General features: G+C 40.4%; 1 long non-coding RNA gene and 1 pseudogene across 1 annotated transcript; both read right to left on the bottom strand.

The window, feature by feature from the left end:
• Positions 1-24690: 24690 nt before the first annotated feature.
• Positions 24691-48545, bottom strand: LOC110197723 (uncharacterized). The gene is made up of 10 exons (XR_002321553.2): positions 48263-48545; positions 45581-45606; positions 41275-41340; positions 40866-40959; positions 40647-40757; positions 38142-38216; positions 35403-35506; positions 33620-33692; positions 29355-29512; positions 24691-25070 (listed from the first exon to the last, which is right to left on the bottom strand). It is a non-coding gene; the product is annotated as an uncharacterized LOC110197723 (long non-coding RNA).
• Positions 48546-131741: 83196 nt separating this feature from the next.
• Positions 131742-233730, bottom strand: LOC110197708 (large ribosomal subunit protein uL3-like; annotated as a pseudogene).
• Between the last annotated feature and the right edge of the window lie 54628 nt (positions 233731-288358).

Below are 288358 nucleotides of genomic sequence, written 5' to 3'. Positions count from 1 at the left end.
TTATAGGTAGAACAAGCTTCTTGAAAGTATTAATTGTTTTTTCCTGGTTCCTTATACATATTAGACATGAAATAGATGCTTGTTGAACAAAACTGAATTGAATTGACTCTCAGAGCTAGAAGAGTCTTTAGAGGTCATCTAGTCATTTCCCCCTCTCCCATTTTACAAATGGGAAGACTGAGGCACAGAGAAGGGAAAGGATATCATCAGGGTCAATCAGCTAGTTAGTACAGCCAGGCCTCCTGACTCCAAGTGTGCTATTCTTTCTACTACATCTTACTGCCATCCTCCTAACCATCCACTTGTAGTTGGCTTGGCACCCAAATCAAGTATTTCAATAAACAGGAAATAGTACAGTTGGAGTCCAGACCCTTGACGCTTCTCACTCACTGAAAGCCAACAATAATGAAGCCATTAGAGGAAGTGAAAGTGACCCACATTGGCAGGCAGTGAGTGGCCTGTCGGGGCTCTTCAAAATGTGTGGAAAAGCGGCTAGCCCTCAGACCTAGGCTAACCCTCCCCTTCCTCAGCACCTATTACAATGCCTTGCATTTATTATTGACCTTCAAAAAATATTTCAAATCAACAAACTAGCTGTGTGACTCTAGGAAGCTAGGGAGCTAGGTGCCACAGCGGATGTATTTCAGTCTTGGAGTCATGAAGCCCTAAGTTCAAATCTTCCCTCAGTCACTTACTAAATATATGACCCTGGGAAAGTCACTTAACTTTTCCTAGCCTCAGTTTCTTCATCTGTAAAATGGGGATAATGGCACCTCCAGCCTAAGGTTTTTTGTGAAGATCAAATGTGTATGTGTAAAGTGCTTTGTAAATCTAAATGTTAAGTATTACTTGCTATAAATCACTTAATCTCTCCTGGCCTCAGTTTCCTGAACTGTAAATATGTCTAAGATTGTTATGGAGGATCAGTATTGTAAGCCTTAAAGCACTCTAGGAACATGAATTGCTGCTGCCTTCATTGTTCAGTGCCTTCCTGATAGTAGGGAGACAAAGGTATGAATGACCGTCCCTGACTTCTGTTCTACTGGGCGTGGGGGATAGAAATGGGACACCAGAAAGATAGACGAGCATAATCCAAGGTAAGGTAAAATGTGAGGAGGGAGAGAACAGTTTCAGCTGGGGAAATCAAGGCAGGCTTCTCTAAGGGGTGCCACCTGAGCTGCAGTTTGAAGCTTATTCAAAAGAAAGGGGAGATGAAGAAGGGGAGTCCAAGGGGACTTGCCTGAATGCCCAGAGCCTGGGGAGTAAGCAGCTGCTAGTGCAGTTTGGCTTGGAATCACCTGAGAAAGGAAAGGGATGAGCAATAAAGTGGGAAAGATAGATTGGCCCTGACTTGTGCAGGACCTTGATGCTGGACCTAGTTTGTTAGTTTGTCCTTAAGGAAATAGGGAGCCACTGAAGGCTTCTGAGCTGTGGAGTGACCCAGGCAGAGCAGTGTTTTTGTTGAATGCTAAAATTAATGCTTCCCTGGGGGACAAAAGCTTTACAAAATAAGCACAAAGCTTATAAAGTTACTTTGTCTTTGCCAAAGGGGCCAAGTATGAAAGGCAAAGAATGTGCTGGGGTCTCTAGTAAAGTCTTGGCTTTTTGGGGTTAGAAAAGGACAGTCAGTTCTTTATTTGATCTTAAGTAGAAATGGCAAGAAAAAATGCAAAGAGGAGGAAGGAAGGAACGAAGGCCTGTGGGAAAGATGCTTTCTTCCTCTTAAACCTTGCCTGGTTAAAAAAAAAAAGCCAACAAAAAAAGAAATCCAACAACTAGGTCTCATCAGGCAGACTTTTCAACTCATTCATTCATGAATTCATTCATTCAACACCCATGGTGTAATGAGAGGAGCTCGGGATGGGGAGGCAGGAGAGGATCTGGGTCTTCTGAGAAAAGTCAAAGGTTCAGAATCCCCCATCCTCTGGTAACAGCCCTGCCTTTGCAACCCAATTAAGACCAGGGGACAATAGTGGGAGAAGTGGAATTGTCCCAGCCTGAAGGACATTTCTGCTATTGTGATTTGAGTTGAGGGCAGCGGCCTGAAGGAAGGTGCCTTGAAAAGCTTTGCATGGCGGCCAGAATTGAAACCTGTGCTCCTGGGTGGTCTGCTTCCAAGCATCAGGCCCCTGAAAATGGGGATGTACATTTGGGGGTCATTAGCAAAATGTGATAATCAAAGCCAGGAGATTTTGTGGACCCTATCTATGGCACATTCTTCTGGAATTAAGAGATTTACGCTGTAATTTATTTATTTTACAAATTCAGATTTCTTTTTTCTCCTTAGCTTGTTTTGTACCTTTCTAGCTACTCTTTTTTCAATCTGGCAAGCATTTTGCAGATTCCTTCTGTGTATGTAGCCTGGAGCTTGGTGTTTGCTGTGCCTACAAAGACACAAATTTTCAATCATCCCTTGCCCTTGAGGAACTCACTTTCTCCTGGGGAATACAGCACATAAACAAACAGGATTGTTTCGGGAGGGAGACAGCACTATTAACCAGGGGAATTAAAAAGAATCCTTGGACAAGGTGCCACCTGAGCTGAGCTTTGAAGGAAGCAAGGGATTGGAAGAGGCAGGTGGGGGGGGGAGCACACTGGCAGGCAGTGAGCATGGCCTGGACAAAGGCTGGGTGCACAGAGTTCGGTAAAGAGCCAGCAGGCCGCTTTGCCTTGAATGCAGGGTGCATAAAGGGGAGTAAAATGAAATCAGCCAGGACAGATGAGCTTGGGAGCCAGGTGGTGAAGAGTTTGGAGTGCCGAGCTGAGGAGTTCGTAATTTATCCTTAGAGGAAAGAGGAGACCACAGAAAGGTATTGAGTAGGCAAGTTTTCTCTGTGTGTGAGACCTTGGCTGTTCTCACTGCCCTGCCAGCATCCTGGGAGAGCCAAACTTAGGTCACAGCTGTGTCTGCTAATGTACTGGTTTTAGCATCAGGAGACTTGGGTTTGAATCATCCCGCCTCTTCCCCCTTGCACAACCTTAGACGTTTATTAGCTGCTTATCATGGGCAGATCACTGACATTCCTTAAATGCCAGGTAAAATGGGGATAAGAGTTGAACTATGAGGCAGTACTTGTGATATGTATGGGAGTCTGTAATGCATAGAGCTCTGAATGCTACTAGGCAAGGCAAGGGCTTAGCTTTGCAGCTACCTCTCCTTCTGTGGGACATCTCCAGTTGGGTTCTCTAAAGGGCAGGAGGGGACCCCAACCCCCACAGACCTTGTGAAGGCAGGAGGGGACCCCACCGAAGAATGAGGGGTAGGGCTTCTTTCTCCTAGGTTTGGAGTTGGAGCTGCCCAGGCAGTGTGCCATTTGAGAGCCGGGGAAAAGTTGTTACTTGGGCTCCCTGGAGACGGATCCAGGAGAGAGGAGTTCTGGTAGTTAGTTGGGAGGGATGCTGCCCTGCCAACTCCAGTGGGGAGCTGTGGGAAGATGCCAGATCAGGTGGGACCAGCAAAATCAATATTCATTTTTAATTCTTTTTTTTTTCTCCCCAGAGGCTCTTATGATGGAAAGAAATCCTAAAATTGAAGGGATTTTTTTTCTTTCTCTTGAACCAAATGAACAAGTGGTTTATTTGATGAAAGTACTAACGTATGAACTAGAATGGGATCATAATAGGCCAGGTAGACAAGCTGCACTGACTCATTGCTTTCCCTATTAATAATAATAACATAAATCCACATAGCTAGGAAGATAATCAAGTAGCCAGAATCCATCTTATGTAATAAGCAGTAACAAATAATATAAACCCCTAGGAAGACAATCAAGCAGCCAGATTTTATATTTATTACAAGTAAAATGAATAATCCAAGTACCAAGAAAAATACAATCAGGTAGCCAGAATGTATATTTATTATTATTATTATCATAAATAATTAACTAATCCAAATAACTAGAAAGATATGTGCAAGTATCCAGAAGCTTCATGAGCTATCAGACGCATAAACATATCCTTCATAAGCTGACAGGTGACAAATTCTGATATTACAAATGAAAACTTCAAAATATCCTTGAGAATTCAAGAAATAAACTATATAGGAACCAGAGAATTATTTTGAATAAAATTGCTACCTACAATTGCCCACGAATGATATAGACCCACAAAGGATTAAGAACAATGTTTTTTTTTTTTAATAATTTTTGCCTTGCTGAACACTCACAACCTCCAAAGTAGGTAGAAAGAAAACCTTTCAAAATTCAGAAACCTAGAAGAAGAAATAAAAACCATGTAGGATCTATCCCTTTCATCTCATCAGCTACTGGAGTTGTTCTGAAGATGTTTTCAGCGACTGTACAGAAGATGAGTTTACTTTCAATTGCAAAAATCAATCATTTCTTCTACCTACCTGTGCAATAGTCCACTGAACATCAAAAAATAATAGAGAAGTTACTTATCCCAGGACTATTTCTATCTGCCGTCATGCATGAAGAAGAAATTGTTATTATTATTGTTATTATAATTGTTACTTAGTAATAGTTTGCATTTATATAATACTTTGGGGGTCTTGGGGATCTGTGTGTGTGTGTGTATGTGTGTGTGTGTGTGTGTGTGTATCTCTCTCTATATATATATGTATATGTTCTCATTTGATTCAGAGGTTGACTTGAAGTCAGAAAAACCCTTGCTCAAATGCCTGCCTCAGATACTCACTAGCTGTGTGCCCGTTGGTATATCACCTGACCTTTTTGGGTGTCATTGTCCCCAGCTATAAAAAAAGAGGGGCTACATACGCTAAGATGATCTTGTTGGCTAGTGACTTGGAGTCAGGAGGACCTGGGTTCAAATTCTGCCTCAGGCATTTAGTATCTGCAGACCCTGGACAGCTCTACTTAATGGAAAGACAACTGAATTTGGAATTCGAAGCCCTGGCTCTAACTGGCCCAAATTGAGGCCCAACCACCGAATACCTGTGTGACCTATCAGCTTTCTGGGCCTCAGTTTCCTTATCTGTAAAATGAAGAGACTGGACTAGATGACTCCATAGAGGTCTCTTTCAGCTTGAAAACTGTTACCCTTGTGATCCCTGTCTCTTCATTGAGCCCCACTTTCCCCTTTGTAAAACGGGTTTAATAAAAGCACCTACCTCCCCAGGTTGTTGTGAGGGTCGAATGAGTTATATAAATATCATCATCACTCATCATCATTAAGAAGATGTCCAAAGATCCCTTTCCACCCTCAATCCCAGGAACAGAGGCAACAGAAACAGATCATCTGTGACCACAAGCCAGGGAATAGAGTATTTCAAGTGACTAAGTAGGGAAAATTTCTTGCTAAGCCAGGCCCCCCGGGTCCAGAGCTAGCGCTCTGGGAGCTTGTTACACATGTGGAGGGGTATCCACTTCTACCCCCGACCAGCGCCCCCCCAACCTTTATCTCCACCCACTCCAAAGCTGCCCCACTGAGCTTTGGCTGGGGGCCGGAGGCAGGTGTTCACCATGCAGCTCTCTTGAAGAAGATGCAAAGCTAAGAAGCACATGCTCCAGCTCAATCTTTATTCTCCTACGGTTTGTCGTGGGGGGGGTCCGTCTTTCCCCCTGACCAATTACACCCCCCCTTTATGGAAATGTAACATTTTGTGTGAATGGGAAGTAGGAGCCCCTCTGCATGCTAATGAGGGAGACAAAGTACCTCGCTCTTATTTGCAACTGGGCCAGACCTTCCCATTAGCAAATTAAATCTGTTCAAATTTATTTACTAATATCTTCCAAGACCCTTCAGGCTCACCCCCTGAACTGTATTATATAGCCTCAAAAATAATTAGTAGCATGTAATGCACCTCCTGTTTATTTCTCCCTGGCGCCCTGGGGTCAGCTGGATGGTGGGGTGGCCATCTGCATTCGCCTGGGAGAGGCTTGATTCCTTTTTTTTAAAAAAAAAATGCCTTAGTCACTTGGGAAAATGGCTTTTCTCCATTGCAATCTTTTAATTCAGGTGTGAGACATGCATATGCCTCTCATCTTTAGCCTGGACATGTATGTATATATAATAATAGAGATGATATTTTAAATCTCTCTCTCATATTTTCTCTCTGTCTCCCTATTTGTCTCTCTGTTTCTTTCTTCTTTTTGTTTTTCTGTCCATCTTCTCTTCTTTCTTTCCTTTCTCTTTCCTTCTACTCCTTTTTTCCCCCTTTCCTCTTTTGCTTTCCCTTTCTCTTCCCTCTCTGCCCTTCCCTTTCTTTCTGTCTCTCCTCTTTCCATCTCTGCCCTTCCTATATCTCTCCCCACCTCTTTCACTCTTCCGCTTTCCCTTTCCGCCTTACTCTTTCCTTTTCTCCCCTTCGTTGTTCTCTTTCCCTCTTCTTCTGTTTCCTTTTCCCTTCCCTCTTTCCTTCCTCTTCTTTCTTTCACTCTCCCTTTCCTGCTTTCTCTTTCTCTCTTCCTTTGTTACTTTTCTTTCTCTCTCCCTCTTTCTCTGCCTCTCCCCTTTTTTCTGTCTCCTCTCTGTTCTTCTCTTTTCCCCTCTCTTTTTCTATTTCCCTCTTTGTCCTCCATTAATCTTCCCTTCCATTTCCTTTTTTTCTCTCTCCCCTGTTTTTCTCTCTTTCCCTCCCTCCTCTCTTTCCCTCTCCCTCCATCTCCCCTGTCTTTCTCTTCCCTCTCCCTCTTTTTCCCTCTCCCTCTCTTTCCCCCACTTTCTCTTTTCCTTTTCCTTTCTTTCTCTCTCCCTCACTCCCCTTTTTCTCTTCTTCTCTCCCAGCCCCAACAGCTCCTGATGAGGCTGAGGGCTGGGTTTTATCCATATTAGATTTGCAAACACCTTTTCCCCCTTCTCTGCAGCCTGCCTGATGTTTATATTTACTGCCTGATCCCAAGGGCCAGCCTTTATTCCTCCTCATTATACTAATGCTAAAATGATTAGCGCTCGCTCTGTCTTCTCTTACGAAACCTTCTCATAATTACCTTGTAGTGGGACTCCTTCTTTAGTTGCTAATGAGCATGCAATTTGCAAGATGCCAGGCATGGTTTGGAGATGAGGGAAGACTGTGCTTTGCTGACCCCTACCTTTGGCTTGAAAGAACAAGCCTTGGATTTTTTCCCCTCCAGAAATCTGTTTGGAGGCCTAGGGTGAGCTAGAGAGAGCCCAGAGGAGGGTAGCCAAGATGGTGGAGGAACTGAAGATGTTCAGCTTGAGGAAAAGACGACTGAGGGGGGCCATGGGCACTGACTGCCAGTATGTGCAGGTCTGTTCTGCAGGAAGGAAGGAGTTAGACTTGTTCCACTTGGCTCCAGATGGCACTGTCGGAAGCAATGAGCGGGAGCTGCAGAGACAGGTGGAAGTTCAAGGCAGGAAAAAAAAATCACTTCCTAACAACGAGAGCTATCCCAAAGTAGAATGGATTGTCAAAGGAGACGGTGAGTTCCCCAATACTGGAGGGCAGCTAAGTGGCACTGCAGTGGATAGAGTGCCCACCCTAGAGTCAGGAGGACCTGATTTCAAATCCCGCTTCAGACATGTACTAGCTGCGTGACCCTGGGTGAGTCATTTATTTACCTCCGCTCTTCATCTGTAAAATGAGCTGGAAAAGGAAATGGCCAACCACTCCAGTATCTGCCAAGAAAACCCCAAATGGGGTCACCAAGAGTTGCACCCAACTGAATCAACTGAACAACACCAATACTGGAGGTCTTTGAGCAAAAACTAGGACAGCCATTGTGGAGGGTGTTATGGGTTCCCATTCAGTTATGGGTTATACCATCTGGTATAACCTAAGACCAGCATTGTTTAATTCAGCGAATGCCAGCCTGGTTTTGAATGTGAAAATGCCTACAAGGCCAAATCACAGATTAGGAGTCCAGTTGGGAAGTGGATGACCACTGAGGGCTTGAGAATGATAGCCAAGGAACTTTCTCTTTACAGAAATCTGAGAGTAACACTCACATTCTTCCTTCACAAATGTGACCTGACAGTAGAGAGGAGCCTTTATTTGGCAGGTAACTCAAGTCCAAACTCCTGAGCCTGGCATTCTGGGCTATCCCCAATCTGGCTCCAGCCTAATTTTCTTCTTCACCAAATCTATGGACTTTTCCTATGAACTCATGCCATCCCTATGCCTTTGCTCACAGTAGGAGAGAAAGGAAGAGGGAGGGGAGGGAATAAGCATTTATATAGCACCTACTATATGCCAGGCACTATGCTAAGAACTTTTTACAAATATCTCATTTGGGGCGAAGGTTTCCATTTTACAGTTGAGGAAACTGAGGCAAACATGTAGGTTAAGTGACTTGTCCAGAATCACACAGCTTTTTCCTATATGCTATCCCTCTCCACTCTGACCCCCAACTCTGCATATTGAAATCCTTCTCATCCTCCTAAGGAAGCTAGGGGGTTTTCAATAGTAAGCTGTACTTGCTCAGAAGATCTGGGTTCAAATCCTAGCTGTGACATTTACTAAGTCACTTCAGTGAGTGTCTCTACTTCTCTTACTCCTTTCTAAAACCACATTCCACGGTCTGGATTCCTACCCCAACATTCAGCTGAAACTGTTCTCTCCAGTGTCACCAGTGATATATAAATGAACAAAAAAGCGTTTAGTGAGCACTAACCATGTGTAAAGCATGGTGTTAAGTACTGCGGGTACAAACACAGGAGTCAGACAGCCCCTGTCCTCACAGAGCTCCCATTCTAACGGGGGAGACGGCACCTAGGGAAGGTTTCAGCTGCACGTCAGATGGAAGGCTCCTTAGGGCACAGAAGCAAAGCAGATGGTAAGGCCTCTTCTTTAATGTCTTTGACAGCCGTACCTTGAGAAGCAGTTTCTAGGCCAGATTTCCACAGGGCCTGCTTCCTAGGATAATGGCTGTGGAGGCTAGCCTGAAAGAACTAGTGGTCTGGGAGGGTTCTTGGGCTTACCTGCTTGTAGGGGGCAATTGTTAGTAATTGGTGCCAGTGGTGGCAAGGAAAGTGGGCCCCTCCTCCTTAGTAATTGCTCCCCTCAGCAATGCCTCTGGATCTCAGGGCCAGTGATGTTTTTTTGGGGGAGGAACCCAAAGTTCTTGGGTTCGGGGTTCTGGACTATCTCCACTGGGATCTGAGGGGCAGTGGTGGTCGAGATGGTAGGAGCCAGGTTTGATATCCTAATTGCTAAATCTGATGACCATCTCTCATTCCTCATCCTTTTGAACTTCTCTACAACCTTTGATATTATTGCTCACCCTCTTCTGGTGGATACTCTTTTCTCTAGGTTTTTGTGACACTGATCTCTCCTAGTTCTCTTCCTTCCTGTGAGTCTCCTTTACTGGATCTTCCTCTAGGTCACATCTACCAATTGTGGGTGTCCCTCAAAGTTCTGTCCTGGGCTCCCTTCCCTTCTCCCTACTCTCTTGCCTGGTGATCTCAACAGCTTTCATGGGTTCAATGATCATATCTATACTGATGACTCACTCCCAGATCTTCCAGCCTTAACCTCTCTCCCTAATTCCAACTTTTCTCCACCAGACACCTTTGGAGCATCTCAAACTAAATGTCTGCTAGGCATCTTAAACTCAACATGTCCAAAGCAGAACCTGTTATTCTTTCTCCCCAAACCCACTCCTCTTCCAGACTTCCCTGTTACTATGAAGGGCACTACCATTCTCCCACTCACTCAGGTTCACAGCCTCAATGTATATGATTCCTTTCTTGCACTCAGTTCCCTGATCCCATCTGTTGCTAACCCCTTGCTTTTTTCACCTTCACAATATCTCTCAATTCATACAATCGTCCCCCTCGTAGAGAGAGGCCTTCATCACCTCGCGCCTACTTTACTGCAATAGCTTTCTGGTTGGTTGTCCTGCCTCCAATCTCTCCCCGCTCAGAAGTCAATCCTTCACGCAGCTGCCAAAGTGATCTTTCTAAAGGGTGGGCCTGGGTCCACTTTCCCCGCCCTCCACTCCCGCATACACTCCATGAACTCCATTTGTTTCCCATTACCTCCAGTATCAAATATAAAATGCTCTATTTGGTGTTTAAAACCTTTCCCAACCTGACCCCTTTTTACTTTCCCAGGTTTCCTTTGCTTTATTCCTTTATGTGTATTCTAGGATTCAGCTGTTCCTCTATTACCCTACTACCCTCCATCTTCTGTCTCAATGTTCTCCTTCCTCATCTCTGTCTCCTGGTGTCCTGACTTCCTTCAAGAGTCAGCTCAAATTCTACCTTTGACAAGAAAGTTTTCCCAATCCTGCTCACTGCTAGTACTTTCCATCTGAGATTACCTTTTGACTACTATGTATTTATCTTAATGTATTATTATTAATTAGTTATTAACATGTTTCTCTCATTAGAATGTAAGCTCCTTGAGGGACAGAATTGTTTTCTTGTCCCCTTTTTTGTATCTTTAGTTCTTGGCACAGTGCCTAGCATGTAATAAGGCCTTAATAAATGTTTGTTGACTGACTGACTGACCTTTCTAGACTTCAGTTTTTTCATTAGCACTCAAATGATTTATAGTTTTGTCAGTTTGGAAAACTCCTTCTGCCATCACAGATCATAGATAACTCCTGAAAAGTTACCTGAGGCACACAGGAGGGGAAACGATTTACCCAGGGTCACATAGCCAATATATGGCAGAACTGGGATTTGAACCCATGGCACCTTGACTCTATTTACTAGTTTCATTATCTCACCTATAAAATGGGCATAATAAAATTTTTACTACCTGCCACACAGGGATATCATGGCAAAAATGATTTATAAACCTTCAAGTGCTCTAGAAATGTGAGTTATTATTCCCCAAGGTTTAGCTCAGTTGCTTCTTCCTCCATGAAGTCTTCCCTCATTCCAACCACAATTAGTTCTCTTTTCCTCCTCTGATCTCCCAGTGTCCTCTGTTTCTCCTGACCCCCTTACATTTTAATTTGTCTTCTTTTCATTTGTGTCCATGTCTCCCCTGCTAAATTGATTAGGACTCTGAGGGCAGAGTGCCTTAATCATCTTCATGTCCCCATAGCTGAAAGTACGGAATCTGGGAAAGAGGATTAGACTCAGAGCCATAGAAGACACCTAGGTTCAAATTCTGTTTCTGTCATTTACTAGCTGTGTGACCAATGGCAAATCACTCAGTCTCTTTGAGCCTCAGTTTCCTCATTTGAAAATTGGGAATATTAATAGGTGCCTCACAGAGTTGTTATGACTCATCTGAGACTTATAACAATGGGTATAATTGGCTGCAAACCGCTCTATGGATGTGAGCTATTATTATTTGTTTGAATAGGCAATCCCATTAGTGAAAGGTCATCAGATGTTATTACAACAGGGGACTGGCCAATGAGGATCTAGTTGAGCATCGGTGCATGTGCAAGAGTCTCCAGCAGACTTTTTGAGGAACCTGCTTCTAGAGGTGTATGAGGAAGTGTTGGGACAAGCTCTGCCCTCAATTCAGACAACTCAGCTGTTTCCTGTCCTCTTATTGGAAGAAGTGAATTGAGTGATGAAGAAAAGCCTTTTAAATGGAGCAGCTGAGTCCTGGACCTGGAGTCAGGAAGACCTGAGTTCAAATCCAGCCCCAGATACTTGCTAGCTTTGTGACCCTGGGCAAGTCACTTAACTTCTGTCTGCCTCAGTTTCCTCAACTATAAAATGGGGATAATAATAGCACCTGTCTCACAGGGTTGTTGTGAGGGTCAAATGAGGTAATAATTATAAAGCACTTTCTTGGAATACCATATACATTCTGGGGAGGGGAAAAAGCTTCTGGGCCAAAATAGAGATCTCCAGAAGACCAGTAGTGGGGGGGGGGGCTTTTTCCCACTGAGTTAGCCTGTGAGCTCATTGGCTTTCTAGGCAAGCCTGTGTCTGAGATAGGGCCTGCCCCCTGTTTGTGTCTTCTTTCCTTTAGTACAAGGCCTTGTGACATCTTGAAAGTTGGCAAAAGTCATCAGAGATCCAGCAGCTGAGCCTGGGAAGGAGCTAGCCCTGAGGAGCTACCTGCTTGTCTGAGCCTAAAAAATGGATCAACCCAGCCGTGGAGATGCCATGTCCTGAAAGCTACAAAGTAGTGCATCCATCTGGCAGCTAGGTGGCACTGAAGTGGATAGAATGCCAGGCCTAGAGTCAGGAAGACCTGAGTTCAAATGTGACCTTAGATACTTCCTAGCTATGTGACTGGTCAAGTCACGTCACCCTGTTTGCCTCAGTTTCTTTATCTGTAAAATGAACTGGAGAAGGAAATGGCAAATCACTCCAGTATCTCTGCCAAGAAAACCCCAAGTGGGGTCACAAAGAGACATGACTGAACAACAACAATGCATCCATCAGCAGTGCCATGCTTGTAAAAAGGTTAACTCATTTGTGAGAAGAGTGTTTTTAGCTACCATTTTAAGTTTGAGGCCAGTCTTCCCAGGGACTGAGAGGTAGAAGGGAGAGAATGTTCCATTTTTTGAGATATTGCAGTACTTTCAGTCTTGCTATATATTCTCAGTCAATACCCCTTTGTAAAAGGTAATGGATGATAATTGCTTATCCATGCTATCGAGGAGATATCAACTGGGTAAATTGATGTATGGCTACTAATTACTGATAGTGATGCTATTGAGCAGATGTTAACTGTCACTTACAAATGGTAAATGGCAATAATAATTGGTTCTTGATATTGGGGAGACTAAGATGATAGCATTAGAACTCTCCTGCCCCCGAGGGGTACACCTTGAATCCCGAGGGAGTGATGTGGCCAAACATTCTCTGGGGCCCCTGCTTACTGGTATACATGCAGTTTGGGGGAGTAAGTCCAGACTCTTGCTACATTAGGATCACAGATATAGATCTGGAAGGGAAGTCAGAGTCCATCATTTGACAAATGAAGAAACAGGCCCAGGAAAAGGTGGTGACTTGTCCAAGATAGAGCAGATAGTTGACATCTGAGGTGAGATTTGAACCCAAATCGTCCAGTATTACAGCCAATATTTTTTTCTGGCTGAACTGTATCACCTCCTCCATTTTATAGTTCCAGTGTTGTTTTTAAGGTTCTTGTCACATAAAATTCCTCAGTCTCCCTAAATTTTTTTAAGAAGAAATTTTATTAATGACTTTTGTTTTTATATTAGTTGTTTCTGGAGATACCCTCCTTTGATGTATCCCCTTGAAGGGAACCCTCCATTGTGACAAGGGAAAAACAGATTGGGTGACAACCTATGCTAGTGACCTGATCTCACAATGGTGCACCATTCTTCCCCCATAGTACCTCACCTTTCTGTGTAGAGGAGGGAGGTATGGTCTTTTATCCACCCTTCTTGACTATCCTATTTTTAATAGTGATGGCTTCATGTGTGACACCTTAGTTGGAGATTAGTATAAAGCAGAGAGCTGGCCCTCATCCCACTTTCTGGGTGGGAACAGGTGAATTCAGGTTTCATTCTAAGAGAAGGAATTTCTTTTCATTTATGATTCCAGGGGAAATTATCTTCCCAGGGCTCCCTCCAGTGTCCAGACAAAGTAGCTGGCCTGCTTAGGAGTTTCTTGAAACTATGTCATATGAAAAATGGCTGGCGATGTTTAACTGGGAGAAGAGAAGACTTGGGGTGACGAAGATAAGAGCTATCTTCATGTATTTTGCTTGGCTCCAGAGAACAGAACTAGCAGTAATGGTGGAAGTGGCAGACAAGAAGATAGGCCCAATGAAAGAAAGAAAGAATTTGCCAACAATGAGAACTGTCCCAAAGCAGGACAGCTTTGTTAGAGACTGGCTAGGTTTGGCCAAATCAGTTTCCCTCTCTGGGTGTTAGTGCCCTCACATGTGAAATAGAAGACTGAACTAGAAAATTTCCAAAGCCTCTTCCATTTTTTTTGGAGGGGGGGGCTATGCAATGGGGTTAAGTGACTTGCCCAGGGTCACACAGCTATTAAGTGTTATGTGTCTGAGGCCGAATTTGGACTCAGGTCCTCCTGAATCCAGGGCCGGTGCTCTATCCACTGCGCCACCTAGCTGCCCCTGCCTCTTCCATTTTTTTTTTGTCCCTCCTCAGAAGTATTTCCTTCTGATTACCCCCTTTCCAAATCTGCCCTCCTCTCTATTATCCCCCTGCTCTCTTGTCCCCTTCTCCCCCTATTTTCCTGTAGGGTAAGACAGATTTCCATACCCAGTTGAATGTGTATATTATTCCCTCCTTAAACCAAATACTATGAGAATAAGATTCATTCATTCCTTCTCACCTTCTCCTGCTTCCCCTCCACTGTAAGACACTTTTCTTTTCTGGTTTTTTTTTGTGAGATAATTTACCCCATTCTACCTCTCTCTTTCTTCTCCTCCGAGTATCATCCTCTGTCATCCCTTAATTTTATTCTCCAGATATGACCCCTTCATCTTCAACTCACCCTGTGCCCTCTATCTATCTATCTATATATACATACATATAATTTTTTTCCTCAACTACCCTAATACTGACAAAGGTCTCATGAGTTATAAATATCATCTTTCCATGCAGGAATGTAAACAGTTCAATCTTAATAAGTCTCTTATGATTTCTCTTTCCTGTTTACCTCTTCATGTTCCACTTGAGTCCTGTATTTGAAAATCAAATTTTCTATTCAGCTCTGGTCTTTTCATCAGGAATGCTTGAAAGTCCTCTATTTCACTGAATGACCATTTTTTCCCCTGAAGGATTATACTCAGTTTTGCTGGGTAGGTGATTCTTGGTTGTAATCCTATCTCCTTTGCCCTCTGGAATATTATATTCCATGCCCTGCGGTCCTTTAATGTAGAAGCTGCTAAATCTTGTGTTATCCTGATTGTGTTTCCACAGTACTTGAATTGTTTCCTTCTGGCAGCTTGTAATATTTTCTCCTTGACCTGGGAACTCTGGAATTTGGCTATAATATTCCTAGGAGTTTTCCTTTGGGGATCTCTTTCAGGAGGAGATCTGTGGATTCTTTCAATTTCTATTTTGCCCTCTGGTTCTACTATATCAGGGCAGTTTTCCTTGATAATTTCTTGAAAGATGATGTCTAGGCTCTTTTTTTGATCATGGCTTTCAGATAGTCCAATAATTTTTAAATTCTCTCTCCTGGATCTATTTTCCAGGTCAGTTGTTTTTCCAATGAGATATTTCACATTGTTTTCTAATTTTTCATTCTTTTGGATTTGTTTTACAGTGTCTTGATTTCTCATAAAGTCACTCGCTTCCAATTGCTCTATTCTAATTTTTAAGGAAGTATTTTCTTCAGTAATCTTTTGGATTTCCTTTTCCATTTGGCCAATTTTGCTTTTTAGGGCATTTTTCTCCTCATTGGCTTTTTTGGAGCTCAAGGTGTTATTTTCTTCAGTATTTTTTTGGGTCTCCTTTAGCAAGCTGTTGACTTGTTTTTCGTGATTTTCTTGCATCACTCTCAGTTTTTCCTCTACTTCCCTTACTTGCTTCTCAAGATCCCTTTTGAGCTCTTTTAAGGCCTGAGACTGATTCATATTTTTCTTGGAGGCTTTGGATGTAGGAGCTTTGACTTTGTTGTCTTCTTTTGGTTGTATATTTTGATCTCCTTTGTCACCAAAGTAAGATAATATAGTCTAACTCTTTTTGTGCTGCTTGCTCATGATCCCGGCCAATTACTCGAGTTTTAAACTCTTTGTTAAGGTAAGAGTCTGCTTCCAATGTGGAGAATGTACTGTCCCAAGCTTCAGGGGTTTGTATAGCTGTTTTCAGAGATACTTGTAGGGACCTGTAAATTTTCAGTTCTTCCAAGGTGGTATGATAAGGGGGAAGGCGTTTACTCCTTTCCTGGCCTGTGACCACAAGTACTCCTTTCTGTCCTGTAACTGTGAGGAGGGGTTCCTGTCCACAGCCACTACAAGCTCTTCCACACCAGTGCTCCTCCTCACCCCAGCACCGCCGCCCAGAACTGTGACCCAGATCCAAACGTGGGCAAAGCAAGAGATTTCTGCCTCAGCATTGGCAAAGAGATCCCTGCAATCCCTCTCTGATCAGTCAGTCACTAGATTCCCCCTCAGTCTGTGGGCAGGAAGCTCGGGAAGCAGCTGCCCCACCCCCCCAGGGCCACGCTCTTGGGGAATGGAGCTGAAACCCCGCCTTCCTTTTCTTAGGCACCGACAGAAACAGACTTTTCCCACTGACCTTCTAAGTTGTCTGTGGTATTCCTGGATTGAGGATTCTGGAAACCGCCACAGCTGCCCACGATTCAGTCCTCTGAGGCCTGCTCCAGGTTTGCTGTGGCTTGCGCGCCCACACTGAGTTGTGCTGCGCTCCCAGCCTGGCATGATACACCTTTCTGATCAATCATCCAGGTTGTCTTGGGCTGGAAATTTGTTTCACTCTGTCTTTTTGTGGGTTCTGCTGCTTCAGAATTTGTTTAGAGCCATTTTTTATGAGTATTTGGAGGTGTTTCGGGGAGAGCTCAAGCAAGTCACTGCTTTCACTCTGCCATCTTGGCTTGCCTCCTGCCTCTTCCATTTTTACCACACATTTTTACCACACTATAATCTTTGTCATGGTTAATTAGAAAGGATGGGTACAGTTGGGGGTTGTACAATGTTTGGGTCTCAGGGATGGAAAGTTCCTCAAAGATCATGGATTCCAACCCTTACTCAATGTCTGTATCCCTTCTATAGCATCCCTGGTAAGTAGTCAGGTGGCTAGGTGGCATTGCAATGGATAGAGCACCAGACCTGGAGTCAGGAAGACTTTTCTTCTTGAGTTCAAATCTGGCCTCAGACACTTTACTATCTGTGTGATCCTGGGCAAGTCACTTAACCCTGCTTGCCTCAGTTTCCTCACTTGTAAAATGAGCTGGAGAAGGAAATGGCAAACCACTCCAGTATCTTTGCCGAGAAAACCCCACATGGGATCATGAAGAGTCAGATAGGACTGAAAAAACAACCACAAAATAAGTAGTCTCTGTTTGAAGACCTCCAGTAATTGGGAACTCATTGCCTCACAAGACAGCCCATTCCATTGTTTTGATTGTGAGGGAGTTTTTCCTTTTATTAAGCCTATATAAGTCTCCCTGTGGCTTCCACCTCTTGATCCTCTTATTGCCGCCAAGAATCAAGTAAAAGAAATCTAATACTTTTGCACAGGACAACCCTTCAGGTACTTGAAGACAGCTGTCAACTCCCTTCTAAGTTTTCTCTTCTCCAGGTTTAACATCCCCCATTCTTTCTACTGCTCTGCATGAAACATGACATCAAGGCCCCTCACTATCCTGGTCACCTTCCTCTGAACTGTCTCCCATTTAGCAAGATCCTTCCTAAATTATGTTACTTGGAAATGACCACAGTACTTGATATGTGGTCTGCCCAGGGCAAAAGACAGCAAGACTTCTGCCTCCTCAGTCCTACAGACTGCCGGCAAGGGCATTAGCTTTTTCACCTGTCCCAAAACTCTTTCTACAAAGAAAGTCCAAGGAATGAATGCCCTTCAGACTTTCGGTGAGTGACTGCTGGCCCCTTGTGGCCAAATCCGGGCATTGCATAGATGGATAATTCCTTTGGACAAAGGGAATGAAAAAATATTCTTGCTGATTCCTGGTATGTTTGATACAAGTACAATAACTGTATCTAAGGTGTGGATCTTACATGAACAGCTGAATTCAGTACATGTAGAATCAATGTCCTACTATTGGCCATGAGAGTGGAAGAGCAAGTTCATGTCTATTGAGGGAAACTGGGCATTTGATTAATTGCTTCGTGGTTAAACAGAGGCTAAGTACTGTACTTGCTCCCTCCACCCCATCTTCTCCCATCACCTCCAGAACCTGGCATTCCCTCTCTTTTGTGCATCTGTAATCTTCACTTTACCATTGGCTCCTTTCTGTCTGCCTAAGGCTACTCTCAGTTTTCAACTGACCTGAAACAAGCCTGCCTTTGGCCCACCCATCCTGAGAGCTTGTGATTTTTCAGAAAGAGTTGTTTACTACCCTGCTCCCCAATCACGGTAGGGGCTGGCAGTGGGGATAGAGGAGGAATTGAGCCCCTCCAGGGCTAAGCTGACTTGACTGGTGAGTTAGTGACTATAAACTCAACTACCCAATTATATCTAGCTGGTCCCAGACCACCCTCTATCTATATCACCTCTATCTAGCCATTCACCCTAGCCATCCTTCTGTCTGTCCTGCCACCTACTTCCTGTCCTACCCCTACCCCTCAGCTTTCCCATTCTTACTCTGGGCCCAGTAATCAAATCAACACTGCCATACCACCGTTGTTCCTGTAAAGAACATGCCTGCTGATTGCCTTATATCAGCTTACCATCCTTATGACACCCCAGACATTCCCTTCCCTGGCCAACTGTCACATAGAGAATTACTTTTGTTCAGTTGTTTCAATTGTCTGACTCTTCATGACCCCATTTGGAGTTTTCTTGGCAGAGATATTAGAGTGGTTTGCCATTTCCTCCTCCAGCTCATTTGACAGATGAGGGAACTGAGGCACACAGGGTGAAGTGACTTGCCCAGGGTCACATAGCTAGTAAATATCTGAGGTCATATTTGAACTCAGATCTTCTTGACTCCATGCCAAATGCTTTATCCACTGCGCCACCTAGCTGCAGATTTATTGAGAGTTACTGAGATTTAGCGGATAATTATACTTATATAATTATAGCTGATAAATATACTATAGTTTATAACTATATTTTAAAGTTACCCCCTCCATGAAGTTTTTTCTGTTCCCCTGAATGCTAAATTTAATTCCACAAACACCAATTGAATACCTATGTTGAGAGCACACAGTTGCTGCCTTCATGAAGCTTCTAAATCTAGTAGAGGTGGGGGAGGTATGACATCTGTGCAAAGAGATATAATATAAAACACACAACAAGTGCATTTGAGAAGGGTGAGTTAAATGCTATATGAAGGGAAGGGAAGGGAAGGGAAGGGGGCTGGGAAAGAAGAGAAGGCCATTACCAACCAGGGGGTAACTTGATCATCTGAAGCTGTTACTGTAGGAGGGGAAACTGAAGGAAAAACTAGTGGGGTGCCTTGCCCAGCATCAAACAGCTAGTTTGTTAGCTAGTGGAATTAGGGTTCGAAGCCAAGCCCTCTTATTCCTGGCCAATTCTTCTGTCTGTGTGTAACATTTCCTCATATGCATAGTGAAACTGGTAGTAAAAACAGCATACAGATCAATAATAATTCTTGTCATGTCCATTCATTATTATGAATTAGACCTATTACTATAACTGAAACAAGTGTGTTTATGGTGAGAGAGGGTCCCCTTTCTCTAAAGACCTTCTCTGTTAATTGACTGCTTTCTAGAAATGTTTGCTTGGGAGACAAAAACTTGACCACTATTCTAGAGTCACAGAATGTTAGAGCTAGAAAGGACCTTAGAGATCATCTAGTCCAACTTTCTTATTTTGCAGAGGGGGAAACTGAGGCTTAGAGATGTGGAGCAAGGCCAAAGTCACACAGGTAACAAGTAGCAAAAATAAGATCCAAACCCAATCCAGATGTTCAGATTTAAAATTGACCATTCTTTCTACTCGACTCAGAGAAGATTCCTTAGATATTATTTGTTCCCACATATGCACTAAAGAGAATCCTTTTTTCAAGTATCTCAGGGGTAGCTCAATCCAGGGACCTTCAAATCTTCAGTGCACTCAAAGTGGGCTGATTTGGGAAAAGTCTCATTACTACCTTCCTGGTCTGAGCGTTGCAAAGATCTGACCCTGGATTAGGTCTGGGTGACACAACTGTAGGCTTGCCCCTGTTTGAAGCTCTAGTAGCTTACTGCTGATCCCAGAGCTCCATAACTTAGCTGGAAGGCTCTGCAGGTGGAGAGCAACATAGATGCAGGCTCCCCCTTGACCAGAGCTCCCTGCCCTGGTCGCTCAGCTGCAACCCTCAGATCTGGCTGGGGACTGAATCTGAGACCCTGATGTAGAGTCAGAGCCATACAGCTACGTTCTGTTCTTGCTCTTTGCTAAGCACACACCGAGGTTCAAGTCTCCTCCTCTGTGACCTAGCTCTGAGGCAGGAGCTACAGAGTTGCCAGTTGGATTTTCTTTCTGTTCCCTGCACAGTGTCAGACCTGGCCCTGCTGGATTTAGGATCTCTTCTTGCTTCAGTGTATAGCCACAGACCCAGTTCAGTTCCTGTAATAGAAGGCTCCAGGTAGTGCCCTTCCAGCTACACTCTGTCTTCAGTACCCCAGACCTCTCTCTATCCCTATGCTGACTTAGGCTGGAAGACTCACTATTATTTTTTCCTTGTATTTCTTGATCACAGCTTGGTCTGATGCTCTTTCTAGGTCTTTGATGGAATAGTTGTAGGAAAGAGCTCACCTCTCTGGATGTTGGTTTATCTAACTGTAGAAATGGAGTCAGATTACTTGATTTCAAAGGTCCTTTCCAGCTCTAAATCTTTGATTTTATAATACTGCTTTTATATACTGCTTCCTTGTACTCTCCATTTCCATTGGTCTCCTATGGTGTCCCTTCTGATAACATCCCTGACAAGTGGTAATTCAGCTCCTGCTCCAATACCTCCAGTGATAAGATGCTCAGTACCTCATAAGACAGCCAATTCCATTTGTGTATAGCAAGAATAGTTAGAAGGTCTTCTTACTGAAACAATAAGGTACTGAAAGAACTGGTGAATGTGTTTACTACGCTGTTGTCAGTGATCATTTGAAAGATTATAGAGACAACTATCTTATTTACTCCATGCCTCTCTTCTCCAAGCCAAACATTCTTACTACCTCCAACTGATCCTCCTAAGATTGGTTTTCTTGACTTTTTACTGTCTTGATCATGCCCTGGACATGCCCATGTTGTATAGTAGAAAGAGTACTGGATTTGAATTGGAAGCCTTGAGGTCAAATCTGAGCTCTGCCATTGCATCTTTTTTTTTTTTTGGTAAGGCAATTGGGATTAAGTGACTTGCCCAGGGTCACACAGCTACTAAGTATCAAGTGTCTGAGGCTGGATTTGAACTCAGGTCCTCCTGACTCCAGGGCCGGTGCTCTATCCACTGCAGCGCCCCCTAGCTGCCTCCACTACATCTTTTCTAAAATGTACTCAAAATGGAACCAAAAATTCCATGTGTGACCTGACAAGGGCAGAGCATAACAGACCAATCACCTCCCTACAGCTCTCTCTACAGCCTAGGATAGTATTAGATGTTTTGACTTCCACATCACATTGTTGGTCCATTCATACCCCCAGATCTTTTTTCCCCTCAGTTTTATAGCATTTTTTTGGTAATGACACAGTAAACTGTCCTATTGTAATATCAGCAGATCTATTTCACAGGACTTGTCTATTCATGCCTCCCTTGAAGCTCAAGTAGAGAATTTTTCATTTATCTCTATTACATTTTGCCTTAGGTGATGTGGCTCAATGTTCTAACCAGGTGATGTCTTTTTGTATTCAGACTCATTCATCCATATTGTTAACTTTCCCTCTAAGGCAGCTATGGTATAAAGGAAAGAACGTTTGCTTTGGAGTCAGAGGACCAGAGTGCACCTCCCAGCTCTCTGCTTCTCACTGCCTGTAGGACCTTGGGACAGGTATTTCACCTCTCTGGATTTTGGTTTATCCAAGTGTAAAAAAGGAGTTGGAGTACTTGACTTCAAAGGTCCTTTCCAGCTCTAAATCTTTGATTTTATAAACTTTGTGGTCTTCTGCAGATTTTACTGTGCCTTCATAAAAGTCATGGATAAAAATGTTCTGCAATACAGGACCACGGTCTCATCCCTGAGGCATTCCAATAGAGACATTGGCATTGACCCATTAATGATTACTCTTTGGGTCTAGTCATTCAACTAATTCAAAACCATCTCTGTCTGTACTAATATCTCTCTCATATCTTCCATTTTATCCATAAGCATAGCACAAGAAACTCTCATATACTCTAAAATCTAAGTAGACTTCATCTGTAATAGCTACTGCTCAACCAGTCAAAAAAAGGAAGTGAGGTTAGTGTGGAATAATCTGTTCCTGACTAAGCCATACTGGCTTTTAGTGATCATGGCTTCCCTTTCTCATGTGAATATATGAACCTCATGAACCATCCCTTTAATAATGTATTTTAGAATTTAGTGAGCAATAGAAGTCAGCTCACTGCCCTACAATTTCAGAGTCTATCTCCTTTCCTTTTTTCCCTTTCTTTACAATTGGTGTACCATCTTCCCAGCTCCAGACCCGTGGCTCCACTCTTGTTCTCCAGGATTACGACTGTAAGTCCTTTTAGTCATTGTAGTTCATCTTGAATTCATCGAGGACAGTTAGGTACTGTCTCCTCATTTATTTGGGGTTTCCACTTCTTGCTAACCATTTACCCCCTCTCCTTCTCAGTTCTATTGACACAATTGAGTTACTCTCTTATCAGATTTTTTTCCTGAACAGTTGTCAAGGGAATCTCACTACCAAGAACACAGTAATGTCATTTTAGAGGTACTTAATCAGTTAGAAACTGATGAGAGCTCTCAGATTCCCCACTTGGGCTCTCTATCCAATGTTGGACAACTCATAAAAGAATTAAGAAAGACACCAAATACCTCATTTCCTTCCTCTGGGTCTGCCAGTCAAGAATACTGTGTCCTCTTAGCAAGGGCTTTTCCTGTCTGGAGCGATCATATAAATTATGAGCTAGTTAGTGCTACCTTGAGAGCATAGCCTAAAACTCTTATTATATGCCAAGTAGGCTTGCAATGCTTCTTCCTACCTCCCAAATCCAAGTAATTTAAATGTTCAGGCAAGGGTAGCTAGGCCCCAGGCAAAAGTGTTTATAATGTCTTATGTAGTGAGTATGTGGGGTTAGGGGATTTGTTTCCCTCCCCACCTCCACCTCCTCCCCAGGTGATCTAATCATAGAAATCAGGGAGCAGATAAAAGTAGTAAGAAGGTATTAAACACGCTAATGAAATACAAAGATGTGTCTTTTACCTATCAGCCCTTTAGGAAGAATGAAAAGGCTCAGAATGAATTGGAAGTGCCCTAGTAACTGGCTGGGAAAAAACTGGCCACACCCTAGGTGGACCTTAAAATATAAGCCAGTCAGCTCTGAGTGGAAATTTTTCAGAGGCAATATTTAAGGAAGGAAGCAACTTCAAGGACTGAGAACTCTGGCAACAGAGAAGAAAGCTGACTATGAAGTCAAGAGAAAACTAGCCCAGGCAGCTTAGAGTTGAGCAGACCCAGGAAGCCCAGATGAGTAGAGATGCTGTACCCAAGAGGAGTAGTATGAGGACAACACAGGAAGAAAAAGGACATTGGGACTCTATAGTACCACCCCCACAAAAAGTCAGGTATTGTGTCAGTTGGCTTAGGAAGCAGGTTTTGCCTTCTTTACAGAGAGGCATGTGTATTTGGGAAGGGTATTGCTACAGCTAAATGATTTTACCTTGAAACTCTCCTGTTTACCTAATATTTCTTGATAGCCAGGATTTCAATGGCAAATTTCAAAGACACTACTTCCCCTGCCCCATGTGAGTGTCAGACCATTTTTTTCTCCCCCTCGGTTACATTAGGAAACCCCATTGGGAGGCCTGGGCCCATGGCCTGCTCCATGCTACTTGCACTAAGGTCCATTTTGGAAAGCAGCAAAATCAAAGTAGGTGGCAGAAGTAAGAGCCAGGTGGAACTATGAATGCCCTTACTCAGGCAGGTAGTACAATGGCGTATGTAAAGTGCTTTCTTTACAAATCTTAAAGGGTGACATGTCTCTCACTGAACAGTTCCCATAGAAAGTATATTCTAGACAGGGTCTTAGAGACGGCTTTCAGGGCTGACTTGTGATTACAATAGTATATATATTCACTGGTCAATGGCGAAGGAAGTCAAATAGGGTCCATACAGTTAAGTTCATATTCGTTGATACTGCTGTTCAGTTGATTCAGTTGTGTCTAAATCTTTGTGACTCCATTTGGGGTTTTCGTGGCAGAGACACTGGAGTGGTTTGCCATTTCCTTCTCCAGCTCATTTTATAGATGAGGAAACTGAGGCAAACAGGGTAAAGTGACTTACCCAGAGTCACACAGCTAGTGAGTATTATATGTCTGAGGCCAGATTTGAACTCAGGTTGTTCTGACTCCAGGGCCAGTGCTCTATCCACTGTGCCACCTAGCTGCGCCCCCATTTGAGGTTTTCTTGGCAAAGATATTGGAGTGGTTTGCCATTTCCTTGTCCAGCTCATATTACAAATGAGGAAACTGAGGCAAACAGGGTAAAGTGACTTACCCAGAGTCACACAGCTAGTCAGTGTCTGAGGCCAGATTTAAGCTCAGGCAGATGAGTCTTCCTGACTCCAGGCCTGGCACTCTATCCACTGCAGCACCCCCTAGCTGCTGTTCATTGAGTTCATAGGTAATTTAAAAACTGATTCTTAGAGCCCTCTCTCTGTTCTTGTCTCTACTGTCACTATGGAGGTGAAAGGGGGCTACACAAGACTAAGGATCGTTTAAAAAAATTGTCTTTGATTCACAGGTTGCCATGGCCAAGGAATTAATCTTCCACCGGCCAATATATTAGTGATGTGTCTCTTAGCTATGTTGCTCCTTGGATAGCATACTTAAACCTGTTACCAGGACAACATGTGAAGCCTTTCCAGCCAGAGCCTGCATATCACTGGCAGAGCCTTCAAGAACCCAGGGTCACCTCCACAAAAACATACTCTGAGGCCTCATCATGCTGGGCAGGCAGCCTGGGAATTTTCCCACCACCTTATTCTGATTGACTCTCCATGGGAACAGCCCCCTCTCCTCTACTTAGGTTCTTGTTATTCCAGAAATGGAGAAATTAAAAACAAAACCAAGAGAACTATTACTTCACAACATTTTTATTCTCCCCTCTCTGCTTCTATTTTTACTTGGCTTTTCTTTCACCACAAATTGAACATTTTAAAGCTGGGTATGTTGAAAGCTGGAATCTGATAAGGAAGGCCTGCTGACAGCAGGACCTGATACTCCCATTTAGCATCTTTCATTTTCCCTCTGTCATAGTTTCCCTTCTCAGGCATTTTCTGAAGTTCTCCATTTTGCTTACTCAGATCGAGAATTTTTATGTCTTCGGCGTTAACTCCTAAATGCTTATTTCCCTTTTTCCGAGCTAATTCTTTTCTTCTTCTTCTTCTTAAGTTCATCCTGGACTCTGATCTCCTTTTTTTCTTATGTCTCTTTTTCTTCCTCTCAGTTTTCAAAACTAAAATAAAACATATTTGTGAGTCATTGATATATGAGTACAAAATCACCTCTCATCAATCCTGTGTATATATTAGAAATCCTACCCAAGCACCAATACATTGATTAGCATTATAGAATCCTTTGGAAGTAACTTTCCCCACTAATGTCCTTTAACTTAATATTATTTTTTGACTTCCACTTCCAAGAGTAAGAAGTAAGTCACTCTTACCCTCCCTAAGTAACCTCTGAAAGCCCAGAAAATATCACCCCAGGAAAAACCCTGAAACAGCTGAACCAGAAGAAAGACAGGTACAGCAGTTCACTGGCTCAGGTAGTTTGAGGGATTAAGGCCCCTCTTGCCCTAGGGGAAGGGGAGCAGCTTAGAATGGGAGGCACCCCAGCAAGCTAGTGGAAAGCCCCACTACAGCATACCAGGAGGAGATCCTGAAGCCCAGGTGGTAGAGCAGGTGAACACCAACACCTGGACCTCCGAGTGCCTCAGTGAGGTGCCCTGGGGGACCGGTGGAAACCAGCTTGGAAGACCACCAGGTGCCCCAGCATTCTATAGAACCCAGTCTCTCAGTGCCTCAGCAAAACTAAGGGAAGCAGCGCTCCAAGGGGTCCCAGGTGGATAAATACCCTGCAACATCCATCTGAAAGGAGCTGAAGAAAGCAAAAGGAAGGAAAGGCCCGGGTGAGCAGGAAATCTCCAGGGGCCACACTACCCAATCCTACCCCTAGAGTTCCAGTGTTGCTGATTCCAGCTCAACACCAGCTAAGCTTCCAGAACGCTACAGCCTCCAACTGCCAACACTGAAGACCCCAGCACACAAAGCCAGTGACCAGGCCCTAGGCTCGCAACACAAGGAGCTTGGGTCAGGGCCCTCTGCTCCCCAGCAGCAGAGCTTAATGTTATGTTTTCATGGAACCAGTTAATAACACATAGACACAGCTCATCAAAAACCAGTGAATCCAGTGATTCGTGAGACCATCACTCAAGCCACATGCATGTTCAAGATTTCTGTCTTCTTACAAAAATGGAAGGACATAGAGAGGGAATGGCCCTGTGGATTTCACTGGTATGAGGTACTCCCAGGTGAGGAAACTACCTCTACCAATGAAGGCTGGCACTTTCTCTGCAAATTATAGTCTTGCAACACTGAAAGGCTGAGTACTTTGCTCATGGTCACAGAACTAGTATGCATTGGTGGCAAGATCTGTATACCCACCACATTGTTTCAATGAGTTGAGAATATAATTTTTTTACTAGCCATCAAGAACACATACACTAATACACTAACAACAGAGGATTACGTAGCGCTGGAAAAAGCCTGAGATACATAGCCAGCAAGAACAAGAATAAGGTCCATGTCCCTTAAAGCCAGTGGACATCAGCAGGCAAACAAAGAGCCAGAAAGCATGTGTTTCCAGGAGCAGAAGAGAGACCAGGACTCAGCAATTGCCTACCTTCCCATCGGCCTGTTTCACCCCTACCCTCCCCAACTCCCAACTCTGTCTTCAGAGAAAGACAGTATTCTGCACATTAAATCCCTCTTCCGTATGACAGCCCCTCAAATACCTGAAGACAATTCTCCTGTTTCCTCTAAGTCTTCTCTTCTCCATCTCTAAACAACTCTGGCTGCTTCAATTAATGCTCAAACAGCAATATGTCAAGGCTGTGGTCAACCTCCTCTGGTTGTCTATCAGCTTATCAATGTCTTTCATAACTGTAATAACAGTTTCATTTGGAAATGCTGCTTTTTTTAAGGGATAGGCCAGTTTTGGATCTAGTTCTTGTCCTGGTAGCAACAGAAAACTGTCCCCCCTCCCACATCTAGCCAGTCACAGGGTCCATCCCCTTTTTAGTGGGAGCCATGGGGGGGGGTAGGGATAAATGTTAAGATCTCACTTCAACAAATCCAATAAACATTTACCAAAGGCCCGACATGCAGGGGAATTACATTAGCAGCTTCTTGACAATATGACGTTAGATCACTTTAACCTTTTTTTGGTGGTATGGACTCCTTTGGCCATCTAGTAAAGCCTACAGACCCCTTCTCAGAATCATGTTTTTAAATCAATGAAGGAATCAGATCTCACAGGTTTTGATATGAAAATACTGATGGATTTCTTCCCCCATTTTTGTACTTCCTATTCTATCCATGTACCCCAAGTTAAGAAACCCTGGTTTAGATGAAGAATCAAACATTAAGGTGGTAAACAAGAGGAAATCTGAGGTAATGATGAAGAAAATTGTTCGATGATGAAAATGACATTAAAAAGGTTAATTTCTTATCACATGAACTCTAAAAGCACACCAGGAATAAAGCATTTACCTAGGTTATTAATTCAGTGTTAATAAAAACTGGATTCCAATATAGCGTTTTAAGATTTGCAAAGCACTTTTTTAAAACGATACTTTGTTTTCTCCAATTACACATAAAAACAATTTTTAACATTTGCTTTTTAAAATTTTGAGTTCCAAATTCTCTCTCTCCCCCTCTTCCCTACCTTCTCCCTGAGATGGTAAGCAATTTGATATTGCAAAGTACTTTAAAGACTTTGAACCTTACAACATCTCCATTAGGTGGGCACTGTAGGTTATTATTATTATGATATGTGATTATTATAATATAATGATTATTATTCCTATTTTGCAGATAAGGAAAATGAGGCTCACAGAGATTAACTGATTTGCCTGTGGTAACACAGCTGGTACATGTAAGAGGCAGAACTCAAATCCAGGTCTTCCTGGCTCCAGGTCAGGTACCCTCTCCACTAAGCCACACTGTCTCTCATCAAAAGGAAAGGCTTTCTCTATACAATAAGGGTAGTCTACCACACTAACATGCACCACAGAACTAGTTTCTGTCCCCCATTCTACTTGTCCCTTTCTTTCTATGTGTATTTGTGTGTGTGTGTGGTGTGTGTGTGTGTGTGTGTGTGTGTTATTGTTCGGTCATGTCCAACTCTTCATGAGCCAATTTGGGGTTTTTGTGGCAGAGATACTGAAGTGGTTTGCCATCTCCTTCTCCAGCTCATTTTACAGATGAGGAAACAGAGGCAAACAGGGTAGAGTGACTTGCCCAGGGTCACACAGCTAGTGAGTGTCTGAGGCCAGATTTGAACTCAGGGAGATGAGTCTTCCTGACTCCAGGCCTGGCACTCTATCCACTACACGACCTAGCTGCCCCTGTTTCCTCTACCTTTTCTAGATGTTTCAGGAAGTAGCCCTGGGTAGTATGAAAGGCCTTGGTTGCCTCAGGAGAAGGTGGGACAATTTTGGGAGAGTTGGCTCTTCCCTTTCATCCTCTAGAACCAGGACGAAGAGCCAGCCCAAGAGGACCTTTCCAACTCTGAAATTCTGAGCTTTTGTGATCTCGAGCCTACGTGGGGTGAGAGAGCAAGAGAATACAAAAGAAACCTTATGTCGAGGTGAGAGCCCGATAATCTAATGATGGAGTAAAAGCCAGGTTTCCCCTCCCTTGGCAGATTTGAGCAGGCCATGTAGAAAGCAGAAAAAGAGTGTAGGCCTGGGGCAGCTAGATGGTGCAGCAGATAGAGCACCAGCCCTGAAGTCAGGAGGACCCGAGTTCAAATCCAGCCTCAGACCAAACACTTGACACTTACTAGCTGTGTGACCCTGGACAAGTCACTTAACCCCAATTGCCTTAAAAAAAAAAGTTCCTCTCATTATGGAAAATGCTATCCATATCCAAAGAAAGAACTATGGAGTCTGAATGCAGATCGAAGCATACTATTTGCTACTTTTTTTCTTCTGTGTGTTTTGTTTCCTCTTTCTGGTGGTTCCTCCTATTGGTTCTAATTCTTACCTACAGTAAAAATATGTTTAAGAGGAATATATATGGATAGCCTATATCAGATTGTGCGCTGTCTTGGGGAGGTGGAGAAAAATTTAAAACTCAAAAGCTTATGGAAATGATTGTTGATAATTCAAAATAAATTAATTAAAATTTTTTTTTAAATTAAAAAAGAGTGCAGGCCTTAAAGTTAAAGGTCCTGGGTTCTAGTTCATCTTTGCCACTAACTCACTGTGAGTCACTAGGCAGGGCTCACTGGCAATACATTGAACTAGTCAAGCATTCCAACACCAGCAAGGACCTGCAGGGCACTGAGAAGGGGCCACCCTTGAGAAGGACCCCAGAGACTCCATTTAGAAATTTGAATCGAGGTGTGACCTTAGAGGTGAAGTTTTCCTGTCCTTTGATTCCACTTTTTTCTAGGCTCTGATTTTCCTTAGTTTTGCTTTGTAAAGCAAATTGATCTTTTACATAAATTTTACCTAAATAGAGTAATATCTCCAATTCTTTTTTGTTGTCTGTAGTCTCAGAAAATTTTTCCTTTGGCTTCCACTTATCAAGTTCCTGTACTGGTTTTAATGGTATAAGCGTCTCAGCAACACTGTCAGGTTCTGTGGTTTCCTCACGCTTTGAGTGGTCACTAGAGGAAAAGCACACAGAAAAGCATTTCAACAACAAAGCTTTGTCATTTGACTACCAACTGATGTCCTTTAATTATATGTGTGTGTGTGTCTATACATACATATCTATCTATCTATCTATCTATCTATCTATCTATCTATCTATCTATCTGCTGTTGACTTAGAAACGTGGGAGAACATCTTATAAACAAGGAATCCACATTAGAAAAACCAACTCTTAATCAACTCTCAGGGATCTGAGATAAGAGAGACAAAGAGTGGCACAGATAATACCAAAAGAGCAGATAAGATAACAGTTTTGGCTTTGTAGTACAATATGGTATGTTTCAGGTTTTTTTCCCCCTATCAAGAGATTTCCCTTCCTGCTTAAGGGAAGATTTAAGTTAAAACTCAAGATAGTATTTGGTCTATAATATGCTGCAAATGGAGAATTGGGGAGGAAAATCCTTTGAAGAATACTGATTGGCAAGAGGTGGTTAGCTTTGTATTAACAGTTGAGTAGAGATCCACACGATGATCAATTATGATTATAGATGATAACGACAAAGAATGCTACCAACCTTGTGGCGGAGAGGTGATGGAATAATATGTTGAATCAGACACATGTTTTGGGACGTGGCCAACCTGGGATTTTGTTTTGTTTAACTGTACTTATTTGCTACAAGGGTTTTCCTTCCCTTCCCTTTCTTTTGAAATGGGGAGATAGGAGGAAGAAAAATGTTTGATAACCAAAAAAAATTAAAATTAATCAATCAGGGAGAATATATTATAAATATGGATAATTTATTTGTAGATAATAGAGTTAATGTTTAGTTGCTCTTAATGGCTCACATTTCTATATCCCTTTCATCATAACAACTCTGTTAATCAGGGAGTACTAGCATCTCCATTTCATACATGTAGCAAATGAGGCCCAAAGAGGTAATAAGCGTTGGAGCAGGAGTTTGAACCCAGGACTCTTTCGACTATTTCATGCTGCCTGCTCAGAGTTCCGATCTTTTATTTCAATGTGCCACTGCTATGGCAAGAGTAAGGAAGGGCCTTAGAAGATTGGGTAGACCCCCTGTGTCAAAATTATGAATGAACGTGGACAAGAGTTCCACAGGATGATCAGGGATGAACCAGTTGCAGTGGGCATTACTGGAGGCAGTACACTGAACATCTCATCTTCAAAGAGATCACAGATGTGCTGGAGTACTTTAGAAAATTTTCTGCTAGCATTCACTTGTGTCAATGCAGATAGTCAAAGAGAAAATTGTCTACTTGTGTAGTGAAATGTATCACTCCAAGACTGTGGACGTTATTCTTCATTTGCCACTCATTAATGTCTCTATGGTTAACAGTCTCCACTTACCTTGGCCCTACCTCACCCATTTTCCACTGCAAGCTGCCTAGCCTTTCCACTCTGGAATTCCCATTCCACAGTGAACAAACTGTTCTTTGGCCTCTTTTTTCCTCTCCAGGGCATCGTCCTCCTTCAGAGTATTTTTTTTAAGTTTTATTTGTGGGTTTTTTTTACAGTATATACTTTTACAGATGACATCAACTTCATGGAAGTTCTCGTATTAAAGTAAGACAGTTAAGTAAAACCAATGATACAGTGACTTCATCTGAAAGTGAATGCACATTCCACATCTGTAGTAATCCAACCTATTTTTAAAAAATTAACAGAAATCTATAAGTTTTTCCATAGGACCCTATCACATTCATATATTGCAACTTATTCAGCTATTCCTCAATCAATAGGCATCCCCTTAGTTTCCACGTATTTTTGCTTCCACAGAAGAGGTATTATAAACAATTTTGAACATACAGGACCTTTTCCTGTTTCTTTTGGGCATAAGCCTAGCAGTAGTATAATTGGGTCGAAGGATATGCATCATTTAGTAACTAATCCTAAATTGCTTTCCAGAATGGTTGTATGCATTCACACTGGACTTCTTTCTCTCATACTCCTTTCATCTTTTTGCTCTTCTTGAGACCTGGCTCCCCTCAGATGATACAATATCCATGGCCATCCTCTCTAGCACTGGCTGCAAACTTCATTTTTATCCCTAAACACACTGGTTTGGGAGGGGGAGTCAGAATACTCCTTGCCCTCCACTGCCTCTTCCAGACCCTCATGGCCATCACTCAGCAACCTTTCCTCCTTTGAAGTTCACTGGTTTAAAATGTTCTACTTTATTCAAATTACGGTGGCCACTGTCAACCAACCTCCAGATTGTCCTCCCTCTTTCTTAAAAGGTTAGTACCTGTATTGTTGTCTTCCTCTCCTTCTCAACTCTTGCCCTAGTATCTGGGGACATTACTATCCATGTTGCCACTCCTTCAAACTCTTTAACCTCCCAACTCCTCAATCTTGTGAAATCTTACAACCTACTCCTTCATTCCATCTCAGCCACACACAGGGATGGTCACACCCTGAGCCTCATGATTACCTCCAAGTGTTCTAATTCCTTGGTCAAAAACTCTGACATTATATATCAGGGGTTCTTAACCCGGGGCCTGTGACCTTGCTTTTTTCATATTTCAATAACTGTATTTTTTTTGTGATCCTATGTATTTTATTTTAGCACTTAAAAAATTCTGAGAAGGGGCCCACAGGTTTTACCAGTCTGCTAGTTGGGTGCAAGGCACAAAACCGGTTAAGAACCCTTGCTCTATATGATTATAACCTTCTATAATTTCATCTCTCCCCATGCCTCATTTCTTCTAAACCTATTCCTCTACAAATTTCCAATCCTGTGTCCTTCAGTGGTCTCTTAGGCCATTTTATTCCTTCCCTGACTTTACTTTTTTATCTTCTCAATCTTGACTGTAGTTAACCAGTTCAACTCCACATTACTTGCTCTCAAATCTCTCACCCCACCCCACCTTGTTCTGTCATCAATCATGCCTTGCCAAGCCCCAGGCTTGGATTGTTCCCACCATCTACTTCCTCTTCTCTTACTCACATACTACTGATTAGAACTAAAGGAAGTCACACATTCATGCTAAAAATTCATGTTGCCTGACTTCAACAGGGCCTTTGCTACAGAAAGGCAACCCTTTTATTTCTCCCCAATTGATTCCCTATTTCACTGCCACAGAATCTCACCCAAACTTTCCTTTCCTCAAGCTTCCCATATCTCCTTCTCCTTCATCCCTTTCAGCTAAGGACCTTGCCTCTTATTTTACTGAGAAAACTGAGGCCATTTGAAGTGAGCTCTCTCTTCTCCCATTCTATTTCAAAACTCCCTAACATCATCTACTCTCTCTTCCTTTTCCCAAGTCTCTGACAAAGAAATGGCCTTTCTCCTTGCCAAGGTCAACTCCTCTACACGTATGCTTCATCCCATTACCTCCTGTTTTCTCCAGCAGACTGCATCTTCAGCCATCCCTTGTCCCTCTACAATCTTTAATTTTTCCCTTTCAACTGGCTGCTTTTCCCCCTGCCTTCAAATAGATCTAAGTCACTCCCATCCACCCTGCCTCCAAAAAAAAAAAACCAAAAAACAAACTTCACCAGACCCTGTTGTTGAGTCATTTCTGATTCTTCATAACCTGATTTGGGGTTTTCTTGGCACAGATACTGGAGTGGTTTGCTATTTCCTTCTCCAGCTCATTTTACAGATCAGGAAATTGAGTCACACAGTGTGAAGTGACTTGCCCAGGGTTACACAGCTAGTAAGGCTATAGTACAAGACTGTCCACCACTGGCTTGAGCAAAGAGTGATTCGCTCATTCATTTCCATTTGTACTTTCTCATAATTTGTAACATCTCCCTTTAGTTCCTGCAAAGCCATGAAAGAGTTATTTTCCTGTATAATTCATGTACTGATCTAGTGATGAAGATACAGGTCATGGATAAGATCAGAGATTGAGAGGTGGAAGGGACCTCAAAGGTCATCTAGTCTAACTTCATCATTTTACAGTTGAAGAAAACTGAGGCTCAGAGAGGGGCAGTGATTTTCCCAAGGTCACACAGCTAAAAAATAGCAGAGCTGGGATTTGAATTTAGTTCCTCTGACCACAAATCCAGTACTCTTTCCACTGCACCATGTCAACTCTAGGTCCATCACTGAATGAAAAAAATATTCTATGTATTGGCTTATAAATATACTTACTATATGGTTGAATACACAGCTGCTCCACCCATCAAAGCAAATAGGAATAATACACAGGCAAGCAATATGACTTCTGCAAGAAAAGGCCAGTTATGTATCACTAATTAAAGTAGGGAGAGGGAAAACACACACACACACACACACACACACACACACACACACAAACACACAGATTCAACCCATCTGCCATGATTCTGTTTTTGATCTGTCAGCTGATTCCTATATTACTATGTTGGCTACCCAAATGACAAAGTACTTACTGTGTGGATGTGGCTGTGAACATACAAAGGTACCTACTGACAATTTAAATAGCTTTTGATTTCTGGAGTGCTTCATATTTTATGTAGCCACTTCCATGTATATATTATCATCTCATCTGAGCCTCAGAACAACTCTGTGAGATAGGTAATGCAAAACTTATTAGTGTCATTTTACAGAGAGAGGAAACTGAGTCTAGGAGACGTTGGGGTTAGGTCACACAGCTAGTAAATGCCTGAGGCTGAATTCACACTCAGGTCTTCTGATCCTAAATGCAGTACTCTTACTAAAATACTAGAACAATATATGCATTTTTTAAAAAAAATTCATAAAATTCTATCAATGTATATATTGTAAATCTGGGGGTGATTATTGCCTCAGTTTCCTAATTTGTAATGTAAGTCCAGCCAACAAACATTTACTAATCACTTTCTATGTGCCAGGCACTGTGTTAAATGCTGGGGATACAAAGAAAGGCAAAAGACAATTGTGTTCTCAAGGAGCTTCCAGTCTAATATAGGGAGGTTGACTAGATGGTATATACAGATCACAACCCATCCCTACCTTTTTATCTTGTGCCACTCTTCTCCATGCCCTCCCATAAATACTCCATGGGGGTCCACTCAACTCGTTGGGAGACTTATGCCTCAGTATCCACACAGGAAAAACCAAGTAGATAAAGAATCCCATGAACTTCAATGGACAGTCCATTGAGTTGGTCCATCAGTAAAGAGAGGACAAACACTTTGGATGGAAAATTAAATGTGTCTAGAATTGAACAGTAGAAGGAAAGGGGGCATAGTGCTTCAAATGACCTCAGATTTCTCTTTGAAGCAAAGGAAAAATTGATGGTTTTCCAGTGATATCATAAAGCTGGGAATCTTATAACATCATAATTTGAGGGTTCTCCAAAGAGCAAAGGAGAGGATGTGACTAGGTTGCACCGTACAGCCAATGGAGAATGGAATGAGAAAACTGGTATAAAGGATATTATTAGAAAGATGCATGACTAGAAAAGGAGGTAGGCCAGCCATTTGGAATGAGTAAAAGGTAACTGATGGACAACCTACCTGCTGCACTATTAGAGATACAAGATCAGGAGAGCTAGAGGAAGGCCCCCAATACATTGGATCGCCCCCCCCCCACCTTCCTTCACCATGGGAGACTCTATGGGAAGATATATGTGAGAATGATGCAGTCTAAGGTATGGTAGACAGGTTGTGATCCGTATCCCTTCCCCTCCTGACCACACACTACACAAAGCTTATGCCATTTATGTCCTGCCCTCCGCAGAATCTTCCCTGCTTCTACCCGAGTCAATCACCCCTCCCTGGCTACCACTCCCCCATGTGTTGTCTTTCCCGTTAGAAAGTAACCTCACTGAAAGCGGAGACTGTCTTTTCTATTTGTATCCCAAGAGCTTAGCATAGTGTTTATCACACAGTAAGTGCTTACTAAATACTCTTCCTTCCTTCCGTTTTTTTTCTTTCATTCAAGCAATTTATTATAATTAGACTTTATCAACCTTGACTCCAGTTGCTTTTTTTCTTGTCTTCAGAGAACAATCTTTCACATATTCATCTGAGTTAGTGTATGATTCTTGCATGTCCATGTCAGTATTTGCAGTATCTGGAATAAAAAATGAGCATTAGTTAGGAAGTCACTATTAGGATTGAACTATGTAGCAGCAAGATATGTATAACTATATCACTCAGGGATGTTCTTCGAGTGTGGTCATTAAGATATTGGTCCCAACCCTTCCAATTATGGGGGAAAAGAATTGATGGGTGCGAATTCAGGGAAGGATGAATTGGGGAGAAGAATATCAAGCTATTGTCAACAACAATCTCGAGTGCATACACACACGTGTGGATCTCTATGTGTATGTGTGTACATATATATTTATTTTTATGTACACATTATCATATACACATACTCACAGACATGTAGATACAACTAGTCCACAATTTCTCATCACGGAGATAACTCTCTAATTGTTAGCTCTTTATTCCCTTTATTTCTCCCTTTTATTCTCTTTATATGTGTCTTTGTGTGAGAGTCATTCTGGGCAATGTGTCTAGTGACATGGATATATGTGTCACTCAGGCCAGTGTGCCTACTGAGAGATGTGTGTTAGTGTAGGGTCACACAACCCAGGGTATACAGTGATGTGTGATTATATGTGTGGGAGTCATTCATCCCATTGTTTTCAATGAGAGGCGTAGGGTGTGTGTGTGTGTGTGTGTGTGTGTGTGTGTGTGTGTGTGTGTGTGTGTGTGTGTGTGTGTGTGTGTGTGTGTCTGAGTATCAATTGGGCCACTGTGTTCAAGAGCTGTGTGTTTGTATCTGTATGTGGGAATCACTCAGGCCAATGTGTTCAGTGAGCAGTGTGTATGTGTATATCTGTAGGAGTCACAAGGTTCAGTGTGTCAGCTGAGGGGTGTGTATCTGTTAGTGTGTTAGCACAGGAGTCACTCAGGCCATTGTGGTTAATGAAGGGGTGTGTGTCTACGTGGAGGAGTCATCCAGCCCTGTGTCAAATAAGGGGTGCGTGTTTGTATGTGTATGTTTATATGTCTATGTAGGAAGCCAGTGTGTCTAATGAGAATGTGTGTGTGTTTGTACAGGAATCACTCTTATCTGTATGTCTACTGAGGGGCTCTAACACCTCTGTGTCGGAATCTTTCAGGTCAATGTGTCCAGTCAGGGTAGTGTGTGTGTTTCTGTTTGCATGTTACTCTTGGCAGTGTGTTCAGTTTTGAGAGTTATGTATTTGTGTATGTGTGTATGATTCCCTCAAGTCAATGTGTCCTATGAGGGTAGCATGTGTATGTCTATCTGCAGGAGTCATCCTGCCTATTGGGTCCAGTGAGGGCTGTGTGTGTGTGTGTGTGTGTGTGTGTGTAGGAGTAACACATTTTAGGGTATCCAGTGATGTTTGTCTATGAAGCAGCTAGCCAGGCCAGAGTCTCCAATGAGTTATGTGTGTGTGTTTGTTGGTGTGTGGGAGTTACTCAGCCTACTGTGTCTGTGTGTACTTAGGAATCATTCAGGACAACATTTTCAAGGGGAGGTATACGATCTATGTAGGATTTCCTCTGTCCATTGTGTCCATCAAAGGGGTATTCAAACATATGTATTTCTGTGTAGGAGTCACAATGCATTCATGTCAAGTGAGGTTATGTGTCTGTGTGTACATATGCTTATGTAGGAGTCACTCAGGTCTCTGTGGTCAATAAGAGGGAAGTGTTTGTGTGTCTATATAGAGAGTTATTCAGGCCAATATGTCCAGTGAGAGGAGTGTGATTGTGTAGGACTTACACAATCCAGGGTGTCCAGTGAGGTGTGTTTATTTATGTAAAAATTACCCAGAATAGGGTGTCCAGTGAGATGTGTGTCTGTGTGTAGAAGTCATTCAGTTCAGTGTATACATCAGGGTGTGTATGTATGTGTGTGTGTGTGTGTGTTTATGGAGGAGTCACTGACTTGTCAGTGTGTTCAATGAGGCATGTTTGTGTGTGTCTGTGTGTGGGAATCACACAACTCAGTATGTCCAGTGAGGGATGTGTGTTTGTCTATAGGAATTACCCAGACCAATATGTCAAATGAGGGCTGTGTCTTTGTGTAGGAGCTATTCAGCTCATTGTGTTCAATAAGTAGTTTGTGCGTATCTTTTGTAGGAGTCACTCAGGCCAGTGTGTCCAGTGACAAGCTTGTGTGTGTGCATGCACATGTGAGATTCACTCAGGCTAGCATATATAGTGTACAGTGTCTATGTAGGAGTCACAAGGCCAGCGTGTCAATTGCGGTGTGGTGTGTCTTTGTGTAGGAGTTATTCAGGCCAGCGCGGTCAATGATGGGGGGGGAGTATATGTATGTGTGTGTGTACACGTGTGCATGTGTGTGCATGTATGTGTGTGAACATACTGCCTAGCGGTCTGTATGTGCAGTGAGCTCCATGATATCAGCCAGGGGTAATAGGGAGGGGTGGGGGTGTTTATGAAGGCTGAGAACAGTAAAATCACCCAGAAGGTGAAATAGCCAAGATGTGAAGGCACAAACAGCTTGCTTGCTTCTGGGTCTGAGCTGCCCAAGTACAGGTCTGGGCCCTACTCAGTGTGTGCAGTGCTGAAGTGAAGTAGGATGGAATGAGTAGGGCCTCACAAGTTCTCCAAGAAGTATTTAGCTACTGCCCTAGACATTATGCATCTGAAATAAAAAGGTAAAACGAAAGGACAATTTATGATAATTAAACTTTACCAACCTTTCTTGAGCCAAGTGTGGCCTTGAGAATTGTTCTGGTACTCCTCTACCAAGAATTTCTTTTTGAAAATAGGAACTGAAACAAAAAATGAGATCTAACATGGAGATTATTGCTGCAACTGAATAATATCACCACCAGCTCCCATGTGTAGAGTCCTTGGAGATGCCCTCCAAGCATGGCCTTCTCCTCAGGGGGCCTTCCTAGAGTGTATACCAGTGACTGGGAATGGGCATGGAAGCCTTGAAAATAAAGCACCAAGGCCACTCCTGGGCCCAGATGGCACCATGTCTTTCTTAGGAACTACATCCCCCACAAACCTCTGGGTTAGCTCTATAGCACGGCAATGTGCCACACAGCTTTGCAAGTCTTCAGAACAAAGACATGGGGAGTTGTGGATAAAGCTGCAGGGCAGAAAGGAAACAGCTAGGCAGCAGCAGAAGTGCAGGTGACCAGAGGCCAGGGGCTAAGCCGTTTTGGGCATGGCCTCAGGTGACCAGGAGTAGGCACTTGACTGGAAAAACATGCCCTGCAGTCTCTCTGCTCCGTATCTTTGCTCAGACGGTTCTCAGTGCCCGCCAAACTTTTTACCAGTGGAATTCAAAGGTTAACTATTCCAAGAAGCCCTTCTTGACCCCCTCCTTCCCCATCATAACCTTGCCCCTTAGACCTTACCTTTCATATGTGTGAACTGTGTCTGTTATGCATGTGTGTGTGAGAGACAGACATACACAGAGATAGCAAGAGGAAGGGAAGGAGACAGAGAAAGACAGGGAGAGAGACAGAGAGTGGGGGTGGTGGTGGCAAGAGAGAAAAGAGACAGAGAGGGAGGGAGAGACAGAGAGATGGAGAGACAGACACAAAGGCACAGTGAGATAAAAGATAGAGACACAGAAGCAGAGAGACACATAGAGACAGAGAGACACAGAGTGAGAGAGGCAGGGAGAGAGAAAAATAGAAACATACACATAAGGCACAGACACAAAAAGGGATGACAAGACAAAGACAGAGACAGAGCAGAGACCCAGAGAGACAGAGAGAGAGAGAGAGAGAGACAGACAGACAGACAGAGATAGACAGACACATAGAATATACATATAGTGACAGCCTGTTCAGTTGAGAGTGGGTATTCAGGGCATGAATACACACTGAAATAACCAGATGGATAATGGGAATATAAGAGTTTACATGAAGAAAGAAACTAGAAAATAACATTTGAAGTTACAAATGGCCTGACAGCATGCCACCCCCTCTGGGCCTGAGCTGTACAGATGTACTAAATATTCAACATTTGGCTCCCTTATTTCATCTGCCTATTTCTGGACCCCAGAAAAGGCTGGAAGTTTCCAGTAATCCTCTCGGCTTGGTCTGAGCATAGGGCCCAGCAAGTTTCCCAATAAGTTGCTCATCTTTTTAACCATGATTTGTATGGTTCTGAAGTGACAGTGTAAAATGACATGATAATTTAGGATAAAAATATTTCATCAACCTCCATGCCAACTGAATCCTTTCCCGAGTGTCGTATGCCTGTGTTCTTTTTCCATGTCAGTCTTCCCATGTATGTGGTTTGGAAAAGAGAGAGAGGATTAGCCAGGAGGTGACTGTTGGCATTGAACAAGATAGTGACTAGATATCACAAGCCCTTATAGCATCAGGCCATTCCTAGGCAGGGAAACCAAGGCTCAGGAGCGCAGAATAGACGCTGCCTCAACAGCTGCTGCCTAAAAGGGCCTGAGGCTTTATTTTTTATTTTTTCTGTGTGGGATGAATTCCCACTCTACTACTTCTACGTCTTCTACTAATTCAGATCAGCACCTCCTCTTAACTTTTAGTCTCAGAGGATTGTCTGGGGGCATTGGAAGGGTCAGTGATGTGCCCAGAGTCACAGAGACAATATGAGTCAAAGACTGGACTTGAACCCAGCTCTCTCTGATGCTGAAGCTGACCCTGTGTCCATTACATTCTGCTGTTCCCCCCTCCCCACCTGCCCCCGCCTCTATGTTCTAGCCAGAGGAGATGACAGGGGCCCCAACCACTCGACCTGCTTGGTACCATTGCTCATGTTCTTCTGGGGCCTACAATGTCCAGTGACATATTATAGATGAAGAAAACTGAGGTGCAGACAAGTCCAATGACTCACCTCTGACCACACATCTAGTTAAGTGTCAGAGGCAGTATTTGATCTTGATTTTAATACATGTACTCAGTGGAAAGCTATATGGCTCAGACGACAAATAAAACTGCCTTTCTCCTCTTTTCTTCCTCTTCCCTCATTTCTTCCTTTCTCTCTTTTGGGTAGCTTAACTGTATATAGTCTTTACTCATGACCAATAAAGTGAAATGAACACATATCTAAACAAGGGCCACATCCATGTATTACGCTCCCTGAGCTCTCTCTTCCCAGACCTAGCTGTCCCCTCAGCTACTCTTTTTGGTAGAAGTTATTCTTCTCTTTTCCCCTTGGGGGCTGCAGCAGCTTTGCCAAATATAAACAAAATGATGATTTACCTGGGGTGATGTCGTTAGGAACAAACTGGTATTGCGGTTTGAACAGTTTTTCATCTGTGTCTAGGATTCTTGTAATCCCCTTCTTAGGCGAGTCATAGTATTTTACAGGAGCTACAAAGTAGTTTTTTGGTTATTTGTCTTGAAAAGAAAGCAAATTGCCAAACACACCAGCATCATCCCATTTCAGCCTGGTCAAAAGTCTGGTCAGTTTCAACTCACCTGAATAAACCAAGGAGATGGGAAGCAGAGATTCCGTGGAAAAAAACAAAAAAACCACCCAAAGAGGCATTGGAAACAGATTCATTGTTTTAACCTGTAGGAGAAAATAGATTTTAAAAATAAACATCCTCTGTGGTCCGTCCCCTTTCTAGCAAGGGTTCAAACCAGTCTTGAGATGTTCTCAGATCCTAGGAAAAAAACAAACTGCCTTTTCCCTGAGCATCTGGATTGTTAACTGCTCCTCCATTATCATGTCACACCCACCTGGCCACTCCTGTCAGGCAGGCTCCTGGTTGTCACGGTGAGTAGAAACAAACCAAAGGGGGAGGGGGGGAGATGGTTCACCTTCCAGAAAGAAGGCCTTTAAGCAAGCTGGGTGACTCTAAGCTCTGAGCTTTGGAGCACTTACCTCTTGGCACCAAGTTCAGTGGTGAGCCTGTGTCCTCAGTGTTCTACTCAGAGTCAGTGGGTACCCCTGAGAAGTAGAAGCACTGAATAAAACTAGTGCCAAGTGAAGCATCATTTGAATAATAAAAAAATGCACAAAGATAGCTCCCCTTGGGTAGCCAACACCTCGAGGGTGACAAAACTAAGAAAATGAAAGTAGATAAGCAGGAGGAGGTGGTTATAAGGGATCTAGAGGGCTGTTTCAACTTCATCCCATGGTTTTATGATGGTGACTAATTCAACTGAACACCCAATCCTTACTATGCCTATTAAGACTAAGGAAGGGGCAGCTAGGTGGTATAGTGGGTAGAGCACCCGCCCTGGATTCAGGAAGACATGAGTTCAAATCCAGCCTCAGACACATAACACTTACTAGCTGTGTGACCTTGGGCAAATCACTTAACCTCATTGCCTAGACAAAAAAAAAAAAAGAAACAAAAAAGAAAAAGACTAAGGAAGTACCCCTAGACAAGGAAGAGAAGCAGGGCCTCTAAAGCCCTCGGGCAGATGTCACAGCCAGCACAGACTAAGACCTGGATATGAAGAAACAGATGTTGTTTTGTAATGTGAGGCCCCCAGGGTCCGTTGTCCCCTGGCCCTGACATTGCCTTCGAGCCACTCAGTGCCAAGGCCCAGCGTCTTCACATACATGGAAGCACTCCAGACACGCAGTCAGCCAAGTGCATCCATATGGACACACGGACATTCAGACAGACAGAGCCAGCTAGAACCATCGATTCAAGCGACACATGCTCAACCTAGCCACAGTCCCCTAAACTCATTTACAAACACACAGATGTACTCTTCCCTCCCTCCCCTGCCTCTTAAACAAGAACAAGGATTGTGCAGTTTGTGAAGAGTTCGCAACCCTGCCTTGCTGATGGAGCAGAAACACGGGGCCCTCCCTCCGAGTCCCTGCCTCCAGCCTGTTGCGTCTTTCGGAGGTGAGGGATGTCGCTGAAGCATTGAGCTGGATCCGAGTATTGGCCCTCTATCCTCTTGGGGATGAGTAAAGCCCCGTTGGGATTCTGTACCTCCCTGGCTCTGTGCCTGTCAATGGATTAAGAACTTCCCGGTGTGGGTGTTTCCTTCCAGGGTCCCCCAGCTCTCCCTAGGAGCTAACTGTATTTGGTCCTGCTTGCTTGTAGTGACTCAGGGAGGGCTGTGGGAAAGCAGAACTTTCCTCCTTTCGGGCGCTTGTAAATCTGGAACCAGCTGAGCAAAGGGAGGTTGGGATACAGAACCAGAATTGCACTTATGAGACTGCAGATGAGGCCTCAGCTCTGGGGCGGGGGGTGGAGGGGAAGATGGTTCTTCCCCAGACACACTCCTGGCATGGATGATGGGGTTTGGTTCAGTGAAAACTGGGCCTCCTTTCCTCAACCTCAGTGGAAGGACTCCCAGAGTCCTTGCTGTATTGAGTTTTGCTTGGTAAACTTCTGCTCTAGAATGTAGGGACATTGTTGGAGGTGCTGCTCTGAACTCTCAGGCTCTCTTCAGATACAGAGGCCAGGTCTAGAACCTGTTGGTGAGTCTAGACCTCCATGTTCCACTTCCCAAAGTGGGGACAAGACCTAGGCCTCCCAGGGCTAGGCTACTGAGATAGTCAGTCTGGACCAAACTTGTCCTCAAATGCTAGCCTCCCCCCCCCCCCGGGGACCTGATTAGGGTGAACCAGATGCAGTTGGGACATGGGGTGGCCAGGAGCAAGGCCCTCTTCCCACCTGTGGGCAGCAGGTGCCCCTACAGAATCACAGCAGTGGCCCTTGGAGACCTTGGAGAGGGGGAATGCAGTTGCACAAAGGTCGAGTGACTTCCCCCGCAGAGGCACTCAACCTCGCCCAAGGTATACCCAAGGCCGTCTGTCGCTGGGGGTATCCCTGGCATGCTTCTTCCTAGCTGATCGTGTTCTCTCCCCACCTTGATCCCCTGGGCCTTCTCCCATCTGGTGCTTCTCTCTTTGGTAGGAGGGGTAGGAGGGGACTTGATTTGCAGCTGCCAAGAGACTCTACTTTCCCTCTCTTATGCCACATTCTCCTATCTGCTTTGCTGGCCAGTTTGGGTTTGGTGGAGAACAAAAGGATGTGCCCTTGCCTCTAGCCCAGCATGGTCTAGAAAGACCCAAAGTCTTGGAGCTGGGCCCTTACTTTGAGGGAAAGGGCAATGCACACCCTAGATGTCCTGGGCCCCAGGCCCAGGCCCAGCTGTGGGAGCTGGGCTGTCCGTGAGCCCCTCCCCCTGGAGTAGCCTGGCCCACACTCATCTCCTTGCTGAACTGAGGCCAGCTCTCCCTGGGCTTGCTTCTGGATCAGGGTTTCATTTATGAAGGCCAATCTTGGCTGGCCTGTGGTCATTCCTTTAGTGGACCAAGGAGTTTGGGGATAAGAACTCCCTCCCCACCCCTGTGATTGCTCAAGTCAACCACTACCAGGAAGAGCACTTCTTTCACACCCATGACCCCATGGTCCAGTAGTTCCCAATTCTGTGAATTCTAAAAGCTACAGCCTAATGAGCTAGATGGCAGTGCCCAGGAAAATTGTATTCTAGGGAGTCTGGAAGTATTAAGAAAGGGAAGTAAATGGTGACCACCAGGAGCCAGCATGAGTCTCCTAAGATGAAGTCCTGCCAGCCTCTCCTTTTTTTTTTTTTGACAGTTATTGGACTGGTAGGTCATGGAAGGTTAGAGGCCATCCTTAACCACATGGGTTTTGGCACTCCTGACTGGTGTCCCATGTGGTATGAATAGGGGTAACATAAGGATTTCAATGCTAGTGATATTTTCCCCTCTGAAACATTAGATATGAAATTAGGTATGTACCCAGGATACTTATGTGGGCAGTTTTTCACTATGAAAATAGATATGATTTCCTCTTATTTTGATCTAACATTTCCCTGACTGCTGCTACCCCTCCCCCTAATTCTGGATATATGTGCTAGAAATATCCCCACCCCCAACTGCTTGGAGCCATCTCTCTCTCTTTTTTTTTGGTCTAGGCAATGGGGTTAAGTGACTTGCCCAGGGTCACACAGCTAGTAAGTGTTATATGTCTGAGGCCATACTTGAACTCTGGACCTCCTGAATCCAGGGCCAATGCTCTATCCAATACACCACCTACCTGCCCCAGGATCCATCTCTTTAACCCAAAGTTATCTGTGGTAATGATTTGGGGTGCCCTCTTCACATGCACGCAATGTATACACATACATGCACACTCTCTTGTCCCAGAATCTGTTGGCTCTGAATTCCCAAGACCTCTCCCCATCCCCAGCTCAGTGCCATGAGCCACAGACCCCATGGGCCATGTCTTGAAACAGACCCCTGAGACCCAGTGGGGGTGGGCTCCCTCCAGGCCAGCCTGGCCACTGAAAGTCCCTGCCCTCGTCCCTGGTATGGGAGGGATACAGCACCCCCACAATGCCTTTCGACTACCCCACCTTCACACCTCCCTCCTTTGCCTATTCTGTCATTCCAGCCGATTCTCCCCCTACCCAAGGTCTGCCCCAACTCTTTGTGCCTTCCCTAAATGTCCTTCCTTTTCTCTGCCCTCTTTCAGTGAAAAGGCCCTTTATGAGTTCCACTCACTGTCTGTGAAGACAAAACCACCCCACAAAACTCTCCTCCCTCCCCCCCTTGGAGATGCAAATAAACAGTGTGAACAGCTTGTCCCCCCCCAAAAAAAAAGACTAAGGAAGTACTTTGAACCGGGGTGAATTTAGTGTTGGTGATTTAGTAGACATCACCTTAGTCCACTGATTTTGGGAACTGGATCTTAGAGATCCTGTATTCCAGGGGTTAACCTTTGGTCCATGGTTTGACACTAGATTTTAGGTTGCATGTGAATTTGGATGGGAAAAATGACGTGTTTCTTTTGGTAACCTCTAAATGGAATTAAGCGTTTCCTTCAATTTTTAAAAAATATTAATTATTTTGACAAGGGGTTCAAAGATTTCACCGGTCTGCCAAAAGGGTCCTGGACTGCTCCAGTTCAACCTCTCCTTTTGCAGAGGGGGGAAACCAAGGCCCAGAGAGGGGAAATAATTTGCCCAAAGTCACTCAGGTAGGTAATTACAAAGCTAGGACTTGAACTAGGATAACTGAATTTCTGCAGTTCTATTGTTAATTAAGGTGCAGTTTTGTTTCTCGTGTAAATATGTGTAAGCTGGTAGAGGCTTTCTATAAAGGGAGTTCCAGCATGGGGCCCAAGGTGGACTAGGAGGGGCAGCAGCATGGTGCTGTAGAAAGAAGGCTCAACCTGAAGTCATCTTACCTCTAGGGCCTTCAAGGTTTCGTCACCTGTAAAACAAGGGAGGTGGATTAAATGACCTTTCTAGACCTCTGATCCCATGACCTCTGCGATCCCTAACAGTGAGAGATTTTAAGCCCAATTTTTCCTACCCCCTCCCAAGAATCTGTAGAATGGCACAGGGAAGGGGAATTTTTTATATGTTCTAAATTCCAAAATTATGGTTTCTAGAAGAGTATTTCATCCCAAGTCAGGAAGTGGTAAATTCTTTTGGATTTTAATCTGAAAGAGGGTTAGTCCGCACTTTAGTTAGTACGTGACTCTTCCTTCTCTCCTTTCCTCTTTTCTCTTTCTCCTCTTCCTAGAAATGTCCCCTTTGTCCATTGTCTTTTTTTTTGGGGGGGGTTGGGCAATGGGGGTTAAGTGACTTGCCCAGGGTCACACAGCTAGTAAGTGTTGTGTGTCTGAAGCTTGATTTGAACTCAGGTCCTCCTGACTCCAGGGCTGGTGCTCTATCCACTGCGCCACCTAGCTGCCCCTGTCCATTGTCTTTTAAAAGTTTCAGGGGCAGCTAGGTGATTAAGTGGATAGAGCTCTGGCCTTGGAGTCAGGAGGACCTGAGTTCAAATCTGACCTCAGACACTTGAAACTTACTAACTGTGTGACCCTGGGCAACTCATTTAACCCCATTGCCTACCCCCCCCCAAAAAAAGTTTCAGAGTCTGCAGGGCTTCTAACTGGGTTAAGGAGAGATAAGCCCAGATCGAGCTAAGTTGAGACAGTCTTGCTACAGAAGTCCTATGGATACTAATTATATTAATATGAATGTTCATTATATGAATATTAAATATGAATGTCCATATTGGTATTTTAATATTAGTATTAAATATTCCTTATTAACTAATTCCTGGTATTAATACTAAGTACTCCTTATTAATACTAATAGAAATGAAATGCTTGCCTGGGGAGTGGGCAGGGTGCAGTGGTAACCGTTTCTAATCCCAAAGCCTGAGCTCTTTTAATGACCTTTCTCTCAATAGCTGTTTTTTATATAGTGCTTACATGTGAGAGATACAGTTTGAGGTCATAGGTCCCATTTCCCCCCAAATGAACCATGCATTAGGCTGGACAATCTAATTTAGAATATCATTGTGATACCACAAGTTATGTTCTTCTGAGCTCTCCTAGGCCTTGGAGTCTCACCTTTTCTCACTTAAGTTAAAGGAAAACATGATTATATTCCAAGTTACAGTTTTCAAAGTGGGCCTCAGTTTATCCCAGGGGCAGCTTTGCCCATTCTACAGGATGGCATCGATTAAGTGGGATCAAGAGACCTAGGTTCTAGTTCTGGAGAGCTAGACAGAAAGAGCATTTCTTAAGCGCCCATTTTGTGCTACACATTATGCTAAATGCTGGGGGTGCACATGCAAGAAAGTAAGATAGTCCTTGCTCTGAAAAAATATACATTGTAACGGGAGAAGGAACACCTAAACGTGTGGGGGGTGGTAGCTTTACTTCGAAGCCTGGATCAAAACTTAAATAAGGGGTAGAGTCCAATTTTGGGAGGGAGGGAGGTAGAAAAAAGGAAGGGAGCAAGCCTTTTAAAGCCCCTACTATGTACCAGGCAATGTGCTACGCCTAAGTACTTTACAAATATTATCTCATCTGATCATGCCTAGGGAGTAGGGGGTAGATGCTGTTATTAACCCTATTTTACAGATAAGGAAACTGAGGCAAACAGCATTGGTAAGCAACTTGCCCAAAGTTACCCAGGCTTTCTGACTCCAGGCCCAGCACTCCGTGCACCATGGCGCCACCTCGTGGGTGGAGAGTAAAGCCTGAGTAGAGAGCACATGGCCCTAAAACCTCATGGGATTTTTTTTTGGACATGCGTGGGAGCACCACTATTGAAACCCATAATTCTGAACATAGAAAAAATGCCCTGAGATCCTGCACTTTCTGGACAACTCATTAAGCATCTTAACCAATGCTGCTCTAAAGCACTAGGGATCTTATCTTTCAAAAAGAACTGACTAGCTGTGTGACCTTGGGCAAGTTACTTCCTCTCATGAAGCCTTGGTTTCCTCCTCTGGAAAATGAGAAGGGGTTAGATTAGATTCTAGGTCCCTGGAATCAGGGACCTTAAACAATATCTGGTTTAAGCCCTTCATTTTGTACTAGAGGAAACTGAGACCACTTGCAGCTTGAAATCTTTTTTTTTCCCTTTTTTTACATAAATTTATTCATTTTTAGTTTTCAACATTTACTTCCACAAGATTTTGAATTCCATATTTTCACCCCATCTTGCCCCTCCCCCCAACCCAAGATGGCATGCATTCTGAATACCCCTTCCCCTAGTCTGCCCTCCCTTCTATCTCTCCCCCACCTTCTCTTATCCCCTTCCCCTTCTATTTTCCTGTAGGGCAGGATAGATTTCTGTACCTCATTTCCTGTATTTCTTATTTCCCAGTTGCATGCAGAAATATTTTTTTTAAATGTGTTTTTAAAACTTTGGGTTCCAAATTTTCTCCCTTCCTCCCACCCCACCCACCCTCATTGAAAAGGCATCAGCTTGAAATTTAAGAAATGAAAGTTCTAAGTAGAACTTGCCAGGGATGGAAGTTACTCCAAAAGAAGGACTCCCCCCTTCTACCCCCCTCCCCAAATATCTCAAGACCCAAATGAAGAAAGTGATAATGACTTTACCTTGGGAGATTTTGCTATCAGAGCTCTGGCGGGCCTGTAAGTGCAGATGGGCCACAAGTGTGCATGCCTTGCTCCCTCCTGCTTCTTCACTCTGCAGTGAATTCTAGCCAAGAGTTTTTTTACAACCTCAGAAGCCCAAGATACGTCTGTTCCTATTGGGTGGTGGGTTGCCTTGACAATTTTCCCCAACACCTTTAGGCCTGACAAGTGGCTCTCTACTGTTTTAGGAGCACTCAGTGGTATTCTAATAAGAGATTATTGATTGATTATGTCTGGCTTCTTTCTCTGTCTACAGCTATGATCACTGCCTGTAAAAATCTATTTTGCAACAAGGTTTAATTTTGTATCTTTTTGACAATTGAAATTTTTTTTTCTTCTTCAGTTGGGCCTTCTCCTGTTACTGCTGTGCTGTGCTGTGCTCTGTTTCCCACCCCACCCCCTCCTCATCCCCACCCTTCTCTGGGAAGCCAGCCTAGTCTGGTTTTATTTCGGTCTGTTTTATACAGTGGCCCAGATTTTGTTTGGGAGATGCTCACTTTATAAATTATTATTTATAAACCGGAACAAAATTTTCTCCCCAAATAAATACGATGTCTTGAAACAGAAGGTTGGCACAGAAATCTCTGGGGCAGGGTGGGAGGAGTGGAGCTGTGTTCTGCCCTTGAGATAACACTAAACAGAGTTCATGTGTATTTTAACAAGCATAGGACCCAAGGATCCTAAAACTAGACTTGGAAGAGATATTAAAGGGAATCTAGTTCACTTCCCTCATTTTATAGATAAGGAAACTGAGGCCCACATAGGTAGAGTGACTTGTCCAACGTCACACCAGTAATAAGTGGCATAGCCACTTGTGCCCTTTAAAATAGGGCAAATGGTATAATAAAAAGTCCATCACTTTTAAATATATATGTATATGTGTAGATGTATATTTATGCATACATATATGTGCATTCATGTGTATATGTATATGTATTATGTTTGGGTGTATACATATACACACACATAAACATGCACATATAAATAAGTGTGATGCAGTGGCAAGAATGCTAGATTTTAAGTCAGATGGGGTTGACTTGGGTCTTTGTCCCTTGCCCATGAGATTTTGGACATGTCACTTCATCTTTCTTGGTCTCAGTTTCCCCACCTATAGGATGAGAGGGTTGACTAGATTAAGGTCTCCTTCAGTTCTAAATCTATGACCCTATGAAAAAGCAGGCCAGATGAATTCACCACATTTGCCCACCTGTGTAGCAGCCTGCTGTTTCTGTCTCCCAGGAAAAGTCTTTCCATCATGTAATGACTGTGACATTTCCTGTGGCTGATGAGCTTAATGCATTCCCAGGAGAGACCCTGAAACATACCTGCACTTGAAACTTGAGAAGGCTGTACCACCAGCACCCAAGGGATCAGACTATTTAAAGTGAGCTCCATTTTAAACACCTGGGAGACAGCACTGTGATTACATTTCACTAATACAAATAGGGTTTTCCATACTCCATTTAGCCTGTAGGCTACAGAGAGAATGTCAACTCTGTACCTGATTTTTGGCCTTAATTTATTTTTGTTTTTAAAAAAATATTATTGATGCCTTTTTGTTTTAGGTCACAGGCATTTTCTGATATACTCCTTCCTCCTTACCCCATTCTCTTCTCTAAAAGACTAGTTGGGAACCCAATGTTAATTAGTTTTATTAAGTAAGTTTTATTAGTAAGCTTTGGTCCTAAAAGTGAAAGGACACTCTTGAACTGTAATGCTTCTAAGGGGAGCTGACATAATTTTTGAATAAGTCTATTACAAAAATTCAAAGGAAGCAGCATTTGCTAGTGACAACTGGGGAGCACATGGCTGTACAGGATGTAGCTTCCATCACTAGATGGCAGATGAAGATCAGATTTCAAAATCTCAGCCCTGGTCCCCTTTGGAAAACCTTCCTTCCCTCAATTCCTGACAATACTTGAACCTTTTTTTTTTTTAAACAATCCCTCTGTCTCATTGCTCCCCCCACCCAAACTGAGCAATTAACTAAAACAAAACCCTCATAACAAACTTGGGTAGCCCAGTAAAGCATATTGCTACATTGGCCACATCCAAAAATGCGTGTCTCACTCTGGATTTTAAGGCCATCACCTTTGTGGCAGCAGAGAACTGCCATTCTTCATCTTTAGTCCTCTAGACTCAGTCTGTCATTGCATTGGGCTGAGTTCTAAAGGCTTTCAAAGTTGTTTTTCTTTATAATATTGCTGTCGTATAAACTGTTCATCTTCTCTTTACTTCACTCCATATCAGGGCTTAGAGGGCTTCCCAGTTTCTTCTAGAACTATCCTTTTCATCATTTCTTTTGGCACTATAATGCTCCATTACATTCATATACCACAATTTGTTCAGCTGTTCCCAAATCAGTTAGTACCACCTTAGTTTCTGGTTTTTGGCTACTACGAAACCAACTGATATGTGTGTGTGTGTGTGTGTGTGTGTGTATACATACACACACACACTCATCCACTTTGACACACACACAGACACACACACAGACACACACACACACATATATATATATATAATATATATATATATATATATATATATATATACATAACCTGTGGGTCATCTTCTTCCTCTTTTGATCTCTTTGGTATATTTTATATATATATATATATATATATATATACACACACACACACACATACACACACACATGTGTATATATGTATATGTATGTGTATATATATATATATATACACGCATAATATTATATCTCTTTGGCCTAGTAATAATACAGTTGGGTCAAAGGGTATGTACAGTTTGGGGGCATACTTCCAAATTGCTTTTCCAGAATGGCTGGACCAATTCACAGCTCCATCAACAATACATTTGTATGTTTGTTTTCCTTCAGCTCCTTCACCATTTGTCATTTTCCTCTTTTGTCATCTTTGCCAGTCTGCTGGGTATGAGGTAGAACCTGAGAGTTGCTTTAACTCATCATTGATTTCAAAATTCATTTGAATTTTTCCACTTTGATTATCCTTTGTCGTCTTGCTGGAACAGTCTCTTGCTGGAGATAGAATTATCCCTTTCCTTTCTTCCTTCTGTATTTTGGCTGTTGTGTGCCAAAGCCCTCTCCAGCATCTTCTCCAAAGTCTAGATATTAGAAACAGATTCAGAAGCAAAGCCAAAATGAAGTCAAGAACTTGCTTTAGAAGAAGAGGAAGGAAGGAAGGAAGGAAGGGGGGGAGGGAGGGAAGGAAGGAAGGAAGGAAGGAGAGAGGAAGAAGGAAGGAAGGAAGGAAGGAAAGAAGGAAGAAGGAAGGAAGGAAGGAAGGAGGAGGAAGGAAGGAAGGAAGGAAGAAGGAAGGGGAGGAGGAGGAAGGAAGGAAGAAGGAAGGAAGGAAAGAAGGAAGGAAGGAAGGAAGGAAGGAAGGAAGGAAGGAAGGAAGAAGGAAGGGAGGGAGGGAGGGAGGAAGGAGGAAGGAAGGAAGAAGGAAGGAAGGAAGGAAGGAAGAAGGAAGGAAGGGAGGGAGGGAGGAGAGGGAAGGGAGGAAGGAAGGAAGGAAGGAAGGAAAGAAGGAAGGAAGGAAGGAAGGAAGGAAGGAGGGAGGGAGGAAGGAAGGAAGGAAGGGGGAGGGAGAGGAAGGAAGGAAGGAAGGAAAAGAAGGAAGGAAGGAAGGGGGAGGGGAGGAAGGAAGGAAGAAGGAAGGAAGGAAGGAAGGAAGGAGGGAGGAGGGAGGAGGGAAGGAAGGAAGGAAGGAAGGAAGGAAGGAAGGAAGGAGGAGGAGGAAGGAGGAGGAAGGAAGGAAGGAAGGAAGGAAGGAAGGAAGGAAGGAAGGAAGGAAGGAAGGAGGGAAGGAGGGAGGAAAGGAAGAAGGAAGGAAGGAAGGAAGGAAGGAGGGAGGGAGGGAGGGAGGGAAGGAAGGAAGGAAGGAAGGAAGGAAAGAAGTAGAAGGAAGGAAGGAAGAAGGAAAGAAGGAAGGAGGAAGGAAGGAGGGAGGGAGGAGGAAGGAAGGAAGGAAGGGAAGGAAAGAAGGAAGGAAGGAAGGAAGGAAGGAAGGAAGGAAGGAAGGAAGGAAGGAAGGAAGGAAGGAAGGGAGGAGGGAGGAGAAAGGAAGAAGGAAGGAAGGAAGGAAGAGGAAGGAAGGAAGGAAGGAAGGAAGGAAGGAAGGGAGGAGGAGGGAGGGAGGGGGAGGAGAGGGAGGGAGGGAGGGAGGAGGCAAGGTCCCAGTGTAATTTGATCTGTTGATTGTAGTGATACCTGAGTGTATGCTTCCCTGATAGAAAACAGCCCAGACCTGTTGTTGTCTTGTTGATAGATCCATTCTTGACTTGATTATGCTATGCACCTGCTGTATTTCACATATATGCTCAGCTTGAGGATGGAGGGAAGAGGGGTCAGACTGAAGTGGAATAAAACAGAGACTAGAGAGACTGAAAAATATTGAAAAGAAAATACACTGGTCTTTGGGCCCATGGCATAGTGACTGGAATGCTGCACTTGCAGTCAGGAAGGCATGGTTTCAAATCCTACATCTTATTAGCTATACAACCCAGTTCAATTCTCTGAGCCTCAGTTTCTTCATCTGTTAATTGAGGACAATAGCAGCACCTCCTGCTGTGAGCCCTAAGTGATCTGATGCGTACAACCTGCTTACAAACTCAGAGGCAGCTATATTGATGTCATATATCATCAGTTAGCTGGAAGAACTGAGTGTAGGAGGAAACTGTGGGTAGGCAGGGTTCTCTGGGTTGGGGCATTGGCACTGCTGAGGTGGCAGAGTTGGAGGCATCATGGTACAGTGGGAAAATTGTGCGACCTTGGGCAAGGCACCTCCCCTCTCTTGGCCTAAGTTTCCTTCTTTGTAAAATGAAGAACATTGGACTAGCTGGCTTCTGTGGTCCTTTCTAGTTCTAGATCTGTGATTCTTTCAGTGACCTTGGGCAAATCTAGTCCCCTCACTTGGACTCAGTTTCCTCATCTTTAAAATGAAAGGGATTGGACTAGATGGGCTCTGAAGTACCTTCTCACTCTAGATCTACGATCCTATGAGTGACCTTGGGCAAGTCTCTTCTCCCCAAGCCTCAGTTTCCTCATCTGTCAAATTAAGGGAGTCGGACTAGATGAACCCTGAGGTCTCAGCTCTGAATATATGATGTGATAAGGGCAATATGAGTGTGATTTGTATCAGCACCCTTGAAGTGGAAGGAAATCTTGTTCCTGAATCTCTGATTTCTCTTAGGCAGGAAGTGCCTTGAAATTATTGCTTCCCCGAGAAAAATGTGTACCAATGGCTAACATGGTAATGCCCAGGCTCTCTGGTTAGGCCTGGCCAGGGCTCTGTGTGCCTAGTAGGGCCACTTCAGCAAAAGAGTCTTAGTGAGGATCTGTTGCTAGGAGACGAGCCATCCAAAGACCTGTGTCTGCAGTTGCAGGAACTGTACTGTAAATCAGTCAGCTTCTGGGAGCTCCAGTTCAGCTGATTCCTTGGGTTGAATAATATTCCTTTATGAATATGCACTGTTGGCCTATGGAACATCATGTACTCTGCAGCAGTGGAGGGCTGCTTGTAGGATCATGACCCAGCTATTCCGTTTCCTCCAAGGTAGACAGACCCAGGGAGGCAGCTTACATTTTCACGTGGCTCCTGCAGGTCCTGAATGTTTCTCCTCCCCCAAACAAAACAAAAACCAAACAGCTTTGGTTTTTTCTAAGTCAAAGTCACTGAGGGATCTTTTCTGCAGAGAAAGCCACACGTGGCATTGTTCTTATGTTGTAAGACCCTGCCTAGACAGTTAAAGGAGAGTTGGTTCCATCAGCAGCACTGGGAAAATAAATTCCATGGAGTATAAAGATGCAGGATAAACAGCCAGGGCAGTCCTGCGCACTCTCAGTTTGCCTGACAAAGGTCAACTGGTTGCTTGGTAGAAGGGAATGTGGGAAGTGCATCTTTGGGTCCTGGGTGGGAAACTTTCTAGCAAAAAGAGTTAGTGACCTAGGTCTTCTGCATCCTGATGTGTTACTTTGGTTAGGCCTTAGACTTAGCTGGAATACCAAAGGCTTCTGCAACTCCCTCCTGGAATTGGGGGGGGGGGATGCACTTTGGCAGGAGGGAGAAGGAAGATGTAGCCTTTATCTTAGCCATCGGTACTGGATGACAGCATGGGTGTTGGAAAGGGGGAGGGAGGAAGAAGGAGAGAGAGAGGGAGGAGGAGGGAGAGAGGAGGGAAAGAGAGAAGGGGGGAGTTGGGAGACAGAGACAGACAGACAGACAGAGACAGAGAGACAGAGAGAACCTTTGTGTCCAGATTGCTGGCTAGATCAGGGTAAATGAGCAGGTAGAGTCATAGATTAAATATTAAAACACCCAAACTATGCCTCGGAGTAAAACCTTAAAATAAAGGTTGTGCATCTGAGGGCCTTGTCTTTATTTTAAACAGTTAAGAGCCAGTTTGGAGTGGATAGCTAACTGAGAGGAGGAAAGAACAGCCCTTGAACATGTTTCTGTTTCTCTGTGACAAAGCTTATGCTTCATCTTTATCAGAGCTAAAAAGACTCCTTTGTTTTATTGAGTTCCCCCTCCCCCCCATATGACTTGCCGAAGGTCACATAGATAATAATAATAGTGATAATAGCTAGCATTTCTATAATGCTTTGAGGTTTGCAAAGCATTTTATACATATGATCTCACTGGATCCTCACAACAACCTTAGGTGTTAGGGGTTATTCTTAGCTTTATTTTACAGATGGGGTATTTAGAGGTTATGTGACTCCCCCAGGATTTGAACCTGAATCTTTCTGGTTTTCAATCTAGCCCTCTCTCCTCTGCATTCCCTAGCTGCCTCAGATATTAAGGAGCAAAGACAGGATCAGAACTCAAGACCTTGCTGATTTACATACTAGTGCAAGGAATGACAGGCAAACTAAGGTTCAGGAAGGGCCCTGAGTCTCCCAGGCTCTCATGCCTAGTAAGTGGGTATTCAGTCATTTCAGTTGTGTCTGACTCTCTGTGACCCCATTTGGGCTTTTCTTGGCAAAGATACTAGAGTGGTTTGTCTTTTCCTTCTCCAGTTCATTTTTATAGGTGAGGAAACTGAGGCAAACAGGGTAAAGTGACTTGCTCAGGGTCACACAGCTAGTAAGTGACTGAGGCCAGATTTGAACTTAGGAATATGAGTCTTCCTGATTCCTGGCCTGGCACTGTACCCACTATGGTGCCACCTAGCTGCCCCAGTAAGTGGGTGAGCAGGACCTAAACCCAGGTCCTCAGCCTTGAAGGCTAGCTCTTTTCCCACTCTACTAGACTGCCTCACAGGGAGTTCCATAAACTAAAACTTTTAAGTTTCTTTGAGAGGATGCCTGGAAAAGCAGAAGCCTTTTAGTCTATTTACCTGGAGATTTCTTTTGTAGATCAGTTACTGAGGAAAACCAGAGTAAAACAGCATTCAAAGTGGGTTTTATTTCTTAGAAATTCACATCATTTTGACATCTCACCTGGCAGGAAAAGAAAAAAAAACAAAGGAAGATGGCTTTTTTAGATTTTTGAATTCGATGAAAGAGCAGCAACCTGGGAAGAAACATAAGAAGGTAAAATCTTGAAAGAAAAGTCAGCTCTGGTTATTACTGTGCCGTCGCTCAAGATGTGGTATTTATCCAAGATACTCTTCTTTCTGCCACCTCTGTTGCTAGCAGAGTTCCTGGAGAATGGTGGAACAAAAGACCATGTGCCCCATGGCATTCTTTTTTTTTTTTTTTTTGGCTAGGCAATGGGGTTAAGTGACTTGCCCAGTGTCACACAGCTAGTAAGTGTTATGTGTCTGAGGCCGGATTTGAACTTGAGTCCTCCTGATTCCAGGGCCAATGCCCTATCCACTGCGCCACCTAGCTGCCCTGACCCATGGCATTCTTGAGGCCCATAGGGTCCACTTCTGAAGGCTGAGGACTAGGAACCATGGGGATAGGCCACTACTAGTGGCCTTTTCCTACCCTGAGGGTCAAATCTCCCCAACATGCATGTACATGGTTGGTGAATTGAATTAAGCACAGTGGTTCTGTTGGTGCTTCTGATCTGCACATGATGGCTGAAGGTTGCTTACACCTTGGAGCACTTGATGCAAACTTTCCTCAAAAGTTCCCTAAAATGAAGTCATTGTGGGGACATAAGATTAGTATGGCTCCTCCCTAATGGTGGGGAGGAGAGGAGAAAAGGGATTCATTCCAGGGCAAGAGACCAGCAACCAGTAGAATAATACGCTTCCAGAATCCCACTTAGTCTGAAATATCCCACTCTACCCTCTACTCATCCCCAGTGCTAATATACTTCTCCTTGGCTTGCAAATAATCTATACATTTCATCTTATTTATTATTGGAGTCATTCCTGTGCCCATTCATTGTTCTCATACTTTTTATGCATCTGCTGTGTCTCTGTTGTCTCTTGGTGACTTCAGTGCTAGTTCAGTGGGATTACTCCAATGGAACAGGAATAAAACCACAGGACATCAGAACTAGAAAGGACCTTAGAGGTTGCCTAGCCCAACAATACTGGCATTTGATGAATGGGAAAACTGAGGCTGAGAAATGTAAAGCGACCTGCCCAAGGTTACATGTGATGTCATTCCCAGAGCAGGCTAATAGAAATAACATTAGGTTTAGAAACTGAGCTCCTAGATTCAAATCTTGGCTCTTCCACTAACTAGCAGATATTGAGCAAATTACTTCATTTCACTGGGTCTCCATTTCCTGATGTGTATGGTGCCCCTCTGGGACAGCTCTCAGTATTAGAAAGTTGTTGTTTTTCTTGACATTAAACCTCAATTTGCATCTTTGTAATTTCTGCCTATTGCCTTCTGGGGCCAAACAAAACAAGTCTAATAATCCCTTTTTGGCATGATAGCCCTTAAAATATTTGACAATTATCATGCATCCTTCCCTCTCACCCCTCACCCCACATCTGCTGAGAGACACTGTGACAGAATCTAGTCCTTCCAAGGTCTTTTCCCAGCTCTTCCACTTACTCTATGAGGACGGCTTTGAGAAGTTGCTCCTCTTATGCCTCAGTTTCTTTATCTATAGAATGGAGAGACTATTATATTCCAAGTTGTTTCTCTCACTGTACTGGGTGGCACTTTTGCATCCTCCTTTTCTCACCCAACAGGTATATTCTTAAAAGGCAAGGATGACGCAAAAATGTGTCTAAGTCCAAATAGAAATATTTTTGGATTATGTTCCAGTTCATAGGATCATAGATTTCAAGCTGGAAAGGGCCTTAGAGGTCACATAGTTCAACCTCCTCATTTTATAGATGGGGAAACTGAGGTTCAGAGAGGTTAAGTGATCTACCAGGGCTTACACAGGTATTGAGTGACAGAAGTTGGATTTTCTCTGATGTCCACCCAGCCCAAGTGCTCTTTATACTCTTGTATTATGCACATCTCCACTCCTTCCCTTTAGTGTACATTAGCATTATCATCGTCATCACATTCATCCACATGACACTTTAATGCTTACAAAGCACTTTCTTTCCAACAGCCCTCTCGCATAGTAAGTGCAGAAGCTGAGACTTGAATTCAGGCCTGTTCACTGCAAGTCCACAATTCCATTCTGCTCTGGTGGCCATTTTCCAGCCTGATACATTAGTGATGTGAAAAAGGCAGAGTTAAAAGGATTTAAATTTCAAATGATGATTTTTTTTTCTTTTTGACTAGGCAATAGAGTTAAGTGACTTGCCCAGGGTCACACAGCTAGTAAGTGTTATGTGTCTGAGACCGGATTTGAATTCAGGTCCTCCTGACTCCAGGGCTGGTGCTCTATCCACTGTACCACCTAGCTGCCCCTCAAATGATGATTTTTACAAGTGAAGGAAGTGACTAGGCTAGATTTGTGTCAGAGCAGGGGCTGGAACCCAAGTCTCAGTGGACCCCCCTAAACCATGCTGCCTGCATTCTTGACACAGTTTCTGTGGGAGCCACTGAGCCTGTTGTCTAAACCCTCTTCAGCAGAAACTGTTCTGGGAAAGTTCTGGTCATCAGCTTTAGGCAAAATGATTGATACCTTCGGTGGTAATGTGGCCATAGTAGCACATCCCTTTTTATCTTTGCTAACCACCCCATAGTGGATGTTTGGTCCAAATTCAGGGTGGAAACTCTACTGTAATTGGTTTATTGCCAAGTTCATAGAGCCAGACATAAGCTAATGCAAGAGAAAAAGAAACCATAACTTCCTCCAAAAATCATGCCATGTGGTATGTTTGTGTGTGTTTAGGCTCCTACTTTAGCCAGAGGACCAAACCCCTGAAATATCAGCCCAGTGTGGGGATGGGGAGCTACCATAAAAGGATGAACCTTTGGGGAGATAGATTGGGTCAGTCATCTACTGTGACGTAGTCTTTACTGACCTCTGAGTTGGAATCACTGCTGCTGTAAATGCTCTCCTGCTTCTACCTCAATCCCTCTAAATTGGATGCTTTAAGAGACCCTGTTACTGACCAGAGCCAGCCTGGCCTTTTGATTTTGGAACCATTATTTGAATCCAAGGCATCTGACTCCAAATATGTTGTTCTTTCTATTGAGGGAATGTTCATGCAAAGAGCAATGGCCTAGGAGTCCAAAAACTGGGTTCTTGTTCTGGATTTGCCAATTATTCATTGTATGTATATCCTTGGATATCTTCCTTACTCTTTGGGGCCTCAGTTTCTCCATTTGCAAAATGAAGGGTCCTTCAAGTTCTAACATTCTATGGTTCTGTGATCATTCCTTTGGAAAGAAATCCTTTGCTGGTGCCATCAATTGCTCCCAGTGGCTCAGGAAGGATTGCTCAGTGGTCACATGATATGGCTTTTGAACACTTGAGATATATCAGGTAGATCCATTGCATTTAGAAGTGCATGGAATTGCAGACACTGGTCATTTGTCAATCAGAATTAAGTGGCACTGTGGGCAAGAAGCCAGGCCCCAGGGCATCAGCTCAAGTAAGTGAAAATGAAAACTCCTTTAGTATGTATTACATTCATTCTGCCATAGGACAAAGGTGTCTAACAGGGTCCGGTCTGTTGCTTGGTATTTACCATCCTGGTATTAAGCAGGAAACCACAATTGCCTTCTGGTATTGCTTTCTGGAAACCTCATTTCCCCCTTGTTTTCTGTATCACTGGAATGGAAGTGGCTGGGCCAGGAGAGAATTGTGGGGAATGAGTGGGGAGAGTACTGAAGCAGTGCAGTGTCCAGGTAGAAGTGGGATTGCCTCAAGTCTCTCCATGCCCACTCACCTGCCAAAGTGATTTTCTTAAGTTGTTGTTCTGACCATCTTGTACTCAGAACACCAGGGGCTCCATATTACTTCCAGAAGCAAATATAAAATCCTCTGTATGGCATTTAAAGCTTTTCAAAATCTGGATCATGCCTACCTTTCTAGTCTTATTATACTTTGCCCCCCTGCAAGAACTGCATGATCCATCTATACCAGCCTACTAGTTTTTTTTTCTCAATCAGAACAGCCTATTGCTCATTTCCCTGACTTTGTACTGGCTGTAACCCAAACTGAAATGTTGTCCTTCCTCACCTCTACTTTTTAGTGTCTCTGGCTTCATTTAAGACAGCTCAAATCCTGCCTCCTGGAAGGAGGCCTTTACCGGTCTTCCTGTCCCATATTGCCTTCCGTCTTGTTCAGTCGTTTTCAGTTGTGTCCAACTCCTTGTGACCCTCTTTGGGGTTTTCTTGGCAAAGATACCAAAGGTTTGCCATTTCCTTCTCTAATTCATTTTACAGATGAGGAAACTGAGGCAAAAAGGGTGAAGTGACTTGCCCAGGGTCACACAACTAGGAAGTGTCTGAGGCCAGATTTGAACTCAGGAAGATGAGTCTTCCTGACTTCAGACCTGGTGCTCTATCTATCCACCTAGCTTTCTTCCCTCTACTCTATACATTTTCTTAGTAACAGATTATTTACATGTTGTCTCTCTTATTTGAATGTGAGTTCCAGGAGAACAAGCACTGATTTTGTCTTTCTTTGTATCCCTGGGGCTTAGCACAGGCCTGGCCAGTGGCCTCTTAGAAGTCCTATTTGGGTTCCATTGATTGTCTTTGTTGTTGGAGTGTGGTCTGGACCTGTAATTTCATCAGTTTACTAGCTTAGAATGTGGAAACTCTTCCCACCAATCCCAATCAGCTACTCGGCTTGTAACTTTTAGAAATCCTAGTTGCCTGAAGCACTAAGAGGTTAAGTGACTTGCCCAGGATCATAAAGCTTTTTAATGTGGCAGAGGCAAGACTTGCTGACTCCAAGGCTGTCTTTCCATGCACTCACTACACATCACTGCTCCCTTTATCGCTCCTTATCAGGGCTAATATGATCATAGGTTTAGAGCTGGCAGGGACTGTAGCAACCATCTAATCTCAGCCCTTTCATTCTACAGAAGAGGAAACTGAGGCCCGGGGAGGCAGAGTGAGTTGCCCCAGGTCACACGTAGCATCCTAGATCTTGAGCAGGAAGGGAGCTCAGAGGCTACCTAGTCCATTGTACAAAGAAAGAAACCGAGGCCTAAGGAAGGGGAGTGACTTGCCCAAGGTGACACAGGTAAGTCACAGACAGCCCGCTTTGAAACCCAGGACCCTGGATTCCACATCTAATGATCTTTGATAATAATATCCCTTCTCCATGTCCCTGATCAGAGGAGTCTTATCTTAATAAATGCAGTCAGGAGAGAAGGGAGGGGATGTTTTCTTAGTCATCATTGTTTGTGGTCGTTGACAGAGGCAGTCAGAGGAGTAAGAACTCCACAAGAAACATAGTTGCCTTTTTTATCTCAGGAATCAGAGCAATAAACCCCAGATTCATCATTCAGGAAATGTTGCTCAGCTCTGATTCCAGCTTTATTGGTTTAAGGATTTAGGAGAAGCACAGAGACGATCCAGAAAGAGAACCTTCGTGAGATGAGAATGATGAATCAGTAGGCCTTTTTTTTTTTTGATGTGTCGCTGCTATTAAGCATTTCACTACAGCATAGGTAGGTGTTGTTCCATATGGAAATACTAGCCATTTAATACTACCACAAAGTTTTATAAAAGAAATCACAGACCTTAATTTACTAACAAATGACATGCTAAATGCCTTTGGGGCCTCCCTGAGCCCTCAATCTGGAAATTCTGGTTTCAAGGTCAAACCACAGTTTTGAGGGATTCTAAATGTTTTCTTGCTGCAAACTCTTGAAATACCAGTGGGAGGAGAGAGCCGGCGGCTTTTCTTTTGCCTTTCCTTGACCCTGGAATAATAACTCCTTGTCCATCTGCTTTCCTGTTCTCCTCTGAATTCAGAGTGCTTTCAGTATCCTAAGAAGCCTTTGAGGCAAAGTCTGGAACTTGCAATGGACATTTGGGGCTTGTCATTTTAAAGACCAGTCTGGACCTAGTTAGAGGGAGGATGGACCCTCTACTGGGAGTGGAAGCCCTCTACTGCGATGCCTGTTGTCTCCTAGGCAGCAGAGAATAAACAGGAAAGGGCTATTTTCATTCATCCATCCATTCATTGATTGATTGATTCATTCATTCATTCAGTAAACATTTAGTAAGCGCATACTAGGTGACTGGCACTGTGTTGAGTGCTGAGGATACAAGAAGAGGCAAAAGACAGTCCCTGCCTTCAAAGAATTTAGAATCTAATAGAGGACATGGCATGCAAAGAAATATATAGAGGGCAAGCTATATACAGAATAAATAGGAAATAATTAACAGGAAAGGCACTGGAATTAAGAAGGGTTGGGGAAGGCTTCCTGTAGAAAGTGGGATTTTAGTTGGGACTTAAAGCAAGCCAGAGAGGACAGTATTTTGTAGCTAGAAAGGTACTGGAGCTCCATTAGGTCGTAGTTTCATAGAGCTAGAGCTAGAGGCTGTCTAATCCAATCTTCTCATTTTACAAAACTGGAAAATGAGGCCCAGGGAAATAAAGTGCTTTGGCCAAGGTCACATGGGCAGCAAGTTAGAGAGCCAGAATTCGAACTCAGCTCCTCTGACTGAATCTAGTACTCTTTCCTCTATGTATCTGAGATCAACAGAACTTCTAAGAGAAGTCAGGCTCAGGCCAGGATGGCTCACCTCAATAAATAGTTCACCATTAGTTGCCTACTATGTGCAGAATAACCCAAGTTCAAGTCTCACTCCTGACAAATAATAGCTACCATTCACATAACATTTGAAAGTGTTTCACGTAAGTGATCACATCTGGTTACTGAGGCTTGAAGACATGAAGTGAATTACCCAGGGTCACACAGCTAAGAAGTACCTGAGAGAGGATTTGATTGTAGGTACTGACCTTTCTGACCCAAAGTCCCACCAGTCCCCCACTTTATCCATTGCATCGGGCTGCTTCATGCGCATGACCCTGGGCAAGTAACCTTACCTCTACCTGCCTCAGTTTCTTCACTTGTAAAATGGGGATAATGATAGCACCTGTTTCACAGGGTTGTTGTAGAAATCAAATGAGATAATATGTAAAATACTTTGCAAACCCAAAAGTGTGATAGAAATGTGCGCAATTATTTTTATTATCATTATTCACCTCTCAATGAGTCAGGCTACTCTCTAAGATTATCGACAAGTTGCTACTACTCTACACAGATGGAGGTAGTTTCCACACCGGAAGTCCATCACAATGATGCAGTCACAGGTCTTGTTTCTTCCTCACTTCCAAAAAACATTTTGAGAGGTACTATGAAGGATCATGAGGAGGCAGAACAGTGAGGAAACTGGCAGAACTATCTACAGGAACCATACATCATTAGAGCTTCAGAAATAGTCAGAGATGGGGAAAACCCTGCTCTCCTGCTCTGCCTCTGTCTGTCCCTGTCTGTCTCTGTCTGTCTGTCTCTCTCTTACACACACACACACACACACACACACACACACACACACACACACACACACACACATACACACACGATCATGTACATGCACAATATCAATAATTGTCATCATTTGTGCTATTGCGCTATTTTAATTGCTTGTTATGCTGTTGATTGGTGTGATGCTGACAGTTCAATCAGCCGGTAACAGGAATGCAAAAACATTGATGGACACTAGATATGTCCCTTCTTCCTTCTCTCTCCCCATCCCCTGATCAGCAGGAAAAGAAGACAAGAAGAAGCTGGGAGCTGGCAGTGGTCTCAAGCTGCAGAGGGTCCCCCAGGGCTCCCCGAAATCCCCAGCCTGCTACTCACATAGTGTCTCCCTCATCATTTCTCTGAGTAGCTGTGGGTACAACAGAACCCAGAGATGGCCAGTACAGCTGAGCCCACAGTGACGAGCAGAGGCTTCTCAAGGGCTCTCTGAGGGGCTTGCTTAAATTGTTACATGATTTTATGAATTCCTCGCTGGCAGAGTATTCTCAGCATAGTTCCCACATAATCACTGAAGCTGGAAGGTTGTGCAATCTTTTCCCCAAATAACAATCCTGTCTATAACCTCCTGAGCCTCTGCTTGTGCAGTACAGTGGAAAGCACCCTGGCTCTGGAGACAGAGGACTTGGTTCAGATCTTGCTTCTGATGCTCACTGCCCTGTCTGTAGCATGAGAGGGTTAGACTAGAATTCAGGTCTCCTTAAATCTTTTCCACCCACAGTTTAAGAAGCCCTGGACTGGATGGCCTCTGAGGTCCCTGCCAATTCTAAATCTCTGGTCCTATGTATGACCTTGGGTAAGTCACTTCCCCTTTTTGAGTCTCAGTTTCCTTCTCTGCAAAATGAAGAGGTTGGCCCAGATGGCCTTTGAAGTTTCTTGTATTTCTAGATCTAGAATCTAGTATCTTCTGTTTCTAGATCTAGTATCCTATCCCATTACCTCCTGAGGTAATCCGTGTCGCTATCAGTCAGCTCTGAAGAATGGAATCCAGTACAATCTCCAAGTGGGCATATTTAAAAGCCACTCCACTCTCCCCCGACCCCCTTAGTTGTGGCTAACACTTCTCGCTACATCCCTGCCTTAGGCCTCTCGCACTCCAATCCATCCCCTGTTCCGTAGCCAAAGATTTTTGAAAACCATAGGTCTGATCATGTCACTCCCTGCCATCCCCATAAACCCCAGTGGCTTCCTATTACTTCCAAGATCCAACATACCATCCTCTGTCTGGTATTTAAAGCTCTTCATAACCTAGCCTCTTGGTTCTCCTCCTACCTGTCTGACTGCTCCTTCTCAGACTCCTCTACTAGTTCTTCGCCCATTTCATGTCCATTGATCATGGATATCCCCAATGGTCTGTCCTGGGACTTCTTCTCTTTCCTTCTTTACTTCGTCATTTGATGATCCCATCACTGCTAAACTTCACTTATCTCTATGTAAATCATCTCCAGATTTCTATATCTAGCTTTAGTCTCTCCTAACGTACACGCCTCAACTGGATGTTCTGTAGACGTCTCAGACTCAACATGTTCAAGATTGAAGTCATTCATTATCTTTCCTCCCAAACCCTCCCCTCTTCCAAACTTCGCCATGGTTACAGAGGGCACCATCATCCTTCCAGTCAGCCGACTCCAAGCCTCAGTTTCATTCTTGATTCCTTCTCAGTCACCCCACAGATCTAATCTGTTACCAAATGTTGAGGGTTCTACCTTCACAGCATCTCTCATGTATGTCCTCTTCTCTCCATTCACATAGACTCAACCCTAGTTCAGATTCTTACCATCTCACACCTGGACTGTTGCCATGGCCTCCTGATTGGTTTCCCAGCCTCCTCTCTCCCCACTCTAAACCATCTTCCACCCATTGGCCAAAGTGTTTTTCCTGAAGCGCAGATCTGTCCATGTCATCACCCTACTCAATAATATCCAGTGGTTCCATGTTACTTGAAGGATCAAATGTAAAGTCATTTGTTTTTCGTTTAAAGCTCTGCATAATATAGCCCCTTCACACTTTTCTAGTCTTCTTACTCTTTATTCACCTCTTTGCCCTTCATGATCCAACTTTGCTGGCTTACTTTCTCTTCTTTGCGTAGGACACTCAACTTCCTGTCTCTAACTGGATTACTGTTTGTCTGATATGTTCCTGGGAGTGGGGGGAGGAGGGATTCTCCTATATCACTTTTAGGTTCTACCACATGGGTACCATATTCTAGCCAACATGAGGTGATCTGGATGGCTGCTAAGGTCCCTTCCAATTCTGAAATTCTGTGATTCTAGAGAGGATCTTAGAGGTCCTATGGTTCATTTGGCACATGAAGAAACTGAGGTTCAGAAATAGGAAGTGACTTGCCCAAGGTCACACAGCTAATAATTAATGGCTGAGCCAGAGCTAGAACATAAGGTCAGATTCCCAGGCTACTCCACTTTTCATGGCACTATAAATGCCCTTGAACCTTTCTCCAATTCACTCCCCTCCACGGTGATCTTTCCCATTTCTTTTTATTTGTTTATTTATTTTTGCCTTTTTTTGGTGTGTTAGGCGATTGAGGTTAAGTGACTTGCCCAGGGTCACACAGCTAGTAAGTGTTAAGGGTCTGAGGCTGGATTTGAACTCAGGTCGTTCTGACTCCAAGGCCAGAGCTCTATTCACTGTGCCACCTAGCTGCCCCTGATCTTTCCCATTTCTTATAGTGATCCTCCCCCTGACTCTTTCTGCCTTGTCCAGCTTCTATCTCATCTCTGCTCCCCTTTATTGCTAACATTTTAAAAAACTTGGTCTGTGTCCAGTGCCTCCATTTTCTGAGCACCCCTTTTCTTCTGAACCTTTGCATCCCCACTTCTATTCCCTCCACTCTACTACAGCTGCTCTCTCAAAGGTGACCAGTGGTTACATCCAGTTGCCTCTTCTCAGTTCTCATGTCTTTGACCTCTCTGCAGCTATTTGAAACTGTTGGCCACCCTTCCTTTATGATCATTCTTGGCCTCTCTCCCTTGGCTTTTGAGTCACCACAACCCCCCCCCCCCCATTCCTCCCTTCTCTTTTTATTCTTTTCTCTCCTTTGCTGGTTCTTTCTTTTTTACTTGTCTACTTGAGGTTGATATTTTCCAGGATTCAAGGGAGATAATTTGTAAAGCTCTTTGCAAACCTAAAAGTGCCATATGCATGTGAACTGTGATGACCCTTGCAACTTCAGCCTCCCTTCTGTTTGCCTTCCTCCCTCATTGCAATTAAATAAATCCTTTTTTAAAATTCAATAGCACTTATAGGTTCTACCATGCAATTTATTCCTTCAATTCTATCCAATCCAGCGTGCATTTATTAAGTATTGGCTATGTGCCAAATACTGTGCTCCACAAAGGGTATATGAAGATGAAAACAAAAACCAATTATCCAGTGATTTCTGATATAGTGCTTAGCAGTTGTTTCATTAGGTAATGGTGGCCCCCAAGCCAGAGCCCAGGACTCCTGGGTTCTAATCAGCAACAGCTTGAGGTTCAAGCACCAGCTCTGTCAGTCACTACCTGCCTGACCTTGGGCAAGGAATTTCATCTCTCTGGGCCTCAGTGTCCTAATCTGTAAAGTCAAAATATCAGAGTAGATTCACTGTGAGGTCCCTTCCAACTCTAAATCCATGACCTTATGCAAAAAAGGTCATTTCCTCTTGTGAAATGGCCAAGGAATAATACATATAATAAGATCATAGACAGAATGCTACAGAAACCATCTCTCCCAACATCATCCCCATGACCTACCCATTCTACAGATAGAAATTGAGGCCCAGAGAAATGAAGTGATTTCCCAAAGGTCCAACAGGTAGTAAATGTAAGAATCAGAATTGGAATCCAAATCTTCTGACCCCCAAGCTAATGTTATTTCTACTGTACTACCCTGCTTTCTTTTATAATATAAGATCTGAAAGGCAATGTGGTAAATAGAGGACCTGTTTTGGAGCTGGGAAGATTTGGTTCAGTTCCTTCTTCTAACATAAAAGTTGTATCATCCTGGGCACACATTTAACCTCTTAGTGCCCTCAGGCAATTAACTCTCTAAGCCCTGTAGATCTAATTTGCAGATGCGTTGCCTGTCTGCATCTGTGCAGGACGTTTTCATACTAGGAGTTTTTTATACCAGTGACATTCTAGGTCCAAAGAAAACTGAAAGAAAAATGTCAATGCTAATAAATGCTTGTTGAATGAATAGGAGGAAGAAGGAAAGCATTAGTTTGGCAGTTTTATCGTGGAAAATGAACTGGAATGTGCTCAGGCCAAGGGAATTTATGGAAAATGTTAAGAGAATATTTCATCTGGAAAGGATTCCAGAGGAAATGCTTTTGCATAAAGGAGGCTCCCACCGAGGCATTGTCACCTCTAGCTCTGCCTAAAAAGGAGCACCTCATTACCTAAAAGAGAGCCTCCATCCATCATCCTGCCGACAGCCAGAAAGAAAGGCATGAGGGCAAATGTTAAGTAAGAGTTAAGCCATTTTTTTGGAATGGGCCCATGTAGGAGGACTGGGGGATTAAGGGTTGGGGGGAGGAGCAGGCTGGACAGCCAAGCTGCTCCAGGAGCAGGTGGGAATGAGCTTCGAAGAAGAGAAGAAAGGAGTTTGTTACTCCTTCCAGTAATGAAGTCATTGCAACCAACCCCCTCCCCCCCTCCCCCCACTAATTTAGCCAGATTAGGAGTTCCATTCAGTCTCTAATTGCCACTTTATCTTCTGAGATCATTGAGAGTCACTTCCTATGCCCTCTCCCAATGAATTCAAGATCGACTCCGTCAACATTCACCTACTGGGGGATTCCAGTAAGATAGAATAGGGCTTTGGGGAGCGACATCCTGTGGGTGCTACTGCCAACATGTGGTTTGGAACTAGGTCCAGTTAGGTGAGTTGAGAGAATATGGAAGGAATTTTACAGATCATTGGAGCACAGAACGCCAGAACCGGAAGCAAGGGAGAGGTCACCTATTGCAAGCCCCGAGTTTTACAAAGGAGAGAAGAGGCTAGAGAGGTGAAGGGATGGAGCCAAGTTTACGCAGGTAGGTCCTTCACCTCCACACCTGCTGCTACTCAATTCCTTGCTCCATAATCCAGAGCAACTAGATTTGCTTGTATTTTTGAAGTTTTGTAAATACCTTGTGTTTTTGCATTGTAGTCATTTGGGGATATACCCCTCTTTCTCCCCACTTTCCCTCAGGGATCTCTGTAGATCTTCATCTCTCCAGGGAAAGCAGGCGGGGGTAAGGGGGGGTGGGGTGCATCTTCTGCCATTCTCCCACCTCTCCCACAAAGGGAGGTCCTGGGGCCAACATTCAACCTGTTCATTTTTTTTTCAGAGACTGTAACTGAGGCCTAGGGAGGGAAATGACTTGCCCAAGTAGCAAAGCAGGGATTTGAATCTACATCTGCCAACTCCAAATTGGATGTGCTTTCTAGTATACTATGCTGCCTTTCCAACCCAATTTTGCTTTTCGCCTGGGAGATAGCCAGTGTTCTGATTTGCTTCATAGGCCAATCCACATTGCCCTGATCATTGTTCTGGGGCTGTCATTCTAAGGAGGATATTTAAATCAAAATAGAACCAGACCATGGTAGGTGGAATGTTGAAGTCAATAGACTGGGCAGTGCTGTGGAGAGGGAATGGAGAGGAACACATTAGACCTGCTTAGGGGCAGCAGAGTGGTTATGACAGATTAATTCATTATCAAGCATAGAAAACATGGGTATGGGCATGGATGGACCCTTGCCTGTTGGCTCTTTATGTATGTTTTAACCCTCACCGCCATAATGTAGCCATTCATTCACTCACCCTTCTGCCAACAAGAAGGGTTAGGTCAGGGGTCCACATCAGGTAGATCTCCACTAAGTAATGGATTGTGGGACATGGCCACTAGGTTGGGAGGAAGGGGGAGGCTAGCATTTCACATAGCCGTGAGCTTTCTTCTATGTAATTCTGCCCATTAAATATGGGCAGAGGCTCCTGGCATGAGAGGCAGAATTGTATAGTAGAAAGGGTATTGGATTAGACATTAGAGGAGCAGGGTTCAAATCTTGGATCAGCAACTTCTTCCTATTTGATCTAAACAAGTCATTTGACTTCCCTGGGATTCAGTTTCCTCAATTGTAAAATGAGGGGTGAGGTTAAGACTTCATGACCCTTTAGGTCCCTTCCAGTTCTGAATCTCTGATGCCTATGTCTCCTCCCTGGATCCACATTCAACAGGGAATTGGAGTGTGGCCAGGAGCCTCAGAGGTTGAAATGCTGTATCCCTGATGATGCCATGGCTTCCCTGACCTCCTACTTGGTAAGACTTCAGGTGAGGAGCAAAGCTAGGGGCCTCCACAGAAAAGCTGGGGGACCAGGGCTGAGATTATCACTACCAAGCCTCCCCTCTTCCAACCTTGACCTTGGGCAGGGGCAGAATTTGATTTGACACCACTTAGAGTATGCTGAGTTTATCAGTCCTAGACCATCTCTATTTTTAGCATATGAAATCAAATAGAGGGAGAAGGCTTGATAGAGGCAGCTGAAAATGTAGGCTGACATGCCACATTTATTTCAGCCAGGGAACCCTTTTTGTGTGACTTTGCTGACTCCTGGTCTTTGTGGAATGGAATGGGCACAATGTTTCATGGGCAAACTCAGAACACCTCTCAGCTGCTTTGTATCTCCCAGTAATTACTGTCGGGGAGAGGGCGTCTGTTTCTCAGGTATCCATTCAGCCAACCAGAACCAGATTGACTCCTTGAAGAAATCGTGGTAGGTGTAGAGTTGATTAAAAACTCTTGGCTTGACACTGTTTTTTGGTCCAAACCTGTGATTTCATCAGTGTCAAGAACTCCTGGAGTTAAAATTTTCTTTATTAATAAAGACTTATAACTACTGTGCAAATTAATAGTCTTTCAGTGTTGCCTTGGGGCACCAAGGGGTTAAGTGACTTACTTGGATTACATAACCTGGATGTGTCAGAGGTAGAATTTGAACCCAAGTCTTCCTGATTCCAAGGCAGGCCCTTGAGCCCTATACCATGCTGCCTTTTAATCCATCTCCCTCTTAATGGGTCATCAAAAGTACTCCATTATCTCTCCTTTTTGTATGTCAGGCACTTTTTGAAAACTATCCCTTTTGTGTAAGGTCTACAGTTGTTGATTAATTATTCATAGGAAAACTGACTTCAGATCCCAGCTAATTATCCCATTCTGATATACTAGCCAATCTGTATTATGTAATACTTTATATGTTTGTAGGGAATTCATGCATGCAATAAACATTTGTTGAATGACTGCTATGAGAAAGGCAGAGTGAGAGGGGTTATGGGGGATGCAAAGATGAATAAGTCCCAATATTTTTCCTCATCTTTTCTTCTTTCTTAGAAGGGACCTCAAGGCCTTCTAGTTGTTGTTTAGTGGTTTTTCAGTCATGTCTGCCTCTTTGTGACCCAGTGTGGAGTTTTCTTGGCAAAGATATTAGAGCGGTTTGCCATTTCCTTCTCCAGATCATTTTACAGATGAGGAAAACTTGAGGCAAATGGTGTTCAGTGACTTGCCCAGAGTCACACAGCTAGTAAGTGTCTGAGGCCAGATTTGAACTCAGGGAGATGAGTCTTCCTGACTGCAGGCCCTGCATGCAACCCACTGTACCACCTAGCAGCCCTCTGACACAAGAATCCCCTTTAAAACATTCCCAGCACTCCCAACCAGTGATCATCCAGCATCTGTTAGAAGACCTCCAGGGAGGGGGAACCCGTTGTCTCCTGAGGCAACCCACTCCACTCTGGGCTATCTTTAATTGGGTTAGGGCATTTTTCCTGACAAGGAACCTAATTATACTATTCACTCACATGGAACTTGCTGTCCAATGAAATCCCCAAGATCCTTCTTCAGACAAACTTCTTCCTATCTCATATCCTTGTTCAGTTTCATCTTTTAGATTCAGTCCAACATTCTAGCACGTTGAGATCTTTTGAGATCTAGACCCAGGCATCACCTCTGTAGAGGAGTTCAAATTTATGCAAAATCAATATAATGCGGATTAGAATGTGAAAGTGTCCTGGTAGAGATATGAAGTACTGTGGAAGTTTAGGGGAGGGAGTGCTTTCTGGGATACCAGGGAAGGTCTCCTGGAGGGGGCAGCATTTGAGCTGAGTCTTGAAGGAGGATTTGGACAGGTAAAGATGGTGGTGGGCGAAGGAGGAAAGGGGAGCAAATGGGTAGAGGATTCTAGGCAGGGGGAACAGCATGGTGTTTGGAGAATGGTAAGTAGTCCTGAATAGGTTGGGACCCAACAGTGGTACGACAGGCTAAAAAGCAGGCAATGGAGAGCCATTGAAGGTTTTTAATCAAAGGGTGACGCTGGTGCTGTACTTTTTAGCAGACCAGCTTCTTCTCTGTTATGGCAACTACGAAATGATATAGTCCAATTGTGTATGTCGCTATGGGGATAAGAATTCTCTGTGGAGTTATGAATAAGCTATGTGGTGAAATACTGAGAGGTGGGGGATTAGTGCTGCCAGTCCTTGAAGAATAGGATCCAATATGAAAGTGGAGTGGTGGGGGTGAGAAGGAGCAAAAAAAAGTGAGTCTCAGAATAAAATAAATGCTGACTTATTGATGCTGGCTTTCCTGCAATATCTGCCTAGTATTCCTGGAGCCACTAAGGACTCATTTTTTTTTTTCTGGAAGCAGCATTTCTAAGATTATAAATGATAGACCTCTTGTTTCTCAATGTGACGCAAAGGCCAAAGCAAGAAGCTTCTGTGTCCTGACTGTATGTATAAAAAATTTGCTCTCTCTGTCTTTGGCTCTGTTTGTCTCTGTCTCTCTGCTCTAGCGCCCCTCCCCCCGGCCCTATCTCTTTTTCTCTCTCTCTTTCTATGTCTCTCTGTGTCTTTCTTCTCTCTTTCTCTCTCTCTTTTTCTCACTCCCTCACTTTCACTGAATCCATGTAGGGTCAGATTGCTTTAGGCTTTAGTTAATTGGGAATCTCAGCTCAGATGGGACAGAAAAGGCACTGGTTATGGAGTCAGAAGGCCTAGATTGGTGGCTCTGTTGACTTACTATCTGTGTGATTTGGGGCTGGTCCCTTCACCTCTCTGGGCTTCAATTTCCTCTCCTGCAAAATGAAGGGTTTAGATCACACAATTTCTAATGGACCTAAATCTTCTGATCCTAACTACTTAGAGTGTCCGAGTAGAGGTGGTATGGGAAGTTGACATATGTGGTTGCTGCAAGCAGTAGGAGAAGGCTAGCTGTACAGGGCTGCCTGCCTCTACCCACTACCAGTATAATGGAACCTATACTGGAAATGCAACCAAGGAGTGCTAGGTATTCACTCCTTTCCTCTCTTTTGAAGCATCAGCAGCAAAGCTTTTGGCGAATGTTCATTAATATATTTGAAAAAGCATTTAAAAGGAATGAAAATTAAGCCTTTGTCATTAAGAAGTCTAAGACTCCCTTGATTAAAATTGGATTTTGAATATTGAAGCAAATTCATTTTGATTGGTTCAGTTTTGAATAGTTAAACATTAATCTTATTTCATTTTAATTCTGTTTTGGAAAGCAGTTTAGCAGAGGTGGCCCCTGGTAAGTGTTTGTTCATCACAACAATAACTATGCTGGAGACCCATAAATTAAAATTTACATGGCAGTCATGAGACCAGGGATCATGATGGTTTACACTTTATTTTTTTATTATGAACTTTACAAACACCAACAGATTTCAACTTACACAGCAGACTAGAAAAAAAGACTGTATATAAAGCTGTGAATTTCTGTTATGCAGTTTGTTTTTTAAAAAAATATATAAAATTCAGTATTGTGTTAACAAACCTACCCTGCTTCTATGTGTTCCCATCTGAACTTTTTATTATTATATTATATTATTATTATTATTATTATTAAATATTATACTTCTGTATATTTAAAATGTTTTATTTTTGCTTTTTGCTTTTTTTCCTTTTTAAAATCGCTATTACTACCCACTCCCACCCCTCAATAAAAAACCTGTCTTTGTAACAATAGAGTTAAGCAAAAGAAATCCATACATTGAGCACCAAGGGCCCACATTTTTCTTTTGGAAGCAGCATTTCTAAGATTGCAAATGGTAGGCCTCATGTTCTCCCTCATGTCCAATGGCCAGAGCAAGAATCTGATGTGTTCTCTACTTGCACTTAGGAGAATCTGCATTCTGAAAATGTATGTCTCTTTCTTTAGCACGAGCCCTCTGTCTCTCCCAAGAGATGCTAAGCGTCATCAGTCTTCTAGAGTCATAGTTACTGCATTGATCAGAGTTTTCAAGTGTTTCCATGATGTTTTCCTTTCTGTTATTGTGGTCATTGTATGACATGGTCTCCAGGTACTGCTCACTTGATTCTGCAATCAGTCTTCATGATTGCTTTGTAATCAGTCTCTATTCTCCTTAACAGGATGGAAAATTAAAGGTCTCTGGCTAAATTTCTCAAAAGCTCAGCCTTACTGGGACAGGTAGCCAAATGTTCACAGGTTCCTGGATAGGTAGACTGATTGATTAATGGAAGCTTAAGCTTTCTTGATGTGGGCTGACTCCGTCCATGATTGTAATGGTAGTGAACAGGCTCTGGCTTTAGTTACCTTAACCAAGTTTCTTGGGGAGATAGTGGCATAAAAATGGATCAGTTTAGTAATCATCCTGCTGTTCACAATAGTTCCAGACAGGCTAGTCCAGTCCTATCTATTCCATTCTGGCAAATATTTATTAAGCACCTACTATGTGCAAGGCACTGATCTGTGTGCTGGGGATACAAGGTAAAAATGAAATAGGCCTTGTTATCAAGGACCTTCCGTTCCTCTAGGCAGAGATGAGCTGAATAGGCACCCATCCAAAGTGGGGGTGTTATGAGTGTTTGGGAGTGAGGGACAATCTCCTTTAATGCCTGAGGACACTTTGAAACATCTGGGTACATTGAGTATGGGTAGATGAGAGGACTGAAAATGCTATGGCTTAGATTCATAGCCTTGTTTTTCTTTTCAAGTAAAAGTGTTACATTTATTATCTGTCTTCTGGTCCAGTAGGAGCTGTGAGCAGAGAAGGCCTGGTCCTCACCATCCCTCCCTCTTTTTCCCAGGGACTTCTGCTTGAGGCCTGGAGGTGAGATAAGGAGAGCTCCCCACCTTGCTTGTGCAGCCTTGGGGTCCAGGAAGCAGCAGCCCAAGGCCATTGACTTGGCCACTACTTATTTTTGTGTTTATATATTTCTTAACCATTTAATATGTGTAAAACTGTGCCAGTTTTTAAAAAATTAGGTTTATGTATTTTTAATGCATCATTGATGAAATTTTTGAGTATTATGTCCCTGACCCCATTTTCCCCATTAAGCTCTGTTTTTTGTTGCACAATTTTGAATTATGCAGTGCTTTTTGGGGACACATATGGCAAATAATAGAACTGTGTGTACTTGCTGAAATTACTGGAATGGATGGGATGGGATGGGGATAAGATGGAGTACCACTAATCAGTGCATAAGGATCCCTGCAGGCCTCATATTGACTTAGTTTTAAAATGTAGTGTTATCTATGTTTTATTGCATTTTTATTTATTTTGCTAAATATTTCTCAATTATACTTTAATGTGGTTTTGGCCATGCCCCAAAGTGTAGCTAGTTGCAGCAGGCTGCTCGTTTGACTTCTCTGGCATAGGGCACTGAAATAAAGTTAAATAACTTACCTAGAGTCACACAGCCATTATATATCAGAGGCAGGATTTGAACCCAGGGCTTCATGACTCAGAGAGCAGCTCTCTATCCACTAGTCATGCTGACTGCCCATTAAAAAAAAAAAACCTAACTGAAATTCTACCCACAGCATGAAGGCTTCTCTGCTATCATGAGGAGATGTTGGCCTTTCCCCCCTCAGACCTCTAAGAGCAATTTGCTTGCCCCTCTCTTAGGAATTATTCCTGTGTTACTTAATAGCTGTGTGCCTATGGGCAAGACATCTCACTTTTCTGAGCCTCAGTTTCATTGCCTGTAAGATGGGGATAATAATGCTCAACTAGAGACCTCACAGGGCTGTTATGTTGAAAGCTTCTGGCCAACCTTAAAGTCCTGTATAAATGGCTTTTATCATAGTGGTATGATAGTGGTGGTAGCTATCATTTTCAAAGTGCTTTTGCATGTATTATCTTATATGATTCTCATTTCAACTATGTGATGCAGATGCTATTATTATCTTGGTTTTATAGATGGGGAAACTGAGACTCAGTGATGGAAATTATCTTGCTCACAGTCACATAGACAGTGGGTATCAGAAGTTTTCCTGACTCCAAGTCCAGGATTCTATCCATTATTCCATGCTTCCTCTCACATCATTACCATGCAATTTTTATTATTTTATATTTTTAACATATTTTTATATTGGAATAATTTGTATATATGTCAAATACCCCTATTAGACTATCAGTTCTCTGAGGGCAAGGACTAGAAATGTTATACCTCCTCTAGAACCCTACTTTGCAGCTAGTGCTTAATCAGTATTTCCCAAATTGAACTGATTAGAAGGAACCTTAAGAATATTTTAAAATACTTTTTTTTCATCAAATCAGTGGGAAAGAATATTGTTTGTGAACTTCTGAGAATTTTCTTTTTCTTCTTTTCTTGTTCTTCTCCTGTGTAGGTGACCAATGTCCTCTTGCCAGAATTTCCTAGATGTGAGTCACCCAGATGTCCTCTGGTGAGTTGGCCTTCTGCCATATTGGACACTTGTCCGCTCCATCTTGGCCAGATTGTTGAAGAGAAATGCAGAGGAATTGGGTACATTCTGGGGCACACATGAAGGTGGACACATATAGCCTGAGTAACTCATACCTCTGATGCTGCAGAACTGCTGATGTCCTATGGTGGTGTGAATGAGGCTCCTGTTTTATTAGTTGAGTTGGGGTCCTCTGCTGCTCTGTCCTCTTCCATAATGTTCTGTTGGGCATTTCCACTGACCCGCTCTCTATAGCTCTCTGCTGCCATCTGCTGGTGTTTAGCTGCACTCTGCTGCCATCTGCTGGACTGCAACTGTTCTCCTTATGGGGAGGGTTCCAACGCCTCTTTAGTTTATAGCCTAAGACTATCTGTAACTCTTTGATCCTGAAGTGGCATAGCTCATTTTGGTAGGTCCTGAACTCTATAGACTTGTCTCTCCTAACTCCCAGGCAGTAGCTCTTCCCATCATCCCATTCTCATCATTCTTTAGACTGAACCCGTTTTCCTCATATAGGTAGATATCCCCTCCAATGATGCAGAACATGGCTCATCCAAGCCTGTTCATCTTGGGTTCATCTTGTCTATGATGTGGCCCAATCAATGTGCTGGGGCTTTCCTCACTTTCTCTTGATACCCAGGATACCAGGGTCATTCAGGCTGGGAATCATGGAGCAAATACATTTTATTAATCATTTGGATTTCACCACTAAACCTTGATTGACTTTACACCGTCAGATATAAACATGTATTTGAGTGAATTGCTTTGATGATTCTATAAAACAAACAGTATTTTATAGACATGGTTTTTAATTAGAAATTATAGGAAAGGGGGTAGCTAGGTGGCGCAGTGGATAGAGTACCGGCCCTGGATTCAGGAGGACCTGAGTTCAAATCCGGCCTCAGACACATAACACTCACTAGCTGTGTGACCCTAGGCAAGTCACTTAACTCCATTGCCTAAACCAAAAAAAAAAAAAAGAAAAAGAAAAAAAAAGAAAGAAAAAAAAGAAATTATAGGAAAGGAAAAACTGAGCCATTCATTTCAAGAACATGAAACAGTGAATTCATTTCTGTAGCTCTTGCCAAATAAGTTTATGCTAGAATAGAGTAGTATGTGGCAGACTGTGGTTAGGTTTGGGCTGAAGCTGATAGGGACATAGGAATCTAAAGTCAAGTATAGATGCTAATTTTTAAACTTTTCAGGGTAAATGGAAGAGATTTTGTCTTTCATAGGAGGGGTGGAAGATGTTTAGCCTGGAGAAGATGAGACTTATTGGGGTGGGGGAGATGAATGAAATGGAGAAGTATGATCACAGCCTTCAAATATTTGAGCGGATGTTATGGAGAAGAGGGATCAAACTTGTTCTACTTGACTCTAGAGAACCCCACTGGACTAATGGATCAAAGTTAAAGGGGGAGAGATTTCAGCTAAGTATAAGGAAAATCTTCCTAGCAGTTAGAGATGTCCATTAAGAGAATGGGTTGGCTTGTCTTCTGATTAAGTCATTTCTTATCCCTGGAGGGGCTCAAGCCAAGGCTGGATGATGGATGACTTGTTGGGAATTAATTCAACAAACATGAGGCAGAGATTTGGACCAGACCTTCTCTTTCCTCAAGTCTCTCCAACCTGTACCTCCCTCTTCTTTCTTAGCTGATGACTTCTCTTCTTGCTTTACTGAGAAAATTAAGATTTCCTCTTCTCCCAATTTGAAACCATTTGACATTATCTCCCACGCCTTGGGGATAAAATATAAACTCCCCCATTTATCTTTTTAAATTGTACACAGCATGGCCCCAATCTGTTTTTCTAGCCTCAGTAGACATTATTCCTCTTCCCCACTCTGTGATTTTCTCTCTGTTTTTCACACGTGACCCTCTATCTCTTATCTCCATGCCTTTGTACTGGCTTCCCCCATGCCTGGAATGCACTCCCTCCTTCCTTCTGCTTCATAGTGTCAGTCCCTCTCTTCCTTGAAGATGCAGGTCAGGCACCATCTTCTACATCAGAGGTTCCCAAACTTATTTGGCCTACTGCCCCCTTTAAAAAATTACTCAGCAACCCCCTGGAAATCTACTTTCTTTTTAACCCTTTGATGGTTTTTTTTTTTTGAAATTAGTATCCTTTCAAAAATATGTATTTTTTAAAATGATGCATCTTAAATTTAATAATTTATTGTCAATTTGTAGGGTTTTTACTGCATTGAAATTTTGAGGTTGCAATATTGCATCATGTAACTGTATAGTATCGTGTTGTAAACAAGTTGTTACATGCACATGTTCCTGCCAATGCATGCTAGATTTCCTGACAATGTGCCACATGCTTGAGCTTGTCTGCTTGTTAAGACCCGTCAGCAGACTTGACCACTGATTGGTTATAACTTGCATTTTGTGTGTTTATTTTGCAAATAATGTAAAGACTATGGCTTTAACTCTGTTACAAACTAGATGAAACATGTATGAACAGTTTTTCAAAATTTTCTTCTCTTCTCTTATTTCCTTATGCTTCCCCACCCCCTTATTTTTATTCAATGCTCCCCTTCAATTGCACCAGAGGCTCCTACCCCCCCCATCACCCACTTTGCAAACTTCTGTATGCAGCCTTTCTATATCCCACCAACTGCTAGTGCCGTCTCTTCCATAATACCTTGTCTTTAACCACTTGGTATATATTTTTGAATTGATTAACTTTATATTTATGCTGTATATATTTTTACATGTACCTTTTGTCTACTTCATTAGCATGTAAGCTCTTTAAGAGTAGGGGTTACTTCATTATTTGTTCTTTTATCCTCAGTGCCCAGCACAGTGGGGCCTGACACACAGTAGGTGCTTAACAAATACTTTTGATTGATTGCTTTGTAAATTTTAACCCATTGGTTACAAATCGACAAGTATTTGTTAAGCACCTACTACTGTGGGGTGTGTGTGTGTGTGTGTGTGTGTGTGTGTGTGTGTGTGTGTGTGTGTAAGTAAGCTGTTCTAAAAAGCAGTTTTTAAAGACTTATACCTTCTGTTTGGTCCTCTCAACCCATTTTGAGAGGCCTTCTTAGATGTAGTCTCAAGTATCCCTTTTAATCTGTCATTTTATGCTTATGTTCAATATGCTTTTTTTTGTTTGTTTTTTGTTTTTAGGCAGTTGGGGTTAAGTGACTTGCCCAGGGTCACACAGCTACTAAGTGTCAAGTGTTTGGTCTGAGGCCAGCTTTGAACTCAGGTCCTCCTGACTTCAGGGCCGGTGCTCTATCCACTGTGCCACCTAGCTGCCCCTCAATATGCTTTTAATGCTAGACGTAGTGTGATCCAGCTACATAAAAATGTTTTCAGAATCTTTCTGTAGAAAAATCTCCTTTCATTCAGTCTTGGAAGAACAGTTAAGAGCATAAACTAAAGAAGTTAATTTTTATAGTAATGAGCAAATTTTTAAAAATAAGATAAAAAAATTAGAAAGATCCTGAGATATCATTCACTGCCTTCCTTTTACAGAGGAGAAAACTGAAGCTCAGGAAGGGTAAATGATTTGCCTAAGAAAGAAAACAAGCATTTAAGTACCCTTTATGTGCCAGGTGCTTTTACAAAGATCTTCTCATTTGATTAGCCTCAAATGATAGGTTCTGTTATCATGCCCATTTTTTAGATGAGGAAACTAAGACAGTGGTAAAGTAATGTGCCCAGGGTTACATAGCTAGTAAGTGTGTCTGAGTCTGGATTTGAATTCAGGTCTTCCTTCCTCCCAGTGCTCTATCCACTGAGCAACCTAGCTGCATCTTATCCAAGGTGAAATAACTAGTAAGTGGCGAGGTTGGGTTTCAAATTCAAGTCTTCTGATGCCAGATCCAGGCCTCTTTCTATTACAGATAAAATGACAGCATCTCAGAGGTGGAAGGGACCACTGAGAGAGAGAGAGAGAGAGAGAGAGAGAGAGAGAGAGAGAGAGAGAGAGAGAGAGAGAGACAGAGAGAGAGAGAGACAGAGAGAGAGAGAGAGACAGAGAGAGAGAGAGAGAGACAGAGACAGAGAGAGAGAGAGAGAGAGACAGAGAAAGAGAGAGAGAGAGAGAGAGAGAGAGAGAGAGAGAGAGAGAGAGAGAGAGAGAGAGAGAGAACAAAAGGAAACAAGGCATGGACTTTGAATGGCAAATATGAAACTCCCTCTTCTCCTCACCCGCCCCACCCCCACAGCTGCATACATATAGGGAAAATCCAGCACCCCAACATATCCCGATTCCGAGTGCCTGTATTAACCAGATACTACTAAGAGCAGACTCATTGGTTAAAATGGTTTTCTATTCCATTTTGCTCCTATGTCACAGAGATCCTAACTGTTGTATAGTCTGTCGCCTAAGCTAATCTGTATGGCTTTTCTGATCATTCTTTTACTTGCTTGCATTGAAAAATATATTTTCTCTTGTGTAATTTATTGTGACAAGATATTGTCTTTTGTGTAATAAGCCTATGATAAGAGAAGCTAAATTGGCCAAATTCAATATAGGAGTCACCTGCAGAGAGACGATGATGAGAAACCCATGAGAGCTGATAAGGTTACTGAAGAGAGTTGTAGAGAGTATAGAGGGTGAAGAGAAGATGGCCAAGGGGAGCTCGGGGAAACTTGGGAAAACCAGCAGCTAAGGGGCATGCTATGGATGCTAATCCAGCAAAGGAGAATGAGAAGGAGTGGTCAAACAAATAGGAGGAGAAGCAGAGGAGAGTAAGGCCATCAAAATCCAGAGAAGAGAGCATATCCAGGAGGAGAGGGTGGCCAGCAATTTCAAATGCAGAATAGTTGATAAGATTGAGGACTGAGAAAAGATGTGGCACTTAAGAAGTCATTGGTTTAAAAAAAAAGCATCAGTAGAGCACTGGCCCTAGGGTCAGGAGGACCTGAGTTCAAATCCAGCCTCAGACAATTACTAGTTGTATAACCCTGGGCAAGTTACTTAACCCCAATTGCCTCCAAAAAAAGTGTTGGTAACTTTGAAGAGAAGCAAAGTTGAGTGATGAGGTCAGAAGCCAAAGTGCAGTAACATAAGAAGTGAGCAATAGGAGAGGTAGTGGAGGCTTTTTCATCGCTAGGAATTTTTCCCTACATGAATTCAGCTGGGAAAGGAGAGATATAGTATAATAGCTTGAGAGGATTGTGGATTCCAGTGTAGGATTTTAAAAGATGATTGAGCAAACAGTTCTGAAGGTAGTAGGGAAGGAACTGGTTGATGGGGAGAGATTGAGGACTGGACAACAAGGGAAAGGGGAATGATTGAGGATGCAAGCTGCTGGAAAAGGTGGGAAGGGCTGGGATCAAACGTATGCAAAAAGGCATTGGCCTTGTCAAGAAGAGCCACCAAGAGGTGTCAGAGAACTGAGGAAAGGATGAGGGTGGGGGATGATATCACAGGATTTTGGATAAGGAGAATGGGAAGAAATGGAGCTCATCAAATGGCCTCAATCTTCTCGGTAAAGTAAGAGTTGAGATCTCTCAGCTGAGAGAGGGGAGGTAGAAAGAGAGGAGTATGGGAGACTTTGGGAGAGAAGAGAAGGTTTTGGGGAAGGAATAGCTTTTCAGGGGATTGAGATAGGTCATCTCCTTGGGAGCATCGAAAGATTTGCTTTTTGGGAGTGAAGGCCATATTTAGGTTGGACAGTGTGAATTTTTCTTGGAGGACATGGAAAGCTTAGGGAGGAAAAGTGAGAAAGGCAACCTAAGTAATAAGTGTCAGAGCTGGGGCTTGAACCTACATTCACTAGCAGTAGCTTCATACTGCACCCAGCACCCTACTCTCTCTTAGCCCCTGTAGAATGACTCTTGGTATTGCAGTGAATATTTTCAATGTGCCTTTTGGGTTTCACTGAGGATCACTTGCTCTTCACAGCTGTCTTTGAAGCAGGTTACTAACAAGGGCTCTCTTTTGTTGAGAAGAAATTGGAAGGGCAGAAGAGTTTTCTTAGGGGCATAGGGGAAGGACTGGAGGGAGGGGAGGAGAATCAGGTTTTAAAATGCCTCTTTCTATGCTGCAGAATCAGGATCTCAACTGTTTACTGAGTCTCCTAGTCATTATGCTCAAGTTTTTCTCCAAGCATAGACTTTTTGTTAAGAAAATGTATTTCTGAACATGTTTCTGTATTACTCTTGAGAGGCAGTCCAGGATTGTGGATATAAAGGCCTGGCTCTGGGTTCAGGAAGACCTGAGCTTTGTTTCTGCCTCTCTCACTTACAAACTATATGGAAATGGACAAAATATTTCGTCTCTCTGGGCCTCTGTTTCTTTTCCATAAAATGGGGATAATAATAGTCATAGCACCTCTCTCATAGGGTTTTTGTAAGGTTCAAATGAGATAATGTATATCAAGTGTTTGGTAAACTCTGAAGTACTGTAGGAAAACAGTTGCAGGGGTTGCCATGAAGCTGTCGTCAGAGAAATAAAGCACTTAGTAAACCTTAAAGGACTATAGCTATGTGACTGATATAATATTGTTGATGGGCATTGTTGGGATTTGGACCCAGGTTTTATGACTCTAGTCTTTTTACTGCACCACACTACCCCCTCAATGTAAAGAACAATTTGAGGACTTAGTTTAAATGTAGGTGGATTTCAAGAATATGTATTTGCAAGCAGTTTTATCGAATTCTAATTTAAATGCAATTTAAAGAATTCTTCCAAAGCTGCTTTACACCAATAAAGTTGTTTTATTTAGAGTTAGTAATATTTTATTCCTTAGTGAATCAGGGTTTGCAGCTTTGGCTAGGGGTCCCTTATTCCTGCATAGTTGAAAGTTATCTACCATAGTACAATTTTCAGTATGGCCTTGACTTTAAGCCTGATAGACATCTTAATCTCCTTTTCAACTCCAGGAAACTTAGTTCAGAGACCAACACTTATGATGAATCCCATGTATTTATAGTGTGATTAAGTGCTAAACATTTTGTAATAGCAGATGCCTAATCCCAAACAGGAAGTATTCCTTCCCCTTGAGACCACCAACTTTAAAGTACATTTACATCGGTTAAGTAGAAATGAAACTACTAACTCTGGGCCCAGGGGGAAAAAAAAAAACCCACCTCACTCCTTGTTTTAATGAAGCTTGCATAGCCTGAAAATCCAATTTAAATATTCATGAAAGAAAGGATGCTTCTTGTTTCGGGAGAAGTGCCTAGTAAGGGAGCAAAGTCATTTAATTCATTGTTTTGATGTAAGCAGGTAAACAATTGGTCACTGACCAGTACAAAGCAAACTTTTTTCTTTATTCCTCTCTGTTCTCTTAGCCTGCTTGGTTCTTTGACATAAGCAATTTCTTTTAAACTTTCCTTTCTCTTTTAAAAATATGTTTTATGGACGCTTTTTATTTTTACATCACAGTCATTTCCACACCTGTCCCCCAACCCTCCCTCCACCTCCCTTGTAATAAAGAAAAACAGTTCAACACAACCACATGAAAAGTACAAATCTAATTAAGTGATTTCCTTACTTCCTTGTACCTTGTCTGTTACATTCTTTCCTGCGTCCTGTCCTGTACCCCATCCGTTTCCTCCCTTCCTGCATCCTGTTCTCAAGAGACAGAACAGGGGGGGTGGTGAGCCACATCCTGAGTTGCACAGCTGTTGGGCTTAGTACAAACTACAGGTAAGACCCGGGCTGGCCTAAGCCCTCCAACTCCCCAAAGCCAGCCCTCTACAATGAACTAAGTGGGAACAAGGTTTAGACATCTCTATTGAATCAATCAGTTAATCACAGGCATTAAGCTAAGTATGACCAGCCTAATTAATCAAGTAGGAAAGTAGCTTCAAGTCACTGGATGAAATTAAATGACACAGTACAGGACGTGTACTGGGATTGTTCAAGAAGACTCAGTCATAGCCTGTGGGTTTTGGAGAAAATAGCAGGCTAGTTGGGAACCTGGGCATTTGAAAGTCAGGCAGTAGTTCTAGCCAGTCCCTTGATAGGAAAGAACTTGGGAGTTGAAGGGAGGGAGGAAGAGAAGAGCCTTTGTCTACACCCCTTCCCCCTTGCTCAGATCACCCCCTTTTGAACTTTGAAAGGTTATAAGGTTTTATATTTCCCATGGGCATCCTAGCAGTGACCTTGAAAGCATCTGCACTGGGAGACAAAGGCAAACCAGGCACCATAAGAAAAAGGCAGCTTCATGACTCAAGAAGGAACACAGCAAAAAGCTCCCTCCTGCCTAAGAGCGATATCACGAAGGCCCCACAATGGGAAGAAAGGGCTTCCAGCCACCAGAAGGTGTGAGCTACCCCTTTGCCATATCACAGCCTTTCCGCTTGAGTTCGCTTTTCCCCGACTCTGTATGTACGTACTGGTGGGAAATGTAGCCCTAGTTTGGGAGCATGCCTTGTGTCTGTTGTTCTTATTACCTTAGTGAATTCTTACCACCTTAGTAAGTACCTGTTTCTAATGGCTACATAAATCAGATTGGCTAATTGTTACCAACTAATAATCAGTGGGGAAGCCCATCCCATCCCCTACCTGGCAATGTTACCCCCAGGTCACGCTGAGGGGGAGGAGTGGCCAGCAGCATTCTTGTGACCCAACCTGTGCTATGATTTTGGGTTGGGATAGTAGCCCCAGGTCCTGTGCCACATTAATTTGAGTGATTATTATTAAGCGACTTGCTCAAGGTCATAAAACTAGCATGTGTCAGAGTCTAGAGTCCAACCAGAATGTTCTGGATTGAATTCAAAAGTTATTTCCACTATAGGATTATGTTACTGCTAGATAGCAATGTTAGGGTTAAGGAATTTAGTATCTCAGAAAGAGTTAACAGCCACTCCATTCTCTATTCAGAAAACTCCTAAACACCTGAAATCTTAATGGCACCTGCTTTTTTCTTTATCAGAATTTGCTACTATCTCTTGATACTATTTGTAGAGCTATTCATGGGTGCAATGAATTTAAAATGACTTATCTGAAATTGTGTTTGTGGCATGAGGAAACCAGCTGTATCATGAACCCAAAGGTAGCTTTTCAGGGAGAACAATATAACATTGCCAAAGTGAGATAGTACACTGGGTGATGCTTTCCCAAATAGGTGTAATTAAAGGAGAATCAAACATTTTGACATTCTGATTTTTCTCCCATCATTTCTTGGTTCTCTTGGGTAGAAGGGGTACAACCTTGAGGGAGTTTTTGAGAGACATTTAATTTTCCTCCCCCACTTTAAGATAATCAGATTGTCATAGTTTGTCAAGCAGTGAATAATGGGAGAAGAGGGATTAGAGCCTTCAGAGCCAAATAGGGTGACTTCTAAAGCATTGTACTGAAGACACAGAAGCAATGAGACTGAACTCTTTACCCCTCCAAATCCTTACACCCCCACAACCTGCACATGTACAAGCACATAAGTGTAGAAGCCAAGAGAGAGCAGAGATTCTGGAGACCAGAGAAACTTCTCTGTATCAGAGGACAAAGTTCTGAGTCAGAACTGGAGAAGAAATAGAAGGCCTTGGGAAACTTCCTGAGAATAAGACATCTGATCAGGAAAGTAGAGTACTGGCCAGCTAAGATGAAGAGACACATACTGGTTGTGTGCGTCTGCGTGTATGTGTGTGTGTGTGTGTGTGTGTGTGTGTGTGTGTGTGTGTGTGTGTGTGTGAAAGAGAGAGAAAGACAGAGAGACAGAGACAGAGACAGAGAGAGAGACAGAGAGAGAGAGAGAAGGAGAACAAAGTGGATGGCTAATGGAGAAAAGTAAGGGGATGTCTAAAGATGTCTACTTTGAAAGTATTTGGTTATTTAAATGCGGCAAAGCTGGTTCTTTTAGTGGAGAAATATTTCATCTGCCCAACAGCCAGTAGTCATACAAAGCAGTGATGTAAGATCTGAGAAACTCTGCTAGATGGTTCTTCCATATTGTTGTCTGCTGGGTGAAATGAATTTTGAAGAACCTGAACTGTCTCTCCCTGGCCAGATGGCCCATTTGCTGAGGTGGAGTTCCAGAGGCAAGGAGAGGATTAGTTTTTTATTTTCTGCAGGGCTTTTGCCAGTGATCAAATCAAAACCTTATTACCCTCCACTAATGCTTTATTAATGGGCAGAACTATATTTTGGCTTTTACAAGTTTAAATGGAAACTCAGATTTGTTATTTTCTTAAATCTCTGTGATCACAATTCATTTCAAATGACATGTGTACATGTGAATTGTTCAGGTCCCTGCAGGATTTAAGGGCACCAGGGCAGCAGCTGCTCCAAAGAACAACTTGGCATTTGGGTACAGGGAAGATGAAGTCAGGTTAAGATAGCTGAAATCAAAAAACTTCAATGAAGATCATAACCATTCCTGCATGTCACTCTAGACTTAGGTATTTCTCTTTGGCCAAGATTAGGTGCTGGTGGCTCTTTGGAAGATAGGACTCTATCATTTTTGAGAAAGAAATATTTTCAGAAACAAATATTAATAACATAGTGGTTACTCCATTCCTATAGAGGCCAAAAGGTTGCCACAGAGGAAAAATTGAGAGTCCAAGAGATGTATACCAGAAAAGATATAAATATCTCCGTCCTGATTTTAAACGTAAACTATAACACAGGCACACCTTGCCTAACATCACTAATTGGCCTGTGAAAACAGGATGTTAAGTCCTTAGCATTATGGGAGGACAGTTAATTTCGTAAGAACAGTATTTCTGTGTGCACAGTATGCAAGATGGCGAGGGAAAGCAGTCTCAAGCTCAAGGAAGTTAATGCTCCTGGGATTCAAGTGATACTTGACATTGTTGCTGACCATCTGCTGTGTGACCCTAAGTGATTGGCTAATGACATCCCAGTGGGGTTTCATAACATTACAGTGGGGTTTGCTTATAATGAGAAGCAATAAGTTAGGGCAGTATAATGTGATGACTGCTTATATAGGATGAGGCCAAGACACTGTTTATTCTCATCACTTATTCAGAGAAATTGTTTATGTTTGTTCTCTCTGTGTTAATAGTACTAATAACAAAATAATTGTTAGAGAGGCAGTGTGGTATGATGGCTGGAAGGCCAGCCTTGGAATCAGGAGGACTGAGGTTCAAGTCTTAAGCCTGACATCTCCTGCTCAGGTTTCGCATGGTCCAAAGTCCCTGGGTGGCCCTCTTAGAGAGGGAGTGCTGACCACTACCAGTGGAGGGAGTTTTGTTTTTTTTTTTCACCAACAGTTCCCAACAGACATGAAATCAGAAGTCTAGACTAAAAGAAAATAATTATTTATATCAATAAAAGTATGTTACTAGATAATGACTTTTGCTTCCTCCTGTATGATGCTTTGTTAAAGACTATCTGTACATATCTTTGAGTTTGTATGATAATAATAATAATAATAGCTAGCATTTATATAATGCTTTAACACTTGCAAAAAGTTTTACAAATATTAACTCATTTTATCCTTACTACAACCCTGGGAGATAAGTGCTGTTATCATCCCCATTTCACAGAGGAGGAAATGGAGGCACTTGCCCGGAGTCACACAGCTACTAAGTGTCTGAGGTTGAATTTGAACTCGCCTCTTTCTGACTCCAAGTCCTACACTCTACTATACCACCTAGGTATAGAGCTACATATTTGAGAAGTGGCTATTCTGTCGTATTATGGTCGTATTATGTTGCTGGGGATCCAGTTTAGATTTAGTGGAAGGGTTTTTCAGTTTCATAAAATCATAGGAAGTTAGAGCTGGAAGGTCATTTAGAGCGGTGGTATCAAGCTCAAACAGAAATGGGAGCCACTAAACCATAAGGATCCCTATAGGCTACATACTGACTGAAAAAACTACATGTTTGTATATTTCTTTTTTTAAAAATAATACATCAATACATTAAAATCAAACAGTAATTATGTAAATTTTATGTAAAATATTTTAATCTGGTTCAGGTCACCCTCAGGGGTATTGTGGGCTGTATAAGGCCTTGTAGGTCACATGTTTGATATTTTGAGAGGAAGCCCTTAATTTAATTTAATTTTATTATATTGTATTTCGTTGTATCATAACATATTATATTGTAATGTATTGTATTTTCTTTATTGTAACTTTTTTTAAAATTCAATTTTATCTTATTTTCAGTTCCAAATTCTCTCCTTTTCCCCCTTTTATCTACCCATTAAGAAAAGCAAGAAAAATGAAACCCATTACAAATGTGTAGTCATGCCAAACAAATTTCCACACATTAGCCATGTCCATAAAAAAATGGAAAGAAAAAGAAAAGAAAGAAAAGGAAATATGTTCCAATTTGCACTTCGAGTCAATCAGCTCTCTATCTGGAGTTGGATAGCATGTTTCATTATGAGTCCTTTGGAACTGTAGTGAGTCATTGTGTTGATCAGAGTTAGGAGGCCCTCTTCCTTCGCATTTTTTTTTTTATTGATTCCCTAGATATTCTTGACCTTTTGTTTCTCCGAATGAATATTGTTATTATTTTTCTAGGTCTATAAAATAATTCTTTGGTAATTTGATTGGTACGGTATGGCACTGAATGAGTAAATTTAGTTAGGTATAATTGCCGTTTTTATTATATTGGCTCAGCCTACCCTTGAGCAATGACTATTTCTCCAGTTATTTGTGTGAAGAGTGTTTTGTGTGTGTCTTGGCAGACTCCTTAATTTTAGAGATGAAGAAACGGAGGCCCAGCTAGAGGAGGGGCAAGGTCCCACATATACTGAGGAGCAGGGCAGGGACTGAAAATCCAAGTCCTTTGACTCTAACTCCTGTGCTCTTTCCACTGTTCTATGTTTCCTATTTTCCAAAGGAGCTAGATGGTGAAATAGAGTACTTAATTTAGAGTCAGAAACACATGAGTTCAAATTGGACCTCAGTTGCTTACTAGCTGTGTGTCCTGGGCAAGTCACTTAATCTTTTTTTGCCTTAGTTTTCTCATTTATGAAATAGAGATAATAATAGCACTTACCTCCTCATGGTTCTTTTGAGTATTAAATGAAATAATGCTTATAAAGCACTTAGTATAGTGACTGACATATGGTATGTGTTTAATAAATCTTTTCCTTCCTTCCTTCCTTCCTTCCTTCCTTCCTTCCTTCCTTCCTTCCTTCCTTCCTTCCTTCCTTCCTTCCTTCCTTCCTTCCTTCCTTCCTTCCTTCCTTCTTTCCTTCCTTCCTTCCTTCCTTCCTTCCTTCCTTCCTTCCTTCCTTCCTTCCTTCCTTCCTTCCTTCCTTCCTTCCTTCCTTCCTTCCTTCCTTCCTTCCTTCCTTCCTTCCTTCCTTCCTTCCTTCCCTCCATAGAATGTTGACAGTTATTATGTGACTTTTCATGTATTCTGGTCTTTCACAGTGTTTATATTGTGCCTCAGAAGATATTAATTCTTAGTTCCTGAAGAAACATTTGTGTCATCAAAGTATAAGCTAGCAAACTATTTCCAAAACCCCAGTCTTTTTCTTTTTAGCTTTATCTACCCAGTGGAAATACATGAGAGGATGAAAGGAGACTTGTCTGACAAAGCTGGAACTCCCAGGCTCCTCTCTGCTTAACACAATCCTGTTAATGAGGCATCTGATTGTTCCTGCCAGATGTGGGTGGTTTGTTCCAGAAAGCGGCCATTTCTCTCAACTGGGGCCTCAGGAATTAATCTGTCTTTCTTGTTGGAAAAATCCCTGGTCTCTGTCTTATTTAGGACTTTGGGATCTGCTCAAACCTGGGATGTCATGGATAGCTTACAGGAGTATTATTGGTATCAGAAACAGAGTCTGGCTATGAAATCAAAAGAGTGAAGTTAGAAGCTAGAAAGGATGTCAGACATCATCTAAGGCAGCCCAGTCATTTTAGAGATGAGGATGGGGTCAGGGATATAGTAGAAGGGGGCCACTTTAATTGGATGATCATCAAGGGATTTCAACTGCTCATTGATAATCATGCGAGTAATCGTAGCATGTGCTTCCCTTGAAATTTAGACCTCAATTCTCAATTACCTTTGTGGTGCCTACTAATACTTTTTGCTTGGGAAGTAAGTGGCCCATTCTTTTACAGCTTTACAATTTATCTTAAAAGCTAGTACTAGAAGAAGCAGACCTATTTTTTTAAAGCATATATTGCCAGATTACAAACATCTTTCCTTTCCTAGTTTCCTTTTTGGCCTAAACATGGAAGTATCTATTTGATCAGGACTTGCCAGTACCTTTGACTTCCTGTTTCCTTTTGATACTGTTCTTAAACCACCTGAGCCATATGCTTACTTAAGTGGACAAAGAGCCCTCATATCCAGCTATTATGCTAGGACTATCAAAATTGGAAGAGACTTTCTTTCTGGTCAACAAAGCAAAATTTAGTTGCTCCAAGTTTTGGTCACAAAATGGAAAGTATCTGAGAAAGTCTGATGAGAAAAGGTAGTATGGTATGTTAGAGGAAGTTCTAGACCTGGAATCAGAAGGCAGTCAAGTCTTGCCATATCACTTACTGGCTGTGTGACCCTGGAGAAGTTACTTAACCTCTTCCAGACTCTAACTTCTGCATACATAAAGTGGGGATAACTTATCTAGCTATTTCATTGAGTTGTTATAGGGATAAGTTAGAATGCATTTTTTTTTTTTACTTAGGCAATCAGGGTTAAGTGACTTGCCCAGAGTCAACACAGCTGGTAAGTGTTATGTGTCTGAGGTCTGATTTGAACTTAGGTCTTCCTGACTCCAAGGCTGGAGCTCTATCCACTGCACCACCTAGCTGCCCCTAGAATGCATTCTTCAAAAGCGCTTTGGAAATAGCAAAGTACAATGACTTCAGTGCCTAACATAAGGTCTGGCTCATGGTAGGCACTTAATGTTTGTTGAATTGACCTGAATATTAGATGCATTTGGAATTAAAGCAAGTATGAGAGAATCTCTGTCATGAGGAGTTTTCAATCTAAAGGGAGAAACAGAACAGCGAGAGTGCATCCTCAAATGCAAGTGACAGACCATGTACATAACGAACTACATTTGTACAAAGCCCCTTGGTCCAGGACTCTTTCCTCATTGGTGGGGATGAGAGAGAAGCACAAGAGAGCTTCAGTTTTCAGCCAGTTCTCCTTGGGACTCTCAGAAGGCCAAACCCTTTAAGGACTCTCAAAGTGTTAAGTCTTTGGAACTCTTCAAACTTTGATTTGCTTTGGGCACTTTTAGATTACTCCAGCTTCCAGAAAGAAGATGGAAGAGGCCAATCTCACTTCAGGTTGCTGAAGGAAAAGACTGGTAAGACATGAAAGGAGCTGACAGTCTCTATCAATCCAGTGTGGCAGAGAATGGAAGGCCTTTTGACCTCTTGTGAACTTTACCCTACCCTTCACACGGGACAGGGCATTCATCTCCACCACTGAGGAGTCCCATATCAATGGGCTTTGGGACAAGGGTTACAACACTATGATACAGATACACACACACACACACACACACACACACACACAAACACTATCGAATAATCTTGGGGGGAAGTAGGAAACACAAAAGTGTCGTGGGCTCTTTGCTTTCTCTCTTCTAGTCTGTGGAGAGAAGTTCACTTTTTGCTCTTTGGAATGGCACATCAAAGACATGTTATCAGAATAATGCTGTGTAGGGTCATAGAAAGAGTGTTAGATTTGGAATCCTTATTATCCAAATCATTTAACCTCTCTGTTGGTGTTGAAAGAAAAAGTGCCAGAGATGGCATTTTTCTTATACAAAAGGAGAAAGCTAGAAAACCACTTTGGAGCCACCACCTTAATGTCTATCTAGACAAAGATTTAGCAGACTGCTGCAAAACCCTCCCTTCTCTACCTCTCTTGTCTCCAGATGGCTATAAAGAAATCTTTCATAAAATCTAATTTGGGCATGTAAGTATGTTGGGTTTTCTTCTTTTTCTTTCTCTGTTACCAATTCTGGCTTGCCATATAATCGTCGATTTGGAGAGGCCTTTGCTACCAAATATAGGGGATGAAATGGGTCAAAACAGAACTGATTCTTCCTGAATTTAAAATTCTTAGAACTCATAGAAATAGCCTTCATTAAAATTACTATGGTTAGTGGCCCCAGTTCTAGGGAGAGAGGAGTAGGGTCACCAGTGTCCAAGGTTTGGCCCTCAGCTTTGTAGCTTTGATTTGATTAGTTGACCTAAGGGTAGTAAGTCCCTAAGCTGAGCAGACTTCCTAGAGACTGACTGGTAAATCAGAGCACTAGTTTCTGTTTATTGACTATGGGGGATTACCTGGCAGAGGCATTACTAAGCATTTTCAGAGGGCAATTCCTCCTAACGTGAAGGCCTTCTCAGGAAAGTAGGTCCTGGCTTGCGTACAGTTTTAGAGCAAAGAGGCTGCATATGTTCTTTGGGGCTATTTCTAATAAGATATAGTAGCTGTATGAATTTTCCTTTTCTGTGGGAGCTTCATCACCAGGTTAGCCACAGGAGATGAATGTTTTGGCCACAGGCCCTCTTGAGACCACCTACTAGATTATAAAGGGGTTGCAATGTCTATCTGGGGGGAGCATCCACACAAATGAAAACACTTGTGCTAAAGTACTCTGGGAATATTTTTGTCCATCTGAGACTGATCATCGTAGAATCAGAGCGTCATCCGGACTGAACTGGCCTCTAAACTGTGGATGGCTGGAGCCAAGCAGAGCAGGCTAGAGACAGGAGAGTCAGGAATCAAACAGAAGTTTAATTTCAAAGTGAGGGAAATGGCTTGTAAGCAAGGACGCATGTGCCAGAGACCTGTCCCTAGTTGGAGAACTGCTTTAGTGTGGCCAAATCTCAATACTTATACCAGTGGCTGCGCAGTGAGCTGTAGCCCTGACAGCAACAATGAGACAAGTTTGATTCATGTCAGGGAACATGGGTACTTGTCCGAGCTCAGTTTAAGCAATGTAATAATTATGTGGGATTTTGCCAGAGGGTGAGATCATCCAGAAGGCGAGCACAGAGGATTGTTGTTATGTCAAGCTCAGAGCATAGCTTGCTTGCTGGTTCTTAGCTCTGGAAAACGGGGTGCTTCCTAATATCTTGACAAGAACATTCTCTCCCCAGGACAGGATTGTATAAACACTGATAAACTTATTCTTTTGGATTTCTTTTTTCTAGACCCGACGTAGACATCACAACTGCCCCTCCTCCCTCTTTACCCTTTAGTTATGACATCTCGTTGTGCTGGAAATATGCCGTGTAAAGCACATTTCACTTTCTATTTTAGGTTAATGTCCTCCTGGTTGGATTTTCCAGGATGCTTCAGCTCCTTGGTGATTTAGGGGTTAACAAAATCTCAGCAACAGCACATTTATAAATTACAGGGGAGAGGAGGCATGAGTTGAGAAATGACTGCTCTGTGAATGGCTAATCTCACTCATCCAATGTGGATCCTGATTGGCCCCATTTTTCAGAAAGTGACATTTTAAATTCTTGTTCCCACATTCTGAGGGGTCCTCCAATGCAAAGGCATCAAACACGTGGCTCAACACTCCTGAGTACTGCCTAAACCAGATTAAAATGTAATTGGGAAATATTTAATAACATTTGAAAAAATACAATAGATATAGATAATATTACATTTCAAAACTAAGTCAATCTGTTGCCCACAGGGATCCTTATGTATGGATCAGTGGCCCTCATTCCTATTTGAGTTAGACGCCACTGCTCTAATGCACTGATGAAATAGGATTGTGACCACAAAGACCACAGGCCCATAACCAGGGGTTCTTTGCATAGCTTTTGTTATGGCATGGAGCCCTTGGGCAGTCAGTCTGGTGAAACCTACAGACCCCTTTTTAGAATCATGTTTGTAAATGCATAAAATAAAATATATAGGATTACAAAAGAAACCAATTATATTGAAATACAGTTATCAAACCATTAAAAAAATCAGACCTAAACCTTAACCTAAAAAATTAGGTTAAGAACTTATGCACGAAGCAGTAAAGTTCAGAGTATTGACTCTTTTAAGTTATATAGAAGTTTAGAGAGAGCCCAAGAGCTGGAAGGAATTTTGAGAAATCATCTAATTTAACCTTTTTTACAGATGGGGAGACTGAGGCTTAGAGAATTACTCACTTGCTCAAGGTCACACAGTGAGCAATATAAAACTATGTAAACACACATGAAGTGATCTGCTTTAGATTGGTAAAGAGAAGGGACAGATCAGCATAGAGCTGGGGAATCAGACAAGGATGTGAGTCTGACATAATCTGTACTCACAGGCTTCATTCCATTGCCCAGAAAGCAACTGTAGCCCTGGTCTCTTCTGGCCACTCCCCCTTCCTTACTATCCCCGCAAATTCCTTTAGGGTAAGGTGCCTTACATCCTCTTCCAGATGCTATGAGGAGAGATGAAGAGACATATCTTCATATAAATATTCAGAGAATATTTATAGCAAATGTTTCTTTAGTGGTTCAAGGTTTATAGAATGGTTTTCTTCTGTGAGATGAATGTTTCAAGTTTCATTATCTCTGTTTTTCAGATGAAGAAGCAAGTTCAGAGGTAAAGTGATTTGCCCATAGTCATAGAGCTGGCAGGTTTTGGAGCTAGGGAACTCTTCTCAGAGGGTGGCCTGGAGAAAAGCCCAACACTCATCTCTTCCATAAAGCCTTCTAGCAATGGCTTCACCCAAACCCATTCCAACCCATACAGAGCTGGCAGCAGGACGTAATGGAAAGAACCACAGAATAGAGTTTTGAACCATGGTGCTATGCTATCTAGGTAGCCTTAGGAGAGTCTCTTCCCTCTCTAGAGCTCAGTTTCCTCAACTGTAAAAGGAGGTGATTGGACTAGTTCATTTCTATGGTCCCTTCTAGAAAATTTCATTATTCACAATGATTTTCCTGTGCTCTCCCTCCCTAGGTCGTTGTAAGTAATGTTTTGTGAACCTTAAAATACTATAGAAATGCAAGTAGTTATTACTCAGAAAATAATCGTCATGATTGTTGCTCTGAAGGGTTGTCATGTGGAAGAGGGATTAGATAAATTCAAATCAACTCGGTCAAATGAGAAAATGTATGTAAAGTGCTTTGTGAAACTTAAAGCACTATAGAAACATGGTCTCTAATCATTATTATTATAGTTATGCCTGGCACCAAGGGGGCAGAACTACATGCAATGAAGGGGGGCAGGGAATTGCAAAGAGGCAGGTTTTGGTTGCTTGTTAAAACAAAACATAACCAAACCAAACCCTGCTTATTCAGTTCCTGTTAAGTTAACAGGGCTGTGCAAAAGTGGAATGGGCCATTTTGGAAGGTGGCTCCAAGATTTTTAAGCAAAGGTTGTATGACCACTTGTCAGGGGCAGCATAAAGGGGATTCCCGAGTCTTCCAACTCTGACATTCTGTGAATCTTCCAGCACTGATTTTTGTATGTAGTTTGGGGAGTCAGTTTCCTTACTTTTTATTGCTTTAGCATTGTGTTGTTTCACATATAATGTCTTATTTCATAACCTTGTTGTTGTGCAGTTGTTTCAGTCCCCCGTCCTACTCTTTGTGACCCTTTTTGGGGTTTTCTTGGCAAACATACTGGAGTGATTTGCCATTTCCTTCCCCAGCTCATTTTACAGATGAAAAACTGAGGCAAACCAGGTGAAGTGACTTGCCCAGGGTCACACAGCTGGTAGATGTCTGAGGCCAGATTTGAACTCAGGAAGATGTCTTCCTGACTCCGGGCCTGGAGCTCTATCCACTGCAGCACCACTAGCTGCTCTAATTTTATAACCTACTCGCCTCCTACCTTTCCCATCTTCTTACACTTTGCTCACTAACAGGTACTTTTCCTTCAATCCAGTGACATTGGCCTCCTTTCTGTTCCATGAGCAAGACACTTCATCTCTCAGCTCCAGACGTTTTCTCTGGCTGTCCCCTATGCCTGGAATGTTCTCCCTTCTCCACTCTGAGTACTGACCTCCCTGAGTTCTGGATACCTTCCCCAACCTCTCTCAATTCCAGTGCTTTCCCTCTGTTAATTATTTCCTATTTATCCTGTAAATAGCTTGATTTGTAAATATTTTTTGCATGTTGTCTCTCCCATCAGCCTGTGAGCTCCTTGAGGTCAAGGACTGGCTTTTGTCTCTTTTTGCATCCCCAGTGCTTAACATAGTGCCAGGCACATAGTAGGCACTTAAAAAATGTTTACTGATAATTCATTAACATGATTATAAGACTCTCAAAGGCAGGGATTGTCTTTTACTTTATATACTTCCATAGTATATGGTTCAATATGAATTAATAGTGTGATATAGCAACCAGGAAATCTAATTTCATCTTGGGTTACACTGAGAGGCCTAGATTCCTGGAATAAGGAGGTGATGGCAATTCCATTGTATTTTGTCCTAGACAACATCAGGAGTACTGTGCCCAGTTCTAGGTGGTCATTTTCCCCCTTTAAAACACTTTCTTTACATTTGTTTTTGTTTTTGTTTTTACTTTTAGTGTGCTCAAGGAAATAAGAATCCCTTAAGGAGTTTACTAGCATTTTTTTTTTGTAATCCAAATTACATTCCGTTAGTTAAATTGGCCACTGATTCTCTGCATTTTAAGATTTTTCTTTTTTTCTCAAAGACAAGTGGAAAAGAAAGCATTGTCTGATGTCATCGGAAACATACCACAGTATAATCAGAAACCACTGTGGTCTTAGGAAAAAGGAAAGAATTGCAAACTTCAAGTGCTTTTGGATATGAAGATCTGTTTTTATACAATAGTCACAATTAAAGTAAGAAAGAAATAAACAATTAAAGGCTTGTTTCTATGGCTACCATGAGATATAATTTTTTTTTGTTTAAATGTACTCCTAAGACTGCAGTATTAAAAAAAAATCTGAGTATCTTTTCTTCTTTTTCAAGACTCGTAGCATTGCTAACCTCATGGAACACAGAATATATTCTAACTAACTTTTCAAAAAGAATAATTCCTTAATAGCAGCTTTTTGTGGCATATTATCTAGGCAATTTTATGCACCATTGGAAGTCCCTTAACTGTGGCCCCATCAGTTCATCTGGCCTGTCAACAAACTTGACAAAAAAAGTTTCCATTTTAAACTAAGATACAAAGTATGTTTTAAAAAAAGAATAATAATGATGCAAAAAAGAGGAAAGAGGCAAAGGGAGGTGTTTTCTTCTCTCTTTAGGCTGCTGAACTAGTGGTAACAAACTTATTTGAATGAGATTGGGGGAATGAGTTTTTTTTTTTAAGTAAAATAGAAATTCATCTCTGGTTGCAGATGGGGCATCACTACTAAATAGGAATGGGGAGGGTAAGGAAGACAGAAGCAAACCAGGATGGAGAGGGCAGGATGGGCTCTGGAGGGGTGAAAGGTGAAGGGAGTGGGTGGGGGGAGGCAACGAAAAGTTTTGGCACTATCTCAGCCGAGTGGCCACTTCTTTAGGCCAGGGCTGGGTAGGTGATTGAGCTGTGGCCTGGGCTGCAGCTGTGCCTGCCACCCTGGGGCTGCAGGAGTTGGCAGGGAGCCTGCGGGAGGCTGTGGGGACTGCTGGGCCTGGTCTTGGAGGAGAGGGCGAGGCAGCTGGGAAGGTGGTGGTGAAGGAGTTGGAGTCAACAGGAGCTTGGGACACCGCAGGCTCTGTGGCAGGCAGTTGCTCTGGGTCAGAGCCTCAGGGCCTTAGGAGGTGGCTGGGGCCTGGTCCACGGCTTTCTCCTCTGCATACTGCACTTTGGCCTTTACTGCTCCAGCTAAACTTTGGGCCTACCAGCTCTGGTTCGGAAAGCTGTCCTCGCTGGTCCAGTCTACCTCCCCTTATCTCCTTGATCTGCCATTCCTTCGCTGAGCAGAAGCGCTAGCTTCTCAGGACTCCAAGAACCCAAAGCCCTTCTTCTTCTGGTGTCTTGTAGCCCAGAAACATGATGACACAGCAGCACAGCTTTGTTTTGACACTGGGTGAAATCTGAGGCTGTGGCCTAGACATTCCAAGGCTGCCTTAATGGCTTGGGGCCTCCAAGGCCAGCCAGCCTCCATTGGGCCTTCACTGCCCACTGGTGTCTCTTCCCCACCACCAGGTCTACCCTTCTCAGGCTCTGGCCCCCAAAGCTTAAGCTGTGGCTTCTCCAGGTTTCCCTGTGGCACCTTGACCTATTGCAGGGGGCTGAGAGGTCCAGCACCCTGCCTCCCAACTTGACAGATCCCAAAGGCCAGGCTCCACAGTTTAGTTTAAGGAAGGACAGGGAGAAAGGCCAGAGAAAGCAGCTATGATGGTGAAGGGACCTGGTGGGGGTGGGGGCCATTTAGCTTGGAAAGCATTTACTAAGCACCCACTGTGTATTAGATGCTTTGCAATATTATCTCATTTGATCTTCACAATAACCCTGGGAGGTAGGTGCTATTATTTTCTCCATTTTAGTTGAAATTGAGGTAGACAGAGGTGATTGCCCAGGGTTACATGGCTAGAAAGTATCTAAGGTAGGATTTGAACTCTGCTCTTCCTGACTCCACACCCAGGGCTCTACTGCACCACCTCCCAACCTCGCTAGTAGTGTTGAAATGAAGACTCAGGGAAGCAGACACAACAGCGTCTTCAAGCATTTGAAGGGCTGTCATGTGGAAGAGGAAGGAGATTTACTCTGTTTGCCCCCAGAAAACAGAATGGTTGGTAGTTCTACAGAAGAATGGGTCAGCATGAGGTGATGAAGTCCCTCTCATTGGAGGCCTTCAAGCAGAGGCTGAAAGACCATTTGGTGGATATGTTATAGAGGGGATTTTTGTTCAAATACGGGTTGGACCAAAGGGCATATGGAGTCCTGCCTCAGTGCTGGGTACAAGATTGGTACTTCATAAATCCCTGTTGCTTAAGTAATAAATCTAAATTCCCCTGAGAATGGGCTCATATCCCTTCTGTGTCTCTCACAATATTTTACTACTCTATGTAGTAGGTGCTAAAGAAATGTTTTTTGAATGAGTGACCAGATGGACAAATGAAGGAATACAAGAAAAGAGATACTTATCTGGGGCAGAAAGATGTATATTCATGAAGTACCAAGTATTTCCCTTACTGCAGTTTATAGGTTTCAGGTGTCCCATGAGTGGCTGCTATGGAATCACAGGTATGCTCCACTGTCAAGATTTTAAAGACTTGGCACCTTCAGTTCAGTGGTTTAAGAAGCATAGGCAGCTAGGTGGGTGGGGTAGTAGATAGAGTACTGGACTTGGAGTCAGGAAGAGCTGAGTTCAAGTCATTTAACTTCCTTGAGCCTCAGTTTCCTCATCTATAAAAAGGGGATAATAATACCTACCTCATAGGATTTTTGTGAAGATCAAATCAGATAACATGTAAAGTACCTTGCAAACCTTAAAGGGCTGTAGAAATGCTAGTTACTATTATGATAGAGCTGAACGTGTCCTGACACACCCTCCAATTCAGCCCCCTCCTTTTATACATGGAATAAACTAAAATGACTTGTTCAGTATTCCACAGTGTTTAGTTGTAGAACCAGGAGAAGAAGAACCCAGGCCTTACGATACCTAGCCCAGCACTCTTCCGTGTACCATTTGTGCTTGGAAACATCTTGCTTGTTGTAAGGTTCTTTCAGACGTGACATTCCCCATAGTAAATGGTGACGGCATGTTTTGTAGAAGTGACAATACCTCAGTGTTCAGTTTACCAGCTTCCGCTTCTGTTTAATTAAGAACCTTTCAGTAGTTGATGTTGATGGAGCTGGTGCTCCAAACCAGAAAGGAAATAAAAAAAGTCTCATTAATCTCAAAAGCAAGATGAATTATAAATGCAGGGAAAATAATAAATGGAAACTAATTTGTTCCATTTGTACCGCTCTTATGACTGCTTTTGGAAATGTGACAATAGCCACTTCCATCCAGAGAGGAGAGGGGTATTTTTAAGGAGTCCTGCATTGCTTGCTATTTGCTTTTTCGGGGGTTCTGGATACAGTTAGGACCAACCGCTACATCTCTCTCTTCTGTCTCCTCTCTATTCCTGCCTCTACCACCCTGTTGTAGTCCCTTATTACCATGTTGGCTGTTGTAATTTCCTCTAAACAGGTCTTTCTACCACCATTCCAATCCATCTTTTATTTATATCTTTGCCAGCATAATCTTGCTTTTCCACAAATTTGATTACCTCACTCTGCATCAAATATCTCCCTATTGTTTATGAGGGAAAGTTAAAACTCCTCTTCCTGGTATTCAAGGTCCTTTAGGATATGATACTCTTACTTTTTCTCTAAATGTTTTGTTGATACTTAAAAAAAAAACCAAACAAAAAAATCCTCAATCATTTTTCAATGATTCCCATCTGTGCTCTCAGGCATTGCCTGGTTTACACAGCCTCACATGACCTAACATGTTGTTGGTTGTGGCTACTAATGCATTTTAGTTGGTATATACCACCAGGAAGCAGCAAGGGCAAATTGAAGCTGCCTCTCTCTTCTCCCATACAGGTCACGCCCGCTAACCACAGGTTTTTCCCAAGGCTTTGTCCTGGGACCTCTTCATCTTCCTCACTATCTCATATGGTGATCATATCAGCTTCTGTGGCTTCCATAGTCATCTCTATGCAGATAATTCTGAGATCTAATTTAATCTTTGCTGAGCTCCATTCTTGCATCACCAGCTGTCTTTTGAACATTTTTCAACTGGATGTCCTACTGGAATCTCAAATTCAGCATGTCCAAAACAGAACTCCTTATATTTTCTCCCAAACCCTACCTTCTTCTAAGCTTCTCTATTACTGTTGAAGGCACCCTCATCTCTGCAGTCACTCAGTTTTACAATCTCAGTGTTATCTTCAACTCTTTACTCTCATTCACCTCACATATGCAAACTGTTGTCAAAGGAGACCAAGATGGAGCAGTCGGACAGGTAGGAAGAAAACCAAGAGAGAGAGCAGAGTCAGCAAAACCTAAAGGGGAGGGAGTATTCAGCAGAAGAGGTGATCCGTGGTTTCAAAGGCTTCAGAGGAGTCAAGAAGATTGAGGACTGAGAAAAGACCATCCGATTTGGCAATTAAAAAAACCATTGGTAATTTTGGAGAGAGCTGTTTGAATTGAAGAATAAGGTCAGAAGCCAGATTGTAGAAGTTTTTAGAAGAGAGTAAGGGGAGAGGAAGTGCAGGCCCCTATTGTAGATGGGCTTCTCAAGGCTTTTAGCCAAGAAAGGGAGGAGAGATGTAAGATGATAACTTGAAAGGATGGCAGGATGAATTGAAGGTTTTTTAAGGAGGGAAGAATCCGAAGCATGTTTGTAGGCAACAGAGAAGGAGCCAGTAGCTAGGGAGAGACTGAACATGAGAGAGAAATTGGGGATAACAATGGGATCATCTGTTGGAAAAGACAAGAAGGTACAGGCTCAAGTGTGCATGTACAGGGGTTGGCCTTTGCAAGGAGAAGAGAGATGTCTTCATGTGAGACAGAAGTAAAGGAGGAAATAATGGTGAAATGTCTGAGTAATGTGAGATGAGGAGCAGGGGAGAAGAGAAAGTTCTCAGCAAATGGCCTCCAATTTTTTGATGAAGTATGAGACAAGGTCTTTAGTTGCAAGGACGGGAGGATAGGATGCTATGAGAGGCATGAGGACAGATGAACAAGTTTACAATAGCAGCTGTGGTGACTGGGATAGGAATCTATTAGAGATTACCTTGCCATAGTGAGGGTCCAGTTGAAATTATGTAGCATAATTATACTCTATTCGGGGCTGGCATTCCTGGGCAGAACCCCACATTCTAAAGTTATGCTTCCTCCTTCCCCCAGTACCCCTTGTCAAAAATAGATATCATTGAACTAGTGACATGTAGTCAGTAACTCATTGGGGTTCTCTCTTCACGTGACCTTCAGTATCTTACATTAAGGCACCCAGCACTTTCTTTGGGATTTATGTGATAGAGGGAAACACAAAGATATATATAGAGAGAGCCAAATAATGCAGGGAAAAGTTACAATGACAGAATTCAACTACGAAGAAGCCTAAATCATTCTAGGTCTCTTTTTATCTGTCTCTCTCTGTGCTTATCCCTCTGTGTTCTCTCTTCTCTCTTCTGCCTGCACGTGGCCTCAGAATAGCAGAGACTAGATGGAGTCTCATTTTTCAGCCACCCTGGCTTGGTAACAACCAAACTGTGCCATTGCCCTCTTGGCTCTGTCTCTAAAGTGTTTGAAGGTACAAATCAAGAATCATAGAGATAGAAGAGACATTAGAGATCATCTGGTCTGATCCCCTTATTGTCTAGAGCAAGAATCCAAAGCTCAGAGAGTCTCCTTTATTCTAGGTTACAGAGCAGATAGTTTTGAGTTCACCAAGCATAATAGGAGACTAATTAAATATGTTACTGGGCGCTGCAGTAGATAGAGCACCTGGAGTCAGGAAGACTCATCTTCCTGAGTTCAAATCTGGCCTCAGACACTTACTAGCTGTGTGACCCTGGGCAAGTCACTTCACCCTGTTTGCCTCAGTTTCCTCATCTGTAAGATGAACTAGAGAAGGAAATGGCAAACCACTCCAGTATCTTTGCCAAGAAAACCCCAAATGGGGTCACAAAAAGTCAGACATGACGGAACAATAACAACAAAATATGTTAACATTGGAATGAGTGACTTAGTAATTACTTTTCCATATCGATGTGGTATTGAAGCAACATTGTCCACCTTCACTTGGAAAATGTGGAATTAGAAGAAACATTGTCTATTTACATTTCTGCTGAGTGATTTAATGAATGCTATGGTTTCAGATCCATATGGATACGGTGGCTGGGTTGCATAGGAGTGATAACTAGAAAGCTAGGGTTAGCTTCCTAGTTAAATATCTATGTTCAACTTGTTCTCATTCCCCCTCTTTCCTGTCTCCTAAGGGGTCCCTTTGGTCCAAGTTGAGTGCTGGAGAAAGCATTTTCTATTTCTACTTCTACTGACCCTAGTACACATTTCCTAAGGAGCGAAGATTTTAAGGTAACCAGTTGTTTCTGAATATTCAAACCTTTGACAGAATGAAAAGTGATAAGTAAAGGTAATTTATAGCGCAAAGTATACGTGCTCAGCTAAATAGAGAGCTGTGGAAACAGACAATCGTGTATTAGATTAGATTATATGCTTCTTAATTATATATTATTGAGAGATGTACCAGATGCACATTTGAGTGCTAGTCTGAAAACAGTAGCATTTTTTTTCAAGTGCTTACATAATCTCAGGAAAATAGAGGGAGAATGTAAAAGTCTGGCTCAACTTTTTTTTTTTTAAAGTACAGTCTCAAGGACATAGTAATACTAGCCCAACAAAAGAACATCTCTATGTGGACTGGCACATTTTAATTTTGGCTGTTAGGTGAGGCAGCTCTTGAAAAGAGAACTATGTTCATTTTTCCACGGCCCAGATTTCTGAATATCTACCTGATGAGATGACTATGAACCCTACAGTTCAAAATGAAATCATGTTTGAAAAGACAGCATTGAGGTACGAGGGCCAGAGCTCTCACTGGACTGAGAATTGAGGGACAAATTGATGAACCTCTCTGGGCCTTGGGTCCTCTTCTCTTAGATGGCAATACATGGTGGTTGTGAGAAAAATGCCATGGAAATGTGAACTGGAATTATTAGTGGAAAGCTCATTAAGTTGTTAGTCTGAAGATCTGGGATAAAATCTTAACTCTCTTCTTTCTACCTGTGTGACTTTAGGCAAGCCCATTCCTCTCTCTGGGCCTCAGTTTCCTTTTCTGTAATGAGCGGGTACCTTCCAGCTCCAAAGTCTGTTATTTCTGGCTTTGCCACTTAGTGACTGGGAGAACTTTGACTAATCTCAGGCCTTTCAAGGCTTTTATCTCTCAGGGCTTCAGTTTCTTGATCTGTAAAATAAGGCATTGGGAGTTGATCCCTGAAGCTCCTTCCAGTTTGAAAGCCTCTTGTTAAACTTCTGGCTCTGCCACTGGGAGACTTCTGACAAGCCTTTTGATCTTTTGGGGCCTCAGTTTCCTCATCCGTAAAATGATTTGAATTTGAGCTCTCATGTACCCTAGGTGCCTCTGTTCCATTATGCAAGTGCTGGGGTGCCTTAAAATTGGCAGCTTGTTCTGGCTGCAGCTATTTGTGGCTCCATTGATGAAAAGTGACTTATTTTGAAACACAGGTGGTATTTGAGTGGACAGTTAGAGAGAGGTGTCACTTTTTATTTTGTTTTATCCTTGGATTTTCAATCAACAAAGCTGCTATGGAGAATTTTAGCAAAACATTGGTGGCTTGTGTCAATGTGTGTAGACAACTATAGTAGGCAAGACAGCAAAACTTTAGTGTATTTATTTGCTCTTCCAGAGGCTTGCAGAGACCTCTCTCCCCCAGTCCCTTAACTCTAACTGACATCTTCTTGGACCCCAAGTGAGTGTGGTCAAGGGAATATCAGGTAAGGAAATGCAGATTTGAAGATCCTAGCATTCTTTCTCTAGTGACTGCAAGGAGACATTGTCGAACTGTGGCAGGTTCTGGGGAGTGTCCTGGGTGAAGGGTTCCAAGGCCTTCTTTGTAGCAGTGGGCATTACTGGAGTCAGAGGGCCACCTTGTTTGTTTCAGGAAGTTCAGATGGCAAGCATTGTCTTTGAAGTATCTGGAAATGATTCCGGGGATGGACTAACTACTTGAGTAAGCAGCTGCTGCTCCTTCTCCGCTGTAGTCCTCTGCATAGGCAATATGTCTGCATCAGCACACGCTTGGAGTTAAGACTCACAGTAAAAGAATGAGAAAGATGTTCTTGGTCCTGGAGGCAGCTGGCATAATTCTCCAATGTTTATGAGTGATGCCAACATCCCCGGAGTCAGTGGTTTGGTTCCCTTAAATGTCAACTGGTAAATTCAAAGCTAGGTTTTGGCCTGATGCTAAGGACACAGTGTGTTGCTGATTGATTTTAATGAAAGGGACAAAGTCTTTGCCTTAGACTTTTTCAGCTTTGTGATTAACTAACCCCTCTTGCAGAGGTTCTTAGCCTAGGGTCCTTGGATGGACTTCCAGGGCTCTGCGAATTTGGGTGGGAGTAAAACATTACGTCTTTATTCTCACTAACTTTTTATTTCCTTTGTAATTCTATGTATTTTCCACATTGAAAAACATGATTCTGAGTAGGGATCCATAGGCTTTCCCAGGTTGCCAGGGAGTTCAAGGCCACACCAAAAAGGTTAAGAAGCCTTGAAGGCTGATTTAATTCTCTCTCTATTTCTCCCTGCCACTCTAAGGGCAGGCCAGCTAAGGGGCAGAGATTTGGCTATTCCCCTGTCCTTGTAGCTTCACTTGATTCTGCCCAGGGATGCTTCTAGCCCCCGAGGAAAAAGGGTTGACGAAACAAATTCTCCCTTCCTCTACCTCTCACCCCTCCCCCAACTTGGGAGGATAAAATATAAGGGAGCAAGTAGCAAACTGCATATTTTCCAAACTGTGTTTTTAGAAACTAAATTAAACAGAAGTGAATGTGGTTAACAGGTTTTAAAGCAACATAGCATTTTATTGCAATTAGATATAATTACAAATCTTTAAAAAAAATTATGGATAATTACGTGACTTATTGTTCCTGCATGTTAATTTCATATTGAAAGGAATTTAATTGTGCAATTTTGACAAGTGCTTAGGGTTTTTTAACTGATTGTGAGCACTGAAGTTGATTTGGTTTGTTATGAGTTTGCACCAATTATTTTCAAACTACAAATTTGAATCTGGGGGCTGATGGAAATGTACCTGTTCACTGGTGCCCATGCTCAGACCCCACCCATGTGGTAACTGCTCAGGGTTGTTGGTAAGTGACTATTGCCACTGCAAAGGAAACTGATTTTGACAATGGAATGAGCAGTGCCAATGATTAAGTACCCAGCAAGAGGGAAATTGGTCTCCATCTTTTCTGAAGGGGACTGATTGTTTGGCTGCCTGACGGCAGGCTGCCAAGTGGTTTATTGACCCGTGAGAAGAGCATTGGAACTCAGCAAGTTTCGATTGCCAGGTCTAACTTCCTGTCATCAGGATATAAAAGCCTGGTGTTCAGGTAGATGCAAAACACAACAGAACTTTTTACAGAAGTCCAGAAACTTACACTTTAGTAAAATGAATTAGGAGGTATCAGTAGTGATCAAACGGATTAGCAGCTATGCTTTCAAAGAAAGAATATTTATTGATTGGGTCTAAAAATCATTTACCTAACCATCTCCCTGCCCCCCCCCCCCCATGCCTCTTCTTCTTGGCTAAACTCAGCTAACCCAGAGACTGCAATTTTTCAGTACATTTCAGCAAAGTATTTCATAATTCGTAATAAACCTGTACACATGTGTGGGTTTCCTATTACTTTTTATCCTAATAGGGGATAAGAGGATTCAGTTTTGAAGGTCATCTGATCCTGAGAAAAGCCACTTTTTGACTTTTTAGTTTATCCATTGGCCTATTGTTAGAGTCCATCCTTTTGGGCAAATTCTGTTACACTTTTGACCTGTATATCTTGCCCTTAATTTTAAAACAAATTATTTTGAACTGTTATCTTGAGCTCTCTTGTTTGATTCTTTACCATAGCTGCTAAGCTACATTTCTTTGTGATGTAAACAATAAGCCTGGGGCTAGGATACAGTCGGTTTGGCAAACAAAATGCAGTTTTCATTTAGTTCATTTGTTGAAAATCTCTCCTTGTGCAGCTGTCATAAGAATGTGAAAAAAATCAATATTTTCTTTATAGGTTTTTATTGTTTTGTCCTTTCTCCTTAGAGGATGTTGATTTCTGTTCCCTTCATTTCTGCACTAGCAGAACAGCAAACCCCAAGTTGCCACAAGGTGATGCTAGCAAACGGAACAGCTGACAGGGATAGACAGAGGTATGGCTGAAAGAGCTAGGGCCTGTCTGGCAGACAACCCTTTCCACACGCTGCACACAGCAGGATGTTCTCTGCTCTGGGCTTTCTTAGCTATTGCATGTGATCTAAACACAGTTTTTAAATTTAAAAAATTAATGGGTAATTTTTTTTTTTTTTTGGTGAGGTGATTGGGGTTAAGTGACTTGCCCAGGGTCATACAGCTAGTGTCAAGTGTCTGAAGCCGGATTTGAACTCAGGTCCTCCTTATTCCAGGGCTGATGCTCTATCTACTGTGCCACCTAGCTGCCCCTATAAGTTTTGTTTTGACACATCAAACAGAAACATACGGTGCTCCCAGGTGAAACCTTGGTCCAGATAGGTTGGACTAGGCTCTTTCCTCTTTGGCACAGAGGTGGGAGGAGAGAGCTAGAATGACTGATAAGTATGCTATGCCCTGATCCCCAAAGAATTCTGCCAGCTCCTGTGCTTAACCTTATGTGCTGACCTTACCATGGATTCATTGCTCCAAGGTTCCAGATTCCTTTGTCTACTGTGGTATAGAATTCCAGAGCCCCCTAATATCCATGGAGTTTGTAGCCCAGATACCTGCTTTCTTGGGATTCAGTTATTTATCAATGGGCTTCCACTTCCCTGCAGCAGCCCAAAGTGAGGCGCTAGGAATGGCAGTGAGGGGGAGGCAAGCACAAACATTTTGTGTGCAAAAGCGTGAGTGTACACTAGAAACCCTGGTGTTAGATCAACTGAGTGTGAGCATTAGCTGAATGTGGGCCTTCATCTTTGCCCCTTCAACTCCCTGAACTTGATTAACATGCTCACTCATAATGTCCAGTCTTTAAAAAGAGTTAAATGAAACAGAAGTATTGTGATTCATAGTGTCCACATCTTCACACTTTATTAGTTTTCTCTTTATTAAAAAGAAAGGATAAACGTACGCCAACATCGTCCAATGTTTTTGCCTTGATTTCTGTTGCCATTTAGAGTTGTCTTCATTTACGGAAGTGGTAGTTATTGTGTAATTCTTTTGGTTCTGTTTTCTTTACTTTGTATCACTTCATATAAGTCTTTTCATGGTTCATTGAATTCTTCATATTCATCATTCCTTTTGGCACGGTAATATTCTACTACTTGGGTACGTGGTTGGCTTCTCATTTATTTTTATTGGAAATAGTGTGGCTGTGAATATTCCATATAGATGTCCTTTCTTGTCAGGAACCTTCTTGGGTTATTGGACTTGCTGGATCGAAAGGTATGAACAATTTTGTAATTTTTATTGCATAATTTCAAATTGTTTTCCAAATCATTAGACTAGATTATCTAAAATTGTATGTGAGGGTATCTTTTTAAAAACATTTCTTTAATCTATCCTACATCTGTAGTCCAATGAGCATTCAGGTGAGCAATGTTTTATTGTTGGGAAATGAACTATCAAATAATCACAGAATCTTTGAGTTGGAAGGTATCACATAGACCGTCTAGTTCAACCCAAAACTGAACAGGAATGTTTCCCATAAGTGGTGGTCATGGTCTAGGAGTCTAAGTCCAAACCCCCACCCCATCCCATTATTTAGGTGTGGAAACTGAGGCTCAGGGAGGTTAGGTGACTTGCCTAACTTCATAGTAGAGATAGTAAGCACCACAGGCAGGTTTTCAACCCAGGTCCTCTGATTCCTTTGCTTGAAGTCCTTTAGCAAGGGGAGAGTCAACTATCTCCTGAGGCAATCCATTGCACTTTCTGACAACTCTGATGGGGAGGTTTTTCTTTATATCACACCTAAATTTACCTCTGCAGCTTCAACCTATTGCTTCTGGTTCTGCCCCCTGGGAGCAAGCAAAATTAATATAGTCCTTCTTCCACATGACAGTCCTTCAGATACTTGAAGACAACTCTGTTGTCTCCCACCTCCTTGCCCTTCAAGCCTTCTCTTCTTCAGGCTAAACATCTTCAGTTCATCACTGTATGTTATAATCTTGAGACCCTTCATAATGAGCCTCAGTCTGATGTAGGAGCTAGAATGCTATTCAGATCCCACCTCAGCCTCCATCTTGTGACCTTACTCCTGTCTTTGCTTTAGTTTCCTCATTGATAAATGGGCATAATAATAGGCTTGGTGCCTATCCCTCATAGTGTCATTGTGATATTTAAATGAGATGAAGTGTGTAAAGTGCTTTGCAAACTTTGAGGTTCTATATAAAAATATAAATTGCTAAGATTTTTGTTCTAGTTGCATTTCTTTAGATGACTCCCAGTTTATCATAATCCTAGACTCTGAAGCCAAAAACTGAAAGCGACACTGTCTATATAGTCAGACCAAGATGCAAGAGAAGTATTTTTTTATTAGTCTTAGATACTATGCCTCTTTTAATGCAGTCTAAGACAACAGCTAGGTGGCACAGTGGATAGAGTACTGGGTGTGGAGTTAGGAAGATCTGAGTTCAAATGCAGCCTCAGACACTTTTTGAAGGCACCGAGAGTGCCATCTAAACAGCCAATGGAAAAATGCTCCTCCTAACCACTTGGCTGGGGCAGCTAGGCAGCGCTGCTGACCTGAAGTCAGGAAGACTCATCTTCCAGAGTTCAAATCTGGCCTCACACACCTACTAGCTGTGTGACCCTGGGCAAGCCAAATTAACCTGTTTCCCTCAGTTTCCTCATCTGTAAAATGAGGACTCTGGGTCACCAAGATTTGGACACAACTAAAAATTGACTTGACTACAACAACAAGCTGAATAAATACAGGGGGAAGCTAGGTGGCACAGTGGATAGTCAAGAAGACATCTTCCTGAGTTCAAATCTGGCCTCAGACACTTACTAGTTGTGTGACTCTGGACAAGTCACTTAACCCTCTTTGCCTCAGTTTCCTCATCTGTAAAATGGGCTGGAGAAGGAAATGGCTAGCCACTTTTTGCCAAACCGCTTTTTGTATCTTTGCCAAGAAAACCTCCGATGGGGTCACAAAGAGTCAGACAGGACTGAAATGACTGAACAACAAGGTTATGAAATAAGACAACAACAACCACAATAACAAGATAACGTTAGCTTTTTTGACTGCCGCTGTTCTTGAGATTACACTCCACTAAGACTTTGAGGTGACAGAGTCCTAGATGTAGAGTTAGAAGGACCTTAAGTCATTTAGTCTAATCCCCTCATTTTACAGACGAAGAAACTGAGACCCGGGTCAGTCAAGTGATTTGCACAAGGTCACATGGAGAATAAATGGCAGTGCTAGGATTAGAATGTAGTGTTGCCTAGACATTTTCCCATCATCCTTTATTTCTAAAGGTGATTGTTTTGGACATCCAATGTTTCCATCTTAGATTTGGCTTGTCCAGACCTTTGGGAATCTATCTCACTGTGCTGTCTCAAGGGATGGCTGTCCCTTCTAGCTCTCTGCCATCTGCACCTTTGAAAATCATGTCATCTAGGCCATTATCTTAGTCACTGAGAAAGAGAGTATAAGGTCAAGGACTGATCTTCACTCCTCCCCTAGAGACTTCCAAGTTGACTTTGAAACACTTGGGGCCAGCAATTCATCTAGTTTTCTTTTCTTTTTTTTTTCTCCTTTCAACCAATTCTTGATCCATTGAACTGTATTCCCATCTAGCCCACATAGCTCCATCTTCTCCACAAGAATGGGAGGACAGCGTTTGTTAAACGCCTCTCTAAAATCTAGGTAATCTATATCTACACTATGCCTTTGATCTATTAGACTAGTGATCATTGAGGGAAAAAAAGGAATGAAATTAGTCTGACATGTTTTTTCTTAACTTAGGCCTTTTAGTTTTTTATACTGCAGTCATATCGTGTTATTACTGTGGTCCCTCCTCCCGTTCAACCCTCTTTTTTTAAAAAGGCAAACTAAACACCAAAACAATTAGGTACAAGTTCCTGCATCTGACAGCTTTGGCAACATTCTGACATTTCATAAATACTTCATGATTGAGTGGTTGCTCCTGTTTTATCTCATTTCTCTCTGAGAAAATAGTATGTCTTTTGAGACATCTTTGTGGCATATTGAATAGAGTGTTGGCCCTGGAGTCAGGAAGACTCAGAAATGAAAATCCAACCTCAGACACTTATTAACTGTTTGACCCTAGGCAAGTCATTTAACCCTTGTTTGCCTTATTTTCCTTATCTGTAAAAAGGGGATAATAACAGCACCTACCTCCCAGGGTTATTGTGAAAATCAAATGAAATAATATTTGTAAAGTGCTTAGCACTGTGCCTGGCACATAGTAAATATACTATGTTAGCTTTTAGCTATTATTATCTCTTGTTCTCTAGAACAAAGATTGAGCATTGTAATTAATCTCTGTCCAGCCATCTTGGTGTTTGTTTCCCTTTACATTTTTGTAGCCACTGCCCTCTGCTTACTCTTCTGGTTCTCCTTTCTTCAGTCTTCTTGTGTTTCTTTAAATCCCTGATATTGATTGTCATGACCCATTTATGGTAAAACCGTTCTACCACTTTGTGATCTTTTCTCAGTGTTCACTAACCATCCCTTTAATAAAATGTAAGATTTTTGCCAGGAATCAAAGACAGATTCACTGGCCTTCCCTTTACAGACTGCATGCTCTTCCATTTTTTGAAAATCGAGATATTTGCCCTTCTTTAGGCCTGCTACTGCAAGACTACTCTCCTGTCACCAAGGTCTTTCCAAGGTCATTGAGAATGGCTCAATGATCACACCTGCCAGTTGTTTTTTTTTTCAGTGCCCTCGAATCAACTTCATTTTAGCATGGTGACTCAGACTCATTAAGAGCAGCTAGGTGTTCTCTTGCTCTTTCTTATCTTAGGCTACAACTTATTTGCCATTTTTGCTCTGTTCTTTCCAGTCCAAAGATCAGCCCTTTTGGCAGAGAACAAATAACATAAGCATTTAATGAGTCTGCCTTATCATTGTCTCATTGAATTAAAGCAATTCCGTTTCAGAGGTGACTAAGATGGTTGGAAATGTTGGGGTTCACAGGCATCCAAAATGTTGGGGTGCACCAGAATGACGAGAAATAGGCTTGTAGGTCACAGGGTCTATCCTGAAAAGAATTCGCTCAGACCATCTCCAAGAAAAGGTTTTTTTTGGGGGGGTAATGCACCCAGTGAGTCTTGCTCCACATGGGAGATAGAAGTTAGCCAGGTTAGGTGTCTGGTCTAAATACAGTTTGACGGGATGGGGGAAAGGGAGCAGGAGAAGGGGAGGAGGGGCAAGCAGGGCTCTGGAATGCCTGGAACATCAGGTGGTCCAGAGGTGTCTTTGTCATACAGAAAAGCAAAGGGAACAGGAAAAGGGGAAGGGGAGAGCTGTTATGGAATGTCAGGTAGTTGCAGGGTGCTTTGTGAAAGTGAACAGATAGTAAGACAATGGTGGGGGCATTGATGCCGTTTATGGCTAGTCACGTCCTGCATCTTATCTCATCTCTCACATTCTGCCTCCTGCTTGCTCCCTCTGCTTCAAGCACTCCTGTCTACCCATCAGGGGTGCACAGTGGGAGGTCACATGATGAAACTTAAGCATGCATAGAAGCTCAATTCTTTGGTAGCTGAGGATAGCAGATAGAAGCCTCTCAGGATCGTCTTTTCCACCTGCCATTCTCTTCTCTCTATGTTTTCTTCTACCTCTCTACTCCATTGCCCTTCTTTCTCCTTACTACACCAACACAAGAAATCTGAGAACCATTTTCTGCCACCTTTTTATAAGTCCTTCCACTGTATATCCCTAACCATCTTTGTCACTTCCCCTTGTCTTCACATCTGCTGCAAGGACTGCAGTTAACCTCCAGCAGGTTCTAAGCCTGACTTTAGGAAATTCTGGTGAAGAGGAAAATGTACTGTATTTATTCTATTCTGAGCCCAAGTGTCTATGACATCTCATGTTTATCTGCTCCTGGCAGAGACCAAGTAACTGGGTAGCATTTGATTGCGCGTAGTTCTTCAGAAATAGTTTCTTTTAATTTTGATGTCAGCAGCAAACTTTTTGGAATAACCAAACGATCTTATGTAAAGTGTCACTTGAAAAGGGCAGCCTATTTTTGGAAGCAGATTATTTCCCTTTGAAGGCCTTTGTGAAATTCACTCATCCAGTACAAAAGCTCCATGGCTAATCACAGAAAGTGGCCTGTTGGCCCTCCAAGAACCAAGTTCTTGGTTACAACTTTGAGGCAGGAAGGCAAGCTGTTAGGCTATGAGGCCAGGAGTAGTTTATAAATGATTTCTGTCCAACTGTTTCTTTCTACTAAGCCTGCTGTTTTGGGATATGAAAGGTATGAGTGTGTTTATCATTTGAAATGTTGATATTTAAATGAAATTGCGGATTCTGTATTATCAGCCACCATGGTGTCAATAGGGACAATGGGAATATCTTTTCAGTGTGGTTTTTTTTTTTCCAGACTTGGGTACCTTTAATTTTTTTCCTCTTCTTTATTCTTCCCCATGTTGTTAAATAACCAAAATCTTGTTCCATTTTTGTTTTGCTGATTTCTTGGGCTCCCATACATACCATTATATGTGAGACATTTCTAGATAGATCTGTTTACGGGCCCATTGTACGTAAATATCTTTGCAATGTGGCCATTTTTTTTAAAGGTATGTGATTCTAATATTCAGCAATTCAATTGAATAAACATTAAGTCCTATTATCTGCATAGCAATGTGCATACAAAGCCAAACTGGAAAAAAGCCCCCAAAACAAAGTAACAGTTCCTTCCCCTAAGGAAATTACATTCTGCTGGGGATAGGTAGCCTGTACACTGATGTATAATACCAGGTAATTTCATGAAGAAAAGATCAGTAAGAACCTGAGGGATCAGGAAAGGCTTCATGGAGAAGGTAACATTTGATCTGAATCTTGAAGGAAGTAAAGAATTTTGAGAAGTGAAGATGAGGTAGGAGTGTGTAACAGGCATGGAGGATGATTCGTGCAGGTTCACAGGGGCAGGAGAAAGAATGTTGAGTTAATGGAATAGTTAGCAATGCAATTTGGCTCGAATATAAAATGTGTGAAGGGAATAGAGATATGACTGCAAAGGTAGGTTGGAGACACATTGTGGATGCCCTTAAATGCCAGTGTGAAGAGTTTACATTTTCTTCCAGAAGCAATAGGGGACCACTGAAGCTTTTTGAGCAGATGAGCTACATGTTCAGACCTGTCCTTCAATCAGATTGTTTTGGTACCAGGGTGACAGTTGGACTGTCTAGGGGAGAGTCTGACAGCAGGGAGACTATATGGCATTGCAGTAGCCCAGTGAAGAGTTGATGATCCAGTTAAGAGATGATGATATGTTGTGAAGGTAGCATCAAGAAGACTTGGCAACTTATTGGATATGAGAGATGAGGGGAGAGGGTAGAATCAAGGATAACTCCAATGTTGTAAACATGCGTGTCTCCAAGGATGCTAGTATTCTTGGCAGGGATAAAGAAGTTTAGAGAAGGGATTTAGGGAGAAATATGATGGAGAGTTTTGTTTTAGGCATATTGAGTTTGAGATACCAGTGGGATATCCAGGAGGAGATGTCCAGTAGGTTGTTGGCAGTATGGGACTGGAGGTCCAGAGAGAAATTGGGACTGGATATATAGATTTAGCAGTCATTTACTCAGAGATAATAGTTTAACCCATGAGAGCTAATGATTAAGCGGCGGGGGGGGGGAGAGGGAAAAGGGCCCAAGATAAAGTCTTGGGGGACAGAGTAAAAATTGTTTTAAATTAATTTCTTTTGTTAGAAAATAATAGACAAATGTCTGTTAAAAATTATATTTAAAGATAGTTATGCTTTTTTTTTTTACTTTAGTACCTTAAGTCTCCTTCTCCAGGGAAACATTTGAGAAGATGTAATTAGCTCAGATATTTCCTCTTTCTTTTTGCTGTAAGACTGAAAAGTTTTTGTTAAGGTGTAGCTTTATGCAGTTTTTATAAATGTAGCCTTTTATGCCAAAGGTTATACACAGTTCTCTTTATATCAGAGGTTTTGATATGTCACAAAGTCGTGGAATGTTCAAGCTGGAAGGCCAAGCCTCTCTTTTCACATGATGAGAAAACAGGTTCTGAAAAGGAAAGTGACCAAATTCATGATATGGTTGGTGGCAGAATTAGGATGAAGAGCCCACATCTGGCTCCTCCATTCCTCCTCTCCCTGACTACATGGTTCATTCACAGGACAGAGCTCTGTATATGTTTGGGTTTATATTTGTCAAAATAGCAGATGAATTACTAGAATGTCACACTACATTAATAACTCATATTTATAAAATGTTTTATGGTTTACAAACCATTTGCCATACCATTACATTATTTGATACTCCCAACAAACCAGTGGAATAGGTAAGGCAAGTATTATCTTCACTTTATAGATGAGAAAACTGAGGCTTAGAGAGAAGAGTAGTCAGTAATGATACCATGTCAGTTCTCTGGATGATCCTTAGGCATCTCAAACTTCCCAGTACCTCCTTTTGTCCGATGCGTGATTTCCTTCCCATGTGCAGTATTCCATTAGATCATTTCACATCATACACTTGTAACACATTTAAGACATGTCAGAAGAGGAGTAGTGCAGATTCCATTTATGCTTGACAATTGACCAAACCTTTCCACATCGCTGTTACATCTACAAGTCTGTTACTTACGTGTGAGTACTACTACTCATTTCCTCCACAAACTTTTACACTGATGCCTCAATGTAGCATGGAGGTGACTTTTGATTCTTGAAGACAGTGTCAGTGCCTTCAGTCAGTGACTAAGGGGGTCTGTCTTCCATGACGATAGAGTGTAAGTTCCTTGAGAATCGAGATTGTTTAATTTTTTGGTATTTATGTCCCCATTGACTAGCAAAGTGCCCAGCGTCTGAAAGATGCTTGATAAATGTTTGTTCATTCCCTGGTTGACTCTATCATATTGGAAGCTCTTAAAGTATGGCCCTGGAAACAAACCAAGTTTGTTTTCTGAGAACTGACCTAGCTTAATATGGAGGGGCATATTGTCTGGTCACCTGGTGGTGATTTTCTTTGACCATGACAACCAGTGAGAAAAAGTTAAAAAAACCAAATCCACAAACAACAACCAGTTTTTAGTGATTTCTCTCCTTTGTATAAATTTACCTGTTTCCATGTTATATACTCCCAACAGACTATGTAGCGTATATACATAGCCTAATATCCCAGAGTCAGGCTGTTTCATCTCTCACTAGGGGTACCCTAATAGGGTGGTGGCAGCTTTATCTCTACTACTATCCATTCAAGCCTCCACTACCTGTGTTGCTCCCATTTTTAATAGCTCAAAGACCAGCACCGCCTTTCCATTTAACAGTCAACACTGGGTACCATTACAAAAGGATTTCCTTCATGATTATAACGAGAACAAATATGTAGTTATCTCTACCACATTGCGACCTTCCCCACTGCAATTTCAATGTATCACTGGTTGGCATAAGAAATTAAATGGGAATTTTTTGGAGTTTTGCAGAAGCTGCAGGCAACACACAAAGTCCAGCAGATGGTATGGAGCCTATGACCTAATACTCAACCCAAATTTTACAGTTAGGTACTGTAAACACCCCACAAAAGAAAAAAAAAAGGAAAAAGAAAAAATTCAGACTTCTTGTCTGGTATGAAGGGAGGGCCAAAAAATTTTATGTGGATTTTCCAGGGTACCACGCCCCTAACCCCCATGATGTAGAAAGGATAACTGTACAAATGTTTCCCCCCATACCTTATAGGCATAATTTTCATCTATACCACCTCAATATGAGATGGTGGTGATGGTGAGGATTACCCTTACAATTTAGCTCAGTTCCTGCATATTGTTGACCCTGTCATGTTCATGTTCAAAGGCTGCATCACAGCCAGATGAATCCTTCCATTGGGCTGGGGATCTGAAGGTCGCCCCTCCCGATTCCTTCTTGCTCCTGAAGCATTGATGCCACACTGGCTGCAAAAGCTTGCCTGGATTCTGATTCCTGGATTCCCTGGACTTGCTCTCCTAGTCTTTGAAATTTCCAAAGTAGGAAACTCTACTCTCAACACTTGAAATGAGAAAAAGTAAATGAAAATGCCAAGGAGGTTCAGTTTCTCAGTGGCCACATGGTCTCGGAGGGGAAGGAGGCCCTAAGGCCCTCCCTTTTACCATGTTGTTTCACTGGGCACCATGAGATGCCCCAAAAAGATGGCTAGAACTGACTTAGGCCCTTTTGAAGATGCTGACACTTCTAGGTAGGTACAAAACCAGTGGAAAAAGGCTCCTCCTAACCATAGTGTAGTCTAGCTAGAGTCAGTTACAGAATGTCTCCACTTGTTGTATTTCCCTCATGTCATCAGGATTCTCCCAGAAGCAACTCCCTAATATTCTCCATGTGGAGATGCCATCTTAGAAAGCTGATGGAGTCTGCATACATGCCAAATCCCGATGGCAACTATAAGCTAATTGAGGACAGGGACTGTTTGGATTTTATCTTCTTATCCTCATTGCCAAGCAGAGTGCCTTGTACTTACTACAAGTATTTCAATTTAATTAAGTTTAATCTCCCTGTCCCCTGTCAGCACACTCATGCCTTACAAATCTTCCTTAACCACTGTTGTTATGTCACTGTCTTGCTCAAGAATCTTTATCTGGTTCCCTATTGGAATCAAATCCATACTGTTTCTCCTGAAAGGCATAGCTACCTATAGTTGGATAATATCTTGGCTTTCCAGCCTTATTTCTAGCTACATTATTAGTATTAACCTCAGCTCTGTTCAGGCCAGTCTCTCTACCTGGACTAAAAGGTTTTTCCCACATTCACTCTCTCCACCTTCTAGTCTTTTTGACCATCTACCAATCTACATTAACTTTTGACACCTGAGTCCTTAATGAAAGATACTAATTTGGGTACTAGGATCTAACCTTTTACTATTCTGGGAGGAATTTGCATCTGAGATTGTTATCTAAGGAACCAGATGTTCAGTGACTCAAACTGAGTGTCATTCAATAAAATGGGACTCTAAAGTAAACATTTTCCAAAATAATTTTATAATTACTCTAGTAACGATGAAACCTGTGGGGCACAAAGAAAATGATTTGTTTGTGGTGGTATTTATTTTCTTCAGAAACTATTTATGAGGATGGAAGAAAACAAAGCAAAGATGAGGCTACTATTAGCTGTTAGAGTAGGCTCTGGAGAGGGAAGCCTGTGCTTTCTTAGATCAGAAGTTGTAGTGATATTAATGGCATTCCTTCTAATTCTAATTGTTTCTAATTCTTTACCCTAGACATACCATCTCTACTGGTATCCTTCTCTGATCACAAGGAAAATTCTCAGAGCCTTTGCCAGTGAATTGCAAGGAGATCTTAGTAGGCCGAAAAATAGCTTTGAGGATGGTCCTGGTCCATTTGAATTTCGGTTTACCCAAGTTCTTAACTCATTATCTGGTTGGCTGATTTTTCAGTGACAGCAGCTACTGAAGATACTTTTATATTCGAGTGAGAATACTCAAATTCAATTCCTGCTTCTGGTGCTTACTATCTGTGTGATATTTGGGAAGTCATTCAACCTCCCTGGATCTGAGTTTATTCTTCTCTGAAATGAGCAGGTTGGACTAGATGGCCTCTGAGGGCCCTCCCAGCTCTATATCTAGGATGCTTTGATTCTAAATTGCAGAGATATTGCATCTTTGTCAGTGGAGAGAGCACCTGCATTCATCAAGTCACAGATCATATCAGAGGATCATAAATTTAGAGCTGGAAGGTCATATAATTCAACTCCCTCATTTTATAGTGGAGGAAACTGAGGCCTTAAGAGATTAAGTGACTTACCCAAGGTCACAAAAGTAATGTTAAAATTAGAATTTGAAATCAGATTGTCTAACTGCAAATCTAGCATATTTTCTACCGCACTAGATTTTGGAAATATTAAAGTGGTTAACATTTTCTACTGTTAAAACATTTCCAATCTTCTTTTGGGGCCTGGATGGGAGGGGGATAAGTTTTTTAGCAAAGTTGAAAGAACTGTAAACTTGGAGTTAAGTCCTGGAACTGAGTCATGGCTGGGTTGCTTAGATCATTTGTGTTTTGAGTGTAAGCTAATTTCCCTTTTGGAAGGATGAAGAGTTCTTGAAGGAAATAAAAGGCTTCAGTGGTAAAAAGATCTTTTGTAGAAGAGGAGAGACCTTGCATTTAATTATTTGTATATATTTAAATTGATTAACTTTATTTTATACTATATGTATTTTTATATGCCATCTCCATCATCATCATCATCATCATCATCATCATCATCATCATCATCTAGGATGGAAGTAGGAAATGTTTCCTTCTTTGTATTTCTATCCCCAGTACCTAGCTCAGTGCCTGGCATATAGTATACATTTCATAAATTCTCATTGATGCTTTAGTTGCCTAGACCAATGAAATCAAATACTATTTCATTAACTTTTAGGGTAAAACTAGCTTAGCTTATCTGGTAGCAACCTTAGTAAATATTGGTCCTACCACATTCCACCCCTTAGTGGCAAGGTATTGAGTAAGACAAGCAAGACAGCTCACCACTTAACTGGCCATAGTCATCCAACAAGAATATATTAAACTAGTGCTAAGCTATCCCTTGTGCTAAGCACTAGGGATACAAAGAAAGGCAAAGACATTCCTTGTTCTCCAGGAGCTCGCTTCCTAATGGGGGAATTAATATGTAAATAAATAGGTATGTACATGAAACATCATTTTACTTATTTTTTCCCACCAATTGATAGTATTTTATTTTTTCCAATTATATGTAAAGATAATTTTTAACATTCTTTTTTTTATAAAATTTTGAGTTCCAAATTTTCTTCCTCCCTCCTTTTCTTCCCCCCTCCCTGAGACAGTATGCAATTTGATATATAGCCTATGTCTTTGATACATATTGGACAAATAGCCTATATATGTGAAATCATGTGAAACCAATGAAATGTTATTTTAGAAAGAAAGGCTGTAATACCAGGGGGACCGGGAAAGTTCAATTGCTTCAAAGGTGGCACTTGAGGTATGTCTTTAAGGAAGCTAGGCAGTTACTATATAATCCTAACCTTGGGAATGAGGGGAGTCTGGCATAGGTGGTATTGGAGGAAGAGCTTGGTGCAGGTAAAATAAAAACAAAAACAGAAAGATAGCAAAGAAGACAAGCAATATAATAACCTTCAGTAATCCCAAACTTCACCTTCACTCTTTGGAGGGACAGTGTCCTGGATCTTAATAATCTCTTTTGATTGGTGGGAGATGCTAGTTCTTTGTAGTTCCCAATGAGTCTCTTGATGTAAAGTGGTGGCAGTAAATAGGAGTAGCATTGGGAATGTTAGGGTCACAGTGCAGATAATGACACTTGTGGCACAGTCACCAATCCTCATTCTTGATCAAGGTTGTTTATAATAAGTTGGGAAGTGTTTATCCTCTTGCATGCAACCTGTGCCGAGGCCTGAGTCCACATCAAAATTAGATTTATACCACCAGTGTTGCCGGGATATCTCCCTCTTTGGAAGCCCCATTGACGGAAATGCCAAATCTTTGCCTCATTAGAGACCTCTGCTGCAGCATTGCTCCATTTTTCTGTGAGGAGTAGGGAGGGAGTTTTGTAGAGACAGTTTTACCTTTCTCCTTTACCCTTTGGTCTCCTAAGCCAGTCCTTGGAGAAAGTTGTCTCTGGTTCCCTCTTTACTGTATTAGCCATGAGATTATAGGATCATAGACTTAGGGCTTGAAGGTACTTTAGAAGCTGTATAATCCAACCCCTTTATTTTATAGATGAGGAAGCTGAGGTACAGAAAATTTACATTACTTGTTCAGGCTCACACAGTGTCTGAAGCTGGATTTGAACTCAGGTCTTCCTTGACTCTAAGCCTAGTGCTCTATATACTATACAACCCAGCTTACCAGTTCTAGATTACATTAAGCAAGGGGCTGCTTATGCTGTGTCCCGTGTTTGTGCCTCCTGCCACTGATCCCCTCTGTTGATTTCGAGGTGCTTCTATTGGCCCCTTCTCTGGCCGTGCTACTCGGTGCTGGTGTATGCAGGCCAGGGTGTTACTGCCCCTGCTGGTCTGCCACATTGATGAGGTCAGGAATGGCCATGTGGAATGCCTTGGTAACTCCTGGGGGTTCTGGCCAGCCATACCAGAGCTTGAGCTCATCAACCTGTTGGAACTGCATTCTATGTGGGCATTCTAGAACTAGCCAGAGCCTTAACTGAGATGGGGAACATTTTACATTTGCATTCAGCTTCATATTTACTGACTTTGGGAAATAGTCTATGTTTATAATAGATTTTAAATGTGTGGCAAATGTCTTTAAGCAAACAATCTGCAATGGTTTGGATGTTGCCACTCACTGTAAAGGTCAGCCTGCTAATCGCTTGCCAATTCTGCTTTATAAGAGAGCCGAGATTCATGAAGCTCTGAGTGTCTTGACCTTTGATTATACTGTTATGTTAAGCATCAGTGTTTTTAAGGCTGTAAAAGAAGATACTTGGCTTTAAGGTCTCAAAGGTGAGCTGTGATAATATGCTGCTTGGAAAGAGAAAAGTAAAAATAGGTGGTAAAAACACTCTTGTTTTGCTGTTAACTTTTAGTTATTTACATTATAGATTGTCTGTTTTGTGTAGGCTTGGTCTGTCTTGTTCCATTTGGTGGCAGTCTCTGTCTGCATCCTGAGCTACTTCTGGTGACCTTTCACAAGAGTAGGACTGAATGTTGCCTCTATGAGGTTTTTTGTTTGTCATTCAAGGCCTTCCCCTGAAACCTCATAGTGACCTCCTGGAGCAAGATAAAGAATACAAGAAGGTTCAGTATCAAAAGAGGTGGAAGAAAGTATCTGAATGAATCACTTCTTACCCAGGCAGCATGCCTGAAGATGGCCTTTCCAGCTCCTTGCCTTTCTTGCTGCTTTGATGTCTATCTCTGGGATTCAGATACTGCTGAGGCATTTTGTGGGCTTGTCTCAGGTGGATTAAGCAACATGTTGTGTTAGCCACATTGAAATGTCATCCTTTGTTAACTCATCAAGAATTGACTATCCTTCTATTTTACTTATGGTTCTAAAGACTTTTTATACATTTTAGCAAGTAGTTCAAAACAGGGGTTGGATATAAATGTTTGAATGGGACAGGTCTCTGTACCTCTCCTTGATGCACAAGTAGTGGAGAAAGAGAGAGAAATTGTCCTTTTCCTGAAGTTTCCAAAGGATACTTTTTATTTCAATACTTCACAGACTTGTGATTTTTGTCACTGAAGGTGATCGCTAAATTTGCATAGCTTAGAACCCCTGTAGGACTTAGCTGATGGTCTTTGAGTGTTGCTTGGGACTCCTAAATTTGTCACTTTGTGGCTAACCTGATAATGAGCCTCTTAGAACTCAGATTGATGTTCGAACAACAAATGCTCAATCTGTTGTCGATTGTACCAAAAGCCTTCCCAGCTTGCTAGAGCTTGTCAGAACTCGTGTCGTGCCGATTTAGTCTTTGAGAACCCAGAATCACCCTCATATCATTCTGTGAGAAATGAATATTTCTCTCTTATATTTAATAACTAATAATTGTATTAGGTTTTCCCCTTGTTCTACTTCCTCATCAAGAAATCAACCAGTGTGGGAGATCTCTCTTAAAGATTTACTCAGACCAATGTGTAATCAAACAGTAAAAGAAATTCTAAGTTTGGGCTAATGGGTATATTCTTGCTCATTGTGTTTTTCCAGACAGGTCTGGGGGAAGTATTGATTCTCTCTTCCTGTCTTAACACATGATATGGTAATTGATGTTTCTATTGACCAAGATTTGAGTGACCTAAGTTAGGTACCCCAAGACATCCATTTTAATATAACCCACATCTCCCATTGTGTTAAGCGATCTGAGTTGATTTCTGTCCCTCAGGAACACCTATTCTTCCAAGGGCATATAATCTGTGACCCCACTGCCGTTAGGAGTCTTTGGCCTAAGAGAGATGGCCAAATGACCATCCTTTTATTAATAATGTGCTGGCCTTGTTAATAAAATGATTAAATTGCCTAGATCCTTTTTAATTGTCACAATTCAGACAAGGCATTGAAGGAGGACTTGAGTGTAGGTTCTAAACTATACTCCTTAGCTAATGGGTAATCTCAGATGTCTTCTGGAAGGTTCATTCCCATTTTACATCAGTAATATCCTATAACCTGACTGAGTGGAAGTGAAAACTTTAAATTGGGGTGCAGCAGTAGAGTTAGGACAAGGCTTATTTCATATTGACTGAAGAATACCTATTCCAGCTTTAAAAAAAAGCAGTTGTAAAAAAAGTCAAAAAAATTTAAAAAATCAGTTATACAATGAAGACATCAGAACATTTTTGTGAAAGTCTATAAAAATTACATAGAATAAGGATTGAACCTGCCGCTATGTCAGGATGCTGGCTTTGGAGTCAATTAGACCTAGGATCCGATCCCACCTCTGGTACTAACTGTGTGACTATTGACATGTCATCTCAGTTTCCTGAGCCTCATTTTCAACCAGTCAGTAAGTAAGAATTTATTAACCACCTACTAAAGGCTATGCTATACTATGCTGGGTGCAATGGCCATGAAGATAAAAATGAAATCATTCCTGCTCTCAAGGGGATTACGTTCTATTGGGAAAACAACATGGATGTATATAGAGCATGTACAGAATAAACATACAGTAGTTTGTAGCATTTTGGAGAATCCTAGAAGGCTTCATAGAGAAGGTAGTACATATGTCTTGAAGGAAGGAAGTCATTTTATTAGGCAGAGTTGAAGAAGGAGTTCATTCTAGGCATGTGGGACAGCCAATGAAATGGTACAGAGATAGGAGAAGGAGTACTCTGTGGGAGGAGGAGCAAGACAGCCATTTTAGCTAGAGGTTATGGTGAGGGAAGGGATGCATAATGAGGCTGGAAAGGTAGGTTAGGACCAGGTTGTGAAAGGCTGTAAAAATCAAGCATTTTTGGTTTGATTCTACATGCATTAGGGAGCCATAGGAGTTTACTGAGTAGAACAGTGATATAGGCAGACCTGTACTTAAGGAAAATCACTTTGTCAGCTTGTGGAGGATGAACTGGGTGAGGACAGACTTGAGGCAGGGAAACCAATTAGAAAGCCACTACAATCATCTAGTTGACAGGTGATGAGGGCCTGAATTAATGTGAGTAGAGAGAAGGGGTCAGATGAGAGAAATGTGGAGGTAGAAATGCCAAGATTTGGCAAATGATTGCACATGTGGGGTGAGGGAGAGTGCAGAGTTAAAGATAATACTAAAGTTGTCCACCTGGGAGATCAGAAGGATGAGAGTACCCTCAACAGAAATAAGTTCAGTTGAGAAGGGGGCTTCAGAGGAGAAAGATAATGAATTATGTTTTGGTCATGTTGAATTTGAGATGCTTTCAGGATATCCATTTTGAAATGTCAGCTGGCAGTTGGTGATGTGAAACTGGAACTCAAGAGAGAGATTGAGCTGCATTTATAGATTGGTAGTTGGAATAATACCTATAGGACCTATTTCAAAAAGTTGCTGTGAAGATCAAATGAGAAAATGTATGTAGAGCTCTTGGAGAATCTTAATAAATATCAGTTATTATTATTGAAGAACCCTTGTGAAAGAGGGTTTACTCTCAAGGTCTTTCTGAAGAACTTTAGTATTGATTGCGAAACATGGGAGATGCTGGCATGGCGTCAAGGAAGGTGCTGTACTCCATAAACAAAGCCGAATCACAGTAGCACACAGGAAATGTGAGATGTGCAAATCTAGAGATGTCTCCATCCCAAATGTTCGAAGAGACTATTTGTGCCTGACCTGTGGTAGAGCTCATATTGGTCTGATCAGCCACAGTCAGACACATTGTACCTTGACCCCAACATCATGATGTCATTGGTCCCCTTTGAGTATGAAGAATCAACAACAATAACAACAACTCTGAGCCTGAGACCGAGTATGACCCCTTCCAACCACTTTCTAGGTATATAAATGGTTTGTAGCCCTTAATTCAAAACATCTTCCATTCCAGGGAGCAGAATAAGAGTCCTATGGTAGATAGATATTTAGTACTGCTGTATCGTATCAAAGCAGTGGCACTACTCCACAAAGGCAAATTATATCAAAGACACAGTGGGAGAAAGTAATTACATTGTTTGTTGCCAACTCTTTGGAAACACTCCTCAGAGAAAGGTAAGAACAGATCGTAAATTTTCAAATGAGACTTTTGGATTAAATGATGGTAGGTCAAAAGGAAATCAGTGTGTTCAGACAATAGTAAAAGTGCTGGACCTGTGATAATCGCTTGAGCATCAGAAAATATGTCAGGTGCAGTGAGAGGTTCCCTCAGAACAAGAGTAATTCTTGAGCTTGGAAAAACAACCTGTAGAAAATGAGGCTTGATTCCCCAATTGATAAATGGTCAAAGGATATGAACAGGCAGTTCTCAGATGAAGAAATTAAAGCCATCTATAGTCACATGAAAAAATGCTCTAAATCATTATTGATTAGAGAAATGCAAATCAAAACAACTCTGAGGTACCACATCACACCTATCAGATTGGCCAACATGACAAAACAGGAAAATGATAAATGTTGGAGAGGATGTGGGAAAATTGGAACGCTAATACATTGTTGGTGGAGTTGTGAAATGATCCAACCATTTTGGAGAACAATTTGGAACTATGCCCATAGGGCTACAAAAATGTGCATACCCTTTGATCCAGCAATAGCACTTCTAGGGCTCTATCCCAAAGAGATCAAACAAATGGGAAAAGGACCCACATGTACAAAAATATTCATAGCAGCTCTTTTTGTGGTGGCAAAGAATTGGAAATTGAGAGGATGCCCATCCATTGGGAAATGGCTGAGCAAGTTGTGGTATATGAATTGTGCTCTAAGAAATGATGAACAGGCTGACTTCAGAAAAACCTGGAAAGACTTATATGGTCTGATGCTGAGTGAAGTGAGCAGAACCAAGAGGACTTTGTATACAATAGCAGCCACGTTATGCAATGACTAAGAATGTCAAACTGAACCCTTCTCAGCATTACGAGGATCTAAGACATCTCCAGAGGCCTCGGGATGGAAAATGCTGTCCACATCCAAAGAAAGGACTATGGAAGTCGAATCGCTCTCACTTATTTTTACCTTCAGTTGAGTTTTGTTTCATCTTTCTGATGGTTCCTCCTATTGGTTTTAATTTTTACTTACAACTTCACTAATGTGAAAATATGCTTAATGGGCATGTAAATGTAAAGCCTATGTCAGATTGTGCGCCATGTTGGGAGGGTGGGGGGGCGGAGAAAAAGGGAGAAAAAATTTTCAACTCAAAAGCATATGGAAAAAAAAATAAAAAAAAAAAGAAAATGAGGCTTGATAAAGCCCTATATTTCACTTTGTTTCATCACCTACCGCCTGCTTGATGGATTAATTAAGTAATAGTTAATGAAGGATTAGAGAGGAAACCCCTTAAGAAAATCCATTAGTCATGCATTGCTTATAGGCTATGTCAGGGAATTTTTGGATGAGAAGACTAAATCAGGAGGTACAGTAAATTTAAGGTTAGTTTCATATTTAAGATAGATTCAAAAAAAGTTGCCAGAGAAGGAGAGGAACTAGTTCTGTAGTGAGAGTGAGGTGATAGAGCGGTGCCCTCACAAACTAGAGGAAAGCCTCTATTATGGTTGGCGGATCTTCTTGGGAAGATGTATGGCAGGACATCTAAATGGCAGGTAGAGATAACACTGAAACATGAGCCCAAGAGCCCTCCCCGCTCTGGTCCTATTTCCAGCTAGATCTTTGCAACCATCATCAACGGAGAACAATTATTGAATGAATGAGCGAATGAAACATTTAAGTGCTTTCTGTGTGCAGAGCAATGTGTTAGGTGCTGAGGATACAGTGAAAAAGTAAAACAACTCCTGCTGTCATAGAGTTCACCCTCCAATAGGGGAAACAACACCTATAGGATGAGGTTTCAGCCGCAAGTCAGATGGAAATGTTTCACGGTCCTCAGGGTGCAGCAGCAAAGCAGATGGTGATATTTCTTCTTTAATGTCATTGCCACCAATAAAATCATGTCAGTTTCTGATCCTGAACCTTTTGGCAGTGCCAAGGACTTTGGGAGTCAGAACTTTCTTTTCTGGATCTTTAGTAGCTGTGGCTGGAGTCCCCTGCAGGAGCTGAGGCCAGGGTTCCATCTCCACTGGGAGATCTACATCTCCACATCATCTTGGGATGATAGCTGAGGGCTCTGGGCTGGAAACATTGCTGTTCCAAAGGCTTTTGGATTCAGAATCCTGGGCTTTTTTCATCAGGATCAGAGGGGAAATGGTGATCAGAGAGGGAGCGGTGGTTTGACTTGCCTGGTACACATTGCCTCTTCTCTCTCCCTCGGGTTGCCTTGCTTCCTTAGCTAGGCTGGCTTGCCTGCTCTGTGTGTTCTAGTAGTTGTTTGTCTTCCCTTCTAGAAGAGGACCAGTGACATCATGAGGGTGATGTCTTGACTTAGCATGAATTGGATTTGTGCAAAGTCATCAGCCTCGCTCTCTCCTCCAGAGTCATTGGAGCCCAGTGGCAAGTCATCTGTCAAGACAACTGGGAACGGCCTGGGGTGCAGTGGGTGACCTTGGCCTTTCTAAATTAAAGTCTTTCCCAGGTCTCAATTTGTCTGAGGCCACACCCATCCAATGACTAAGTGCTAGGTAAGAATTCAGACAAAAGATGGCCCAATTTACCATCACAAAAATATCAGTCTGGGAGGGGAAGACCCTTTTGATTCTGGCCAGAATTTAAAAAAAATTATATTTACACTCATTCAAACCATCAGAACCTAAACAATGAGCCACAGAGGCTTCTGTGTGGCATTTGGTTGGCAGTTAGTGGGCATGGCTGGTTTCTTTTCCAAAGGAGCTGCTTACCCAGATGATAGCTGTGAGGGCTGGGCTGGAAGCAGGGCTGGTGGTCTGAGAAGTGCCTCTGTGTCTATCTGCCTATTGGTGGGAGTTGGTCAGCAGTTGTTGCTAGTGGTTTAAAGGAATGTGGGCTCGTTCTCCACAAAAATTTCTCCCCTCAGTGGTAACTATGGGGGCTGGGCTGGAAGTAAGTCTAAGGGGCACTGCTGTGCCCAAGTCTCTGGGGCTCAGGGTCCTGGGGTGTCCCCATCAGTGTCTGAGAGAAGATGGTAGTCAAGGTGCTGCTGGTGGTGATTTGACTCGTGTGGCACATACTGCCTCCTATCACATCCATCTCTCCCCCAGGGGTCCTTACTGCTTGCCTGCCTTCTGTATAGCAATTGGTTGACAGTTGATGGGAATGGCAGCCTTTGCTTCCCTAGTGATGGTTATGAGGGCTGGGCTGGAAGCAGGAGCAGTGGTCTGGAAGGTACTGCCCCTCCCGGGGCTCCTATACCTACCTGTTGTATCTGTATATTGTGGAGAAAATGACCTACTATCCCTCTCACCACCAGCATCAACAGCTAGCTAATTGCCACAGAGGGGCAGCACCCTCATTTTCCCCTATAACCACTGGCCCTGATTCCAGACTGTCAAATGATTCAATATCAAGTTTTATTAACTAAAGTGACATTAAAGAAGATGCGTCACCATCTTCTTTGTAGGTACACTCTAAGGACCACGGGGTCTTTCCATCTGACTTGCAAATGAAACCTTCCCTGTATGTTGTGTCCCTGTTAGAATGTGAGTTCAAGAGCAGGAACTGCCTTGCTTTTCTAATTGTGTAGCAGCACCTAGCACATAGTATTCAGAAGGCTCTGCCCACAAAGACATTTACTTGTCCCTGAAAATATCTTATTCAATGCTACCCCCCCCAATGTTTTTGGTTAAAATGATCAAATTATTCAGTGACCCTGTAGACACAGGCCATGTAAATAAGACAGAGGCCTCCATTTCTTTATCTGTAAAATGAGGGTTTGTAGCTGGTCCATTGACTTCACTCCAGAATGACTTAATGCTGAATCTGAAGTTTTGTATTTCATGGATTGAATTTCCACACCTAATATATCTGATAGTATTGCACAGAGTGAGTGCTTAGTAAACGCTTCTTCATTCACTCATTCATTTGTTTCATAATATAAGGAAAAACATAAAGATACTTTTTTTTTTTAACCTCTTAGGGGTAATTGGCTTTTCCAAACAGCCTGCACCAGTATACAGGCCACTGACTAATTCAGTCATTTTGGCCAAAAGCATTTTGGGGGATCCATTCGATCAAATGTTTTCAGGGACTAATAAATGGCTTTATGAGCAGAGCCTTCAAATGCTTGGGCTGGAGCTGGCGGTGGGTAGTATGTTACCCTGCTCCGTACATGTAAAGAAATCCAGCCGTGCAGCTCCATAAAGGGGATGTTTAGAGAGCAGAGCAGCAGTCCAGAATAAGCAGTAATTCTGTCACTTGCTCTTTGATTGGGAGTTCTCTTGCCTGTGGCTATGCAGAACATGGAAGAAGGGTACATCTAGAATGGGAATTGCTAGCATCCATGCAGACAGAAGAAAAGCATCAAGGCCAGGGATGCACACTAGGTAGCCCTCGTGACAGTCGATATCTCCAGGCCTGTATCTGGCAAGGGGGACTAGCTTTGAGAAGTGAGTCCCTACAGCTGAAAGGAGTTAATTAGCTAGTGTCAGTTTATCTAGAGTTTAATCGGAAACAGGAGACACAAATCTCCCAGGACACTCAGTCTGTGGATGAACTGTATTGAAAGGGCTATTAGCTATGATCAAATGAGATAATATTTCTCAAGTGCTTAGGACAGTGCCTGTCACATAGAAGGCCCTTAACAAATGCTTCTTCCCTTCCCTTTTCCTTTCCGATGCAAAATAACTGTCTCCTGTTCTTCTCTACACCCCAACCCCCAAGTGGCAACTAGTTCATCTGGTTTTTAAAATCATCAGAGTAACATTCTCAAGCAGAATTGTCTGAGTGGTGCCTTAGGTAACATTATTTTCTTAAGATGCCTAGCTCAAATCAGAAGTCTAGATATTAGCATTAAAAATATGTCAAAGTGCGTTAATGTTCTGGCCAAGATGGTTACCTGAACCAATGTAGACTATGAACAACCCCTCCCCCCTCCCCATACTTACTTCAGTTCCTCATCTGTCAAGTGAGCAGGAGAAGGCAATGGCAAACCACTCTAGTATCTTTGTCAAGAAAACCCCAAATGGGGCCACTAAGGGTCAGGCAGGACTGAAACAACTCAGCAATAACAACAACAACATTCAGTCAAGATTGAATAATGATCAAGACATTTAATGAGAGACTACAGTGACTTCTTTCACTCCTGGACCACATAAAAAGTCAGCCAGAAGCCCTTGGGCTATAGGAAAGGGGGCTCTTAGCAAAAGACATTGCCAGTGCAGGCAAACAAGCTTTCAGCTTCACAGCACAGAAGGACCAGAGACACGTATAGCCTGCGATGCTCTCTGGCCATAGACGGCAACAGCAAGAAAGCTACTGGGTGGTTGTAAACTCACAGTTGGGGCCTTTGGCAGCCCCAGGAACCACCCTGACCACAGCAAGTTGCAAGACTGAGAAACCCTAGTGCTCTGAGGCCCCTATCATCTTGTCCTCAGCCACATAGGCCCTGAAGATCCAAGTCTCTGAACCTTAGAGATATGGCGGGGGGAGGGATGGGGGTGGTGGCTGATTCTAAAAAGAGAAGTGTAGTGCAGGGACCCATGGTGACACCAAACAGGGTCTAACCCACCTAAAAGTGCATCAGGGAGTGGAGCCCCAGTAAAACTGGGGAGATAAGTAAATCAAGGAAAACACCAATTAGCATAAAAAGTTACTACAAATCTAGAGATCTCCCAAAAGAAAGAGAGAGTAACTCCTTAACTGTAAGTAGAGACTCAAAGGAAAAAATGGATTTTCCACAAGGACCGCATGAATACTTAGAACAGGAGTTCTTAACCATTTTTTTAATGGACCCCTTGGGCAATCTAGAGAAGCAGTGGACCCCTGTGATGTTGTTGGTCCTCTTCAAGAACAGAACAATGACAACAACAAAGGGACGCCTCAGAATAGTGTTTTCGAGGGAATAAAATAAAATACATAGGATTACAAAGGAATCATTTGTATAATCACTACAAGGGAACTATTTCTATAGAAATAAATTTATCAAAATATAGAAAAAGCAAGTTCATGGAGACTAAGAACCCTTGATCTAGAAGAAATGAAGCAAGGGGTTAAAAATGAAATTAAAGTTCTGGAGGAAAGAATTTGAAGGAGAATAAGAATTATGCTTATAGTCTATAAAAGGGAGGAGAATTAGAGGAGAAAATGTTAAGCCTTACCCAAGAGATGGACTGAAGGTAAGAGTGGATCAAGTAGAAATCAATGATTCCATAAGGTGGCAATATGTATTAGAACAAAATTTTTAAAATTGGAAAAATAGAGGAAAATATATGATATCTGGTATCAAAAGCAGCAAAAACAGGTGAAGGAGAGATTAAGAATCATCGGACTTCTTGAAAACCAGGATTAAAAAAATTCCTATATACTATATTTCAAGAAATCATAAATGAAAACTGCCCAGATTTATTAGATCTAGAAGGCAAAGTGGAGATAGAAAGACTTCCCCAATTACCTCCAAAAGGTATGCCATAAGGAAAAACCCAAGAAATGTATAGCCAGAATCTAGAACTTGCAGGTAAAAGAAAAAATACTTTAAGTATCCGCAGAGAAGCAGTTCATGTACCAAGAAACCATAGTGAGGTTTACACAAGACCTTGCAGGTTTTACTAAAAATGAGAGGAGATATTCCAAAGAGCAAAAGATAGAGGCTTACAGTCAAGGATAACTTAATCAACAATGTTGAGTATATGTAGAAATAAAATGAGAAAATAAAATGAGACTTTAATGGAATAAAGAACTTTCAAGCATTTATGATGAAAAGGCCAGAGCTGAGTAGGAACTTTGGAATGCAAACATGAGAGTCCAGAGAAATTTAGAAGGGTAAATTTATTTGAGCATTTAGAAGGAGCTGTGTGATATTGTAATGCTAATATTCTAAAGAGGGAAAACCAGTGTCCCTTCAGAATCTTAATGCCTTTGAAGGGTATTGAGATAGTTAAATGAGAAGTCCTAGAAGATAGATTAGTTCTGTTCTTTTCTCTAAAAATAATTTCAATTTTATGGAGAATCTATCATTTCCCAGTTGGCTTGAAAACATGAAGTAGCCTCCTCTTTACCACGATATAATCTTTTTTCGGTAGTCCCATGAATGTTTTCTTCTTCCTGGTCTAGAATTAGCTGTGGCTAAACTCAGAGATGGTGTTGATAAACTTCACATCAGCTGGCTCTAGACCATTATGTTATGTCTGCTCTAGCAGGGACTTTTGTGGGGGTGAGAACATACTTCATTGTCCCAACAACACAGCCTTTTGTTAGGATAAAGTCATTGGTCACTTCTCTATGATAGTGGGCAAATCCTCACAGACAGTGAATGCTCTTGTCAGACAGATCATAGTTGGTGGATACATTATTTATTTATTTTAGCAGCAAGATTCATACATACATGCATACATACATACATACATACATACATATATATACATATATACATACACACACATTTATCCAATTGTATACATTTCAATGAGTTTCATTTTTTACATTTTTAAAATATTTTCCCCCAATTACATGTAAAACCATTTTAACATTTGTTGGCTTTTTTTTTTTTTTAAGTTTTGAGTTCCAAATTCTATACCTCCCTTCTTCCTCTTCCCCTTACCTTAGAGGGTAAGCAATCTAAGTTATATGTGTGCAATCATGTAAAATATTTCCATATTAGTCATTTTGTGCAAGAAAACTCAAACAAAAAAAAAAAGAAAGTGAAAAATAGTTTGCTTTGGTCTATGTTCAGACAATATCAGTTCTCTCTCTGGCATTTTGCCTCATGAGTCCTTTGGAATTGTCTTGGATCATTGTATTGCTGAGGAGAGCTAAGTCATTCACAGTTGTTCATCCTGCAAAATTGCTGTTACTGTGTACAATGTTCTCCTGGTTCTGCTCACTTCACTTTGCATCAGTTCATGTAGGCCTTTCCAGGTTTTTCTGAAGTCATCCTGCTTGTCATTTCTTACAGCACAATAATATTCCATTACCACAATATATTACAACTTGTTCAGCCATTCTCCAGTTAATGGGCATTCCCTCAATTTCCAGTGCTTAGCCACCACAAAAGAGCTGCTATAAATACTTTTGTACAAATAGGTTCTTTCTTCTTTTTTATCTCTTTGGGGTACAGACCTATTGGTGATATAGCTGGATGAAAGGGTATGCATAGTTTGGTAGCCCTTTGGCCATGGTTCCAAATTGCTCTCCAAAATGGTTGGATCAATTCACAACTTCACCAACAGGGAGTGCATTATTATTATTATTATTATTATTATATCAGTTTACCATCCTTGATTTGGTAGTTATGGCCAGTTTTAATAGATTTTTTGGTTAATCTCAGTGTCGTGTTGGCAGTCCATCCGACAAGCCTGGGCTACAGAATATGCCACATAGGGAGGATGCCAAGCTCTGATATAGGCCACCTTGCATAAGCCTCTCTGGGTTGTATGGGGGCGGGGGCTGCTTCTTGGTATACTAGTGACTAGTGACCCCTTTGTACCCTTTGTCCTTGGTCATCCCAGTGACATCAATTATCTTGAACTGAGCAAACACAATCAACATGGACTTGTATTGCCCCAGTTTCTATCAGACCTAGTCTAATTTTTCAGCTGCAGTATCTTCATTTACTTGGATCTCTATCAGGTGAAATGTTTTCTGCTTTGAGGGGAGCAGGTGCATCTGGGTATCAGCATTGACACAGATAACTTGGAGGTATTTCTTCCTACTGCTGAAATCTTTGGTCTAGCTGTTTCTTACCATCCTCATCCTGCCTCTTCTTGCACGACTTGGTGAAGGCTTTCTTCTTGGATTTGTACCAGCTCTTGTACTCATCACTGATGTGCTTGGAAGATGGCTTTTAATGTATGGAGACCATGGAAGGGAAAAGATTGGCATATTGTTGCCTATGTTGCCTATGATGACCATGGGACATCAACTACTTCCTTCTTGTTCACCTTGGAGCCAGGCCAGTCCAATTTACAAATGATCATACTGGCCTTGTAGTCAAGAAGGCCATGAAGTAGATGGGGTGGGTGGAACCATCCTTGTAGAAGCTCTTCACCTTCCCCTAGTGTGTGCTGCTTTGCTCTGAGTCTGAAAGCCAAGAGATTTGGCAGCAGAGAACTTCTGGTGGGGTATTTTGCTGCTGCCACCAAGGTGAGCTGGGAAAAATTGTTCTGAGGGTTTTAAGAGGAGAAAGAAATGTGAAAGTAAAAGGAATATACATTAGTGTAGAAAAGAGGAAGAAGGAAGTGGAAGAGTATAGAAATATGTAGGAAGGAGCATCTGATGAACCTCACTCGTATTTGAAATGAGCAAAGGAGGACTGAACACAGCCAGTTTGGCATAGAAATACATAAAACCCAATAGGGAAATAAATGAGGATGGGGAAAGCAGTTTAGAGGGAGGATGATACCAGGAAGGGAACAAGCAGAACAGACTTCCTAATCCTGAAAGGGGGATTAAAAGGTTAAAAAGAAAGAAGCAAAGAGCTAGAATTTAAGGGACTCTTCATCATTTGAGAAATGGCTGAATAAATTGTGGCATGTGAATGTAATAAAATATTATTGTGCTAAGAAATGATGAAAGGCGATTGCTTAGAATCCTGGGTAGTATGAATTGAAGCAGAGTGAAGTTAGCAGAACTAGGAGAATGACTTATACAAGGACAAAAACATTGTCAAGAAAAAACAACTTTGAAAGACTTAAGAACTTTGATCAATGCAGTGGTCAGATACATGCCTCCCAATGACTTATGATGATTTGATGATGGACTCAAGGTCCAGAGAGACAGATGTTTTTTGCCTTTTGCTTGACTATAACTTTTTATTATAAATGGTTTTTTTTTTGCTTTGTTTTGTTTGTTTGTTTTCTTTAGCTGGGGAGATAGAAGGCAGGGTTTGAAACAATGATGCAAAAAAAAAGAGGGCCATTGAAACATTTTTTTAAATGTACAAAAAATAAAGAGGGAAGTTCAGAGGAAAGCATAGACAAGCAGGATAGTTTTGAAGGTAGTGTGTGGAATTTATATAATTTATATAATTATAAGTATATACCTTTAAAAAAAGTTATATGAAACAGAGATTCATAGTTTCGTGTGACATTCTCTGTGTTCTGCTATGTATGTAGTGATTCTCTTTTTGGTATTTAAGTTCAAAATAAATTAATTAAAAAAGAAAATACATTAACTCATGGCTAAACAAATGGAGCTTCCAGTGGGTATTGTAGAAAGGGTAATAGATTGGGAATCAGAGGACCTGAATTCAAATTTTGGCTCTTCTACTTACCTCCTCTGTGATCTTGGGTAAATTGTTCAACCTCCCTGAGCCTTAGTTTCCTCATCTGTTAAAGAAGGAGATTGAGGTAAGTGATCATTGAGATCTCCCTTACCTATAAATCTTATGATCTTTAATTTTGGCATATGAATGTAAGGGAACATTATGGCACTGTAAGAACTAAAAAATCTGAATACAAAGATAGAAAGGGTTTATGTGAAGAAATGCAAAGAAAACACGATGTGGACAACAGTGGATGATGCGGTGGATAAAATGTTAGATTGTGAGTCAGGAAGACAGTCTAAATCCCCCTGAGGTGCTTAGTAGATAAGTGACCTTGGGCAAGTCATTGAACCTCTCTCAGCCTTACTTTCCTCTCTGTAAAATGGGAATAATAATACCACCTACCTCATAGGGTTGTTGTGAAGGTCAAGTGAGATTATATCACAAGATCGTAGGTATAGATCTGGAAGGGGCCCCAGAGGTGATCTAGTACAGTCCCCTCAGTTTGTAAATGAGGAAATGAGGGCCCAGATAGGTTACTATTTGCCCAAGACCACAGAGATAGGAGTGGTAGAATTGGGATTTGAACCCAGATGCTCTAACTTTAAATCCTTCACCCTTTCCGTTATTTCTGGGAACAGAGTCTCTGTTATATATTTTATATCTCCAGAGCCTTCTGCTTGGTAGAAGCTTAATAAATGTTTGTTAAATTGAATGGAATTGTTAGAACATTCCCAGTGATGAGAGCTATTGTTTGAAATAAAAGCATTCTCATGAAAATCATGATTACTTTGAAAGAAATTCCCAAATAGTTCTTGTAGGGAGACTCTTAACAAGTTATTCCCAGCAGAATGCTGTAGCTTTGACAGTAGGTTCTATGATGGACAATCATGGGGGAATTGCTTTCTCTTCTCATTCCTCCTACAGTGCATTTTATGGGCAAACTCAAAATAAGGAGAGTTGCATTTGCCAGCTGCCCTAGACTCTGTAATCACCTCCTTCCTACACCACCCTCAGCAGAAATCACAGATGGACATTACTCTAAACGTGGCTCTCTCTCAAGGCTGTCCACAACTTCAGTTCATTTCATCTGGCTTTTTGTCATTGCTAATAATGCAAACTGCTTTTATACAGCAGCGGTGACTTGCCAAGCACAGGAATAGCCCACAAATCTCTGGTCTCAGATGAGCTTCATGATGGTGAACTTGCAGGTACCTTTGTATATTTGCAACAAGCCTCTGGAAGTTTCTCCAGTGCTAAGCAATTAAAATGGATTTCTTTTTTTAATGCACATTGAAACCTTTCTGCCATATGCTCTCAAAGTACCATTAGAATCTCATTTTATAGTTCTGAAACCATTTACACACATTGGAAAAGTGTGGCATAAACTCACTTTTACTCAATGCAACTTCTCAAGCTACAGCTTAAGTATTTTGCAGTCCATGCTGGCTGTATTTCTTTTTCCAAACTTAGTTTATTGTTAGGAATACAATTGAATATCAATAGCATATAAAACAGATGAGGTATGAAATGAGTTTTAATTTGAGAATACAGCAGAATTTCTGTAACTATATAGAAATGTCATAAAAGCTCAAGATGGAAAGAACTTAGTGAGTTATCCAGTCCCCTTATCAGAACCTGGCTATTCTGGGCAGGGCGCTGGTCAAGACTTTTTCTCTTGGAAGACCATTCTGTGCTATATGTGAGATTAAAGTAGAAAGGGGTTTGGGGAGAGAGGAGTGTGTAGTAATAAGACTCTTTAGGCAAATTAAAGGAAACAGTGGTGAATCGCTCATTAACATCTCTACTGAGAGAAGGGTAAGAAAGTGTGGGACTGGATGTTAAATTGATGATATTTATTGGTTAAATTGGTAATATTTGTAAAAGTGAGCTCAAAGCCTCTAGGGCTTTCTGGCCATATCTGCACATGAAAGGCTAGAAATTTGGAGAAGAGAAAATTACTTTGCCCTCTTAGCTTTATCTCTGTTTTTCTCCCACCTACAATCTACATGGGGCAGCTACATGGTGCTGCAGTGGATAAAGCGCTGGGCCTGGAATCAGGAAGACTCCTCTTCCTGAGTCAAATCCAGCCTTGGACACGTACTAGCTGTGTGACCCTGGCCAAGTCACTTCACCCTGTTCACACCTCAGTTTCCTCATCTGTAAAATGGGCTGGAGAAGGAAATGGCAAACCACTTCAGTACCTCTGCTAAGAAAACCCCAAATGGGGTCTTGAAGAGTCGGACACAACTGACGTGTCTTAACAACAACTCATCTACGTGGAGAACTGGGAAAGTTTAGAGTTGAAACACTGGGAAGTGCTCAGTCCCAGAAGTATTAGGTAGTTATTGGCCAAATAATCCTTAGAGCATAATGTCCAGAGGTACCTACTTACCCTTGATCATCAGCCAGAGGATGCATGTGGCTCAAAGCAAAGGCTTTTAATGGAATAACATAGGAAGATACACTTCAGAGTTTAAAGTCAGGGGGCAGAGGGAATGCTTGCCCCAATCTAGGGTGCGGTCTCTCACAGTGATTCAAGTCCCTGGACCAGAAAGTTTAGTCTCATGAAAAAACAAAGCAGAAGTCCATTAGCTACCTGGGAGTTGCTCTCTGTGGTACAGAGCTTTCCACCAGGAGTAAAGAATTTTTTATTGAAGGTAAAAAGCTTTCTTGCCAATATTCGTGGTGGAAAGGAGAGACTTTCCAGAAGCGGCAGGGCAAGAAGGTTTTAACCTGGGGCTACTGCTGATCTTATGACTAAAACAAAGAAAGCTACTTCTCTAAGATGCTGTAGCAGAGTTTCTTCATCTTTTTTGTATCCTGGTCCCCTTTGGTATTCTGGGGAAGTCTGCGGGCCCTTTCTCAGAAGAATGTTTTTTGACTGCATAAAATTAAATACATATGATTATATAAGAAACTAATTATATTGAAATATAGGCATGAAAAATATTTTTTAAAAATTCATAGATCCCAGATTAAGAACCCCTGAACTGTAAGAAAATGTCTGGCTTCTGAACTAAGAAAGTAAGGGAAAAAGGCACTAAAGCTTTCAGAAAGAGCCACTTACTCCCACATGCCCACATGCCTAAGGGAGCTGCATCTGAAAGCAAAGCTCCATAAAACAAACACAACCTGTCCAGTAGTGAGGAGACACAATGAAATTATCCTGCTGGCTTCAGTGGTACTATAGTGTCGGAAGTATGTGTTCACCTTTCACGTCTGTTCCCTCACCATGTGTTGTGCCCTTCTTGTGTGCCCTTTCACATGAGATGACCTGGCCACCTATTCCTTATGTATGGATGGCCATCTACATTGCCTATGCAGACTACTCTTCCCACCGATGTCATATTGGTGGGAAGGTATGCTCTAGGTTGATAGGGAACGTGTTTTGTTGCTACTTTACTTCCTACATTATTCATTAAAAGCCTTTGCTTTGAGCCACATGTGTCCTCTGGCTGATGATCAAGGGTAAATACATTTTTCAGGATTCATGAGCAATGGCTTTAGGGGATATGAATCCACAGAATACCTTGACCCTGGCATAGTTTTATTTGGGGGGCCTCAGTCTATGATTGGGGAGTTCTCTATATAAAAGTGGTAGAATAGAACCACATGGTACATTTTGCTTTTTCATTGGTACTGTGTCCCTCTGGTGATTATATATAACAGAAATAGGGAAACTCTAGGTCTGCTGGTTATGTGCTAGAGAACAAATGCATCTGTAGTTCACCATTGTTTGCTCATGCTGTTTGGGAATGGAGGCCTTTCTCCAGCGAAACTAGAATTACAGAATGATAGAACAGAAAGGGATATTCCAGGCTCTCTAGACTAACCTCCTTAGAAGAGGGAAGTGAGGCCCAGAGAAATTAAGGAACCTTTACAAGGTTATACAGCTAGTTAGTGGCAGAAATGGGACTAGAACCCGCAGTGTCTAATTTCCAAGCTTGTGTTCTTTTCATGAGACCATGGGAGGTGCTAATTATGTGGTAAGATGATTTCCTATCTCGGGCATCAGGATTTTTTCCTTTTATATGTTCAAATTTCTGTCTTCTTTGCCAGAATTATTATTCAGTTTAGTTGATTCAGTGAAGAGAATCAGACATACAGCTATTTTAGACAAACTAGCCAATTGATTAACTGAGTATCTTATTTCTCAGCTAGTTGTTTTGATGCTGCACAGGCACACACTTTGGAGTACTTAGAGAGCATACTGTCTCCATTCCGCTCTCCATTAAATGAGCTCTCCTAATTTAATATTATCTGAAAGCTTCATTAGCATTTAGTTAATTGAAGGCCCTGCTTGTTTAAGCTCCAGTATTGCCCATTCCATCCGAGTCTGTCTCAAGAATAATACAAGCTTACATAATTTCCACTCTGCTTTCTGGTTTACAAAGCATCTTTCTTACAACAGCCCAGTGAGGGAGGTGGTAAAAGTGTTCTTAATCCAATTTTGTAGATAAGGAAAATGAGGCCTAGAAAGGTTAAGTGGTCACACAGCTAGTGAGTGCTTGAGGTGCAACTCAAGCTTAGGTCTCTTCAATCAATCAAAATGCATTTATGAAGAATTTACTACACGCTGGGCACTGTGCTAAACTCTGGCGAAAATAAAGGTAAAAATGTCGTCTTGCCCTCAAGGCGGTCACAGATTAATGGGGAAGACAACGTGTAAACAACTATATACAAACAAGATAGAATGGAGATAATCTCTCAGGGGAAGTCATTCACAGTTGAGGCAATTGGGAAAAGACTCCTATAGAAGGTGAGATTTCATCTCAAACTTGAGGGAAGCCAGTAGGTCAAGGTGAGGAGGGAGGGAGGAAGGGCATTCCATGCTGGCGAGATAGGGAGTGCAAAGGCCCAGAGCCAGTAGTCTTTTGACTCCATTAGGCATCAAAGGCTCTTCCTACTCCACCATGCTACCTTCCCACTGCCACCATGTGAGTGACAAAAGATATGACCGGTGCTGTTCGATTATTGAATGCCACCAGTCAGATTTTTTTGTAAGTTGAGAGATTTTGATTTATCTTTAGTTTTTATTTAGTTTTTAATTGTAAGTTTCTTTTACCTATACCTCATTTTTAATCATAAGGATTGTATTTTTATCCAAACCATTCAGAGCCCATTTTTTCTTATACACAGAAGGCCAAATAATAAACTTGAAAAACAGGGCTACATGGGCTTCTTTCTGTTGTGAACTCTTCAGTGACAGTTCTCCATATCAAAGTGACCTCCTGTAGGGGAAAGTAACCAAGTGACAATTTTTCAGCCTATTAATTAACTCTACTCTTCAGGGAAGTATAAATGGCTATAGGTACATTCCTTCTTAGACTCTTGCTGATTAATTTCTTGACTCTCCTTGAGAGTCAGCTCTGCCCTAACCCTATAGGATCTTATGTTTAGAGCTGGAATAGAGTTTGCAGGTCATCTAGTTCTCTTGCGTTTTTCAGATAAGGAAATTGAGACCTAGAGAGGGGAAGTGATGCCCAATCTAGTTTTTTTTTGTTTGTTTTTTGTTTTTTTTTTGGTGTCGTTCTATTTATTTATTTAGTTTTTGTTGTTTTTGCTGGAGTTAGCCTGGAAGACTTCACCTACACTGAGAGGCCCTCTGGTTCAGTAGATGAGTTCCATACTTAGAGTCAGAGGATGTGTTTAAATCTGGGCTTTGCAGGTTACCCCTTTGTGACCTGGAGCAAGTTACCTCAAGTTACTTACCTCTCTGGGCCCCAGTTTCCTTACCTGTAAAAGCATGACCTTAAGGGCCCCTTACAACTCCAAATCTATGATCTTAGCACTCTTTGAGATAGGATTATAGGATCATATGATAGAGAGCTGGAAGGGACCCCAGAAATTATCTGGGAGGCAACATGTCACAGTATAGTGCTTTTCAAACGTTTTGATCTCAAGTTTCCTCCACAATACCTTTCCCATTTCTCCCAACTGCTAATACCTTCTCCTCTCAGAATGCCTTCCATCAGCTATCTAGGTACATACATCTTGTATGGGCCTAGTTATTTATGTGTTGAATCTTCCATTGGAATATGACCTCCTTGAGGACAGACTTTCTTTTTGCCTTTCTTTAGCTCCCCAGTACCTGACACATAGTAAACTTCTAATAAATGCTGGGTAACTTGATTTTGGACAGTGCTCACTTGAAGTCAGTGCTTAAAAGCAGATGTAGTCAAATGAATTCATAGATTTACGAAGTGTTAGAGTTTGGAGGGCATTTTATACATCCACTAGACCAAAATCATTTTGCAATAGGAGACCTTATAAATTAACTTTCTCTAGTGCTGTAGCTTTGGACTAGTTTTAGACTTGAACTAAAAGGTAAGGAAAAAAAGCTGGCACCATCCCACATTGATCACTAGATGGCAGGAAAGTGTATCAATAAATGTTGGATGAGGGCGTTACAGGGAAGGTATCGATGTTGTGAGCCTCAGTTTGCTTACTGGCTCCTTCGTTGGGGAGAGAGAAACATAGATCTGGAGTGGGAAGGGATTGTAGAGGTCTAGTTGAACCCCTTCATTAAATGATTTGTTCAAATGTCATATAACCTACTAATTAGCAGGTATCAGAGGCAGGATTTGAACCTTTACCTCCGATTTCCAAACCTATTTTAAGTAATCAGTTTTTACTAGTGAGTAGAATCTTATGCAAATAAACTTGAGCTCAGTGTTACAGTGTTATGGTGCTTCAAATGCCAAAGTGTCTCACTTTTACTATTGTAGGACATGTGTGTCCACTTGAGTCTTTTTAGTTGGGGCTCTCCGGAAGGTGCGACTAGATCCCTATAGAGATTCCACTACCTATACTTCTGTGAGAGAGACTTTGATTCCTGCCAGGAGAGGGGCAGGAGATTGGCACCACTCTGCTCTCTTCAGTAAGAGTAGAGGACTAGAATATGATCTATTCACCATGCCCCCTTAAATATTGTTAGTCCAGGGGAAATAATTTTTATATTTGGGCTGCATTCCTATCTAGAGAAGGAGCTCACCAGGATTTATTTTGGAGGCAGCACAATGGATAGAGGGCTCAGCCTGGAGTCAGGAAGTCTGGAGTTCAGATATGACCTCCAAACACTTAGTAATTGTATGATCCTGGACAAGTCGCTTAACCCTGTTTGCTTCAGTTTCCATCATCTGTAAAATGGGGATAAAATAGATGTGAGGTTCCCAGGGTTGTTGTGAGGACCAAATGAGATAAAATTGTAAAGCGCTTAGCATAGTGCCTGGCACATATTAGGTGCTCTATAAATGTTAACTAATATAATAATTATTATTATTATCCTTCTAGGATTGTTGTATGGATCGAGTGAGAATGTTTGTATAAGTACCTAGCACATAGTAGGCTTTATATAAATGCTTCTTCCACCCACTCCCCTGCCTTGACTACCCTCCCTCCAAATTCCAGTTACACAGAAACACATAGTGAAAAGCAAATAAACCCATTTATACAAGCTGATAGAAAAGAGAAATCAGAGAAGTGGTACAGATTAAAATATATCAGCCAATACACAGAAGGAATGAGCTCTCTTGTTGGCAATGAAATAACTCAGTTCAACTGTAAGACAGAGTGAGTCTCATATCTCACTCAAGGGGAAATTCCCTGAAGACCCTAGCATGGTAAGCTGTGAATAGGGACATGATTGAAGTACTGGCTCCTCTATATGTCAGCTTCTATGTGGGGTCTTTCTTTTCCTCCAGGGACTTGTCCCTGAAGACAATCTGGAACCGCATGTCTCTTCTCTTGAAGCTGGAAGGCCGAAAAAGAAGGATCTCTCCTCTCTCAAGGTCTTGTCAGTTCTGCTTCTCGTGCAGGCAGGGAGCATTAAGTAATCAGTCTTCACTAGTGAGTAGAGTCTTATGCAAATAAACTTGAGCCTAGTGTTACATTGTCATAGGGTGCCTCAAATGCCAAGAACATTTTGCCCTGAGGCAGCCAGTTTCTCCGTCCCTCGTGTGACCACCTAATCCCTTTCTCTATAGTTTGTTGGTATGGGCCTGGGACAGTAGAGAAGACCAACAGCTGGTTGGCCCCCTGCCCTTAGGAAAAGCCTGCCAAGGGAACCCACTATAGAGACTGAGGACCTGACTTCCAATCCTACCTTTGACACTTATTATCAGGGTGACCCTGGGCAATGTTGCTTAACCCCTCTTGGCCTCAGTTTCCACTTCTGTAAAATGAGACCTCGACAAGACCTTTAAAATGCCTTCTAGCTCTATGTCTGTGATTGTGTTGTTGTTTAGTCATGTCTTCCTGACTCTTTATGACCCCATGTGCCATAGCTCGAAAGGCCCTTCTGTTTTTCACTATCTCCTGAAGTCTGTCCAAGCTCATTTTCCTTGCTTCCATGACACTGTCTATCCACCTCATCCTCTTCCATCCCCTTTTACTTTTGCATTCAATCTTTCCCAACATCAGGTTCTTTTCCAATGAGTCCTATCTTCTCATTGTGTGGCCAAAGAAGTTAAGCTTCAGTTTCAGCATTTGACCTTTGAATAGTCTGACTTCATTTCTTTAAGTATCGACTGATCTGATCTCCTTGCTGTCTAAGGGACTCTCAAAAATCTTCTCCAGCACCACAGTTCAAAAGTGTTGATTCTGCAGTGCTCAGCTTTCCTTATAGTCCAACTCTCACAGCCATACATTGCTACTGGAAAAACCATAGCTTTGATTACATGGGCCTTTATTAGCAGGGTGATGATGTCTCTGCTTTTTAGTGTGCTGTCCAGATTTGCCATAGCTTTTCTTCCAAGGAACAAGCATCTTTTAATTTCATGGCTACAGTCACCATCTGCAGTGATCTTTGAGCACAAGAAAATAAAATCTGACACTGCTGTCAGTGATGGGACCAGTTGCCATGATCTTAGTTTTTTAATGTTAAGCTTCAAGCCGGCTTTTACGCTCTCCTCTTTCATCTTCATCAAGAGGCTTCTTACTTCTTCTTCACTTTCTGCCATCAGAGTCGTATTATCTGCGTATCTGAGATGGTTGATATTTCTTCTGGTAACCTTAATTCTGGCTTTTGATTTGTTCAGCTTGGCATTTCATATGATGTACTCCACATATAAATTAAATAAATAATTCAAAAACAAATAAATACTTCTAAGCAAAAGAATGGGAAAGACAGATCTCTTCAAGAAAATTAGAGATATCAAGGGAATGTTTCATGCAAAAATGGGCATGATAAAAGGGGAAAAAAGTTAGGAACTTAACAGAAGTAGAAGAGATTAAGAAGAGGTGGCAAGAATATATAGAAGAACTAAACAAGAAAGATCTTAACTTCATGACAACTACAGTGGTGTGGTTACTGATCTAGAGCCAGGCATCCTAGAGGATGAAGTCAAGTGGGCCTTAGGAGGCGTTGCTAACAATAAGGCTAATGAAGGTGATGGAATTCCAGCTGAGCTATTTAAAATCTTAAAAGATGATACTGTTAAAGAATGTTCTGCACTTAATATGCCAGCCAATTTGGAAAACTCCACAGTGGCCACTGGATTGGAAATCAGTTTACAATCCCAGTCCTAAAAAAGGGCAATGCCGATGAATGCTCAAGGTACTGAACGACTGCACTCATTTCACACATCAGCAAGATTATGCTTAAGATTCTGCAAACTAGACTTTAGTGATATGTGAACTGAGAATTACCAGAACTGTAGGCTGGATATGAAGAGACAGAGGAACTAGAGACCAAGTTGCCAACATTCCCTGGAGTATGGAGAAAGCAAAGAAGTTCTAAGGAAAAAAAAAACCATCTACTTCTGCTTCATTGACTACACTAAAGCCTTTGATCATGTGAATCACAACAAAATTTGGCAAGTCTTCAAAGAGATGGGAGTACTAGATCATTGTTTCCTGAGGAACCTGTATGTGCGCCAAGAAACAACAGTTAGAAAGGAACATGGAGCAACTGATTGGTTTGAGGTTGGAAAAGGAGACAGGGCTATGATTCTGTGACCTGAGTTCAAATACCAGCTCTGTCTCTTACTACTTGTAGGTCCTTGCATAAATCCTTGATCCAGGCCAGCATGGGGAACCTGTGGCCTTGAGGCCACATGTGGCCTTCTAGGTCATTGGGTGCAGCATTTAGACTGAGTCCAAGTTTTGTAGAACAAGTCCTTTTATTAAGGGGATTTGTTCTGTGAAGTTTGGATTCAGTCAAAGGGCCGCACTTGAGGACCTAGAGGGCCACATGTGGCCTTGAGATCATGGGTTCCCCACCCCTGATTTAGGCCTTAAGTTTCTTTTTCTGTAAAGGGCATTGTTGGCACTATATAGTATGCTAGTGTTGGAGTCAGGAAGACCTGGGTTTGAATTTTACATCATACATTAGATGTGTAAAATAGGGTTAATAGTGTTCTTATGAGAATTGAATGGGATAATTTATATAAAGCACTTCATTAACATTTATATAGTGCTTTAAGGTTGGCAGTTATTATAATTTCATGAAGGGTTAGAACTAGGTGACTTTTAGGTCTCTTTCAGCTCAAAATCTATAATCCTGTGACTTCTTAGGTCCCAATGAGGCAACTTTCAAAGGAGGACTTCAGTGGAGGGGACTATTTCACTACCTATGGAAAAAGGGTTTGCTGAGCAAAGAGTGCAAACGTGGACACTGAGTCACCTCTTAAGTTGCTATGGCATTTGTCATAGTGCTTATAGGGAGAGGCTTTTAACAAATGATTACAAACAGTGGGAAGCCATCTCAGCAAGGCCAAGATTCCAGAAGATAAAGATTCTAGAAGATAAAGTATTTCCTGACTTTTTCCTCTCCCCTTGTGACTAGGGTCCCTGTGTATACTTGAAAGGAGTAATAATAATAATAGTGAAAATCATACTTAACATTTGTGTAGGCTTGTCAGGTTTTAGCAGCTTTCACATAAAAGGGCTTTCTCATGTTATCTTATGTGATCCTTAGAAAAGCTGAGGTTGTATTTGAGGTTGAGGGCTTTCCCAGTTCGTCTGTGCTGCACTCCACCTAGATGACTGTCTGAACATTGGCTAACTCAGACTTTTCATTAAGTCAAGCCCATCCAGGGACAATTAGTGAGGTTTTACCATATTGACCGCACATGTTTCCATTTCATTATTTTTCTCGCTTTTCTATAATAAGTCCCTAAAAATCGATGTGAATTTTTTCCTTTTCCACAAATATTCTACCAATAGCTTCATGATGAAAAAATATAGACAAGGTAATTTAGATAATGACTACTTTGTGTTCATGTAACCCCTTAAAAAGAGAAATTATGCTAGGAGGAATCCACAGTGGCCTCTGCCTATATGCTAGGCTGTTAATAATTTATGAAGTCTGTAAAATACCCAAAGATCAGAAGACAAACCCTTTAAAACTCCTGAAGCAAGATCAGTCTTCAGGGATTTTGTGAAGTGAACTTCTTCAATCCACTGCACACTTTTTTTCTTTTGGTTTATTTTGACAAATTGAAAAGATGAATAGACATGTTGTCCATTATTCTAGGATGGCATTTCTCAAAATTCCGATCCACAGATTGTATCACACTAGTCTATGCCTACCAGTCCCCCAAGGATCAGATATTTTGTGAGAAACATGGAGAAATAACCCTCTATTTCTTGTTGTACTGCATTTTAGGGAAAAATCTAGGTAGGAGAGCAAGATGGCCTTGAAAAAGGCATCATTTCTATCCTCCCCAATGTGTGACCTGTTGTCTAGATGTTTCTCCCACATTCTGTATTTAGGTAATTTATTTATTGTTTGTTTGTTTTTATTTTTGGTAAATCTAAGTGTAGTCATTACGTCTATCTCTGTGGAATTTCACTGGATGAAATTTGGCCTGTTATTCTAGCATGTCACCTGCCCTGTCATCCCACTGTTCAGTGAGCTCCACTGGTTCCCTTTTACTTCCAGGATAAAATATAAACTCCTCAGTTTGGCATTTAAAGATCTTCATAGCTTGACTGCTTCCTACTTTTTCAGTCTTCTTATATTTTACTCTCCTTCACATACTGTTAGAAAAGTACAGCAGTGATGGTCTATTTGAAGTTGCATAAGCACCGTACTCCATTTCCCATCTTTCTGGCTTTGCACTGACTGTACTCCGTGCCTGGAATCCTCTGCCCTCTCACCTCTGCCGCATAATTTCATATCCCATTTTTTGGAGGAGGCCTTTCCCAGTCTCCCCAATTGCTTTCCCTTCTCAGATTGACTTCCATCTATTCTGTATGCATCTTGTATATGTCTAATTATTTACATGTTGTCTGTCTCCCTCATTAGAATGTGAGCTTCTTGAGGGCAGGGGTTGTTTTTGCCTTTCTTTGTAAAACTGGGGCTTAGCACAATGCCTGGCACATACAGTAAGTGTTTGATAAATGCTTGTTGCTGCTTTTGTTGTCATTGTCATCTGATGCTTTAGATATTCCACCCAGCTTTATGTCATCTGAAGATCTAAGCCATTTAACTAAAAAAAAAAAAAGATTTAACAGAATAGAGCCAAGGACAGATGCCTGTGGAACTCTACTACAGACCTCCTTTCTAAGTTAAAATTGAGGCAGTTTGTTCAAGCAGGGCATTCTGGATCCAGATTGGATTTGGTTGTTTCTATGAAGCATCTCTAATGTTAAAGTTTACATATGATAGTTTAAGCTCTCTTTAAGCCATAGCAGCTATGATATATATAATATATAATATATTATATAATTATATATTTTATATATAATATAATATATTATACATCATTATTATATTACATTATTATATATATGATAGATAGAAAAGGCATAGCAAAGACATAGCATTCCATAGTTCTGTGAAATGAGTCTGAAAAGATTTTCCTATATGGTAAATCCTCATATTACACTTTACCTAATTTTCCCTACCCAAGAGGACTGAAAAAAGCAAGGACAGCTTTGCATGTTTCCTTACTTCTTGGCAAGACCAAAATGTACCTAAATGGCTCAGAAATGGTTAATTAATTGGAATAAAACTTGGTTTCAGCACAGAAAGTTGGGTGATGCTAATTACCCAGGTACAACACAATCTGTTGATTTATCACTTATTGAATAATGTAGTTATGGGGTCTCCCTGTCAGGATCTCAGGGCAGCTGGTTGCCAAGTCTTTCCTTTGGGTGATGCTCCATTCTCTCATCTCTTTCAGTGTCTTTACCAGTCAAATCGTGTAACTCATTAACCCCTGCCTACTTGCTGCTTCCATTTCATCCCTTTGAGCTGTGCCTCATTGGCACAGCTGGAGCTGGCTTTCTTAGCCACTTTAGTCTGTAAATCCTTCTCTCCAACCTTGCTTATTTTACAGTTGCTGGCAGCTTTGACCACCCTTATGGTATGAGTCCTCTGACATATGCTCCAACCAGAAGACATAGTCTCTATCACCATTGTTGCTTTATTAAAAGTGTTTTGTCGAACTGTTTAAAAGAACTTTTTTTTTTTTTACTAAGACTTGTCTTTTCATTGATGTGACTCACACTGTTGAAATTCCCTGCACTGATGGCTACAGAGGACCAATTTGGCTGTGATTTTTAGTTTTAGAAAGTTGCTTTATGCCATCAGGAGGTTAAGTGACTTACCCGTGATCACATAGCTTACATGTGCCAGAGATAGGAGCTGAACTCAAAACTCCTTACTTTCAGACCAGCCCTGTAGTCACTACAGCATGTGAATAGCAGTACATTAGTCACACGTGTTTGATGTTTTTTTCAGTCCTTGATCCAACTCCCTAAGTAGAAAAACCTGTTTAGATAGGTGTCTCTTCTTCTGCTATACCCGCCCCCCCTACCTCCAGCAACGGACTGAGTCATGGTCATCTAGGAAGTCAGCGTCTGATCTCAGATAGCCAGGCTCCTAGTAAAACTAGAACTGTGTAACATGCAGTTGATTCGTGGCTGGTTCAGACAACACTGTAGAAATTTGGGGTGCCTTTCTGTGTTGAAGCAATGTGGGCAGTTGGAACAGCAGGGTGCACTTTCCACAGGTTCAGCTATAGTTGCTTACCCAGGATCACAATCTTTACTGAGTTTGTCGGTCCCTACAACCCACCAGTGCTAAAATGGGTGCTGATAAAATGCTTTGGGGCCATCAGTGCCATTGGCATTAAGGGGACTTCTCTTTCACCATCCCAAATCACACCCTCCTGATTCCAGTAGCAGTGCCCTCTCTCTTCTACCAGCTTGGGAACAGACTGGGGAGGTGCAACTTTGCCAGTTCATCAGTGGAGGCATAACAAGGAGGTTTGAAGGCCTTGTAACATTTGAATGCTGCTCAGAGATGACTCCAAAACATCGGCCCAATGAGGTTTGGTGGAAGTGGAGCTCTGGAGAAAGAGAAGAACTTATTGTTTTATCCCTGTACTCTGTTGGACACTTGGGTCGGTAAGTAACCATTCTGTGCTCACTGGAAGCTGCCAGTGAAGATGAGGCTTAGGGTCACACTGTGGCCTTAGTCAGTCAGTCAGACATTTTGTTTTCCTGGACTAAAATAACTGGTTTTAAATTTGATCGGCCAGTTGGTCCAGATTGGCTGCCCCTGAAAATGGATGTGGAGTGGTCTGAAGTTTGATTTTTATTTCAAGTGGTTGATTGGTAGAGAGAACTTTTTTGTATTGTATGTCCAGCAGAGGTCACCATTGTTCTATTCTAGCCCAGGTGGCTTCTATTTCCAATGAGGTATTTTTAGAACTGCAGTTAAACCCACAATACTTTGGTGTAATAAAACATGTAATAATTTTCATGAAATTTTAATGTGAACAATCGATTATTAGTAAGACCTTAAGAATATCTATTCTGAGTAATTGCCTTATGTAAAGTAGAGGGAAAATGTTGCTGTTTGATAACAGCTGTTGTCATCAGTGATGGCAATTTTGAGACTTTTAAAGTAACCCAAGATTAAATGTCAGCATTTTTGTACTTAGGATTTTGTAATTATGAATAAATAGTTTTTCATTCTGGAAATACATGCATTCCTTTCTGAAATTAACTTAGAAAGATATTTAATTTTTGATCTAGAAAAAAGTGCTATTTAATATTAACAACGGCATTGTTTTATTTATTTGGGGGGAATTAAAGTGGCAAGTCTTCATTACAATGGGGATTCCAGTAATGAGAATGCTTTTCACCAACCCCCAGACTACATAAAGCAACATTATGAGCAAAAAAACCCTATTCTTTGCAATCCAGAACAAGTTTAGGACTGAATCACGAAAACTGTGTTTAGTGAGTTTTGTGGACATTTAATTGGGCATTTGGTAAATTCCTTAATTAAGGCTGCGATATGCTAGACATAAACAAAATGTAAATTTGTTTATTCAAGGTTTATTGAGCACCAATTGCAGAGTCCTGCATACTTAGTTTGATTTGTTCTGTGAAATTTGGATTCAGTCAAAGGGTCATACTTGAGGGCCTAGAAGACCACATGTGGCCTCGAGGATGCAGGTTCCCCACCCCTGGACCAGACAAATCTCAGGGTTATCTCCTTCTATTAGTAAAAGACATACTAATCAATGAAATGCTTTTCTGATAGTTTTAAAAATAAAATACATGTTGTTGATAGCTTTTGTTTTTACATTACTTGCATTGCCCACTGTATACCTCTTTCTCTCCTCTCCTATCCCCCACCCCCAGTCATCCCTAATAATAAAGAATAAAAAATCCTGATTAGTTAAAAAATCCTTGGTCCATAAACTTTTTTTTCCCCCGGCTTTGCTACTTCAAAAATTTAGATTTGTTGTTTCAGCTTAAAAAGGAGAGCTATTTGCTACCTCCCCCTCCCCCTCCAGCCACCATCAAAAACTGAGCTTGCAATTCAGGAAGGTGGCTGCAAGATGGCGGTAGTGGTTCTGTCGATTAATTATACTAATGAGGTGAACCTTGGTCTGCAGCTTTCTGATCAAGCTCCGAACTTAAAGCCATTAGTTTTCCACTACACATTTTTGTAATAAAAATTTCATTCAACTAGCTGGACTCCACACCAGCCAGTACAAATTCCTTTAGAGAGAGCTCTTCAAAAGGAGTAAGCATCTAGGGAAAATGGAACTTTTCCTATGTGGGTGTTTTCAACTCTTGGAATCTTAAATTGTAGTCCAAAGTTCTACCCAGCATTTTGGACTCAACTTTTTTTGCTGGCTTCATGTCCTCGTACCCTGGGCTCTTGTTCCAGTGTGCCATTCAAAGCCTTCCAGGCCTGGAGCTGGCTTTCTTAGCTACTTTGGCCTATAATCCTTCCCTCCAACCTTGCTTATTTCACAGTCACTGGCAGCTTTGACATACGCTCCAACCAGAAGACGAACTACTGGGTTGGGAGTTGTAGGTCCAAGGTACAACAAAGCCCCATCATCTTTTCTCTGGTTCTTTGTTCCTAGGTTCTCCCTGCCCTTTCTTCACACAGGGATGAAGAAAATTTAGGTAATGTGAAAGCTATGTAAGGTGTGTTTATTCCTAGAGCATAAAAAGACCTCAGACAAGGTTCTTTCCGGTTTTAAGGAGGTAACTTTCCAACTTGGAGGTCCCTTTTTAATTTAATTTAATTTAATTAATTTAATTTAATTTTTGTCTAGGCAATGGGGTTAAGTGACTTGCCCAGGGTCACACAGCTAGTGAGTGTTATGTGTCTGAGGCCAGATTTGAACTCAGGTCCTCCTGACCTCAGGGCCAGTGTTCTCTTTTTTAGAATAGTGAAATATTTCCCCTTTCTTTCAAGTAGGAAATCTGCTGATTTAATTTGTATACAGTACTTATTGAAAAAAATAGACTTTCAATTAAGCTACCCTAACAGCTTTTAGGTATTTTTATAAACTGTCCCACTAAATGGGCTCTTCAGAGACAGTTTTCGGAAAGAGTCTATATCCCTGAATGAAACAGTAATTTGAATCAGCATTGATTGAGGTTTTTTGGAACAGATTTAAAATGGTTTTGTGATGCTTTTCCAAAAACATTTTGCTATCCTTTGAGTGCATGTAACTTCACATCAAATAACATAGGTGAGTCCAGTATTCTTTCTAAGAGATTACATGATCACAGAAGAAATGGAAATATTGGGGTGAGCTAGGTTTGCAACATAGTTTGGTGACAGAGTGGGGTACACTAGAAAGAGCATTCAATTTGGAGGCAGAATACTTGCATTCGAATCCTAGCTCTGCCTTTTATTACCTTTTTGACCCTGGATAAGTGCCTTAACATTTCTGGACCTCAGTTTACTCTTCTGCAAAATTAAACAGTTGGACTTGATGAATTCTCTAAGGCCCCTTCTATCTGTAAACATGATTTTGTCCTTTCTGAGTCTTACATTGTCATAGTAACAGCGTATAGCACAAGAGTAGAATTGAAGTATAAAGCTACAGTTGTTGATTATGATTTTCATTTAAAAATATGACCCTATATCTTTTTTTAGACTCAATCTAATGTTAGACTCCCATGACCCCAGGCCTATCCTAATTTACCATCCTTTTCTCAACACATTCATTCCTTTCTCTCCATCTCTTCCCTCTTATTGTGCCACCTCTACCTCCCCAGTAATCTAGCCATTCTTTTTACATAGCCTCCATTAATCTCCTCAGTTTACTCATCAGGGGCTAGAAGTTTTGGACAACCCACTCCAAGAAGAGTATAAGTTAGCCATACCTAACCCAGTATTCTCTCTTTTTTCTCACCTACTCACCTATCTTTAAATACTTTAAAATGGCTGTCACAACCAAGATAGTTTTGAGATTTTAAACCTGACTGAAGAATGATAGTCTTATAGAAATGAGGGACACTCAGAAGGGAGGGGTGGTTTTGGTGTTGGGGTGGCTAAGAAATTCAGTTTTAGACTTCTTGAGTTTGAGTTGACAGGTCTTTCAAGAAAGAAGATATATATATATATATATATATATATATATATATATATATATATATATATACACACACACACACACACATATATACATATGTATATCTGGCAGTTGAAGATGTGGGATTAGAGAAAGGGCAGAGCTAGGGATGGAGATTTGGATGCTAGAGATGGTCATTTGCATGTTGAAACCAAGGTAGGTGAGATTTCTGAAGCAGAGAGTATAAGGAAAGAGGGGCTGAGGATTGAGCCTTAGTGAATGCTCATGTTTAGGAGAGGAGGAAGAGAAGTCACCGAATGAAACAGAATGATGTTTTTCTCAGATATTTGTATGTATCATATGTTTTGCATGATTGCACATGTATAACCTATATCAAATTGCTTACTGGTTCAGGGAGGGGGGAGGAGAAAAAAGAGGGAAAATAATTTGGAACTCAAAATTTAAAAAAAAAGTGTTAAAATTGTTTTTATGTATAATTGGGAAAAAATAAGCAATCAATAAAAACAATACAAATACATATTACATATAAGTAAAATATATTAATATTTGTATAAAACATAGAATATGTTATATCATAAAATATATAAACATAAATAAAATATAAATATTGACAAATATATAAATATATAATATGATATTTTGCATAATATAAATAAATAATAAATGAGAAAATAATAAACAAAATATTCAAAATATAAAAATATTTATATATATCAACAAAATGAGAGTAATTGTTTTTTTTTTAGCCTACTGTATTGGGTCTTTGGGAATGATAGGAGTGTCTGGCTATGGTCAGGGAGCAGTTCAGAGTGATATTAGGAGGCAAGGGATAGGGTCTCATTTTGTGGGCCCAGACTTTTGTTATGGCTCTCTAAACAGGTTTACCAGTGGTTTTGACTAAGAAAATAATCCCAAAAGACTTTTTGTAAATGTTTCTAGGATCTTACAATTTCAGTTGTTTATCTTCTAGTTTAGCCCTGGTTGCTTCAAGACTCTATCCATTTGTAGTCTATAATTCCATAATCCCATCTCAAACACTTTCTTATTATTCTGGACAATAGCATTTGGAAATGTAATCTCTCCTTTTGTTCAGAGCCTGAATCTCTATCTGGTAAATTATTTCTGAAGCTGGCGTAATGCTCCAATGTGATGTCTGAGATTCAGCTTTGGTTTTGAGGGAAGGACACTGGCTTTGAGTACAGAAGGCCAATGTTTGAATCCTCTTGATAGCTTCATGATCTTGGGCAGGCCACTTGCTGAACTTCAGCTTCCTCATCTAGAAAATGGAGATAATAACCTGTTCTGGAGAGTTAGCATGAAGGAAGGTACTTTGTAAACGGCTGTAGAAAAATGAATGGCTATCAGTAGAATGTGCCTGGTTTCCCTCACTTACTTGCTCTGTGCCGTCAGGTAAGTCACTGATCTCTGACTTTTCAGTTCCTCTTTAGTAAAATGGAAAGAATAACATCTGCTAGGACTAATTTTGACCCCTCGGAGTCTTTGTGAGACTTCATCAAGATAATGGACAGGGAAGAATTATGCACATTGGAAAGTGCTATCCAAATTTAAGGGATTCTTCTTTTCTGAACATAGTCCAGTTTGGTTAGAACAGGGGTGGGGAACCTGTGGCCTGGAGGCCTGGGTTAGAGCACAGTGAGGAATAAGGCTGAGAGACTAGACTGAAGTCAGAAAATGGAAGGCCTTAAATGCCAGCCAGTATAACTTCATCTGGCAGGGAATCAGTTTCCTCGTCTGTAAATAAGGGACATTACTTGTAGAACCTCCCAGATGGGTTATTGTGGAGATCAAATGACATTTTATATGGAAAAGTGCTTTGTGACCTAAATCCTTCCCTCCCTGAACAACTACCAACCCATGTCCACCATCTCATCCTGGACAAATCCACAAGTCTTCCAAGGAATGTCTCAAACACATTGCAGCCCTTCCTTGCTCTGGGTCTTTTAGCCTCCTCCAGGTAGCAGTGCAGCCCTCAGGCTGTGCATTTGTCACCCTTTGCTTTCCTTACATGAGCTGCCCACCTCTTTTTATTATAATGCATTTCCTAAAGAGCTTTTGCATGCAACCCATGGGACTATAAAGCACTATAGTATTGTTTATAGTCATATATCACAACCTTGTGCCAGGTACTATGTTAATCTGAACAAAGCCCCATAGACTGTGGGGTAGGTGCTTTATTACTGGTGTTTTAAAACCTTTATAATTACACCTTAAAACTGCAGAAATTATGGACTGTCTGAGATAAGGCATCTCTTGGAGTTTTAAGCTAATTGAGGTCATTGACTGGCAACAGTCACAAGTATGCACCCTGAGTAGGGGAGCTTTGGGGGTGTGAGACCAACTGCATTTTGAAATCTTAGTCAAGTACAAGGTATTTTTACACGTGCAAGCATAGGAATAATTATGCTTACACCCTCAACTGTGTAGATAAAAAGTAACTTGGAAAAATCCACAGAGAGGAGATATGCTTGATTAGGCCTTTATTTATTAATATTCTGACAGCCTCGAGTCTCTCGCCAGCTTGCAGAATTGGAAGGTAACCAAAAAAAAAAGCAAATTTATTTCATATTCTAGAGAGTTCCCTTTCTTAACAAATGACTCATTTTCTCTATGAGGACAGAGAAAACTGAGGGAAATTCTGATGGAAAATAAGATATATAGATTGTATTCAATGCATTCATTTCAAAGGTGGCTGAATGAAGTCTACAAAGTGATATGGTGTGGTTATATTTATGCAATTGCCCCCTCCTTCCCCAGGGACCATCAGTTTTGGTGTTTCAGAGAAAATGGCTTGTTCCTAATTTTCTTCTGTAAATGACCATCTGTTTAACAATGCGGAAAATCATGTTTTTTTTGGTTAGTGTTATGAAGTCAAACTGTCCCTGAGTTCATGTAATGGCTAGCAGCTAAATAATAACTAATATTTATATAGTGCCTTAAGGTTGCCAAAGTGCTTTACAAATGTTATCTCTTTTATCCACCACCCACCTAGCAGGTTAAAATGCCTGCAATCCTTTTGCTAAAAGTAGATGATAGTGAGAGAAGAAAGGCAGTTGAGAAATTGGTGATCTTGCCCTTAAATTGGGGGTCTGGATTTGGACGATAGAATGCTATTATATTTAGCTTGATCAACTGAAAGAAGGCCATAACAACATTTCTCTAAATATCTTTCATTGATCTGACGTAGCCACCTGTATTGGTGATGGACTCTTTATCCTCTGTCTGGTTTGGAAAGCCACTGGTGCGTGCCATAGTGCCCCAGTGAGTTGTGGTGTGTTGCTTGAGCTCTGCCTAGTAATTCTGGCTCCTGGGATGAGCGCCATAAAATACAGGGAGCACACTGAGGGGCTCTAGAAATGATTATTTTTAAAATAAATGCACATATTTAACAGCAAATTGTACTCTCCTCCCCTTGCAGGGAATTGATTTTGTGGTCTTTCATATGGTACAGTAAAAGTTCAAGCCTTTGGTGGACAGTAACCCAGGGGATGCAACTGTATTTGCTTTTTGCTGTGATATACCAGTTTATTAAGCTATTCACCAACTGTTGTATTCACCTAAATGTCTTAGGTTATTTACAGTTCTTTGTAATTACAAATAATGCTTCTGCATATGTATGGTTTCTTTTAACAGATCTTTTGTCTCTTTATAATATTTTTAAGATATATTCCACTAGATTTTTATTTTTTGTCCTGAACTTAACATACACAAAATAAAATGGGTATTTCCATATACATATGTATTGGGAATCTGGTGCATATATAGACCATATCAGCTTGCTTCCTGGAGAATCATGATAACATGCAAGAGAAATGCCTTGGAGAGACTGGAGCATGCATTGACTTTCTGTAATTACAGGGTTAACCAACCAGAACCATTATGTTATACACAGTAGAACAGAAAAAGAAGACTTTACATAAACCATGAATCTCTATTTTGTATAGCTTGCTTTTCTTTTTAAATATATAATAAATTCAAAGCAGAAAAATCCAGCTCTTTTCTTCTTATCTGTGATTCTTTCTGGCATTCCTTTTGTTCTTTTATGTGCTTTTAAAAAGCTTCAGTCACTCACTTTTCTTTTCTTTTTTGGTGACCCTATCCCTAACCCCCTTTTCTTATTCCCACCAGCTAAAAAGCAAAAATAAAATCATTTTAACAAATGTGCATAGTAAAGCAAAAAAAAAATTATTGTCATCTGTCTTATCTTGCATCTTGAGTACATCATCTTTCTTTCAGGAGGCGGGTAGCATGTTTTCTCACTGGTTCTCTGGAATTATTGATCAAAGGTCTTAAGTCTTTCAAAGTTATTTGTATTTACCATGTTGTCATTGTAAAAGCTGTTCTGGTTCTTCTCACTTCATTCTGCATCAGTTTATACAGTTTTCCCAGGGATGTTGTTATTATTTTCTCTTCAAGGGATGTGTCATACTCCCTCTCTTTGGATTATCCAATCTCGATTAAGCTATATATAATTTTTAGCTAAAAGTTGTCTATATGACATTGTCACATATAAGTCTCCATGGCACCACACTTGGCTATCTCATCATTCCTATGGATTTAATCATCGTTTCTATTCTGATCATTCTCAAATTTACTTGTTCTGCCCTAACCCCTCTGCTGACCTTCAGTCTCACACCTCCAAATGCCTTTCAGACATCTTGAACTGGATGTCCAGGAGACGTCTTAAACTCAACATGGCCAGAGTTGAACTCATCTTTCCCGCTAACCCCTCACTTCCCTCCTACTTTCTTTATTACTGTCAAGGGCAACACCATCCCTGTAGTACCTAAGATTCACAACCTAGGTGTCATCCTGGATTCCTCCCTCTCTCTCATCCCTCCACATCCAGGCTGTTGGCAGGCCTGTTAATTTCACCTTTGCATTATCTCTTGAGTATGCCCCCTGTCTCCTTTGACACCACCCTGACTCTGGTTCAGTCCCTCATCACTATTGTAACATCACTATTGCTGATGGGTCGGCCTGCCTCAAGTGTCCCCACTCCAACCCACCCTCCATTTAACTACCAAAGTGATTTATTTTCCTAAAGCACAGGTTGGACCACATCAACTGTCATTCAATAAACAAATACAAAATCCTCTGTTTGCCATTCAAAGCAACCCAGCAACTCCTCTCACTCCAACCTCGGCCCTTCCAGCCTTCTAGTCTTCTTACACCTTACTCCTTGCCACCATACTCTGCCATCCAGTGACACTTGCTCTTCCACATATAGGACACTGCATCTCATAGCTTTGGGCATTTTCTCTGACTGTCCCCTTTGCCTGAAATGCTCTCCCTCCTCATTTCTGCCTTCTGGCTTCCCTGGCTGCCTTCAAGTCCCAACTAAAATCCCATCTTCCACCGGCAACCTTTCCCAACCCCTCTTTATTCTACTTTTTTCCTTTTTATCCTGTTTGTACTTATCTGTTTGCTTGTTGTCTCCCCCATTGGATTGTGAGCTCCTTGAGGCCAAGGACTATATGCCTGGCATATAGTAGGTGCTTAATAAATATTAATGGGCTATTATTGACTGTTGGCATTTCTACATGACACTAAATAGGAACTATTTTTTCTTCACATTGGTTAATTTTTAATTGCTTAATTTTTGACAGAACTGACTGGTTATTTTGGCATTATGTGCAATGCTTTGAGTTTTGCCTCAGTTTCCTTATTTTTAAAATAGGGATCATAACCTACCTCCCCGGGTTATTGTGAGGATCAAGTAAGATACTTTTTAAAAAAACTGTTTATCTTTAACATTCACTTTAAAAATTTTTGAGGTCCAAATTCTCTCTCCTTCCTGCCCTGTCCCCACCCTTTGAGAAAGCAAGCAATAGATCAGTTATACATGTGAAGTCATGCAAAACATATTTCCATAATAACCATGTTGCAAAAAAAAACCCAATAAAAAGCAAGAAAATGAAAAAATTATGTTCAATCAGCACTCAGAGTTTATCAGTTGAGATAATATTTGTAAAGTGCTCAGCACAGTGCTTGACACATAGTAAGTGCTATATAAATATTAGCTATTATTATTTAAAAAAAAATTATGGCGATACTTTCCTTACACCAATACTGGGAAGGTAGTAGCTATTGAAAATGTCATTATTCCCATTTTACAGAAAAAGAAACTGAGCTCTGGAAAGTTAAGTGATTTGCCCAAAGTTGCACAGCAGGTGAGTGTTAGAAGGAGGACTCACACTCCGGTCCTTCTCTCTCTAAATTTAGTGCTCATTCAACAGTGTATAGAAGCCATTTAAATTAAAGCAAGGAATAGATCTCCCCTTAAAGATACCCCAAAAGTCTGTTTTTCTGGCTCCCTAAAGAAGCTAAAACCTTCAAAACATCTACTATAAAGAAACACAATATGGTGCATACAGCATTATGCTGTAACCTGGTCTGCTTTGATACCTTGAGGAAGTAGGCACCACGTACTGGGTCTGAGTTCAAATTCATCCTTGGACACTTAGTAGCCCTGTAACCCAGGGCAAGTCACTAAACTGCTGACTGCCTCAGTTTCCTTATCTGTAAAATGAGGATAATTACAGCACCTGCTTCCCAGCCTTGTTGTGAGGATCAAATGAGATAATATTTGGTAAGTGCTTAGCAGATATAATAAGCGCTATATAAGCATTTGCTTATTCTGTTCCCCGTTTTTTCCTCCATGCTGTTTGCATTTATAAAAGGGTGAGATACATGTTTGATTTTATAGTTTGTTATAGCTAGAGTTTATTGATTTTTAATATGCCTGAGCTTTCCTTTGCTTCTGCCCAGATCACCTAATGTGGAGACACCAGGGACCTGCTTCTGGGAAAAGACATTCTGCATTTCCCTACTACATGGATGGGAGCAGCCTTTTCAGTTGGCTTCATAGTCAGATAAGGCTGTGTGTTGTTTTGTTTTTTAATCTTTTTTTTTTTTTTGTTAGGCAATCAGGGTTAAGTGACTTGCCCAAGCTAGTTGAGTGTCAAGTGTCAGAGGTCAGATTTGAACTCAGATCCTCCTAACTCCAAGACAGAGCTCTATCCACTGTCCCACCTAGCTGCCCCAACTGTGTTTTTAAAACTACCAGACTGAGACAGTCTTTCTTTTTATTGGAGGTGTCCAAGGTGATTGAAGGTCCTCTTCACCCATAGCATAGGCACCATGAACTGTGGGTTAGGGGAAAGACTCCCTTTTAGGCCCTGTGACTTCAACAGCTGGTCTTGGGGTTTTGGTCTGTTCTGTTTCATTTGTCCTATTCAGTTCCAGGCATAGGCAGTGAACCTCTGGGCCCCAGACTTCAAGTCACACATGAGCAGTATTCCAGGCAGGCCAGCAGGGAAGCCAAGAGAAGCCAGGATGCTCAGGACTCAGGCCCAACTTGGAAGGTTGGAACTTGGTAGGATTTTGTTACACAGAAATTGAGTTTAGCTGTGAACTTAATCCCCCTCCAATTTTCAGAGACTGAGGCGGTTTTAGAGGGGATTTACCCCGAGAAGTTGGAGAGGATGTTTGAGTGTTCTTATTATACTTTTGAAGTAAACATTCCTTTGTAAAAACCAATGTGTTAAGTGGTTAAATGGAACAAGGTTCTAAGGATCCCCCTAAAATTGAAGGAACTCAATTATGGGGACTAGATCAGATGGCAGTGAGACTAGATATTCTGAAACCCCCTAAGGGGTACTGGAGAACCCTGGGGGCAGGCCTGAAAGTAATAAACCTGGCCTTCAGGCAGTAAGAACCAGAGTGCTTATTGTTATGTTAACTTTACATTAATCTTAATGCTAACCAGAAATTCTTGGCTACTGCTAAATCACCTGTAGAACAAACAGATGATCTGCCCCTTAGTAATCAAAAGCCACTAGTTTCTTTGTTGAGAAAAACAAAACAAAACAAATACGGACGAATAAGTAAGAATTAGCACAAGACATCACTATTTGCAGTCCAATATTTAAGGCCTTCAGATACTCTCATTCTGCTCTGGTGATCTTCCTCCTTTGCCCCCTCCCATAGGTGTGGGTGTAAGCCCGAACTACAGGGTTTTCTCTGCCCCTTTAGACTCACATCTTTCTGTTTATTTGTATTTGCTTCTCCCTAGGTCCTAATTACTATGTTTCTGCTCTCAGCTTGGTGACTTGACTCTAATTCACTTTTGCTCCCTTGGCTCGATCATTTGGCTCAACATTCTTGAGTCTGGGCTTGACCCTGACAGCCCTATCAGAGGGGCCCAGTAGGAATTACTAGAGCCCTTTCCCCTGACACTTGAAAATGGAGTCTTTTTCTTTTTCTTTTGCTTCCTCCACTTTCAGGTGAATTAGATAATCTTTAGAACTTTCAGTTTTCTTAGTAGGAAATTCAGTGACAAAAATTGGATTCAGCATATAACATAAAACAATGTGAATTAGTTTCTAAGCTATATGATAGTTTTTCTCCTTCATCTTTTTGTATTCCGAGAAAGGGAAGGGAGATGGTGTAATTTAGTGGTTCACTATCTGCTGTCATCACCGGTATCCTTGATGGCTGATGCAGCTGAATGTCATTCAGGAAAGACATGTTGATATTGACAAGTCCCCAGAGGTACTAGAGACTGTATCCCTTAGACTAAGTATTGCAATCCTATGTAATTTTTTGACATCATTCTTTTTGATTCAGATATGTCTCAAAACTACGTGCTTAATTTGGAAGTTCCCACCCTACCAGGACAGAATTAGAAACAGAACTTTCATAAAAATCTAGGGCTATGCAGCTGATATCTCTTTAGAGGAATCCTTGACAAGTACATAGGATGCACCTACTGGTTCTTTTGGCTACTTGTGTGCATTCCCACCTGTTTCAAATGCATTATGTCCATTCCATACTTGGTTGGATGATTATTCAGGGAATGAGAGACAGGAAGTCTGAATGACGCTGCTGATTCTTCTATAGAAAGTCTGCTGCTCATGCCAGCATCAGAGCCCAGGCCCCACAATCACATGCTGATAATGATGTGCCAAAAACCTGAATAGAGAAGGGAAAAAAGAGAGGGAGAGAGAGAGGGAATTCATGGGCATGTATTTGCCAAGAAGAGAGCTTATATTAAGTATCTTGAAAAAGCATAAAGACCACCTGGGATTTTGAAATTTATGTACGGTAATGAGAAAATGCTGTCTGCAAGCAGCACTGTGTCAAAGAGTGACACCAGAGAGTAAATTGAATTTGGTCTTGTGGGAGGCATGGAAGAGACCATTTCAAATTGAGATTTTTGGGGCCTACTAATGTCCACTCGTCTTCCCCCACCCCAGCTGGAAGTCTGGGTGACAGGTTATCTATTAAAGCACATGAGACAGAGCTGCCTGGAAAGGGAAGTAAAGGGTCTTGTTGGCATAATTCCAATCGAGATGGTAAATATTCTTAAATAGCTTCAGCAGGTCCAGGCTTCACTAGTCTTCTGGGTAGCTGGGAACTTGGTGAATGGAGATAATACCAGATTAGATCCTTCTCTTGCTTTAAATGATGAGCTGTCAGAAAAAATATGAGCCAGCCTCATTGGTTGGTGTCGAGAGGACATGAGGCGGCCAAAGCAATTTGAATACATGTACCCATTTCGTAGGATTCATTATTTACACTAATTAGACCTAGCTCTGTGTATATATATATGTGTGTGTGTGTATGCAGATATATACATGCAAACATACAAATTCATACAAATGTGTATATAAAGATATATATGTAAGATCTGCAATTTCATTGGCATAGGAGACCTGTGCTGTTGAAACTCTGTCTTCACTGTTGTGAATGAGCAATTCATCTTAGAGTTGCTCTTAGAATATTTTAGAGGAAGTTCCTCTTAGAGTAATTCAGAGTCTTATAGAATTGTGACTTTAATGCATGGAAAGGTTAAATAACTTAGCCACGGCGTGCACTAAAGGCAGGATCCACCCAGGGCTTTGTGCCTTTGAGGCCAGGCCTCAGGTCCCTACCCCATTCTGCCTCAAACCAGTATGTTATCTGAAACTCTTGGATCTTTACTGTTTGTGTATTACTGCTCTACAGACATGGGAATTGAAGAGTACATGGTCCTGTACACATAAGAAGGAAATTTGAGGGGCAGCTAGGTGGCGCAGTGGATAGAGCTCTGGTCTTGGAGTCAGGAAGACCTGAATTCAAATCTGGCTTCAGACACTAGCTGTGTGACCCTGGACAAGTCACTTAGCCCCGATTGCCTCACAAAAAAAGAATGAAGCTCGAGTTTTTGTTTCTTTGCTGGGGTTGGGGAAGGTATTTAAGGTGGAAAGAAGCATGAAACATACAGCACCAACTGTTTGGAGGAGAATGGTCTGCTGCTTGGTGACCATCTCGGTGGTGATTATTTCAAATGAATCCTGTATATAACTTTTTTGAGTACACGGTTGTTTGCATGTTGTCTATCCCATTAGACTGTGAGCTCCTTGAGAACGAAGACTTCTTTTTTTGGTCTTTTTTTCTATCCCCAGCATTTAGCACAGTGCCTGGATATAGTAAGCCCTTGATAAGTGCTTACTGACTCACTGACTGACTTATATACTGCTTTTCTACAGACTTTAAGAAAACATTATGTAGATGTTCTTCACCAATGTTTTGTACACTCAATGCCAAAGGTACATTTTGTATCTACTGCTTTCCTCAGTAGGTTATCTGGATAATTAATTAGTGTGGCAGGGTTTGACTGTGTGAAATTTGACTGTTTGGTGGTGGTACAATGGAAAGAGTGATGGATTTGTAATAAGATTGCCATTTACTACCTGCATGACCTTAGATAAGTCATTTAATTTCTTTGGGCCTAAGTTTGTCCCTCTGTAAAATGAAGGGATTGGATTAGATGACATCTAAGGCCCTTTCCACCTTAAACTCTAAGAACTTTTCCTTGAAATTTCATAGTAGTCAACTGAGAGAGAGAGCAAATGTTCTATTAGAAATATTTTCACGAAGAAAATAAGTGCTTCTACGTGGAGTGCTATGCCTTTGAAGAGCAAGGTTGGCACAGTGTGTGCCACTCAATGGGAATAATGCCTGGGAACATTTTCTTCTAGATTGGACCAAAATTTGAGAATTCCCATTTTGAACTGAAGACAGCCAACTCTGAACTCTCATTATTTGGTGCTTTTCATTTTTAATAGAAAATAGACTTAAGCTTGATGAGTGGAAACATTTATTTATTTTTTGAGACCTCAGCTAGTTTGAAATTCAGTATTGGGCTAAAATCCAGTCCTGTCAGAGCAAATATTCGGTTAAGACAAGCTTGACAAGATCATTAAATAAGGGGCAAGTTGGGGAACTTATTGGAGGCTGAGCCTAACAAGGCTGTAGGCCTTCCAGCAGGATATGAAAGTTTTGTGTAGCCTGAAAGCTAGAAATAGAATTAATGAGAAGACTGCCGGGTAAAAGATCATCTTTATTAGTTAGTTTTCAGCTAAGAATATTTTAGAAATGTGAAAGAAGATCAGCTTTCTTGTAGTCCATTTCATGCATATTTTGAGGAGTGCGAAGGATCTCTACATTATAGTGGGATCCAGGCGAAGTCTTCCTTTCTATTTGTATTATGGACTTAGCACAGGTTTCTGAAAAGGGAGAGAGAGACAGAGAGAGAGAGAGAGAGAGAGAGAGAGAGACAGACAGAGAGAGAGAGAGAGAGAGAGAGAGAGAGAAAGAGAAGCCCAGGTGGGGGAACTATAGAGCGAACCTTATAAAAGGAACATCACTTAACAAAGGAACCTTTTAGGAGTTTCAAGAATTTAAGCTTTCAAATCCAGAAGAGGCTCTTTCGAAGCTTCCGTTAAACCACCAATGTGGAATACCTCATTAATGACTCTGCCTGAATGCCAATGAGAGGCTTCCACCACTTCAACGGGCTCAAAGCTTGTGTGAAAAATGTTTATGAAATGACTATACCGATCATTGAACTTTACATAGCTTCTGCTTTTAATGACCTTTGATGAGACACTGCCTGGTCCTTGTTTATCTAGGAATTGGAAAATAAACAAGGCACTATGTTAATAGAGTGTATCTGTTCTTGGGAATGACAAGATCAAATAGAAAATAGACGAAAGAATACATACTCTGTTTGATTAGCATGAAGGGTAAGATGGTAGGAGCTAAGGAAAGCTGAAAACTAGAAGTGAAGCTGCTTTGGGTTAGCTATTCTTCCTTGTCATGGCAACAACAGTTAGTCAACCAGGATTTATTAAGTGCTTGCTATGTTCCAGGCCCTCAGCTACTAGAGCCATAACTGTGCCAGGTGAATAGGGCTTTGTCCCTGGGTATCAGCAAAGGGAAAAAGAACGCTTCATCTCTGGGAGGGGTGAAAACCATGTGCCCCTCCATCTTTGACTAACTTTGCCCCAGGGGCAGCTAGGGCTACTTAAGGCTCTGGAACAGTGGTGCGTTGAGGTAGCAATTCGAAGTTTACAAAGTCCTTGACATTCTTCATCTTTGTAGGTTCTAACAACAGCCCTACCTGTGAAATGGTCAGAGCAGGCATTATTGGTTATTATCATTTTCCACCTGAGCTCACCAAGAGCTACTAAGCGCCTACAAGGACTAGGTGCCAGGTGTTGGGGACACAAAACCACAGAGGGAACAGGTCCTCCAGGAGCCCTTTTGTCCAATCCACACATTACTGGCTTCATCTGCACAGGTGGAAACTCGCTCGGCCAAGGTAAGAGACTTGCTCAGGGTTGTCGTAAAGGGCCAGTTGCAGACTCAAACTCGGCTCTTCTGAGACTTTGGTCAGATGCTCTTCCTAGGCACACAGCACTGCTTCTGTGCACTTCTGTTCTTGGGTTATGACAATGATAGGCATGAAGCAGCCAAAAATAAACTAGACTATGCCGTTCCATCACCTGTTTTGCAAAGATTTAATGTTTTTGATTGGAGTTTGGGAAACTTTGGAGAGAAGGGAAGGAGATTTTCCTCCTACTCTTCGCTTAGAAGAATAAATATTTGAAACAGTCACTCCCTTGTGCCTAAATTCTTTCCTCATCTGCAGTGATCCTCGATGCTAAATGTGTAATGTGATTATATATAGTCTGTTATATTTCTGGAAACAAATATATTTGTGGCCTTTAGAAAAACAAGCTACCTAAGCAGTTTCATTTGTGAAATAATGAAATCCTTTTGTGAAAGAGATTCTGAAGACAAAAAGCATTATGGTCCTGACTTTTCTAACCTGACTTCCTGGTTATCTCAGTTGCCTTTTACAGGGTTCTGATAAAGCCCCAAGTAACCTAAAAAGCTATCTCCACAAGTGTTAGTAGAACTTGGACTCTGGCCTTCTCTGTATTTCATGTACTAAGCAAATAACACATTGATGGTGGTTCAAAACCCCAAATAACCTTGTGCAGAATGAAGAGTTTCTTATCCTCCCTTGCAATTATTTATCCAACCAAACAAATCTTTATTAAGTGCTTACTATATGTTAGGCGTGACACTAGTGCTGGTATTACCAAGGCAAAAATGAGACTGTCTCTGTCCTCAAGGAGCCAATAGGGAGGAAACAACATGTACGTAAATAAGTACAGATGAAATGTATACCAAAACATATTTGCTAGGGAGTAGGCCCTGGCAACTGAATGAGATGAGGCTTCAAGTAGAAGGTAACAACTGAGAAGAGATGGGCGTACATTTCAGGCACAAGGACATCCAGTGCAAAGAAAAGGAGGAACAAGAACACCGAGTTTGGCTGGACCACAGAGTCCAGGAAGGGAAATAATGTAGAATAAAGTTGGAAATATAGGTATGGATGAGTTGCAAAGGGCTTTAAAAACCAAACAGAGGAGTTTATATTAAGTAGAGGAGTACCATGATTAGACCTGCACTTTGGGAAAATCACTTTGTCAGCAGTGTGGATGATAGATCGGAAAGGGGAGAGACTTGAGGCAGGAACACCAATCAGAAGGCTATTGCGTACAATAAGCCAAGACAATTCCAAAAGATGCATGATGGAAAATGCTAAGCACATCCAGGGAAAGAACTATGGAGTCTGAATGCAGATCGAAGTATACTATTTTCTCTCTCTCTCTCTCTTTTTTTTTTGTGGTTTTCCCCTTTTGTTCTGTTTCTTTCACAACATGACTAATGTGTAAATATGTTTAACATGATTGCACATGTATAACCTATATCAGATTGCTTGTCGTCTCGGGAGGGGGGAGAAAAATGTGGAACTCAAAATCTTATAAAAAATGAATGTTGAAAACTTAAAAAAAAAAAGGCTATTGCAGTAGTCCAGGCAAGAGGTTAGGGGCAGTTAGGTGGCACTGCAGTGAGTAGAGTGCCAGGCCTGGAGTTAGGAAGACTCATTTTCCTGAGTTCAAATCTGGCCTCAGACACTTCCTAGCTGTGTGACCCTGGGCAAGTCACTTCACCCTGTTTGCCTCAGTTTCCTCATCTGTAAAATGAGCTGAAGAAGGACATGGCAAACCGCTCCAGTATCTCTGCTAAGAAAACCCCAAGTGGGGTCATGGAGAGTGGGACACAGCTGAATGACAACGAGGCAAGAGTTAATAAGGGCCTGAACTAGGGTGGTGGCTGTGTGAGTGGAGAGAAAAGACAGATTGCAAGAGATGTTGTAGAGGTAGGAGCAGCAAGTTGTTTTAAGCTTTTGATGCTGAATCTATGATGTTGCTGGCAAGCATTTCCAAGAAGGGTTCCAAACCAGGTCCCTTGACTGCAGATTCAGTTTGGTTTCCACTTGTAACACATTATTTCGAATCTGAGTTTGAATTCCAACTCTTCTAAACCTGTGTGACCTTGGACAAGCCCATTCCCCTCTCTGAAGTCAGTTTTTTTGTTTTGTCTGTAAAAGAACGGGTTTGGACTACATGATCTTTAAGATCTGTTTCAACTCTGAATACTGTAAGGCATACTCCACACCCTCCCCCTCCCCACTCACACACATGCTAATAAATATGAACCAAGAAGACCAGTGTGGACTGAATCAGTAAATCAAGCAGAGGTATAGACTAGCTGTGAACAAGTCCCAGGCACTTGTATTGAATCAGTTAACCCAGAGTCTACATTAGATGTCAGTGGGTCCTTAGTTTTGGAGGAATGAAGTACTTTGATGGCTCAATGAGGCTACACAGGAAATATATTGGGATTGGCTAAGGGAATCGGACACATCTCTGGACTGATGTATGATATGGTGCATCAATTTGGAATTGAGCATTCCAGCAAGAGCTTCCTAGCAGAAGACTGCAGCAGGAGATTCCAGAAATTGACCTCTCTCATGGTGGTCAAGGAAATTGGCCTTGTTGGGGAGGAGAGTAAATGAGTGCTCTCCTTTCCCAACCTTAGCCCCTAACAGGGTACAACCTTGTAAATTTTGAGAGGTTGAGAGACTTGGACTTTCTCTCACCTTTGGCGGGTGCCCCCAGAGGAACAGTAGCTGATAGCACTGTCTTCACTGGAGCTGAAGGACATGCCAAGGCAAAGTGGACACACTACGGGAAGGCAGCATTGTAAGAGCACTGACCCTGGGAACTACAATGAAGGGGAACTTCACGAGGAATTCTCAAAAATGAAAAAAAAACCATGACTTTCAGATCATCAGGAGCTATGAGTTACCTCTTTGCCAAATGTGCTTTCTAAGATGGAGCTTACTTTTTCCCATGGACCTTGTGTGTAGTTGCGGGAGGGCACCACCCATATTTTTGAAAGGATTCTTTTTTTTTTTTTTGTATCAACTCTTCTTATTGTACCATAAAGTTAAACACCTATTTTTAAAAGCTAATTAACTCTGGCTGACAGATTGATAGTGTGGAGGACAACAATGGAAGCTCTTGAATAACAGTACTCAAAACCCCCAATCCCTTGGGGTTGCCCTTAGACTCTGGTTTTCAGCTTTCCTCTGAGGACCCAACCTGTTGATTGTACTGGGAGCTGGGGAAGTAGCTCCCAGCTGTGTGTTGCTACACTATGATCCTGGCTATGTGTCAGGCAGAATCTTTCCATATTATCATCCTATGGGGCACTTTTGAACAGGGAAGATAGTTGCCATGGTACATGGTAGAGTTAGGCCTTCAGATCCATACCATCTGACTCCCAAGTCCAGTGCTTTTTCCACTATGCCATGGCATTTTCTCAATTTGTTAATCTAATTTATGACGCTAACTCATTAAATAACATAAAATCCCATCCCCTTCTCTCTTCATTTATGCTGACCTCATTTTTTGGGTGCTATTTTCCCTCACAGTGCAGAAAGAAAGAATCTAACCTTTCCTAGCCCTAAGTTGGCTAGTTTAATGATTACCATACTGGCTCTTAATGAGGTATGCTGAGCTCCCAGTTACTGGCTGGCTACTATTGTTGTGACTACATTCTAGAGCACTGCGGCTCTGTCTTTTTGTCCCTCTTTGATACGTACCAGCCCTGCCTCCTGTTTGCTTTCTATCACAGCTTATTAAATTTCTCATTGACTACCCTCCCACTCTTCCTCCCCTACAACATGTAGCCTTCCCTTTAGCTTCCCTTTTTGCTGCCTCTGAAATTATGGTTCCTATCTGTTATGCTGTCACTTAGGGCCTAGATTCCTTTTCTCTTTAAGGTGCGCCTCTAGTACCCTTATTCCTACTCCTGCTTTGGTAAACATGTCCTTTCAGCCACAACTTCTCATTCTCAGGCTCCGACACTGACTAGTTGAATGACCTTTGGTGAGTCATTTTAATTCTCTGAGCCTCAGTTTTCTTATCTAAAAAATGGAAATAAATATTCTTTCCATCTACCTCATAGGTTTCTTATGAGGAAAGCGCTTTGTAATATATGAAGTGGTATGTAAATTTATACTATTAATGCTACAACTGCCACAACTGTTTTGAATGAATTTCCTCACTCGGATTTCAACAATTTCTCCAGCAAAAGCAAAACTAAAACTATATTTAAAATCAGTGTGAGAGAGAAGTGTCATACAGATTATGGAAATTACAATAAAGTGTTTCATATGTAAATGGATTAGCACTGAACTTATTTTACATAACAAAATATTCTGCATCACTGAGAGAACAAAGATCCTATCTAGGCTTCACTTAAGACTGCCAATAACTGAAGAAGTCATTGTAGCTTTGGGCCCAAACTTGTGATTTCATGGATATGGGTAACTTCCAGTGTGAAAACTCCTTCTGCTTATGCAGATCTTGAACTCGTTTAATTTAGGCTTCTGGAGAGTTGACTGGAGCACTGAGAAGTTAAGTGACTTACAGTCACACAGCTAATACACAGCAGATGTGAGACTCGAACCCAGACTTCATGAGACTCTGTAGCTAGCTGTCTACTCGATCATGCTGATTTTCAGATCATTGCAATAAGAATGATGAATAATTTTCTAAAATGATCAGAGTGGCAGGTGGCATCAGTTCTAGGAAAGACCTCATGAGGGAAGAGGTTAGAAACTGTGCTTTGTTGTTCAGTTGTGTCTGACTTTTTGTGACCCCATTTGAGGTTTTCTTGGCAGAGATCCTGATGTCCATTTCCTTCTCCAGCTCATTTTACAGATGAGGAAACTGAGGCAGACAAAGCGAAGTGACTTGCCCAGGGTCACACAGCTAGGAAGTGTTGGAGGCCAGATTTGAACTTGGGTCTTCCTGATTCCACTGCACCACCTAGCTTTACAGCATACCTTGTATAGCTTCTTTTCTGTTAACTGTGAACCCAGGGACTCCAGGACCATTGGCAGGGTGGGGCTTCCCATAGCAGCCAAACACTGCTTCCCTGTAGCTACCCCTTAAATTTCAGTTGGTTGAAAATGTGACAACTGATATTTGGAGGTGGGAGAGGTAGGCTGGAAAGTTTGTCCAGTCTCGACTGCAAGCTGGTAGCATCTGGCCTTTCTTTCTACTGCTTGTTTGGTTTTTGTGCTTATCGTCGCTCACCTGCTTGTTGCCCACATTGAAGAGAAGGTCCTGACCTGCATTTGTAGAGGGAATTCCTCCCTGGAAGCTCCCTGCACCAGTGAAATTATAGGCATGGCCCCTTTCCTCATCTGTCTGTGAGGCATGATTCATACTTGGAGGCACTTTGCAAGACTGGACCTCCATTCACCAAGCGTAGATTTTGAACCAACTTCTCCAGGGCCGAGGAATTTTTGGTTTTTGGCCATCATGAGATCTATATTTATTCATTGCAAACTTTCTTTGGTAGATTTCTGTAAAATCGAATTGCTGTGAAATAACACAGACAGCTGGGGTTGCTGGTACAAATTGTACTAATTTTTAATGCATGTGATTTTCACACAATAGACCGTTTAGGCTCAAGTAAAATTTTCAGCCCAGTAGGAAAAAAATATTCCTTTTAGAGCTATTATGTTTTTATCAGTCCTCACAAAAAGTCCCTTTCTGATGTCTCATCAGGGTGTGGAGGGGACCCAGGTTATTAAAGGTTATGCCAGTGGAACACAGTCTCTGGCCCTTTCTATCAATATGGAAAGGCCTTGAGCAAGGGCCCAGGACAGATTGTGTCTGCCTAAAGGTGAAAAAGATTTATCACAGGGAGGGTTGGCTACTAGGTGATAGATTTCTTGCCCATAATAATCCATGAAAACGATAAAAATACAAAATGGCCCTCAGACCTGAAGCCAAGGGTACAAAGAATCACAGTATTTAGACTATTTTTACATATGAATTTAGATGTTGGTATTCTAAAATGCAGTTTTTGTCTAGCCATGAGCAAGTTGATATTCTACTGGAGGAACTGAACCACGCCTAATATTGTTAGTCTTTTTATACATGAAACCAGGAGACATGAAAGAATTTATATCTGGTTCCACGCTTGGTTCCCAGGCTCTCCTTGATTGTTTCGGTGAGAGGTGATAAGGGCCTCAACTTGAATTGTGGTCCTGTGCTTGAAAAAAAGGGAATGGATTTAAGAGATAATAATCATAACAATGCCTAGTTACATAGCACTTTACATACCTTATCTCAATTAGACAACAAGCATTTATTAGATGCTATGTGTCAAGCACAGTCCTAGGTGCTATGGATATAAAGACAAAAATGAAATAGGCCTCGCCCTCAAGATACTTACATCCTATTTGATGGTTCTCACTACAGCTCTGTGAAGTAGGCCTTGCAGGGATTGTTATCACCATTTGACAGATGGTCAAATAGAAGTTCAGAGATATAAAGTAATTAATTGGCCCACATTGGCACAGCTAGGGACGATCAGAGATGGTATTTGACCCCAGGTCTTATTAACTCCTGGCCCAGCGTACCATCGCCAGGGGTGGGAAGCCTGTGGCCTCAAGGTTACACATGGCCTTCTAGGTCCTTGGAGACAGCCTTTTGATTGAGTCCAAGTTGTACAGAACAAATCCTTTTATTAAGGGGATTTGTTCTGTGAACTTTGGATTCAGTCAAAGGGTCGCACTTAATGACCTAGAGGGCCACATGTGGCCTCGAGGCCGCAGGTTCTCCACCCCTGTGGGCCTATGTCATACTGTGGCAATAGAACTGAGAGGACTTGGAGAATGATTGGAAGTGGGAGGGGTTGGTAAAAGGGAGGGAAGAGTCAAAGATTTCCAGGTTCCAAGTCTGGGTGACTCAGAGGATGGTATCTATCAGCAGAAATAAGAAACTTAGGAGGAGCAACACCTTTTAAAGGAAAATCTAATGACTTCAGTTTTGGACCTGGTGATTTTGAGGTGCTAGTATTACTTCTAGGTGGAGAGGCAAGAGAGATTAGGGTGAGATGTGTAGCTTTGGGAATCAGTTGACCAGGAGTGATAATTGAATGAATGAGATCTCCAAGCAAAACACAGTAGAGAAATGAGGGACCAGAACGGCGCTGTGGGGTGTTTAGATTTGCATCTGGCTCTAACCGATTTTTTTGTGCCTTATCACACACTGTTTCTTGTCATATATTCTGCGTATGTTCAGCTGTTCCCATTCTTGTCCTGCCTTTGTGCCATTTCTTATGTTCTTCCTCATGGTTGAAATTGATTTCTCCCTACTTCCTCAGCCCCACCTTACTTACAGCTTTGCCTTTTGAAGTCCATCCCTTCCCTTAAGACTCAACTCAGATGCCATTTCTCAGTGAAGCTTTCCCTGACTCTCCTCCACTCTGAAAGTGGAAGCTTTCCCCTTCTTCAGTTTCTCAGAGCACTTTGAACTTCTCAAAAGACAGATATTTCTATACATGCCTTGTCTCCTCCAACTAAAGTATAAATTTCCTGAGAAAGGGATCGGTTTTATGTTTCATATTTGAACCCCTACTGTATAGTGTAGTGCTCTGCATATTGGTGCTTAATAAATATTGGTTCAGCTCATTTGGGTTTGAATTGGCTGACATGAACTGCAAGGAGATATTTCAGAGTGACTATTAAACCCACCTGAGGCAAAGCCTCTGCTGATCTCTGTAATGTTTAGACAAGTAAGTGCCTGTGCTGTTCGTCTATCAACTTACTGGAAATCACCTTGACTTTGGTCATTACAGTGCGATTTCATTTTCAAGTAGATTTTTCTCATGCTGTATGAAAATGAATTAGCTGTGGGGACTCTCTTTAGAGAACTGAAGAAAATGATTAGTTCTAAAATTGTAAAATCCATTTTTTAGTGTCCAATATTTAAATATAAATTCCAGGAGGGGCATGTAAATAACCATGTCCACAAAAGTAGAAAAAGCTTGCTGTATTGAGGTTATTCCTGGTGGAATCCATTCTCATTGAAAGAAATGTAGGACTGATTGGACCTGTGGGAAAATTATTAGCAGTGGTTAAGGATATTTTAGAATCATCAGTAACTAGAAATCTAAGTATTATTTATTCAGCATGACAATCTATTGGTTCTTCACCAAAAGGTAATGAACCTTTTGGCTGTAACAGCTCATGAAACCATGGGGTATAGACCCAGACGTGTTGTACTCTGCATTGTTGGAGGGAACGCCTACTTTGATGAAATGAAATTCAGTCCAACCAATGTTTGTGAAGCACAAAGCATTGTGGGTACAAAGATGAAACAGAAAAATGTTCCTGCACTCAAGGAATTTACATTGGGGGAATGGGAAAGGTACCTACAGATCATTTGAAGAACTGATGTAGTTGTCATAATAGCTACGTTTATATGGCACGTTAAGGTTTGCAAAACACTTCACAAATTTTACTTCACTTGATCCTCACAACAGTACTGGGAGGTAGGTGCTATTATTATCCCCATTTTACAGTTGAAGAAACTGAGGTACGCAAAGATTAAATGACTTGCTGGGGTCATATAGCTAGTAAGTATCTGAGGCAGGATTTGAACTTTGATCTTCCTGATGGTGGGGTGAGTGCTTTAACAATCATACTGCCAACTGCCTAAGCTGTGTTTATTGTATGGCAAAAGCTCCAGCTTTGACTAGTGTCCATAAACAGAAAACTCATTTGTTACAAAGAGGAATTTGTTTCTTAAGTCTCAGGTTTCATTCAGGGAAGTTCATGCCCATAAGTACCAAGATGACTGTGTTTTAAGGTGGGTTCACCTGTAAAGAAGGTAGTCTCACAGCATGGACCCTGAGAACAGTTCCAGTCTACAGGATTCACAGAATCATAGAGTTTCAGAGTTGAAAGGTACACCAGAGACCATCTAGTCTAACCCATATTTGAAAGAGAATTTCTTTTACAACATATCCAGTAAGTTGTGATCCAGCCTTTGCTTAGAGAGCTCTGTTGAGAAGTGACACTCTACCTCCTCAGGCAGCCAATTCCAGTTTTGGATAGCTCAGTTGTTAGGAAGTCATTCCATGATCTCAAGCCTACATCGGCCTCTCTGTAACTTCCAACCAATATTTGTCATTCTACCCCTTGGGACTGAGCAGAACCATTCATCTGTCTTTTTATGTGACAGCTAATAGTTAATCAAAAAACATATTAAACACCTACTAAATGAAGCCTTTCTAGTACCTGAAGACAGCTTCCATGTCTTCTTCCAGTATCTCTATAGGTTGTAGATTCCTACTGAAGTTATACTTGAAGTCAGCTGTCCAAAAGTGGAAATGGCTTCCTTAAAAGCTAGTAGGTTCCTCCTCACTTATTCCTAGAACCTGTACTTCTCTTAATGCCACACAAGATATTAACTTTCTTGGCAGCCATATCACACTCATGCACATTGATTGATAACTTCACTAAAGCTCTCAGATCTTTTTCAGATAAACTGCTATCTAGCCATAGCTCTCCCAACTTACACTGATGATGTTGATTTTTTGAACCCAATTTTAAGAGACTTCATTTATCTCTGTTTCAACTCATCTTGGCCTATTTGTTCCAAAGTTATATCCTATCAACATCTTTTTTGGATGCTCAGACATTCATCTCACATTTAGTTAGCCCACATATCTTTGTATCATCTGTATATCTGAAAAGCATGCCATTTATACCTTTATCTAAGGCACTGATAACAATGTTCAATAGCTCATGAACAGGCAGCAATTTGTGGGTGATTGCCTCTTTCTGTCAGAGAGAGCCAGCCCCAGATCCAGGGAGACCTAGCTTCAGGCTCTTCTGCTGCTGCACACCAGCTGTGTGACTATTGACACGTCCCTTCCTCTCTCTGTTTTTTAGGCAACTCTAGAAGTTTCAGAGAAATTTCTCACCTGTGTTGGTAGAGGGAGTTGATTCATCTGGGAATTCTGTCTACCAGTGAAATCAAGGTTTAGTCCCTATCCCTACAAAAGGTCTGGAATTTTGTGAGGTGCCAGGGGTGCGAAAACAAAGCAGATAAGCCCCTTGACACGAACTAGTTTACATTCAATTAAGGAAATAGCATTTACACATAAAAGTTAATTTACAACATGACCAAAGTCATTTCTGCATATGGGGACAGGGTGGACACCAGCAGGTGGGGAGATCAGAGAAGTGGCACTCAGGTGGTGCTTTGAGCCCAGTCATTCCACCAGTTTCAAAGTCATTTGCTTGTACTATAATCTAGCCCTTACGGTCTCCATCTTGTCCAAAAAATTACATAAAAGACTGTCAAATTATTTAGAGAAAGCTATGTAAACTTGTAAAAATGTTTAGCATTCTCCAGTGTGCCTGTCTAGTAACCCCGACAGAAAAAGCATCTGAAGTTGGTATGACATGGCCAGCTTTTGAGGAGGCCCTGCTGGTTCTTGGTGATCACTACTTCCTATTCAAAATAGTCACTAACATTCTCTTTGGAAAATTCGTCAATTAGGGTCCTACTTGTAATCCGTAGCTTAAGTGCCTGTCTTGATGACAATTTCATAATGTGAAAATATTGAGGTGGCCTGGGCCCCTACAATGGAATGTTTTACTTATGTGGTTCACACAGACTTGTGGAAATTCAAATACATTATCTCTTACTGAGAGGCAGTAATGACTGTAATAAACTAATGGGGCCTTGTTTCAAACACATGATTATAGTTGACAGTATGAGTGTAATCAAGACCCTGATTAATGCATTTGCTAATAGATGTTTCCCCTTTTACTAGCATTAGCTCAAATCTGGTTTTCTGCTGGGAAAAATATACACAATTAAATACAAATTTGCAGTGATTTTTTTTAATTAAAAGAAACACCCAAATATCTTTATGTTGCTTTTTCGATTAGTACAAGTCTGCAAGCTAACTGTGTATTAAGATGGATGTTTTGTGTGGATGTGGAATCTTTAAAATACTTCAAAAATTCCTTGGAGAACTATAAGGAAAGACCCATCACTTCTTAATTTTACTTAATGGATCATTAGAGGTCATTTGCTCTGAGCTTCCATTTTACCATCACTCAGAATCCCTTGATATTTCCCCCCCATTCTCTCCTCCTGCTGCTAGATGGCACAGTACAGTCAGTAAGACTTGAGTTCAAATTCTGCCTTGGTTACTAGCTGTGCGATCTTGGGCAAGTCACTTAATCTCTGTGTACCTCAGTTTCCTCAATTGTAAAATGGAGCTCATAATAGCACCTACCTCCCAGGGTTGTTGTGAGGATCAAATGAGTCACATTTGTAAAAAGTACTTGGCATGTTAGCTATTATTATTCCTCATACACAATACTCCATCTATTTCTGTGTCTTTGCATATTTTCCCCTTATGACTGAATGGACTCTGTTCTCACTTTTGCCTTTAAGTATCTTTAGGTTCTTTTGAAACTTAGCTCAAGTGCTATTTCCTACATTGAGACCCTTCCCCGTCTCCTAGATTGTAAGGTCTACTCTCCCTCAAATTAGCTTGTATAGTTGTCTCCTCTTGGCTCATTCTCCCAACTTGCACTTCTCTGGTAGGTTGAGTACCCAGAGTGGATTCTAGAGGTAGCAAGCCCCAACCAGCGTGCTCCCTATTAACAATTAGTAGAGAAGGCATATTCTGAAGGGACATATCAAGGAGAGTAATTACAAAACTTTTTCCCCTAAACTCTGGAGTATACCTTCCCACAAAGACACATAGAGATTGAAGAAGGGGAGAGAATGGTAATGGGGCATCCAGTCTCCACCATTTCCAGCCTGAGGTTTGGCTGGGTACTACTATGCTCTTTCAGCTGAGTGTTACAGTGCTGTCTTCAGCTGGTGTGCCATCTATGGGCTTTCAAAAAGGGTAAAGGGTCTTGACCTAGAATTGGCAGAAGTCTCTCCTGTTCTGTTCTGCTAGGGCCTTGGCTCTAAAGATTGTCATCTACCAGGCAAGGGGTAGGACAGGTGTAGTTTCTCCTATTGGGCGATTCTTTCTGGTTTAGAGATGGGTTCCTTCAGTGAGGAACTTCATCCTATCTTATGGTGTTTATACACTCACATTTCCCCCATTTCTGCTAGGTCTAATGCAGATGAGGGGCTGGGAACAAGGCTGTGGATGGATACACCCTGTACCTTGGGACAAATTCATTGTCTCTGCTATTTTTCTCACATAAAATTGAGTTACTCAAAGCCTTAGAATCTCTTCCAAGGTGTAGAATACTTTATTCACACCTGAAATAACTTTACCTTTTGATTTCCTTGTCTGTCATGACTTCTAACTTTGCTGAAGTCCTACATGGGGTACACTTTCACACTAGGGTTTATTTTTAATGCATTTAGTATGCCTTTAGATTTGTATGTGTTGTCTCCCTCTGACAAAATGTAAGCTACTTGAGGGCAGGAAAGGTTCCTTTTTTTTTTTCCTTTTATCCTCAGTGCCTGGCATAGAGTGGCACTTAATAAATGCATATTGATTGATTTTTAGATTCCTGGGCTATATGCATTTATTTTAAGTTAACATTTGAAAGGAAATAAAATGAGACTGCTGAAATCCTGTTGTGCTATATATGAATTGCAATTTAACTACCTCTCACCAATGGGCTGCTTGGGAGGTTGTTTTAAAGAAATGATGTGAAGATTCAATTTTGCCATTGAGATTTTCTCTAACACCATTCACTTTGACTCCAGGGATTTTGTTTATGAATGTATAATATGGAAGTGGAAGAAAGAGCTGTGTGTGCTCTAATTCAGTTGCAAGAAAGTGGTAAAGGATCATAGAATATCACAGTTGAAAGGGGACTTAGAGGCCTCTAGTCCAAACATCTCATTTCATAGAGGTGGAAACTGATATTCAAAGAGGTAAAATGACTTGTTCAAAGTCATGCAGTAAGGATATAAAGAAACATACATTTGTTAAGCACCTATTATGCACCAGGGGGGCCATCTCCAGTTGTCCTGATCTATATCTGGCCACTGGACCCAGTGGCTCCAGAGGAGAGAGTGAAGCTGGTGACTCTGCACAGCCCTCCCTCACTTAAATCCAACTCACTTGCAAATCATGGCATCACCTTCCTGGTGTCATGGTCCTCTTTGAGAATGAAGGATAAACAACAACAAACAATTTTGAACCAGGCGCTGTGCTAGGTGCTTCACATATATTATCCCATTTGATCCTCACAACAACCCTGGGAAGTAGGTGCTATTATAATCCTCATTTTGTGGATGAGGTAACTGAGGCAAACAGAAGTAGAGTGACTTGGCCAGAGTCATACAGCTAGTACGTGTTTGAGGCCTGATTTGAACTCTGGTCCTCCTCACTTTCTATCCAGTGTGCAACCTAGTTGCATGTGGCATTTATAGCCATAATTCAAACCCAAGTCTACTGACTCTAAATCCATCACTCTTTCCATTATACCACGCAGGCTTCTGTTTGAGAAGCAAGGATTGTAAATACCATTGATTACTATGATTTCCTACATAGGCTTCCGGTACTGGTGCAATATAGACTAGGTTCATTTTAATTGTTGATTTGGTTTCTATCTTGACTAGAACAAAAATGTTCAAGACCATACACTCAAAGTTCAATGCAAGAACTTTTGGAAATCCATATACATACATACATACATACATATATATATATACATACACATTCATCTGTCTGTCTGTCTATCTACCTATCTATCTATCTATCTATCTATCTATCTCAACATTTGAATTCAAAAATCCCTTCTACACCCTTCCCCTTGAAAAGCAGTAAAGGTTTAGGCAAATTCCCAGTTGCCTTCTGGGGTGGGTAGGGGGTCAATAGCATTCTGCTTATTGTTCCCTGGTAAGGATAGAACTACCATATTTTCTGTCAGTTCCTAGCAAAGTTGGATTATGTCTGCATAAGAATCTTAACTAGGGAAGAACTGAGATTTGCCAAAGGATAACAAAATTTGAAGATTGTTACTAGCACTTGAATCCTAGTAGCTATAAACAACTGAGTTTTAGCTTTAATTAGCTAAACTATGAAGCTATCAGATGGCCCCACAGTATACTCTATCCCCTACCCCCATCCATTCTCACTTGCTACGAGGGGATCCCAGGTAAGTATCTCCCCAGCTTGGCCTTACTATCATAGGAACAGTCTTGCATTGCCCCAGGGTTTCTGTTTACAGGGCCATTGTCCTTAGGTCTTAGCCTTTCTAGCATGGGTCAGTGTTCTGAGGTCTGAGGTCTCTCCACCTCTCCAACCAAATTTGTCTTAGAAAGTTGATTTGAGAGTACCTTTAGTGGTGCTTGTCCTGAGTGCCAAAAGTGCTAATTATGGCTCTCCTTTGAACTCTTTTCCTTTCAATTGGACCCTGGATACTTAGTTCTTTCTTTCTCATTTTGACCACTTGTTTATCTCAGCACCCTGGTGATGTCTTCCTTTCATTATGAGGCATATAGATGGTATAGTGGATACAGTACTGGATTTGGTATCAGGAAAACCTAAATTCTGGCCCTGCCTCAGATGATGTAAAATTAGGAATGATAATAGCACATACCCCACAAGGTAATTGTGAGGATCAAATGAGATTATGTATGTAAAGTGCCTTGTAAACCTTGAAGCACTATAGAAATATTAGCTATAATAATAATTATTATTATTGAAAACAATATGCATTTATTAAGTACCTTCTATATACCAGGCACTGTGCTAAGTACTGATTATATAAGGAAAGGGAAAAGACCTTCCTCTCCAGGACATCTCAGTATAATGGGAGAGACAACACGCATACAACTATGTGCAAAACAAGCTGTATGGAGGATGGGTAAGGAAGATCAGGAAAGACTTCCTGTAGAAGGTGGAATTTTAGCTGAGACTTGAAGAAAGCCGGGGAAGACAGGAGGTGAAGATGACAAAGGAGAGCATTCTAGGTATGGGGAACATCCAGTGAAAAAGTCCAGAGTCAGGAGGCGGGGTATCTTGTTCATGGAATAGCAAGGAGGTCAGTGTCACTGCATCACAGTGAACATGGGGGCAGTAAGATGCAAGAAGACTGGAAAGGTAGGAGAGCTATGCAGGTTATGAAGGACTTTGAATGCCAAACAAGATTTTATATTTGATTTTGCAAGTGATAAAGAGCTACTAAAGTTTATTGAATGGGCTAGGGTGGGTATGATATTGTTAGACCTACACTTTAGAAAGATCACTTTTACAGCTCAGGGGAGGATGGAGCAGAGTTGAGAGAAACTTGAGACAGGAAAGACCAAATAGCAGGATATTGCAATAGTTAGAGATGAGGACCTGCACCAGGATGGTGGTGGTGTCAGAGATATTTGGTGCGAAGTTTTCGTTGTTGGTTTTTATTGTTGTTGTTATTGTTTTTAATCATATGACTACTTCTGTTCTTATCCTTGGTGCATTATTTTGTTCAGAAGCTTTTTCGTTTCATACAATTAAAATTATCTATTTTTTGGTGATTTCTTCTATCTCCTGTTTGGTTAAGAATATATCTCATATTTGTGAAAGGTATATGATAGGTGTGAAAGATCTATAATCTCTCTTCTGATATTTTTATGATGGTATGATCTGTAATAAAAAGTTCACATATCCATTTAGGATTTATTGTGAATATAGTATAAGATGTTGTTCTAAGCTTAATTTCTGCTAGAATGCTTTCCAGTTTCCCCATTATTTAATATTACTATTCCCAGAACTCTTGAGTTCAAGGTTGTGAGCTGGCCCTATCAGGGTATGAGAAGAGATGTTGGTCAAGGTGGTGGTGGTAGCTTAACTTGCCTGAAACATGCTGCTTTTCTCTCTCTTCCTTGTAGTGTCTTACTTCATCATCTAGGTGGGCTTTCCTGGCAGTTGTATGGATGGCTGGCCCCTTTTACATAGTTATTTCTTCCATCAGCGATGTCTATGGGCCGGGCTGGATGCAGGTCCAAAAGCTTAGAAGACACTACTGTTACCCAGGGTTTTAGTCTGTTTCCATGAAAATCTGAAGATACACATTGGTCAATGACTTGACTTGCCTTGAACTGAATATTTCTTCATTGATTTAAGTTGCTAATTATTTCTTTAAGGAGTATTTTGTAGTTGATTCTATATAGATATTTTGTGTGCTTTGGTAGGTTTGTGCCCAAATATTTAATGGCATTTCATAATTATTTGGAATAGAATTTCTCTTATATTACTGCCTCTTAGATTTTGTTATTATTATATAGAAATGCTATTGATTTTTGATGGTTGATTTTGTAGCCTGTAACTTTCCTAAATTTATCCCCTCAATTAGTATTCTTTCTGATTCCCTAGGATTTTCTGAGTAGATCATCTTATCTTCATCAAATGGGGGTAGTTTTATCTTCTCATTATCTGTCTTTACACCTTTAATTTCTTTCTCTTGTCTTATTGTTATTACTAGTATTTTTATAGAACTGTATCAAATAATAGAGGGGAGAGTGAGCATCCTTGCTTTACTCCTATATTTTTTGGGAAAGGTTCTAGTATAACCCTATTTTGTATAATGCTTGCCCTTGGTTTTAGGTAGATACTTTTTATGATATTAAAAAAGGCTCCTCTATGCCTATTCTTATAGAGTTTTCCTGAAGTTGAACAAAATCTGTGTACTTCTGGTATAAATCCAACTTGGTCGTAATGAATGATTTCTTGGATGAATTACTGTTGTCTGTTTGACAGGATTTTGCTTACAATTTTTGAATCCACCTTTATTAATGATAATGGTCTTTCATTCTCCTCTGCTTTATCTTTCCTTGTTTTACATGTGAGAATTATATTTGTCTCATAAAATGAATCTATTGTAATACTTTTTCAATATTTGAGAATAATTTATGTAGCACTTGTATTAAATTTTTTTAAAAAAATTTGATACAATTCTCCAGCATATCTATTAGAACTAGGAGTTTTTCCCTTTAGTATTTCCTTTTTCTGATATTGGATTATTTAAGATCTCTATTTTATCTCCTATAAGTTTGAGTATTTTCTATTTTTGAAAACATTTCTCTCTTTCCTTTGTGTTCTCTGTTTTGTTATCATATAACTGTACACAGTAGACTCTGATAATTCTTGCTATTATTTTCTGTATTGGTTGTGATGCTATCTTGTTCATATGCTGTTTTATTGATTTAATTATCTTCCCTCTTTTATTTAATCAGGCTAGTTAAGGGTTTATTAAATTTTATTAGTCTTTCCAAAGAGTAAGAAAAAACTTTATTTTGGATTTGTTTGTTGGCTTCCTTATTTTAAAAAATGAATATTCAGTTCACTAATCCTTTCTTTTCTGTTTTGTTATTTGTGTTTTTAGGGATAGAATTTTTCATCTGAGAATTGCTTTAGCTGCATCCCAGAAATTTTGGTGCGATGTTTTGTAATTATCGTTTTCCTTCACAAAATTATTGTTTCTATGTTTTTTTTTTTACCCATTCATTATTTAGGATTTCATTGTTAAATCTCCATTTCTGTCTGTGTCATTTATTTGTACTTACTGAAATGATTAATAATTTTGTCTTGTTTGTAAAGAGCCTGATTATTATATCTGCTTTTTAATATTTATTTTAACTATGTTTATGCTCTATTATATTATCAGTTTTTTGTAAAAGTTCAGTGTGGTACTGAAAAATATTTCCGTTCTTCAGCAGTCCCATTTAGAAGATTCCATATGTACCTCTAGTTTCTCCAGTCATTTATTCAATTCTATATTTTCCCTTGTGTTTATCTTTGTGTTAGATTTTTTCCCAAAATGCAGAGAACATTAAAATCTCTTATTACTATTTTATAATTGTCTATGTCTTCTTATAATTCACTTAATTTTTCCTGCATACATTTAGATGCTAAGGTATATAGAGCCTGTAAGTTTAATATTGATATTGGTGCATTGTTCCTTTTAGCATAATGGAGTTTCTTTATTTATCTCTTTTTTGTATTGTGAATTACTGTTTTTGCTTTGTCTCATTGCAGGATTGCAGTTGCTGCTTTTTTACATTCACCTGCTGCATAGTAATTTTGTTCTAGCCCCTTATTTTTGCTCTGTGAGTGTCTTTATTTTTAGATGAGTTTCTCATAAGCAAAAGATTGTAAGGTTTTGTTTTCTTATCCAGTCTGTCACTATTTTTTTTCATTTTATTGGATTGTTTAATCCATTCATCTTTAAAGTTATGAGACTTAAGTTTATAATTTTCTTGTATCTCTAATACTGCTTTTTGAATGAGGATTTCCCCTTCTCTTCCACTGTAAAGACAGTACTTGTCTCTTCCATTATTTTTGCTTAATCTACTTCAAGGCAACCCTATTCCAGTGGCTTTCTTCCCCTTACCTTCAAGCCCACTCCCATCCGGTTTGTCACCCATTTCCCTAATTTTGTTTAATATATAAACTCCTTCCTTCTTTCCTTCCTATTATTTAATTCTTTATGCTCCTTTTTCTCTCAGCTGAGTAGTTAAGTAAAATTCCCCTTCTTTTCTGTCCTTCAGCTTTCTAAAGTTTTTTGTTTCCCTTTCTGTACTTTTTTCCCTAAAAAATGATTTCCCCCTCATTTTTCCTTATTTTTCTCTTTCCATTTTAGACTTTTGTTCTTTGATACATGTCCCTTATACTTATGTATTCCTTCTTTAGTTTGTGTATTCTTCATGAAATTACAGCTTCCGTGGTACCTATTTTGAATTCTATTTTCTAAATAGTTTCTTTATTATTGCCTTGTAGATCTCTCCCCCCCCCCATTTCTGTTGGGCCATACCCTGAAATGTACCAATTTCTTCAGGAGAGAATTTTCCTATGTCCCTGATCATTCAGTTTATTACTATCTCTTGCCCTCTCCATGATCATTTTCCTCCATTTTCCATAAATTCTCCCCATCCTCTCACTCTTCTGGGTGTCACTTGCACCTAGGAGCTCTTCCCTTGAGGTAAGATGCTATCCATGGAAGGATAACATTCTCTCACAGATAGTGGGCTCTCTGAGCACCAAATCCTTGAAGATTATACCCATTTTAAGTTCCTAATCTCCCATTATATATCTTTCTTTAGTGGAACTTCCTCCTATCACTGAATCAATATTTCTCCTATTCTTTCTTGCTTTTTTCTTTCTCTCCCTTTTCCATCTCACCCATTCTTCTGTAAGGCCCCTTCTTGCTGAGACATTATAGGAATTATTTTCCCTTTCCCTTTGACTTGCTTAGTGTACAGAATGTATTCCCTTCTATCTTCTTTTCCCCTTCTTCCCTTTTTTGTGCTCAATCATTCTGCAGTTTAGTCCCATTAAAAAACCATTGATTCACCTGTAGGTAGAACGTTGTGAGGTTGAGCCTGGTGTTTCCGGCCTATTTCTCCACCATCACTTCTCTTTGATTTTAACTTTTATCCTTGTTTCTTTGTGTACTTTTAGAAAGAGTTCTCTTCATGATCTCTGCCCCATGTGACTTATGGTGGGCAGAACTGGCCTTGGCTGAATGCCAGTTCCCTTTCTTTCAGGTCTGATGAAGCCCCTTCTACGTGTTCCTCAGTACTCTGGCTGAATACTGTTCCATCCCAGCACATTGCCATACTGCAGTACAATGCTCTTCACATAGAACATGTTCCTCACTTTCTGCAGTACAGGTTCTAGGGGAGCAGAGTTGACTTATTTTGCAATCTCAGAGTTTGGGGAGCCCTCCCAGAGCGTGATGCCTGGTTGTTGTTAATTCATTGGCTCATTACCTCAGTAGGGTTCCTGATGTCTTATACCATGGAGACAACAACAACTTCTTTATCTCTTGTGTATGATTTCTATTTTGGAGCAGTTTGAAAGGTCATGAGGATTAGAGAAAATTTGTAGTTCTGCCTTCTTGGTCACATATAACCACTGATTTTTCAAAGCAAAATGAACTGTTTATAAAACTGTAGGTTTTCATTTTAATGTTAGAAAATGAAGTGACTCACTTTGGACTCATTTCTCTTGTCAATTACTAAGATTCAGAACCAAATCTATTACTTTTCATGCAATGTGAACCTGTACATTCTTAAGGGATTGTTGGAGACATGGCAACTTTAGAAATAAAATATCTGTTAATCCAGTCAGTCTCAAATTAGAATCATTTCCATGACAACCTAGTCATTCTTCTTTCATGAAACATATTTTGCACGATTCACATACAGAATAAACAGTCTGTTGTTTGGCTCCAAGGATGTTACTTTTATGTACAAAATATAGTCTCTTTCATTTTCTGATATTTTTTAATACCAGAAAATGATGCTGTTAGTTTATTGCTGCTATACCATCACTCTTTCATTAACTTTGATTGACTGCCTCCTATATGAAGGGCTCTGTGCTGGCCTCTGGGGATAAAATGTGGTCTAAGTCCTTGCCCTTGATGACCTCACAGTCTGCTTAGGGAGACAGGTTATACATAGAATGCCAGAGAGCAGTACATATAGGAAGTGCATTACTGGGCCTGTTTTCCTGCAGCCCCTCTACAAATTGTCATTTGCTTTTTTGGTCATCTTTGCCAATCTGCTGGATGTGAGGCTGAACATCACTTTCTCTAATTTGCATTTCTATAATTATTAGTATGTGTTAGTGTAGGAGGTATGGTGGTTGGAGTACTGGGCCTGGAGTCAGGAAGTTCTGAGTTTAAATCTGGCCTTTGACATTTATTAGCTGTATGACCTCAAGCAACTTGTTTAACCTCTATCTGCTTCAGTTTCCTCATCTGTGAAATGGGGATAGTAATAACATCTCCCTTTCCGGATTGTTGTGAGGATCAAATGAAATAGTATCTGTAAAGTGCTTATCACAGTGCTTGGTACATAGCAGGCATTTAAATACCTGTTCCTTTCCCCTTCCTAAAAGTTTTCCTTCCCCAAGTTGTTTTTAAAATATAGGTAGTCTAGATTTGAAGGAAAAACCTGAGTTTGACTCTATACTCTACTGCTTACTAACAGTGACCTTGAACAAGTTGCTTAATATCCATAGGCCTTATTTCCTTATTTGTAAATAATATTTTGGATATAGAGAGATATTCAAAATAAAATATACATGTGCATATATATATGTATACATATGGATATACATACACATACACATTTACATATATATATATACACACATACACATATATATAGATATATTGATATATATTGATATTGATATTGATATATCATATTTTCTCTTGATCTGCAGGAAATACACACAACACATGGTTTCTGAAAGCCTCAGTGGGGAAAAAAAAAACAACCTTAGTCCATATCTTTTGTGGATTGCCTACTCAAATCAGCCAGAAAATAGATCTTTAGGTTTAAAGGGCTGCTCCCTGGGGCTGTAAGGGTAGACGGCGCCCATGTGGACATGGTACCAACTAGGTCCACAGGCAAGGCTGGGGAAGTATGTTTGCTCTTCTGAGTGTATAGGAGGGTGGAGTCAGATGAAGAAGAGGAGCTCCTTTCTTTGTTGAATACTAGAGAATAAGGCAGTTAGGCAGTTTCCATAGGTGTTACATTTCAAACCTAAAGCACTTGAGTGCATCTCTGAAGAGAACCTGGAGTGCCTCTGGATTCTCCCCTCTCAAGTTCCTTTTTCTCAAATATGGATTTCAGTTCAGACCATTACCTGAAGTTAAAGTAGAAAAAAAAAACTGAGAAAAAAAATGGTCTTTTAGAAGTACCAAGAAATGGACCTTTGAGTAGGATAGTGATTTTCTTCAAGTAGGGGGTAATAAAAGACATTTGCTGGCCAAGGCCTGTGGTCCAAAAGGACATTGAGTTCCAAAGTGCAGTGTCTGACAATTGATGAAGGTATAAAAGGTGCTTGAGACTTATAAGGGCTACTTGTTCTGAACACCTTATTTTTTAAAAAAAATTTCTTTGATGAAAAATTAGACTAAATTACTAACATGGTAGCTTTTTCATTTTAATTCTTTTTTAATATAAATAATACATTATCTGTCCTGCCCCACAGGGAAGAATGTAGCTGAAATACTGTATTCATTTCTTGGAGACAGAAAATGTAAGAGGTAATGGCTTTCCGTGAAACAAGAACTGCATTTTGGAAACCCTGGGAGACGGCAAGGTTGGTGCAACATTGTCACTTTTGTGTAAGAAACACACTTCTTCCTCTTCTGATTTCATTGTTGAGAAAATATTCTTTTCCATTGTGTTTTGAGTTAAAGAACATTCCCTGCCTAGGTAAGGTGTGATCACTTCTGAGATTTCTATTGGAGCTTGGTGTGCATTCTGGAGATAAAAGATGAACAGTTTGACACAATATTCTGCTTTTTAAAGATATCTATTGCTCTCATTGAGGAAGACTGCTTTCAGAGCCAAGGAGTGAACCATATGGGGGGAATTTAGGACAGCAATGAAATAATCTGAGTCCTGTAAATTTGGGATATCACCATTTCTGTAAGCGTATCACAGACCTGCAAACACAACCATAGCTCCTCAGAGGATCTCTGACTACTATTTATAGCACTTTGAATTTCCTAAATGCAGAACCATAACTTGAGCGGCACGAGTGGGAATTTTTTTCTAATGGAAATCTGGGGACATTTTCCCCTTGACATCTAGTGGCACACTTCTTTAAATTCAACTGAGGGGGATGGGGTGCAGAGTACAGTTGGCCCAGGTGTGATAAATATACATATCTTACCTGTTGGAGAAATTAGGACATCGACTTCCTATTAGCTAAAATTTTAAATGTACCCTCATTAGTAGTATTATTAGTCTCTCTCCCAAAGTTTTTATTGAGGAATTAATGTATATGCTGCTTGGATTTATATTGTGGCACCTACTGTTGTAGAGTAGATATAGGTGGTGATTTGTTTGTAAATGCCACTAGAATTTTACTTACATCATTCCAATTCTTCTCCTCCCCCTCCCCTGGCCAAAACAATCCTGTATGAACAAGACATACATCTGTACATGAACACACACACACACACACACACACACACACACACACACACACACACACACACAAAGGATAAATTGGAAATGACCAACTGAGGGAAGACATTAGAACTAAAGGGGAGTGGGAAGGACTTCTTATAGAAAGTCAGATCTTTACTGGGACCTGAAGGAAGCCAGGGAAGCCAGGAGGCAAAGTTGGGGAGAGAGAATTCCGGCCATGAAGGACAGTCAGTAGACCAGTATCACTGGATTGCAGAGTATAAGTCTAAGGTATAAGAAGACAGGAAAGTGTGTGTGTGTGGTGGTAGTGGTGGGGTGAGGGCAACTGATGAAGAACTTTGAATGCCAATCAGAGAATTTTCTATTTGATCCTGGATGTGATAGGGAGCCACAGGAGTTTATTGAGGAGGGGGTGACATAGTCAGACCTGCTCTTTCATTTCTGCAAATACCTTTATCTTGAACTAATTGTATCAGCCAGCTAACTGTTGAGGATAAACCTGCAGTGCGTCCTTGTGAGCTATAATTATAGAAATATGGACGCATAGACTTCCTTGAACCTGGGGCTATCATGTCCAGGAATGCAATCTCTGAATACTAATTCCGTGGTCTACCCAGAAAGGAAACTATATGCATACCTACTACAAATAGTGCCTCTGGGAATTGAACCCAAATCTTTTGCCCACAAGTTCAGGACTTTTCTCTTTATAATTATAAGGCTGCGAGACTAACCATTAGATGACATGCTTTGTTGTATTGGTATAGTAGTTCTAGTGCACTAGCCTTATGTGTGTGTCCTGGGTGGATTTAAGATTTTACAAGAAAATCAGGGTTTGTACTTTTAACTGAGTTTGTTTAACTATGTTTAAATTGATAGTGATAGCAAAAAAAAGTTTTCAGGCAAATACTATCAGTTATACATTAATAATTCCATTGGTTAGGATCAACATGGGGATACCCTTGTCCCGGTACCTTTGCATCCTGGACGTGTGAATTTTATGCTCTAAGTTGTTACTGCTCTCCTAGCTTCCTCTGCTTCCCCCAAGTACTCTGGATTTACTCTCTGTGTGTTGTGAGCGTGTTGTTTTCCCAGCAGAATATAAGTTCTTCAAAAGCAGGGACTGTTTCATTTTTTAAAAATTACTTTTATATCCTCAGTGCACAGAGTGTGTGTTTAATAAAGGCTTGTTGAGTTCAACTGAATTTTTCTGGGTGGATGTTCTATCTGCGTCTTATATCAAAGCTGAGGAGCCCAAAATTTAAAGGTGATATGATCAGCTTATGCCTCTCTAGTACAAAATTGGCTGTTATTTAAGCATTATATAATGCTTAGATAATTTAAGACAAAAGTTAACAATCCAGTTGCCGTGTGAAAGTTTTCAGTCTTAGAGCTACCCACGTCATAAGTTAACTTTATCTCTTCCTGTTCTGGATATCTTGTCTCAGAATGTGTCGTAGTAACATTTCAAGATCTTTCTACTGGATGTAGGTCACCTTAGGGATGAGAGCCTCATGGTCTTAACCCATTACAGTTTTGTGGCTTTCTATGTGGATGGTCCCTTGTAGTGGTAATCGAATGGACACTGAAAGGTCCCCTGTCCAAAAATATTTTCCCATCCAACTTTGTGAGCTTCACATTTTGAGCGATTGTGGGCTGCTTCTGTTACCAATTATTTCATTATGAGCCAATAATAATTTGCCCTTTAAGTTAGCAAATTATCACCTAGAAAGGCCTTGTGAGAGTGGACTGCAAGTGGCTGGGGGAAGGGAAGGAGTTAAGTTGGGATGATGTAGGTCAAGTTCTAGTTGCTACAGGAGAAGTATCTTCTCTCTGAGTTCATGTGGTGGGTAAATGCCGCCAAATATATATTTCCCACAATGCAGAAGTTATGGAAGTAAAAACCTAGGTTTTATTATTATGCTCAGGCATAAGTTCAGGCCTTGGAGAAAACCTTAACCACTAAGAGGATTCTAACAAGGCTTCTTTTAGGAAAAATCATGTCAGAGTGACAGAAAGAATTCATGTACACATTGCAGTATTGTATATTCCTCTTATGATATAAAAGTTAAAGAGAAGATAGATCCATAATCCCCTGTTTCCTTCAGTGGCATAAAAGTTGAACAAATTTAGAGTCATAATCTTATACATCCTCCAAGGAAACAAATTTCATCGATAGGTAAACTAAGTCAGGGTACAGAGTAAATTACATTTAGAGGATTCACAATAGAGGACTGAGGAGGAGGATTTATATGTCATCAAAGAGTCAGGGACAGTTGACATTTTGCCTCTGGCTTCTTATCTGAGGGGTACTTAAGGCTCTTAAGTACATTTTTACATCCCACAGGACAGGTTTGGATCAGGTGAGGTTAATATTAAAACAGACTTTCAGTTAACCAAAAATTGCAGGAGGAATAGCCCTGAATACTGAATAATAAAAGAAGAAGAAAAAATTCCCATAATGGTGTCCTGAAAAGCACTGTCAAAAGGGCAGGGGCTCAGTACTATTAGGGGAACACAGAGCCAACCTTGCCCTCGTTCACCTTTGGGTCTTTGGCCAGTTTAGGTAAGGCAGATGAGCCTGGGCAGAAGCAAAGTTCCCATAGAGGATTCTACCATACTCAGGGAGCATAACAAGAGAAGAAAATTAGAAAAAGAGAAAGGCATTTAGGGCTGAAATCTAAAAGTCTGATAGTCGCATAGTTAAAGCAGAGCTTAACTAAAATGAAAAGGAATTGGAAGTAGGGGAATTGTTCTGGAAGGTGTGGAGGTGGAGATTGGTAACCACTGGCATCATTTGCAACTAATAAGCCTCTGCATTATCAGAAAAATTCCTTATTTGAAACAGTACTCCAGGAGATCTCATTTGAGCTGTTTTAAAATGCCAGGAATCTCAGGGCCTCGCGATGATTAAATACAGTGTACAGATAGATATTAAAAGCTGCAGGGATCAAGGCCAAGAGAATGATTCTCATTTTGATTAAGAATTGCTCCCCAGATGTCTTTTCTGAGTATGGCAGGAGGTCAGTGTGTCAGCCCTGTTATTACAAATTCCAAAAATTCCTGGCTGAGGTCATGTAGGGAGAGAGCAGACATATTGACATGTTTTAACATAATGAAAAGCTAAGTTATTGCCCCCTTCTTTCTTAAAATAAAATCTACCGAACACCAAAATGTGGAGGGACATTGTAAATTTCACAAAGGCTAGAATATTTTTTGGCCGGGAAGAGGAGGGTTGTCTTTAAATTGGGCTTTGGGTAAGGAATCTCTGTAGGCTTTTAATGTTTCATATAGATGGCTGATACAGTACTCACCTGTGAAATTGTATGATTTGAGGTGAGGCTTTGGACAGCTGCCACATCCATTTTGCCTGTGAGGGAGTAGTGTGATGTAGGACCTGTTAGCCTCTCTGTATATTTCAAGGCCATTCTAATTTGGAACCGTGGTGGCAATTTGAAGGGCTTCCCACAAAGGTGCATTTTCTGCCTGTATTCTCAAAGGCTTCCTGGCACTGCCAAGTTTCACATAGTATTACTTCAGTGCTGTTCTTGATGACTATTTCAGCATAAGGGCTAGAGTCCTTGGCTTGGATATTCTGGTGTCCTACTGGCTGGGCGGAATTAATTTCAGTGGTTATTGATTTGGGATTGTGTACCCATTTGGGCAAGAGGGTGTCTTTATGTGAATCAGAAGTACAGTATGTTTCCATGACTTGATTTGATTTTGAATTCTCTCTTTTGTTACTTTGTCTACCAATGTCATTTATTAGGAGTAGTAGGTAAATTGTAAATCTTTAAGGTTGGATGGCTTGTTTACAGTCAATTGACTTCCACCTTCAAGAGATAGGAAACTAACGAACTCTACCTTTCCTATGACAATGGAGTTTATTTAGTACTTTTCAAGGTGCTGGGAAGGATGCCTTGTGCCTCTTTCAATTATGCAGGGCTTCTTACTGATGTACTTGGTTTGGGAAAGCCTTGCTCAACCACTGCTGTTAAACTGATTAGTATAGTTTGTGTGTATGTTGTATTTTTCCCACTTTAGGACCAATTATTTTAGAAAAGCACCAATTTCCAATTTTTCCTTAATGAGTGTGCTTGCATGAAGAGACAGGAAATGTGACCTATTAGATAGAATTTGGGGCTTGGAATCAGGAAGCCATAGGTTGAAATCAAGCCTCTGACAATCATTAGTTGTATAATGTTAACCAAATTGCTTCACTTTTTAGGCTTCATTTGCCTTATCTGTAAAATACAGGGAATTGGACTACGTGATCTCTGAGGACCCTTCTAGCTCTTAAATAAGAATTATAAACTATAAAACTGTGTGCCCCAGGCAACTTCTTAGGACTTTCTACCAAGTCATAGACAATGCAAGGTACGATCATTCTTACTTCATGTTTCCAAGTTCAAGTATCTTTCCTTTTTTAATTTACTGTTTATGTTTTTTTTTTTATTTACAATCTTTCTTGTCTAAGATCTGTTAAGGTATTTGAAAGGATGAAGTCCTAAAAAGAGCTTATCTCCAAAGTGAATTTTTTATGTTACCATGTTAATTATTTTGATTTCTTTTCAGCCATGTGAAGTCATTTGTCTTTTCTATTCAAACCATTTTTCTGATTATCAAAAATGAGAATGTAATTATTATTAATTAACATCAGTTCTTCAGGAATGCGAAGCATTGCTACTTAAATATGAGACCATTTTGGGTGGGGGCAATTAGTTAGAATGCATACCTCCATACTGCCAGCCATGTTTGACTCTATATTTGGAAGACAGATAGGAATACTTATAGACACCCATGCACAAATTCCTTGTAGACCTGCTCCTTTACTCAGGCAGTAAATTACTCAAGAAGCAGAGTAAATTCTTCTTCCCAAGGTTGCTTAGTACCTGATTTTATGTTTGTACAGTGGCAGCTGAAAGATTAATTTCATGCAGAGTGTTATATACTTAAATATGTTTCTTTCATTTTCTTATTCTCAACTTTGTACTTATACTCTTATTCTCATTACTTATTCTCTAATGTACTCCTTCTCTAACTCATAAACACAATCATTTTTGAACAAAATTTTCATATTTTTATTGATATTTTTGGTTTTTGTATCACGTTCTTTTCTGAATATATCCTTCCCCCTTTCTCTAGCCAGGAAGCTCTCCATCGTAAGATAGATTAAAAAGAAGGAAGAACAAAAACTAGCAAAGATAGTGGAGTAGGAGGAAACAGTATAGTCCAGCTGCCCCCCCCCCAACTACTCCAATAATGAACTCGAATGAGCACTTGATCAAGTCCGAGGAGAAATCACAGTAGGCCATTTTTTCCAGGCTAGGTCACCACAGGGAGATACTCAGAGATCTATAGAAACTGAGAAGGAGGTTTAGCCAGAAAACAACAACAGAGAATACTCCAGCAAGAGTACTGGGGCTGAGCCCCTTGCTTCGTATTAGGAAAAGGTGTGGGGTTGCAAATCGATGACAGAAGGGGCCCAAGGCTATTTACTGTGCAGGATATAGGAATAGGGGTCAGCCAGGAGCTGTGCTGCTTTGACCCTAGAACTGGCTCCAGCAAGGAGCCCTTGGCTATATGACACATCTGTGTACTTGCCATAGAGCAGTAACAGAAATTATAGCTGTGTCTGCCCTCAGAGAAACACTGCAGATTCAGTACATAGGCACAGGCTGAAGCCTATGGCTGAGTCACCAGGACAGAGAACTTACACCAAGTGCAGGCCTGCAGTTCTCTCACCCTGAGCTGGCAGGGCCTTCCAGCTAGATGACAGACATTTATGTTCCTCAGACACAAATCTCAGACCAAGATGGTAGCAATCAGACTTCACTCTAAATCAAACTGCTTAGGTGCACTGAAATTTTGCAGAGGCCTCCAACCTGAGCTTCCCCTGAGATCCTTAAAGAACACAGCAGTCAATACTCAGTTATTGTAGCAGCTGTGGGAGCTGTGGATTGGTGCAGTCATTCTGGAAAGTAATTTGAAGCTATGTCAAAAAAGTAATTAGACTGTACATACCCTTTGACCGAGTGATACCACTATTAGGCCTTAGCCCCAAGGAGAACAAAGAAAGAATGAAATTTGTATTAACATATTTATATCAGCTCCTTTTGTAGTGGGGAGGACTGGAAACTAAGTGGTTGGGGAATACTAAATAAATTATTGTATGCAAATATAATGGAAGTGATGATGTCTGAGGTTAGTTTGCAGAAGATGTGGGAAGACTTGTATGAGCTGAAACAGAATGAAGTGAGCAGAAGAACAACGATAACATCATGAAGCAAAACTACTTTGAAAAACTTAAGAATTCTGATCAACACAATAACCGATAACCAGTGCGATAACCTAACGTTCTTGCACAATGAGACATCATTAATGCAAGATTTTCTTTTGCTTGACCCTGTATATGTTACAAGGGTTTTGTTTTTCTTTCTTTTTTTCCCTCCTAGTTTTAGACTGGGGAGGTGGGAATGACAGAGAATAAATGTTAATTGAAAAAAGGTTAAAAAAAAAAAGAAAGAGAAAGAAATTCAGTTCAGTCAAACTAAGCCATACAATCTACTGCAATATTCCACATTCCTGACACCTTGGAGTAATTTCATATGGTTGCTGATAGTTTACAGCTCTTCCTTCCACAATTGTTCATGTCTTTTGACTGCTTATTCCTTAGAAAATGCCTCTAGGTCTTACATATTTGAATTAATTACAGTGTCTTCTGTCTTGGATATTAGACTTTTATCGGAGCTATTTCATGCAAAGTTTTTTTTTATCTACAATTCCCCTTCTTATCTTTGCTGTATTATTTTTTTTTCTCATAAAAGCATATGTTCATTTTCGTATAATTTCTACAGCTAAGAGGGACATTACAACTCATCTATTCTAATCCCCTTAGTTTTACAGAGGAAGAAACTGAGTCCCGGAGGGGAAGAATGACTTGCTCAGAGTCACACAGATGGTTCGGTTTGTGGCATAGCTGCTACTATATACATAGACTTTCCTGACATGCAGACCATTAATCTTCCTGTTATTTTTATTTAATTTTTTTTCAATGCATGTAAACAAACATTTTAACCTTTGTTTTTTAAACATTTTGAGTCCCAAATTATTTTCCCCCTTCCCTCCCTCCCCTTCACTCTCCTTGAAAAGGCAAGCAATTTGATATAGATTATACATGTGCAGTCGCGTAAAACATTTTCATATCAATCGTGTTGCAAAAGAAAACATAGACCAAAAAAACAAGCAGAATAAGGAAAGTAAAAAAAAAAGTAAGCTTCATTCTGTGTTCAGATATCATCAGTTCTTTCTCTGGAGGTAGATAGCATTTTCACCATAAGTCCTTTGGAAATGTCTTGGATCATTGTATTGCCGAGAATAGCTAAGTCATTCACAGTTAATCATACAATATTGCTATTACTATGTACAATATTTTCCTGGTTCTTCTCATTTCACTTTGTATCAGTTTATATAAGTCTTTCCAGGTTTTTCTAAAAACCATCCTGCTCATCATTTCTTATAGCACAATAGTATTCCATCACAATCATATACTACAACTTGTTCAGCCATTCCCCAGTTGATGGGCATTATCTCAATTTCTAATTCTTTGCCATCACAACAAAAGCTGTTATAAATATTTGTGTACATATAGGTCCTTTTCCTTTTTGTTTCTTATCTCTTTAGGGTGGTATCTCTAGTGGTATTGCTGGGTCAAAGGGTATGCACAGTTTATGGCTCTTTGGGCAGAGTTTCAAATTGGTTTCCAGAATGGTTGGATCAATTCACCACTCTACCAAGAGTGCATTCATGTCCCTATTTTTCCATATCTCCTCCAGCATTAATCACTTTCCTTTTCTGTCATATTAGTTAATCTGATAGATGTGAGATGGTACTTCAGAGGTGTTTCAATTTGCATTTCTCTGATCGATAGTGAGGGGCAGCTGGTGGTTCAGTGGATGGAGTGCTGAGCCCAGAATCAGGAAGACCTGAGTTCAAATCCAACCTCAGACCCTAGCTATGTGACCCTGGGGACTTAACTTAAACATGTTTTCCTCAGTTTCCTCATCTGTAAAATGAGCTGAAGAAGGAAATGACAAACATCTCCAGTATCTTTGCCAAGAAAACTCCAAATGGGGTCATGAAGAGTTGGAAATGACTTTTATAGGACTGAACAACAACAAATCTGTGATTTAGAGCATTTTTTAATATGGCTATAAATAGCTTGGATTTCTTCTTTTGAAAACTGCCTGTCTAAATCATTTGACCATTCATCAATTAGGGAATTACTGCTATTCTTATAAATTTGACCCACTTCTCTTTGTGTTAGAGAAATGAAGTCTCTATAATAAAAAAAAAAAACTTACAGTAGATCCTGCCCCTCCCCCCGACCCTCCCCCGGTTTCCTGTTTCCCTTCTAATCTTGGCTGGATCAGTTTTGTTTGTGCAAAAGCCTTTTAATTCTATGTAATCAAAATTTTCCACTCTATATCCCATAACGATCTCTGTCTCTTATTTGGTTATAAATTCTTTATCCCTAAATCTCACAGGTAAAATATTCCATGCTCCCCTAATTTGCTTATGATATCACCCTTTCTGTCAAAATCATGTACCCATTCCGACCTTACCTTGGTATATGGTGTAAGATGTCGCTCTATGCCTAGTTTCTGTCAAACTGCTTTCTAGTTTTCTCAGCAATTTTTCTCAAATAATTCTTGTTCCAAAGGCTTGGATCTTTGGGTTTGTCAAACACTAGATTACTATGGACATTTACTACTGTGTACCTAATTTATTTAAATACTATTTCTTAGCCAGTACCAGATTGTTTTGGTGATTATAGCTTTGTAATACAGTTTGAGATTTCGTACTGCTAGGCCACCTTCCTTCATTTTTTATTGATTCTTTTGATATTCTTGACCTTTTGTTCTTCCAGATGAGTTTTGTTAAAATTTTTTCTAGCTCTCTGAAATAATTTTTTGATAATTTGATTGGTATAGCACTGAATAAATAAATGGATTTAGATAGAATTGTCATTTTTGTTGTATGTTCGTTGAGTGTATACTTGCTTGTTAACCCTTTTGGGGAAGGTGATTAGAAGTATGTATGATGTGTGGTATATCAGAGACTGGGCACAATGTAATCCAGAATGGGGAGCTAGAGAAACATTAGCTCTGTGGCAACCTTAGCCCAAGCATTGTGTATCTGATTGCATCAGCTCACTGTCCTATTCCTACTGAGTAATGCCTGGCCACAGGGACCAGGATGTAAAAACCTGGCTCCCTGACAACAGATCTGGAAGGGCAGAAAATTGTGCCCACACATTCTCTCTCTAGAAGACAAAAAATCATGCAGAGTGAAGGCAATGGAGCAGAGAGTGAAATCACCCATTAACTAAACAAGGGCAGTGTTTTTCCAATTCACTGTGAGGAAATGCTTAATAAGCATCTACAGTGTTAAATCAATCACTTATTATACCATTCTGTAATGGTAACCTATAAGATGAACCGGAAAGTGCAATTATTTGGCAACCCAACCCACAGAGAATAGGCAAGGTGATTACAGACATCAAAATAAACATACAACGGTATGCTTAGGGGAGCATTTCAACTACACTGTGGAATTAAACTGCAGATAATTAATAACATTAATTTAAAATATGCAGAGTACCAGAAACCAAAGCAAACAGAGAGAAACCCAAGAATTTTCTTTCATGCTAACCCCAGATGAGCTCCATTTCTACAATGGTGAGCAGCAGCTAAGGGTCTACCAACTATCTGCATCAAAAGGAGTAAGCTTCTTTGGACTAATTCAATTCGGCACATACTTAACTGAGCATGCACTGTGTGATAGGTGTTTCACAGAAAAAAGAGGTTCCCTGTCTTGAGAATCTAGTAGGTGTTGCCATAGTTAGGGAGGCAGGGCGGTTGAGTTGTGAGAGCAGAAGGGCAGCAGGTTCTTCCAATAGCTGTGTTAAAGACACCAGTTTCTCTCCCTCTACCAAAGTAGACAGACCAGGCCTTTGGGCTGGTTCCCTAGACTTATCCTTGTACTGTGATTAGGGGACCTGAGAATTTTGGAAGAAGAGAGCCAGGTGTGACCTCATTGGAGCAGAGAAATATGTCTTTGAGGAGTTTAGTTGCATGGTAGCTCTCTGTATGCGTCTACATTTATGTTTACTTGTGTTGTCTATGTTCCTTAAAAAGTGTTACACATTAGGTTGTAATGTAGGCTGCTTGAAATCTGAGGCAGAGAAAACACCAAAGGGCTGGGGTGATAATAACTCTGGATCACAAGACAGCTCCATCCCTGGTATTACTTATTGAATTCTTCCTTATTCTTTTGGGTATACCTCTATAAGAAGAAGTAGAATTCTAGTATTAGAGACCTCTCATGCATACACTCATGCCTTGAGCTCTTGGTCTATTTTTGCTCCCAAGGCACTCACACTTTCATTTTAGAGACTACAGAGATCTCAGAATCTTGTTGATTCAAGTAAGGATTGGGTTGGAATCTTCTACTGCATTAATGGTATAGCCAATTCCTGAGTGAGGAACTTCTATTACCAGACTAGAACCTTTTCTGCAACTTACAGTACTAGGAAGTTGCCCAGAGTGCTCAGAAGTTAAGTGACTTGCTTAGGGACACACAGCCAGTATGTTTCAAAGGTAGGTCTTGAATGAAGTCTTCCTGGCCTCAATGCTGGCTCTACATCCACTATGACATATTTCCTCAGGTGAATCATACAAAATCACTCTCTTCATTGCTTCCCCATATTGGTATTGTTTCATGAAAGAACTGCTAGGAACCAGGACTTAGCCCAACTTGCTATTTCATGGAATTGTATTCAAATTAAGTATAAGGAATTCTCTAGGGTAACCTCAGCCTTAGGTAATACTCATTCTTACAGCCCTTTAATGCAACTCAGCAAATATTCTTTAAATATCAAGACACTATGCTAGGTTCTAGGGCTATGATGGCAAAAATGAAATCATCCCAGTCTCCATAGAACATTGTCTGACACATGGTAGATGTTTAATAAATGTTGAATGAATGAAAAGGGCAGCAGATCAGCCAGTTTGGCTGAGAAAAAGAATGTGTGAAGGGGGAAAATGTGAATTTAGTCTAGATAAGTTGGTTGGAGTCCAGGTGTAGGGTGTTTTAAATGCCTGGCTGAGGAGTTTGTGTCTTATCAGAGAGGCAATAGAGAGTCACTAATGGTTTATGAGCAAAGATGTGGTCAGATTTGTGCCTTAAGAAGATTATTTTGGCAGTGGTGTGGAGAAGGGAGGGCAGCTAGGTGGCACAGTGGATAGAGTGCCAGGCCTGGAGTCAGGAGGACTTATCTTCCTCAGTTAAAATCTGGCCTCAGACGCTTACTAGCTGTGTGACCCTGGGCAAATCACTTCACTCTGCTTGCCTCTGTTTCCTCATCTGTAAAATGAGCTAGAGAAATGAATAGCAAACCGCTCCAGGACCTTTGCCAAGAAAACCCCAGATGAGGTCATGAAGAGCCAAGCACAACTGAAATGACTGAACAGCAAGTGGAGTAGGAATTGAAAAGAAGAGAACAGAGGGACCAATTCAGGGACTTTTTCAATAGTCTAGGCAGTAAGTGCTGAGGGCTTGAATTACAGAGGTAGCTTTGAAAGTGGAGGAAAATATTTCGGAGATATTGTGGAGGTAAAATTGGTTGGTAGCTAGATGCCAGGATGAGAGAGAAGAATGAATCAAGAGCGACTCTGAGATTGTGAACTTGGATTACTAGGAAGAAGGTGGTACCCTCAACCTACATGGGAAAGTTTGGAAGAAGTACAAGCAGAGAGGTGAAAATAATGAATTCCATTTTGTACATGGATAGGTGGGGTATATGAGTTGTTCAAGGAGAACTAGCACTTCTGGTGTGAGGGCTTGCTGAGCCTGTGTCAGGGCTGCCCAGACACATCTGGTGTCTGCCTTTACTCAACTCTCACCTGTGGCTCCAAGAAGCTGGAGCATGCACTTCAGCCAAACCCTGATAAAATTATCTCAGTAGAGGGGCTAAACCAACAGGTCTAAACCAGGTTGAGGGCAGCCAACAGGCCGCAAACCTATTGGTGAGTTATGGAGTTGTGTACCACAAGCATGGGAAGACTTCCCCTGGTGGAATGGGTAGATGAGAAAATTTTGTTCCAATGACCATGAAGGCAGCTGAAGTGGGTGCTGTGGAGTGCTTAGAGCTTGGTCAGATATCAAAGATGTCAAGGTCATCCACTGTATCCCAGGCTATCACTGTTCACCTTGACTTCTGTCTTGCCGCTAGACTTTGATGACTCTGGAAGAGAGAGTGAGGCTGACAACTTTGTGCAACTCTGCCTCACTTAAGTCCAATTGGTGCGCAAGTCAAGACATCACCTTGTGATGACATTGGTCCTTTTCAAAATGAAGGACAAACAACAGAAACATGGATAGATTTGAGATGCCTACAGAATATCATTTTCAATAGACGAGTAATTTATAATAATCCAGCAAAAGAGATTTAGAAAGAACAATAATACAGTTGAGAGGAGAACTAGGACAAGAACTGTGCCATGGAAACATAAAAAAGAGAGTTATCTACTGGGAGGGAAGGGGAAGGTTGGTGTTCAAAACTGCAAAGAGATCACAGTCCAGCTTCTGACCTCCTGACTCAACTGAGCTAGTTTTCTCCAAAACAACTCATTCTCATTCTCTCTCTCTCTCTCTCTCTCTCTCTCTCTCTCTCTCTCTCTCTCTCTCTCTCTCTCTCTCTCTCTCTCTCTCTCTCTCTCTCTCTCTCTCTCTCTCTCTCCCCCTTAAAGCCAGCATAAAACATTTTACTGCAATAATAAAACTTGAAACTGGTATGTGATGGAGGGAGAGGGTATGGTGACAGTTTTACCACATCGAATTGTACTGACTTGCGAAATATGTAAGAGGAGAGAAAGTGAAGGCAAAAGAAGTATTAACAGTTTATTCTAAGACTATATGTAATATATGTAAAGACTATATGTGGAAGATACTGCTATGTGTAAGATACTATAGATGTATGTAAGATATATGAGGAGTTTGGTTATTAGAAGAAAATGGATTTTTAGGGTAGAAAATGAAATCATTTGCCAAGAAAAAAATTTAAATCGATATTGCCCATTTTGTTTGTAAATAGTTTGACTGCAAAAAAGGAGGCAGAAAAGGAGCCTTTGTTCAAAAACAGCTGATGAAATTAAAGTATGAGTAGAGAACTGAGAGAACCTGTTTGAGGATAAGGAAATGACTAAGGGGATGGAATATTGTGATTTCTTAGCAATTGGCATATAACTATTTCTAGAGCTTGAGAGGTTAAAGCTAACTTCATGAAAGACTCTGGAATGATTAAATAAAAACTTTGGGTTTCATAAATAACAAAGAAGTGGATTTTTATGATTTTTACCTCATAAGGAAAAGATGAGCCTTTGAGCATCTGGAGGTTCGGACTTGAGTCATTGAAGAATAGTAAAGAAGTCATTCAGGGGAGAGGAGATAAAAAAGATAGCAGGAACAATTAAGAAGGCAGGAGGAGCTGAGTGATTGTAATAATGCAGCCCCCAGCTCCATTTACCCACACACATCTGTGTTGCTTTATAAGTTTTGCTTGAATTCAGCTGCTTTAAATTATAGTTTAAGTTCTGAAAGTGCTATGCCTCCTTCATCTCTCCTTTTTAAAATTATTTTCCTGGATATTCTAAATCTTTATCCAAATGAATTTTGCTATTTTGTTGAGTTCTATAAAGTATTCCTTTGATAATTTAATTAGTAGCATTAAAACTATAAATTAACTTTGGTAGTATTGTTATTTTTATTATATTGGCATGGCCCAGCCACAAGCATGGAATATTTCTTTTTAAGAATCACTTTGTAATTGAATCTGTGCAAGTATTTTGTGTGCTTTGGTAGAGTTATCCCCAGATATTTTATGCATTTTGTAGTTGTTTGGTATATAATTTCCATTTTTCTTATTGCCTCAGGGATTTTGTTATTTCTGCAAAAATATAGTTGATTTTTAAGGGTTTCTTATTATTTTTTTTGTTGGAGCTATTATCTCAATTAATGTCTTTACTGATTACCTAGGATTTTGTAGGTATCATCAGTATATCATCAGTAAATAGAGGTAGTTTTATTTCCTCATTACCTATCTTTATACCTTTAATTTCTTTCTCTTGTGTTACTACTATTGATAGCATTTTCAGAACTATATCACATAATAGTGAGAGGAATGGGCATCCTTGCTTTATTCCTGTACATATTGGGAATGGTTTGAGTATATCACCATTGCATATGACGCTTTTTCGGTTTTACGTTCATACTTTTTAATGATGTTTTAAAAAGATCACTCTATACTTTGAATGGTTTTTAGCATAAATGAGTACTGTACTTTGTTAAAGCCCCTTCCATATCTATTGAGATAATTGTATCATTTTGGGGTATTTTTATTTTAATGTGATTAATTACATTGATTGTTTTCCTGATGTTGAACCCATTGGTGGTATAAATCCCATAATGGTCATAATGCTCATAATGAGTTATTTCTTGTATGAATTATTTATATCTGACAGGTTTTTACTTCACATTTTAGAATCAGTTTTCACTAATGATTTTGGTCTTTAGTTCTTCTGTGCTTTATTCTTCCCCGGTGTATAACTATTATAGCTATTTTTGTCTCAAAAAAGGAATCTGGTAAGGTAAAAGGAGGCAAGAAATGCAAAGGTAGAGGACAATTTATACTTGATTTGGTCATGTTTAGGGTTGCTTTTTCCTTGCAGTCTTCCTTACACAGCTATTTCGTCTTTGCTAGTAATCTCAGAGTTTGCAACTTGGGAGGCGGAGGTCCTAGGACTCTGATAGCAGAGAAGCTAAGGTATGGACACAAAGTGCTATAAGCAGTTTCCCATTCCAGCCCCATAAGGTACAAGCACAAACACACTGAAACCACTTATAGTGAAAATCATCCCAATGTAATGATGCTAAATTCTTTTTTTCCTTTCCTTTCCTTTTTTTCTCAGTTACATGTAAAATATTTTAAACATTCATTTAAAAAAGTTTTTGAGTTTCTAATTCCCTCCAACCCTCTGTGGCCTTCACTTTTCTTGAGAAGGCAAGGAATTTGATACAGATTATACATGTGCAGTCATGTAAAACATTACCATATTAGCATGTTGCAAAAGAAAACACAGACCAAAAAAAAAAAAAACCCAAAAAGAAAGTAAAAAAATGATACTTTAATCTGTGTTCATACTCCATCTGTTCTTTCACTGGAGGTGGATAACATTTTTCACTGTAAGTCCTTCAGAATTGTCTTGGATCGTTGTATTGCTGAAAATAGCTAAGTCATTTATAGTTGATCGTCGTGCAGTATTGTTGTTGCTGTATACAATGTTCTTCTGGTTCTTCTCACTTCATATAGCATAATAGTATTCTATTACAATCATATGCCACAACTTATTCAGTCATTCTCCAGTTGATGGGCATCCCCTCAATTTCCATTTTTTTCTATAGAAAAAGAGCTGGTATAGATATTTTTGTACACATAAATCCTTTTCCTTTTATCTCTATGGGATACAGACTTGGTAGGGTTATTGCTGGGTCAAAGGGTATGCACGATTTTATAGCTCATTGGGCATACTTCCAAATTGTTCTCTAGGATCTGTTCACAACTTGACTCATTAGTGCATTAGTGCTCTAGTTTTTCCACATCCCCTCCAACATTTGTCATTTTCTTTTTCTGCCATGTTAGCCAATCTGATAGGTGTGAGGTGATACCTCAGAGTTGTTTTAATTTGCATTTCATTAATCAAAAGTGATTTAGAACATTTTTTTCATATATCTATAAATAGCTGTGATTTCTTCTTCTGAAAACTGCCTGTTCATATCCTTCAATCATTTATGAATTGGGGAATGACTTGTATTCTTATAAATTTGACTCAGTTCTCAATATATTTGAGAAATGAAACCTTTATCAAAGAAATTTGCTGTAATTCCCCTCCTCCTCCCAGTTTCCTGCTTTTCTTCTAATCTTGTCTGAATTGGTTTTGCTTGTGTAAAAGCTTTTTTATTCTATGTAATCAAAATTATCCATTCTACATCCTGTAGTGCTGTCTGTCTCTGGTCATAAGTTCTTACCTTATCCTGTGTGATCCTAGGCAAGTCGCTTAACCCTGATTGCCTTCCAAAAAATAAATTCTTCTCTTATCCATAGATCTGAGAGGTAAAATATTCCATGTTCCCCTAATTTACTTATAATATCACCCTTTATGTCTAAATCATGTACCCATTTTCACCTTATCTTCGTATATGGTGTGAAATGTTGGTCTATACCTAGTTTCTTCTAAACTGCTTTCCAGTTTTCCCAGCAATTTTTGTCAAATAGTTAGTTCTTCTTCCAGAAGCTTGGATCTTTCTGTTTATCAAACACTAGATTACTATGGACATTTACTGCTGTGTAACTAATCTGTTTCACTGATCAGTACTCTATTTCTTAAGCAGTACAAGATTGTTTTGATGATTAGAGCTTTGTAATGCAATTGAGGTCTGATACTGCTAAGCTACCTTCCTTCATAATTTTTTTTTATTGATTCTTTTGATATTCATGTCCTTTTATTCTTCCAGATGAGTTTTGTTAGGATTTTTTTCTAGCTGTCTAAGGTAATATTTTTGTTAATTTGATTGGTATGGCGCTGAATAAGTAAATGAATTTAGGTAGAATTGTCATTTTTATTATATTGGCTTGGCCTACCAATGAGCAATTAATATTTCACCACTTCCTTAGATCTGCCTTTATTTGTGGGGGAAATTATTTATAATTGTATTCACATAGTCCCTGGATTTGTCCTGGAAGGTAGACTCCCAAATTTTGTCTGCAGTTATGTTAAATGAAATTTCTCTTTCTATCTCTTACTGCTGGACTTTGTTGGTAATGTATAGAAATGCTGATGATTCATGGGTTTATTCTATATCCTGCAACTTTGCTGAAGTTGTTAATTATTTCAACTAGTTTTCAGTTTATTCTCTAGGATTATCTAAGTATACCATTATACCATCATACCATATTCAAAGATTAATAGTTTTGTTTCCTCATTTCCTATTCTAATTTCTTCAATGCCTTTCTTATTTCTATAGCTAGCATTTCTAGAATAATATGGAATAATAGTGGTGATAATGGGCATCCTTGCTTCTCTTGTGATTTTGTTGGGAAGGCTTCTAACTTATCCCTATTATAGATAATGCTTATTGATGGTTTTAGATAGATGGTACTTATCCTTTTAAGTATAGCTCCATTTATTCCTGTGCTTTCTAGTGTTTTTAATAGGAATGAGTATTGTATTTTGTTGAAAGCTTTTTCTGCATCTACTGAAGTAATCATCTGAAATTTTTTTGTTTTTGACAATTGTACTGATAGTTTTCCTAATATTTAACCAGCCTTGCATTCTTGACATAAATCCAACCTGGTCATAGTGTATGATACTTGTGATACGTTGCTGTAATCTCCTTGTTAATATTTTATTTAAAATTTTTGCGTCAGTGTTGGCTAGGGAAATTGAGCTATAGTTTTTTCTCTGTTTTTGCTCTTCCTGGTTTCAGTATCATCATATTTGTGTCATAAAAGGAATTTGGTAGGACTCTTTTGTCCATTAATCTAAATAGTTTATATCATATTGGAATTAATTGTTCTTTAAATATTTGGTATAATTCATTTGTGAATCCATCTGGTCCTAGGGATTTTTTTCTTAGGAAGCTCATTTATGACTTATTCAACTTCTTTTTCTAAAATAGGGTTGTTTAAATATTCCATTTCCTCTTCTGTTAATTTGGGTAATTTCTATTTTTGTAAATATTCATCCATTCCATTTAAATGGCTAGATTTATTGGCACATGATTGGGTAAAATAGCTCCTAATAATTATTTGGATTTAATTTTCATTCATGGTGAATTCACACTTTTCTTTTTTGGTACTGGTAATTTGGTATCCTTCTTTCTGTTTTTAAAATCAAATCTGCCAATTGCTCATCTATTTTATTATTTTTCCCCCAATACAATCAGCTCCAAATTTTATTTATTAGTTCAGTGGGTTTTCTTACTTTCAATTTTATTATTCTCTCCTCTCGTTTTCAGGATTTCCATTCTGCTGTTTAAGTGGGGATTTTTACTTTGTTCTTTTTTTTCCCTTTATTAGTTGCATGCCCAATTCATTGATCTGCTCTTTCTCTATTTTATTGATACAAGCATTTAGAGATATAAAATTTCCCATAAGTAATGCTTTGGCTGCATCCCATAAATCTTGATGTGTTGTCTCAATTCTCTTTAAAGAAATTATTTATTATTTCTATGATTTATTCTTTTACCCACTCATTCTTTAGGATTAGATTATTTAGTTTTCAATAAATTTTTAATCTGTATTTCTACAACCCTTTATTGAACATAGTTTTATTGCATCATGATCTTAAAGAGGATGCATGTAGTATTTCTGTTTTTCTACATTTGATTGTGGCGTTTTTATGCTGTAATACATGATCAATTTTTGTGAAGGTACCATGTACAGCTGAGAAAAAGGTATACTCCTCTTCGTTCCTATTCTACTTTCTCCAGAGGCCTATCATATCTAACTTGTCTAAGATTTTATTCATATCCTTAATTTTTTTCCTTTTTTCCTTTATGGTTAGATTTATCTAGTTATGAGAGAGGGAAATTGAGGTCCCCCATTAGTAGAGTTTTACTGTCTATTTCTTTCTGTAACTCATTTAACTTTTCCTTTAAGAATTTGGATGCTATGCCATTTTGTGCTTATATGTTTGGCATTACTATCAATTTATTTTCTGTAGTGCCTTTTAGCAAAATGTGGTGTCCCTTCTTATCTTTTAATGAGGTCCATTTTTTCCCTTTTACTTTGTCTGAGATCATGATTACTACCCCAGCTTTTTTTTTTTAACCTCAGCTGAAACACAATAAATTCTGTTCCAGCCCCTTATTTTTACTTTGTGTCTCTCTGTTTCAAGTATATTTTGTGTAAACAACATATTGTTAGATTCTGGTTTTTATTCTGTTCTTCCATCCAGTTCCATTATATGGATGAGCCTATCTCATTCACATTCGCAGTTAATATGGAAGCTCCTAAATCTTGTGTAATCCTGACTATTGCTCCATGATATTTGAATCGTTTCTTTTTGGCTACTTGCAATATTTTTTCTTGACCTGGGGGCTCTGAAATTTGGCTATAATATTCTTATAGGTTTTCTTTTTGGGAGCTGTTTCAGGAGGTGATTGGTGGATTCTTTCAATTTATGTTTTACCCTCTGATTCTAAAATATCAGGGCAGTTTTCCCTTATAATTTCTTGAAATATGATCCTTAGGCTTTTTTTTATTGTGGTTTTCAGGTAGCCTAATGATTCTTAAAATATCTCACCTTGATCTATTTTCTAGGTCAGTTGTATTTTCATTGAGATAGTTCACATTTTCTTCTGTTTTTTTTTCATCCTTTTGTTTTGTGGAGTCATTAGCTTCCATTTGCCCATTTCTAATTTTTAAGGAATTATTTCCTTCAGGAAGCTTTTGTGCCTGTTTCCCCATTTGGCCAATTCTGCTTTTTAAGGAATTCTCTTAGTGAATTTTTGTGCTTCTTTTACCATTTGGCCAGTTCTGTTTTTTAAGGTGTTATTTTCTTCAATATTTTTTGTATGCCTCTTTTACTAAGCTGTTGACTCTTTTCATAATTTTCTTACATCTCTTTCACCTCTTATTTTCTACCTTTCTTATTAGATTTTTAAAATTCTTTTTGAATTCTTCCAGGAGTTCTTTTTGGGCTTATTTCCAATTTACACTTTTCTTTCAGGCTTTGCTTGTAGCTGTTTTGACAATAGATTGTCTTTTTTTGAGTTTGCCCTTTCATATCACCATAGTAATTTTGTGGTTAGGTTCCTTTGGTTCTCACTGTCTGCTCACTTCCCAGCCTATTTCTTGACTTTTAAATTTATGTTGAAGTTCCCAGTGTGGAAGGGCCACTTTCTACCCAAAATACAGGTTTTTTGTGCTATTTTCAAAGCTAGTTCTGGGAATCTCTAGATTTTCAGTGCTTCCATGGAGGTATGATCTAAGGGGAGGCACAGTCACTGCTGTGCTCACCTGTGTTCAGATCTTTACCCAGGAAGGGACCTTGTTCCCTTGTCACCCCAAGTACTGGCGTTCTTCTTGGCCTTGGAATTAAGACCAGGGTCTGTCTCTGCTCTCTTGTGAGCAACCACAAATATTCTTCTGCACCTTGTAACTGTGACCAAGGCCCATATTCTCTGCAGCCACAAATATTAATGCTGTTCTTCACCTGGGGTTTGTGACCCGGAAGTGCATATGGACAATACAACAACATTCTGAACCCAGCCCCAGCAAATGGTCTCCTGTAATCTCTTTCTGACCAGTTGTCCAACCATTTTACCATCTGTGGGCTGAGATCTGCCAAAGTTGCTGCTGCTGCTGCTGCTGCTGCTATAGCTGCCTCCATTGCCTACTTCTGGTGCCATGGCCTGCACTATACTCCAGGCCAACCACCACTCCAGTGAAACAGATGTTTCTTGCTGACCTCTTAAGTTGTCTTGGGCTGTAAAATTCTTTTACCCAACCTTCTCTTAGTTCTGCCACTCCAGAACCGGATTTGAGGCATTATTTTAAAGTGTGGAAGGCAATTTGGAAGAGTTCAGGTGAGTTCCTGCTCCTACTGTTGTCATCTTGGCTCTGCCCTCTTCCATAGTCATGATACTAAATCCTCAACAAATTTGTTGGAACTTATGCATATAAATCTTCATAATAGATAGTGTTGCCTTTCTAAGTAGCTACCTCAGGAGGGCACACTTGTTCCATTTTTAGAATTTTAATTGTCACTAGTTTGAGAGATACAAGAGAAACTCTATTTTATCACTTTTCCAACACCTTTTTTTCTGATCCAATGTTATTCCCTGCTTTAATTCATTTTTGTTTGTTTGTGCATCCCCAGTACCAAGCACAAGCTCGAGTGTATGTGTTTATATGTGTGTATATGCACATATATACAGAGCACACATATACATGTATACATATATGTTTATATACATATGTACATATATATGTAGGCATGCATGTATGCATATATAAACTCCCCTGGGAAAATGAAATAATTCTGCTGTGTCTGCAGCCAGAAAGAGAAGAAGAGGGCTGGGTGAGAGTCACTTTTTAAATGTTCTCTGATGTGAATGAAAAAATTATTTATTGAACACTTATTGTATGTAAAACCTTATGTATGCTAAGCTCTCGGGATATATCTACAAAGGTAAAGATAATCCTGGACCTAAAAGGGTTTGCATTCTCATGGAGAAAAGAACATAATGAGGGGAGTGGTTGCCAGGGAGAGACTCTTTTGGTCCAGGATATTCCAAGGGTAGTGAATGAGGGCTTAGGAGAGTAGTTTGATAGACGTCATTGAGGGGCAATAACAGATTCTATCTGATCATGCTTTGTTCATGGTTCCAGAACTGAAAGGAGTACATGCACATTTCCTTGAAAGGAAAGGGTATATGCACAGTGTTGAGGTTGTTGGCAAGGAAGCTGTGGAGGAGGTAGCTGGAAAGGACGGAATGAAGCAAAGGATGCATGCCGAGGGCTTTCCAGGAGAGGTAATCATAAGTGAGGAGAGTGGGGCTCTGGGGCAGAAATTCTTCCAGGGCATAGTCTCATGCTGACCGCAAGGCAGTTGAAGAGGAAGGAGGTGGTAGAACAGGTGCACAGAGAGGGTAGAGTGAAGACATCAGCTCTATAATAGCTCAGTGATCTGTGGGGAATTGCTTTGTCATTCCTAAAGTGCCCTGCCCTTCCAAGGTGAGTATTCATTTCCTTAAAGTAAAGTTTTGGCCCTGAAATTTCATCAGACTAGAGAACATTACAGTGTGGAAATGTCTACTAATGCACGTCAGCTACTTGTCTGTAAGTGCCTGGGGCATTGAGAAGTGACGGCATGTGCCCAGGTTCATATCCCCATGATGGATGGATAGGGAGTGAATGAACATTTAATAAACAGTTACTAATGCACTGCATTAAATGCTGAGGATACAAAATCAAAGTAAATAGACAGCCTGTCCTCTCAAGGAGCTTTCATTGGCACAGGAGAGTGGAAAGAGGAAGGGGTGAGGAATGAAGCAGGCTACCTGAGCTGGGACAAGGCACACAGGACGTTGGTGGAGCAGGCTGGAAGGTGCGTTGGGAATGAAGTGCCCAGTGGAACTGGGGCTTCTCACGATAGAGGTTCTAGACAGGGACTCACTAATTACTGAGTTGTTCTCAGGGTGGAGTAATCCTCAGGGCAGCAGGTGCGGAGGTAAAGCAGAGTCGATAGTAAGCTGGAGTGTTGTGCCAAAGACAGGACTTGATCCGTTAGATTACAAACTCCTTGAAGTTAGAGATTGTCTTTTGCCTCTTTTTGTATACCCAGAGCTTAGCACAGTGCCTGGCACATGGCAGGCATTTAATAAATGTTTATTGATTGATTAATTGAACCCAGATCTCCCTGACTCCAAGGGCAGCCCACTATTTTTCTATATCAAACTTCCTCTCATTTTGCAGATGATAAATTCAGGCCCAGAGAGAAATGGTGACTTTCCCCAAAGTCATACACCTATTAAGGGGAAGAGGCCGGAAATATTTGTTACCTGACTTGAATACCATAATCCTGGGTACATCTTATTTGACAGGCTTGGTTCATTTCTCAACAGCAGGCTGATGTTAGGTTTCTTTGAGTACAGCCATTTCTTCAAGATACAGGACCCTGAGATAAATGCTAATGGGTTCTTTTAGGGGTGGGAGGAAGATATAGCCCTTTGGAAGAGCCATGTGGGTAGCCTATATGATATGATATGGTAGAGTAGTAGGAATTTTCTGCTCAACACAGTAAAAACTTCAACAAGCACTTTTTTACTCAGCCTTCATTTTCTTCAGGATGACGAATATTTTCTAGCACTGCATTGGAAAAAAAAAGACTGAATATTGACCTTCTTTGCCCACCCACTCTTCCTTCCCGCCTTGAGCCAGTTGCCAAGAACAAGACATGATCCTAAAGCAAAAGAGCATAGACAAAAAAAAGAGAGTGCATTTTCTTTTTTTTTTTTTTATTAATTAATTAATTTTGATTTATCAACAATCACTTCCATATGCTTTTGAGTTTAAAATTTTTCTCCCCCTTCCTCCCCCCCACCCTCCCCAAGATGGTGCACAATCTGATATAGGTTATACATTTACATTCCTGTTAAACATATTTTCACATTAGTGAAGTTGTAAGTAAAAATTAGGACCAACAGGAGGAACCATCAGAAAGAGGAAACAAAACTCAACAGAAGAGGAAAAAAAAAAGATAGTGATTCAACTTTCACAGTTATGATTACTATCTGTGTCTTTTTCTCCATCCTTTTTTCCCCCATTTATGCTTTTCTTTCCCCTTTCTCCTTCCCCCCCCTAGTGTTTTGCTTTTGACCACCGCCTCCTTCAGTCTCTTCTCCCTTCTATTATCCCTTTCCCTTTTCTTCCCCTTTGCCCTTACTGCTTCTTTCCTCCCTTCTATCCCCCTCCCTTTTCTTTCCACTTTCCCCTCCTGCTGCCTATAGGGCAAGTACCTGATTATGTTATTCCCTTTTTGAGCCAAATCTGATGAGAGTAAAGTTCAAACAATGCTCACCCCCCTCCCTTCTTTCCCTCTGCTCCAATAGGATTTTCTGTCTTTTCCTGTAATGTAATTTGCCCTTGTCTGCCTCCTCCTTTCTCAGTACATTTTCTAAGATCAGACTAATCCACTTACTTGGATCCATTTGACCCACTTGATTAGTTTTTTTTTTTTACCATTAGTTTTTGTACTTCCTTCTCCAATTGGCCAATTGTATTTTTAAGGAATTTGTTTTCTTCAGTATACTTTTTGTCCAGTTTGCCAATTGTGTTTTTTAGGGACTTGTTTTCTTCAGTGTACTTTTTTTCCAATTGGCCAATTGTATTTTTGAAGCACTCTTCTACCTTTCTCATTTGACTATTAAAATCCTTCTTGAGCTCTTCTAAGAAGACTTTTTGGGCTTCAGATCAGTTCATATTTCCTTTTGATGTTGCAGATGTGGGTTTGTTGACAATGTTGTCCTCTTCAGAATTTCTGTCTTGATCTTCACTCTTCTCATAATATGAATCTATGGTACATTTCTTTTTGCTCATGGTTTCTTTATTCCCTGTCCTTTAAAGACATTGAGCTCTCCTACTGGGGAACAGAGGGCACTGACCCAAGCTTCTTGTGTTGGGAGCCTAGGTCTTGGTCACTGGCTTTGTGTGCTGGGGCCTCTTATGTTGGCAATTGGAGGCTGTAGGTTTTGGCAGCTTACCTCATGTTGGGCTGGAATCAGCAAGGCTGGAACTTTCAGGCAATTCTAGGTTGCCTGCTTTTCCTTTCCTTTAGCTTTCTTCAGCTCCTTTTAGATGGGTGCTACAGGGTGTTTATCTGCCTGGGGCCCCTTGCAGTGCTGCCTCCCTAGTTTCTGCTAATGCACTGGGAGATTCCTTTGTGGTAGAGTGCTGAGGCACCTGGTGGTTTTCTGAGCTGGTTTCCACTGGTTCCCCCTGCCCACACTGAGGCACTCAGAGGTCCAGGTATTGGTGTTTGCCTGCTGTACTACCTGGGCTTCAGGATCTCCTCCTGGTTGCCAGTTGGAGGCTGTAGGGTTCTGGCAGCTTACCTGGTATTGGGTTGGAATCAGCAAGGCTGGAACTTTAGGAATACTCTAGGTTGCTTTCTTCAGCTCCTTTCAGATGAATGCTGCAGGGTGCTTAGTGCTGCTTCCCTTATTTTTGCTGAGGCACTGGGAGACCTGTTTGCTGCACTGCTGTTTCACGTCTTTCTTCTAGTTCCGCTGTTCCAGGTTTCTTCGTTTTTTTTTTTTTCTGGAGTGATATTTTCTGGGTTTTCAGAAGTTGATAGGGGAGGGTGAGCAAAAATGAGTACATTTTCAAAGTAAGTTATTAGATGGTCTCCACCATTCTAATTAAAAGTCAAAGTCACTCAGGGAATTGTGTGGGAAAAATATTGGTAAATCTTGAAAATCATGACCTGTGGTTCATTTATAAGCCATGATGCACATTTAGAGTCATTGTGCCTTGCTACGTGCCTAGCCCCATTTCCACGTCTGTGTCAGGCAAATGGGAACTATATCTGTACTTTCTGCTTGTCTTGCAAATCCTGAAAACCCTGGGAATTTGTTACTGGCTTCTATTGGGAAGGATTTGTCAAGCCTGACTCTCCAGGTCTTGTGAACCATGGGTCAGACTGACATTCAGGCAACTAGGAAGAGTGGGCCCTGTAGTTTGGAGGAACATCTATCAGGTAAGAGTCCGCATTTCCAAATCAGCAGCATTACCTCCAAGACATGTTGCTCATTACCTTATGTTGGGACTGGTAAAACTATCTGGATTCTTTTACTAGTTTACTGAAATCCTTACACTTGAAGATGGCTGTCATTTTTTATGCTCAGATTTATGTTGAATTATGCATTTGGCATTCTGCACTCCACATAGGTTTTTCAAGAATCCATCATGCTGGAGATTTGACTGTTGAGAGGATCTAGGAAGAACTTAGCTGCAGCTAATTGGTGATAACTAATCTATTCAGTTAGGTAATTTCTGTGATACTAACAAGATTTCTGTGATACTAACAAGATCTAAGTAAGTTCTATTTAAAGTCTTTCTGTGTGTTGATACTAGAGTTGATGATCCCAGCAGGCTATATGACACTTGCTCAGTGGCCTGTGGAGATGATCTAAAATTAGACATAGAAAGGGAATATTGTTGCCTGCTATTCATTTAATGGCATGGCGCTATAAGGATTTCCAATGATAGAATCCTTGATCTGTAGATGATCTAATCTGCTCATTTTACAGATGAGAAAACTGAGAACAGAAGAGGGAAAAGAGAATTAACTCAAGGTCTCACAGCTAGTTAGTGGTCTCTTGATTCTATCTAGCACTCTTTCTTTGCTTGAGTGTATTTGTAGATATTGTCTAGACATGGTCATGCTCATTCATAGCATCTGCCCTTTAATTGGGATGTTCCTGCATTCTCATGATGGATTGCAACTACGTCAGGTCCATCTACCAGAAGTAAAGCAATTGCTAATTATCCTCCAGATGGAATCTAATTGTCAAATTTAAGAAGACTGAATCTGAAGTTTCTGGAAGATCAGAAATCTTCATGGCATTGTTCATATTCTTTCCCTTGCTACTTAGCTCATAATGAATTTGTTAAGAAAAATAAAACACTCAAATCTAAACACATTCAAAGAGTCATTATCAAATTAGGTCATTTCATTTCATTAAATTTGTACTGAATAAATAATTCCCCAACAAGATCCGCCACTAGTACTTATTAGCTTTTGTGGTAATGTCTCTGTCAGTCAAGCAAAGCTCACCAAATACAGGACCACATACAAAACATCACACAGCTCACAAGGATAGCCTGACCAAAGCTTTTTGAAAGTACAGGTGTGCATGACTTGGATGTTTCAAGTGGCTAAGTACCATACTCAGGTTAATGGGAAGAGTTAGTAACAAAATATGTTACTTTTGTTTTATAAATATAATATAATATATAAACACAAATAAAAATATTGCTTTTGTTTTAAAATGGAATCACTTGTTTATTTGACTCAAAGTCTCTTTTTAGATCATGTTATTCATTAGTGCTTCTCTGCAAGGGATAATGTATGAGTATTTCACAAATATGTGTTTTTTTTCAAGACTTCAGTTTGCTGTAGGAACTCTGTAGGGGTCTGGGGCTTCCTGCCAGCTTAAATCCCTGCAAGGGTTCCCCTGCCTTTTCCTGCCCTCATTAATCACCCACTTTCCTGAGCTCCTACAGTAGTTATGTAGTCTGGAAACACTTTGCACTGACTTATGTACTTTTTTAGTTTTCAGTATTACTGCCTTGTGGGCAGCTTTGGTACAGTGGAAAGAGTATTGATGTTGGTGTTGGAGTGCCAGTGTTGGCTCTGTTAGAATTGTTGGAATTCTGGTTTTGCCATTTTTTTACCTGGGTGATCTTGGGCAAGTCACTTAATTTCTCTAGGCTTGTTTTTCTTTCTCATTCTCTCTCTCTCTCTCTCTCTCTCTCTCTCTCTCTCTCTCTCTCTCTCTCTCTCTCTTCTCTCTGAATACTAAATTTTATAGTGCTTAATTTGATTCTTGCATGTTAATCATACTGGGTCTGGAGTCAGGAAGACCCATCTTCCTGAGTTCAAATCTGGCCTCAGACACTTACAAGCTGTGTGACCCTGAGTAAGTCCCTTAACCTTATTTCCCTCAGTTTCCTTATCTGTATGGTAAACCATTCCAGTATCTTTGCAAAAAAAAAAAAAGAACAAACGAACAAACAAAAAAACAAATGGGGTCACAAAAATTCAGACACAACTGAAAAACAACTGAAAGAACATGTTACTCAGGTCTTCCCAGTGAGATTTTTAACTTAAAAGAAATCCCTTAAACTTAAAAGTATGCAAGTGGGCATAGAGCCTAAGCTGGAAGACCTGTAGTAATTGGGAGTTCATTATCTCCCACAGAAGTCCATTTTATTTTGGGATATATCTAATAATTAGAATGTTTTTCCTCTTATCAAGTGTAAGCCTGCTTCTGTTCAGTTTGTTTTTCATCCCTGGTCCAGCTAAAATGAGAGTCTTCCACATACTTGAAGACAGCTAGCATGTTCCCTAAGTTTTCCCTGCTCTCTGCTAAACATCCTGAGATCCTTCAACTGATCTTCATACAAATGATCTCAAGTCCTCTCAGCATTCTTGTCAGGTTCAATTATCTTTTCTATGCAGATGATTCTCAGGTCTCTGTATTTAATCCCTAAATCTCTCTTAAGCTCTGGTTCCACATCACTGATGCTTTTTGGACATCTCAAACTGGGTGTCCTGAAGGCATCTTAAGCTCAACAAGTCCAAAACTTAACTCATTATCTTTTCCATCTCCCGTATCATTGTTGAAGGTTCCAGTATCTTCCCAGTCACCCACGCTTACAACCTAGGTGCCCTCTTCAACTCTGCACTTTTATTCACCCTGTATATCCAGTCTGTTGTCAAATCTAGTTGTTTCTACCTCCATATCATTTCTTATGTATGTCTCTTTCTCTCCACTCCTGCAGACACTACCCTGATATGGGCACTTATCTATTACAAGAACTTTTAATTGATCTTCTTGCCTCATGTCCTGACTCAGATGTCAAAGTGATTTTCCTAAAGTCCAGGCCTAACCTTGTTACCTCCCCTCTACTCCATCTTGATCTTGGTTTGTGAGAGTAGAATGTTATACTAGATGAATGCAAGGTCTCTTTTAGCCCTTAATCTGTGATCCTGGGTGAACTCACCTGGTGTACCCTGGAAAGTTCTTAGAGATGAGAATCTGAGAGAGTCTGGGAGAGCAGTTCCTTTATTAGTCAACAATACTGTTGCATGAATTCTCTCAGGGTTCTTACTAGTCAATATCTAACCCAGAATACAGACACAGGAAAACTGCAGTTTAGTCACTCAGAGTGAGACACACTCCACCACTAGATGATGGAAATGTGTGTCTAATCCCTTGGCAAGTGGCATTTATATATTCTTCCCTGCAAAGCTACATGAGCCAGAGAGTAACAAAAGAAAAGATGTGCTTCTTACAGAGTAGTTTGATCAGAGCAGGTAGATCACTAAATAGGAAAAAGGAACTTCTTGCAACATATGAAGATGCTTATCACTTGTTATAAAGGAAAGAAAGTGTCCTTGTTAGCATAGCCATTTGCATTAGACCACAGGAAAAACTACCTTTCCTATAGGTCAGTCTGTAAAAATTTGCTAAATACCTACTGTGTGCTTTATCAGGTAGTGTAAAGAGGAGGGGACAACTTCCCTGAACCAGCAAAGTCCTCTGAGTTTTCTTTTTTTAATTGTAAAGCAATTTGGAGCAAGGGTGCTAAGGAGATCATTTGCTTTAAGCTGTTTTTACAGTAGGTGCTAGAGGCATCATGTAGTGAAAAAATGTTGAATACACAACAAGATGGAGACAGTTATATTCTCCCCTAACCCTCCTTTCAGCATAATCTTGGCCCCTGTGCCATCCCTTGTATTATTTGATTATTAATTAGGAAATTGTGTGTTCATTTAGCTCAGACTGCTAGCTGTTAGAAAAGCATCATTCTCTTGATGCTACCGTCAAGGACCCTGGATTTTGAGTCAAAGAACTTGGGATCAAATCTTTCCTCTGCTACTTATTAACAGGATAATCTTGTATAAGCCATAGATGCCTCCCCCCTAAAGTGAGGGGACTGAATTTTTATGGCTTCTTCAAAATCTAAATCGTGAGATGCTTTCTTTTACTTGTATGGCAATGAATCATGTGTAAGGCTTGTGCCCCATTTAGACCTCAGCAAGGTTGAAGGTCAGAAAAGGCAAAGATGGAGACCTTGAAATGTGGAGGAGAAGCTCTTTCAAATGTAAAGGAAGTATTCCCTACTTTGGAAGGGGGCTGAGTCTACAATAGTTCCAATGGGTATATAAAAAAAGAAAATTATAGTGAAGCTGCCCCAGAGCACAGAATACTTTTGTTTCCAGCCACTCACCTGCAGAAGATCACAGTATGATTCTGGGAAATATAATTAGCTGGTCGTCATAAGGGTGGGATCTCTCATTGAAAGAATCTGCTTTGAACTAGGAGGAATTGTTCGACAGGAAAGATTAGAATAATCGTACCTTCTACCTGGTGGTGATGAGGCCCTGAGGGAGGTAAAAGGAGAGCTTCTGCTATTCCTAGGCCATGGGTCACTGTCTTTGCTAAAAGGGGGCACTCCAGCTGAAAAGAGCATTGTAACACTTCTGGAAGGAGCACAGTGGAGACCAACCAAGCCAGAGACTAGAGGTGGTAGAGACTGTAGCTGCGCATTGAAAAGCCAGCCCAAGGAGGCTACAGAACTGGCTGTATAGCAGAGGTTCCTTATCTGGTGAAAATCCCAGCAGCCAAATGATCTGCCTGGCCCTTCCCAGCAGCTAATAGACCCTTCCAGGTAAGATGCCATACCCTTCAATAGCTAGGATCAAATCAGGCTGCGCCACTTATCTAGCAGAGATGCTGTGCCCTGTGACGAGCCAGCTCAGCCTAGCAGTTGAGTGACCTGTCCGTCAGCAACACCAGCATTCAACCCTACAGTGAACTTCTTGAGGACACTACAGAGAAGGAAAGGATGTTGAGCCCTGATGTTCTAGAGTTGTTTCACCTTGGCCATGTGTGTTCTCTCTGCATGTGTGTTCTTCATGACCATCATATTTAAAATTTGCATCCTTTCTTCCTCCACCTTAACCTATGTCTTTTTGGGGGAATTTGCCCCAAGATTTTTGGGGAAAATCCTTTGTCACTACTGTCCTTGCTATGCCATTTGAGTAAATGCTTTTTCTAAATACAATCTACTGGCTGATTGGTAAGAGGAAGCACATTAGTGGGGTCTTATGAACTACAGCTTGCATGTGTTACCACTAGAATCTAAGGTAGCAATTACCCCCTGGTGATGCAATTTGACAGTGCCAGTGCCAAATGGAGGAGCGGAGCTAGAAGGAGTGTTATAATTTGTAACATCACCATCTTGGAAGAACTACAATGACAAAAAGTCCATAGTACAGTGAAAAGACACTTGAACAATTGTAGGTTACAGTACTCTACCAATGACTGCTTATCTAGCTGTGCAGAGGTATAGCTGGTGGGGTGGACTGTGGAGGAGAGGGCTAGTTATCCCTTCTTTCTGGACCTCCACATTTGTGGAGATTAGGACACTTCTTCCTAGACACTCACTATGTCTTTCCCTTCGGGTATGGTTGTTCTGTAGCCAGTCCTTCAGGTCTGTCCCTTGGGCGTGGCTGAGTTTTCCTTTCAAGCCAGAAAGGAAAGGAAAAATGAGAAGAGGAAGTGATTGAGAAGGCCACCTTCTATACTATTCCCTGCTCATTCGTAATCATCTCTCTCACTAGTACAGTTGACTCATTTTCCAAGTCCACAATTTTTCTTTGCTCTGGAAAGTTATAAAAATATGATTCAATAATTCTCTTTTGTTCATCTCTCTCTCTCTCTCTCTCTCTCTCTCTCTCTCTCTCTCTCTCTTCTCTCTTTCCCCCTCCCCTTTTCCCACCCCTTCTGTTTATCTATCTCCTTCCCTCCTCCTCTCTCTTTCTATCTCTTCCTCTTTTCTTTTTTTGATGCTTCCTCCCACTGCTCTGTGTTCCATTTGACAAATGAAAAATATAGATCAGCAATGCGATTGTTCTTCTTAGAGATTTTGGCTTTAAAACAACATCAAAACAGAAAGCAAAACAGACACTTAAGAAACAGAGATTGAGTAACAGATTCATCACTTTCATGAGAAAGCTAGAGATTGGGAAGAAACAAAGGACAGGGAAGAATGAGGAATTAACTGTTTTGATCTCAGCAACATGAATGGTTTGAGCAATTCTTTGCCCTATGTGGCTTCTGTCTGGAATGGTACGTAGTCCTTGGTTTAGTGTTCCAGATTTAGCTCACTCCAGGGACTATGGCAGCTCACATTCTTGCCCCAGGTCTGTGTTTGCTCTCACATTTGGCACAGATGCTGGTGGTGGGGGCTGTGTCCCTGAAAAGGCCCCCTTCAGCCTACTCACCCCTTCTGATGCACTTGTCTCCAGCTCCACATTCCTGGTTCTCCCTTTTCTCTCTCAAGAGGGAGCCCTCCCACTCCCACAAGAATGAGAGATGACTGGCTTATCAATTACAGGATCTCAGTCTATCATAGTGGTAGAGCAGCTCCCTAGGGGCTCAAGGAGTGGGGCATTTGAAGTTTATGTCTGCCAGCAGACATTGCCAGCATCCTGTTATACTTGTACGTGAGGAGCATAAATAACATCATATATGTGATGCCATTCATGATCTACATATATATGTATATGTGTACATATATATATATATGTGTGTGTATTTACACATACTCATGAAAAAAATATATATCCTGTATATATGCAATATATACATGTGTATATGTATGTATACACACATTATATATTACATCATAGGAGAAAGATTGATCATGTAGCAAGAATGAGGAATGAGAGTCAGGAGGCCAGCCCAGGTGTAATGCATTTATTTCTTGAGATAATAAAAACCAAGAGGAAGCCCTCCAATGTGTTGGGCAGATTATTAATATAGGATTTATGGAAGGAAAGACATAAATTCTATAGGAGGAAGAAAACATGAAGGGGTTGCAACCTGCATCACTGGAGAGAGTCTTCTCACCAATTACATTATGGTCCACCTAAGTGCAAAGTTTATTCTTTATAATCTTCTTGCTACCAGAGGGATACTTTATTAAAAATTAATTCAACTTTGGTTGTCAAAAGGAATTTGACTGACAGAATTGATTTTTTCTTTTAGTGTTGGCAGTACATTGCAGCTATGATCTAGGAAACTATTCACTGGATGGAATCCTCCCAAAGTAACAATTACAGAATTTTACAGTTGGAAGAGACCTCAGTTGCCCTCTAGGTCCAAATCATGCCCAAGCAAGTGGTTATCTAGCTTCAGCTTGAAGACCATTAAATGGGGTCAGCCCACTCCTTCCCAAGGCTCCCCATTCTACTTTAGGATGGGTCTCATTGTCAAGAAATTTTTCCTGATATTAAGTCTAAACTGGAATCTTGGCAACTTCTGTTCCGTTGTTCCTGGTTCTGCCCTCTGGAGCCAAGCAGAGCAAGTCTAATCTCCCTTCCCCATAATGGTGTTTTAGGTACTTGAAGATAGTTAGCATGTCTCCTCTAAGTCTTCTCTTTTCCAGGCAAAATATCTTCGATTCATTCAACCAGTCCTCATGGTCTGCGTTTAAGGCCCTTCCTCATAATGGTTGTTTTCCTCTAGATGCTTTTCAGTTTAGCGGTATCCTTCTTAAACTGGGGCACCTAGAACTGAACCTAGTGTCTTGGATGTAGTCTGAACAGGATTGAATACACCTGATTCCTGCAAGCTCTGTCTCTCACAATTGCAGTAGTCCTTTTGGCTGCCAAAAATCCTGGTGCAGTAATCCCTGAATTGTGTTTTCCTGTGTTATCAATAGTTAACTCTGAATGATTCTCTGCTGCCTTTTCCTTCCATTTTCTTTATAACCTTTGTACAAGTACAGAGGGCAGGTAAGAGCAAAGACAAAGGGGTACAATATAGCATCATAGTTTTAGAGCTAGAAAGAACCTTAGGGACCACGTAGTCCAGAGAGATTTCAAGGGGTTTGTGAATTTGTCTTTAAATTAAATTCATTAAATTAATTTCTAAACTATATTTCAATATAAATCTTTGTAATCCTGTGCATTATATTGTGTGCATTTTAAAATATTATTCAGAGACGGAGAGTCATAGGCTTTACCAGCCTGCTTTAGGGGTCTATGACAGAGTGAAAGGATAATAACCCTTGATCTGATCCAGCCCTTCATTTTACAGAGTAGATGGAGAAACTCATCAAAGTAAAATGACTTTCTCAAGTCATAACAATAGTAAGTGGCAGAGGCAGGATTTAATTCCAGGTCCTCTGACCACAAATCCAACACTATTCCTTTTAGTATTTGCCCAACAACCTGGAGAGAAGGTTGGTGGGGGGGATTTCTTCCATCTAAACAATTACTATTTACTGTGTCTTCAAAATTGCCTCAAAGTCAAAACAAATTATTAGTTAAAATAATTTTCTATATAAATCAAAACAAAAATTAACAGTCTGTGGATGACTTTGCCTCTTAGCTCTTATAATTAAAATCTGAACTGAGCCAAAGGATTCTACTTACATCATCTGTGCAGTGTTTGATTAAGAGCTACATATATTGATAATGTGGTGGGCTACAGAAAAATCCCTTGTGTAATTTTAATCAATTTTGATAATGATTTTGACATTTCATCAAAGCTCAGGAGGAAATTGAGTAATTATTTATTTGACTTTAAAAGTCCCAGAGTGTCAGAGTGTCTTCAAGTAAATGCCTTACAAACTACGATGAGTAGCAAGCATATGATGCCTGAAAAGATTATGAGTGTCGATATGTTGTTCCTGAGGTTAATTAGTGATATTTCATTTTGCCAGGTTAGACAGAGAGCCCCGCCGATGGAAAGCCATAAAAGAAAACAGCTCCTTAGGATAGCAGTATGTTAATGAGCCAGTATCAATTGCTTGAAAGAGCTAGCTACCGAGTGCCAAATACAGTTTTAGAGCAGGGTGGTTCTGAAATGCAATTTGGAGGACCCCCAAAGGTGCTTTTTCAATAGGAAGCTCCTCTTTTGGGCTTCCAAAGTAATTCTCCGTCCTTTTATTTGGCCTGGAATTCCTACCATCCAGAGCCAATCCCTAGATAAGAAAGTAGTGGGCACTTTCTCTAGAAGGTCATTGCTACCTGAGGGGACGGAGGGCCTTAGGGGTTCCAAATGCTCTGCATGGGGCCTGCCAAGTCATTTCATTCCTCTCCGCTTCTTTTTCCTCATCTGAAACATTTGGGAGTTTGGACTAGATCAGGGCTTCTGAAACCTTTTCCACTTGCGACCCCTTTTCCAGTTTCAGCCCTGATGGTTTGCATTGTATGTCCTGAGGGCATGCGCAAAGCAAAGTAGGCACGTGCAAAGCAAAGTGCGCATGCTTTGTGTTCAGAACCAAGGCTACAATGAAGTTTCCTCGTGCAACATGAGCAAGCATTGTCAGAGCCACCTCGGATTCATTCTGTGTTTGGTTTTTAATTAAGTTTTGGTTGTTGCGTGTTCAGAAACCTTTTACTGTTGCCAAGTTTTCGTGACCCCATGTGGGGTCGCAACCCACAGATTAAGAAGCCCTGACTAGGTAACCACTTCAAGTTTGAAATCTATGATCCTATGAGCCTCCTGGTAGGATATTAATCTGGATTTAGGGATCAGATTATTTGATTTTCATCTTGGAAGGTACAGCAAGACTACAACTAAAGGGTGGCATGAAGAGGAAAGCTCTCTTCTGAATTTCACTCCATTCCAATTTATCACCAAATTCATATGCTTGTGGACCTTATGTACTGATCACCAAGTCATTCTCCATCATACCTCAATGAATTTAGTGCCTGACTCCTGCCTTCGTACCAAGGGATTTCAACATATGTATTTGTTACCTGAAATACTGCAACTTCCCATGTTCCTCTCTCTACTCAACTCTCAAGATCTACTCTGCTGCACTACAAGAACTCTGAAATTCCTTTATCCAGTCACAAAGTATAATCATTCTGTCTTAGCCTATGCCTTACTCCTGAGCTTTTTTTTATCCCCACTGTGACATCCAATCCCTGTATGCCTCTATCCTTTCCCAGTCCATAATCCCCATTCTGTCTATACTCTCCTTCCTTCCCAATCTCTATCCCTTTGTGAATTAGTTCAACTTTATACTTTCCTCTACTATCAAATCCCGTCCTGTGCACTAAAATACCTTGCCAAACCCCAAACCCGGATTGCTGCCGCCAGCTGCCTCCTTTGGTTGTACTCATATGCTGCTGAAGAGAACTAGAAGAAATCACAAAACCATACTGAGAGGCATGCATGACAAATGTAAATTTCACTTCTTTCAGAGAGGTACCTTGGGTCAATCCTACTTAGGAGGCTATAATTAGCTATTATAACCAGGATAAGGCTACCAAAATATGGCTAGTCACTTCACTACTTGGATAGATTTGTGAGTTCATTGATGAGGGTTTGTAGTTGTTGTTTATTGTGTCATTTCAGACCCTTCGTGACCCCATTTGTGATCATCTCGATAGAGATACTAGAATGGTTTGCCATTTCCTTCTTCAGCTCATTTTACAGATGAGGAAACTGAGGCAAATAAGGTGAAGTAACTTGTCTAGGGTCACAAGCTAGGAAGTGTCTGAGGCCAGATTTGAACTCGTGAAGATGAGTCTTCCAAGCCCAGTGCTCTATGCACTGTGCCACCTAGCTGCCCCAATTGATGAGGGTACTCCTTCAAATGATGCGGATTGCAATTCATCCATGCCTACCCATCTTGTATAATTTGTCCATGTCTTCTCTCTACTCTTGTCACTGAGGTCCCATCCAACATGCTGGGTATCTTCCTTAAGTCCACTTGAAGATGCCAATAGAACTTAAGAGCTGTCCGTAAGTTATCCCTTGAGCTTACTATTTAACCATCCCATCTTTTTTATGGTCGTATATTTCTCTGATGACATCCTTTATTTTGCTTCTCCTGCATGATTTTGTGTTTGCAATGAGTTGCAGCTTACTTATACTTGCCATGTACCTCTCTATTACTTTTTGAGTGGCCAATAACTTAAGTTCTTTGGAAACTACAAATAGTAGCTGTTTAATAGTGTTAGACAAAGTCTTAAAATTAACATTAAAAATTAGACAAGAAAAATATCAAGAATTATGAAAAAAGGAAATGATAAAGGCAGGGACTTGCCATCCTAGATTTCAAAGTATAGTAATATATAAATATATAAAGCAATTGATAGTTTGTGGTGGACACAAACTCCCAGTAACCTCTGTCCCTTCTCCCTCCCCACCAAAACTTTTTTTTTTTTTTGTAACAAGGAACAGTTGATCAAAACAAATCAGTGGAGTGCCCATGTCTGACGACATATGGCTCTATGATGAAAGGCAGGAGGCATGCTTCATTCTAAGTCCTCTGAAGTCTCATTTGGTCACTGAATTGGTTAGAGCTCTGAAAACTTTGAACGTTGTTTTCCTTTATTATTATTGTGGTTTTCATGCTGTTGAAAGTGTATTTTTGGGAGAACATTACTGATTCCTTTTTGTTCTGTATTTGCTGTTATCTATCTTGGCCTCTCAGTGGAATGCCTCTTTGAAGTGTACTGAGGTCTCCTCAGGTACCTGCATTCCCCGTATTACAAAAGAAAACTCAACCCCTTCTCTTTATCCTATCTAATAAGTCAGTGTTGTAGGAGCTTAGCAAATGCTAATTAACTAACTGACTGATAAAGAGGATGCTTGTTGCTTTGGTCTGAGGTAAGACTATGCTAAGGACTCATTCTTTTGTAACAATTTAAGCATCCTCTATCATTTTAAAGAACTTTTTTATTTTTTTAAGAACTTTTTAAAAAAAAGGACTTTTGAGTGGTGGTGCACCCTACCTAATCTTACCCTAAACTGCTTTGTAAGTGGAGCTCAGGAAGAATCGATCATATATATCTTATATATGACATATTCTCATCAGGCTCATATGTGGGAAACACAGACGGCCTGAAGCAACTGAGCTCTGGAACTGCAGGGCTTCAGTGTTCTTTCATTCTCTGTAGAGTCCTAGGGCAGTTTGTCATGTGAGGAGTTGGGAAACATACATGTCCACTACCTACCGATGTTGTGTCACCCTCTTGAACGGATAAATGAACTGCAGTGTACCCATCTGTGTCCTGTGCCGGCTTATTTGTGCAGTGGCTGGCAAGGATTCTGAAATTCTTACAACAGTGCCACTAGTTCTGTCTCTGCTAACTTTGCTCTGTCATTTCATGCAGTACTCTTCCTCCTCTTTTATCTCTTATATCCAATCAGTTTGCCAGGTCTGGTGGGTAATTTTTCTCACATCTCTTTCAACCCTGCTGCTTTTCTGACTCGCAGGGTTACTGCTCTAATTCAGGCCTTCATCACTTCTCATCTAGACTCTTGAAGTGCTCTATTTCCCGCTGCTTCTTTTTCAAATCACCTCCTGTAAAGTTGCCAAAAATGTGCTTAATCACAAGTTTGAGCATGCCACTCCCATGTTCAAGAATCTTTGGTGGTTCCCTATCGCTGCTAGTATCAAATACAAGTCCCTCCATTTGGTATCTGAAGTCTTTGATAATCTGGTTGTAGGTCACCTTTCTAGACTCATTTTATATTAGCTCCTTTAATGTACTAGCCTACAAGCTATTCCTTAAATACAGCATTTCTTCTATTTCCCTGCCTTCTCACAAATTGCCCCCAATTCCTGGAATGAGCTTCCTCATTTCTACCTCTTAAAATTCATATCCTCCTTCATGGTCAGCTCAGCTTCCACATCTTTATGAAACCTTTCATCATCTCTCCAGTGGTGACTACTTTATTTTTCCTCAAACTATCTTGCATTTACTTATGTATTACCTCCTCTAGACTCACCCCCCCCCCCAATATGCATTGACACTGTCAGATTGGGTCCCCAGAGAGGTGGTTGCCACTTCTTTCAGAATTCTAAGGGTAACCTTATAGATGTCCACCCTCCCAATCTGTAGCTCATGAGCCCCAACCAATATGCTTCTCCTAACTATATAGCCAGTAGATTCATTTCCTTAGAAAAGGAATTTATTAAAATGGGATTGCAAGAGGAGTAGTTACAAAGCATTTCTTACTCCTCTCCTTCCCCGTAACTGGAGTGCACCCTCTCACAAATACCTGCAGAGGTCCAGGGGGAGAAGAATGGGCTCAGACTTAAAGTGCAATGGTAGTGAGGCACAGGTCTAGGAAATGCAGATAGCCAAGGCAACTTAACTCTGGGATGCCAGGGTCTTGATGTTCTTTCATTTTTTTGTAGGCTCCTCATGTGCAGTTTGCTGAGGGGCAGACTAATCATCCTGCTGCTCTTCATAAGACTTTACGTTTCAATAGGTGGGCAGCTTAGCTGAGCTTGCTCCTCATACGATGCAGCATCTTTGTGGGCAGGCCAGTCTTCTGCTGTGATGGGAGAAAGTGAAGTTGATGACTTTGTACAACTTTGTCTCACTTAAGTCACGTGCTTGTGTCAAGCTGTCACCGTGTGATGTCATTGGTCTTCTTTGAAAACAAAAGCTGAACAACAAATGCATGGATTAAACATGATGCTTGACTGCTTAGCTGGCTCCTCACTGGGCTCAGCTGCTGCTAGACTAGACTGGCCTCGACTCTTCTGAGGTCATAGCATGTCTGCTGAGGTGATCCATCTGCTGGATTCCATGAGCTCTTTTATAGGCAACTTCCTTCTTTCAACACCTTCAGCAGCTTACTGAGCTGGGTGGTACTGAATTCTTTTCAGCTAGAGGGCCACTTTATTCTTTCAGCTAGGGTAAGATCTCAAGATTAGCAGAAAGCTCTTTCTTTGATCCCTTCCGAGGTTTGACACTTGTTGGCAGGAATTTGGAGAGGTCTAACCTCTCCAGTTTGACATACCTTCCTGGTTCTGAGCCAGTTCCCTACATCAGGGCCTCTTCCTTGGCTTATGGTGATTAGTCCTCATTCAGCCAGTTATACTTCCCAGGCTCTTTTGGGGTCTCCTAAGATTTGTGGCTAGAGACAGTGGTATGAATGGAGTTGTGCCCTAAAGGCAAACTCATTGTCTTTTTTGGCATTTTCATAAACACCGGAGCTATTCAAGCCTCCAACCTCTTTTTTAAAAAAATTATTTATTTAGTTAAATATTTCCCAATTATGTGTAAAAATTTTAACATTAATTTCTTTTTTTTTTTTAAATTTTGAGTTCTAAATTCTCTCTCCCTCCTTGAGAAGGCAAGCAATTTGATGTTGATTATACATGTGAAGTAAGACCTCTTTCACAGTGTGGGAAGCTTCCCTTTAAATTAAAAAGATTTCTACTTTATTTCAATGTCTCTTTCTTTTCATCCCTCAGGAATTTCCATTTTACTGAAGTCTCACCTGGTCACACTATCGCACTTATCTCCCCCAAGGCTCTGCATTTGGCTCTTTTCCCTTTTCCCTCTGCACTGTTTTCCCTGGTGATCTTCTTTAGCTCCTGAGCGTCCAATTACCATCTCTATGCTGATGATTCCCTTATCTACTTATCCAAACCTAAGTTTTCTCCTGACTTCTAATGTCACATCTCCAACTGCCTATTAGAAACCTTGAATTGGATGTCCTATAGACATCTTGAATTCAGCATGATTAAAACTGAACTCATTCTCTTTCTACCATAAACCCTCTCTTCTTTCTAATTTTCTAATACTGTCATCATCCTCCTAGCCACCCAGACTTGCAAATATGTGACACCTTTGACTTTTCACCCTCTTTCCTACCACCTACCATATCCAATCTCTTGCCAAGACCTGTAGATTCGCCCTTTGTAACATCTTTCATATATGTCCGTTTCTCTCCTCTGATGCTGCCATCACCTTGGTGCAGGCCCTTACCACCTCATGCCTGGACTATTGCAATAGACTTTTGGCTAGTCTCCCTACCTCACATCTCTCCCCACTCTGGTCCATTCTGCACTTGCCTGTCAAATTTATCTTCCTCAAGTGCAGGTCTGATGATGTCACTCCCTGTATTCAGTAGTGGGCTTCCTGTCACCTTTTGGTTCAAATATGAAATCATCTGTTTGGTGTTCAAAGCCTTCCATAAACTGCCTCCTCTTATCTTTCTGGTTTTCTTACGCCTTACCCCTAGTCTCGCTGTGCAGCGCAGGGATGCGGGCCTCCTTGCTGTTTCAGTGGCTGTTCTCCATGTCTGGAGTACATTTCTACCTCCTAGCTTCCCTGACTTCTTTCAAGCCTCAGCTAAAGGCCAACCTTTGACAAGAAACCTTTCCTAGTTACGCCATCCTAGTACCTTCCCTTTGAGATTATATCCAATTTAGCCTACCTATATCTTGGTTGTACACAGTTGTTTGCATCTTGTGTAACCCATTAGACTATATATTCCTTGAAAGCTATCCCCAGCATTTTAGCACAGTACCTGGGGCATAGTAGGAGCTTAATAAATGCTTATTGACTGTGTGTATATTTTTCCTCCAGTAGAATGTGAGCTTCTTGAGGTCAAGCACTGCTTTGCTATTATGCTTGTGTCCCCAGAACCTGTAGCAATGCTGGGCACATTGTTTGTACTCAATAAATGTTTGTTGAATTAACTTGAATTAAAATGAAGCAATTTTCAGAACTTATGAACTAACAGTTTAAAAAATAGTAAGCATGAATTCTTTTACAAATATTTATTTGTTTATTTTCAGTTCCAAATGTTCTCCCTCCTGCCACCCTCCCCCCACGCACTGAGAAGGCAAGAAATAGTAGCCATGAATTCTTAATAAGCGTACGAAACATATACTCAAATTTCCTAATAATTGGAAAAATGCAAATCAAGGCAAACAGTATATCACTTCATACTGAAAAGAATGACAAAAAATATTCCCCAAATGATAAGAAGTCAGTGTTTGCAATACTGCCAGCAGTTTTCGGTATCACACTACCCTGTTGCAAATGCTTAAAAAACAATATGAATCTCAAATACAAATTTTATGCCACACATCTGCTCATGCCTTTGGACCCTATAATTCTGTTGCTAGGAGTTTTTCTTAAGAATACTATAAAAAGGAGAAAAGGTCTTTATTTGTAAAAACCTGTAAGCAACCTCTATGTTCAACATTTCAAGAATGTCTGAATACATTACAGGTCATGTAATTAATCACCAATCATTTATTATGTACTTATTATGTGCCAAGCAATATACCAAGTACTAGAGATACTGTTCTACCAACCTATTCTAGTGACATGAATGTTAAATAGCATAAACTCTACCTATGGTCCTGATTTTGTTTTAGGATACTTGTTTCTTACATATAAGGCATGTTTAGCAGCTGAATTTTTCAATGGTTGTTGCCTGTGGAGTACATATGATATTATATAATAGGATTCATTTTGTTTGTTATGAAAATACTTCCCTGTATTTATCATGTATTTCGGACTCGGTGTTTCCAAATGTCAGTTTGATTATTCAAAGTCTTGTTAGTTTTGAGGTGAGTGGAGGGATGGGGTAATTGAAAAACTTAAAGCTGATAGTGGTAATTGTTTGATACTAATTTAGTTTTAAAATATTGGAGAACCATTTCCCAATTATTATCCTCTGGCCTAAGATTGGTAGCTATGAGTTTGCTTTCCACTTGTTTTGGCTGACCACACGATTGAGTCATTTGGCAACTGACTTCACACCTTGGGAACTCATGTTTGTGGGGAGAGGGGGAAAGGAATCTATCAACCACTGATTCCAAATAGGCCCTTCTTTCTGCAGCATTTCAAGTCGTTTTCAACTCTTTAATAGGTAATGTAAGAGGAAGTTTGCCATAGTAGAGAAAAGGCTGGTTTCACATCCAGAGAAACCCAGCAATTCATTGGATTTAGAGTCAGAAGAGACCTTGGAAATCTCCTTTTGTAATACCTTCAATTCAGAGAAAGAAACTAAAGGCTCTGGGGGGTGAAGTGATTTGCCCAAGGTCTTAAAACAGTATGCTAGGATTTTAAAAAACATAAGCAGATTTAGAGGTGGAAGGGACCTCTGTAGTCATCTAATTCAACCCCTACATTTTGCAGTTGATGAAACTGAGGGTGAGCTAAGATGACTTGCCCAGGGTCTCATGGCTAGCAGAGCCTGGGGCCTCCGACTCTAAATTCATTACTTTTCCCACTATCCCACCATGCCTCCCATTTTCACATTCCAAATGGGACTTTTCAACTGAACAAATCCAATTCAGCAAACATTTACTAAATGCTTACTATGTGCAAGGCTTAATGCTAGGTACTGGGTATACAAATATAAACATGACAGTCACTGTCCTCAAGGAACTTATAGTCTCTGAGCAGGGGGATTCTAATATATATAGGTGGGTAAGTAAATATGATACAAGGCCATCAAGTCAAAGGGACAAAGGAAGGATCTAGGAATGTATTAGGGAATGTACTAGGAAATGTACAGGAAAATTGAGGACTTTTAGTCAAAATGCTCAAAGTCCTCACTTTTGCAGTAGGGTTATATAATCCAGAGCTTACAGAAACCTTAGGCAACATCTATCCTACCTCCCTCATTTTTTATAGAAGAGGAAACTGAAAATCAGAGGGGTTAAGTGATTTGCCCATGGCCACGCAGTTTGTAGAATATGTGAGATGCAAACTTAGTACCTTGAAACTCATGACTCTGGATTCCTACATATCTTAAAAATCACAAAGGAATCAAAGAAGAAGAGGATAATAAATGTAACCTAGACTGTGGGGAAAATTTTTCTTCAATATCTATCTGAGAAACATACTATTTTTTCTGGCAGTCCTAGCATTTGCAACATGTTTCCAATGAATGGGTCATTCTAGGTAAATTTCTTTGCTTTCCCAACAGATTTTTGCTTCGGGTTGTTTCTTTTTGATGTGAGAGAAGCAGCTCCTTGGAACTCTTTTTTCTTGTCCTTATGCTGGGTTGTAGGTTCGAGAGAATTTTATGTTTTATTGTACAAAGAAAGAGCTGTTGGGTGTATGCCCTACAGCTTTCCCATTCCTCCTCTTTCCAGCCTGAGGATTTCATAAGCAATTTCTTACAAAATATCAGAAATAAATAAGATCAAAGAAGTAGACCCAAGTAAAACACACAAAATTATCTAAGTATCACATGCCACCCGAATCTGAAGGAGAAAAGATCAGAGCATTCACATGGCTCTCCAAGGGAAGGCAAAAATGTCACATTTCAATAGAGGCATAAAATGGGGATAATTTGCCTCAAAAGCAGTTATAACTGGGAGTACAATCTTGGGAACCCCTTTGTTCCAAACCAAGCAGCATCAGTGCTAGGATGAGCCTCAGAATGTGCCCTAGGGAGACTTCCACCATCCCAGGTATTCCTTACTCTTAACAGCACTGAACACTTTTTGTCATCATGGCTATATCCAGACATTGGCAGTGACTAGTATGAGGATAGGAAGAATAGACTGTAGATACTACAGCTATTGTTATCCCAGTTTTGCTGATGAGCAAACTGAGGCATAGAGAGGTTAAGTGACTTTCCCAGGGTCACATAGCTAGGAAGGGTGAGAGGCAGGATTGGAATCTAGGTCTTCCTGAATGCAAGTCCCATGCTCTATACATCATGACACACAATTATACTCATTTTTTCTTTGTGCCAGCCTTCAATATGTTTATCCCCTCCCCTTTTTTTTTTTTTGGTGTCAATGTCATAACAAGTTCTCAAGGTTTTGCAAAAATATAAAATACGAAGATATTTCTAGTGTTTGCAGATTTTTATATTGGGCAAAATTTGAGGCTTTCCATCTTATTTATTGATTAATTTTCCAAACTAATAGAGTAGATTGTCCAAAGCATTAAGTAACTAACAAAGCGTTTATATTTAACTTTGGAAACATTGTTGATCCTGCTCTTTTCTTACATGAGAATGAGCCTGAAGGTCAAGGAAAATATGTAATAATCAAATATCTAAACTCATGCAGATTTTAGAGATCCACAGCTTCACCTTAGGGTGAGGGTTCAAGTGAAATGGAGTACAACTGGAAAGTACCCTCCCTCAACATGAACACAAGTCCATAGAGGGTGAGTGTTGGCTGGCCAATTGGTGACTTTTGCAATGTTTTAAAAATATATATATATATATATTTTTTTTTTTATCAAGGTTCAAATGTAATCCAACTAAGAATTTTTCAGGAACATAGGAGAAAAGGAAACTTTGAGTCTTTATCATCAAATTGAGAATGATGTTATTTTAGAATGTAATTCAGTTTATATGCACTCTACAACTTTCTTTCTCTCTGACCCCTGGACCCAGCATTTTTGCAGTAATCCTCAGTTTGGGCATGATGTACAATTTGAAGAGAGATTCTGTTTCAGAATGAGTTTAATTTTACCTCTCGTTTTTGCAAATAGAAGGTGACTATCCAGGCTTCAAGCCACTTGAAGCTTGTGACCCACAAGAGTCATAGCTGTGTTAGGTAAAGAACACAGAACCTGATTTTCCTTCTAATCCCACCATTTATTAGCAGTGTGACAACAATCCTATCCCTTAACTGTTTTTCATCTCAGTTTCTTCATCTGTCAAATGGGCATAAAAATCCATAACCCCTGCCCTGCTTGCCTCCAAGAGTGCTTGAGAATGAGATGACAATGTATGATAGCACTTTGTAACCTGTACACATCAGTTGCTATTGACATTTAGGATCAATTACCAAGTTATTAATGGCTTGCTAAGGCTTTTTCTTTCCTCTCCCATATGCTATTTGCTTTGGGGCTGTTTTGCTGCTCATCAGTGACTTCATAAAAAGTGAGTTGATGCAGGGAGAAGGGCTGAAGGTCAAAATGGTCATTTTTATTACTATAGGGCAACTATGGGTGAAGTTTTAGTGTCTTAGTTTTCCATTTCTATCTCCAGTGCTTAGCACAGTGTGTTGAATATGGTAAACACTTAATAAATATTTCATTCATTCATTCATTCACTTCATTCTTGTTTGATATGAATCCCCTTCATGCACTTCATTGGCCTACCATGCCGTTCCCTATGTATAACATTCCATTTCCCACCTTTGCACATCTGATTTTTGTGCCAGGAATTAATTTTGTCTTCACATCTTCCCCCTAGGATCCTCAGTTTTCTTCATGTATCAGCACATGTACCACCTTTATTGGGAAGCATTTCCTGATCTCCCTAGTTTTTCCTGCTTTCTCCCTCCTCCTCAGATTATAATGGTATACTTACCTGTGTACATGTTGTACTCCCAGTAGAATGTACGGGCTGTTCTGTTTTGGTCTTTGTCCACCAGTGCCTACACATAATAATTGCTTAATAAATGCTTTTGGAAGTCAGTTAAGTGACCAGAGAATAACAAGGAGGTTTTTTTTTTTTTTAACATGTTGGTATAGACATTTGCCTAAGAAAGTAGAGAAAATATAGAAACTTTTTTCAAACCCGGTAAGATAATAATAACTATGGGTTGCCTGAAGCTCTGAGCCACTGGTTTTTTTGCACAGTCATTTAGGTTTTAATCCCACTCGTAAGTCACTTTGAAGTGCCTGTCCTAATCACCCTCTGTAGAACTGAATCTTACATTCCCACCATATTTACTAAAATGTTCACTGTTTCCATCTTTGTACCATTGACTTCATGTGAACCCCTGCAGCCCATTTAAAAACTTTCTTGCCATGACTAATAGCTATCACTTAAGTTCATGTTATTAACCTAATTAGGCCAGATGTTTCTAGCACCATTCTAGGGAGTTTTCTGGTAATTGGTAATGGCTTCAGGTACTGTGGTCCAACTTCTAATGCCCACTGCTCATATCTGGCCATTTTTTGACTTTAGACTTTTCTTTTTGAATATACTTACGTTGGGAAAGGTGGCTTTTTAGAGAGAATTTCTTTCCAGCAAGGTAGCTACATAATTGCAAGGTCACTTAGAGCAGCCCAGCTTGGTGGGCCCTGTCTGTTCTTCTGTTAAATCCTGGGTGAAATATATGCTGTCAGTCTCTGATTAATAGTTCTATTTCCTCCTCACTGTATTTGAGGAATTCCCGGTTCCAAGGTAATTTGTGGGGGAAAAAATCTCACTTTTCAAGGCCTTTCCTCAAGGTCATTAATATCTCTGCTCTCTAAGTCCTCTTTCCTTAGCCTATTGGAGTCTGAGTTGTAGTGTTCTCTCCAAAGATGAATGAATCCCCACAAGGAATGGCCCAATTCCTAGACTAGCGAATGGCCAAAGTGAGTCCTTCTGTCTAATGTTTAATTAGGTTATCCTGAAGCTTTTGTTTTAAATCATTTTTATCATTTATTTATGAAATTGTATCTTTTGTGACGCACTTGCTTTAGGGAACAAGTGTAAGAAAATAATAATTTGCTAAAATATACCATAGGGTATGTACTTCTTAAGTCAAAATTTAATTTCTTCACTTATGTTCATTGGCCCAGTTTCATTTGTTTTAAGTTCTTATGGGAACAAACCTCTTCTCTGTTTTCAAAAAAGGAGGTTTTTTTCTCCCTTATTTTTTAGTGAGTCATACATTATTTTACTCATTAAATGAGGGTCTAGTTATAATGCAGGAATGAATTTACACCACTGACATCCTTTTATAATTGCATTTCCTTTGTCCTGCTATCCTTTGTATGCTTTTGGTATGAGACAGAGCTTTCAGCTTTTCTATGGACAAGGAGATGAAACAGGAGTCATGTGGCCTTGGGAGAAGCCCTGCTTTGCTGACAAATAGTGGCGCTTAGGTTCAAGCCATAGAATATTAGTGCTGGCACAGACCTCAGAGGTCATCTATTCTCAAGTCCTCATTTTACAGGTGAGAAGCCTGAGGCCCAGGGATGGGGAAGATGCCAACCTTCATTTTTCTGTGATCTTAGTTACCCTTGATATGAGACAAGATAGAAAACCAAAATGAAAAGACTATGGTTCCTTGTTAGTGGAAGGCAAGATAGGCACGTGGAAAAAACATGAACTTGGGAGTCAGGGCACTTGGGTCTAGACTCAATTCATTCACTCATTAGCTGGATAAAGTTAGAGAACTCATTAAGCTTTTCTGATTCAGTGAGATTTTTTAGCTGTAAAATGGAGATACTAGTAGACAGCTACTCTCATGTGCCAGCTGCTAAGGGTAACCTTTTGTGAGCCTTCTTATTTTTTTTGTGCTCCCTCTCCTGCTTTAAATTACCTTGTATTTTCTTACTGTTTATATGTTGTACCTTCACCCCACCTAATTAGAGAACGAAGGACTACTGGAAGTTGAGCCAAGATGGAGGAAAAAAAGCAGGGACTGCCTGAGCTCTTGCAAATTTCTCTCCAAATTTTAAATAACATCTCAAGGTGGATTCTGGTGTTGTAGAACCTACAAGAGAATGGGGTGAAACAATTTTTCAGCATAAGAAAACTTATAAATTAGGCAGGAAATGATTGTCACACCAGGGTAAGAGTGGAGTGAAGTTCAGATCAGGCAATGCCTGGGCAAGATTGAAGTAGGCCCAACCTTAGCAAGCCAGCAACAGGCCTTGGGGGCAACTGAATCTGCAGCAGTGGCTTCTGGAACTTTCAGCACACAGATGGTAAGGGGGTTGAACAACTGGTCAGAAGGAGATTATAGGGATCTCTTTGCTGGCACTGGCTGCAGGACTCCCTTGTATTGCCCATACATGGAGCTGAGTCACAGTCCCAAGGTGAGGAGGAACCCTAGCACACTAGAGCTTGCAGCCATAGGGAAGTGGGGAACTTGGTCATAATTCTAGGGTAGAAAAGAGTGCTTGTGGTCATTCACAGACCAGAGCATAGAAGAAGACAATAGTAGACATACCTCTCCTTAGATCATACCACCTGGGGAGGACTCACAATTTACAGACCCCCAGAATTAGCTCTGAAAACAGCTGCACAAAATCTGAAGCTTGGGACAGTGCCCTCTTCACCCTGGGAGCAGAGCCCAACTTTAACGTAAAGTTAAAAGTCAAGAAATAGGCTGGAAAAATGATCAAACAAGAAAAGAACCTGACCATAAAAAGTTACTATGGTTACAGGAAGATTAAAACACAAACTCAGAAGAAGACAACAAAGTCAAAACTGCTACCTCCAGAGCCTCAAATAAAAATGTGAATTGGACTCAGGCCCCAAAAGAATTCCCAGAAGAGTTCAAAAAGGATTTTAAAAATTAAATAAGAGAAGTGGAGGAAGAAATGGGAAAAGAAATGAGAGTGATGCAAGAAAATTATGAAAAAAAGCACCAACATCTTGGAAAAGGAGGTGTAAAAAATACTGGAAAAAAAATAACACCTTAAAAAGCAAAATTGGCCACATGGAAAAAGATGTACAAAAATTCGTTGAAGAAAAATAACTTAAAAAGTAGAATTGGCCAAATGGGAAAAGGGAGATGCAAATGTTCACTGAAGAAAATAATTCCTTAAACATTAGAATTGGGCAAGTGGAAGCTAATGACTATGAGACATCAAGAAACAATCAAACAAAATCAAAAGAATGAAAAAATAGGAGAAAATATGTCATTGAAAAAACAAATGACCTGGAAAATAAATTGAGGAGAGACAGTTTAAGAAGTATTGGACTACTTGTAAGCTATGATAAGAAAAAAAGAGTCTAGACATCATCTTTCACGAAATTATCCAGGAAAACTGCTCTGATATTCTAGAACCAGAAGGTAAAATTAAAATTGAAAGAATCCACCAATCACCTCCTGAAAGAGATCCCCAAAAGAAAACCTGTAGGAATATGATAGCCAAATTTCAGAGCACCCAGGCCAAGGAGAAAATGTTGCAAATAGCCATGAAGAAATAATTCAAATATCATGAAACCACAGTCAGGATAACCCAAGATTTAGCAGTTTCTATGTTAAAAGATCAGAGGGCTTGGAATATGATATTCCAGAGGGCAAAAGAGCTAGGATTGCAACCAAGAATTGCCTACCCAGCAAAACTGAGTATAATCCTTCAAGGGGAAAATGGATATTTGATGAAATAGAAGAGTGTGAAGTGTTTCTGATGAAAAGATTTGAGATGAATAGAAAATCTGACTTTCAAATATAAGACTCGAGAAGCATAAAAAGGTAAACAAGAAAAAAAATCATAAGGGATTCAGTAAGATTAAACTGTTCATATTCCTACATGGGAAGATGATACTTGTAACTCCTAAGAACTTTATCATCATTAAAAGAGTTAGGAGTATACATAGACATACACACACATGGGTATGAGTTGACTATGATGAAATGATATCCTAAAATAAAATTAAAGGTTGAGAAAGAGGAATGCACTTGGAGAAGGGGAAAGGGAGAGATAGAATGGGGTAAATTATCTTCCATAAAGGAGACTCAAAAGAACTTTTACAATGGAGAGGAAGATGGGGAAGTGACATGAAACACTTGAACCTTACTCTCATTGGAATTGGCTCAAAGAGAGAATAACATATGCTCAGTTGGGTATAGAAATCTATCTCACTCTACAGGAAAGTAGGAGAGGAAGGGGATAGGAGAAAAAGGGACTGATAGAAGAGAGGGCATATTGGGGGAAGCAGTAGTCAGAAGCAAAACACTTTTGAAGAAGATGGACAGGGTAAAAGGAGAGAGAGGAGAGAGAGAGAAGAGAGAGAGAGAGAGAGAGAGAGAGAGAGAGAGAGAGAGAGAGAGAGAGAGAGAGAGAGAGAGAGAGAGAGAGAGGATAAATAAAGGGGAAATAGGATGCAGGGAAATACACAGTAATCATAACCGTGAAAAAAAATTTGCAGCAAGTTTCTCTACTAAAGGCCTAATTTCTCGAGTATATAGAGGACTGAGTCCAATTTATAAAAAGAAGACCCCTACCCCAACTGATAAATGGTCAAAGAATATGAACAGGCAGTTTTCAGATGAAGTAATCAAAGCTATCCATAGTCATGTGAAAAAATGCTCTAAATTATTGTTAATTAGAGAAATGCAAATTAAAACAACTTTGAGGTACAACCCCATACCTACCAGATTAGCTAATATGACAGAAAAAGAAGAGGGGATGTGGGAAAATTGAGACACTAATGCATTGTTGATAGAGTTGTGAACTGATTCAGCCATTCTGGAAGGCAATTTGGAACTACGGCCAAAGGACTATAAAGCCATGCATACCCTTTGACTACTAGGTTTGTATCCCAAAAAGATTGAAAAACAAAAATGAAAAAGATCTATGTGTGCAAAAATATTTAAAGAAGCTCTTTTTGTGGTGGCAAAGAAGTGGAAATTGAGGGGATGCCCATCAACTGGGGAATGGCTGAGCAAGTTGTAGTATATTATTTTTAATGGAATACTCTTGTACTATAAGAAATGATGAGGATACTCTCAGAAAAATGTGGAAAGACTTACATGAACTGATGCAAAATGAAATGAGCAGAACCAGAAGAACATTGTACACAGTAACCACAATATTGTATGATGATCACCTGTGACTTACTTAGCCATTCTTAGCAACACAGTGATCCAAGACAATTCTGAAGGACTTATGATGAAGAATGCTATCCATTTCCAGAGAAGGAACTGATGGAGACTAAGTACAGATTGGAGCATACATTTTTTTTACTTTATTTTTCTTGGTTTTCGGTTTTTTTTTTTTGTGAAAGGGGTCTGTGTTTTCTTTCACAACATGACTTATATGGAAATATGTTTTGTATGGCTGCATATGCATAACCTGTATCAAATTTCTTGCCTTTTAAATTTTGGGGGAGACGAAGTGAAGGGACAGAGGAAAAGAATTTGGAACTCAAAATATTTTTACATGTAATGGGGGAAAATAAAACATTAAATAAATATATTTAAAAAATAAAAAAGGGGATTATTTTTTTTCCCCTGTGGATTCTCAATGCTTAGCACAGTACTTAATAAATGCTTGTTGAACTAAATTGAATTGAAACAACTTTGGACTTAGAGTTGGAAGAGTTTAAATCCTAGGCCTGCCACTTTTTCTGCCCCTTAGACCTTGGGCAAGTCCAAGTCCCTTCACCTCTCTGAGTCTCAGTTTCCTCATCTATAAAATAAAGGGCTTAGACTTGAATGGCCTTTACAGTTCTTTCTGGCCCTGGTTGCTATGACCAGGTAGAGGATCAAATAATATTTTATAGTCTCATATAGATTATATATCTTTAGACCATTAGGGCTTGGGCCAGTGTGACATTTAAGATGACTGACCTTCTTCACACCCCATGAATTGACCTGTTATAGACATGGCCTTAGTGAGTGACTCTTCTGTATCACATCCTATAATTTTGTTATTTTTGGGGGGTCTTTAGTTTCACAGATACATTTATCTGTGAATATGACTTGCCACAGCTGTTAGCCCATCTGATGTGTGATGTTTAGCTCTGTACATACTGACGTGGTATATTATGAAGGTGATTTTGGGCAGGACAGTTGTTTAAATGATTTCTATCCCAAGTTATCACACAGCCACATATATTTTCTTAAAAATGTAAATTCACATTTAGCTATGAGTCAACTCTATTTGGGCTAAAGAACAATAAAATTCTGGGTAAACAATGAAAACGTGGGAATGAAATGCTTCTGAAATGTTCCTCTCAAAAAGTGTGCACTGAATCATAGCGTCCAAAATGGACTTTGAAGGCTAGTTTATGCTTGAATAAGAACCCTCTGAACAAGGCCAACTAGTGCATAGGATGCTGGGCCTGGGGTCAGCAAGGCTCATCTTGAGTTCAAATCTGTCCTGAGACACTTACTAGCTGTGTGACCTTGGGGAAATCACTTAACCCTGTTTGCCTCAGTTTCCTCATCTGTAAAATGAGCTGGAGAAGGAAATGGCAAACCACTCCAGTATCTTTGCCAAAAAAACCCCAAATGGGGTCACAAAGAGTCGGACATGACTGAAAAATGAGTAAGCAACAACAAAAAGGAGGAAATCTGAGAACATCTGGAGGGTAGCAATGAAGATGATCAAAAGTCTTGAGTTCATGAGGAAATGATTGAAGGAACTGAGAGTGTTTAGCCTGGAGAAAAGGAGTCTTAATGGGAGGTGGAGTGGGTCATAGGTATCATAGATTTAGAACTGGAAGAGCTCTCAAAGGTTATTTTCTTGTTGGGGAAATTGAGACCCAGCCAGATGAAGTGAATGCTTGCAAGGAGAAATGGCTTTCCTGCAATTGCACAAGTGGAATGTGACGGAACTACAAGGCAAAATATGGGTCCCGTGACTCTAAATGAGGGTGCTTTTCATTGCATTACATGTATGAGAGCAGTCTTCAAGTACCCAAAGCATTGTTGCCTGATAGAAGGATTAGGCTTGTTCTAGTTAACACTCAGGGGCAGAACTAGGAGTTCTAGGTAGAAGTTGCAGGGAGGCAAATTGAGGCTTGATGTCAAGAAAGACTCTGTAACAGAACCGTCCCCAAATGGAATGGCATATCTGGGGTGGCATTGAATTCCTACTCATGAGAGATCGTGAAGCAGAAACTGGATAAATGCTTGTCATGGATATTGTTTAGATACGATTTGGTTTCTCGCACTTGTCACATTCTCTAAGTCTTTATGTTGAGGGCCTTTCCCCATCCTTGTTAGACTTCTGTAGACGATTTCTAGCTTATCAGTGTCCTTTCTAAAATACGGCATCTAGACTTGAACACAGCACTCCAGAGGGATTAACTGCCTCCTTACTCTCTTAATAGTGTCCAAGATTGGATTAGCCTTTGTTGTTGGCCATATCATGCTGTTTACTCATTTTGAGATTGTAGTCCACCTAAACCCCCAGATCTTTTTCAGATGAACTCTTAGCAATCTAGCTCAGGGGTGGGGAATCTGCGGCCTCTTGGCCACATGTGACCCTCTAGGTCCTCAAGTGCGGCCCTTTGACTGAACCTGAACCATCCCTGGTCTAGCTCCACTTCCTCCATCCTGTGTTTATAAATCAATCTTTTGGAACCTTTGTGTAATATTTAATCTCTAGTGAATTTAATCTTATTGAATTGGCTCTAATAATTTAACCTGGTGAGATCTTTTAGCATCACAATTCTTTTGTCTACTATATTTGTTATCCCATCCAGTTTTGTGTCAATTGTAAATTTGATAAGCATGCCATCTGTGTTTTCAGTTTATAAGTAGAAAGAATAAACAGCACAGGGGTGAGCACAACTCTTTGTTATACTGCACTAGAAAATATTTTGTGGTTCCATCTTCACATCCTGTATTTGTGTGATCTTAGGACCTGGTACATATTGGTTACATTGCTAGAACTAGATCCACATTAGGTCACCATTTTAAAAATAATAATGATGATAGATTCACATATAGCATTTAATAAATAGGTTCAAAGCACTTTAGCATAGTGTGGTGTGGTACTCCACCTACCTTTGTGGAGTAAATAGCATGAGTATCAAGGCATGATATGTGAAAAGACCTGTGGTTTTGGCATTTGGGGGACTCCTGCAACCTATGTGAGTTGGCTACACCTTAGGTTTTGATTATTTTTGAGTTGCTGTGGCCAAAAAAAAAAAACCAAACAGCTATTGAGCAGTACTTGGTGGTGGGCCTATGTTTACTAGGCTTGTCCTTGCACAACGGTCTATTACTGAGGCTGCAGTTGAAGCCTTCCAGCTCTGTAGGGTATTTCAGTGCTTTGCTGTTCACCAGCATAGCCTTCGAGAGTCTCCAGTTGCCTCCATGATACAAAGAAGCATCAGAGGAGGGCTTCGAGAGACCATAAATGGTGATCTCCATTTTACAGATGGAGAAACTTAATGAAACCTAGAAAGCATAAGTGACTTGCCCAAGGCTACCTAAGATTCCAATGCAGGTTTTATGATTCCAAGTCCAGTGCTTTTTTTGTTTTGTGACTCTGACCTTTGTCAAGCTGAAGGAAGAAATGTATTTCCCTTGCTGGACTCTTGTTATTCTTTTTTGCTGTCCCAAGGCAGTTTTTGAAATTTTACACTAAACTTCGGAGGAATCTTTCAATTTTCCTGCTTTTTACTCTCTGAAGGTCTAGAAGATGCATGCTGTAATTAACTGAGACTTTGGCCAGCTACTAGGGAAATTGCCTTTTTGTGCTAATGTATATATTTTCAAACTTAAATGACATTTCAAGAAAAAAAGTCCTGAAATGATAATTTACTCTTCTCCCACTCTTCATATAACAAATATTGAATAGGAAGTGGATCGTGGATTGTGAAGCTGGAAAATCACATGATAATGAAATTTAAACTAAGAAATTACTTGGAGGGAAGATTTGATTAGAAGTTGCTATCATTAAAATTGGAGTTTTAGTTAACAACATGGCATATGCTTGGTAAATTAAAGGGGCTCCTTTTTCAAAAAGTATTTTTATTTAGCTAAAATAGCTCCAATATGCTTCAGTTCTTAAAAGGGAGGGAAAAGGGAGAGAGGCACATTTTTATTGGCCCACTTGTCACATAGCTTCCCACATGTAACTTACAAAAGGGGTGTGTGTGTGTGTGTGTGTGTGTGTGTGTGTGTGTGTGTGCATTCTAGACCCTTATTTCATCAGTGTAGGAAACTCCTGCTATGAATGCTCCCTCTACCGATGTAGATCAGTAACTCATGTTCTTAGACAGCTCCTTAGGGGTTACTGATAGGTTATACCTTAATCATGATCACATAGCTAGTCTGTGTCAGAGGCATGAATTGAACACAGCTTTTCTTGACTCCAGTACCAGTCCTCTCTCTATTACACCATGACGCCTCTCTTCTGCTAACATTCCTTCTATCTTCTTGTAATTCTAGAAACGTTGTTCTCCCCCCTAAAGACTCTGCATTCCTATCTACCTTCTCCAGTACTGGTTCTACCTTTTCTCACAACCCATCCCAAACACAGTAGACCAAGAGGGGGAATAGCCATATTTCTGTTTCTTCTTTGCCATTTTCAGACCTTCCCCCTATCACTTTTATTCAACTATGTCATCTTTGAGAGTCACTTCTTCCAGATATATCATCCTGCTTAACTCCTTTTGAATGTTATCTAGTGGTCTCCAGCTCATTCTCTTTTTCTCAGGGAATTCAATATCTGGCTTGTAGTTATTTTCTGCACCAACCCCTGCTCTTGTACTTGAGGACTTCACCTTACATATTTGATGTCCTCTCAAATACTCTTGCCTCCTAGTTCATTAGTTTCCTCAATTCACTTCACCTCAGCCAAACACCAGAATGATCATGCCCTGAATCTTGTCATCAACTGTGTTCCTCCTCTAAATCCATAGCTCTGAAATTCCTTTATCTGACTATAAACTCTGTCCCTCCAGTACTCTCTGTGCCTCACCCCTCTTAAACTTATTCTCTCCTTTCATTGTAGTTTTCAATACTCAACCTCTCTCTAATTTCTCAGGTTATTCTTTCTGTGGTCTCATTTTCCTTCCTTTACACTCTTGACCTATCCAGTTGACTTATCCAGTTCAACTTTATATTTTCCTACACACTCTTACACTCTTCTGTCTCATTTTACTATATCTGCTCATCCCTCCTAGGCCTCACCCCTGGATTATTATTCCCACAATCTTCTTTCTCCTATCCTGCTTACATGCTGCTGAACACACAATTCTACTGGTTGGTTCCTCTACACATTTGTTCATTGATTTTATTTGAATCCTCACTCAGATGGGCCTACTAATTCTTTTGCTTTTCTCTAATCAACTCTATCACACTCCCCACAGTGGCTGTTCTACACCTTTTCCCATCCCTCCTATAAAACCACCTCTCTATCAGCACAGGACCTTGCTTCATACTTCATTGAAAAAAAATTAAAGTCCATCCTCCTCTCCAGTTTCACAATTTCGTGATGCAATTTAGTCAGCATCATCCCCCAAAGGTCTGCTTATAGCCATTATGAAGAAGTTAAGCTGGTGACTAGCTTATTCTGTCATTCATTTCAATCCTGCCCTCCCCACAACCAGAGTTTAACTGAGACATACCTTCCAGGAATAGGAAGGTCACACCACATCTGGAGTATTATGTTCAGTTCTGGTCACCACAGTTTATTTAGGTAAGATGTTCGGGGTGGAGAGAGGGTGGTTGAAGAAGGCAAAATGTCCAGAGAAGTGCTACTTGGACAGTGAAGGGGTTTGAGTTCATACCACTTGAGCATCTGTTGAAAGAACAGGGAAGGAATGTTAAATCTGGAGAGGAGAAGACTTAGAGGGACCTGATTGTCAGGGGCATGCTTGACAATGTTTAACATCCAGCTCTCAAAAAATTGTAAGCATGAAATACTTTTAATTTTAATCTTCATTAACATTTTCACTATCACTTTTTTAAGTCTAATAATCAACAAAATAATAAAGTAAGTGCTGATCTGTTATGTTTGCTGATTTCCTAAGTATAGATGCTCACATTAAAAATTTAACAATGGGCTCTACCAGTTGCTCCAATGTTTGAAGGGCTCTTACTTGGAAGAGGGATTAGTCTTATTTTGGTGGAGTCCAGAGGGTAAACCTAGAAGCAATAGCTAGAAATTATAGGGAGGGAAATTGGGGCTTCTTGCAATGGAACGGCAGGCCCTTGAGGTAGTGAGGTCGCTACTTTCCCTGATCTGTTCTCCTGCTGAAGCTCTTCAAGCCAAGGCTGGGTAAGTATTTGTCAGGGATGTGGTAGAGAAGATCCATATTCAGTTTGGAGTCTAAATCTCAGACTCTGTGATTTGTGATGAGCAGCACTGAGTGACTGGTACTTTATCTGCATTTAGATATCTTTGGATTTTTCTTCCTAAGCCCTGGGAGAATAGACACTTGTTCTTTTCTCTCCTCACTATAAAATGTTCACCACAATAAGAGTATTGAATAAACGGGCATTATCGTCATTTCCATTTTCATCAGTAATAGGCTTCAGTGTGGCATGAAATCATTAATAATCTGCTTTACATATCTCCTTCCAAGAGTCTCCTCCCTGGCAACAACTGAGATATATTTTATTCCTTATCTTACCTTTCAAAATCCTCTTATCTGTGCCCACATTTCTATTACCAAAATTATTCTAATCCTAAAATGCTTAGCACTGTGTCCATATCTAATCCAGGTCTAAATCAAACCTTATTGTGGATGTATATTTTTCACAGTAATGTCTAATAGGGATTAAAATATAAATATTACTTTGCTTCCAATAATAATGCCAGTCAGATAACATGCTGCAGCTAGCCAGACACATCTCTTGCCTCTGGCTACGTGCTGATTAATTTAATAAATCATTTATTGTCTTTGAAAGTGGTTTGAGAACAGGGACAACAGAACTTGTTTCCATACAGAAGACTTGGAACTAAACAGTGGCACAGAATCTTGCCAGAAGAGAACAATTACAGGGTTGGGTTTGGACGTGTTCTGGTATGAATTTGTAAAATTATTCTAGTGTATTTAAAAACGGATCTAAAGTGTTTTCATCTCTGGCTAGAATTTGACATGGAATCTTTTATTTCAATAGCAATTTCATTTCATGAGGTTTTGCTAAAATAGCTGTTTAACCATTTTGGAGGGAGACTAGCTACAGGAGTTTTCTCTTTCTATTTCACATGAATATATATTCCAAATTCCCAATTTCTTTTCTTACTAACATGCCAGCTTAGATTAGCAGCAAAGTAAGAAATCACTGGTACATGTAATAATATAGTAATAACCACTCCCAATTCTCAAGTGAATGAAGACTTGCAAAATGCTTACCTTTTAACCATAATGAAAGTTAATATTTCTATAGCCCTTTAAGGTTTGAAAAGTGCTTTACAAATACTATCTCATTTGATTTTTACAACAACCTCATGAGGTAGGAGCTACTATTATCCAATTTTATAGATGAGGAAATTGAGGTTCATAGACGTTAAGTGATTTGCTCCAAATCACACAGCTGGAAAGTGTCAAAACAGTAAGCGACGTTGTCAAATGAGCGTATTTCATCAAGGAGTATAATTGTGATTTCAATCAGTGGACACACATTTCATCAATAATCCAGCTTATTGCAGATTTCTCTCAGTATAAGAACATCTTTTAAACAAAAAGAAAAAGATGATAAAAGTAGCAAAATAGATCAATACATCTAAAAATGCCTGAAAACATGTGTGGCATCCAACCTTTGTGGACCTTTTACTTTGGCAAAGAGGTGGGGGTAGTCTTCTCATGTCTTGCCTTTCAAATTCTTTATTTATGATTTTTACAATGTCCATTACAAATTGTGTGTGTTTTTGTTGTTGTCCTTCCCATTTACATTGCTGTGGTCTTTGTTCATATTGTTTTCTTGGCTTTGCTTACTTTACCCAGCAACAGTTCATGTGAGTGTTTCCATGCTTCTCTGTATCCATCATATTCTTTGGTTCCTAAAGCACAATAATATTTCATTATTCACATACCACAATTTCTTTAGCCATTCCCCAACTGATAGATATCTACTTTGTTTCCAGTTCTCTGCTGTCTCAAAAAACTGCTGTTATAAATATTTTGGTGTATATAGTTCAGTTGGAGATATGAGACTGGAAGTCAGCAGAAAGACAGGTACAGAATAGGTAGATTTGAGAATCATCAGCATTTGAGATGGTAATTAAATCCAAGGGAGCTGATGAGATCACCAAGTGAAGTAGTATAGCTGGAGAAGAGAGAAGGCCCAGGGCAAGATTAGCCTTTTCTACTGTTAATTCATTGGGTTGTTGCCTCATTAGGGTTTTTTGTGTATTGGTCTGAAGAGACATCTGCAATTATTTTACCTTTTGCATATACTTTTCATTTTGGGTAGTTTTGAGAATTCTGGAGTACTAAAGAAAAGTCAAGTTTAACTAATGCATCATTGGTAGAGTTGTGAACTGATCCAACCATTTTGGAGAGCAATTTGGAACTATGCCCAAAGGGCTATAAAAATGTGTGTACCCTTTGACCCAGCAATACTACTTCTAGGGATGTATCCCCAAGAGGTCATAAAAATGGGAAAAAGACCCACGTGAACAAAAATGTTTATAGCGGCTCTTTCTCTGGTGGCAAAGAATTGGAAATTAAGGGGATGCCCATCAATTGGGAAATGGCTGAGCAAGTTGTGGTATATGAATATAATGGACTACTATTGTGCTATAAGAAATGATGATCAGGCAGACTTCAGAAAAACCTGGAAAGACTTGTATGGACTGATGCTGAGTGAAGTGAGCAGAACCAGGAGAATATTGTACATAGTAACAACCATATTGTGAGATGACTGACTTTGATAGACTTAGCCCTTCTCAGCAATGTGAGGATCTCCAAAAGTCTCATGATGGAAAATGCTATCCACATCCAGAGAAAGAGCTATGGAGTTTGAATGCAGATTGAGGCATACTATTTGCTCTTTTGTTTTTCCTTCTGTTTTGTTTTATTTCCTCTTTCTTGTGGTTCCTCCTATTGGTTCTAATTCTTCCTTACAGCATGAGTAGTGTGAAAATACGTTTAATAAGAATGTATATGTAGAGCCTATATCAGATTGCACACCATCTTGGAGAGGGAGGGGGAGAAAAATTTAGAACTCAAAAACATAGGGAAGTGATTGTTGAAAACTAAAAAAATCAATAAAAAAGAAAAAAGAAAATGTCTAGTTTTTCATCTTGTTGGCCATGTGATCTGGAAGCTGACTATATTGAAAGTTAATTAACTGGTTTAAAAAACAGAAATGAGAGGCCATTCTCTTCACAGCATGGGCAGCTAGTATATTCTATGTGTTACAAGTATTCTGTATTAGAGGACATAGTTTTACAATATGGTTTTGCTATTTACTAACTGTGTGCAAGTTCCTTTTCTTCTCTCAGCTGCACTTTGTTCCTTTGTAAAATTAAAGGGGTTTTTGCCAAGGTTTTACTCCAATTTTCTTTCCAGCTTTAAATCCTTAGTATTTTAAAAAACAGGGTATGATATTAATTAATACTATCTAACCTATAGGGTTACTAAGTTAAAAATTACAAGCCTATGATAGATGTAAAAGTGCTTTGACAGTAAAAGTACTATATAAATAAATGTAAGATATATTATGTTCAATATATTGGTGATTCTACGTATTTTAAATTAAGTTAGGAAATCACTGCTATAACTTCAGGTTTTTGTAGAGCAATAGTTTTTCAAGATCTTGAGATAGTATCTGGCTGCCTTGTCTCTATTTCCAGGTGGGGTTGTTAAAACCATTCCAGATAGCTTTTAAATGTCTTCAGTTCAAGTACCTTTTTCAGTCTATTTGTTTATCCACTTTGTTTATCTAGAATGGATGCTCATATTGATCTTTTTCACATTGTGCATTTCATTGAAGATCCTCTTTAGCGTTTTAGTACCGAAAGCAGTGAGTAAAGAAGCATCTGCAGATAGGAACATTTGGAGAACCTTGAGACAAATAGTGGACTTTATACGATAGCGGGCTAACTCCTTAGGAGTATAAGTCTTTGCTTTTCACTCCATTGAATATTAATACTCTTGAACAGAGTGATCATCATTGTCACAGGTACTATAAGACCATGTTGTTGTTGTTTGGCTGTTTCAGTTGTGTCCAACTCTTCATGACCCCACTTGGGGTTTTCTTGGCAAAGATACTGGAGTGATTTGCCATTTCCTTCTCTGCCTCATTTTACAAATGAGGGAACTGAGGCAAACAGGGTTAAATGTGTTGCCTAGGGTCACACAGCTGGAAAGTATCTAAGGCCAGATTAGAACTTAGGTTTTCCTAACTTCAGGTCTGGAACTCCATCCACTGCACCACCTAGCTGCCAATATAGGACCATGTACACTGTTTTCAATATTTAGGAAATATCTTGTTTGAAGAGAGACTTTAAGGCAGGGTATTACACCAACTCTAGTACTTAAAAAAAAATCAGCAAATGACAGCCAAAGCAGGAGCTTAGTATATGCTCTTATCGCTTAGTCATTTGTGTGACATCAAGAAAACCTCAAATGGGGTCATAAAGAGTCGGACACAACTGAATAACAACAACAGAAGAAGAAAGGATGTACTGTAAAAAAAAAAGAATTGTGAAAATTTGCTTATTTCCTTTTTATGTTTTTATTGCTCTCAGTGTTTATATAGACCATTCTTCTAAAGATTCTTGGGTTTTTTTTTTTTTTTGGCTAGGCAAGAGGTTAAGCGACTTGCCCAGGGTCACATAGCTAGTAAGTGTTATGTGTCTGAGGCCAGATTTGAACTCAGGTCCTCCTGAATCCAGGGCCAGTGCTCTATCTACTGCGCCACCTAGCTGCCTCCTAAAGATTCTTTAGAGATGAGAAAGCAACCATATGGTTCAATAATTCATGTTCTTGGTTACTTTTTATGGAGGGGGGAGAACTGAAGGAATATACATAAATTGGGGAATGGCTGAACAAATTATGATATATGGATGTAATAGAATACCATTATGTCATAGGGAAAGACAAAGAGAATGATTTTAGAGAAATCTAGGAAGATTTGTATGAACTGATTCAGAATGAAGTGAGAATGATGATAACAATTTATACTTTAAGAATGACACTATAACAATGAACAAATTGAAAGACTTAAGAATCAACACTTTGGAAACTGCAGAGAGGTGATGGATGAAATACGCAGAATGAGGCACATTTTTGGACATACTCAGTATGGGAATTTGTTTTGCTTAATTATGCATATCTGTTTTAAGGTTTTTGTTTTCCTTTTATCCTTTGAGGGAGGGAGAGAAAAATGATTGTTAATGGAAAAAATGAAAATTAATTAAAAATAAAAATATCACCTGTGATCTTTTCCATTTTGGGGAGAATGTTCTCCTCTTTGAGGTATTAACTAGAAGTAGCTCAGTGGCACAGTGGATAGAGTGTTAGGCTTGGAATTAGGAAGACCTGAATTCAAACCAACCTCAGACACTTATTAACTGTGTGACCCTGAGCAAGTCATTTAACCTCTGTCTCAGTTTCTTCAACTGTAAAATGTAGATAATAATAGCAGCTACCTCCCAGACTTGTTGTGATGACATGTTAAATGACATAATATTTGTAAAGTGCTTAGCATTATGCCAGGGACAAAGTAGGTATAAATAAATGCTTGTTTCCCTCTTTTTTCCCCTTAAATATCAATTCCTGTGTGTCTTAAAAGAGTGTAATTTTCATAATAAATTTCTGCATGCATTTGGTCTACTTTGATCACTTGTGACCTGATCTCTTTAGGTGATGTTGCCACTTCTTTTACATAGTATACTGATGTGGCGTGGTGGAGCCAAAATAGGAAAGCTGTAGTCCCTAGTAAGAATACATTGCCGTAAAATTTGTACCAGACCTTTTAACTTTATCTCTGTTTATTTTAGGCAACTATAGTATAGGATTTAGAGTGGGATGTGTTGTTTGAGACCATTTAGTCCAATTCTTTCTCTTAAAAATGAAGAAACTCAGGCCCAGAGAGGGACAATGACTTTCTCACGGTCACATAGCTAGCAAGTAGCAAAGCCAGGATTTAAATCCAGGTCCTCTGATTCCAAATCTTTGTCTCTTTCCATTAAACCACATTGTTTCCCATAGTTGTTTTCAGTTTTATTTACAAATAATCTCAAAATGATGTGATTTAGCTAGACCTCAATCCAAGTCTTGTTTTCTCCTTGACTGTCTTTTGCTCTCTATTCAGGCAGTACTTCCTGTAGTCTTTCATCATCATTCTCTATGCTGATCTTCAAATGAATTCAACTAGTGTTACTCTTAGCTGACATATCTTTCCTCTTGGCAAAGAGTTATTTGTTGACTGGCAGTTCCTGGATTCTTTTTGCCTCCTTCTTCTGATGACTTTTTTGCATTGGTTAAACTGTAAGAAACGGTGATAGTCAATGTCTTTACTTTTGCGTGTACTTGGCGTTTTTTTTTTAAGTTACAAGCTTGTTTAAACTGGTCTTGTTAGACTTGTTATAATCACATGCAATACTTTCTCATATTTTTCTTTTCCTTAATTTCACATTTAGTTTGACTTGGTCCTAATCAGCTAGTGATTTAGCTATGCAAAAAGAACAGATTCTGACATGACTGTTATGTCTATAAACAGTAATTTCTTTTTTTATTAAGAAGTATTGACTTTCATTATCTTCTAATGACCCTTATGTAGCACTTTCCAACTCTCTTTATAAAGAAAGTATTGATGTTGTCTAAGCACCAGGGTTCTGAGTATTCTGCAATCATCTGGTCTTTTTGACTGGAGCTTTCTCTGTCTACCTTTGTGCTCACTTTCACAGTGAAGTCATTAAGTATCAGGGTTTGTGTTGCCTTTGTTTGAAGGATCTTTGCAAGGTCTGCATAGAAGTTCTCTATTTCTTTATCTTCTCCAGCAGCTGTAGTTCTCTTCCCAGTAATCTGTTGACTTCCTCTGCTAAAAAGTGAGAAACCATGTGTCCCTCAAAAGGATGTTTCTTATTACTTGGGTGCATATGATAAAGTTAACTACTTTAGTAAATGAGGGAAAATCTTTAAGCCATTCTTCTATTCATCTATAACTTTAAATGATAAGATGAATATAGGATATGACTGAGAATATTTTAAATGAAAATTCTGATTTGCAAAAAAAGCAACTATATAAAAACTATTTGTTTTGATTACAAAGGAACTATTTGTTTTTTAAAAGGATTTCTTGAGAGATAGGATCATATGCCTTTGGGTAACTTCCATAGCATAGAATAGGTTAAAAATTTTATTAATTGATTTCTCATTATTGATTAATTTTTCTTTCATAGTAATGTTATGTTTGTATGGCATTTTACAGTTTACAAAACTCTTTCACAAAAGTTCTGTTTCATTGTCCCCATTTTACAGATGAGGAAATGGAGGACTTGAGGGAATAAGTGGCTTTCCCAGGGTCACATGGCTAGTGAGTGGGAGAGCCAGAAAGAGGTCCCAGTCGCCATGACTTCTTCATTCCTTATGGAGCCATAAAGTAACATTGGCATATGAGACAACAAGAGTGTTCCACTCTAGCAGGCATCAAGTAGATGAATAAAAATTCAAATTAAACCTGTTAACTGCTTCAAGTTCAAAATCTGCAGAAAATGCTGCTTTGTATTATTTTTTGAATAAACAGAAGATTTAACAATGACAGGCTTTTTGCATGCTTTAGAGCTTCTGGATTATAATGACAAGCTCCATAAAATCAAATCTTTTCCTTCTGAGCAAGTATCTTGTATATAACAATAGGATAAAAAGCTTAACATTTAGTGAACTTGGCTAGATTTACTGGCTATTATTTAAAATTACATGTGTAATTCTCAGAAAAAATCATCGTATGCTTCTATTACGTTTTACATAGCGTACTAAGAATGTAGTAAATAACATCATATGTGAAACTCAGCTGGCAGCATATAAGTGGGATAACTGAGTAGTCTAGCAAAACTCCTTTGTATATTGCAAAAAACATCAACCATTATATTTAACTGAGGAGGAGTAATAAAAGGTAGTTGAGTTAAGTAGAGAATCTTTTTACAGAAAACAGAAATGTTATTGCACAGGGACTGAGTATGATGAATGTAGATGTTACTCTTCTTTGGATGTTTATCGACACAGTATATTGCATTTTCTCTGGGGGGAAAATAAATGAAAATAACCTGGTTTAATAGAGTTCTTTGAAATAAATATTTTCCTTGCAGTGATTTAATGGGGAGAAATACTATTTCTCTTCTTGAATTTAGAAATATCGATTAATTAAAAAAAACACCTTCTGAAGTCAAATTGCATCTTCACAGAGTCTAAAAGTTCACTGTCTGCTCATTGGTGATAAGAGTTGGTTAGCTCTATGAGAAATCTGATAGAATGAAAACAGACTGAATGTCAGGACTTTTCTATGAAAAGTTGCTACAAGTCACTGAAAATAATGCATTGAAAATCTCTGGGTTATTTCCAGTGGATGCAGGTTTTGTCATTTTCTCTGAGGCATCAAAACAATGAGATAAAACATGACATTTTGATATCATGTCTTCAATATAGCTACCATATAGCACTTTAAGCTTTGCAAAGTGCTTTATGTAGATTTTCTCAGTTGATTCCAACAACAACCCTTTGCAGTAGGTGTTAGTATTATCTTCATTTTGCCCATGAGAAAGCAGAGGGTGGGATGAGTTTAGTGACCTGCCCAGGGCACACAGCTAGTAAGCATCTGAGGCAGGATTTGAACTCCTATCTTCCTGACTCCAAGTCCAGAACTCTATCCACTATGCCACCTAATGAGGGTGTTGATGTAGATTTAATAATGATGATAAAAAATAGTTAACATTTATATGGCACCTACTAAGTACCAGGCACTGTGCTAAGTGCTTTACAATTATTATCTCATTTGATCCTCACAACAGCCCTGGGAGGGAGGTGCTACTACATCTGAAGGAAATGAGGCAAACCAGGGTTAAGTGATGTCCCTGGGTCTTACTACCCATACAATGTCTGAGGCTCTTTTTGAACACAGGTCTTCTTGATTACAGGCTCAGTACTCAGTCCACTGCAGGGCCACCTAACTGGAGCAGTACATTGGTCCTGTACAGGTGGCTTCAGTTGTAAGCCTTCAAATCTCCAGGATCATCAGAGGTGAGGAAATAATCACAACTCACAAAGCAGAGCATGACTATATCAGTGTTGCTCCCCCCCACCCCCCTCCCTTATTAACTCAGGCCTCCTTTTTATGCTTAGAAGTGGTCATCTAAGGTCTAATAAGTCAATAGGAGATTTTTATCCATATCCTTACTTAAAATCCTCTGTAGAAAATCTCTCTCATGTGATGGAGGATTTTAACCTTCCACGAATACTGTTGCAAACAGGGAAGACGTGTTGTATCTGTTTTTTCTCCTTTTGGGTGATTTGCATGTTATGGCTAAACTTTGTACCTTCAAGTCATCTGGGGATGGGGGTGGGGAAGGGATGTCAACCTTCAAGTACAGTCAAGCCCGTGAGGATAAGGCCTTCCTGAGACAGCCTAAGAGGAATCTGATTTGGCAACTGTTTGACACTCTACGCTGTCAACCTTGGAAAGAGCTTGAAAATCCCAGATGTGACATTCAGAACATTACTGGGAACATCTCAGTAAAAAGAAAAGCTACAGTCAAGTCCAAAAGGGCTGGAATGATAAAGTCCATCCTCACTTCATGGTCTTCAATCCAGTGACACTTGCCTCCTTGCTGTTCCTTGAATGAGATACTCCATCTTACAACTCTGGGCATTTTTTCTGGCTGTGCCCCATGCCTGGGAAGCTCTCCCTCTTCATCTCTATTTCCTGGCTTCCCTGCTTCCTGCAGATCCCAGGCAAAATCCCATCTTCTATGGGAAGCCTTTTCCAATCCCTTTTTGTTCCAGTGCCTTCTCTCTGTTGATTTTTTCCTATTTGTGCTGTCTATAGCTTGTCTGTACGTAGTTGTTTGCATGTCGTCTGCCCCATTAGATTGTGAACTCCTCAAAAGTAGGGACTGTCTTTTGCTTTTCTTTGTATCCCCAGTGCTTAGCATAGTGCCTGGCATAGGTGCTTAATAAATACTTATCGACTATCTGACTTTTCACCCCACACAATCTAGCCCCAACCTACCCTTCTAGCCAAATCTCCCAAACACGAAGTGGCCATTCCCACACCTCTCTGCCAGTCCAGATCCCACCTGTCTTATGGCAGCATGGACTCAGTATAGTGCCATGGAGAATTATGAAGACTCTGGGCGGTGGCAGAAACTCTGCAGTTAAAGGGACCCCAGAATGTCCTGAATGGCCAGACGCAACTGGGTATCAAAATACACATATCTCCACAGACAAACAGCAAGGTAAATTGAAATAATGGTTTGTCTAGCTCTTCACCCTGTTGCTTGCTGGACACTGAACTATTATAGCTTGAACCCCAGAGCTCTCCCCTCATTAGCGTCTGTTAGGTCTAATTCTGGTTCCTTGCTTTCACCTTGTTTTACCTTCCCTATTTCTATCAAGAACACCACCATCCTTCCATTCAGTCGGGTTTGCAACCTCAGTGTGATTTTTAGACTCTTCCTTCTCCTGAAGTCCTCTCCCTACCTCCCATATCCAGTCACTTTCTAAATTGTGTCATTTCTAACTCCACAGCATCTCTCACATCAGTCTCCTTCCCTCTAGTCACATGACCGTCACCCTAGTTCTGGTTTTCACCTGGACTATCCTAATAGCTGCCTAATCAGTCCCCTTTTTTCAAGTCTTTCCTCTCTTCTAATCATCTTCCACACCATTGCAAAGACATAGAAACAGGAAATGGAGTGTCACATGAAAGTAGTATCAAGTAGGCCATCGTATAACTGGACAGTAATGTGTGAAGAAGAGCGAAGTATAAAAAAAAAAGCAAAGCAAAACAAAATTGAAAAGGCAGGAAGGGGCCAGGTTGTAAAGAGCTTAAATGCCAAATGGAAGAGTTCATATTTGATTCTAGAGATAGCCAGTGGAGCTTATTGAATAGAAGGGTTGACACAATCAAACTTGTGTTCAAGGAAAATCACTTTGGGCTCTTTTTGGGTAGATCGGAATGGGGAAAATCTTGAGGCAATGAGTTCAATTAGAAGACTGTTGCAATGGTCCAGCTGAGATATAATGGGGGCCTGAACGAAGGTGATAGCTGTGTGAGTGCAGCAGAGGGGACGTATGCAAAAGATGTTTAGAAACAATAAGATTTGACAACTGGTTGGATATATGGAGTGACACTAAGGAGTTGAAGATGATACTGAGCTTGGGAACCTGGGTGACTGGAAGATTGTGATGCCATGGACAGTAATAGGAAAGTTTGGAAGAGGGGTAGGTTTTGCATGAAAGATAATGTGTTGTTTTGGACATGTTGTGTTTGAGATGCCTATAGGAATCCACTTTGAAGTGGTCAATAAGCAGTTGGTGCTGTAGGACTGGAGCTCAGGAAAGAGTCTAGGGCTGGGAGTCAACAGCATCGATCAAAATTAAACTTCTTGGTTTCTAATTTCTCTGAAATTACTTTGCATATTCTTTGTTTATATTTTGTATTTGCTATTCTGTGAAAAGATTTTTTATCCTAATAGAAGGCTGGCTTCTTGAGGGCAGGGTCTGCTTCATTTTTGTCTTTAGCTTTTCAGTGCCTAGGCTAGTGGCTGGCATACACTAAGTGCTTAGCAAATGCTCCTTGAATTGAGTTGAATTGAATTGAGACCCAATTGTCTCCTACTGCCTAGCCTTGATTATGGCTCATTCACGTTGGGTTGGTGATCCACCTGCATGTGAACTTCTCAGCAAACCAGCCTCCTCCCAGTTGCCCAGTACCCCAATTCCTTCTCCCAATCTTTTCTGCTTCTCCAGTCAGGAAAGGTTCATCCAGCACCATGAACTCCTAAAACAGTTGAAGCCTTTGATGGGACCAGGAGGGAATAGCACATGTGCTTTAAAGTCCAGATTGAGTACCAAGTCCCACAGTGAAGCTTTTCCTAATTATTCCAACCCTTAGTGATCTCAGTAATCTCCCTTTTCACTGAACTCCTAGCAGTCATCTGGACCATTCATTTGTTACCTGTATGCTATCTATTGACTGCTATTGCTTTATGTTGTGTATTTCCTTTTTATGCATATCATTTATCTACTCAGTCAGATAATATGCCCATGAAGTCATGGTTTCGACATTCTATACCTTCATGTCATATATAGTGAATGTATACAGTCACTACCTCATTGGTATGGGAAATCCTTGTACTATGTCAAAGGCAGGAATCAGGTCTTCTTGATTTGAAGTCTAGTACTCAGTCCACTATGCTAGCTTGCTTGCCTCTTACGCACATGGTAGGTGCTCAAAAAATCTTTGATAATGTATTGAATGAGCAAAACTAGCTTCGTACTCAGTAGAGAAAACCCAGAACTCTCAATGGAACTGAGAACTGCAGAAAGTATGTAAATAGAATGAATGACATTTATCTACATAACTTTTTGGTTCTAAAGTACTTTGTCAAATATTTCATTTGAACTTCACATCATCCTTGTGACATAGTCAAAGAGACATTGCTATTCCCCTTTCACAGAGAAGGAAATTGGGGCTTAGAGAATGTGTCACTTTCCAAAGATCACAGACCCAGCAAGCAGCAGAGCCTGCGCTTGAATCCAGCAGGACTGAGAGGAAAGCTGAGGATGAGATTTCTAACTCACTCAATACTGTTTCATCAGGTATTTGCCTGTGTACTCTCTAAGGCAGTTAATGAGCCTCTCTATCCCTAAGGAGAATTTAGGATTAATAAATGCTCAACCATCTCTCTGCCAGTACATGATTCTGAAAAGCGCCAACTAGCCCAGAAAAAACTAGAGGCTCAGGGAGAGAGACCTTACTGACCCACATATTCTAAAAAAGGTATCCTCGATAGCCTTTTAAAAAAGTTGGGACTCTCTATATAGCTTGAGTTGTACTTTGTTTATCCAGATTTCCCAGGGATTGCATTGTCTGGAAGCATGACATGTGATTCAACCTGAATCCCCTTTAGTGAGGAAGCCTTCCTTTAGTACAAATTGCTGACTTAGAATGATCCCCTGGAGACACTGAATGCCCCAAATACTGGTGGCTCCGAGAGAAGCATTCCCAGTTTAAAAGATATATCTATCCACAGAATACATGAGGACTCTTTCTCTAAAAAGATCTATAAATTACAGTTGCTGGAAGGCAACTCACCCTTGTGCCTTTGCTCTCTGTGTAAGCAATATGCTAGTAAGTGTCAGAGCCACGACTCAAAATGCCATTTGATCCAGATTGTCTATTGTAGCAAGACGTTGCCTAGGGATGTGCTTAAATGAAGGCAGACAGATCTGTTGTTGAGCTCTCCATTTGTGACACTACCCTGTGAAGGGAGAGAATCCTTAGACTACACAATGTTGTACAAGAGTGTCTATAATGCTACCAAGACAGTCCAAGCCTCTAGGCTCTGGGGTACGTGATGCATATCATCTAGTTTGGTATTCATCACAGCCTGAAGAGGGAGGGCATGTAAGGATTCTTGTTAACATCTCAAAGACAAGGAAACAGAGGTTCAGCCAGATGAGGTGACTCGCCCAGGCTCACACAACTATCATCAGCAGAACTGAAATCCACACTCAGTTCTCTGGACTCGAAAGTCTAGTGTCTACGTGACACACACATGGGGCTTGAGACTGGTCATGCACAAAATATGCTCTGTACACCCCACAGGCTCATCCACAGTCCTCTATGTGACTGGCAGGCAGTTTTAGAATGTGTCGTATAATAATGCTTGTTCATTTTAAAGGGGATTTCCCATTGCATTTCTTTCTGCACCAAAAAACACAAAAAGCAAGCAATAACAATAAGAGTTCTCATTTCTGCAGTGCTTTAAGGTTCACAGAGCACTTTTCAAATATTACCTATGTCATTTGGTCCTCACAACAAACCGTTATTATCCCTATTTTACAGTTGAGGAAACTGAGGCCAACAGAAGTTAAGTGCCTTGCTCAGGGTCACACAGCTAAGTGTCTGAAGCCAGACTTGAACTCGGGCAAGCACTTCGATTTTAGCTATACGTATTACGTCATGCCAAACATATTTCCATATTAGCTATGTTGCAAAAGAAAATACAAACAAAATACAACAATAAGAATAAAGTAAAAATGTATGCTTCAGTCTTCACTCAGAGTTCATAAGTTCTCTCTCTTGAGTTGCATAACATTTTTTTTTTAATCATGGGTCCTTTGGAATTGTCTTGGATGGATTATTGTTTTGATAAGAGTAGCTAAGTCTTTAAAAGTTGATCATCCTTACAATACTGCTGTTACTCTGTACAGTGTTTTCCTGGTTTTGCTCACTTCGCTTTATATGAGATCATTCAAATCTTCCCAGGTTTTTCTGAAACTTTACTGCTTGTCAGTTCTTATAGCACAATAGTATTCCATCACAATCATATACCACAACTTGTTCACCCATTCCCCAATTGATAGGCATTCTCTCAATGTCCAATTCTTTACCACCACAAAAAGAGCTGCTGTAAATACAAATTTGTACATAAATAGTTCTTTTTACTTTTTCTTTGCTCTTTTTGGAATTCAAACTAAGTAGTGGTAATGCTGGGTCAAAGGGTATGCACAGTTTTATAACCATTTCAGCATGGTTCCAAATTGTTCTCCATAATGGTTGGACTAGTTCACAACTCCACCAACAATGCATTAGTGCCCCAATTTTTCTGCATCCCCTCCAGCATTTGTCATTTTTCTTTTCTGTCATGTTAGCCAGTCTGATAGGTATGAGGTGGTACCTCAGAATTGTTTTAATTTTCATTTCTCTAATCAGTAGTAATTTAGAGCATATGACTATTGATAACTTTGATTTCTTCCTCTGAAAACTGCTTGTTCATATCCTTTGACATTTATGAACTGAGGAATGACTCTTATTTTTATAAATTTGGCTCACTTCCCTATATATTTGATTTTTTTTTTTTTAGGCAATTGGGGTTAAGTGACTTGCCCAGGGTCACATAGCTAGTAAGTGTCAAGTGTTTGGTCTGAGGCCAAATTTGAACTCAGGTCCTCCTGACTTCAGGGCCGGTGCTCTATCCACTGTGCCACCTAGCTGCCCCTCCTATATATTTGAGAAATGAGGACTGTATCAAGAAATTTGTTGGAAAATTTTCTCCCAGTTTCCTGTTTTCCTTCTAATTTTGGCTACATTAACTTTGTTTATGCAAAAGCTTTAAAATTTTATATAATGAAAATTATCTGTTTTATTTCCCATAATCTCCTCTGTTTCCTGTTTGGTCATGAATGCTTCTTTTATCTAGATCTGACAGATACATTTTTCCATGCTACCCTAATTTACTTATGATATCACCCTTTATGTCTAAATCATTTATCCATTTTGACATTCCCTTGGTATGTGGTGTGAAATGTTGGTCTATGCCTAGTCTGCCAAACTGCTTTACAGTTTTCCCAGCAATTTTTGTCTAATGTTGAGTTTTTACCCCCAAAGTTTGGCTCTTTGGGTTTATCAAACACTAGATTATAGTGGTCATTTACTACTATGTATTGTGTACTTAATCCATTCCACTGATCCACTACTCTATTTCTTAGGCAGTGCAAGATTGTTTTGATGATTGCTGCTTTGTAACATAGTTAGAGATCTGGTACTGCTAGGCAACCTTCCCTTGTGTTTTTTTTTTAATTATTCCCTTGATATTTTTAACTTTTTCTTCTTCCTGCTGAATTTTGTTACTATTTTTTTCTGTCTCTATAAAGTGATTCTTTGGCAGATTGATTGGTATGACACTGAATAAGTAAATTAACTTAGGTAGAATTGTCATTTTTATCATATTGGCTCAGTCTATAAGCAATCAATATTTCTCTAGTTGTTTAGATTTGTCTTTATTTGTGTGAAAAAATTTTTTTGTAATTGTATTCATATAGTCCCTTAGCAGGTAGACTCCCAAGTATTTCATATTGTCTGTAGTTATTTTAAATAGAATTTCTCTTTCTATCTTTTCCTGCTGTATTTTGTTGGAAGTATATAGAAATTCTGATGATTTGTGTGGGCTAAAGTTGTTATTTTTTCCACTGTTTTTTTTTAGTTGATTCTCTAGGATTCTCTAAGTATACCATCATAGCATCTACGAAGAGTAATAGTCTTGTTTCCACATTGCTTATTTTTGTTCATTCAATTTCTTTTTATTGTCTTATTGCTATGGTTAGCATTCCTAGTACAATATAGAATAATAGAATGATAGTGGTCATAATGGGTATCCCTGCTTCACCTCTGATCTTACCAGGAAGGCTTCAAGTGTATCTCTATTATAGATAATGCTTGCTCTTGGTTTTAGATAGAAACTACTTATCATTTTAAGAAAGGTTCCATTGAATCTTATGCTTTCTAGTGTTTTAAATAGGAATGGATGTTGTATGTTGTCAAAGGCTTTTGCTGCATCTATTGATATAAACATGTGATTTTTATTGTTATTCATGTGGTCAGTTATGCTGATAATTATGAACTGGCTCTGCATTCCTGGTATAAATCCCACCTGGTCATAGTCTATACTCTTTGTGATATATATTACTGTAATCTCCTGGCTAGTATTTGGTTTAAAAAAATTACATTGATATTCATTAGGGAAATGGGTCTATAGCTTTATTTCTCTGTTTTTGAATTCCCTGGTTTAGGTGTCAAAACCATATCTGTGTCATAAAAGTAATTTAGTAGGACTCTTTCTTTACCTATTTTTTCAAATAATTTATATAGTATTGGGATTGATTTTTCCTTAAATGTTTGGTAGAAATCACTTGTGAATCCATCTGGTCTTGGGTATTTTTTTTCTTAGGGAGTACAATTTCTTTTTCTAAGATAGGGTTATTTAAGCAGTCTATTTCTGCTTCTTTTAATCTGAGTAGTTTTTATTTCTGTAACCATTCATTTCAGTTAGATGATCAGTTTTACTGGCATATAATGGGGCAAAATAACTCTTAGGAATTGTTTTAATTTCCACTTTATTGGTGGTGTATTTACCCCTTTAATTTTTAACAGTAGTAATTTGTTTTTTTTCTTTCTTTTGTTTCATCAAATTAACCAATAGTTTATCTATTTTATTGTTTTCCCCCATAAAATCAACTCTAAGTTTCATTTATTAATTCAATGGTATTTTTAATTTCAATTTTATTAAGCTTTCCTTTGATTTTTCAGGATTTTCACTTGATGTTTAATTTAGAATTTTTAATTTGTCCTTTTTCTATTTTTTTGTAGTTGCATGCTCAATTCATTGATCTGTTCTTTCTCTCTTTTATTGATATTTGCATTTAAAGATATAAACTTTTCCTTAAGTACTGCTTTGGCTGAATCCCACAAATTTTGGAATGTTGTCTCATTGTTGTCATTCTCCTTAATGAAATGATTGTTTATTTCTCTGATTTATTTTTTGACTCATTCATTCTTCAGGATTAAATTATTTAGTTTCAAATTAGCTTTTAATCTAGATGTCCATTTTTATTACATTATGGTCTGAAAAGGGTTCATTTAATATTTCTGCTTTTTTTGCATTTGGTTGTGAGGTTTTTGCCCTAATACTGGTCAACTTTTACAAAGGTTCCATGAACAGCTGACAAAAAGGTTTACTCCTCTCTAGTCTCATTCAGTTTTCTCCAGAGGTTGATCATATCTAACTTTTCTAAGATTCTATTCACCTCCTTGATTTCTTTGTGGTTAGATTTATCTCATTCTGGGAGGGGAAATTTGAGGTCCCCTATGAGTATAATTTTTACTATCTGGTTCCTCTTGTAACTCATTTAACTTTTCCTTTAAGAATTTGTATATTGTGTCATTTGGTGCATATAGTATTGATATTACTTCATTTTCTATGGCACTTTTAACAAAATGTAGTTTCCCTGCTTATCCCTTTTAATGATGTCAATTTTTGCTTTTGCTTTGTCTGAGATCGCAATTGCTCCCCCTGCCTTTTTTACTTTAGCTGAAGCATAATAGACTGTGCTCCAGCCTCTTATTTTAGCTCTCTCTGTGTGTCTCTACTTCAAGTGTGTTTCTTGTAAGCAGTGTATTGTTAGATTCTGTTTTCTAATCTCTTCTATCCACTTACATTTTGTGGGTTAGTTCATCCCATTCACATTCACATTTATGAGTACTGTGCATTTCCCTCCGTCCTATTTTCTTCTATTTATGCTTCTCTCTCTCTCTCTCTCTCTCTCTCTCTCTCTCTCTCTCTCTCTCTCTCTCTCTCTCTCTCTTTATACCATGTCTCCCCTCTAAAGTCTGTTTTGCTTCTGACCACTGCTTTCTTTTATCTGCCCTCCTTTTATCACCCTCTCTCTTTCCCTCATCCTCCTCCCCTCTTACTTCTATGTTGGGTAAAATAGATTGTTATTACCAATTGAGTGTATATATCTATCTGTATATCTATATCTATATCCATCTATCTATCTATCTATCTATCTATCTATCTATCTATCTATCTGTCTGTCTGTCTGTCTGTCTGTCTGTCTGTCTGTCTATCTATCTCTATCTATCTATCTATCTATCTATCTATCTATCTACCTATCTATCTACCTACCTATTTATCTTTTCCCTCTTTGAACTAATTTAAATGTGAGATTCAAGTGTTATGCCCCACTCCATTTTCTTCTCACTGTAAAAGACTCTTTCTTGCATGCCTCTTTCATGTGAGATATTTTTCACTATTCTTCCTCTTCCTTCTCAGGTCATTCTTCTTTCTCACCTATCAATTTTTTTACATCATCCCAACATAATCTATCTACTCCCACATCTTTTTTCTGTATAGAATTTTTCTAACTACCCTAACAATGATAAAGTTCTTAAAATATATATGTATCGTCTTCCCACATAGAAATATACACAGTTTAAACTTATTAAATCCCTTATGATTTCTCTTTCCTGTTTGCCTTTTTATGCTTCTCTTGATTCTTGTATTTGAAAGTCAGATTTTCTATTCAACTGTGGTCTTTTCATCAGGAATACTTGAAAGTCCTCTATTTCATTAAATATTTATTTTTTTCTTGAAGGATTATACTCAGATTACTTTTGGTTGTAATCCCAGCTCTTTTTCCTTCCAGAATATCATATTCCAAGCACTCCACTACTATAATGTCATAGCTGCTAAATCTTGTGCAATCCTGATTGTGATTCCATGGTATTTGAATGATTTCTTTCTTGCTGCTTGTAATATTTTCAATTTGGCTATAATATTCCTGTGAGTTTTCATTCTTGGATCTCTCTCAGGAGGTGATTAGTGGATTCTTTCAGTTTCTATTTCACCTTCTGGTTCTAGGATATTGAGGCACTTTTCCTTGATAATTTCTTGAGATAAATGTTTAGGTGTTTTCTTTGATCATGGCTTTCAGATACTCTGCTGTTCTTAAATAATTTCTCCTTGATTTATGTTCATGGTCAAAAACATGTTTTTTTTTCAATGAGATATTTTAAATTTTCTTCTATTTTTTTCATTCTTTTGACTTTGATTGTTTATCAATGTCTCATGGAATCATTAGCTTCCACTTGCCCAGTTCTAATTTTTAAGGAATTATTTCCTTCAGTGAGCTTTTGTACCTTTTTTCCATTTGGCTAATTTCAGGGTTTTTTTTAGCTGTTTTCCTCAGTATTTTTTTGTGATTATTTTTACCAAACTTTTATGTCTTTTCATAATTTTTCCTTCTGCATTCATTTCTTTGCCTAATTTTTCTTCTGCCACTCTTATTTGATTTTGAAAATAATTTTAAAAACTCTTCCAGGTATTCTTGTTGGTCTTGTGTGCAACTTAAAGTTTTCTTTGAGGCTTTGCTTGTAGCTATTTTGAGTTCATTATCTAATTCTAAGCTTGTGTCTTGATTTTCCCTGTCACCAGAGTAGCTTTTTATGGTCAGGTTCTTTTTTATGTTTGTTTTTTTTTTGCTTATTTTTTCATTCTGTTTATTGATTTGGGACTTTATATTAATGTCGAACTCTGTTCTCAGCATGGGAGGAGAGAGGGGAGAGACTCTGTCTCAAGCTTTAGACTTTTTCACACTGCTATTTTCAAAACTAGTTTTGGAATTTGGGAAGTTTTCAGTGCTTGCTAGGTGGGGTCATCTGGGGAGAGGCGTGATCACTACTCTTTTTGTCCTTACTCTGATTCCTACCCAGGAAGAGCCTCTGATCCCTTGGGATTGTGATTAATACTGCTCTTCAGGGTCCATCCTCCCTTGGGACCAGAAGAGAAACTGCCCCTCAGCATCCCCTGATCCTTTGGGGCTGCAAGTGATACTGTCCCTCAGGATTTCCACTCTCTCTTGAATAAAAGTGCTCATCTCTGCCCTTGAATTAAGACTCAGACGTGGGTATAGGCAATTGAGTTGCCAAACAGCATCTGATCCTATGTCCAGTGCTAGTACTGAGGTCCCCTATAATCTTTTTCTGATAAGTTGTCAGGTCCCCTTACTGTCTCTGGCTTGAGAGCTCCCGAAGCTGCTACTACTTCTGTTATCACTACTTTGTCCCACTATTGGTGTTTTATCCATATGGACTCTGGGCCAGCCTCCTCCCCCATGTCACAGAGCTTTCTTTCTGACATTCTATGTTGCCTTGGGCTGGAAGAATCACTCACTCTGACCTTTGTTGGCTCTGCCACTTTAGAATTCAATCTGAGGCATTATTTTAAAGTTGTTTGGTGGGCAATGTTGGGAGAGCTTGACTGAGTGCTTCTCTATTCCACCATCTTGGCTCTGCCCCTGGAAGTCCAATAATTTTTTTTTAAATGAATCCATTGTCTTCCCCTTGCTTAGCTATATCCCTGGCCTTTCATATGTATGTTGCCAGCAACTAGCTTCCTTTATACCTCTCTGAGAATCTATGAGTCATCCTTTCATTTAGTTGAAACTTCTTTGTGTTTTCTGTTTTCATTTATAGGAGAATGTCAATATGAATGTGGTTTATTTCCTTTGGTTTCACTTATAGTGAGAATGTCAATATGGATGCGGTTCAGTTCCTTCAGTAGTGGGTCAAGCTGCTGGTCATTGGACAAAGATCACACATTTAGAGTCCTGACAGTTGAGTTATTGTTTATAGACTATGAAAACTAGAATTCTTTGCCCCCTCTCTCCTTTTGTTTACTACTCTCTCACGATCACTAGAAGAGCAGAAATCATTGTCTATGTTTTTTGGTTTCATGGGTTGCCATAGCCAAACAGTCCTCTACTTGTTGTCCACCTTCCTGCTGATGAGTCTCTCTGTCCTTAACTAAGCCAATCTGCAGACAGCACACACGATACATATAATTCAAAACTTTCGTGGCTTCACAATCTTACTGATGTGGATCCCCTCTCTATCAGTGCAGATTGGAACACATCTGGACTTTCCTCTTCTGTGGGACTCCTGTGCATTTTTTAAAAAAAAATCGTACGTAGAAAATGGGTCTGTCCAACATGTTGCAGGCTTTACCCTGCTTCCTTGACTATTTCACGGATACTATTGAAGCATATAATCACCAAATGTCAGATTGGAAGGGACTACAGAGGCCGTTTATTTCAAACCATGCTTAATGAATAATCTCTTCTGCAACATCCTTGAGAAGTGTTGTTTACTTTTTAAAATAAGTTTTTATTGATGTCTTTTGTTTCTTACATCATCATAATTCTCCCGTGTTGCCCTCCAACCCCTCCCAGCAAGCCATCCCATATTCCAAATATATTCCTAATATTTTAAGGTAGCTATCATGTATCTATAGTCTCACCTCCAAGTCTTGTCTTCTCTAGGCTAAACATCTACTCTTCCTTTAATTTATTGCCATACAAAATGTTTTCTAGTTCCTTCTTCTTTATCTTTATTTCTTTCTGGCTCCTTTCTATGTTATCAATGTCCTTCTTAAAACATGGCTCTTTAAAAAAATTAAAAAATAAAAAAAATATGGCTCTTTACTGGTTAGGGAGCAGGAATGATATCTAGGTTGGTTTACTATGTGAATTAGCTTCATTAGAAACTATATTTACTTGAGTGTTCCATGGCCTTTCCCTGCATCTTGTACATTTGACCCATCCTCCACCAAAATGCTATTTTTGAATAATTCCAGTCCTGAAGGTATTATTCTTAGCATTGTATACTACATTTTAACAATGGCTGCTCATAGATAATTTATTTGGAGATAAAAATTAAGCCAAGGAGATAAAATTTCTCCCCGTTTTCTTGCTGTTACCTGGAAATAGATTTTCTCTTCATTGTTGGAATGAAAGTAAAATCCAGAAATTATAGCTGTCCGTAATAGAAATCTAGGCTAATTGCTACTGCTTCCTATGTGTAGTAGTAACTCCTATTTATATTGTTCATTAAAGTATCCAAAGGCTAATAAATGCATTCTAAGGTATCCAAAGACTAACAATAGCACATTCAAATAGTTACCCCTTTGAAGTTTTTCCTAAACATCCACTGTTTACTCCCTGTCCATGTGTAAAGTATCCAGGAATCCTTAGAATTTGCCAAGCATTGTTTTGGTGGGGAGTGGTCCAATCTTGGCTGTGATCCTTTATTTTAACCTTTGTGATTTATTTGGGCTGTCACATGAAGTGTTCAATCAATATTACCCAGCAGAGTTTTTTAAATTTTAGAGAGCCCTGTGACAGTGGGGTGCGGAATGGATTAAAAGGGAAGTAAGGTGAACAGTTAGGAGGTTGTAAAAACTCATATGTGAGGCACTTAGGAGTGGAATAGGGAAAAGAGGACTGGATTGGTTTCAGAGGATGTAGGCCCCAGAACTGAATTCAGGAAGATCTGAGTTCAAATCTGGCCTCAGACACTAGCTGTGTGACCTGGGGCAAGACACTTAACTTCTCTGTCTGCCTCAGTTTTCTCATCTATGAAATGAGGATAATAATAACACCTATCATACTAACTTCTTTATTTCAGTGAAGTGCACTAACCATTTTTCTAATCACCCAGGTTTACCACCTCAGTCAGCCTCAACTCTTCCTTCTTCTCATATAACCAGTGAATTGCCAAGTCTCATCAGTTCTACCTCCTCAATATCTCTCCTGTCCACCCATCCATCCATCCATCCATCCATCCGTCCGTCAACAAGCAATTTATTAAATGGCAGATACCATACTCTCTTCACTTACATGGCCATCATCCTAATTCATCCTAATTTCCTCTAACTTGGTTTTTTGCTGTTTGTCCTTCATTCTTGAAGATCAATGACATCAGGAGGATGATGTCTTGACTTGCAAGTGAATTGGATTTAAGTGAGGCAGGGCTACGCAAAGTTACCAACCTCACACTCTCCTCCAGAGCCATTTGGGCCCAGTGGCCAGACATAGGTCAGGAAGACTGGAGATGGCCCGGGATGCAGTGGGAAACGTTGGCCTTTTTAAGCTGAGGTATTTCCCAGGAGTCAGTTTGTTTGAGGCAACACCCATTCAGTGATTAAGGCTAGCTGAGAAATGAAACAAAAGATGGCCTCTTTTACCTACTCAAAAAAAAAAATCAATCTGGGAGGAAAATACCCTCCTAATTGGTATTCCTGCCTCCAGACTCTTTCCTCTCAAATACACCCTCTGTGCAGTTGCCAAATTGATAGTCCTAAAGCACAGGTCTGACCCTATCAAAAAGCTCCAGTGGGCATCCTATTGTCTCTAGAATAATATTAAAATAATAATAATAATAATAATAATAATAATAATAATAATAACTCCTCTGGCATTTAAAGCTCTTCATATCTTTCCAAACTTACATTGCAAACCCCTCCCCATATACCACAATTCTGCCAAATTGGCCTATTTGTTGCTTTCTATAGGTGGCATTCCATGTATACCTTTTGTGACTTTACACACGGTATTCCCCCATCCCACCCCGCTCCCCCCAGCCTCAGGCAGTCCCCAAGGCTTAGCTCAAATTCTACCATCTGTAGAGACCTTTTCTGATTCTCCTTCCCCTCCCCATATTAGCCCCCTCTTTGAATTGCTAAGTATCTCTTTTGTATATTTTGTTGGTGTATGTGCTGTTAACTCCCCAGTAGAATGTAAGCTCCTTGAGGGTAGTGACTATTTGTCATTTCTGTCATTGTATCCCTCAGGCTTTGCACTGTGTCTGACTAGGTGCTATTAAATATTCTGAATTGAATTGAAGTGCATCATCCCTCGAGCTAGTGTTTGCAGGCCTGATATTGTTTGTATCTTGACCTAGAAAGCGTCAGATACTTTTGCTCAGATAAAACACCCTAGCCTCCTATTTCTTATTACTTCCAAGTAATTTTGTCTGTCTGCTACTGTTGTTTCCCACTAATCCACAGAAAAACTTTCTCTTTCAAGTCATGCTTTAGCAGTTCCCTTTGTGATTTTCTTCTGTAGCCATTCTCCATCCCCTATCCCCTCTTCCCAAATTTTATTTCACCAATCTTCTTAGTTATTGATCTATTAGCTGTTCTCTTTCCCATGTCTAGGTCAGCAGAGTTGTATATTGGCAGATATCCCTTCAGTGTGGTTCTTTGAGGACTTCATTGGTAATCCTGACTCCCCATTTAATGTTAAGGATGATTTACAGATGATGCTGATAAAACTGCTGAACTAGCTGGATGGGATGTTATTAGCAGGGTCCAGGCTCACAACAGAAAGAAGCCTGGATGCTATTCCCAGGCTATATCCTTCAGTTTGGTCTGGGGATTGAAGTATACATGCATGTGTGAAATTAGTAATGGTTAGCACCATCCCTGTAACCCTTCTGAAATGTCATCAGACTTCGTTGCTGAGCAATAATGGGGGAAAGTGTAATTGCTTTTTAAGAGAACGGTTCTAAAATCATTCAATTTTTGCCACTTCTAATTATGAAAAAAAAAAAGATCGGCAGTAATCACATCCTTTTAATTTCCAATAAAGTATTTTAAGTGATACTGTTGATAATATGTAGTTTGAACTAAAGAAGGGGAAAATATCGACTCAAACAAGGCTGTTGCACAACAATTTCTACTTCATAAGCGTCATTTGTGCCTTTGTGACAAAGACAGTGAAATTTGTTGAAAGGATAAAAGCTCTGAGAGATGAAATTGGCACTTGGCTTTCCAGCTGCCTCTTTTGAAGTCTACTTCAGAAGTTTTAATAGGTAGAAACTGTTTGAATTTAGATACTATTTGCTGTAAGCTTACCAATACAGTACTTTTGTGATGCAGCACAGAGACACCTCTAAGTTGAATTCAGTGGTCATTATTATAGAAATCAAAGTTTGTTTCACAAAATCACTTGTTTCATGGGTCAGTGAGAGTCTATGCATCTTCACAATGTTTCGGTTATGTGATTCTTAGCAACCAGTGAAGTTAATAATTAATGAGAAAAATCTTAAATATATAGCCCTTGCCCATTCCCCACAACAGAGCTGGTTATGCATTATAGGATATTGCCTTTCCAGACAAATAGGGCTTTAAACTTTTACAACAAAAAGTGTAAGACCTCTGTGATAAGAATTAATCTGAACTCAGAAGATTTAAGGCTTAATTATAATTCTGATCCAAAGCTGCAGACTGTGTGAACTGCTGTTGCTAAACTGTACTGTGTAAACATTGCATACTGATGGAATTTGCTTGTCAACTCAACTGGCATTTCTGTGCAGCAAGCTTGTCTTTCTGTCAACCAAATGCATCATGGGAAAAGATAAGTTCCCAAAGGAGTGTGATCTGCATGGGTAAAGAGAAATGAAGTTCAAATAAAAAGAGCCTTTGTACCTTTTCCCAGTCTCTACTGATGCTCAGAATTTCATTTCTTAACTTTGGAAGATAAACTGTATTGGTTGAGTAAAGTAAGACACAAAAGAAATTCTTAGTAAATGTAACATGTCATGGAATGGAGAAAACAGAAAATCTTTAGAATTTTAACAGTTTTCAGCTTTTTTATTCTATGATCCTCTTATGGAATTGTATTTTTTCAGCATGCTGTCTCTGCAGCTTTCTTTCCCTTGGTTTTCATTACCCTGAATTCTCGTGGGTCTCCTATACCTCTGACCGCTCTTTCTCTGGCTCTTCATCCTCCCCATTAAATTTTGGTGTTCCCTAAAGTCCTGTTCTTAGCCCTCTTCTGTTTCTGCTTTCTTTTGGTGATCGAATTCCCAGGATCCAACTATCACCTCTATTCATATGATTCTCACAGATGTATCTACATGTCCAACATTTCCCCAAAGTTCCAACTTCCTTCTGGATATCTCTACCGAGAAGTTGTGCTAGCCATCATCACCTGTGGTAAAAGTCTGCCTATTTCAGGCTTTGGAAACTTGGCGTTTGTCCTTCTTTCTTGAAGAGGACCATGACATCAGGGAGGTGATACCACAACATGCAAGTGAATTGGATTTAAGTGCCGGAGGGCTGTGCAGAGTCACCAGCCTCAAACTCTCTCCCCTGGAGCCATCTGAATCCAGTGGCCAGATATAGATCAGGACAACTGGAGATGGCCCAGCAGGCTTTAGGAAATTTGCAATATGAAGGGACAAGTAACAATGAGATATAATGGTATATACCACTCAGACTTAATTTGCACCTTGTAAAGGATAAACTCTTTTGAGATGTGAATGGATTATATTATTCTTTGTGAAAGATATAAAATTCCGAGTAGTCTCATTTGCACCTCAGAAAGGATGTGAAGCTTTGAGTAGCTCATTTGCATGTGAAATAGTAAGAAATGCAGCTGAACTGGCCTTAGAGACCACAGATCTGCCACCAAGGTATTGACTGCCTCCCTACTTTTCCCCCAATTACTCATTTGCATGGCACAGAAGGAGACCCTTTGAGTCTCAGACAAACAAACGAGCAAATCTGGGCAACCTTGAACTCCAGAGCAATTTGGTCTTTATTGAGAGAACAAAAACAGAAAGAAAAGTCCTATACACACAAAAAGATGATTTGGTCATTGCTCAGTTTATAGTCTAGCCTGCAGAGATGAAGATATAGGAACTGTCTGGGATAGTAAATATAAGTTAGGGTGAGATCTCTCATGAGGGGACTCAGCCTTGTGAAAGAAAGTTGTCAAATGGAAAGGTTAAGCCTGAAGCACTTTAGCTTGCCTGAAGAACCCTGCATTTCTGCCCCCTTCTTGGAGCTAGAGCTGATGTATCAGTGCTTTGGAGATTTCTGCCTATCCTTGGGGTCTCTCCTTTCTTTTTTACAAACGTGTATAGCAGCCCCCAGCTAAGGAATTTCCTAAGAAAAGCAAGCCAAGAGGGTCCAGTGGAGTCATCCTTCTAGCAGAAACACTGTGTACCCTGAGGAACCATTTCAGCCTAGTAGCAGAACAATATACTTGGAACATGTCTCCATTAGAGAACAGTTTGAAGAAGTCACAATAAGTAGAAAGATCTTGCAGCCTTGTAATTCTAGAGGAATGAATTGCCTAAGTTACATATGTTCCCTATATGTATACCTCACTACCAGTGTATTCTGTGTATGTGTCTACTTTTCCCTCTGATACTGTATGTATTTGTGGAAGAATATGCCCCAGGTTTATGGGAGTACTGTTTGTAGTTACTATTCTTATATGCCGTCATGGTAGACCTATTGAGTACTCTAGAACATGGGAGGAGAGGGCCACCCTCTAGGATTCCAGCCTGTGAATGCAAGCACCAAGTTGGGAGATTAGCCTTGAGAAGTGAGGTTGTTTAAAAAAAAATTATTGGTACCTTTTGTTGCTCTATTGTTTTACATCATGGTCATTTTCCAATATACATTTTTTGGTAACAAAGAAAAATAGTAAAACAAAATGAATGTACAAGATAACCATTCTTAATAGCATATGCTATGGCGAGGGAAGTATGCTTTATCATTCTCCTTGGGCACCGAGATTAATCATTGCAATTAATCAGATTCAATTACCTTTAAGTGTTCTATTAGTTTTCATTAATGTAGTTATTGGGTGTTAGAAATAGGCTTGACACCAAAAATTTAGTATCAAGAAAATTTATTATAAAGAAAGTCCAGAGGATTTAGGTGTTTCTGGCCAGAAGCGGGTTCCACCCCTCTTCAGGAGGGGTGGGCCCTGAGTACAAGGGAAAGTGTGCTTTTATGCGGTTGAATTCGGCACGAAACCTCCCAGGCCGGGATTGGTCCAACCCTTCCCAGGTTACACGTTTCCTTACATGTCTCCCCTTGATATGCTCAAGTATGTTCCCCTTCCCTTGGTCATATGTCCCATGACTCGTTAATGAGGTTCTAATTTTGTGCGGGGTGTGTCAGATAATAGTAATGAAGTTCATTAAGCAGGCACACTAGCACTTTTCAGGTGTCCTCAGGTTGACCCTAACTGATCTGAGCTGGCTTGACCCTTATCTTGATTTTGGGGTCTTCTTGGAACAATCCACTTACTTCCTTTTGGTCAAGCCCAGCCCACCTACAGTGTACCACTTCCTGGGACCTTTGTTCTTTAAATCTCTGCATTATTCTCTTTCTCTGTGGAAATTTAACCTTTACCTGACTCTCACATTGGGTATACTGTTCTTTTGGTTCTGCTTATTTTGCTGTGTATCAGTATATAGCTTTGCCATATTTTCTGAATTCTTCAGATTCCTCATTTTTATATTATGATAACATTTGATTATATTCATATACCACAATTTGTTTAGTCATTCTCCTTGGAGTTTAATCCTAGCCTTCTCTAGATACGATGAGATGGCTAGAAGTAAGCACTAAAAGTTCACTCTCCTTTATGAACAGATGACAAATTACCATGCTTCAAATACAAACCTTAGAGCATTCAGCAAATTGTACTAGGACAAGACCATTAGTGCAGACAGAACTATTGTCTACAGCTAAATGGACATAATATTTTAATCCATAAAAATTTTAGGAATAATATTTTAATAGATGTTGCCATACTTAATATTCACAATCTCTAAACTACATGGAATGAAAAGCTTTCAAAATATTGAGACCTAGTGGAAGAAATTAAAACCATGTGAGGATATGAGATGGGGTGCATTGTTATCCTTGTTATTCACCTTGCTACTGGAGTAGTTCTGAAGACACTTTCATGGAGTTTTCAAATATGAGCTTACATCCCATTAATCTTACTTAATTACAAAAGGCAATCATTTTATCCTCTTATACATAGTCCAAAGAACATTTAACATATAGGAATAATAACAGGATAGCACTTGTCCTCAGACCATATCTATCTGAACCCCATCAAAAAAGATGAAAAGAATGAAAGAATAGTGGTGATGATTACAACAACAACAACAACTACTACTACTACTACCAATAATAATAATAATAACTGTCATTAGTATGTTGTGCTTCAAAATTTGCAAAGTGGTCTACATACATTGAATCATTTGATTATCTTAGCCTGGTTCATTGACCAGAGAGTCATCTTTGGTTCTTCCATTTGAATCAAATCAGTTACTAAGTCCTGCTGGTTTTACTTCAGCAATAATTTTTGCATCAGTTTAATCCTATGTGTTCTTGATGCCACTAGACTAGTAGAGAGTATCATCCCTTCTTACCTAAAATATCACAAAATTTTCCTATATGACCTTTTCCCCTCTAGTCTCCCCTTTCTCTAGGCGACTCCTCTTGTTGCTTCCCTAGTCACCTTCCTTATGTCCTCCTATGATCATATCATTCCTTTACTCAAACCTACTCCTGTTCCTGGCACTCAAGACCTTTTATAATCTGTTTCCTGCTTACCTTTCCACTGTTACATTATACCATTCCTACTTACGTGCCTTGCATTGCACCTAAACTGTAACTTTCTCAATTATTCCCAAATGCCTGGAACAGAATCCTGAACCATCTCATTCTATTTAAGTCCTCCCATTTCTTCAAGGCTCAAATAAAGTTTCATGTCTTCCAAGAAACCTTCCATGACTCCCTCCTCCCACTACTCCCCATAATAGAAAATGATCCCTCCTTCTTGCATTTCTCCTGGGTCTTTGCCTGGCTCTACATTTGTTTCATTTTTCCTTCCCTCATACATTTTGGTGTACTGAGTTTTCCCCCCTTTTGTATCATAAACTCTTTGAAAACAAGCTCTGTGTTGTATCTAATAAGAAGATGAGGAGGTTTTGTGCTGGACAAAATATAGAACAAAAGTCAGAGATTTTGTCATTGTTGCTGGCAAGCATCAAAATCAAGTGGAAAATCTGGACCAGGAGGCTGAAGTGCAATGGCTTCATCCTTCTTCATTTAGCCTTATTTTTCCTTGACTTCGTTTGCCAACTAGGGAGGATCCTGGGTAGGTGTGTACTTCATAGCCCCCTCCTCCTTCACAGCTCCTGGGGAACTGGGGGCAGAGGATCCCCACGGGAAGTTAAAAGGGAGTTATAGGGCATTTCTTTCTTTTTCTTTCTTTTTTTTTTTGAATGAGGCAATTGGAGTTAAGTGACTTGCCCAGTGTCATGCAGCTAAGTGTCAAATATCTGATCCGAGGCAGGATTTGAACTCAGGTCCTCCTGACTCCAGGGCCTATGCTTTATCTACTGTGCCACCTAGCTGCCCCAATGGGGCATTTCTAACTCAGTTGCAGTATGTGACTGGGACCATGGATTTACAGTCACCACCAGATAGAGGCAATTGAAAGAATACGCTGTCTTAGGCTGGGGCACTCTGGCTGGCTAAGCATATTGGCTTATGTTCCCAGCAGCATTCACTAAAGTATTTCAACCTGCCTTTGTCACCGTGTATTGGTAATATCATAGGATCATAGGTTTAGAGCTGGAAGAGGCATTAAAGATCATCTAGTCAAAGATCTTCATTTTACAAATGAAGACACCAAGGCCAAGAAAGATTAAGTGATTAGCCCAAATTCACACAGGTAGTAAGTGGAAAAGCTGATACTTGAATCTAAGACTTATGACTACAAATCTAGCTTTCTTTCCACTGGACCATGGTGGGAAAAGAGACTCGGTAGATGACCCTGAAGAGTTGAAGCTCATTAAATGGTAGCAGAGAGCACTCAGAAACTAAAGAGGCCTAGAAGAAACAATGTAAACCCTACTGAAAATGTGAGAGCCCCACAGGAATAATGCATCCAGAAGAGATATGAGGCAGCAGAGAAGAGCAGATAGTATAATGACTGCACCGGAGGGACATTGGCAGCCCTGTTGTGTCAGAAGTTTGAGTTGCCCTGGCCACATGTATGCCCTTTTGTATATTTGACCTGATTGCATTGGCTCTTGGCACGTGTTCCAGACAGGTTCTCTGACCATGCATGTTCCCTATGTGTTTGCCCTTTATGCATGTTCCTTGGTCACACATTCTCTATGTGTATGCATTCCTCCATTGGCAGTGGTGTAACCTGTGGGAGAACATATCCTATTGTCTGCATGGAGGATGGCTTGCTTCCCTGTTACTTAACTTGCTGTGCTGTTTGATTCATGGTCTTTTGTTTGGAACTAGTGTGTCCTCTGCCCGGCTGGTAAAAGTAAACATGAAAAATGATTTTGAGTGGATGGTGGCCAACCAAGTGCCTTGAACCTGCAAAAACTTTGCTTTTTTTACATTTTACTTGATTATTTATATATTTTAACATTCTTTTAAAATTTCGAGTTCCAAATTCTCTCTTTCCCCTCCACCTCCTCCCACATCCACTAAGAAGGCAAGCAATCATACATGTGAAATAATGCAAAAACATATTTCTATATGAGCCATATTTTTTAAAAAGCAAGAAAAATAAAGTGAGAAAATTATTCTTCAATTTATACTCAGAGTTAATCAGTTCTCTCTCTTGTGGTAGATAGGATATTTTTATCATGAGTCCTTTGGAATTGTCTTGGATCATTTTATTGGTCAGAGTTGCCAAGTCTTTCACAATTGATCGTCATTACAACATTGCTGTTACTGAGCACAATGATCTCCTGGTTCTGCTCACTTCACTTTGCATATAGTGATTACCATGTTTTTCTGAAACTACCTCCCCTGTCATTTCTTATAGCATAATAGTATTACATCACAATCATATGCCACAACTTGTTCAACCATTCCCCAACTGATGATCATCCTTTTGGTTTCCAATTCTTTGCCAGCACAAAAAGAACTGCTATGGAAATTTTTTGTAATATAGTTCCCTTTCCTTTTTCTTTGATCTCTTTGGGGTATAGACCAAGTAGTGGAATTGTTGTGTTAAAGGGTATACATAGTTTTATAACCCTTTGGGTCTAATTTCAAATTGTTTTCCAGAATGGAAACTCTACCAGCAGTTCATTAGTGTACCTATTTTTCCCTCATCCCCTCCAGCATTTGTCATTTCTGATAGGTGTGAGGTGGTACATCAGAGTTATTTAATTTGCCTTTCTCTAATCACTAGTGATTTAGAGCATTTTTTCATATGACTGAAGAGAGCTTTTATGTCTTCTTCTGAAAATTGCCATTCTTATCCTTTGACCATTTATCAATGGAGGAATGGCTCTTATCTTTTTAAATTTGACTCAGTTCTACTCAATATATATTTGAGAAATGAGGCCTTTATCAGAGAACTTTCCATAAAAATATTACGTTTTACTTCATTGTCTATGGTACCTTTTATCAAAATATAGTTTCCCTGATTTCCTCTTTTAATTAGGTCTATTTTTGCTTTTACTTTGTCTGATATCATAATTGCTACCCCTGCCATTTTTACTTCAGCTGAAGCATATTAGATTTTGTTCCAGACCTTTATTTGAACTCTCTGTGTGTTTCTATTTCAAGTGTGTCTCTTATAAACAATATATTGTTGGATTTCTGATGGCTATGTAGACTCCTTTTGACTGTTCTAATAATGATAGAGTTCTCAACAGTTACATGTATTATCTTCCTGTATAGGAATATAAACAGCTTAACTTTATTGAGTTTCTTACAATTACTCTTTCATATTTACCTTTCTATGCTTCTCTTGAGTCTTGTGTTTGAATGTCAGATTTTCTATTCAGCTCTGGTTTTTTCATTAGGAATGTTTGGAAATACTCTATTTCATTAAATATCCTGTTTCCCCTTAAGGATTGCATTCACTTTTGCTGGGTGTGTTATTCTTGGCTGTAATCCTAGCTCATTTGCCTTCCAGAATATCATATTCTGAGCCCACTGATATTTTAAAGTGGAAGCTGTCAAATATTATGTGGCTCTACAATATTTGAATTGTTTCTTTCTGGCTGCTTGAATTATTTTCTCTTTGACCGGGAGCTCTGGAATTTGTCTATAACATTCCTGAGAGTTGTCATTTTGGGGTCTCTTTCAGGGGGTGATCAGTGGATTCTTTCAATTTCTATTTTACCCTCTGGATCTAAGCTATTCAGAGCAACTTTCCTTTATAATTTCTTGACATATGATGGTTAAGCTCTTTCTTTGATCATAGCTTTCAGCTAGTCTAATAATTCTTAAATTATCCCTTCTTGATCTATTGTCCATGTCAGTTGTTTTTATGATGAGATATTTTACTGTTTTTTAAAAAAAACTTTTCTAGGGGCCCCACATGTGAGAGGGGGTTCCCTAATTGCTATATTTTCATCCTCAGTGCTTAATATAGTGTCCAAAATACAGATGTCATTTCATAAAATGTTGATTGAATTGAAGAGACAATATCTAAGTTATGAGACTTAAGAAAAAGCTCATTTTTTCTTTGGAAACAGTATGTTGGCATATTTTTGAAGAAATTATTTTTTCATCACAAACTTAATCTTAAACTCAAACATTTCAATATCCAAAGAACAAAAAGGGAAATATGTGAAATTGTGAACCTGTTATATATATTTTTTAAAAGGTGCATATTAAATTTTTTTTTGCTTTTTTTTAGGCAGTTGGGGTTAAGTGACTTGCCCAAGGTCATACAGCTAGTAAGTGTCAAGTGTTTGGTCTGAGGCCAGATTTGAATTCAGGTACTCCTGACTTCAGGGCCGGTGTTCTATCCACTGCGCCACCTAGCTGCCCCTGGTGCATATTAAATTTGACAAGGTAATAAGAACATTGGCATTTGTTTCTGTCCCATTCTAAATTAATTGTTTTATTCTGTGTATTTTTTTTTTGACTTTTTTTGCTGCTTTTCTTTTTTTTTTTCTTCCTTCTTTCCTTCCTTCCTTCCCTCTTTAATTTTCTGTTAACATTTTAAGTTCTGAACTGTCTCCCTCCTCCCTCCTCACCCCATATTAGAGAAGACCACCATATGATACAGATTTATAAATATATGTAAAACCATACTATGCATACTTCTATTTGTTAGTTCTTTCTCTAGAGGAGTATAGCATCTTCATAGGTCCTTAATAGTTGATTTGAGTATTTATAGTACTCAGAATAACTTAGCTGTTCACAATTATTATTTGAACAATATTGCCATTACTATAAACAGCATTCTCTTGGTTCTTCTCACTTCACTTTTCATTATTTTATGCAAGCCTTTTCATATTTTTCTAAGAATCAACCAGGTTATTATTTCTTACAGTGCAGCAGTATTCCATCACAGTCACATAACAACTTATTTAGACATGCCCCAATTGATGAGGATCCCCTCAATTTCCAGTTCTTTGTGACCACAAAGGGAGCTGCTGTAAATATTTTAGAACATATAGATTCTTTTCCTTTTTCCCCAATCATCTTGGGAAACAGACCTAATAATGGTATTGCTGGATCAAAGGTTATATACAGTTTTCTAACCCTTTGAGCATACTTCCAGATTACTCTCCAAAATGGTTGAATCAATTCAGAGTTCCACCAACAGTGTATTAATGTTCCATTTTTTCACATCCCCTCCAACATTTGTCATTTTCCCCTTCTCTAATTTTAGCCAATCTGATAGATGTGAAATGATATCTCAAAGTTGTTTTAATTTTTATTTTTCTGACCAATAATGAATTAGAACATTTTCTCATATGACTATGTGTAGTTTTGATTTCTTCATGAACAAGTTGCCTGTTCATATCCTTTGACCCATTTATCAAATGAGGAATGGACACATGTTCTTATAAATTTGACAAAATTCTCCATATATTTGAGATAGGCGGTCTTTATCTGAGGAAATGTCTATAAAATTTCCCCCAATTTTCTGCTTTCCTTTTAATCTTTGTTACGTTGGTTTTATTTGTACAAAACCTTTTAATTTAATGTAATCAAAATTATCCATTTATATCTTATTTATTCATAAATCTCTTGTTTATTCATTAATTCTTCTCCTAACCATAAGTCTGATAGGTAATGTGTTCCATGTTCTTCTAGTTTTCTTATGATATCTCCCTTTATACGTATCAGGTCATGTATCCATTTTGACCTCATCTTAGTAAATGATGTAAGATATTGATCTATACTGAATTTCTGCCAGACTGCTTTCCAGTTTTCCCAACAATTTTTTACCAAATAGTGTAGTCTTATCCCAAAAGCTTATCTTTATATTTGTCAAAAACAAGGTTACTATAATAATTTACTACTATATATTATATGTCTACTCTGTTCCACTGATTCACTTTTCTATTTCTTAGCCAGTACCAGATAGTTTTGATAATTACTGCCTTATAATATAGTTTAAGATATGGTTCTGCTAAACTGCCTTGCTTTATATTTTTTTCCATTCATTCCTTTGATATTCTTGACCTTTTGTTCTTCCAATTGAATTTCATTATTATTTTTTTCTAGGTCAATAAAATAATTTTTGGTAGTTCATTGGGATGGCATTGAATAAGTAGATTAGATAGAATTGTCATTTTTATTACATTTTTTTTCCTTTCTTATCTCTGTTACTACCCACTAAAAGCCACTTTTAAACAAATAAGCAGGGGCAGCTAGGTGGCGCACTGAATAGAGCACTGGCCCTGAAGTCAGGAGTGCCTGAGTTCAAATCCGGCCTCAGACCAAACACTTGACACTTACTAGCTGTGTGACCCTGGGCAAGTCACTTAACCCCAATTGCCTAAAAAGCCAAATAAATAAATAAATAAATAAACAAATAAGCAGAGTCAAGGAAAACAAATTAACACATGTCTAAAAATATGTCCCATTTGCCCCTCTAAATCATTCCCTCTTTGCCAAGAGGCAGAAGGAATGCTTTTTGTCCTTATTCTTTTATAGTCATTATTGATCACTGCTTGAATTGAAGTCCTAAAGACTTTCAAAGTTTTCATCTTTTAAAATATCATATTCATTGTGTAAATTTTTCTTTTGGTTCTGTTCATTTTACTTTGTCAGTTCTTAAAGTCTTTCTCGGTCTCTCTGAATTTGTCATTGTTGTCATTTCCTATGGCACAATAATATTCCATTATATTAATATACCATAATTTGTTCATCTACTCCCCAACATATGGACAACTGCTCTTTTGAAAATGTTTAGTTTTTGCGTATTAAATATTTTTGTACACATGAATCCTTTTCTTCTTTCTTTGATCTCTTTGAGGTATAGACAGTATCACTAAATCAAAAAGTATGTACAGTTTAGTGACTTTTTGATTATAGAAAAAAATTGCTTTCCAGGAGCCTTAGACCAAGAATTGTTCCAGAATTGTTATTTCAGAATTCAGAGTTCCACCAACAGTACATTAATATTCACATTCTTCCTTGTACCCTCACACTGTCATTTATAAGAATGTGAGTCATTCTTCAGTTGCTAAGTGGTCAAAGAATATGAACAGGTAACTTTTTGATGAAGAAATCAAAATACATTCTTCCATGTACCCTCCAGCAATTGTCATGGAAAGTACTATTTTTTTAAACATCAGTATTGGTGATGCTGTGCTTACATATATGACTTGAAACATCACAATCTCTGAAGAATCAAAATTGTGGGTCACTCAAAAATCAATGGAAAGATACATGGAGTACAGAATATTACCAATGATGATTTGTTCAAGTGAAGCCTTCATTGTAATATATTAGTCAGAACACTGTATTTGTAGTCAGAAAACTTGTGTTTAAATCCCATCTCTAAGATGTACTATGTGTGTAACCTTGGGCAAGTTATTTTATCTCTTTAGGCCTCCTGCACTAGAACAGGAGTTGGCAAACTATGCCAGCCAGCTAAATCCACCCACCACCTATTTTTGTATGTCCCTCAAACTAAGAATGTTTTTACATTTTTAAATGGCATTTTATTGTATTTAAAAGTATAAAAACATTCTTTGCTGGCCTTAGTTTGCTGATTCTTGGACTAGACAAATTACTAAGGTCCCTTTAAGCTCTAAAAAAAGCCTATGATTCCAAGTGGCATAAAATGTGTCAAAGTTATTATGGCCGTAAAAGGAGTTGGGTTGGTTATGTAGTGAGAGTGAGGGATAATAGCAGTGAGATGGATAATCTATGTCCTCCTTAGTACTCACCTGATATTAAAAATAAAAATAAAAAAAAAACAGAGGAAAGTCTCCGGTGCGTTGGGTGAATCTTCTATGGAGATTCTGAAAAGAATGGATAAGGATCATGTAGGACGAGATGGTTGGGGTGGAGTCAAGATCTGAACTGTGGTGTAGGGAGATGATATTATTTTTACCCTATTGTAGATCCATCCAAATATATCTAGATGTACATTTTTATCTTTAACTCTGAAGCTGCTATAATTTCCATGTTTTTTAGTTGTAAGCTACAAGAGGACAGGGAGTATGGTTGGAAATTTTTTTGGTGTATTGTCTAGTAAAACACAAATAGATGTTTAATTAATGCTTTCTGATTGGTGCTTTTAGTTTGCTAGTTATCACTATTGAACATATGTTTCCTCCTCACACTGTCATCCAGAGAGAAGCTGGCATGTATCCTAAGACAAAAAAATGGATCTGTAATTGTTTGTCAAACTCAGAAATGAGCTCAAACTCAGTAACTCAAGCACAATCTGGATATATTAGAGGTAGTAAAGTGACTATTTAGATTGACTGTTAGAGTAGAGGGAGTAGGAGTGGGAAAGGGTAAAAATAAAGAGATGCGGGATGAGTCTTGGAAGAAAGGGAATCGGGGAAGTATGTGGGGAACCTGGATATCTGGTGTGGATTAAAGGTGATTGTTTCTGCCAGGTACCTAAGGAATGACCCTATAGGCTCCCTCTTGCAGCAGAGCTGTAACCCAAAGACATACAGGAGACACTCATGCTCACCATAGGAGACTCAGATGCTTTAGTCATTACATGACACTAGGTTATGTTCATTCCAAAGCAATTGGCAGATTCAAACCTGGATCTCTCCTAACTCCAAATCTACCATTTTTCAACAACATATATCATGCTGCTTTTCAGATGAAAATGTTAAAGCCGCTGAGCTAAGTTAAATTCTGTGACCCCAAGCCGCGATCATCATCACTAGAATGTGCTATATAAGGTAATGAAAATTGTACCTCAAGGGTACAAACTGCTGGAAAGTGTTTCCTTATTTTTGGTTACGTCCAAAATAATAGTTTTCTAGCCTCCTTCAATCAAGGCCTGTGTGAAGAAGGTCTAATTGAAGGGGGAAATGTTGATAAAAGTAAATCAGTGTCTGTGAATCCTTAGAGACTTAAGTTAATGGATTTGTTCCAGGCCTACTTGGTAGATTTAGTACCAAGAGATAGCTAGAGTTTTTAGATTTTTTTTTCTGTATGGAGGACAGAAAAATAAAATTCCTTTCAAATATTATCAAGCCAGTAGAGGATTATCCCGTTTGTTCCCTTACCACAATTTAGTTTAAAATCAAAGAATAACTCACACATACACACAGAAATACCAGCAGAGGGGAACAACACATTTCAAGGGTATCAGTGCCATGAATTCAAACTAGGAATATGGGATATGAAAAGCTATCACTATTATTTGCGATGAAGTTGAGGATTGGCCAAAGGGTAGTAGAGAGGTATAAGGTGGGTGTGAGTAGGCTGACGAGGAATTATACAGAAGAAGAGACATAAAGGATGTTATCAAAGAAATGTAGGTTTCAAAAAGAAGATGGGCAGGTCATATAGTAAGATGACTGCTGGAGAGCCAATGTGCTCCGTTGGTGCACATGTGAAGTCAAGAAACATTAAAGAAGGCCTACAGCACACTGTGGAGACTTCCCGTGGCCAACTTCTGGGAGAATAGATAAGAGAATTTCATAGGATAGTCAGGTATGAATGGGTCATCATCTGTATTGTTGGAGGGAATATTCTCTTTGATGAAATCACAGATCCATTGAAGGTTTGAGGTATTGTTTGTAAAAGTCCTGTGAGGCAAAGAATATGTATTTCCCCTCCTGACAGAAGGGGCAGTATATAGTGATCACCTAGATGATGCAAAGGAATCACCAGTGTCAGACTGTCTTCTTAAACTGCTGAAAATTGTAACTTGAGGGTACAAACATAGTTAGTTATTTGCAATTTGTTTCCCTCCTCTTCTAGCCTCATGTTCTTAAAGGATATCTAATCAGGAAGTGATAGTCCTGCTGTCTTCTGCCCTGGTCAGACCACATTGGGAGTATTATGTTCAGTTCTGAGCATTGCATTTCCAGGAAGGACAGTGATAAGCTGGAATTCACAGAAGTGTGACCAAAAGGGCCTCAAGCTCATGCGGTATAAGGATTAGGTGAGGAAACTAGGGATGTTTAGTCTGGAGAAGAAATCTTAGGGAGTACATGATCGATATCTTTAAGTATATGAATTACTTTACACTTGTGCTGATAATTAGCTTCAGAGTGCATTGAATGAGGGGAAAAGGAGGCTTAATGTAAAGAACGTCAACAGTTAGAGCTTTTCAAAGGTGGAATGAGCAGTTTTTCACTGACAGCGTCTTGGTTATCCAAGCAGGGTTTTTTTTTTTCCAGCTAGGCAATGGGGTTCAGTGACTTGCCCAGGGTCACATAGCTAGTGAGTGTCAAGTATCTGAGGCCAGATTTGAACTTAGGTCCTTCTGACTCCAGGGCCGGTGCTCTATCCACTGTGCCACCCAGCTTCCCCCCAAGCAGGTTTTCTTTACAAGGAAAGAAGAACCCACATGATTCCTTCTGCAGAGACATTTGCCCTAGAATCCAGAATGATGAGGCTCTTTGAGGAAGAAGGCTCAGAAATTTTTTTTTATCTTATGAATTTTAATGAAAGTAATTCTAGGAATTTGATTTGATTTGGGCTTAGAAATCATAGGTTTCTCTGGCCATGCCCTTCCCCTTTACAAGAATAATAATCACTTAGATCAGCTTTGGCTACACAGGGCCAAAGGCCATCTTAATTACTTCTCTGTGGCCTTTGAGAGGTGCCCCAAGGATTTGCCAGGGTAGGTGCCTTTGATGGCACCCACATGATCAACAAGCCAGTTGAAGAAACCGTTGGGCAAGATATACAAATACTTGGCATGACAAATGAAATACAGGCAAATTGCTTGCTCAAATAGATTAGGTACAAAGAAAGTCAGCTTCTTGTCATGGATTTCTGTGGCTGTCAACCAGGCAGCAAGGGAGGAAAGGAAGGGAGGCGGAATTTTTAGACATTGTTTGGGCCAAATTTTGTCGCTATTGTGTGTTAAAGTATGTTTTTTTTTTATTGTCAGTAGCCTTGAATTTGTTTTTGCTACGTGAAGCTAAATTCATAATAAAAGCAATTCTAGAATTTAAAGAAAACCTATAAAATGTCCTCACTGAAGTCCTTGTTGGTATCCCCAAGCCTCTGAGATTCCTGCTGGCATATATTAGCTCTGAACTGCCCAATTTCCCAAGTGTCTTTCTAGATTAGGGGGTGTGTCAACATCCATCCAGTAATGCAGATGTCATTGACAAACTCCTGAGAAGCAGAGATTGTGGCTTTTACATTCCTCTCAAAGGTGATGAATGATACTTCAGTGAAGGAAAATAGGAACTTTGGCTTGGGGTGGCACTTTGCCTGATCTTGAGGGGCAGGGGAGGGGATAGTCTGGAAGATGCAGGCAGGTTCAAGAAATTAAACAAATTAGCTGCACCTTCTGAGTTAAATAGGGAACGGCTCAAGTATTTATTAAGTGACTGTGCCAGGCACTGCACAAAACACATTAGACATATTACATTTGATCCTCATAACAGCCTGGGGGAGGTGAGAGGGGGGAATTAGATGCCCTATTTTATAATTGAGGAAGCTGAGGCAGAGTTTAAGTGATTTGCCTAGAGTCACACAGATAGTGAGTGTCTGAGGCCAGATTTGAACTAAGGTTATCCTCACTTCAGGCCCAACACTCTGTCTACTGTTAATCATCATTGTTTTACCTCATGGTTATCTAGCCTCTGCTTGAAGACCTCCAATGCTAACACTAAATAGAAATTCTTTTGGGGCAGTGAGGTGGCACAGCGGGTAGAGCACTGGCCCTGAAGTCAGGAGGACCTCAGTTCAAATCCAGCCTCAGACCAAACACTTGACACTTACTAGCTGTGTGACCCTGGGCAAGTCACTTAACTGCAATTGTGAAAGAAAGAGAGAAAGAAAGGAAAAGAAAGAAAGAAATTCTTTTTGGAGTATCCAGCACATGGGGTTAGTTCTACCAGTTTCCCACTTCTGATGAGGATAGTAGGTGACTGAAGGGACAAGAATTAAAACTGAAATCAAGAGGCTACTCTAATTCAGACAAGATGAATACTAAGTATGTAGAATAAAGAAATTGTAGGCAAGTCCAGATTTGTCTGGATATAAGGAAGAACTTATTAAAAAAAACCCAAAACTTTTGTTGTTGTTTTTGTTTACACCTATCGTTTTTTTCTCTGTAGGGAGCTCTACTCATGAAAATTCTCTCTACCACACAGAATGGGAACTCTAACTTATTGTTTTAGAGGTTGAGTGACTTGCCCACCATCATAGTTTATATGTGTTAGAATCAGGATTTGAACCCAGATCTTTCTGACTCTAAGTCCAGCACTTGATCCACTGTGCCATGCTATTTCAGAATGTAAACAAAACAAACAAAAAACAACACAACTTGCCTCCCTTCTTGGGAGAATATAAAATGAGATCACCTTTTAGCTGACCAGAAAGGTCAAATTAACCTGTTTTTAAAATATTCTTTTGTCTTTTTTTCCTGTTGTTTAGCATTTATGCATAAATTCGTCTTTTTGACATGAAGCCCATAAAGCAATCACAATCCTGAGGTGGAAGCAGTTGATGTGTGGGCCTTTGCACAGGCTTTCAGTCCTTTATGGCTGGAATGCACCCCCTTTTCCTCTCTGCTGCCTCTTGGAAACCTTAGCTCCTTTCAAAGCTCAGGAGCCTGGTCCTGATTCCCTCCAGCTGCTCTTCTCCCCCATGTGCCATCCTCGCCCCATCACCACGAACTGATCTTGTATTTATTGTTTATATTCGGCATTTGTTTATTCTGTACATGTTATTTTCCTTCAATAGAATGTAAGCTCCTTCAAAACAAGAATCATTTTGGTTTTATCTTGATATCTTCAGTGCCTGGCATGTAGTCAATGCTTGAAAAATGCATGTTGATTGAGTGATTTGGTCAGCTCACTCTTGCCATAGGCCTCTGGCAAAGTACTCCTGGTAATCTGTAAGCTTCAATTCTCCCCTTAAGGAAGACTGCTGCCCAAGTAGTAGCTTAAGGGAACTCCTTCCCGCCACTGCCCCGACGGTTTTTTTTTTTTTCCTAAGAGTTTATACATCAAGTTATGTCAAATTCAAATAGAAATTGGGGCTATACATGAGGATCCCTGCAGGCTACACATTGACTTAGTTTTAAAATGTAATGTTATCTATGTTATATTGGATTTTGTTTATTAATTTCCCAATTACAATTTAATCTGCTTCAGCCTCACTCTGAAGGGTCGTGGGCCCCATGTGGCCAGTAGGCCACATGCTTGACACCTCTGACCTACCATAGCCTGAACCTTATTCGGCACTGGAGTTAGATTATCTGAGACATTCCATAAGATCATGATTTTAGGGCTGGAAGGGACAACCTCCCTAATTTTATAGTGTAGGTACCTGAAGCCCAGAGAGAAAAAATGACTTGTCCAAAGTTATGCTAAGTGGCTGAAGCAGAATTTGAATCCAGATGCCCTGACTCCCAGCATCCCACTCTTTTTCTCTCTACTGTCTTTGCCTTTAGTTACCACCTGTTCTTATCATGTCAGGGAAATCATCCTAAACCTCACTTTTTCAGGGGCAACTCTGCTTAACCTCTCGCATATGGCTTCAAGTTGAAAAGGGACGGTTTCTTGGCCTGTCCTAACTCTGTGACTGTGTCCCTAGAATGAATATACACTTGCCGCACCATACCCCGCTTCCCCAAGGCATCCAAATCCATCTCACTTCTAGGCTACCAATGATCAGTACTAAGCCCTGCTCCTCCTTCAGTCTCCCCACTGTATCCTGCCCTTTAGTGGGCTAGTGACAGTGCAGTGTAGCTCATTGCTCCCTAATGGGTTCACCTAGTTTGCTGTTGCCCTTGACTATGAGGATGACGTAGAAAGTGCACAAAGGCAAAGAGTGACAAGGTGGCAGTTCAGAAGAGTGGAAAGAGCATGCCAGGGAGGCAAGTGTCTGTCCAAGGCAATCATTAATATTGTCTTTAGCACTTAACGTTTGCTGTATACCAGGGGATCTTAACCTAGGGGGTGTGAACTTGTTTTTGTCTTAGTATTTGGATGACTCTCCTACCACATATTCCTTTACTTTGTAATCCTATATATTTTATGCATTTAAAACGTTATAAGT

The sequence above is a fragment of the Phascolarctos cinereus genome, unplaced genomic scaffold, assembly GCF_003287225.1.
Source record: "Phascolarctos cinereus isolate Bilbo 61053 unplaced genomic scaffold, phaCin_HiC Scaffold_8;HRSCAF=390, whole genome shotgun sequence".
NCBI lineage: Eukaryota > Metazoa > Chordata > Mammalia > Diprotodontia > Phascolarctidae > Phascolarctos > Phascolarctos cinereus.
This window is presented reverse-complemented; position numbering and strand designations above follow the sequence as displayed.